This window comes from Callorhinchus milii, unplaced genomic scaffold (assembly GCF_018977255.1).
Source record: "Callorhinchus milii isolate IMCB2004 unplaced genomic scaffold, IMCB_Cmil_1.0 Scaffold11, whole genome shotgun sequence".
Taxonomy (NCBI): domain Eukaryota; kingdom Metazoa; phylum Chordata; class Chondrichthyes; order Chimaeriformes; family Callorhinchidae; genus Callorhinchus; species Callorhinchus milii.
The window spans coordinates 14,780,080-15,068,437 of NW_024704752.1; the positions used below are offsets into that span (position 1 = coordinate 14,780,080).

General features: G+C 38.6%; 19 protein-coding genes, 1 long non-coding RNA gene and 8 other non-coding genes across 53 annotated transcripts in view; 10 read left to right on the forward strand and 18 right to left on the reverse strand.

Annotated features, from left to right (window-relative positions):
• Window positions 1–30,866: 30,866 nt before the first annotated feature.
• Window positions 30,867–32,162, forward strand: LOC103174943 (G-protein coupled receptor 35). Its single transcript, XM_007887615.2, has 2 exons — window positions 30,867–31,038; window positions 31,141–32,162. The coding sequence occupies exon 2, from the start codon at window positions 31,151–31,153 to the stop codon at window positions 32,054–32,056; it is 906 nt and encodes a 301-aa protein (XP_007885806.1). The 5' UTR covers window positions 30,867–31,038; window positions 31,141–31,150; the 3' UTR covers window positions 32,057–32,162.
• Window positions 32,163–43,621: 11,459 nt separating this feature from the next.
• LOC103174949 (lysophosphatidic acid receptor 6-like) lies at window positions 43,622–44,736 on the forward strand. Its single transcript, XM_007887628.2, has one exon. It carries the CDS (start codon window positions 43,690–43,692, stop codon window positions 44,557–44,559), a length of 870 nt encoding a protein of 289 aa, XP_007885819.2. The 5' UTR covers window positions 43,622–43,689; the 3' UTR covers window positions 44,560–44,736.
• A 3,801-nt stretch (window positions 44,737–48,537) lies between these two features.
• On the forward strand, window positions 48,538–49,544 carry LOC103174956 (G-protein coupled receptor 55-like; the record flags this gene model as incomplete). Its single annotated transcript, XM_007887641.2, has 1 exon — window positions 48,538–49,544. A coding segment is annotated over one exon (870 nt), but the record flags the coding sequence as incomplete, so codon positions are not given.
• Window positions 49,545–53,102: 3,558 nt separating this feature from the next.
• On the reverse strand, window positions 53,103–64,912 carry snorc (secondary ossification center associated regulator of chondrocyte maturation). Its single transcript, XM_007887651.2, has 3 exons — window positions 64,752–64,912; window positions 53,938–54,111; window positions 53,103–53,229 (listed from the first exon to the last, which is right to left on the reverse strand). The coding sequence occupies exons 1-3, from the start codon at window positions 64,822–64,824 to the stop codon at window positions 53,120–53,122; spliced, it is 357 nt and encodes a 118-aa protein (XP_007885842.1). The 5' UTR covers window positions 64,825–64,912; the 3' UTR covers window positions 53,103–53,119.
• Window positions 64,913–67,795: 2,883 nt separating this feature from the next.
• On the reverse strand, window positions 67,796–110,086 carry gigyf2 (GRB10 interacting GYF protein 2). Of its 8 annotated transcripts, none has more exons than XM_007887670.2 (31): window positions 110,068–110,086; window positions 103,460–103,525; window positions 103,056–103,185; window positions 102,461–102,556; window positions 101,304–101,412; window positions 100,016–100,124; window positions 99,273–99,313; window positions 98,492–98,578; window positions 90,585–90,761; window positions 89,431–89,472; window positions 89,065–89,291; window positions 87,466–87,604; window positions 87,087–87,257; window positions 86,803–86,975; window positions 86,161–86,320; window positions 85,090–85,256; window positions 84,697–84,809; window positions 84,097–84,237; window positions 82,854–82,954; window positions 81,513–81,613; window positions 80,818–80,976; window positions 79,756–79,914; window positions 78,885–79,145; window positions 77,039–77,161; window positions 76,112–76,294; window positions 75,841–75,957; window positions 74,250–74,461; window positions 74,019–74,173; window positions 73,751–73,929; window positions 72,829–72,976; window positions 67,796–71,556 (listed from the first exon to the last, which is right to left on the reverse strand). In XM_007887670.2, exons 2-31 carry the CDS (start codon window positions 103,498–103,500, stop codon window positions 71,489–71,491), a joined length of 4,089 nt encoding a protein of 1,362 aa, XP_007885861.2. In that variant the 5' UTR covers window positions 103,501–103,525; window positions 110,068–110,086; the 3' UTR covers window positions 67,796–71,488. The 8 variants fall into 8 exon arrangements, with proteins under 8 accessions (XP_007885861.2, XP_007885875.2, XP_007885885.2 ...); XM_007887684.2 differs by lacking the exon at window positions 110,068–110,086 and adding an exon at window positions 109,912–110,054 and having other exon boundaries at window positions 89,065–89,288; XM_007887694.2 differs by lacking the exon at window positions 110,068–110,086 and adding an exon at window positions 109,912–110,054 and having other exon boundaries at window positions 76,112–76,291.
• Window positions 94,433–96,028, forward strand: kcnj13 (potassium inwardly rectifying channel subfamily J member 13). The gene is made up of 2 exons (XM_007889198.1): window positions 94,433–94,895; window positions 95,415–96,028. The coding sequence occupies exons 1-2, from the start codon at window positions 94,433–94,435 to the stop codon at window positions 96,026–96,028; spliced, it is 1,077 nt and encodes a 358-aa protein (XP_007887389.1).
• Window positions 110,087–114,856: 4,770 nt separating the features above from the next.
• Window positions 114,857–146,040, reverse strand: efhd1 (EF-hand domain family, member D1). Its single transcript, XM_007887722.2, has 4 exons — window positions 145,645–146,040; window positions 124,410–124,557; window positions 118,693–118,827; window positions 114,857–117,733 (listed from the first exon to the last, which is right to left on the reverse strand). Exons 1-4 carry the CDS (start codon window positions 145,938–145,940, stop codon window positions 117,602–117,604), a joined length of 711 nt encoding a protein of 236 aa, XP_007885913.1. The 5' UTR covers window positions 145,941–146,040; the 3' UTR covers window positions 114,857–117,601.
• A 3,483-nt stretch (window positions 146,041–149,523) lies between these two features.
• LOC103175021 lies at window positions 149,524–150,565 on the reverse strand. The gene is made up of 2 exons (XM_007887736.2): window positions 150,409–150,565; window positions 149,524–150,306 (listed from the first exon to the last, which is right to left on the reverse strand). Exons 1-2 carry the CDS (start codon window positions 150,551–150,553, stop codon window positions 150,170–150,172), a joined length of 282 nt encoding a protein of 93 aa, XP_007885927.1. The 5' UTR covers window positions 150,554–150,565; the 3' UTR covers window positions 149,524–150,169.
• Window positions 150,566–150,817: 252 nt separating this feature from the next.
• Window positions 150,818–167,377, reverse strand: ngef (neuronal guanine nucleotide exchange factor). Of its 6 annotated transcripts, none has more exons than XM_007887773.2 (16): window positions 167,241–167,377; window positions 164,465–164,736; window positions 161,131–161,278; window positions 158,953–159,309; window positions 158,050–158,144; window positions 157,475–157,734; window positions 156,598–156,758; window positions 156,134–156,286; window positions 155,367–155,496; window positions 155,180–155,254; window positions 154,059–154,148; window positions 153,526–153,689; window positions 153,233–153,385; window positions 152,898–152,977; window positions 151,707–151,811; window positions 150,818–151,011 (listed from the first exon to the last, which is right to left on the reverse strand). In XM_007887773.2, the coding sequence occupies exons 2-16, from the start codon at window positions 164,640–164,642 to the stop codon at window positions 150,821–150,823; spliced, it is 2,340 nt and encodes a 779-aa protein (XP_007885964.2). In that variant the 5' UTR covers window positions 164,643–164,736; window positions 167,241–167,377; the 3' UTR covers window positions 150,818–150,820. The 6 variants fall into 6 exon arrangements, with proteins under 6 accessions (XP_007885964.2, XP_007885941.2, XP_007885971.2 ...); XM_007887750.2 differs by having other exon boundaries at window positions 164,465–164,820; XM_007887780.2 differs by lacking the exon at window positions 167,241–167,377 and adding an exon at window positions 166,596–166,655.
• A 1,197-nt stretch (window positions 167,378–168,574) lies between these two features.
• LOC103175055 lies at window positions 168,575–172,928 on the reverse strand. Of its 2 annotated transcripts, none has more exons than XR_487431.2 (10): window positions 172,805–172,928; window positions 171,786–171,876; window positions 171,482–171,531; window positions 171,148–171,197; window positions 170,824–170,872; window positions 170,402–170,453; window positions 169,859–169,910; window positions 169,459–169,505; window positions 169,212–169,250; window positions 168,575–168,800 (listed from the first exon to the last, which is right to left on the reverse strand). It is a non-coding gene; the product is annotated as an uncharacterized LOC103175055 (long non-coding RNA). The 2 variants fall into 2 exon arrangements; XR_487432.2 differs by having other exon boundaries at window positions 171,130–171,197.
• LOC121849922 lies at window positions 168,945–169,017 on the reverse strand. Its single transcript, XR_006085409.1, has one exon. It is a non-coding gene; the product is annotated as a small nucleolar RNA SNORD65 (small nucleolar RNA).
• Window positions 169,325–169,396, reverse strand: LOC121849916. Its single transcript, XR_006085403.1, has one exon. It is a non-coding gene; the product is annotated as a small nucleolar RNA SNORD49 (small nucleolar RNA).
• Window positions 169,584–169,655, reverse strand: LOC121849921. Its single transcript, XR_006085408.1, has one exon. It is a non-coding gene; the product is annotated as a small nucleolar RNA SNORD65 (small nucleolar RNA).
• Window positions 169,988–170,059, reverse strand: LOC121849914. Its single transcript, XR_006085401.1, has one exon. It is a non-coding gene; the product is annotated as a small nucleolar RNA SNORD49 (small nucleolar RNA).
• LOC121849915 lies at window positions 170,530–170,601 on the reverse strand. The gene has a single exon (XR_006085402.1). It is a non-coding gene; the product is annotated as a small nucleolar RNA SNORD49 (small nucleolar RNA).
• LOC121849920 lies at window positions 170,944–171,015 on the reverse strand. Its single transcript, XR_006085407.1, has one exon. It is a non-coding gene; the product is annotated as a small nucleolar RNA SNORD65 (small nucleolar RNA).
• Window positions 171,275–171,346, reverse strand: LOC121849919. Its single transcript, XR_006085406.1, has one exon. It is a non-coding gene; the product is annotated as a small nucleolar RNA SNORD65 (small nucleolar RNA).
• On the reverse strand, window positions 171,603–171,674 carry LOC121849924. The gene has a single exon (XR_006085411.1). It is a non-coding gene; the product is annotated as a small nucleolar RNA SNORD65 (small nucleolar RNA).
• A 3,389-nt stretch (window positions 172,929–176,317) lies between the features above and the next one.
• LOC103175061 (ubiquitin carboxyl-terminal hydrolase 47) lies at window positions 176,318–191,220 on the reverse strand. Of its 7 annotated transcripts, none has more exons than XM_007887814.2 (13): window positions 190,936–191,220; window positions 188,627–188,893; window positions 187,482–187,530; window positions 186,410–186,506; window positions 185,750–185,892; window positions 184,122–184,225; window positions 182,424–182,570; window positions 181,501–181,596; window positions 180,036–180,185; window positions 179,621–179,752; window positions 178,616–178,680; window positions 177,650–177,702; window positions 176,318–176,969 (listed from the first exon to the last, which is right to left on the reverse strand). In XM_007887814.2, the coding sequence occupies exons 2-13, from the start codon at window positions 188,852–188,854 to the stop codon at window positions 176,953–176,955; spliced, it is 1,281 nt and encodes a 426-aa protein (XP_007886005.1). In that variant the 5' UTR covers window positions 188,855–188,893; window positions 190,936–191,220; the 3' UTR covers window positions 176,318–176,952. The 7 variants fall into 7 exon arrangements, with proteins under 7 accessions (XP_007886005.1, XP_042195260.1, XP_042195259.1 ...); XM_042339326.1 differs by having other exon boundaries at window positions 180,036–180,143; window positions 188,618–188,893; XM_042339325.1 differs by having other exon boundaries at window positions 180,036–180,182; window positions 188,618–188,893.
• Window positions 191,221–192,199: 979 nt separating this feature from the next.
• On the forward strand, window positions 192,200–193,365 carry LOC103175082 (ubiquitin-like). The gene is given in 2 exon segments (NM_001293142.1): window positions 192,200–192,420; window positions 192,533–193,365. Coding segments are annotated over 2 exon segments (297 nt in total). The 5' UTR covers window positions 192,200–192,275; the 3' UTR covers window positions 192,685–193,365.
• A 2,350-nt stretch (window positions 193,366–195,715) lies between these two features.
• Window positions 195,716–198,876, forward strand: LOC103175092 (uncharacterized protein DDB_G0292642-like). The gene is made up of 4 exons (XM_007887858.2): window positions 195,716–195,923; window positions 196,451–196,548; window positions 197,681–197,854; window positions 198,161–198,876. The coding sequence occupies exons 1-4, from the start codon at window positions 195,773–195,775 to the stop codon at window positions 198,620–198,622; spliced, it is 885 nt and encodes a 294-aa protein (XP_007886049.2). The 5' UTR covers window positions 195,716–195,772; the 3' UTR covers window positions 198,623–198,876.
• Window positions 198,877–203,935: 5,059 nt separating this feature from the next.
• On the forward strand, window positions 203,936–211,786 carry LOC103175115 (uncharacterized). Of its 2 annotated transcripts, none has more exon segments than NM_001292851.1 (4): window positions 203,936–204,049; window positions 209,390–209,487; window positions 210,291–210,467; window positions 210,774–211,779. In NM_001292851.1, coding segments are annotated over 4 exon segments (825 nt in total). In that variant the 5' UTR covers window positions 203,936–203,961; the 3' UTR covers window positions 211,236–211,779.
• Window positions 211,787–213,085: 1,299 nt separating this feature from the next.
• LOC103175117 (ubiquitin carboxyl-terminal hydrolase 47-like) lies at window positions 213,086–227,941 on the forward strand. Of its 4 annotated transcripts, XM_007887879.2 has the most exons (15): window positions 213,086–213,134; window positions 213,530–213,681; window positions 214,495–214,557; window positions 215,793–215,883; window positions 217,076–217,188; window positions 217,342–217,430; window positions 219,822–219,947; window positions 220,694–220,789; window positions 221,358–221,495; window positions 221,874–221,915; window positions 223,999–224,103; window positions 224,716–224,835; window positions 225,996–226,018; window positions 226,639–226,691; window positions 227,702–227,941. In XM_007887879.2, the coding sequence occupies exons 2-15, from the start codon at window positions 213,555–213,557 to the stop codon at window positions 227,710–227,712; spliced, it is 1,197 nt and encodes a 398-aa protein (XP_007886070.1). In that variant the 5' UTR covers window positions 213,086–213,134; window positions 213,530–213,554; the 3' UTR covers window positions 227,713–227,941. The 4 variants fall into 4 exon arrangements, with proteins under 4 accessions (XP_007886070.1, XP_007886071.1, XP_007886072.1 ...); XM_007887880.2 differs by lacking the exon at window positions 214,495–214,557 and having other exon boundaries at window positions 227,702–227,758; XM_007887881.2 differs by lacking the exon at window positions 227,702–227,941 and having other exon boundaries at window positions 224,716–224,804; window positions 226,639–226,668.
• A 4,851-nt stretch (window positions 227,942–232,792) lies between these two features.
• LOC103175118 (ubiquitin carboxyl-terminal hydrolase puf-like) lies at window positions 232,793–244,268 on the reverse strand. Its single transcript, XM_007887885.2, has 15 exons — window positions 243,996–244,268; window positions 243,467–243,563; window positions 242,745–242,878; window positions 241,939–242,024; window positions 241,665–241,793; window positions 240,875–240,970; window positions 240,429–240,566; window positions 239,827–239,877; window positions 238,891–239,062; window positions 238,586–238,695; window positions 237,155–237,283; window positions 236,729–236,799; window positions 235,659–235,714; window positions 235,210–235,337; window positions 232,793–234,373 (listed from the first exon to the last, which is right to left on the reverse strand). The coding sequence occupies exons 1-15, from the start codon at window positions 244,036–244,038 to the stop codon at window positions 233,408–233,410; spliced, it is 2,406 nt and encodes an 801-aa protein (XP_007886076.2). The 5' UTR covers window positions 244,039–244,268; the 3' UTR covers window positions 232,793–233,407.
• Window positions 244,269–249,759: 5,491 nt separating this feature from the next.
• On the forward strand, window positions 249,760–250,960 carry LOC103176302 (lysophosphatidic acid receptor 6). Its single transcript, XM_007889762.2, has 2 exons — window positions 249,760–249,807; window positions 249,910–250,960. Exons 1-2 carry the CDS (start codon window positions 249,768–249,770, stop codon window positions 250,845–250,847), a joined length of 978 nt encoding a protein of 325 aa, XP_007887953.2. The 5' UTR covers window positions 249,760–249,767; the 3' UTR covers window positions 250,848–250,960.
• A 5,122-nt stretch (window positions 250,961–256,082) lies between these two features.
• On the forward strand, window positions 256,083–257,746 carry LOC103176311 (lysophosphatidic acid receptor 6-like). The gene is made up of 2 exons (XM_007889771.2): window positions 256,083–256,446; window positions 256,794–257,746. Exons 1-2 carry the CDS (start codon window positions 256,437–256,439, stop codon window positions 257,744–257,746), a joined length of 963 nt encoding a protein of 320 aa, XP_007887962.2. The 5' UTR covers window positions 256,083–256,436.
• Window positions 257,747–262,838: 5,092 nt separating this feature from the next.
• LOC103175130 (integral membrane protein 2C) lies at window positions 262,839–277,422 on the reverse strand. Of its 2 annotated transcripts, none has more exons than XM_042339391.1 (6): window positions 277,298–277,422; window positions 267,028–267,165; window positions 265,953–266,144; window positions 265,258–265,375; window positions 264,739–264,888; window positions 262,839–263,352 (listed from the first exon to the last, which is right to left on the reverse strand). In XM_042339391.1, exons 1-6 carry the CDS (start codon window positions 277,382–277,384, stop codon window positions 263,261–263,263), a joined length of 777 nt encoding a protein of 258 aa, XP_042195325.1. In that variant the 5' UTR covers window positions 277,385–277,422; the 3' UTR covers window positions 262,839–263,260. The 2 variants fall into 2 exon arrangements, with proteins under 2 accessions (XP_042195325.1, XP_007886104.2); XM_007887913.2 differs by having other exon boundaries at window positions 263,289–263,352; window positions 265,265–265,375.
• Window positions 277,423–282,373: 4,951 nt separating this feature from the next.
• The window catches only part of cab39 (calcium binding protein 39), a 28,378-nt gene continuing 22,393 nt past the window's right edge, over window positions 282,374–288,358 (reverse strand). For both annotated transcript variants that reach the window (XM_007887891.2, XM_042339181.1), the window contains 4 exons: window positions 288,231–288,290; window positions 287,190–287,255; window positions 286,435–286,578; window positions 282,374–285,415 (listed from right to left, as the gene is read on the reverse strand). In XM_007887891.2, coding sequence (XP_007886082.1) covers window positions 285,227–285,415; window positions 286,435–286,578; window positions 287,190–287,255; window positions 288,231–288,290 — 459 coding nt within the window. In that variant the 3' untranslated portion in view covers window positions 282,374–285,226. The remainder of the gene's footprint in view (window positions 285,416–286,434; window positions 286,579–287,189; window positions 287,256–288,230; window positions 288,291–288,358) is intronic.

Here is a 288,358-nt window from a genome sequence, read left to right on the forward strand (position 1 = left end):
TGTTGGTGTTGTTGCTGTTTAGTGGGGAGGTGGGGGGGGGGGGGGGGGGAGGTCAGGTGATGGAAGGAGAAGAAGAAGAAGAAGAAGAAGAAGAAGAAGAAGAAGAAGAAGTAGTAGAAGAAGAAGAAGTAGAAGAAGTAGAGGAAGAAGAAGGAGGAGGAGGAGGAGGAGGAGGAGGGATGTGATGCACAAGATGTAGGGTTTGGTACCCTGTTGATTGAGTAGGTAAAACTCTCTTTTTTTATTTGCTTATTATTTATCTATCTATTTATCTTGTGATGGAGGTGGGGGTGGGGGTGGGGGGGGGGGGGGGGGGGGGGGGGTGGTATGGGATACAGAATTAAAGCAACACACACGTGTAACAACAACAACAACAAGAAGAAGAAGCCAAGGCTTTCACTGTTACTTTTAATTGAGCAGCTCACAGTGAGTATCAGGCAACTTACCCAACCAGTGGAGATCAGACACCACAGCACACTGCCTGGGGTTCCTGGCTGCTTGCACACACTAGATACTCACAGCGTTAGGGGGCGAGGCATTTATAAACTTTCTTGCGGTCCTGCGGAAAGGGTCAGATGGCAAGGGACGTGGCAACAGAAGATAATTATAATAATAATAATAATGATAATAATCCTGGCATTTGAGGCCGCGCTTTTCACGTCTTCTCGACGTCTCAAAGCGCTTCACAGAATAGACTGTTAAGTGAATTGACCGTGTTATGTTTGTGGGCGAAACCGATGCAGTAACCTAACTGCGCGTGTCTGGGCTAAAACAACTTGTGATTTACTGGCACTGCTGAAGCCAAGTGTGTGCTCCAAGGCAATGCTGTAGTATCAGTGCTTCCCCCTAATCGCATATCGCTTCGTTCCTTACTGATAATATTAATAATAATAGCAGCAACCAGGGTCGTTTGGAGTTAGCAACAGGGTCTTGATTAATTTCCTCGACCTAAAGGCAATATCCTTTTCAACCAAATGTGATTTGCATATCACAGTTTTGCTTTCCCTTTTTGCTTGCTTGGGGGGGGAAGAAAAAATACCCTGCTGCAATAATTTCAAACGAGGAAATAATCAGATGACTGATGACAGCAATTCACAAAGTAACTGCAGTGTTGTAGCTGCCAAGTCAATTGTGTCACAGTTTTGGGAGCAGAGTGGACGAGTGTTGCCATTTTTAAAAAATTATTATTCTTTGCTGTATTTTGAACACAACTGCCCGACCGATCATCAGGTGCAAAGTTAGTCAATTTTGATCCCTTGTTATTTCCAAGTCAGTTTCAGTTGCGATTTTCACATCCATCTTCACATAAACAATCTCTAGCCAGTGTGTGTAGGACTGTAACCTGAACCAGGTTAATTCATTGGCAGATTCAGGTTGCCTGCTGCTTGCGACTAGTTGTACATTCCCATCAATTAGATTGTACCACAGGTAACCTCACACAAAAAAACTAGCCATCAGGCTGATTTATTACTACAGCACGAGAGGTAAAGTTAAATAGCTTGGAGTAATCCCATTTGAATGCCGTATATCTTTTGTGGCATTGTCCAATTATGTATGTGATTTCTACCCAGAGATTTATTTTCAATATCGAGTTTCCAGTGTTAATGTTCATTTTAAATTATAAGAACCCATTAAGAAGCAGTTCTACATCGGAATTAAATGTTAACTGAAAAGCATAAGGTCTGTTAACCAGTATTCTGTTTCAAACATTATATAAGAGTTGCAGAAAATATCAAAAGAGCACAGAATCAATTTATGCTGTTGATTCAAAGGCAGAGGTTGGATTCCTGCAAATTTCAGATACGCACAAGAAGGAAGGGATTAGACATGTAGGAAATTCCAATTAGGGTCCATTTGAACAGAAGGATTTCAGTGTTGTCTCATCTCTTTAATATCAATGTGCTTTTGAGATTTTTAACTTGTACACCCTTTATTTACATCGATCCCTATAATACGATATCGGCTTCAGTTATACCATAAGTCTTTTATCAGTGAGACATGATTTCACAGGTGGACAGGCACTCTCTTATATTTCTTTTTGACTAACTTAAAGTGGTATCAGCAGAGACCTGGAACCAGGTCATTCACTCAGCCCTCATCTGAAGGTGACAGATAAGTGGCCTGGGAATTGTACACACCCAAGCTAAACACATAAATAATAATAATAATAATAATAATAATAATAATAATAATAATAATAATAATAATCCTTGCATTTGATATAACGCTTTTCACGTCAGGTGGACGTCCCAAAGCGCTTCACAGAACACACTGTGAATGGAAGTAAATGGAAGTACTCTTAATAAATACTGTACTAATTATAACGTAACTTTGGGATTCTTTACTTTTCTGCTGTGTTAAATATGTACGGGGAAAGGGTAGGTAAAGGGGACTGAAACAATTGCTCGTTAAAAGAGCCTGCACAGACAAAATGGGCTGAATAATAATAATAATCCTTGCATTTGACATAGCACCTTATCAAGCTTTTGAGCTATCTCAAAGCACTTCACAGAATATATTGTAAAGTGAATTGATTGGATATTTTGTGGGCGAAACGCGGTAGCCAAGTGCGTACAACAGTGTCCCACAAACAGTTGTGGATTGAAGTGACCAAATTATTTTTATTTATTTTGAAGGAATTATTATCCCCAGAAAAGTGAACTGCCAATCAAATGGCCTTCTTCTGTGTTTTTTTCATTTTTTTTTGTCTATTTCTATGTATCTCTGTTTAGCCCAACAAACTCCTAATCTGACAGGCAGCGACTGCTGAATAAATAGCTTAGTTTGTGCTGGCTAATAAAATTCATTGGAACTGAAACTTCTTATCCGAATTTGTGTTCTTTCAAGATTTTGTCATTAGCAAAGTATCAAATTTAGTATACTCGAACTTTCTTCTCCCCTCCCACATGTTCCAGATATAGTTTTACCCTTTGTTTAGTTGCATTCAGCTATCTGCTTGTTATTTTTGCCTTTTATACAGTTGAGTCAGTTTGAAAAAAGAGGATCTGATCATAAATGTTTCTGCCTTTGGGATTCTAATCGGCTCTGCTTACAATCAATAATGTACAGAGGGACCTTCAACTCTTCAGTCTTTCTGGATTATGAATTCAAGCTTCAGAGATGAAAGAACTTGTTCTCATTAAGTCTTTTTTATGTTCTGGACAGTGAGAAACAATCTGAAATTCCCAGCATCCGCTTGATCCTTCTCTGGTGCGGTAAGCTGCTACAGGTTTGGTTCATGAACCGGGTTGCACTTATTTTTATAATTTTGATCAATATCTAAATAGATTCACTGTCTAAGCCCATGTTCAGTTCACCAGCATTATCATGGATCTATCGACTGCAACTCCAAATGGTATAAGCAGCTGAATGTTGCTTTAAAAGCACCGACACACTTCTATGATTGCTGCACATTGTACTACAGTCTGAGAATTTCTGAATCAGGTTGTATCTTTTGCCCCATCCCCCCACCCCTTCCCCAACCCAACAGTTCCTAGATTCCACCTTAGAAGCCTCTTTCACATATTGGTGTTATCATCAGAATTGTGCTTCATATTCACAAAGGAACCGCATATTGAGCTGGTGTGCTATCAATTCACTTCCCTGATCCTTTGCCAAAGCAGCTGCCCAGTCTCGGTGGAGATGAAGTATACTATCTTGTTTCATTGGTGCAGTTAGAAATGAAGTATGCTGATGCAGACTTCTCAATAAAATCTATTATAGTTGCAGGACTCTGCAGACTTGAGATCATGACCCTCACTTAGATCACGCTTAAATACCTCTGTTTGCTGAGTCCCAAAGGCAGAGGAAAGTTGCAGATGTCCCAATTTTAGTATGTTTCTACTATCAATTAGGCCCCTAATTCCTCTTGTCAACACAGTACAGTAAAGCAATGGTTTTGCTATCTACTCTTTTTCCACTCATACCACCACAAGGAGGCAATATAACATTTCTTCATTTTATTTTTAATGTACAAGTTACACAAGCAACTGAAACTTCTGTTTTGTTCACACATTGTTCACGGGCTAATTTTACCAATGGGAAGAGGGGTGTGGGGGTACGAATTGGAATCTCAGTAACAATTGAGGTCTAGTCTATGTGACTGCTATTGCATTTTTTTGCTATTGAAATGAATTTAAAGCATTAGTACATCACAAGCATTAAGGCTTTGGAAGAGATAACAGGAGCCAAGTGCAAACAAATTCCCATCACCAGTGACTGTTCTTTCTTTTCCAAGTTTAGTACAATACTGTTGCTTAACTTATTGTTCTCACTTTAAAAAAATGCGCTATTGTGATTCTACTGTAGTCCCCAATGACTGTACATCTCTGTGCAGAATTTATACTAAATCAAAGCATTTGGCTCCTAGTATTGACGATTGCAATGTGATTGCTTGAAGGTTGAATGCATGACATAAAACGGGTACCATAGTATAAAAAAATTAATTTCCGGGCAACACATTAGCAATTAATAAACTAGGCAGTATATACAATATTGAACAGCAAAATAAAACATTTCTGGGCTACAGTGTATTAACATCATGATTCAACTTATTGATCAACCTATTGGATACAGATTAGGATTTGTTTGGTGCTTTTCTCCCCTCATGCTGTGCATGTCCGAAATTTTCAGGAATCAGCTTGTGGTCTATGTAACAGATAATTGGGTGTGATATTGGCAATCTTCCCTTTGCTGTATCTTGCTGTTAAGAGTGGTTTATTCTCCTTCAGAATTATAGTTCCTATTTGGTGTTAAACTGATTGGAATATCAGAAAATTAGAATTCTATATCGGTTTTGTTGATCTAACCCTAGGTTGACTGTGTGAATTATAGCCCTATTACCTTGATATATGTTGAAAGAAAACTATTGGAGTCTATTACAAAGAAAGCAATTTCAAAACATTGTATAAGCATCTAGAATAGAATTCTAATGCCAGCAAAGACTTGTGAAATACTGGTCACATCCATCAAATTAGTATTAACTTTTGAAGTGTGCAGAAAGTGTTGAACAATAAGTAGGAGGAAAATGATCTCCTACTAAAATTATGGATCTATTTCTACTCAGTTCTTTACTGCTTAAAAACAAAAGTCTATTATCAAATGCTCCACTAGAGGTGTTTAAGATGCTGGTTTGGACTGCCTAGATATTGAAGTCTGAAGCATATTTCATCATGATCACTGGGGAATTTTTATTTCTGGGTGATGCATTTGCTAGCATTAGTGAGTAATGAGTAATACGCAATAGACCCAACAGCTGAATGCAATGTTAGGTCCCATCTCTTGCTTTTTTTAAAGGGTGCACAAATGAGACACCAGTAAAGTCATTTTGAGGTAACATACCACTTTGCTAGAAACTATGATTATATTTTGGAAGGAAGCCTGAATACACCTCTCATGAGCAATGCAGTTTTCAGCGGCACTCACATGCGTAAGGAAGGAATGTTTCCTGTTGTAGATAATGGTTGTAGATAATGGTTTCTCTGGTGATAGAATTACAACAGCTTTCTGGTACTTTGTGGAAAGTAGCTGCAATAATGCAAGTTTCTCACGATATTATGGGGATAAGGTCTGTCTTGTCACATTGTAATGGGTTGGGCCCAAATGTTGAGATAGCGTATTGCAATGGATAGTTAACAGTAGGGGACTGCAACTTTGAGTATTCTGGACAAGGTGGCTTTGAGGCCAAGCAACACATAGTAGAATTATTCAACTGACATCTTTTTACAAAAGAAAATGTAGTAGCACTAGTGCTAGTTATCCGCAATAATAGTCTTTAGGAACCCACTAAATAGGCTTATGCTATAGATACTTTTAGACCTTTGATAGCTACATTAGAACACACACAACTTTATATTTTGAGATCATGGTTATTTATTTACAAAGTGCTGTGGAAGTTAGAGAAGATAGAGTCTATCCTGATTGTTAAATAACCATATTTTAGCCAAGTGTTCAGAGTACAATTTCCCTTTATATGTGCACAAGTGCATAAGACTGACTTGACTCTCTGTCCCCTCATTACAAAAACCTCCTTTATAATGATTATGTATTCTTGCACATAAAGAATCACCATTTGAGGTACCGGAGAGAGGCTAAGGGCCAATGAATTGTATTTCTGTACATTTCTGTGCCTTCAAGAAACAAAAGAAGGAAAATAAGACAACTTTATTAATCCTCTGAAGTTTGTAATAATCATATTTGCCTTTAGTCTCACAAGAAATTTACTTGCAGGGATTACACTAGCTGTTGGTTAAGTATAAGTGTGATTGAACATATTTATTAATTCAAAATGTACAGTGAATGCTTAATCAGACTGAATGGTACCTAGATTGCACAATTAGTTCTGACGAAGGGTCGTGGACCCAAAATGTTGACTCACTTTCCTTTCTCCATAAATGCTGCCTGACCTGCTGAGTGTTCCCAGCGACTTCTGTTTTTGTTTTACATCCAAGTTGGTATTTGGAGTTAGGTAAAATTGTCTGTCTGTCTGTCTGTCTGTCTGTCTGTCTGTCTGTCTGGCTGACTGACTGACTGACTGACTGACTGTCACCGCTTTTAGCAAGTTTTGCCAAGGTGAAAATTTAATGGAAAGGCTCTGTGGAATACAAACCAACTTTCAAACACATTTATATTATTCCATTATATTCCATTTACAAGCGACACTGAACACTGCAAACGGGTTCACTCTGAATATGGCTGATTGTGCTGTTTTCTGGGAATAATGTAGAAAATGCCGAGTCAACAAGAATTATTTTCTTGACTGAAGCCCCCGTGGGGACCAATCTCTTTGGCAAACAAAATGAAACTTTCTTGATTGAACATTTCTTTATTAATAGAATAAATTTATGCTAATTCTGTTATTTCTATGATTATTTTGTTGGCTATCCGAAAAGATTGGCCACCAATGGTTTAGACGATCTTCAAGGATTTATATTGCGGGTCCTATTACAAGTTTGTATGAAGTGATCCAAATCCTAGCTGGCTTAATGATGGGTTATCTCCCATTGCTACAACATTGAGGCACAGGTTGCCTGCATTGGCTTCCAGTTTGTTGTTAACCATTCCCATGTAAAGGTGAAATAAGAAAAGCAGATTCACATTTCCTGCTTTCACAGATCACACAAAACATCCACAGACCACTTCTCTGCTTCCACTCCCTGCCCTAATACTGTAGTAAAACAAAAAAAACTACCTTGCAATGTTGCACCCATCATGCATTTTTAAAATAATTCCCCAGCACCAAATCTGACTTGTCATCAAAAGCGTAGAACATGTGTGCAGTTCTGGTCCTCACAGTATTAGAAGGGATGTAGAGGCACTGGGAGGGTGCAAAGGAGATTCACAAGGATGATCCCAGAACTGAGAGGTTATACTATCAGAAAAGGCTGAACATGCTTGGACTCTTCTCTTGAAAAAAGGAGGGTAAGGGGTGGCTGAAGGGCTTCACAAGAATTGCTGTAAAGTGTAGTCACCGTGTATTTTGTCGGCAAACAGGCAGTACATTGAGCACAGCAATTTCCCATAAGCAGAGAGGATTTGGCTTAACAATTTTTTTTAAACAAAAGAATTGAAACCTTATGTTCTTCGATGTCTTACATTTCCAGGGAATTAATATGAAGAGACGTAACTACACCTAAGCCATTCATCACAATGTTTTTCAAATGTACCCATTAAGAGTACAGGTGGTAGCAAATAGCTCTTGATTTATTTTCTCAGTAAATCAGCTTTTAACGTGTAAGCCATATTTAAGGATGTGTTGGGTTAAATAATCTTCTGTCCATCTGTTGGAACAAGTTTCTAACAGGACTTGCAACAATAGTTGTGATGGATTATGTGGAGTAATAATTATTATTATTATTATTTCAATCCAATGTGGAGTCCTGTAGCTCAGTGGTTAGGGCACTCACCTCGCAAGCGAGAGATATGGGTTCAATTACCAGCAGAGCGAAATGTTGGGCAAGTTTCCTTACCCCACAAGCCTCTATTTACCGAGCAGTAAGTACCAATCCGGTTGTTAGTCGATTGGTGGATCGCTTTTCCAGACATAATAATCCCTCAAAAAAAAAGACAACAATAATAATTTGGTCACTCAGTCCACGACTGTTTGTCGGTCACACATGTGCACAATTGGCTGCCGCGTTTCTCCCACAAATATACAGTCAATTCACTTTACAGTCTATTCTGTGAAGTGCCTTGAAACATCTAGAAGGTGTGAAAAGCGCTATATCAAATGCAAGGGTTATTATTATTATTTCAATCCAATGGAGAACCCAGAGGGCAAGCCTCAGAGGGCCACCAGTTGTTATCACTGTAACTGGTTCTACAATTTCACTCATTCACTCATTTCAGATATGAACATTAAAAGATCGTTTCTGGCAGGCTGCTAAAATCTTAAAATTCCCCCCACGCCAGAAGTAACTGCAAAAACTTGCTGAGGCACAAATCCTGCAAAGATATCAGCAAGTGCAAAAATCTATTACGGATTCATTTCAGGAGTTTATAAAGGATTTGGAAAGTTTGACAGGCAGTATCATTGTCATCACTGGAATTGCTTCTACTATTAAAATTATTTCTCCCTTAACCTTTACCGCTGAAAGGACATGTTGCCCATTTCAGCCAAAATGTCTTCTGAATCCAGTGAGTTGCTTTGGTAAAAAGGGCTGGTTTCTATATCAAATTTGTATATTCCTATTTCTATTATTTACACAAGATCAAATGGAAAACATAGTTTTATTGGTTTGCTGGTTTACTAATTGTTCAGATTCCAGGATGTTAGAGAATTGCTATACATTGATGTGGACTCAAGAGACGTCATCTCAAATGGATTTTCTTGTCTTGCCTGATGTGTGCGAATGTTTTTGTATTGAATATGCCAAAATGCTCAGTTATCACCTTACTCATTTGATCTTGAGCTGTCATTTCTGAAGCTCAGTTTCCTTGCGTTTCTCTTGGATATAAATTAAGCCACTTGGAGTGGATTCTCAATTCATAAAAACAGAAATATATAATAATACTAAGCCTTGTATTTGATATAGCACCTTATCACATCTTCTAGACGTCTTAAAGCGCTTCACGGAATATGCTGTAAAGTGAATTGACTGCATATTTGTGGGCGAAACATGGCCACTAATTGTGCACAGCAACATCCCACAAACAGTCGTGGATTGAAGTGACCAATTTATTATTATTATTTTGAAGGAATTATTACCCATGGAAAAGCGATCCGCCAATCGATTAACAACCAGGTTCTTACTTACTGCAAGGTAAATAGAGGCGTGTGGAGTAAGGAAACTTGCCTAACATGTTGCCCTGCCGGGATTGAACCCAGGTCTCTCGTTTGCAAGGCGAGTGCTCTAACCACTGAGCTGCAGGACTCCAGAAAATCTGTTGACCTTACAAATCAAATGAAAAATATTGCTAAGAATATGAATTGATTACCAAGCATTATTTTTCTCCCTTTTTGCTCTCCAGAAGGCCTTTTATACAAATGTGTAAAACGTGTATTATAAGAGTTGTGAAAAAATATGGTAAAAGCCTTTGGACAATTACAGGTGTCCTCAGTTATTTAGCTAATGAAAATGATTATATTTACCTACTGGGTGTGCGATGCAAGCCAAAAGGCCTCATCAACAAGTTAATAATATTTTATATATGATAGTCAACAGTTTTGATGTAAGTCCCAAATCCAAATCTACTTACTTGGTAACCCCGTATTATGAATATCAACTGTTATCCTTGATTCTATGTTATATTTTTGAAATGAACGCAAATAATAATAATAATAATATTATAATAATAATAATCCTTGCATTTGATAGAGCGCTTTTCACGTCGGGAGGACGTCCCAAAGCGCTTCACAGAACACACTGTAAAGTGAATTGACTGTATTTTTGTGGGCGAACGTGGCAGCCAATTGCGCACAGCAATGTCCCACAAACAGTCGTAGATTGAAAATGACCAATTTATTATTTTTTGGGGGAAGGGATTATTATTAGGCTCTGTGTGGAGTAAGGAAACTTGCCCAAGGTTTCGCCCTCTGCCTGGAATTGAACTCAGGTTCTATAGTTGCAAGAGCAGAACAGTTGGGAAATCAAAGCTAAGCGACAACTGGTAGATAAATCAAAATGCTGAAAGAAATAAGAATTGTGATAGAATCCTGTGTCCATAGCACAAATTGTCCCACAGTTTATTGCAAATTGGCACAGGGTTAGCATCTGCACAGTGTCCCCAAGGGTGAAAGCTTTGGGAATGAAATTATTTAATTGTGAAGTAGAAAGTTATTCTGAGGTTGAATATATTGTTGGGTGAGCACAGGGGGCGCTTTCCAACAACCCAACCAGGTTTATATATGACCTGGTCATGCTCAGTACTGATATGAGCTGGAGAAGCATCTAAAATATCTTTCGTTCTCCAGTATTGACAACGTTCCCCGGAATAAGTAGAAAAAAGTCACTCCATTTTTATAATAGTTCAGTTAAGTTGTCTACAGAAGAGCAACGACAGACTGAAGTGAAACTGAAACAAGCAGATATTCCCATGAGAGGCACCATGAAACACTCAAAGGAAAAGTTTTTGCAAAAGATCTCAGTACAAGTCAAATGTAAGAGTCTGAAGCCATTGCAGCAATTTCATGGTTTAGGATGTGCAGAAGCTCCTGCAATGCTAATTTGCACAAGCTTTGATGGAAGTTTATTCAGCCATTCTTTGGAATGACATTTTGTATCAAAAGCTTACTTTTCATTTGTGAAATTATAGAAGCAGAAAGTCATCAATGTTTCGGAATATATCACGCTTGGACTCTTTTCTCTTGAAAAGAGGAGGGTAAGGGGTGACCCGATAGAGATCTTTAAAATGATGAAAGGTTTTGATAGGGGAGACAGAGGGAAGATGTTTCCACTTGTGGGAAAGACCAAAACCAGGGGCCATCAATATAAAATAGCCACAAATAGATTAAATAGGGAAGTTAGAAGAAACTTCTTCACACAGAGAGTAGTGGGAATGTGGAACCACAAGGAGTTGTTGAGGCAAATAGCATAGATGTATTTAAGGGAAAGCTAGATAGGTACATGAGGGAGAAAGGAATAGAAGGTTATGCTTGAAGGCTTAGTTGAGGAAGGGCAGGAGGAGGCTCATGTGGAGCACAAACACCGGCATAGACCAGCTGGGCCGAATGGCTTTACTAGCTTTCTTTCTCCGTTATCTGTTGCCCTTCATTTGCAAATGCACAGTAAGTACACTTTACAATATATCCCGTGAAGTGCTTGGAGACTTTGACGTCGTGATAAGGTAAGTTATAGAATGTAAGGATTATTACTTTAAAACCACTATCTGTGTAATTCAGTTTAATTTGGCGTGTCAACAAATAGTTGCTCTGCAGTAACTTGCCTAATTAAGAGTAGCTCACCTCAGTTATCAGTTCGGATTCACACACACAATCAGTTGACCACGTTTAATGCGAGTAAGCAGGACATAAACACTCCATGTTTTATACTCTTGCACATCTTTTGAACACGACTGAGTAGCGCAAGAGGAGAATATGGATACACCTAATTTTAAAATAAAAGCCATCACAGGAAAAGGAGCCCATGAACCAGTTAGCAGGTGATATCTTGAGAGCCATTAAAACCTGCAGAACCACTTAATAAAGTCTGATAAGAAATTGATTTTTCTAATGACTTATTGCTTGTTTGTATATTTGTGGAGCACTAATGTGCTCAAACATGCTGAATAGAATCAATTGTTCATCCCTTAACCTTTCCATTCAAGGAAACATTTTCTTTCATCCCATAAGTTACTTCAAAATAATAGTTCATTTTTAACACAAATTACATTTTTCTGTTCATTTATCATATTATCCTTGCACTGCAAATTGTTATGGTTCCATGATCATTGAATTATATAGACTAAATGATTGGACTCCCAGTGAGAATTGTAGAATTTCCTTACACTGAACTCATTGCAACTTGGAACAAGTATAATGTAAGCAGGTTTATCTCTGATTACACTTCAGGCAGTAGATGTGTGCACAGTGACCTGCTATTTGCCACCATTTGTCTATCCACCATGCAAAGCGTGATGGTATGAATTCAAAAGGCCCGCATTTTCCAGTAGTTCAAGTGATTTAATTTGGGCAATTGATATAAGATGACTATTAGATTTCGCAGGTTTTAAGATGAAACCTTTTGCAAATGTCCAGCAGCAATAAAAGCATCCAGCACTCTGTTATTCAATTGTCTGAATAGTCTAAAAATAGGCGAGCCAGAGTATTTTTAATCTTTTATTCCTTGATTGCCTGAGTGATAGTGCCTTCCTCCTTTCTCTAAATCGATGAACTCTTTCACAATCACGTGCAATCAGTCATCATAGTGAATGTGTTTATGGTGTGCCAGAATGTCTTATTGGGACAGAAGGTCCATGTTAAATACAATGTTTGGATGACTTTGGTGGATGGATGACTCGAATGATCAATCCCGCAATGCAGTATGCTGAAAGGATTAACCTGTCTGGTGCAATTGCATTACATCTGTAAAGCTTTGTCAGCATTAATACAGCTGCTCAGATCCCTTTAGCTCTGAGAACTGAACTATTACAGATGACTTTCATGTTGTTACAATCTGCACATTTGATACACCACCTAAGTCTATTTCAGACTTCTCAGTTCAGCACATAGTGACTGTAACCGTTTTTACATCTGTTCTAACAAGTCTCTCGTATAAATACTCAGAAATAAATTTTACCTATTCAATTGGCAGTACAAAATTTCAATCATTTCTCTAATTAATAATAATAATCCTTGCATTTGATATAGCGCCTTATCACGTCTTTGAGACGTCTCAAACCGCTTCACAGAATATTTGTCCCACAAACATTGATGGATTGAGTTACCAAATTATTATTTTAAAAAATATATGTTTTGAAGGGATTATTACTGCCAGGAAAGCGATCTGCCAATCGACTAACAACCAAGTTCCTATTTACTACTAGGTAAACTTCGCATGTGGGGTAAGAAAACTTGCCTAAGGTTTCACCCTACCTGGGAATCAAACCCAGATCCTTTCGCTTGCAATGCGAGTGCTCTAACGACTAAAATACAGGACTTGATTTCACATTAGTACAAGTACATTATAAAAGTTACAAGTGTGTGAAGAATGGCTATTTAAAACTAATCTGGATGGTACCTAGAAACAGAATATCTCTGTATGCACAAGAATCAGGAAGACACTTTAATGGTTAGGTGTAGCCCACAAACCCAAGACTGAAAAGCATACAGGATGCAAAATAACCAATTCAAAGTTTTTTTACTTTCTATATCGGTTCTTTCGTCATGGAAAAAACAGCCAAACGGCCTGCTTGAGGCCACTGGCTGTTTGAGACGAGCAGGGAAGGTGGGTGCATCTGTATCTTTCCTTTTTGTCTAAGTGTCTAACTGTCTAAGTGTGAACTCAAAGTGCGCCTAGCAAAAACATCAGCTTACACCTCACACCCTGCAGAGCAAAACAAAACAAACATATATATTTTGGCAGAAAAACACTTCCAATAAATTAAGGAAATAGTCTTTCATGCTTATCTTTATGATTTGATCTCTAAAGAAAATTATGTTGTATACACTGCAAGCAAATGCAATCCATCAAACTATCCATCACACTTCAAAAAATAAAGATTATGACCACAAATCAATTGGGATTCCTTATTGTGGGGATATGCTTTGTTTGGATGAAATATAAGATCATACTGAATCTAAAGTATGTGAACATAAGAAGCTTCTAATTTCTCTTCCTCTTTCAGGAAATCTCTCTAGAGTATCACCACGACTGAACCATTGGAATTCATTATTCTTGAGAGTTCACAACACTGTCCTTCCTCTTCTGAACACCGTGCTTAGAAAACGTGGCATTTATGCATCACTGAAGTCTCACAACCACTCAAAATTCTTTAAGCACCGCATACTGGATCCTGATTTGGAACTGAGTGAGGTTGGGTATAAATTGCAACAATAATCCAAGTTTGGGGGAGGAGGAACCGTAGTTCTCGACTTTAGAAATTAAACAAAATCTTTATTCTTAATCGATTGCTGATGAGATTTGGACCAGAAAATTTGACACTTGCAAAAAAAAACAATTCCCCAAATCTCCTCCAATGTAGTCTAGACTTGAATGTAAGAACATTCTCCGTTTGGATACACATTAGTTGAGAAATCTATCTGACCTACACAATTACTGTGCTCGATAATGTCACCTATGACTCAAGGCACATCAGTTGCCACATTTAATTCCTTTGTACTTTCGAAATCGTTGCAACTTTGCTTCTGGAGATCATTTTCTATCAACTTTAATTGTCAGCTGCAAACTAAATCTGACAGCTGCAGTGTCTGATCATCATTCATTATCTAGTCGCTGCTAACTCTTCAGCACTTGCAAGAAACTGCTCCTTAAATTGCAGTGTGTATGAATAGTTTTTGTGTGTTTTCACAAGGCAACATATTGTGGAACACTTTTGCGGTTGTTTGACACCTTTGCCTGACACTCAGTTGTTGCTGTGCTTGACGATGTCTGTAAGATAGAAGGTTAAAGTTGGGACTTAGAACATGGTCTGAGTAATTTTTGTAACAATGGGATCAAAAGATCTCCTAATTACTGGTGTTTCACCACTAAAACAAGTGCCTTGCAGATAAACTATCTCACAGCAATCTTCAAGATTATGCACATTACTTCATCTTTAACCTCCAGATCGCCTTCAGGCTAAGGTTTTGTGAGTCAATGACATTCAGTGCTGGAGGTGAAATTTATCCTACAAGGTGCTATTTCCCCCATCCATGTCCCAGTAATGTTAATGCTTTCCTTCAGGAGCCCAATGCGCTAAAATTACAATTCCTCCTCCGGATATTTCCATTTTCAAGCTTGTTGCTATTTTTACTAACAACTTTCATGTGTAGTTTATTATGTGCTTGCTGATTTTGTGTTCAATTATTGTGGGTTGTTTTGTACTATGGGCAAAATCATAGCAGGAATCTCATCTAGGACGACCTGAATTTATTCACATTTATTTATTTTACAAAATACACAGTCAGTCCACTTTACAGTATATCCTGTGAAGTGCTTTGAGACATCATGACAACATGTTTAGGCACTATATCAAATGAAAAGATTATTAGGATTATTAAATATTATTATTTCAATTAAAATCTTTATAGCCAACAGAAAGAATCTGTGATGGGAATTACCATAGGTGAATCAGTTTCTTAAGTAAGTTTTTGCAAGAGCCAAATGTTTACTTGATTAAAAAGTTATTTTGAGCAAAATTAATAGTAAAGAATACTAAGCTTTGCTTCAGTATCCGAGATGAGAAAATGTTTGATTCTATGTAGACTTCTAGGAATTCTGCTTTAAGTTACAAGTCAAGCACATCGAACAGATACTTATCAACGTAAAATAGAAATGGTTATAGATACCTATGTCTCCCAGTCTCCCGGCCAACAATCCCCCAGATAAAACTGATCATTCACTTCATGGCTCTTCATGAGAAATTGCTGTATGAAAATTGGCTGCTGTGTTTGCCTACAAAATGCAGGATTGCTTACATACCTCATTTTTAGAGTAAAACTGATTAGAGTAAGTTTTCTCATGGGTGGAAATTGTACATTCATTTCACTGGAGTTCAAGGTTTGCTAAGTGACATGCAAAGCTCTTAAGCAAATGTTTTAAATTGAATTATATTAACTGGATCTGACACTGACTAGCTTGGCAGAGAGGCAGAGCTGGGAGGAAGAGTGTGAGTCAGTCACCCGAGTATGCTACTGAATCCGATCTCCGCACAAAAGCATTCAATATTTTCAGTACAGATGGTGTTAGTAGAAACAAAACTGTTGATAGGTAAAAGTGCTGAGGCCTTAACTACACTTGTAAGTATGGGTCAGTGTAGCTCTTACGTGCTATTGAAACAGAGGGGACTGTATCTAGTATATATATGTAAGTTGTTTTTGTAGTACTATTTAAAGAAGACATGACAATGTAACTGTACCTAATACTATTTATTGAAGACATGATGATGTGTTACTGGCATTAATTCAAGTGTGTAAAAGACAAGTGACTGTGACTATCCATCCTGTCGTGGCTATTTTGCTCAGTTTTGCATCTTTTTGATTTTATCTCTTCCATATTTCCATAAGCGGATCATCATGTGAAACTTTGTACAGTGTTACAGACATTTAAAATTAATTCAGTCAATTGTGAAACTAGTGCATGTACTCATTGTATGTCCTGGAATAAAGATGATGATGATGATAATAATAATAATAATAATAATTAATAATAATCCTTGCATTTGATATAGCGCTTTTCATGTCTTCTAGACCTCTCAAAGCACTTCACAGAATATACTGTAAAGTGAATTGACTGTATATTTGTGGGCGAAAACCCAGCAGCCAATTGTGCACAGCAATGTCCCACAAAAGGTCAGGATTGAAAATGACCAATTTATTATTGTTTTTGTTTTGGAGGGATTATTATTAGGCTCTGTGTGGAGTAAGGAAACTTGCCCAAACTTTCGCCCTCAGCCTGGAATTGAACCCAGGTGTCTCGCTTGCAAAGCGAGTGCTCTAACCACTGAGCTACAGGGCTCCACAAACTCTATAAGAAACTCTATGATACTTTCTTTCCAGTTGAATGTTACAAATTGTCTGGTTATCATTTAGTTACACTTAAGTCTCACTGAGTATGTGTTATATTTGTAACAGCCTCAGTGTAAACACTATCATGTGGTATTGAAGGTAAATAGGTTTACGGGTAGAATTGTTGGCTTCTTGACACAAAATAAATAAAATAAACGTATTTTCCATTGAAGTGGTGACAATACAATCCAAGTAGCTGTGAGCTGGATACCTATAAAAGTTAAGTATAAATATGTATGACCTTTTTCAGACATAACGATGGCAATAACATCCTCCAGAGACGCAGGGATTTTATTTTATTCAACTCAGACCTTCACAAGATGCTTGTTGAAATATTCAATGATTCTGATCTCTGCTTATGCAGTTCACTTGTAAGGCCCCTGTAAAACCAGACTATACAACAACAACAACTGCAAAATTATATTTGTATAGCCTCTTTCAAGTCGGGAAGACGTCCCAAGGCTCTGGACAATCAGTGTTTCGGACCTGAGCTGGGAGTCGGGATCAGGGAAGGTGGAGGCCACTCAATAAAATATCGGCTGAATATTTTCAAGACGTATTTGAATCTCAAGAGGTGGCATTATGTAATTAAAAGAGTAAAAAAGACTCACATTTCTAAATCATGTGCATCTTTTGAATATTTAAAAAAAAACTAGTTAAGGAAATAAAATAAGAGTGAATATATTCCTCTGGGAATGACTCTTTTCTGTTGCTTGTTGCTGAAGTAACTTTGTGCACACTTTGTGTAATGAGCAAAGAACAGAGGTTCATTACTGGGGAGAAATGTGAGGATTTATAATTTAACATAATTGTATCGCAGAATGAACAGGCAGTTTGCTCAGAACCTCAGCAGGGGATGGTATTTATTATTCAGCCCTCTATACACAAAAAAAATCTGTTCAGGATTTGCCAAGATAAATATGTATTGATATCACAGAGAAACCATGGCATGCAACAAACTCCATGAGTGGTGAGTGTTGAAACTCAGTGGTTATAATAACGACAGACGAGGAAGAGCTAGACATAAACCAGGTGCTTCCTCACAGGAAAGGACAGCCAGACTATCTCCACTCCTGGACTATTGATGTGCACGTATAACTCAAGGCAGGAGTGAAGGTTCTGGCACATAAATTGGAACATTTGGGAAGAAAACTTAAACAAAAATCTGCGCATACTGTTACTTCTATAAATATCCAGTGCACATCAGAAGAGTCGGTTTTAATGGAGGGCAGGAGGGAAAGGTGGGTGATTGAAGGCACAGTTGAAGAGGAGGGTCTTGAGACAGGTTTTGAAGGAGGCAAGGGAGGGGGCGAGGCGGAGGGACTGCGGGATGGAGTTACAGAGGTTGGGGGAAGAGTAGCTGAAGGCCCACCTGCCAATGGTGGGGCGGGCGAGGCGGGACATGAAGCAGTCTGGAGCGGAGTGGAGGGAGCGGGCATGTTGGTAGGGAGCTTGCAGGTAGGGGGCAGCAAGGCCATGGAGGGCTTTGAAGGTGAGGACCAGGATCTTTAACTGTATTCTCTGTGTGACGGGAAGCCAGTGGAATTGGACGAGGATGGGGCTAATAGGGTCACGGAGCCTGGTGCGGGAGAAGAGACCAAGTCAAGACTATGCCCCGAATTTGACTTCAACTCTTGTGATAGTTCCTGTCTCATCACATGTATCAGTATAAACACAGAGACCACTCCACACCTAAATGCCATTAAAAAGACAAATGTGCTAGAATTCTCAGCTGAGAAGTGAATTTTCATGGCTTAAGTAAGCAAAACAGCTCATGCAGAAGTTTCCCCAGAGAAGCTTCAGACTTGCTTTGCATTATCAGCACTCTTTTGCATATCTCAAAGACTGAGGTGACATTGGAGTCCTGTAGCTCAGTGGTTAGAGCACTCGCTTTGCAAGGCAGTGAGAGACCTGAGTTCAATTCCAGGCAGGTCAGGGCGAAACCTTGGGCAAGTTTCCTTACTCCACACAGAGCCTAATAATAATCCTTCCAAAACAAAACAATAATAAATTGGTCATTTTCAATCTACGACTGTTTGTGGGACATTGCTGTGCCAATTGGCTGCCGCGTTCGCCCACAAATATACAGTCAATTCACTTTACAGTGTGTTCTGTGAAGCGCTTTGGGACGTCCTCCCGACGTGAAAAGCGCTATATCAAATGCAAGGATTATTATTATTATTATTATTGCTGTGCTGTGAAAAGAGAATCTGCTCTTTGAATATCTATAACCCCACAAACTCAACTTATCTGGTTCTGCAATCAACAAAGCTGTTTTTCTAACAGCTATATATTTGTCCTCCCCATAGAAACTGGGAGACTTCCAGGAACCTTTAGCAATCTGGAAGTTGGGGAAATGAGCCTTTGTATTCATTATGACTTCCAATTTGAGTTCAGATAACATTAAGGTTATGTAAATAAACAGATGAAAGTTTTTACAAGATTGTGCACATGTAGGGAGGGTTTTCCTAATAAATCAACAGGGAATTAAATGGGGTGAATTTTTGCTGTTCAGTAAAGATAGTAACCTTGTCAACGTATTCTTATAAAAGGAAATCTCATTTCAAGTGCATAAGCAGTGTCAGTGGCTTTATCAACCAGAGGCTTGTGATGTATTGAGCTATGTATAGAGTTTTGCTCTGTATCTCATCTATGCTAGAAGTAATGTAAACAATAACAATAATAATAATTCTTACATTTGATAAGGTGCTTTATCATTTCTTCGAGATGTCTTAAAGCGCTTCACAGAATATACTATAAAATGAATTGACTATATTTTGTGGGCAAAACGTAGCAGCCAATTGCGCACAGCAGTGTATCACAAACTGTTGTGGATTGAGTGACCAAATTATCATTAATTATTATCTGTAGGAGAAAAGGGCTACAAAGAAAAAACACTTGCCTGAAGGACTATCTTATATATAAGAAATCCTTCAGAAATCCTTCTTAAGCTATGCACCAACGATCAAGATACACTTGATCAGGCACACTCTTGCGATATCTCACTGTGAGGAGTGATAAGGAGCATTCAGCTGCTGAGACCAAAAGCCATCTTGCTGTGAATTAACTTTGCCCTATCCACAGAGAACTTGAGTTCTTGGCAGGAAATTATACAAAACAGAATGACCTCCCTTCAGGAGCAAATTCAATTAAAGCTGCAATGATTTGGCTCCTCACTGATGTAACATGAAAGCGCAGTATTTATAAATGTAACTAATATTTCAGACCGTTCTAAAGATTGCATAAGGTCGAAAATAATTTGGTGAGATAAAAGATAATGGCGTGAAAAAGATAATTATGCTGTTAATTAAATGGACATGTGGAGTCTACCTTAAGTTAAGCTGATGGTTTCTTTTCGCTAACTTATTAAACAGAATTTCCCAATTGTAAAATCACACCCCTGTTCTTTCGTTTCACCTCAATAATACTGACATCCATCATTTCAACTTTGTGAACAAAACAATTTGTATGAAAAGATAAAAGAAAAAGGGCACATTACCAGCTGTGCTCTCTGATAAGAGTATAATTAATACTGTATTAACCTTGCTTAGTTTTTCTGTTCAGTTCCGTTTTTCATATACAAAGTGAGAATTATTGCCAGTCAGTGATTGGGTGAAATTATTTTGCTAGCGAGTGAAGATAACTAGCATACATCGCTGAAATTCAACTGAAACATCCAGCATAACTGTCTCTACTGATATCAGTTCGGTGTCCTCAGCCTTTTCATTGTCAATCCGCAGCTAGGAACCTTGGTTACATTATAGGGTATTTGAGTTAATACAGGGATATACGTTAAAAGCCTGACATCTCGACCCTGGCTTAACTTGTAACGACCATTTAAGTCATCATGTTATCAATATCCCAGCTGCATTTATTTACGTATTTATACACATCCCGAACTCGCCACTCTGGATAACTCGTCACTGAGCTCTTTTCCCTGGAACTGTTCAGTTATCAGGAGTTGACTGTATTCAAATTTTTTTAGAAGATTTGGAGTGTTTGAGAATAAGAGGATGCCAGAGCAAATCACTGAAATTGTTTAATTTCAGGGAAAATACTGATGGCGAGATTCCTTCTTTAACCACTCACAACTATTCATGAAAGTGATTAAGGTCTCCTCTGCATTCTGATCAGTAATTTTGAGTGCAGAAGTGCTTGCAATAGATTAATGCTTTCCAAGCGTAATTCTAAAGTATCATTTTTTTCTAACTACAATATGCCTAAACATTATCGAGATTGATTTTTGATTACTTTAAGTCCCATATATAATTGGGCATAGAAATTAAATTTAGATTATCTTCTCATTCACTCCATTAAGTAACAAGTGCAAAATCTAAAACTGAGATATGCTCATGCATTTTTTTGTATAACGCATCTAAATTAATTACAATATCAGCTACAAACATATTATTCTAAGTCCCTCAAAAACACTTGCCTTTCACCACTTGAACCCAAGTTCAAACCAAGTCCAGGCTATTAAAATATTTATTTTTCTACGTGTAGCTGACATGTTCAGCACCAACCTGTGTTTTGAGCAAGTTAAATTGGTATTTTTGAAAGGCAAACAGGGCACCAATATCTGCTTTTTTTAAAAAAAAGTTGTTTACTAATTTACTTCTGTAATGTGGAAATGATAACAATAATTTTCAATTAATTTGCACAAGCATCAAAGCAAACATCAAACCTAAAACCATCAAGACAACGACCTGCCCAACCATTGGCGCAATTGGTGTAAGATGGTAACCTTGTGCCAAAGCAAGTGTGTTGTGTGAAATAAGTTTAAAAGACTCTTCCCTATCTGCTGATGCTTAAGGATCTATCTTTGGACAAAACTCAGCTCTCTCCCCAATGACTGTGAACAAGATAGACGGATCCTAATTCAACACTGATGGCAAGGGAATTAGTAATCTCACTTAGAAAGCCCAAAACAGATAGTGTTGCAAATTGAAAATATTGGACTGGAAAGGATTCCACTTTGGAGATTAGTGTTAGGGGACTGAACATCAATAACGCTCAGCTTTACTCAACGTTATAGGTACTAACTCTGACATGGGCATGTAAAGTACTTGGCACTGGCTGTCTGGAAGTGATTCAGTTTTCTGCTCTAACATCCCTAATCTTGATGTTCTTTCAAGTGTTGTGTAAAAATTGTATCTATATATCCAGCCTTTTACATCATGTCGAAGTTAGGTCTTGCTGTGGCATCAGCCCTGGAAGGCAAACAAGTCAGTGCCACTGGCTCCAGCGGGCATAATATTACCTCAAGAAGGGGGTTTCTCAGTACAGGGAGAGGTGGCAAGGAAGGTTCCCAACACCAGCTATCATGTTAGACAGGGTGAGTTCTCAGTCAGCTATTACACTGCCTCTCAGAGATCCGCTGGCCTGTCCGCCACAGTCAGAACAAAGTCAAAAAAGCAACCTTGAAGTAAGTGCGGATGAATGAGTTCACACTTCCAGAGTTATATACGACAGTTGCTGCTGGTGCTGTCAAAATTTATTTTATGATAAAAATACGAGAAACAACAGAATCTGCAGGACAGTGTGGCAGAGTCACTTCACGTCGAAGCCCTACAATTAAAAATATACCATTCTGATTGCCATGACCTGGAATGTGCGACTCTAGAAAAGATCTTAAACAGCCCAAATCAATAACAGCAGGAAACCACACTCTATTATTTATATTTATTTATATTTATATTTATTTGAGACACAGATCATTCAGCCAGTACAGGGGTCTCCAATGGTTCCATATCCCCTCTGTGGCGCTCTCACACATGGTCAAAAAGACCAGAGGAAGGAAGGATAAAATTGCGTCAAAACAAAGCGACTTCTTACTTCATGTATCTCAAAATAAAAATGTTAACTTTAATGTTTAAACTGCAGTAAATATCGCTCCTTCCTCCTGTTTTGATTGAGCGTGCACGAGATGCCACTTAGCGGTTGGAAACCCCTGAGCCAATAGTTCCTAGCAATCATACATTGTAATCGCAAGTCTCACACCCATTTGAAAGTGGATGTTTGCCATTTGCAGAGAGTAGACATTCCTGTGAAGGGATCATTAGCAGCCTTTGGCCACATAATCATTATGGCACACGCCTTGCTAAGTGCTGAAAGTACATGCGGAAATACAAATTCTGTGTTCCAAATTAATTTTCCTTTGCTGGAGCACAAGAGAGACATTTAATCACCAACAACCCTTCATCTGTGCAATCATTGTGGTTTGAAATCTAATTTTAAAAGAGCCCTCCTACGTGAACACGTATAGTTCCCTTCCCTCTTGATTTTAGACATCTGAGGTGTGATTCTAGTACACTACGGAACAAATGACTATTTTATTCTTTTATTCTTATGCCTTCAGATGAAAAATACTTAAGAACTCTGTAAAATGTAGGGAGACGATGGTGGAACCCATTGCAGGTGTTTTGGGGAACATAGTCTGAAAGTGGAAACCATATAACAACAAAAACAACTTGCACTTACATAACACCATATCATGCAATGTAGTGTCCCAGAGCGCTTCACCTTGGCGAAATCTGACAACGAGTCAGGGATAGAGGGAGGGTGGAGGAGAACCATAAGCACGATCAATCCAATCTAAAGACTGAAAAGGCCAGACTGTTGAAACACAGCTCTGGCTCTAATTCACAGGAGAGTCTATGAATGGAAAACCAGAAACACATCAAGCAACAGCTCATATAGGCTGCAAATAGAATGTGGGGGAGACCAAAACCAGGGGCTATAAATATAAAATAGTCACAAATAGATCAAATGGGGAAGTCAGAAAAAACTTTTACCAGAAAGTAGTGAGAATGTGGAACTTGCTACCACAAGGACTGGTTGAGGCGAATAGCATAAATGTACTTAAGGGGAAGCTAGATAGGTACATGAGAGAGAAAGGAATAGAAGGTTTCTGATAGGCTTAGTTGAGGAAGGGCAGAAGGAAGCTCATGTGGAGCATAAACACCGGCATAGATCAGTTGGGCCGAATGGCGCAAAATGCAAATACCGAAAAGCGGTAAAGTGGACAGTTAAAAAGGAAAATTTTAAATAAAAAAAGAGCAAAATGGAATTTTGTTAGACCATTCCCTTGTACACATATATAGGTAGTCAGCCCAAAATGCACCAAACAACTCTATGTATTGACTAACGTACTGATGAGAATGATTGAGGTTTCAAAGATGCTCAAGAAAACGTCAATGGAAACTAATAAATAACCGATAAACTGCATTGTGTGGGGAGTGAGGATGAAGTGAATCAAAGTACCCATAAGAATTACATTATACATCAAAGTAAACCAGGCAACACCAGCAGCATCAGCAGTAGTTGTATTTACCAAAAGTGTTACGTTAATAACACATGTACCCAGGAGGTTCTTTAGAGGTGGCGAGACATAGTATTAATCATTTATGATTTATGAGCAAGTCTTCAATCGGCATCGGGTAAAGGTAATGAATTTAAAAGAAGAATAATAAGGGCCGAAAGGTCTGATGAAAGGTCATGCCCTGAAATATTAACTAATTTTCCTCTTTCCATGGATGTTGCCTGAACTGCTGCATGTTCCCAGCCACTAGGGAGTTGTCTAACTGACAGGAAGAAATCAAGGGACTCATAATAATAATAATAATCCTTGCATTTGATATAGCGCTTTTCACGTCGGGAGGACGTCCCAAAGCGCTTCGCAGAAGACACTGTAACGTGAATTGACTGTATATTTGTGGGCGAACGCGGCAGCCAATTGTGCACAGCAATGTCCCACAAACAGTCGTAGATTGAAAATGACCAATTTATTATTGTTTTTGGTTTTGGAGAGATTATTATTAGACATGTGGAGCAAGGAAACTTGCCCAAGGTTTCGCCCTGCCTGGAATTGAACTCATGTCTCTCGCTTGCAAAGCGAGTGCTCTAACCACGAAGCTACAGGACTCCACGATGCAAGACTAGTGAAAGATTCAGCTCCGAGCCAAGGTCCTTTGCCAAGGCTGGGCTAAGGGGAGTCACTCAGTGAAAGAGACCAACCTACAAATATAGTCGCTACACTGGACAATGAGTTTTGAATGACCGAATTTCAAAGATACAGTGTTGAGCTTTGCAAGATCGAGTGAAATCTGAAATCTGCTCCAGAGCAATCAGTAAATGAGGATGGGAAAATACATCATAAATCTGCAGTAATTCTAATAACCATATTTTCTCACATTTCATTCAAAATTTCAGCATTAAATTTTCCTTATCTTGACAAAAGCATGAGCTGAAGGTGCAATTCCACATTTAATGCAAAGTACCAATGGACTTAAACAATATTAATAATAGTAATCGTTGTATTTGATATAACACTTTATCATGTCTTCGAGACATCTCAAAGCACTTCAAGGAATATACTGTAAAGTGTAGTGACTGTGTATTTTGTGGGTGAAAAGCAACAGCCAATTGCGCACAGCAGTGATGAGGAAAAATACATATTGAGAAATTTATCACAAAAAAATGCTGTAGCTCAAATACATGTTGTAGAAGAAAATAGTTGATATCCTATTAAAAAATAGAAAATCAAATACTTTTTAAAAAAAACTCACGAATTCTTGAGGGCAAAAAACACTGTACTACTTGGGTATTCCTGTAAAATGATGTAGAAAAATTAAAAAATTATCTGGGAGCTGCAAGTAAAGTTAACAAAGTTAGTCAAGGGGAAGCATCTGGCAGCTTCACTTCCTGTGCGAAAAAAAAGCACCAGCCTACACTAAATATTTACCATGATTACCAGCAACAACAACAAAATTACATTTGTTTAGCACTTTTCACGTAGAGCAGGTTGCACCGCAGCAACCACGGGTCCAATTCCATAGTTTTAATAACTTTATCATAATGACACACTTGCGTTGTGATATTTCAGTCTGTGGTTATCTTTGATATTCTTCTGCTGATCTGCTGGGAGATAATACTGCACCAAGAACAGCCATGCTTTTTCCCCCATGCAATGTTTTAGAATTACAACTATTGATGTTGTTTTCATGATCTGTGGAAACTTTGTGTTAGATTTACTTATTTATAATAATAATAATCCTTACATTTGGTATAGCGCTTTTCACGTCTTCTCGACGTCTCAAAGCGCTTCACAGAATATGCTGTAAAGTGAATTGACTGTATATTTGTGAGTGAAACGTGGCAGCCAATTGTGCACAGCAGTGTCCCACAAACAGTCGTATTTGTGCTCTCAACTCAGATCTTATCCATGTGCTTTCAGCTGGTGATGATTTTGATCTCCACATTTCATTGCCTGCCTCTTAATTGGTTTAATTTATAATGTCCCACAGTCTCTCAGTATTCTCTGCAATTATTTCTCCAACTCCTTAATTATTTCATAGTCTTATTCCTCCCATGCAACTGTTCCAGCGCCTTGCGACGTCCTCCGCACATGAAAAGGCGCTATATAAATGTAATCTTGTTGTTGTTCCAGTTTTTAATTCTCTCTGTGTTCTCTCTGGTCAAGATCCCTCAAACACTTTTTAGGAAGTCAAACAATGTGTTAAGAGCTATTGCTACTTGTGAAACTTAGGTATAATGTATTATTTAAACTTCCTGCTCCTCGTGAGATTGGCCTAGAGCTGAGTAAGTTCTGTACATGTATAACCATGTGTACCAGTTGTTAATTTCTTAATGTTATTAAAGATCAGGTTGTGCAACCAATGCTTTAATAGCAGTAAAGCCTTTAAAAGTCACCAAGAACCTTTGGAGCTGAGCCGAAAATAATTTGTACATAATACATCACTACCTCAGGAGGACAAATCAACACACAGCCCAAATCACCTCAAGGTGGCCTCAACAGATAGAATCCATCTTAATAGCAAAAAATGCTGTATTAAAATAGCATTATATCCCTTAAGATTAACCAGATTTCAGTTCCAATTATCATCACCTATAAAGTTCTTCTTGGATGCACTCTGGTTATCAGTGGCACCCCTTACCTGTTCCTCTCCTTTCATTTGGTCTGTTCTACACCTAAAGCAGCTTTCATAGCACTCATTTCATAGATTTTTTATATATATATGTAATGGCAAAAAGGTCATTCAGTGAGCATAGGGCTAACAACTGAGCTAAGATATGTACTCTGTTATTGACAACAGAAAAATGAAGCACAGTGCCCCTTTGTGTGGGTGAATGTCAATCTCCTTACTTGCCTATAAAAGGCTGGCTTTAGTTGGACATAGTTACAGCTTTGAGATCATTTGCATGAGCTCACAACAGTTTGCTGTCAATTTGACTGGCAGAAAGCAGATTTCCCAAATGGTTGAAGAGTTCTCTCTTTCATAAATGGGTTTCTTACCACTAAAATGATCATCATTAAAGTGATTTGTAAGCCTATCTCAACGATAACACAGTAGCACAGTATAGTAGGCATTCATACCTGTGACAACTGAAACATTTGTACAAAATAAAAATATTACAGATTTGTGTATTATATAACTCTTGATGCCAACAAGGTGACCTGAATCAATCCAGTCTCTTCAAAGATGAAGGCTCTCCTTGTAAAATACAGTCTTTTGGTGGTCAATTAAGCAGAGTTATGCGGATAAAGGTAGCCTGCAGTTAATGAATATTACAAATTCATGATAAACTTCTGAGAGTTGTGTCTTTTTTTTAAAAAATCCTGAAACTTGAGAGCAAGAGAGAGACAAGCAACATTTTCTCAAGGGATAAGAGGGTTGTAAAATGTGTAGCTCACAAGCAGGCATTGTTTACTTATCACAAGGGAATACAAGCATGAATAACAAGTAACTTTCCAAATATGTGTTTGACCAGAGTATTCATTAGTTATAAAGTTTCTCACAGTTTAGATCACAGATACTACGAAACCTAATCTAAGTATGAATGCCTACTATACTGTGCTACTGTGTTATTTTAGTGGTAAGAAACCCATTTATGAAAGAGAGAACCCAGTAGAGAGGAATACCATAAATCTTTTATGAGCAAGATAAACCTAGTTGAATTGAATGAATTGAATGTGTCCCAAAATGCTGCAGTATGATACATTTTGCTCGGAGCAATATTCAAAGTAAGGTTGAGAACTGGAAGGAAGCACTTTCCTGCATGAAACTGATAGTGGAGTCCTGTAGCTCAGTGGTTAGAGCACTCGCTTTGCAAGCGAGAGATCTGAGTTCAATTCAAGGCAGAGGGCGAAACCTTGGGCAAGTTTCCTTACTCCACACAGAGCCTAATAATAATCCCTCCAAAACCAAAACCAATAATAAATTGGTCATTTTCAATCTACGACTGTTTGTGGGACATTGCTGTGCGCAATTGGCTGCCGCATTCGCCCACAAATATACAGTCAATTCACTTTACAGTGTGTTCTGTGAAGCGCTTTGGGACGTCCTCCCGACGTGAAAGGCCCTATATCAAATGCAAGGATTATTATTATTATTATTATTAATATGGATTGATAATTCTTCACAAGATTTCGAAACTATCTGGTCCACCATGTGTCTAGCTGGAGGAATGTTGCAGCGTATGCTACTTGCTGAGCCAGCTGTCAGGAGATATTAGTCTCCTATTTATTGTACCCAAGAGATATCTTCATGAGGGAATGTTGACCAGGACAACAGGAGAAACTCATTTCTCTTCGCCATGACGTGCAGCAATTTATTTTCCAGGCTACAAACTGCACACACCTATATCTGCATTAGGCTGGATTTGGGTCTTTGATGCGCACTCTGGCTGCTACTGTGTCATAGCCACTCTCTCCTCTGAGTCAGAAGGTTTGTGAGTTCAGATCCCACATCAGTACCAGAATCCACTTAGTCTAAGCTGACTGTGGGTGTTGCATTGTTGGAGGGGGATTTTCTTTTTGACAGCCGGTTGCCTGACACATCACTATGCTTAAGAGTTTCCAAATCAAAGTAAGTATTTATGTATGAGCATCCCTCCTACACATGGAAATTCCAAACATCTTTACTTTTTATATTGGCAACGTTTCATAAAAATGACTTGATTCTATCCAGTCTCTCGTGACATTGCCTTCTGCTGAATGCTGAAAGGTATTTTCTGAAATAAATTATTTTATATTTTAGCAAACAACAAACAAAATATCTTCTGGACCAGATCGGGCTGCAGTAATTTTAGCTGCTAGATATAGTAATCCCCGGCTGACTTTAGAGATCTTTTTAGTCTCAGAATGCCCTTTGCGCATCTTGTGGGCACTAAACTGGGCCTCTCATAACTACCCATCTGCCATATCCACCCACCAGCAAAAAATGTTAACTCCTATGGATGTTAAATACTGGAACTGTTTTTGCAGTTTTTAAAAAAAAAATGGTTTTGTTTTCTCCTTTGCCACAGAACATACAGTGTCACTTAAGTCACTGAAGTACCCGCCAGGCCTGGAGAAGGTAACCCAGACAAACAAACCTAGATGTACAATAAAAGTAGTTGTTCAGCTGCGCATGATGGTATATAGTGAAATAAATGCTTGTTTGCTTTTTATTTAGAGCTAATTCTATCCCTGGGCACAATTCTGAAATGTTACATGAGTCTACATGATTCATATTGCAAGATCAGTTTGGATAAACAAGGGCCTTCGACTGAACCAATCTCATCTCTTCAAAACACCCACGCTACCACCCCACCCATCACAGGCAGTCTGTCCTGAAATTGCCCTTTATAACTCTAAACCTATGTCCTCTTGTTTTACTATCTTGGTGCATGCTAAGGTATTGATCTGGGTTTATTTTTTCAGTCGCACTTAACATGTTATACACCTCTATGAGGTCCCCACTTAGTCTTCTTTCGAGGCCGAATTGTTGCTCATAACAGTTCATTCCTCTAACACTGGGGATCATCCTCATTGCTCTCCTCTGCTCTGCCTCTAGTACCTGAGTGGATCCTCTATGTCCTGGAGACCAGAACTGAACACAGTACCCTAGGTGTGGTCTGGCCAGAGCACTGAACAGACAGGAGACATCTGGAGAACTTAACTGATTTAGCAATATAGCTCAACATCCGGTGGTCATTAGAATTCAGAATTTCTATTTCACATTCACCTCAAAAATGTGGAAGTAAGTGGCAAAGGCTCTGTACCCAAAATATTAAAAGGCTGATTTATGAAATTGCTTGTTGACTAACTCTAGCATTTAATTTGAGTTTTCTACAGAGATGCTGTACAATTGAATGTAAAGCAGAACTGACTAGGCAAAAGTTAATGATGTATGTATGGGCTTTGGTGGGATGATTTGTCTATATAAGCTGCTATGCTGTTTGAACATATGTTGCTGCAAAATCAACGTGGGAAACCATTCAACCTTTGTAGATTTGCCCAACCTCATTTAGCCAATATGTATGCAGAGTTGGTCAATAGTTCCCTTCAAAGAGGCTGAATTCACTTTCACTTCTATATATACTCTATATATAAAAATAAAACTTTCTTTAAACAACTGATTGATCTCCATTCCTCTCTAACAAACTTATTATAAAGTCCATTGCTGAGACGTCCACTTATCTGGTATCACTGGACAGCCATTGAAGTTTTGTGCATCGCTTTAAAGATTTCTGCGTAAGTTACAGTTCAACGCTTTCAGTACAGTGTGACCGAAAGATATCGATCAGAGTCCCTCTGCTATACGTGGTTTTCATTTTCTTCTTCTTAACTAATTTTCCATTAATCTGATTCCAGAATTTATTCAGAAAATGTTATTTTATAAATAATGGTTATGAACGAGGAAACAAAATGAAGGGTATTATCTGAAAACAAAACCAGAAGTCCTGCAATCTGCAGTACTTTGTGTTTTGAAGGGTATTATCTGTTCGATTACATTTAGTCAGTACACCTTACAAAAAGTCCTGATTGGTTTTGATGTTGTGAGAAAGTGCTATATGAATTGCAAGCATTATTATTGTATATAATTTAATACGGGCAGTGAAATAAACAGATGCAAATTCGATGCTTGACTCTTGTAATCTGTACGTAAGATTGAAAACATTTGCATACACCAAATCAAAGAAAATCTTATGTTTAGGTGACATGCATTACATGGAACAAAGTCTGTACTTCATCACAACAGTCATTTCTGCACACGAGTTTGCATGACACAAAAATGTTTCCTGTTATTCAACTCCGGTGCAGAAACTCTCCTGAACAAGAATTTCCCGCAGAGCTTTTTTGAAATAGTCTTCAAACAAGTGTTGTTCTTGTACAGGAAAAGTTTTTTTTTTTGGTAGGTGTTTTACCCAGAGATGAGCAAAGAAACTATCATTTCCTGAAGCTATAACTGCAACTGCAGTTCTATTTTTCATCTCTTCAACCAGATTGCAACCTGCAGTCAAGCTGCAACCGTTTCTACACTTTCTACACTTTCTACAACGATTTTGAGACAAGGAGTTTTCAATGTAAGGTAATTCAACTAGCGTAATAATAGATTGATTTAAAGTTATTGTTTACTAAATTGTACAATAATTCACAGTGACTGATGTTATCTCGGTGCTCTGTTTTTCAGACCGACAAGGATGATTTGCAACAGTACAAACTATGCAGAACTGTTCCAATATATAATATACATTCCTACGTTCATCTTTGGACTACTATTTAATATGATAGCTTTGTGGGTAATATGCTGCAAGTTGCAGAAATGGACGGAGACTACAATTTACATGACAAACCTGGCTGTGTCAGACAGCCTATTGCTTATTTCCTTGCCTTTCAAAATGCATAGCATCAGATGTCCTCAGGCATTTGATTTGAAAACCTGTTCATTTCTGACAGCTCTGTATACCATAAACACATATGTAAGCATTTATATAGTTGCCTGCATAAGTCTAGATCGATATATTGCAATAAGTCATCCTTTCAGGGCAACAACCCTCAGGTCGACAATGAAAGCAGTAATAATATGTGGTACCATCTGGATTCTCGTTGTACTATGTTGTGGTCTCACATTTGCTTTAGAAGATTCCGTGGATAATAATGGCACACTTAACAATCCCAAATGCTTTCGAAGATCAGATGATGTGCATGAGGAAATTTACGTCTTTGTTTTTATTGAGACAATAGGATTCATTATCCCATTGACTATTGTGACTTTTTGCTCATTTCGGATTATCCGAACCCTTCAGCAAAGGAAACGTTGGAATCCCAGAACAGCCGTGACAGAAAGAACCATTCGCGTTGTTACAGCAAATCTAATAACTTTTATAATTTGCTTCACACCAGTGCACGTTGGAATGTTTGTGAAATTTATGAAGGGTACAACAAACATGAATATCAACTTACTTTTTCAATTCTGCGTGTGCATAGCCGCCACAAATTGCTGTTTCGATGGAATGTTTTATTATTTTGCTACTGCAGAGATCCGTGAATTGTATAACAATGGGAATAATATCCAAACAAGTTGGAATGTGTACAATACAGACTGAGTGACTGAACAGTCGGAGCACCTGTTTTGTAGTAATTGTAATGAATTTTCAATCGAACCATTAAGGGTGTGTCTGAAGGAGCATTTTGTGTGCACGTGTGTGAGTGAGGTGTGTGTGTGAACTATGCGTGTGTGGTGTGTGGGGGGATGAGTGTGTGTACTCTCCCGCACCAAACTCCGTGACCCCATCTCCTCCATTCTCACCCGACGCAAAAGGCGCTATACAAATGTAATCTTGTTGCTGTTGTTGTTGTTGTGTGTGAGGGGTATATTTGTAGGTGTGTGTGGAGTGTGGGTGTTTATGTGGGGGGGGTGTGAGTGGGGGGAGTATGTATCTGAGGTGTGTGAAGATTGTGGTTATGAGGTTTGCAAAGTGCAGGTGAGGTTTGTGAGTTAGGGATGTAGACCTTGTCAAAATAAATTAACAACAACAACTTACACTTATATGGGCAGGTTAGCGTCTCAGAGCGCTTAACAGTGGTGGAGCTTGACTCCAAGTCGGGTGGGAGGTGACCGCAAGCACTGTTGGAAAGGTAGGGAGGTGCCAGGGAGTGAACTTAATTGTGAGCAGGGCATTTGTGGAGTCTTTGCTCTGGGAAATAAATGTACAATAGTTAATCAGACTTTGTGTTAACTTGACTAAGATCTAATTATTATTAAAGCAGAGTTTTATCCTTACAGTTTGAAGTGTCTGAAAATGATTTTTAATACTATTCATAAATTTTTTACTAAAACCGAAAGTGTTCTACAAACGAGGAAGTAAGAAAGAGAGAAAGGAAATGTTATATGCTGCAAAACGCATGTATGTAGTGCCCACGTAGGATCACGTTTCAGAGCACTTTACAGAAAATGGAGTTGGACTCTGAGTAAGGGAAAGGAGGGAGGTGACGATAGGCAGAGCGGCAGAGTTTTGGATGAGTCTTTGCTTGTGAATAGTGGAGCCAGGAGTATGGTGTAGAAGTCTAAGTGAGATGTGGCAAGGCATGAATGCGGAAGGAAGATACAGCCCGGCACTTCGAACTCGGGGGCAAGAGTTCAATAAGCTGTCTACCTTTTATTAATGAATTAATGAATTAATAGTGAAAAGCGCTATATCAAATGGAAGGATAATAATAATAATAATAATAATAATATTATTATAATAATACCTGGCGGACAAGTATCAAGGTAAACCCCTCGATAAATTGTCCAGCATTTAGATAAATGGTAGGATGAGAAAGATTGAATAGTTTGGTAATTGAGCTGTAAGAGATTGAGCCCAGTAATGCTGGAGGTGAACAGGCCATCTATTTCCCACATGGTTTCAATATCTGATAGATTAAGGATTCATAACAATTTGAAACTGCATAAATGTGCATCTTACAGATTTCAAATTATTATGAATCCTTAAGATCAACTTCTTTCTCTCCAACAGCTTGGTTTAAGACTTGGCTTAAGCACGATAAAGGGAATGGCATGAGATGTACAAACTGAACAATCAGTATGTACATCTCTAACTCATTTCCTTTACAATACTTGTAAGCTGTTTGTTGTAGAATGGAAACTGATCTTCGAATAGATTGCAAATTAAAATAAAAAGGACACCTTCGATTTGAAAAAAAACAGACTTAAGAGCATTTCCACTTTACTTTGCCGGTTAGAATTGACAAATCTACTGAAAAGGGCATAAACAGATACAGTAAATATTGGTATCTTCATAGTCACTTTACGGCCTAAGTAAAGGAATTGGAAGGATGATTTGGGTTAAGAGCTCTGTGGCCACAAGGGTGAGGTCGGTAGATTACTGCAGTTTCCCACAAAATGTAGTTCTTCCCACAAAATGCAGGCAGATATTTTAAGGTAAAACAGCCAGAACAACCAATCTCTCTCCTCAGGCTCTGTTTCGCTTCCCCTGAAAACTGCTGCTATCACACCGCTGCTCAAAATACCCTTCCTCGATCCGTTTAATCTCGCACACTACCATCCCATCTCCAACCATCTTCCTTGCCAAAGTTCTGGAACGCATTTTTGCAGTTCAACTTCAGTCACACCTCTCCCTCCACTCCTCTCCCTCGAGCCCCTGCAGTCTGGCTTTCGCCTTGCCCACAGCACAGAGACAGAGACTTGTCAAAGTCACAAACGACATTCTCTCTATCTGTGACCAGGGCTCTGTCTTCCTCCTCGTCCTCCTGGATCTCTCTGCTGTGTTCGACACAGTCGACCACTCCATCCTCCCCCACCACCTCTCCTCCCGCACTCGCATGGTTCGAGTCCTACTTAACCAACCGCCTCCATTTCATCTTGGCAAATGGTTTCTCCTCCTGCCCCTGCCCGGTCACCTGCGAAGTACCCCAGGGCTCCATCCTTGGCCCTCTTCTTTTCCTCATCTATATGCTCCCTCTGGGCGATGTCATCCGCAGACACGCGGTAAATTTTCACATGTAAGCGGATGACACACAAAATTACTTTGCCTCCAGCACCAACTCCGGGTCCCTGAGGTTCTATCAGCTTGTCTGGCAGACATCAAGGCCTGGATGAGTGTAAACGTCCTGTAGCTGAATATGGACAAGATGGAAACAATACTCCTTGGCTCCTGTTAACGTTTTCACTCCTGCAACTCCTCAACCTCCCTGGGCTCTCCCTCAGACTCACCGAACCAGTGCGCAACCTAGGCATCCAGTTCGACCCCTAACTGTCCTTCCTCCCCCACATCCAGTCCCTGATCAGCTCCGCCTTCTTCCACCTCTGCCACATTGCCGGTCTCCGACTGTACCTGACTCCAAAACTCTCATCCATGCGTTTATCACCGCCCGCTTGGATTACTCAAAGGCACTCCTCACCGGTCTCCCCGGTTCCACCATTCAAAAAATCAGCTCATTCAAAACTCTGCTGCCCACATTCTGACCCGGACCAAACTCCGTACCCACATCTCACCAGTTCTGGCCCAGGCTCCACTGGCTCTCTATCACCGAACAGATCGACTTCAAGATCCTCACTCTTGTGTTCAAATCCCTTCACTCTCTGGCATCTCCCTCCCTTTCCGACCTCCTCACTCCCCATACCACCACCCGGCGCCTCCGCTCGACTGGCTCCGGCCTCTTGCTCGTCCCTCGCACCCTCTGCCCCACCATTGAAGGTTGTGCTTTTACACACTACGCCCCAAAACTCTGGAGCACTCTCCCTCAATTCATCCGCCTCGCGCCCTCTCTCCCCTCTTTCAGGTCCTGCCTAAAAACCTTTACTCTTCGACCGTGCTTACGGCCACCTCCCCCCTCCTCCCGGCTCGGAGTCAGGCTCCTCCACTGTTAAGTGCTCTGAGACACTACCCTCCGTGGAGGGCGCCATATAAGTGCAAATTGTTGTTGTTGTTAAGATAAAATGCCCTTAATATGTGCATTCCACTTCCTTTTGCCACTAAAAGGTAACAAATATGCTCTTGTATATATTGTACATGTAACAGCAGTGCGCAATTGTAGTTGTCATTAGTTACACCACAAGCTTGTGAAATGCCTGCCCTTGTTTATTTGCAATAGCTTGGCAACAGCAGCCAGGACTGTATATATGGTTTAGAGGGAGACCATTTGGAATATTCACTTCATAATCTCCTCACAATAGTTGGAAATATTTGACAGTATCAGCATCACGAGAATATAACTCCGATCGGAATAATCACAGTTTATTTCCGATTGTAGTTTAATGAAACATGATGAATTAGTCATCAGGATTATGCCACACAATGGACAGGAACATTTTATCTGCCTCAACCACATGTTCAAATTGAGAAATAAAGCACCGCCAGATGGCAGACTGGGTAAGAGAAACAACAAGTAATTGTGAGAACCGGCTGCTTAAACAGTGAATGCCTCTCAGAAAGTGTCGGGTGGCCAAGTGGCTGTTTATCTCTCTGTCAGAAGGTTGTGGGTGTGAATACATAATCTATAATGCTCCAGTGTACCATACAGTGCTACGGGATACAGGTGTATAATATTTTAAATGGGATTGAAAAAGTGAGCCTAGAGCAATGCTTTGGGTTGCACCAAGATAGGAGAATAGGATATAGGTTTAGAGTTGCAAAGGGTAATTTCAGAACAGATAGTTTTTAGTTTATACAGAAGGTTTTCTTTATCCCTCTCCCTCGCCCCCATCAAAATGGAAAGTGAGCAAAAAAACGTTCAAAATGAAGTTATAAGAGAAACAATGGGTAGAAAAATTGGAAGGAAAATGTGATGAGACTGGAAGGGTAAAGTTGTTTTTTAAAAAATGTTTGATTTTAAATTGTTCTTTAAACTAGATTTGAAGGGGAGAAAGAAGCAGTTCCTGTGAAATAAATAAATAAATAAATAAATCAAGAGGAATTATTGTGATAGATAAGAAAGAGCTCAGACTTGGAAGAGATGATAAAAGTTGTACAAAATATGTCAAATAGGGCAAAAAAAAACATAGTCCTTTGAATAGAGTTTAACTGTTAAACCTTCTAAGCAATTGTTTTTAACACCCCAGAGTGCAAGACTTCTCGCCCACTGTATGATAGTTGAAACCCCATCTGGAAAGCTGCTCAACTGGCAGATTTTAGTTCAATTCAATAATTTAGCCCCGTGAAAGACAGGCACTCCTTGAGAGGAGAACGCAATGAATGCTGTGGATGCAGCACTGATGACCCCTGTTGGCAATTTTTTATGGAAAAGGTAAGTCTTTTTTGCAAACTTTTCATTAAGCAGTTTGAGCAGGGAGGCCTCCAACACAGTCACGTCTGAAAACAGAGAGCACGAAATACAATGGATGAAACACACTGTACGAATGTATTAAAAGGAGCTGTTGGCTTCATCAACCGATAATGCATGCTGAATGCTTCTTCAATCGTTGAAGAACACAACACTTGCTTTAACTACACTATATTTTTCCCAAACATTTGCAAAGTTGGTTAATAACCTGGCCAACACCCCCAAAGTGACTCACGCAGTCTGTAAACCACACTTCACCATATATTTTGAGATGTGCTTGGGACACGAAAGGCGCTATACCAAGTGTATTATTATTATTATTATTATTATATATTGATTTATCCATAAAACAAGCAATAACAGCTGATCTGGTAAATATGGTCTGCAGCAATGCAAGGTATAATTTATTATTATTATTACTTGAGCTGTACAGACAAGGAAAATTCTTGGTTCAATCACTAGTTTGTGCTGTTTGTAAATCTTAGGAGGTTAGTAGTAATAATAATAATAATCCTTGCATTTGATATAGCACTTTTCACGTCTTCTAAACATTTCAAAGCGCTTCACAGAATATACTGTAAAGTGAATTGATTGTATATTTGTGGGCAAAACAATTCTAATACTAGAATTTGAGTTTCTGGGGGAAGGATATATTCAGATATTCACATTCTATTGATCAACCGGGTAAGCGCTGGTCAACAAATCAACAATACCTTGCATTGCTGCAGACCATATTTACCAGATCAGCTGTTACTGCTTGTTTTATGGATAAATCAATATGTAATAATAATAATAAATAATCCTTGCGTTTGATATAGTACCTATCCGGTCAGGAGGATACTTCAAAGCTCTTCATGTGCAGTAAATGCATATTTAGTAGGAGAACATGGCAGCCAGTGTACGCACAGCATATCCCCACAGAGACTATTTATTGTATACTCAGAGTTACATACAGATCATACATTCCAGTTAGAGAGTCTGTGAACAGTTGAGATTTAGTATTCACTACAAAGTAATTAACTCATGTTAATACCCTTTGAACTCAGTGGAGAGAGATTTAAACAGCTTGAATAATTCTGTTAAATACTTAATGCCCATGGTTCATTCAAGGTATAAGAATTGATCCCGTAAGGAATATTAATATGTGTGTTTACGATTTAATTGCCATTTAAAAAATTAATTGCTCCCATCCAAAAAAATAAATGCTCATAAACGTATCTCTTATAGCAGAAACTGTATGCTCACATATGAAAATAAGAGGCTTGTATTGTTCTCTTTGTTTTTGTTCATTTCTTTCTTGGTATACTTATATTTAATGCATGCGCCTTCATTTTAAGAACAAAACCAAAAGTAAAATTGCTCAATACATAAACTTTTATATGGCTCTCAATTAATGTTCCGAGGAAGCTCAGTTTAATTTAATTTAGATAATGAATCCTGGTTATTGTTTTTGGCAGCTGTGTTTAGTGATGTTTCCTTCATTTTTAGTTTATGGTGCAGTATTTATGAACTATTGACTGCCTGGTATACAGTTTGGACCACAACAACAACAACAACAACAACAAGATTTCATTTATAGAGCGCCTTTCAGTCGGGAGGACGTCCCAAGGCGCTGGACAGTTGGGTCAGGACCCAAACAGGGGGGAAATGGTCAGGGTGAGGGGAGGGAAGGGAGAGAGCGAGGAGGGGGGAAATGGTCAGGGGGAGGGAAGGGACGAAGTGAGGAGGGGGTAGAGAGTCAAGAGGAGAGCTGAAGGCACGGTCAAAGAGAAAGGTCTTGAGACCGGCCTTGAAGGAGGGGAGGGGAGTGAAACCCCAGTGGCCTCCAGCAGTCTTAGAACCTTGAGACGTTCTCCCGACACGAAAGACGCTATACAAATGCTGCTTGTTAGTCTTGTTGTCTCCCACAGCCCTATAGACAGTCAACACCACCATCTCTAACATTTGCAGGCACCTGGTTTGTTGGCTGTCATCCTGCAATCCCTCTCGTACCTGTTCTCACTCACAGTTTTTGCCCTTTCACTGTCAACCCCATTCTGTCCAGTCTGTTTAAGTCTGCTAATAACTGCTACTTCATGAATATTTCTTGAAACATGCAATTTTCTCGGACTGAAGGAAATCATTCTTGCTTAACATACTGTTTTGCATATTAGGAGGAAGAGATTGATATCAAATTCAAATGCTTTAGTTGATAACCTTATATGTTTCCATATATCTAATCTAGTGGTTAGATTCCACTGCAAATCACAAGTTAAGAAAGTTATGGCAGAAAATGTACGTGTTTTACCAAACTTGAAAGAGAATTTTCAGTCACACCCACTGATAAAATACTCACAAATACATTATCTCTCCTCTAACAGGAGTTTATGATTCAGTTTAAATTCTTCAGATAGGTATTGCTGTGGTAGGTGCTCCACTCAGTCAGTTTTCCTCGTATGGTTTAATATTTATATAGAATGCCTTATGCTGCCTGTATTGTTACGGTAGCCGCTGTTTTGGAGGAACCTTTGGGGAATGCAATTAATCTGAATAATTGAAATAGTGGAATTCTTTCAAATATAGACATTCCTGGGCACCCCACACATTTATAATAGCTGACACACTGACAACTGGCAATTCCAGAAATGCTGTTGTTCTTGGGACAGGGTGTGGCGGGTTGGGGGGAAACAGGATGGGACTGGACAAGAGGAGCAATGGTGAGATGTAAACAAGAGGTGTAGGAAACATACAGAAACCCATCATCATGCCTTAGAAGGTAATTATATGCCACCTAAACATGGAAATTTCCCATCTGGAATGGAACGGCGCACTTTCATCCTGGAGGAGCAAATTTAAGTCCATTTGTCTTGAGCATTAATCACAGGTTGGCAAGAGTTATTGCTCAAACCCTCTCAGTTCCTCCTTTTCAAACATCTCATTCACCTTACATAACCTGCTGGAACTAATGGAATCAATTTATCTATCACAAAACATGAAATGGAATATGTCAACTTCCTCTTGTTTGGTCATCTATTATAAACTATAATATGGGGATAATAATAGACTCCAGTAATTGCAGCCAATATCTACTGCTTGTATGCATCAAACATCTGTCAATATTATTGCACACAGGAGGGCTCCGGTATTAATATTTTGGCATTAAAACGAATGAACAAGAAAATTGCACATGAAAAAAAATGTGATCAGTTAAATGTGTTCTGTACAAGATTCATATATTGAGTTTGTCCAGCCTTAATTCTTTAATGTAGATAGCATTAGCACATTTACTGCAAGTTTTGTTTTACTTGATATAGCTGAGTAGAAGAAGGAATGTCGGAAGGAGTCAACTATGCTTCAAGTCATGTTCCTGGTACTGGTTCCGGAAGTGGTCAATTTTATAATTAAGTCCACGGTGGGTCTCACTGATATTTTTATAATAAGAAGAAGTTTGAAGTGCACAGGAAGATAGCAGAATGAGAACGAATCTTTGTACAATCGTAGATAAAGTTAGTTTCTTTATCTTACATTTAAGCATTTTAAATGGATACATCACTTTCTTTGTTTTTGCCAATGTGTGAAAATCCAACAAGTTGTTTTCAAACCGTTTCTCCCCCACTCCGTTGTCCCAGCCCGGGGTTTTAGTATAATCAGTTTAAGTTTGGGGTTAACATCTCTCATCTGAAGGGTGGCAGGTATCCCTCTTCTCAGGGTAACATCTCAAAGCACTTAACACTTAACTCGGCGGCCGTGCCTTCAGCCACTGTGCCCCGAGGCTCTGGAACTGCCTTCCTCACTCCCTTCGTCTCGCTCCCTCCCTTCCCATTTTCAGGTCTCTGCTGAAGACCTTTCTTTTCGTCCGCGCCTTTGGTCACCTTCCTCCCCCCTCCCCTGGCTCGGCCCCGGGATCCATTACTGTTAAGCGATCTGAGACGCCGTCCAGCATGGAGGGCGCTATATAAATCCAAGTTGTTGTTGTTGTTGTTAACAATGGTGTATGTTTGCTGCCAAGCCAGGGAGAAAGGGGAGGTGACCGTAGGCATGGTACAAGAGAAAAGTCTTCAGGTATGATCTGAAGATGGGCAAAGAGGGGGCAAAACCGAGGGATTGAGGCAGAGAGTTCAGAAATGTAGCATTTTACATTGGCGTGTCAGCCTGGACTATGAGCTCAGGGGTTGGGGGTGGAAAGTATAGTCTCTGAAAGGAAACTTTAAGATATTTTTTATAGGATTGGCAATTAATGGATTTGAGCTGCGATCTGGAGAGTTTGTCCAATTTCTTTTCAGCGTTATGGAATGTATAATGTTTCGCATTTTATTTGCAAAAAGGAGATTTGGCAAGGGGAGACCCGGGGCTTAGTGGAGATTCAGAATATTTATATTAAAGAGCAGAGAAGCCGTTGAAAGACTACAACATTTTCTGCATTTGTAATGAACATATATTTGTACAATTTATTTTCCCAATTAAACTGGTTTCACTTCATGCAGTTAAGCAACTAAAATTAGCAATGAAAAGTCAAGTGGTGGTTAGGTGGAGGGAGAGGAAGGAGGTTAATAATGCAAGAATACATCTTAGGGTTCTTGCAAAACTGGTAGGAAATGTGCAGCTTTTACATCCGGAGTGATTTGAAATCGTTTCCAGTGATATTGGCAATTGTACTAAGTCACTGCATGTTCTTTCTGCAGATAAGTGTGCACCATTCAAATCACCTTACAGTCTTCACCTCCCTCCAATACGTTTCAACAAAGAAGATTTGAAAAGCATCTCTTTACAGATTGGTAAGCAATTTCCCAAAATATTGGCAATTATCTAATTGTATCTTAAATTCATGAGGCATTAGATATAATACTTCTAGTGAAAGAAATAATGATGATCTGTTCACTCAATCCACTCCTGTTTGTGGGACACTACTGGGCGAAATTGGCTGTCACGTTTCATTCACAAAACAATCAGTGCACTTTACAATGTATCCTGTGAAGTGCTTTGAGACATCTCAAAGACATGATAAAGTGCTATATAAAATGCATGGATTATATTATCATGTCATCAAAGCATCTCAAAGTACATAACAGTATTTTTACTGAAAAGTGTAGCAAGTGTGTGTGTTCTTAGGTAAATGCGACAGACAATTTGATGCACATTTTCACTAATGGTGACCATCGGCGGTCGGGCTTTCAGCCTCTCTGCCCCCACACACTGGAACTCCATCCCACAGTCCCTTCCCCTCGCTTCCTCCCTTGTCTCCTTCAAGGCCGCTCTCAAGGCCCTTCTCTTCGACTGTGCCTTTGGTCTACCTCCCACTTATCTGCCTTCCCTCACCCCTACACCACCCTTCCCCCCATGCTCGGACCCCAACAACTGACTGTTCAATGCTTTGGGACGTCCTCCCGATGTGAAAGGCGCTCTATAAATGTAATTTTGTGGTGGTTGTGATTGTTATAATTCAAATCTGTAAGTCATTCCTCCTGACTGAATAAATTCGCTGTAAAAAAAAAGAAAAAAACAATACAAAAAGTTGCATTTGAACAAATAACTATCGGACTCTACTGGGTTCCAGTTTTTCCCACGATTCAGAAATTACTTTTGAGGATACTGCAATATATGGTGAATTTGATACAGCGCTTTTTACGTTTTCTAGGCATCTCAAAGCACTTCATACAATAGACTGTAAAGTGAATTGACTGTATATTTGTGGGCAAAACACGGCAGCCAATTGCGCACAGTAGTGTTCCACAAACAGTCATGGATTGAAGTGACCAATTTATTATTTTTTTTCTTGAGGGATTATTATCAGGCGTGTGGAGTAAGGAAACTTGCCCAAGGTTTCGACTTGCCATATGTCATCAGAGGGGACATATTAAAACATACGGTTTTAGAAGTATTACAATATTTGTGACAGCTGTGCTCTTCAAAGGGCATAGTTTTCAGGCAAATTGGTCACAAATCTCTTGGCTAATGTCTCAGTCCTTTCAGTATTGGTGACTGTGCTCCAATCCTCTGATTCCACTCCATGGTTCATAGAGCTCGAAAAGTATCATTCAGTGTATCCGGATGTGTTCTACTTTGTCAGGTAGACATTCAGTTCTATTTCTTAGCTTCACATATTCTACTGATCACAATCTGTGTTGGGTTTCTCAGTCAAAACAACTAGATGAGATATTTGACTAATCTTCATTTGTGAAAACTGACACAACAATACATGTTTAGACCCAACTTCTCACTAGCCTTAGTTAAGCGAGCTGAAGAGTGCTACAGATGTGACGTAATTTAGTGAAAACATTGTGTGTATGACCTGAGTGGTGTCAAGCATTTCATGGTGTCAAGTATTTATTTCATGGTGTTCATATATTCATCAAAGTCCAATGCACTTTGTAGTTTTAAAAACGCACAGGGCGATATTCCACTTGTTGCTAAAAGCAGTGACTTGGCAATGTATACGTATAACAATTTGCACTTATATAATACTCTTCTCGTGAGGCAGGGTCTCAGAGCAATTAACAGCAACAAGCTTGACTCTGAGGTTGGGGAGAGTGGGGGAGGGAAGTAACCATAGGCACAGTTAAAGAGAATAATATAAATTTCCTATTTATCAGTAATTGGATACAATATCTCATCGTGAGTCTATCACCTACTCTCCATTAGGAACTCAAGTGGAATATGCTCAGTAATTTACATCACCATTAGTATAACATTGTACAAGTAATGACTTATAATATAATATAATATAATAATAATTCTTGCATTTGATATAGCACTTTTCACGTCTTCTTCTTATTATTTTATTATTATTATTATTATTTGCTAAGCTGCTTCTCCTTCTCTTCCCCCCCATCTCCCCTCTTTTCACAGGAGGACAGAGTGGAAAGATGAACTGTACCTACGAAATCAAACAGGAAGTTCTTTTATTTCAGTTTGTGGTCTACATTCCTATATTCATCGGTGGATTAGTGTTAAATCAATGGCTTTGGTAGCATTGTGCTGGAAATTAAAAAGAGCAGAAACAGTCATTTACATGACAAACTTGGCCACGTCTGACATTCTTCTGCTTTTTTCTTTGCCCTTCAAAATATACAGCTACAAACATTCATTGCCCAATGTCCTGTGTAAAGTTTTGAAATCTGTTTACTTTGGAAATGTGTATGTGAGCACATTTATGATCACTTGCATATGTGCAGATAGATACATTGCAATACTTTACCCCTTTAAGGCACGAATGCTGAGATCGCCAAAGAAAGCAAGTATCATATGTGCTGCAGTCTGGATATTTTCAAGTTTGTTTATCCTCCTTAATGTATTTGGATCGGGGATTGAAGAACAGCCAAAAACAAATTCAACAGTTTGCTTTCAAGGCCCACGTTGGCTAGATCATATGTCTGCGTTTTTTGTTATTCATCTTATGTGTTTTATTGTCCAATTTTCTATTGTAACATTTTGCTCAGTTAAAGTTATCCACAGTCTTTGGAAAAGAAACAAATGTGCTAACAGCGTATTTACCAAAGTGAGAACGATACGAATTCTAGCTGCAAATGCTATTACATTTGCTGTTTGCTTTACACCTATACAAATTGGGATTTGTATTGAAGTCGTAATGAAGTATATGTCAGTAGATTGCACTATTCTAAAACACATCCGTTCTTTCAATGAAGTAACAATTTGCATAGCAAACATAAATTGTTGTCTCGATGGATTCATCTTTTATTTCATAACAGCTGAGATCCGCGAAAGTATTCCTGAAGGCACACAGGAAAGGGAAAATTATTGTAAAACAACACCAACAGTTACCTGTGAAAATATGATATTAGAGGAACCTCACTCTGAGACACTTTAATGGGATATCAGATTTGCACGGTGTGGATCACTGTTGATACCAGGTTTCCTGGTGTAAAGATTTATGAAGAATTTGATCAAAATTGCATTGTTATTGAAGAGAAGTTTGAGGACTCGTGAGAGCAGTATGTTGGGTTATGCATAAGAGCATTGAGTATTGTTAGCATAAGGTGTGCAAAATTAACATACTAACCAGGGGACAAAATGGGTAAGAGGTCACAGTAACATGCGATCATGTAACTGTGGAGTCAGTACAAAGAAAGAGGGAGTGAAGGAAATGTATGATTGAATATGTTAATGGGGGATTGTAACATATTCACCAACCATTGAATGGTGTAAGATAGGCTATGTAAAATACCGGATTGTAAAAGCAAGACCAATGAGTGGATATACAAATAACGGATTGTAAATGACTGACAAGAGATTGGTGGAACGTATAGAGGGGGTGGAATGAGAGTATAAAGACAGGGAGAACAAAGAACGGGGGTGGAGTAAAAAGATCAGAGCAGCACGAGTGAAGACTTGATGGAAGATCAAAATCTTGAATAACCAGACAAGACAGATTTGAACCTCTGCTGAATGTCTCGTCCCGCGGTAGCATTGCTTTGTTGTAATCCCTCCATGGTGCAATTTTATAAAACTAATAAAGTTTGACTTAACAGATTTTACCTAAACGGAATGCTGGGTGACCTTTTTGATATCTAACAAGTATATTGTGGGGTGTTAAAGTCATATATTTGGCAAACTTTGGCAGTACACAAGTGAAACAGCTCTGCTATCTAGATAGGTCACTGCATCTTGACCTTAAGAAGATATACTTGTATTGAGAATTCAGTCCCATACTGAATTACAAAAAAACAGTGCCAGATAAAGGTTGATCTGCTGCATATTTGATTGTAGACCAAGTTCAATACTATTAAGCAGAGAATACCTCTGGTAAGAGAATGTAATTTGTAAATGTAAATATACTGGCTTGAAGTTAATAATGTTAAACTTTAAATAAGTATTAATCAATGATTAAAAAAAAACCTTGCAAGGTAAGTGCCAAATCAGGTGTACATTTGTCACTGATTTGATAGGCAAAAGAAAGAGCTTATATATTTTGAACTTATTTTGTATTCTTGTTGACATTAACTCCGTAACTGATTCTGTGATAAACAGTGTTTGTTCAACTTTAATTGCAAGTCTCTCGCGTATATCATAGTCTCAATTATTACAGCTTTATTTGAACATTTTAACCTGCCTGCTTTACTAACGTTTTCTATATATCCCAGAGGAGTGATTAAATACAATACAAAATTACATTTGTAAAACGCCTTTCACGTTGGGAGGATGCCCCAAGGCGCTGAACAGTCAGGGATTAGGACCCGAGCGGGAGGGGGTAGGGATCAGGGAGGGTGGAGGGCAGAGAGGGTAGGAGGGTGGTCGAAAGCATGGTTGAAGAAGAGGGTCATGAGGCATGCCTTGAAGGAAGCAAGGGAGGGAGCAAGGTGAAGGGACTGTGGGATGGAGTTCCAGATGGAGTTCTATTCAAATGTGTAGAAGAAATGTAAGACACCAGAACTCAGAACTCTTAAATTAATTCTCTATGTAATCACAAGAATTACTTTGAATAATGCTTACAACCTAAGCGACATTTCTGGTCACGGTGGTCAAAAAGTACAGCCATCAATCCCCACCCACACAACCTCTCACCAAAAGATAAATCAAGTTAAAACCCGAGAGCATCTGCCCCGACTGTTCTGGCCACTTCGTTCGCTCAGTGAACACTGACCTGCTTCACGTCACCCGTCCTGTCCGTTCCACCGATTTTCAGCCTTTCTGCACTGTTATCTGGAACTCCATCATGGAGTCCTTGGGGCTCACTCCCTCCCTCCCCTCACTTTAGACCCATCTCAAAACATACCACTGACCCTGTTTTGGGTCATCTTTCCATTTCCCATACCCTCAGCTCCCACCCCAATTTGAGTGGCCAGCCAACATTTTCAAGTGCTTTGTGTCATCCTCCTGATATGAAAGGCGCTATAGAAATAAGAGTTGTATTGTTTCTAAACTTCTCATCCCTTCACAATACATTTTCCACAGCTGTATCCGACTCATGGCTGAAAAAGTTTCATCTTTAAAAAGTTAAAATTTTCCTAAATATGCACTTTAAGTATTGTGCACACATGAGCTCTGTCACACAAAAATGCACATTATGTGAGTCCTGTACACGTCGCATATACATTGCACATGGCATACAAGTCTCAAATGCTAATGGATCAAGTTCTGCCTGAATTCATAAATTGTCTCGATGGATTCTCAGATAGCAATAATTTGTAATGAATTTTATGAGAATGTCTCATAACACTTCACAGGGTTTACTGTAAAGTGTAGTGACTGTATTTTTTTGTAGGCGAACACAACAGCCAGTTTATGTACTGCAATGTCCCACAAACTGCTGGGAAGTAAAAGATCAATTTTATCTGGTGGATTGTTGGCCAGAACATCGGGAGAAACTCCTTTCTCTTTTCAAATAGTGCCGTGGGATTTCATAGAACACAGCACCTGAAGTGTCTAGGAATACAAGTTTAAAGTCCTATTTTGGGGGCATAAACCCACAACATTCTGATCCAGAGGTGAGAGTGCTATCAACTGAGGCTGGCTGACACTTTCTTTGACATTTAATAGTTCTTAATCGTAACCTGTGTTGCTTATGAAAGGTCTGGATGAGATGAAGACAATCTCCAATTGCAAACTGCTGCTTGATAATATGCTTCCCAATTGCACAATCAAACCAAAAGTCCATCAACTGGGCAGTCAGTTTGCATTAATCAAACACAATGATCTGTGACACTCACCCTATCACTGTACTGTAATGTTAGATAGCATGTAACGTTAGATTGAATTTGGTTTGATCACCAGCAGCATTATACCTGCAAATTGTTCTACAATCTACTTGATACATTTAATCTAGAAGAAGCTGTTTACTTGACTGGTAAGTATTTAAAAATTACTTTTATCTTAAAAGTACTGTGTATTTTGTGCCACGTTTGCCTAGAAAACAGAGTCATTTACACTTTACTGTGTATCCTGTGAAATGCTTTGAGACGTCTCTGCCACTTGATATAGATGTGATATAGACACTATACCAAATGCAAAAATTATTATTTGTATTTTTATTATTATTTCTTCTGTATGTAGCTTTCACAAACTTAGCGATTGGGAAAGACGAATACAGGAAATGAGTCTAAAGCTTGTACAAACAGGAACCTTCTGAACAGTTTAAAATAGTGTGATTACATTAAATTGATGGATGACAGTGAAAAGCAACAGTAAAACCATGACTACTGCAGTATTTATAATATTTTGTGTCCACACTGTTCATCTGGTTCTCCTACAACACGTATAAAAAATGGAATTATGCTACAGGTATAATTTCACAAATTCTGGGCAACACAAACCTCCTGCCCCCACCACCAGTTGAGTTTAGAGTGAACACATTTATGATGTTTGGACTATAGTCACATTAGCAGTGCAGTTAAATCGAGAACAAACATGATAATAGGTGTATAATCCTTGTACTTTGTAAATATTTAGTATCCTGAATTTAGCGTCCAGGAAGGCTTCACAGTGGTGGAGTATGACAGTAGGCCGGCGGGGGTGGGGGGGGAGTAAGAGGAAGGGGGCTGGTGACTGTAAACCCGATCAAAAAGGACAAAGTGTTACTTAAAATTGGAGGATAGACATAAATTTTACAAATATGTAAAATCCGAACGAAGATCTGGAAAATGCAGCACAGGAAGTTAATGTGGTACAATAGGAAAAGTGAGTCATGTTTTTTTTAAAGAAAGTAGAACTGAAGCTTCTCCTTGCCTGAAATACACCTGCGTCAATTTCTGATTGGAGGAGTTTCCACTGACACAATATCATTATTCTTTTACAGCAGAACAGAGTTGCACAGAATGAATTGTTCGTCTGAGATTAATGCAAATGTTGGGTTTTTCAGTTCATCTTCTCCATCCCTATCTTCATCATTGGAATAGTGCTTAATGCCCTCGCCTTGTGGGCATTCTGCTGGAAATTGAGGAAATGGACTGAAACTATCGTTTACATGGCAAATTTAGCTGTTTCGGACTTGGTACTGCTTTTTTCTTTGCCTTTCAAAATAGTCAGCTACAGGCACAGATGGTTCAACGAGTCTCTATGTTCGTTTGTCGAGTCCTTGTACTTTGTGAATATGTACGTGAGCATATTTATCATTACTTGTATAAGTATAGATCGATACATTGCAATAAGACACCCTTTCAGTGCAAATGTATTGAGATCGCCAATGAAAGCAGGAATGTTATCAGCTGCAGTCTGGATTATCGTTTGTTTGTGGAGCATCCCTGTCTATGTTAAATATCATGCTCAGCCAAGCAATGAAACAAGCTCAAATTGCTTCCGACAAGTGTCGTTTGACACAGATATTTCTATCACGATATCTCTGGAAATAGTGGGGTTCATTATCCCACTGATCACTATGACTTTTTGCTCAGTTCAAATCATCCAAACTCTTAAACAGAGCAACTTAAATGCCAGAGAATTTGACACAACAAGAACAATACGAATCATCACCGCAAACGTCACTACCTTTATCATTTGCTTTACACCCGTACACATTGGATATTTTCTTCAGTGGATTCCAGCCATTAGGGAAGACTGCAATAATTGCAACAACTTACGATTGTTCATGGACATAGCGCCATGTATAGCCAATATAAATTGCTGCCTCGACGCATTTGGATATTATTTTGTTTCTGCTGAAGTTCGTCAACTTTGTAAGTTTAAAATAACACAGCGAAGAGACTCTGAGAGTAACAAGTAACCATGTTACAAATATTGTGGTGATGGGACCATTCTAATGACTGGGGAGTGGTGAGCAGAAGAAAATGAAGGGAAGTCACCATAGCACTTAAGATAGTCATCTAAAACATGTTTAAATAAATGAAAATGTAAAGTGAGGTCTGAACTTTTCTAAGATGTAAACTGATAAACTGATTGTTGTACTTAGTTATGTCTCTACTGAAATTAATTCTTCTTCCTATCTATGTAATTGATATGTTCTGTGAGCTGCCAAACTGATTATTCCTTGTTTAATGTCCCCGAGACAGTTAATTGTGCATTTCCACAAATACATATTTTTTAATTTTGTTCATACCTAATCCATTTGTGAAGTTCGAATTTATTGATTCTAAATTCATTTACAAGAAAACAATTATATAGAGTAAAAGGCTTTAGGAAAAAGCTTTTCATTCAGCTTCTGCCATCATGTTTTTTCTGCATTTTGATGGCTGATTATAAACATAGAATTTGATATATGTAAAGAATCATCTCCAAAATGCATTTTTTGAGAATTAAAGAAAACTACTTTTCTATCCACCAGGTAAAATTGTTTTGCAAATACACACAACTGTAATTAAGGTTAAAGCTGAACAAAGACTAAACAACCTTTGGTGGTGGATTGGACATGTATTGCAGAGTAAATAGTTACTGAAAATGCTTGAACAATGTACTTCCTGATAGTCTGAATTGATAACGTTTAGTATGTAACTCTATTTGTCATGCAAGCTACATCCGAGTACAGTACAGGAAATTCTGATTCAGTGGACTGTAATGCAAATATATTCGTAAATCAATTAAATGGAACAATCGCAAAAGCACAAAAAGCAATTACAAATGCTTTTCAACAGACAACCTTTAGATTATAACCTTTCTCTAAAGATCTACAGATAAAAGTATAAATTGTGGGTAAACTATATTTTCAGTATTTGATTCCAATGTTTTAAAACAAGATCCCTTCACCCAACACAAAAAGTATTTAATCTAAAATTTCTGGGATCATTGATGTTAAAAATAATCATTCTTACTTTTGATACAGGACCTTTCACATTTAAGAGGTCATCTCAAAGTGCTTCACGTAAAGGGAAGTGACTGTATTTTGTGGATGAATGAGGCAGACAGTTTGTTCACAGCAATGTCCAACAGACAGCCATGAAGTGAATGACCAATTTCATTTGGGGATTGTTGGCCAGGACACTGGGAAAAATTCTCTTCTCTTTTCATATAGTGCCGGATTTTCAATATTTTAAATTGGCTCGTACCTTGATATTATCATCAAATAAGAATATCAAGGCATGAATGCTTATGATGACCCATAAACTTCAATCTGGTTGGCATTTTTCATTTAAAATGAGATGACAGAATTACATTCACCATTTGATTCAACTAATCCACAATGGTGCTTATGCTCCACATGAGCCTGACCTTTTGTTACTCCCTCCTCTTAAATACATTAATACTTCCTGCTTTAAGCACAGCTTTCGGTACTGAGCCTACATTCTCAACACCCTTTGTGTAAAGAAGTTCCTCCTAAACTTTCTTTTAGATTAGCTAGGGACTATTTTGTACTTCTGCCCCTTGTTTTGGCCTCACCAACAAGTGGAAATAGCCAATTTATCAAATCTGTTCATAATTTTAAACATATCAAGTCCCCTCTCAATCATCTCATCTCCACAGAAAACCCCCCACAACTCTACAGGGATGACATACTATAACTACCTCATTTACATCATAAAAATTAAACACTTCAACTGCATGGGTTGAAGATACTGCAGAGGGTACATAGTGAATAACAATGAGTCTCAGTGGGAAACTAATTTATGACCTCCGTCATCATTTGTCAGTGTTGAAACTGGCAGTACGTTCCCAATGACACCAAACAAAAACTGAAAAGATCACTTCCCCAAACGTTATTTAGTTACATTTTTTCATATGGATCGGAGTTCGGTTTGTGCAACTCTGCTGGTTTTGTAATTTTTGTCTCTTCCTGTAAAGCAGACCATTTCATCACAAGGAGTTTACTGGTTAGTAACCAAGTTATCCTAAGTATTAGTTAAACTGGCTTAGAGCCTGCAGTGCAATTTAAGTTGTACTTCCTGCAAACTCCCTCTATTATTAATATGAAATGTTTTCACAAGTTGCTGCCAGCTCAAAGTGCAACTGTTTAGAGGTTTATGCCAGCAATTCACTAAATTTATGGAGAGATATGACATATTACAAACAGATGGTGAGCGTAAGCAGCATTTACAACTGATCTTTGATCCAACCCAGTTTGCTTTAAATTTAATTGTCCTTGATATAGCGACTTGTACTGTCAAAACCGTGAATTCTTATGGTAGGAATAAAGCCTGCGTGATCACAAAACAGTCCTCAAAACAGCAAAGTGCAATTCATCTTATTTTGGGGTAAATATGAAGGAATGACCAACTCTCCATTTGACAAAATTGCCACAAAATTCTATTCTCTCACCCAACAATGAAGGCGTATTCATTCTGCAAACAGATTAGTCAAGTTAACTTCCTCCTGATTCTCAGGAAAGAAAATAATAGTTGCGCTTCATCTTCAATTGCTAATGAGCTTTATCCCAACAACTGTGTCTAAAATGTTCCAGTTACACTCATTTCTCAAGCTACAAGGCGTGATAAACAACTCATACAATTTTAATCACAATCTTTATTGCTCACTTGAATTTTATAAACATTGTTGTTAATTAGGATTCATGTATGAGAATAATTGTAATATAATTATACGAACGGAATGGAGATTTCACATTCAGGGAATCTCTGCAGATAGAATAATTGATGCCGGTTACTGTTTTTTTCTAGATTATTCATTAACCTACAGCCAGCTTTTATCAGTGCTGCTACAGAGTGTACGTGTGACACAATACCACAACAATGAATTTCCTCACCATGGAAAATATTACGGGCATGAATTAAATTTGATACAGCAACACCACCGAAGCACTTCATACGAAAAGCATTTTTAAATACTAATCTCAGAGTTTGAAATTCCTTCTCAGATAAGTGTGTGTGTGAGAGAGAGAAAAACAAGCATAAAACAAATATGTCTTTTATGTTCTATCTTTTGGATTGAAATCTTCTGTGGCGGTAGAGGAGGGCGAAACATTTTCTCTCTATGAAGAGGGAAAGTGTATGTTAATGAATTCCTATTCTTTATGAAGTTATTACTTAGATTTCTTTTTGAAATCATTAAAATAATATATCATGCGGAACTTAATTGGAAGGGATTTCACTGTCAGAACAACCATACAGATCTAAATCCATGCAGTTTCAAACATGGTCACTCATTTGCATGAGAGCTCTTCAGTGAAGTGCTGAGAATGAATCAATAAAATAATAATTACATGTCCAATTTGATTTAAAGAGACAAACTTAATTCTAATGCAATAAAATCAAAATGAATTTAAATGCAATGCAATAGTAAAATCCAATGAAATAAAATCAAATTCTAGATTCAATATTTCAGTGCCTACTTTAGTCCTCAGCTTCCGTCATATCAAATGATTCAAGGTGAATCGTAAGGCAATCCTCAACTTCAGTAATGACTGATAAATAATGCGATAGAATGTCATGTTCAAAGAAATGTTTCTGCACACAATGGGAAACGAATTCAAGATGTGGGTATACACATAAAAATAAAACCACCAATGCCTATTTTTCAGTTATTTATTAAATCTAAGAGGCTGACAGCTTTCTCACAGTTATTATGATCAGACTGAACAGCACAGACACTCCAAGAACAGCAGCGATTACAATGGCAGTGATTGCTCCTGGGCCCAGCGATCCTGCAAAACAAAGACCAGCAGATCATCATAATGCAACTACAAGTGTTAGAGAGCTGACGGACTCCAATGGGGATGTTTATAATTCACACATGGTTACAAGGCCACAGGTTGGGATCTTTATCTGGATGTAAGCAACAGTTGTCACAGCCAGCAGTTATTGCCCTTTTAAATTGTTTCCAAGATAATAGACATATTTAGAATAATTCAAAAGATTATTATACATGTATAGGATTGAATGTTTTACAATTTGTGAGCAATATCGGTTTTAGCCCTGAAAATACCTGTAAGCCTGATAGGGCAATTCAGAACAGAAACACATTGCAAAGTGTTTCAAAAGCAACAAGTGTACTGTATTACAACTTGGAAGTGTTGTGGTGTCTGACACTCAGCAATGAGATAAATTAACATGTTTGGTACAGCAACACCACCAAACCAGGATGCTGGGAGAACTTGCTGCTCCGCAAATTAGTGTCACAAAATCTCTTATTAATAGCTGAACTACCAGAACATACAGATAAGTTTAATATGTCATCCACAGCACAGAATTCCCCAAACTGCAGTATTCCCTCAGTGCTGCATTGAAATGTTTGCCTAGATTAGTTTTGGGATTAAATTCAAAACCTTCTGTTATGGGGATGAAACTAACTGTCAAACTAACCCCCATTATAATTCATTATAAAATTTAACTGTATTGTGTCCCCATTTTACCTTTCTCCACTGGTTCCGACTCTTCCGCGAAATAGCCGTCGTCTGAAGTCAACGAAGTATCCTCCACAGAAGCTTCCGGTGTGACCGTCTCTGCCACTCCTCCCCCCGAGGACATTTCCAAGCTTTCGCTGGGTGAAGTCAGAACAAGATTACCTTGGACTTCAGATGTGAGACCTGCACACAACAGAACAATGAACATTGCCATTAAAACCATCCACTTTGCAATCCATTCCATTTTAAAAATGCCATATCTCAGGGTGGTCCGACCTTTTGGCTGTTGCAGGCCTGATTCCCTCTCGGGTCTATCTCAACATTTGTAGTTGCTCTGAATGCTTCAACAATTTGCTGGAGGGAAACTACAGCAACTACAGCGCAGTTTGCTTTTTTTTTTGAAAAAAATCTTTATTGAAACACAAATCATTTAAAGAGTAATAAATCAATTTCCTGGTGACAAGCAACTAAAATTGCAGTGAGAAATTTAACTCACAGGCAGGGGCTCTTAGAAATATAGAAACTTAGAAATCTACAGTGCATGTTGGTCATCGAGTTTGCAATTCAGTCCCTCCGGCCCACCTTAGCCCCATTCTGCTTCAAGCCCCTTCCTTTCACAGGCCTGTCGACTTCTCTCTCGAAAGCTGTGGCAAACTTCATCTCCATCAACTAACTCATGTCGAGAGGACGTCTCAGAGCACTGCACAGGATTTACTGCAAAGTACTTTGTAGTGAATGGGGCAGCCAATGTGTGCATAGCAATGTCCCGCAAATAGCCCTGAAGTGAAGGAATATTTTAATTGGGGTATTGTAGGCCAGGGCACAGGGAAACTCTTTTCATTTTTAAAATAGTGCATAAAGGCGTAACACTAATGCTAATTCTCACATTTGATGGAGTGCCTTATCAAATAAAAGGTCTTAAAAGCGCTTCATGGTTTTCTGTCAAGTGCAGTGACTGTGTATTTGTAAGTGAATACAGCAGCAATTTTGAAAAAAAGCAAAACTGCGGGAAACTTTTAGTCAGCATGACAGATCCTTAAAGTCAATAATACACTGAGTGCTGGAAGGAAAAATCTGATGGAATACAAATCTGTCTTGTCTTTGTAAAGAGTTGTGAAGGCCAATGAGGAGGGAGTTTCCATAATCGAGCCTTGATGGGACGAATGCGTGGGTGAGGCAGTGGCGGAGTCTGGCAATGTTGCGGAGGTGGTGGTAGGCAGTGCTGGCCATGGCACGGATGTGGGGGAGAAAGGACAGTTCAGGGTCAAACAAGATACCCAGGTACCTGACTGGCTCAGTGAGGTTGAGTGTGCAGCCGTGGAGGCTGATGCTGCCAGCGCCCAAGGTCGGAGGAGCTGGCGCGAGCCAATCAGGAGGACCTCGGCCGTGCTTGAGTTGGAGAAAGTTGTCCCTCGTTCAGGACTTGATGTCGGACAGGCAGTTGGTCAGGACCTCAGTAGTCCTGGAGTTGAGGGTGGAGGCAGAGATAGAATTGGGTGTCATCCGCATACATGTGGAAATTTACCCCATGTCTGTGGATGATATCATCAAGGGGGAGCATGTAGAGGGTGAAGAGGAGGGGACCGAGGACAGAGCCCTGAGGAACGCCACAAGAGACGTTGCGGAGGCTGGAAGAGAAGCCATTTGCAGAGATGAAGTGGAAGCGGTGTGAAAGGTAGGACCTGAACCAGTCAAGGAGGTTGAGGTGGGAGGAGAATTGAGTGGTCCACAGTATCAAAGGCGATGGAGAGGTCGAGCAGGACGAGGAGGCACAGGGACCCCTGGTCACACATAGTCAGGATGTCATTTGAGACATTGACAGAGCAGTTTCTGTGCTGTGGGCAGTATGGAGGGGCTGATGGAGGGACGAGAGGAAAGAGCAAAGCTTGGAGGTGACGGCTCTCTCAAGGACCTTAGACAGAATAAGAAAATTAAATCTCAAAGAGAGTTTAGAAGGAACTGTGCAGAAGGTGGTGCAATTGTGATACTCTCTGGCAGAAGCTATGTTTGAATCAGAAAGCATGAACATATTTAAAAGGAAACTCGATGCATATATACGAAAGAAGGGAAGGGGAGAGGGGCTTATTGAAGGGGTGGAGGTTCGCATTAAATATAAAAGCCAATACAGACTAATGGCCCATTTTCAGGGTAATAAAGAGAAAGAGGTGAGTGCCCCATATATTACACTGTGGATTGATTGCTAACTTTTGTTCATATATTGCTAATTGATTGATAACTTTTGTTCATTTCATGCAATTTCATTCTATTTTTAAGTGCTGTGACAAACATTCTTGAACTCTACATATTTCACAACTATATTCTGGTTATCAGACTTTGAAACCACAGAATATTGCAGAATATTTTTAAAATGGAAGCGGAAATCAAACCCACACCTTCAGCTGCTGTCCTCATCCTCCCTCAAAGTGATTTTATCTGAGTTGGCTTTATAACTAGTAACATTTTATACTGCATTTCATCTCTGTACTATGCTTGAACTAACAGCAGAATCTGTTTTTTCCAAAACTCTTTTTAGCTCCAAAAACATGTAATAATATTATATTGCATTTAATATAGTGCCTTATCACATGATTGAGACATCTCAAAGCTCTTCACAGAACATTCAGTAAAGTGTTTTTTAAAAAGTGAATTGACTGTACATTTTTTGGGTGAAAAGATTAAAAAGTGTAATGGTATTTAAAGCTTCCGGAGATTTGTGGAGCATTTGTAATCTTTTACACAGTTCTCAGCAGTTGATTCAGGGGATTTCGAAGAAAAATACCATGCAATTGGCCTCTCTAATGTCGCAATCTAGCTATTTAGGCAACGTTTTCAATTAAATTTAAACAAAAATGCAGGGTGGCACTGCTAGTGTAGTTATATGCCTTATTTCAGACATTGCTTGAGAATGGCATGAAGCTGGATGGTATAAAAATACTAAACTAAATTTCTTCGGATTTGAGTTTGCTATCAAATTTAGGTAAGTATATTGTCATGTACTATAACTCCTGTTGTAAGAAGATTCAGTTTGTGGTGATAAAAACTATCAATTCAATTGCATGATATTTTTCACACCCAAAATGTACACTTTATTTTCTCAGATTGTTATGAAATGCAGTGCAGGAAATTATTTTAAAATGTATACTGGAAGAAGAAAAATAAGCTTGTTGTAGCACAACTGCAATGGAGTTTCACAAGAAATTAGCCAACAAGGAAAAAAAAATTAGACAACTTTTTTTCACACTTGCAGATGCTGGTCACTGTGGAATAAATGACACTGCACAATTACATTTTTATCTTTTTATAATCACCGCTATCCTCTGCTTACATGCAATGAATCCTCACCAGTTCCCTTGAACACTTACTCTATTAGGACTGAGCAGAGATGAACTGAAACTTCAAGCTTTGAAACCCCAACTTAGAAACATAGAAACAGGAATAAGCTATTCAACCCCTCAAGCCTGTTCCGTCATTTTATAAGATCATGGCTGATCTGTACCTGCCATTGCCTCATAAACCTTAATACCCTGACCTAATTTGCCGTAATCTCTCCTAACGCTCTGTTCTCCTTCACTTTTAGATCATCCTCAAGTGAAGTGCAGGAAAAGTTAATTTCATAATTGCATGATTTCGCAATTTCAACAACAACAACTTGGATTTATATAGCGCCCTCCACCCATAACGGCGTCTCAGATCGCTTTACAGCAACGGATCCTGGGACCGAGCCGGGGGGGGGGGGAGGGGGAGGTGACCAAAGGTGCGGTCGAAAAGAAAGGTCTTCAGCAGAGACCTGAAAATGGGAATGGAGGGAGTGAAACCAAAGGAGTGAGGAAGGCAGTTCCAGAGCCTTGGGGCATAGTGGCTGAAGAGTGCAGTCTTGGATGCTGATGCTGTCAGCGCCTGAGGTGCGGAGACGCTAACGTGAGCCAATCAGGAGGGCCTCAGTTTTGCGCACGTTGAGCTGAAGAAAGTTGTCTCTCGTCCAGGACTCGATGTCGGACAGGCAGCTGTCAGGACATCGGTGGTCGTGGAGTTGAGGGTAGAGGAGGAAGGGTAGAGTTGGGTGTCATCCGCATACATGTGGAAGTTAACCCCATGTCTGCGGATGATGCCACCGAGGGGGAGCATATAGAGGGTGAAGAGGAGGGGACCGAGGACAGAGCCTTAAGGGACACCGCACGAGACGGTTCGGGGGTGGAGGAAAAGTAATTTGTGGAGACAAAGTGGAGACGTTGTGAGAGGTACGACCTAAACCACTCAAGGATAGGGCCTTGAAGGTTGAGGTGGGAGGACAAGCGGTGGAGGAGGATAGAGTGGTCGACCGTATCGAATGCTGCCGATAGGTCGAGGAGGACGAGGAGGCAGAGGGAGCCCTGGTCACAGCTGGTCAGGATATCGTTGGTGACCTTGACCAGGGCAGTTTCTGTGCTATGGGCAGCACGGAAACCCAACTGAAGGGGTTCGAATAGTGAATGGTTGGAGAGGAAAGAGCGCAGCTGGGAGGCGACAACTCGTTCCAGGACCTTGGACAGGAAGGGGAGGTTGGAGATGGGCCGGTAGCTTGATAGCTGCGACGCATCAAGGGAGGGTTTTTTTAAGGTGGGAGTGATGGTGGCAGTTTTTAAGGGAATGGGAATAGAGCCAGAGGAGAGGGACAGGTTGACGATGTCTGTGATATGTGGGGCAAGGAGGTGGAGCTGGGAGATAAGGAGTGGAGTGGGGATGGGGTCAAGGGAGCAGGTGGTGGGTTTAAGGGATAGGATGAGTTTGGTGACAGAGGGTGGGGAAACGGGTACGAAGGTGTGTAGGGGAGGATGGGTAGGAGTCGGAGTGTGGGAGGGAAGGGGTGGGTGGTGGGTGGATGTTGGAGGGGAAGTGACCGCGGAGCGAATTCCCTTGATCTTGGATTCAAGGAAATCCAGCATCTCCTCGCAGTGAAGGTTGGAGGAGATGACCTGCGCGGGGTGGCGGGGGGACGGAGGAGTTGGGATGTGGTAGAGAACAGTAGCCTGGGGTTGTCCTTCGCCTCCAGGATTATCCTGGAGTAGAATGACGATTTGGCCGAGGCTAGAGTGGAGCGGTAGATTTTGAGGAGGTCCAGCCAGATTTGTCGGTGGACCGTTAGGCCAGATTTGACCAGGTGCGTTCAGCGGCCCGCACCTGGCTCTTCAGTGAGCGGAGGTGGGTGGTGAACCAGGGGGAGGAGCGAGAGTAGGAGACAGTACGGGAGGTGATAGGGGCAAGAGTGTCGAGTGTGGAGGAGAGGGTGTTGTGGAGGAGGGTGAGAGCAGAAGAGGGGTCGGTGAGGGTTAAGGGCCAGCGGGAGAGGAGTTCAGAGGACTCCAAGGCAGAGGTTAGGGATTGAGGGGGTAACTTCTTCCAGGGGCGGTAGAAGATGGTGGTGGGTCTGGTGGAGGTGGGGAGGGGGGTGGAGGTGGTGAAGGAGATGAAGTGGTGGTCGGAGACGGCCTTGTCGGTAATGGTGACATCCGAGACACTGAGGCCCCGGGTGATCACCAAGTTGAGTGGGTGGCTGTGACTGTGAGTGGGGGAGTTGATGTGGAGGGAGAGGTTGAGCGAGGAGAGCAGGGAAGAGAAATCTGAGGAGATTGAGCAGGAGGTGGTGAAGTGCAGGTTGAAGTCGTCCAGGATGATGAGGCGATCAGAGCAGAGGCAGAGAGATGTAAGAAGTGTTGAGATATCAGAGATAAAGGTGGGAGAGGTTTTAGGGGGCCGGTAGAGGAGGAGGATTTTAAGTGAGAGGAAGGAGGGGTGGGAGAGGGTGAGGTGCTCAAAAGAGGGGAAAGAGCCAGAGGAGTAGGGGGATAGAGCAAGTGGTGTCCTTGAGATAAGGGCATCACCACCGCCACGGCGGTTGGGGTGAGGGATGTGGTGGGAGGTATAGCCTGGGTGGTGTGGCCTCCTTGAGAGGGAAGGTGTCACCTGGGGTGAGCCACGTTTCCGTTAAGGTCATGATATCAACGTTCTCATCAAGGATGAGGATACAAGAGTGAGGATCTTGAAATCGATGCAAGTGCTCAGACTCAGCATGAAATATCTTGGTAAAAATCCAGACAGGCTGCCCCCAGAATCTTGCAGCTGGTATATGTCTGTTGCTTGATATAGTATCATTGAAACAATATGCATTGCTATCCCTCTATAAGAACACCAACCATCAAGTAACTGGGCATCGTTCAGTCATTACCTGGGCCAATAGAAAATTGCCGAAATATTTGCCAAAAACTGGGGGAAATTTTGCCGGGCGTTGGGATCTTTGCCAGATTTCGCAGAAAATTGCTGGGGGCTGGTTGGTGCTATTGGGGTACATTTTACTGCCAACCTACATTTTCTTCAGTTTATTGAAAAAAACTAAACATGAGGATTTAATAATAATAATCCTTGCATTTGATATAGCGTCTTACCATGTCTTCGAACCATCTCAAAGCACTTCACAGGATGTACTGTAAAGTGTAGTGACTGTATGTTTTGTGGGCAAAACGCTGCAGCCAATTACTAATTAACAGCCAAATAACAGATTAGATTGTTGCAAAACATTTTTATGAATTTCTTCTTTAACAAAAACTGGGTGCCCCATTTGTGTGCGTGTGTGTGTGTGTTAGGGATGGGGGGGAGACACCAGCGCAGGCCCAAAGGACCTGGAGATCTGCCAAAAAAGACACTCGGGACCAGTGTCCTGACTGTGGCACTACAGGAGTTCACCACCTCCTGCTTCTCAGAGCCCAGCACAACACACAGACATGGAGACAGAGACGCAGAGAGAAACGCACATGCGGACACACACCCAGACACAGGCAGAGAAACACACACTCACAGAGACTCTAAAACATACAGAGGAGTGAAAAACTCCATCGTTTAGCGGATTTATTGGGACGTGCTCCCAACGTGAAAGCCACTATACAAATGTAATCTTGTTGTTTATGATGGAGGACGCTGTTTATAATGGATTCCGAGGAAAAATTGCGACCGCACTTCTCCATTGGCTCAGGGACTCTGTTAATCTGGCGATCAGCTGTTGACAAATTGACTCACAAAGAGCTGTAGCACCATCTGTTCTCAGTTACGTGTAATGACACTGAACAGCAAGCACAGTACTGTTCAAGGAACAAAGATTGGGAAGCAGATCACTGTGGATTAGCACTGGGCTACTGCAGGGCCATTTCAGACACACCAACTGAAGACAGGTTTAGTTAAAGTTTAACCGGGCAGATGATTAGTTCAATAGGAAGGCAGACACGATGATAAGAGTAATGTTCAATTTGCTGTAAGTGCAATATATGCACAACCGAGACCCAGAAAACAACAAACAATCCATCCTACTTGGTTCATTTTGATCAGCAGCACAAAAAGGGCATAAACTGGTTTAACAGTTCTGAAGAAAAACTGTTGCTAGTTAAAAAAAACAAAGTGATAATTCTTTAAGGATTACCTAATCCACCTAATTTCTACAGAGGCCAGGCATCGTGAAAAATGAACACGTCTTCTGTGGATCCTAAAGTTTTTTTTATATAGATACGCCTGTCTTTATGTCAAGATAAAGAAAGGTCAGTGAGTGCATGAAACTTTATACTGAAGCCTTATTCTTGAATCATCATGGGTTAGAAGAGGACAAAATAGTAGTGTCTGGCATGGGATTTGTTTACCTTTTTTTATATATTTTGCGTAGAAATTTTAAACCTAATTTGGCTACCCGTTTGTTTACTCCAACTGTTGGATCTTGAAGGAACGTTTCTGTGACAAAGGCGGATCTGTAAGACATCCTGCTAAAGGTTGCCTAACATCTCAAAGTTAGATTCCTCAGTGCAGAATGGAAACCTCAACATATTTCACACACCCACAGCAGCCAAGAGACGGATATCTAAAGAACAGGCTTTCAGTTCTCCTGTTTTGAAGTCAATGTAACACATCATGTCTGGACGAGTCTTAAGACTTAAGACTAATCAAAGGTTTGCTTTAACCCACTGAAGATTAGCCCACGACTAGAATATAATAAAACGATTGCATTGTGCAGATCATTATCTGATCAGTAATGTTTCCCTTAGCTCTTCACTCTCAATTTATTCTCTCTCTATCAAGGGGACGATAAGCCCTAGTCCTGATGGTAGAGTACATTTTAAAGTTTTTTATTTACAATAATTCTCCTGGTAACTGGTAATTGCAAACTGAGCATCTGAAATTCTAAATAGAAGATGCTTTCTTTTTTAAATTAGTTGTTGAAAACTAAATGGAGACTGACTGCCTCATTCACAAACATTGCTGCCATAAAACAGGATACAGCTTACACAGATCATTTATTGCTTTTGTCTACATAACTGTTAAGTTTCAAAGCACTTTGACCCTACAATATGCTTATACAAATGCAAGGCATTATTTTTTTTTCCATCTTCCACTCTGGAAAAAGTCCCAATATATGTGTGGATTCCATAATCTGGCTTTTATGCAGTAGGTTTGGCTACAAAGCCTTGAATAGCTGAGCCAAAACTCACTGTTAAAGCTAAATGTGAATAATAATCATTTAAGTGAGCTAATGGAGGATGAGTAGCACCTAGATTAGTACCCCTGAGAAATGGCCTTCAGAAGAGTAGAAGATTGGCTAAAAATAAACTCTTATATCAGACGTGTCTCATGGTAATGACCCAAAACATACAATCTCGGATGATACAGAAGCCACAAGGGCGAAACTGAGGAGGCAGCGGGTGGAAAGAATCTGGCTTGGCCATCACAAGGCGATGGAGCAACATAAAATAGGCACCTGTAAGCAGTTCTACAAATCTCATTTTATCTGCAGATTGAAGATTCTGTTGTTCCTCTTTGTATTAATGTGTTTATGTCCTCAACAAGTCCATGCTTCAGAGAGCTTCTAAAAGGAGACAATTTTACAGGAGCACCCACCAACTTAGAAACTCTCTACAATAAAGGACAATGATTTCTGGCAGATATGGGCTGCACATAAAGTTTTAGGAATTTTGGAATATATTTATATTTAACAAATATTTGCTTTAAGACTGTAAAATGTTAGCCCACACTATATTTAAAATACAATAATGTTGATGTTCAGAAAGTTCACTTCATATTAATGGACACTATATTATTGCAAGTTTACAATCACACCCAATAGCGATTTTGAAAGAGTGCCATATATTGGCAGAAACATTAACTAAACAAATCCACAGCAATCAGCATTTGTCGGAAATAAAATAAATGATTCTGGTAATACCCACTCCAAACTGAAATGGCAACTGAATATTCTTTCTGATCCCGATCGGCCTGTTGTGGATTTTCAACATTTCTGATTGTATTTCAGATGTCCAGTGCTCTCAGTTTTTCTTTTTATTCGAACTACATCGAGAAATTATTCTCAGTTTTAAAACTTAAGAGGCTACAGCACTTTAATTTGTTTCACAATTGGTTTTAGTCCTCCCAACAATTGCATTCTGACTACAAGAAAAACAATACCACTCTCTAGAGGTGAAAAAATGCACAGCAGCATGGATTTGTTATGAATAATACTTAATTTTTTTAGTGTCTTCCACATTGGGAGAACGTCCCAAAGTGCTTCACAGAATATTCTGTGAAGTGCAATGACGAGTGTTTTTGTGGGTGTAATGCAGCAGCCAGTTTACACACAGCAATGACCCATAAACAGGCAGGAAGTGAATGATCAATCTTTTTTCACCCAAAACGTAGCAGAAAATGGGTTTGGGTCATTTCCTTACAAAAGTGCCTAGGAGCAATTAAAAAAAAAAGTTTTGCTCCTTTTAAGCCATAGACTTTAAACCAAGGTGTTGTCTGCCTGTTCAGCTGGGGTTAAAGATCCCATGGCTCTATTCGAAAAGAGAATAGAGTTTCTCCAAACTTCAAACAGAAGAGGCACCTTGAGACGTCCTCTCGACGTGATAGGTGCTATTCAAATGTAATTTGTTATTCTTGTTGTTTTTCTCATTGTATTGGCGAACAATCCTCCAAATAAAATTATTTATGGAACATTGCTGTCCAAAATTGTGCCTCCGGGGCTGCCTATACATACCGTCACTCCATTTTACAGTAAATCCTGTGAAGCACTTTTGAGACATCCTTCTGATGTGATACAGCACTATACCATATGCAAGGATTATTATTATAAATTGGCAACAAAAAGTACACCAGTTTGAATGTTATGTCAACAGCACAATGATACAGCTCGGTGTAACATTTATTGAAACATTACTTTGCACCTTTATTTTTAAAAACTTATTTGTTGCCTTGCATCCGACATCAGTGGCTTCAAAATTCACCAGTAAGTAACTGACTAATTTAAAGTAATTGACTAATTTAAAGTAATTGACTGATTTTAAATTAAGCAATTAATCATATTAAAAACAGATTTAAATATACTATTGGATCAAGCTTATTTAGTAGCTGTTAAAACTTTTATACTGCACATTTAGATTTCTGCCTCCAAAGTTAGTCATCCACATATGAATATCTAAAACCACACACACAGAAAAATCTAGTTTACATCAGCTGCTTCCACATTTATTTTTCTTGTTTTTCTCTGGGTTCCAGGTGCATTCTCCGGTAGAAAACACGGTGTGGAAAAATTACTTTTTTGCACCTTGCATACACCTTCTCCTTTCCTTTAACCGAACTGTAAACTTTTGCGTAAAAGTTTTCTAAATGTTTTTACGTCAAGTTAATTTCAGCAGAACATACAAACGTGAATCACTGTAAAGCCGGTTTCATTACATATACATTAGAACAAATGATGACTCACTTAAGTATCTGGAATCCCCTCAGTTAATTTTTACATTTGAAACAGGTCATCTTACCTGCTAATGCTACAAGAACAGTGGCTCCTAATATCGCCCATGGAAGCGAGCTCCAACCTCTGCACTGAGCCATTTTGTTTCTAAAAGTGTCTGAAAGTATCTCAAGTCTTAAATAAGTGGGGGTGGGTGGGGGAGTGCCGAAGGAGTCTAGGAGAGGTTGAGTCCTGAACACAGAGCTTTCTGTACTGTACCAAAAAAGAGCAAGCATTTAACCTAGCAGCCCCAGCTGGACCAACACCTACTTCCCACATACCAGACAAATATGTTGCTGTATTAAATTAAAGGAAATGATTCCATGCTATTTGGAGGATTTCCCAGCCAGAATTTTCTATCCTGTGAAGTAGAGTAACAGGAGGTTTTTAGATTGTTCAGGTGATCGTCAGAATCGTCAAAATGTGACTAAGGCAGCTCATCAGGGCAGACCACAGAATTACTTCGCTATAAGCTCTGCTCACAAATCTCCAGTCGGTGGTGAAGTTTTGTATCTCGGTGCGACTCGTCTTCCTTTAAATTACATTTCACTTTGGGGGTAAGACAGAAGTGTAAAACTTCTCACAATACATGTATGAGTGGAATGCTTTATAACGAGTCACCGTTTATCAATCAAGAGTACCTTAGCCCTTAAATCCCCTTTCCATGAGTATGCCAATCTGTGGAAGAGCTGGGTGTCGCATTCTATTCTAAAGACATTGGTAAGTCAGTTGTTTACCTTACCCAAAGGGCGAAATGGAGGGGTACAATCAGAACCAGGAGAATTTTGGCTGATTTTCTCATTCTCCCCAGGCCAGCGACGCTGAGCTCAACTGTAATACTGCCCCAGATAAGAGACACCAGGGACCTTGGACCTTCAGTCTGTATAGTCCAGTTCTCTACTAAGCAGTCTTCAACAACCAAGTCTGAACCATTGAGGCAACTATGAATGTAGCTCAGATCACCCAGTTCCTCAAGCGAAAGACACTTTGTACGTAATGGGCGACTTCAATCAAGGTAAAGCAGAGCAAGACAGGAAAGTGCATTCATAAACAAGACAAAGTTACATTGAAAAAAAAGTGGAGTAGAAGGGAAAAAATTACAAAAAGATTCAAAATTTTACATTTTGGGTTAAAGGATTAAGTAAAAGCAATTTCTCAGACTAACGTATGGATATTAAATCACTAGTGTTGAAGCGTTCTATATTTTTAATTGCAGGTATGAGACTGAAGGATATTAAACAATTTTATTTTATAAGGAATTCATGAATACCTCGAACTACAATACGGTACATTCAATGATTCTGATTTTAGGTATGACCTTGGTCAACCACTAACATTTTTAAAATATGTCAACCAGAGGTATTATGAATTACTGCTGCCGCAGCCCACAGCTCTGAAGGTTCCAGTCCACCAGTCGGTAAGCATTTTACCACAGATCCGATAATGTTTGCTTTTAACTGGTACACACTGAGACAGATGTAACAGTGCAGTGGAATGTTCTTCAGACTTTGCAAAATTCTGCCACATATGCCAGAAAAAATATCCATGGCTACTTCTACACTGAAGCCTCGAAGATAGCTCTGAATTGATCAGTGCTCATTTATTATTACATTTATAATCTAGATTTCTGAGAAATTAAATCAAAGAGGCCAAATGCTCTCCACAGAGAGAATTCCATTTTATATCAGCAGTGACTGAGTGTTGTCATTCACTGTAAAGGGCACTAAACAAAAAGCACATCTAAATGCATTCATGAATTTGAAGATCTAACTCAATTACCTTATAACTATTACCATGAATTCTGTTTTGTGTCCAGCACAACAACAAAAAAACTAAGCATGGATAGAAACCCTGATTGTTTTGTTTTTAAATCCACTGTACATTTTAGTTGGTTAATGTTTTATTATTTTAAGATGCTGTTCTGACTTTAAGGCCTTTTATAATGTTCAATAATGACTGTTCCACACACAAATCTGGGGTAACGTAGTAATAGAAGCATGGGAAGATTTTTAATTTTTTTTAAAAAAAGGCAACAGTTTTACAACAATTAAAGTGAACATAAATCTCCAATCTAAAATCTCTTTATAATCTCCATTAATTCATATATTAGTTCTAATTCCCTGAGGCTATTGCAATTACTTGCGTGAAGCAGCTATCAAACAATTGAATAGTTTATACCTGGTGTTTGGTGGAAGTTAAGGGATAGTTATACAATGAAATAATTTAACACATAAAATACAGCAGCTTGGCTAAAACAAAAATCTCATTAAAATATTTTCTTGCATTCAATTTTCATATAGGCTAAAAGATATTCAGTGCATAATCCAGCCCAAAATATATAAACTAATTCACTTTCTGACCCTCCCCTTTACATCCAATTGGATATCTCCATGCTTAACCACACTATCACCACACCAGAGGGCAACCTCGTGCACCAAGAATTAAGCAGGAGTCGTTTCTCAGGAGCAAAACACGATGGATTGAAAAATTGGAAGCTTCTCATTCAGTTTTAGAATTTTTATTCCCTATTTCTTCTAAGCACTGAGGGTTGGTTCTCAAACCATGCAGATTAAGCCTCATAGACAATGATACAGTTGTACAAATTATACCTTGGTAGAAAGGCGTCTGTAGAATTAGGGAATTTGATCTCAGGGTTATAACGATGGATTATTTATTCTTTTTGTAAGATGGGTTGGAACTGCATTAGGTTATGATGTAGAATCTCGTATGGACGTTAGGGAAACAGAAACACACCACTCTGTTGTGTAATCATCATTTTGCCAGCACAGTGAATTCCTGATGTCACCTATACCCTGTTTCACAAGGCATTATTAACCTACAGGCAGACTTATCCAGAGGAAGGCAGGCTCATTAGCATGATAATTCATATTTGCTTCAAGAGAGACTTGGAAACAAGCCACTTCTTTCCTGAGTCATGGAAAATCATGGTGAAAAGTCAGTGTAGAACAGACAGGATAAAATCATATTACAACACATCAACAATATCCAACATTCAAAATGAAAAGAATATTCAATATATTACCAGAAAATTAAAAAACCCAAACATTGTACTCTCAGAATTCATTGGTTTATTTTGATGCAACGTATTTACACATTTTTGTTTCTTGTTGAAAATACCAATCTACGATTGTAAATTCACAATACGTGAATTAACTATTCACAAAGAGACCCCAAAGAGCAGGGAATGGTCGTTTCCTGTCTTATAGTTTGGCTTGAACAAATAATCAGTTCTGATATAGTACAACCTGTATTTTTCAGATTCAATTGGAATCTCAACTCAACCTTCCCGTCTACCCCTTCTCCCCCCATTTTACATAGCAGTTGTACAAGAAACCCCAAACTAGCCAGTGCCTCTGTGTCAACTTCTCTGTTCTTCTGCAATCGAGTCAAAACTATGTACAAGTCTGCAGCAGTCTGTGTTTATTGAACATATTTGAAAAGCTGGTCTGGGTTCTTTATGATCAGTACACCTTTCTTTCCCCTATGCCCTAAGGATGTAAATTACAAATTGTCAAAAAAAATCACTTTGTCAAAACAATCTTAACATGTTTTTATCATTAAAAAAATTACTATGTTATCCAATTTATGGTACAACTAAATGTGGATAAAACTCTCAATTTTGCCTGCCAAGTATTGTAATGCTTGAATAATGATTTCCATCAAAAGAAATGGCAATGGCTCATTTGAGTATTTCTGTACCAGAACACATTTAAATCATTCAGCAATTCAACTGAAACAACAATTGAAAGGAAAAAAAAAGTTCCCTTGAATTTTTAAACCATAAAACTGATTAGTCTCATAAACTTCACTCCTGCTCCAAGGTGAAAATTTGGCAGTAGGCTGTCTAATTACAAATTAGCAGTTAAACAATATTTTCTGTTTGGATGAAGATTTAGTATTAAATTTACATGAATAGGAAACTATGCATTAGGATTGAAAGCCCAACGGGAGGAATGCGTTTGGAACATTTGGTTCTATACTTCGATCAGGTATGCATATACCTGGAAGTGATTGTACAATAAAGTCTTCAATGGTTTTGATGGCACTATCATCATGTTTAAACAATCAGCATTGTTGAAACTGTTTGAGCCAACAAGGTACATTTCTATACAGTCTCAGTAAATGTAAGTGAACTAATGTCATAAGTTCACTTTCATCTCAAGTTCATAAGCTTTGTAAATAAGTAGAACGGTTGACTCCAGTGATGCAATGCTTTTCACATTGTTTTAAAGCAATCCGCTTGTCTCCAGAATAAGACTCACCTTCGGACAGTACATACATGATCCATTTCTACAAAAGCAAATGTAAAATTTCGGGGGGGGGGGGGGTGTTTGTTGTTTGGGAAGTTCATACCTCTTGTGAAATATTTAACCATTTTAATCGAAACTCACATAAATATTGCCTGTACTTCAATCCAAAAGAAATCACCATTAGAACATTATGGTATCTTAACACTTAGGTTTTAGTGTTAAAGGGGCAATAAACATAAAAGTTCAACAGTTACATAGCATTAATCCACTATTATGTAAAAAAAAGACAAATAGTTGGACACCACAGCTGCCATAATGAGGTGTGCAGATGGATGTTAACAATGCAGACATTATAATACATGGGAGATACTTGAAAACCACCATACACATTTATTCTAGGATTGTGTGTGTGTGTGTGGGGAGGGATGGGGGGAGGGGGGGGGGAGTTGAAAGAAATCATTTGACTTGAGATACAAAATATTTTTGGATTTGAATTTGTCTTTAATTAAATCATTTGACTTAAGATATGAAATTAAGTTACCTCTTAATGGGCGAAATGCAAAGACAACCAATGCATACTCCAATTAGGTAGAACAATTGGGGTCATTATTTGCGTTCCATAATTTTAAATACAAAAAATAGTGACTGACAGCCACTTTGTTAGCCAGCCAAATAAAAGGATAAAACAACAGAATTTAATAGCTATGTGATGTATTTTCCTTATGTAGTAATACCAGAGTTTTGCAGTGATTTTTGCTGCACTTTTGCAGATACTAATCATAATGCCTTTCATAAGGAGCTGCAAACACTTTCATCTGCCTGGAACAAGTAAACATTCATAAAGTGTATAGGTGCATATAAAGCATAAAAAAGGGTCAGAAGATGGTATGTATGGAAGTTGTAACTCAGGTAGGGATCAGAGTTAATTTTCCTCTCCCACTCCATCACCATTGAGTTACCAACCTCAGCTAAGCCAACCATCAGGGGTAAAAGGATCAGTCTGCCCTTGTGCACCTCCCCGTAGCTGGGTCAATAGCAGTAATGGTTGAAGCCCAAAGCAGAAAACCAACTCATCCTCCCTTGATATTTAGCCTAGTGACAGCAGAAAGAGTGATGGGAATAGTTTATTACGAGGGAAAACCAAGACCAAGTTATTCTCCCCAAATCCTCATCTTAAAAAAAGATTTGATTAACAGAGCAAATTTAGAAACAATTAAAATGAACATTGCCTAGAAAACAGGAACACAATACAGGAAGCGACAAAGTAGAATCCACTGTATTTTCTTTACTTCAGAGTGGACTCTAGAGAAATGTTCTGTGCATAATAATGATTTTCTTTTTAATATTTATCATTACGTTTTCATACAGATTCTAATTTTGGAAAAAAAAGCGATTCAAAAAACATGTTTCTCAGAAACTAAAAAAAGTCCTTCAGTCACCAAAGGGTCAATTACCCAAGTTCCCTATGAATGGGAAACATCTGTACATCTAAATACAAGTAAGCTGCATTTCAATGCTTTGTTAAATAAACTGTTGATGTGCAGTGGCTGCAGCATTTTGTTGTCTAAGCAGAGTTCTCAGCTTTGTAAAAACTGACTTTGATTAGGCCAAAATGTGCTAAAAAGATTTGATTTTCAACAATTTTAAAACACAACCTACACAAGTCGCCAAGTGGGGTATAGCTCCTTTAAAAGAGAAAGTATCCTTGGCCTAGACAAACAGATTTAGCAGTCAGTATTGGAAAATCTCAGTCACGTCTCCAATCACACACTGCACCCTTCATTCAGCAACCTTACATGACTGGAGGAATGAATGCCTTCATTTTCCGATCGAGAAATACACAACCAATAGTTCATTGGTTAACCTGAAGATATTAGGAAGGTTGCAGTGTGCTGAATACTTCAAATATATTACTTAAAAAGACTGGACAATGCCAAAGTTGTAAGTCCACAATTTGTTTAAAGGGGCTAAGGCAGACTGGATGCTCTCCTATGCAAAAAACTGTGCATAGATAATCTTACAATTTCCGAGCTGTCTTTAATACATTTCAGTACGTTTTCAACACAACTGTATTATTGAATCAGCTTATAAATGCATTAATGACAGGATTGTTCAGAAATGTGCAACCAAAGAAAAGATGTTAATGTGACCAACATCGAAACGTCTCGTTAATCATGTATTCTGAATAACAGCCAATACAAACAAAATCAATGTTTAAGTGACACAGTACCAGATTTAACAGCAGTATGAAAGTTATTCTTTGGAAAGGTAAAATGGGATTCTAAGCATGCAAGCTATTGCAGAGGGTCTTTGAAGTGACTGCTTTGTACTTGAAACATGATCGCACGAAGGAGTGAAGGGGCCGTAGCAAGTGTGCTGAGGTATCAAAGACAGACGTGAACTCAAGGTAATAAGTTAGATTTTTAATTAACTGATATTGGTTGGTGCATTCAGAATTCATGATTAACATTTTTTTTAATTACTCAAATTTGCTTCAGTAGTCGTCAAGTGTCTCAATCTCTCCCATGTTTAGCCGTTCTGATGAAGCATTTACAGAGAAACCTGTAGAAGGAAGAATGGAACAAGTTTAATGGTGAATACATTTTTAAATTGTCCTTTCATGGACTCAGTGATCTCTCTCGTTAGTATCCTATCTCATGCAAACAGAAATAATAAGCTTTGTATTTGATAATAGTGCTTATAATGTCCAAAAGGAATGGGGATCTTTTTCTGTACGTATAATTTAAAAACAAACTGTTCTTTATTAGGGAAACCCATTTGAACATACAACTTCATATAAATCCAGCTTTGAGAAACTGATCAAGATTGCTTATTCACTCGTGTGAGTATAAATGCTAAGTTTTCCTTAATACATTATAATAATAATCCTTGCATTTGATATAGCACTTTTCACATCTTTTAGACGTCTCAAAGCGCTTCGCAGAATAGACTGTAAAGTGAATTGACTGTATATTTGAGGGCGAAATGCGGCAGCCAATTGGGCACAGCAATGTCCCACAAACAGTTTGAAGTGACCAATTTATTATTTTTATTTTCTTGAGGGATTATTATCAGGCGTGTAGAGTAAGGAAACTTGCCCAAGGTTTCACCCTGCTGGGAATCGAACCCAGGTTCCCGCTTGCAAAGCGAGTGCTCTAACCACTGAGCTACAGGACTCCATGGGACTTATACATCATAACTAAAATACAAAGAAATTGGTGAGGACGTCAACTATTCATTTTAATTTTGTTTGTTTTTTTAAAAAGGGTGAATGATTGCCTGGGTCATCAGTAATTTTAAATGAATGTTACAATCACAATTATTTAATCCCATTTCAGCATCATACTCAATTTAAATAATGATAGATTCTGAATTGTAGTATTTAACTAGTAAGACGTTCAGAAGCCTGATCCAATAGTTTAAGATCTAACTGCAGTATTTTGTTCAGATCTTCGTGGTACAATTCTGGTGATAATTCTACTTTCACCTCACTCCTCGCTCTGGCCTCTTTCACATCCTACGTCCCCTCCACCTTTGATGGCCATTCTTCAACCACTACATCCCGAGTCTCAGGAACCCTCTGCTTCAAACACTCCACCCTGCCCCCTTGTTGTCAGTGTTCAGATCACACCTAAACACCTTCCTCTTTGATCCTACCTACAGTGACCTCCCCTCTCTCCCTGGCTCACCATCATACTCCACCACTGCTAAGCACTCTGAGACTCTAGCCTGCACAAAGGGAGCTACATAAATGCTAGCAGACAAGCTAAGAATAGCAGCATATTTTATGTGACGAATTTGCAATTTTATTGTGATATAGTACTGAACACTAACCCAAAATGCTGGGATCAGCAGGGATCATTTTCTGTTTTTTCTTCTTCTTCCCAGACTGCACAGTTTCAAAATTAGACTGTTGCGTTCTACTATGATTTGATGGAAAGATGGACTGCAGACTGGTTTGACCCATGGCCCAAGCTGAATCCTATAGCACACAAATAAGTGATAGCAAGAAGCATTAAAATATGGAAACCATTAATACACTTTAACATTGCTTATATTTTACACATAATTTAGGGGGATTATTCCGCAATAACTCAGATTTCATTGCATTTCCTTTCAAGTCAGGCAAGTTTAATTTAGATTTACATTGTCACTTCTTCCACGAGCTTATTGAATTAATCACTCAACATCTTCTCCTATGAGGCCCAGTGATTTTTCCTTTTTCCTCAATTAAAAAATATATTGGGAGTGGAAAATTACAGGATGAATGTGTTGCATAATACTTTATTTTTAACATTTCAATTATATCCACTGCAAGGAATAGAAAGGAAAAACTAATAAAGTGAAACAGATGGGGCACATTTTCACTTTCTGCTAATGAATTTTTTTTTAAAACGGAAAATACTGAATTTGTCATATTCAAGTTCATTCTATGTTAAGAAGTTAAAATTTGCAATGCAAATTACTGAAGCAACACGGTGCTTATCAAAATAACTAAATATTCTGAAATTTATAGTCACTCACATTATTATCTTAAAATTTTTAATAACAGGAGCACAAATAGAATTAATTAAACACTGATTTGGGTTTATAAACGTTTATCAAAATGATGGTTATTTCATAGCTTAGCAGAAGAGGAGCTCAACAAAAGCACAGTGCTATTCAATGCCAAATCATCTCTCAATGGAAAGAGTAGATTGAACATATTCATTCAGAAACTGAACAATGCAAAGAGGAACACTTAGCACACACAAACCTGCTGCTGCCTTTGCTGTGAATGTTGCTGCTGCTGATTGGTTTTCTGATTGGCACGTCGTTCTAGAAACTGCTTTGCAAATTCTTTTGTTTCAGGAGTCTCACCAAGGTATGCTCGGACATAATCGTGAACCTCGTAAGGCGAGTCCACTTCTTTCAAAAAAGACACAAACGTGGGAACTGAAAAAGAGATAAAGAACGAAAAACAAAGTTTGAGCAGACTCCCTTTGGAAACCGAGATACATTCGCAGATTTTGTATACTACATACCGTCTAAATTGTTAGCCGTGTTGAGAACATGTAACATCTGCTCACACCACAAGGTAAATCCATCCTGTGCTTTGTTAACTCCCTGGAACAGTTTCATAAGTTTCTCTTCCTCCTCAATTTTTTTATTCTGTTTGGCTTGAACTCCATATGACTTTCTGAATGAAAAAGTTCAACTTTAATATAATTTTCCAGAAAGAATTTAAAAAATATTAAAAAAAGTATTTCTCTTACCCTGCGTTGGAATTGCTCTTGCTGCTTTTAGAGGTTTGGTTTCGTGTTGGAGGCCCCACCTCCTTGACAGCTTCATCCCAGAATCCCATATTAGAATTCTTGTTATCCGGTGCACCCCAAACACTGCTCATGTCCGTGGCCCACTGGTTGGTAGAACTGGTATTCACTGATCCCCATACAGATGTGGCGTTGCTAACTGGCAAACTAGAATGCTAAAATAGAAAAGGCAGAACAAACACAGAATAAATCAAATCTTTAATAACTTAGTATTGACAAATAGTGAAAAGGGGGATACGAAACACAGAACAATTCCGATTTACATCCTATTAACATTTCCTTGTTAATTGCCATTTGCAGTATAGAATTGATATCAGGTTAAAATAACAAAAATATGACAACTCTTGTACAAATACCACTTTGGTTTACATCTCAGTGCTTTGCGTCATCATTTTTGAGTAGTCATTTCTGATTGATTGTTATAATTTGCCTGTCAAGTAGAGGCTGGAGAGCAGATGAGTATTGCTTTACCTAGTCTGATAGTCACCATCTAACAGAATATAGTCCAACCACCACCTCTCCCCACAAAAAACACTGGCAACATTTCCCAGTTCAATCGACAAACAGGACTGTAACCAATTCAATGCAGTTACCAAGAAAAGCGGTAGATACGCCAAATAGTTCATTATGAGTCTAAAAGTCGACAGATTAAACACTCTTGGAATAAGTAATTTGGTCAATCTTTCAAACCATTCTCCTGTCAAGCATCTGCTTCCACTGACTTCAATCCAATCACTTCCCCGGAGAGGGACCAAGAAAGGGAATTTATATTGATCCTTTATTAACTTTGGGCCATTGTGTACATCAGTTACATTGTTCAAGAAAAACCTTTTGTTGAAGGGTTCTAATGCCCAGTGGCAGCTCAGGATAAGGTGAATTCAGAGGTGAAGGCAGAATTCATAAAAGGGTAATAATCCTTCGCATTTGACAGGTGATTAATGTTAAAGACATTCACAGATTAATCGATCTAGTTTGATATGAAAGCATTCAACAAAGGGGAATAAATTATGGTGGTTTTTATTATTAAACATTGCTAATTTAGCAACATTTGTTAAGTAGGAGCTTTATACTGTGGATATATTGAGCTACTTCATAGTGGATAGTTAAATTATTATATTGTAATGCATACAAAGAATGTTGAATGCAGTGGAAAATACACTTTGAAAGTATAAATCTGCACTAATGATTCAGTGGAGTCATACAGTCTCTAACCCCAGGGATCATCAGTCATCATTTCACTGTAATTGCTTTAAATGAGCTCAGTCAGGTTGCACCAAATCTCCCTCTGGCAGTGTGGGTTTTTTAAAAAAAAATCTTTTTACCTTTCACTAGATTTGAATCAATTCACTAAGAAAACAAGTTTTACACATTTAAAGAAGTTAATTGTGACACAGCATCTTGAGACATCCTCCTGATGTGAAAGGTGCTATACAAATGTAATTTTGTTGTTGCTGATCTTAACTGTGAAGTGATTCAGTTGAACAACTCCAATGTGCTGTTCCTTCTACTGAGCCACACTCTTGGCAGCACCTACCTGGTTCCTTTCTGCTCCTACTCTCTTAGTTGTAGATTCCTCTCTTTTCATCACTGTGTTGTTCTTGAAGTTAGTTTCTTCATGACTGCCAGAGAGATTCAGCTTTGCTGCTACAGACTTTCAAGAGGTGATGGAAAGAGAGGGGGACAATGTTATCAGAAGGATTAGACTGACATTTTTGTATTTAATTTTTTAAATGGCTTTTGCTACTTTGCACAATTCTATAAATGTTTAACGCAGTGTACACCAACTCTGCTGGTACATTACTTACTGTTTTGGTCTGTGTCTTGTTCTGCTGCTGTTTTTGCATTTGCCGAGCTTCTTCTTGCTGGATTTCCAAGAGCGATTTGGTAGCCACTGGAGTTTTGGGGATATTTCCCCAGCCTGGCAGTTTCTGCTGCTGATGATGTTGCTGTTGCAAGACTTTCATCAGTTCTTGCTGCTGCCGTCGCTGCTATTGGCGTAAAGCAACACATTACTGAGAGATTGCCAGTTTTACAAGAGTCCAATAGAAATAGTTTTTCTGAATGTTATACTTAGACAATGAGGTTGGTATTTAGGGTACCCATGTGAGCATCAAGCATTCCCCAGGTCAGGTACATCACAAGCACATGGAATGTAAAATATCTTTTTTTCTGCCTAAACAAATCCCTGAGCCCTTCATAAGAGCACCCACTTATATATTATATATATTTATAAAAACTTTGCGCCACCACAAGATCCCTTATATATTTACTCAATAGAAATGTCAATTTGATGTCAAGATGACGTGCTGCAGCCCATTTCCATCAGAAATGAGTTTGCCGACGCATAAGATTACAGCCATCAGCCAGTCGCCCACAAAATACAGTCAATCCACTTTACAGTAAATCATGTGAAGTGCTTTTGAGATGTCTCAACGACATGAGACATAAAATGCAAGGATTTTTTTTATGATTATCACACAAAATGTGATCAACTGACTGAAAGGAAACCTTCAAATTGTACCTACCACCTTTAAAGTTGTTAATCTCGGCTATGCCATTGGGGTGAGGTGCAAAGCACAGATGAGGATATAAGGGAATGAAGAGAGTGCAACTCACATACATCAATGTTTAATACAATCTGGTAGATTTCAAATCAATTAGATATTGCAGGAATCTATAAAATTGACAAATTGTCTGGCTATCACAAAGTTTATAGAAACATATTGTCTTACCTCTTCTCGTAACTGCCTTTCCCTTTCCTCCTCCAGTTTTTGTATCTCAGCTAGTGATAGGGTACCCTGTATCTGAGGTGAAACAGGTGCTGCTTGCTGTCCCCATGTTGAAGAGGAAGGAAGCTGAAGAGAAATGGGGCTAAATTAGGTTTAAAAAAAAGAATTTCTGAGTAGCATATTAACAGTTCAGGTTCTGGACTGGTGAATCTAATTTTCGATCAATTTTAATAGTATTCATAGATTTTATAATTGGAGATCTGTGAGCTGTTACTGGGGACCATTACTCCATCAATAATATTCTCCAAAATTAATAGCTTTTTTTTAAAAACTTTGTTTCATAATCTGGAAGTACCTTTAAAGTCACATATAACTGGTACCAGGAGAATGAGAAGGGAGTGTATTTTCAAAAGGAGGATCAGAAAGAGGAAGAGGTGGGACACAATTCAATAATGACCTGGCTTTGGCCTGTCATGGAAATAATGGAGAATACTCCACAAATATGATGATCCAAATACATATGGTGCAGTAGAAGTTTAGCATTAATGCACCAAGAATAGTGCCTACAAATCCCCAGTAACTACACTTTACACTAAAACCTGTGAAGTGCTTTAAGACTTTAGAAAACACGACACTAGAATAAATTGGTTTTCAAGTTATTAACTGGGTAACTAACAATACTAGTCAAAATATTTCACAGCATTGGACAGTCAGTATTGGTGTCGGTCACAAGAACACTTGTTTACCCAAAACGAATACAATGGAACCGATTTGGGTCTGATTCATCAAGATATTTTTGTTTTCAACCGTAAACAATATCCTCATCACAAATCAATGAACTAAGATAATTAACACTGGCAATAGAGAAAGGCAGTGCAAAGTTACAGATATAAATAATCCAAGAACATGTAGCTTATGCATACTTTTCCCAAACTCAGATAATGCGTCACATTATATAAGAACAGGCTAGTATTTAATTTGTGGTGACATTCACACATTAAGTGTGGAAACCATGAATTCAGATTTTTCTTCTTAAAACGTGGTTCAGCTCAAACATAAGTTTCTGGTATTAATTGTATTTGTATGGGAGAATAATGTGGGCACCAGTCAGATGCTGTAAAAAAAACATGAAGGGGAAAAAAAAGGCTCCTTCTGGAGAGTTGACAGCATAGCAAAAGAGCTAGATATGAAGCAATTTATTGGAAGTTACTAAAATGGCCTCAAAACATTTGTAGTTTTCTGGTTAGTTATGTCAACCATCTAAAGATAATAAAACTGCAAAGATAAGTAAGGTACCATCCAAATGCAACACTCTGCTAGAAACCAGTAATATCCTTTTCACCTATTTCTTTATTCTAGATCGGGGGTTTAAAGTCCAGTATTTCCTCATTTAGTAGCAGACAGATCAATGAAGTCATGAAAATGATAAAACGTCGCCCCATAACATTTGTGAAAAACTGCAGTTTCATAAGAGAGTAGGTAATGCTTTTAACAACTGTTGACCCAGATGGACAAAGAGTAGCTGCCATTTTATGAGTGGCTATGTAGACAAATCAAAGAAGTTCCTCATACCGGAATAATATATGCAGATTTAATCAAATAGTAAAATAAAGTTGAATACAGTAAACAATTTAATTGATGCATGGCAAACATTTAGATCAGTACTTTAAAATAATTTACTTTTATAAAAATTTCACTCCTACAAAGCAGCACGCTATAAATCGAAATGTCTATTAGTTATTCAAAAAAGAAAGTCAATTTCAGTCACCAATTCATAATTTTTATTTTGCTGTTGAATTTACAACCGCATTTTACCCCGCAACCCCAGGATACGCCTGTCTATTCTTACCTTCATTTGTGCTAGTTGTTGCTGCTGTTGATGTTGCTGTAGCCTTCTTAGTGCCTCCTGTTGTCTCTGTCTTATAACCTCCTGTCTCTGCAGCTGCTCCTTCTGACGTTCGATCTCTTTTCGTTTCCGCTCCTCTTCCTCTAAACGAAGCCGAGTTTCCTCCAATCGCAGTCGGTTTTCTTCGTCTATCCGTCGCCTAGCTTCTTCCTCCTCCAGCACCCAACGTGCTGCCTCTTCTTCCTTGTGCCTGCGCTCTTCCTCCTTACATAAAGGTCAAAAGTTGAAGTTTAAAAATGGCTTTTCATAGAATATTACCGCACAGAAGGGAGGCCATTCAACTCATCGTGCCTGTGCTTTTGAGTAATATTTACACATCAAAATAGATATGTATGAGTCAGACTACCCTTCTTATTTATGACAGTAAATATTTTAAAATGCTTAAATAATTCTCAACATTTGACTAATTTCATCTGGTGGACTGTTAGCCTGGGAGAAGTTCCTTTCTCTTTTCGTATAGTGCCATGGGATCTTTAATGCCTACCTAAACAGGCAGATGGGACCTGGGTTTAACATCTTATCCAAAGGATGGCACCTCCAATAATGTAGCATATCCGCAGCACTGCTTTAGAGTGTCAACACAGACCACAAGTTCAAAGTCTTGATGTGGAGCTTAAACCTACAACCTCAGGATTTAGAAATGAATGCTTCCAACTGAGCCAGGCGCCACACAAATAATAATAATCCTTGCATTTCATAGCACCTTATCATGTCATCGAGGTGTCTCAAAGGGTAAACTGTAGTGGAGTGCAAATAGGAATAAAAGCATCTATTCTCCAAAGTTTTTTGTCTTCACCCGTTTCAATGCTGATACCTGTTTTCGAAGCATCTCCTCCCTTTGGCGTCTCTCTTCCTCTTCTCTCCGCCTCTCTTCATGCCGTCGGAGGGCCTCTTCCTGTTGTTGCCTCTCTTCTTCTTCCCTTTGTCGACGCAGAGCTGCTTCCTGCTCTCTCTGGCGTCGAAGTGCTTCTTCCTAAATTTGGGTAAATACATAAAATTCCTGCCTTTGGTGTCCCCAAATAAAACGTAGGCTCTCATTTGGAATCCAAACTATTTTACATCAATAAGGACATACCTTTCTTTGATATAAACATGCACAGTTTTCACTTACTGCACGTAAATTAATTTAATACTTTCCTCTCCTCAACAACAACAAAAGTGCAGCAGAAGATATCCCTAAGTAAAAACCTGCAGGTAAAATATAAGCACTTACACTTTGGAATGGACCTCCTTCACCCATTGTTCCATAAGCAGATCAATAAACATGGTCATTAATTTACCAGATCTTTTCTCTCAATCAGTTGGTTCAGCACAACTTGGCCAAAAACAAATATATTTGGAGGTCAAATTTTTTTTAAAATAACACTGCGTTACAAATCCATCAAAGCTAGAAACTTAGTTGCTGAATGGAGAATAGCTTACAAAAGTCCTCTATAATTTCTCAAGACCACTTATAGTTCCTGATCAGAATTGTCAAACAAAAGATTGTAAACATGTTGTTGGTTCCCAGTTACTATGTATACAGATGACAGAAAGGAATGCAGCTTGAAGAGAAAGTCAACATTCAACAAAATACGATAATTACTGAGAAACCAAGAAAGTCCTACGGTAGGTGCTGATAGGCAAAACAAACCATTTCTCATTGCCCCCAATGAATGCTAATAACTAGTTCGACATTGATTGCATTTTATTTGTCATCAGCAGAACTTGAATGAAACTTTAAATCAAAAGTAAAATTAGAATTTTAGACTAGGCCTGGATAAGCTGCAATAGTTCTGCTGTGATACATAGATAGGTAAACATTCTTGTCTCTTCGAAGACTAATCAGGTCTCAACCACAAATGCTGATTATGTGCTTGTGCACCTCTAAGCTTACTTGTTTTCTTCTTGCAAGGTCCTCTTCTTCCCTTCGTTTTCTCTCCTCCTCTCGTCTTCGCAGCAGCTCTTCTTGATGACGGCAGATTTCCTCTTGTAGCTTTCTTTCCTCTTCCTCCCTTTTAGCCCTAAGCTCTGCCTCTCTCCTTTCTTGCTCCAGCTAAACAAACAAACAAAAAAATCATAAAAACAAACTTCGATGAAGATGAAACAGGAGCTTCTGGTGCAGTTTGACCACCTCCTGCCTGGTGCACCTTGTAGAAATAAAATCATCAAATACCACAAGTAAACATTTCACCAGAATGAGTGACCATAGTTATAGCATCAGAATAGGAATGCCAAAAGCATCATACATGAACACGTGAAACAGTAAAGACAAATGAATAGTTTAGAATACAATTTTTTTTAAAAAATTGGACTCTGGGTCTCATGCAGGACTTCAAGTCCACTGAGTAACCACTATGGCTAAGATATAAAATATTGTAATTAATTCCTTGCCTAAAAAGGAGCTGAGTGCTCCTGCTGCTCCATCAGGTTTGTTTTCCTGCCCAACTGCATTCTGACCCCTTTTCTTAGGAAATGCATTCTGCAGCTGCAAACAAAATGAATTCCAGACTCCTGCAAACAAAATGAATTCCAGACTGACAGCTCGTTATTAAGCACTTTCTCAAAAAAAGATATTTTTCACTCATTTACCTTGGCAGCTTTTCCTCTCTCCATCTGCTGGATCTGATCAACCGAGGCCCCTTGAGTGGGCGGGTCTACGGGCAAGTCCCAGACACTGCCGCCATCCCAACCTGAAAGAGAAAAGGAGAAGATGAATGAAATGGGAAAGCAAAAACTACCCGGTCGCTAAACCAAAGAAGAACTAACAGTTCATGTTTAAAACACTTTCCATAATGTCATTATACAAGTCGGCAAGAAAAGCCAGGCTGACCAATCCAAATCCATTGAAGTGCAGCCTTGCTGGCTGATCAAGTAGAACTGAGAATGCCATGTTCAGTCTGCATCCCAGGACAACTCGTCAGCCCTCTCACATGAGGAATTCTGGAGGCAGGGAGTAACGACAGAAAAAGGGAAACCAGAGATAATAAGACCCCATTTAGCACAATGGATATTCCTTACCATGGATACAGCAATAACGCAGGCGTTTATAAAAATTTCTTAAGTTTTTTTAATTTAAGGAGTACATTAAAATAATTTGATCCACAAATTTGGGAGAAAGACTATAGTACGCAGATTATAGTACTTATGAAGATTTTTTAAAATGATTAAACAGATTACATTATTTATGGATTTACTGATTATACCAATAAAGTCTAGACTTCAATCACATGCACAGCTAGAAAGGGATGAGAAACAATATGATGCATTTTATACAAGCATCAGTCAAGAGAAGGAGATATTTGTCTCCTCAATCAGTTCCAGGGTTATGGCAGTCAATATATCCAAGCCACAGAATGAGATACTGGGAGAAAACTGCAAAGCAGTGACATAATCAAAAGGTTACAACGTCCAAAGTTTACGTATATTATCTGAAATGATTGTTAATGTTGGAAACTAAATTCCCAGTAACTAGCTGCTCCATTTGATAAGAATTCTAGAACGTTGTAGAAATCATATATACAGCTAAGAGCCATGTTTTCTGTTAACGCAATACTACTCTTTTTTCATCCTCCTCGTGTTTTTCTTTCACTTTGACCGTGCCTTCAGCTCCCCTCTCGACTCTCTATCCCCTCCTCGCTCCCTCCATTCCCTCCCTTCACCCTGACCATTTCCCCCCTGCTCGGGTCCTGACCCTACTGTCCAGCGCCTTGGGACGTCCTCCCGACATGAAAGGCGCTCTATAAATGGAATCTTGTTGTTGTTTTCATAGAAGATCTTTGTGTTGTAAACGATTTCAACTATTTTATGTATTGTTCCCAAAAATGCATATACATCTTGGTTTAAAGTGCCTGAGGCATTTGACAAAGTTAAGTACTTTGGCTAAAGCACGTTTATTTTGCAAGCTGGAAGAATCTGGTAAATGATATTTACCTGAGGGCTGTGATGATGGAGTTTGTAACTCCCATATGGAACTGTTGTCAGGCACAGCCATGGACCTTGTTACGGGAGGTATCAGACTTTGTTCGGAGGATCTGAGTGCAGATAAAAAGGTTAAAATAAATTTTTTGGATTAAGACCCAATTTGGAAGTGTATTAAAATGCTTCCGCATGGCGCTTCATATGCTTTTTATAAATAGAAGATTATTCAGGGAACGAATATGCTTTTAGACGGGTATTTAGCAGGCAAGTTTACTGATAGCTACACCCTATACCCAGTGATCACACTGACTTGATTTTTTTTGCACATAATATTAATGGCATCAGCCATCAGTAGTACTTTTGTATAAAATTTATTTTGTAGACGTGCTAAACGATAAGAGTTAATTGAGTATCTACTGGCTCAGTTACTATATTTTAGTGCTAACAAGAAAACAAAAGTATCCAGTTTTTTAAAGTATAATCTTTATGAACTGATCTGGATTAGTCATGTTTCAACAATCTGTTTTGTGTAACTCTTGTGATACATGAGTCTTATCTGTTATCCATGTTCCTATTCTAGGGTTGTTCCACCATTCGTCTGCCAGACATTAATGATAGTATAGGTTTACACAGATAGTACACAACTACAGTGGAGCCTGCAACGATCCCAGCCCTCCTCCATGAATGCCGAGTGCATGGCATGAACAAGCCAGCCATCTAAAATGCACAATGTGTGAAATCGATGGTAACCTAATGACCTGGAAATTGGTCATTTTAGTTCAGACACTAACTGATCGGCTGCATCAATGCGGAATAAATGGAGTTTACGTGCTGTTTGCATTGAAAGAATAAGTCCTGCAGCAAGTATGTTAGAACGGGACTGCACTACATTTTAGTTAACACTGTATAAAGTTATTTTTGCCTCTTTCCGCAATCCCAACAAGTCAGAGCTTTCAAAAAAGGATTTTTGGTTCAGGCAGGTGTCTGATACATGCAGAAACCCACAATATATAAAATACAAAACAAATTAAAATGTGACCATTCATTTTGATGACAAAATGAGGTACTAAATAGTGAACCTGAACCAGAGAAACTCCTTAAATGTGTTTTTTTTAAATCAAATAGCAAAATAAAAATTCAGAAGCATTTTGCGAAATCAGCTTGCATCAACCACATTCTTCCCAGACTACCCTTTTACAACCTTGTTATAATGTATAGAGAAACCTCTCAAAATCCTTTAATCCCACAATTTTACCTTAATTTCAAAGCCTGGAATTGCTCCAGAATCACAGCCAGTTGTTGTTGTTGCTGCTGCTGTTGCTGCTGTTGCTGCTGCGATGTTATGGACCCCACAACTGCCTTTTGTTGGTGTGCTATGGCTTGTGCATACTGTTGCCTTAAAGAGAAAACAAGACAAATGTTGCTGTGTTTTTCATAAGTTGTACCTTCTACGTGCACATTTACGCCTTCATGAAAATTCAACATTAAAAAAACAATGGAGAAGTCACCAATAACTTGACTTGGTTGGTTACTGATGGTAGAACACATCTGAAAGTAGTTCTCAGTAAATCCAACAGTGCAGTATAATGTACTTGGATAAGGAAAAGTGGTCAATGTAGATCACCACATTGCAATACATCCATCAGTAAGGAAAGACTAGAACTAGTTCTGTAATAATTATGTGTTTTCAGAATGTATCCATACTCGTCAGCTATTTTGTTATCTTACACTCCGAGCTCTCTAAATTACAACAACAACTTGCATTTATATAGCGCCCTTCACGCAGGGTAGTGTCCTGGAGCGCTTATTACAAGCATCATAAACACAAATAACCACTTTGCAGTGTGTATACTACCTGGTCATAAGCTGAGCCTGAAGAAACTGCTGGTACTGTATTTGCTGCATCTGAAACAAGTTCAAAGTAGCAAGTTCCTGTTGCCTCTTCAGTCTTTCCTGATCCAGGTCACCCTGAAAACAAGGTGAGAATCCTAATCATCAAGTCAGTTTCCAATGGTCCATTTCTTTTGCTTATATTTCGCTGTGCTTACCCAAGTGACTGTGGTTGAACTAACCTGAAGTTTAATCATTTGTTTTTCTATGGAGCATGGAAATACAATGTTACATTTATATATGTATATGTTATATATACACACACATTATTTAATTGTGCATTTAATGATACCTTTAAAGTCACACATAATGGTTCATTATAATGAATATTTCTCTTAATGTATGTCAGTCCGCTTACCAGCAATGGAGGAGGAGAAGGTCCTGGAGCAAATGGCACTCTGCCCCACATCTTTATAACTTCTCCCAATGGCTGAAAGCCTTCGTCACAGCCTCGTTTTACAAGCAAAGACATTGTGAAGTAGCCTGCCTGGAACCACTCTGCCATCTCTTGGTTGCTGAAAGGCCCTAGAGTGTAGACCATTAATATATACATTATATATTATACACACACACACATTTCAAAAATGTTAAGTAATGCTCTGATCAGCACATCAACAAATGGTCTCTAAGGCACACCTCAAACAGACCAGTTATTATTTCCGCTCTTCAAAAAGAGCATTACTCACGGGATTTAAGTCCTTATCAGTTTCTTATATTGTACAACTTCACCTGGCTTTCACATAAAATTTGTACTTCATTTTTTTGGTGATGTCCTTGCAAATCAAAACCTTGCTTCAAGGTGGACAAGCAGAGGGGAAGCTCAGCTCACCAGTGCTCTATATTGGTAAACTGTATGGATTTAGAGGATAAACTTCAGCAATATCGCCAAAGCACATCGAGTTTATCAAACCTTTCCTCTTATCAACCTGCACTTAAAATGTTCACAGGGATTAGTTTAACAGGGTGCAATAATGCTGATTGAGCTTCAGATAAGTTGTAAATTTATCAGAAAAAAACTTTATTCTTACCTCAGTGCTCATATTAGAGCAAGACCTACCAATTACATTTCCAATTGACTATAGGTTCTTAAGATTTTGAAGAAACTTCCTTATGGGGAGATCCTTCTTCCATTGTTGCCTTGGTCTACATATTAAATATTACCCTCAAACTATTGCAACTAAACATTAGCAACACCAGCTAAAACCTAGATAACCCTACATTTGCTTAAGAATGAAGAATCTGAAATATGGAAGAATAACCTAGGATAACATCTTACAACTAATAATATTGAATATAATACCAGTAGAAATCAATCTGAAAACAGGAGACTCAAAATATTAGTAGTGCTGTCCAGTATTCAAAAAGCAAAAGCTATTCAATAATTACCATTACAAAAAACTGGGAATTTTTGTGATGTCAATGTGCATACCTTGTATTTCTCCTTGTGGATCTTTATAAAACCACTTCATAGCAGCATCGTGGGACAAGGGTAAGGTAGAGGATTTAGTCCGTTTTTCCTGAATTTTCGTCGACAGTCTTTCGTCATCTAAGGCATTATCCTGTAATGATGCGACCATCTTCTCAGCTTCCTAAATGGGATAGATTATTATTTGAGGATTATGTCCTTTTCAGATTCCTAAACATGAATGAGTGCCTTTTCAGTTCTGGCATGACGTGAACTTAACCATGTCAAAAGCCATTTTCGAGCCACCTCAAAAAACCCATATTAAGATTTGCACTCAACCATTCAATTTCACACTGTTTAACAAAATGTTGTCACAGTACAAGCTTTAGGGAGATTCATAACCGTTTGGATGGCACAGCACAGGATAATTATAAAAATTACAACACACTGAAATTCTTTCATTTGTAACCAAGCACTATAAATGCTTCTTTGCTAGGGAGATTGAAACAAATAAATTCTGAAATTTTAGGTAACAATTTGTGCATAAACAAAATCATTCAAATATGAAATTTTGTGTTAATTATGTTTCTTTATAAACAAGCATTTTAAAAGCACATTCCACCATTAGATCTAATTGGCAGTCAACGGTTTTCTGTTGTCGAATACCTGCTCAAGGTGTTTTAGTCCATCATCATCATTGTCTTGAGGTATGCTCACGTTTGTGACAACTGTGGTCACAGATGAGGGAGATGGTGACGATTTAGAAACAGTAGCAATGGGAACAGCAGAGACAGCTGGTGTTTTCTTTTGAGGAGGTGAAGAGGCTGAGGTATTCATCTCTAAACAGAAAAAAACAGAAAAAATGATACTCCCAACTTTAAAACCCAGAACATCATTTACTTTACATGAAGCATCGACATGTCACAGCTATATTTTATAGCAGCTCATACCTTCACTAGCAGCAGGTCTACATTTCTCTGTAGCCTCAATTTTGTTATTTTTTTCTGGCTTCCTTTCTTCTTTGTTGTGTGTGCTGGGAATCACGAATATGTGAGACTGTGAAGGAGGAGGGGGTAAAGCTGTGGAAGGAACAGCTTTTGGTTCTTCAGTTCTAACTGGTTCTGTAACACAAGGGTCAATTTTACACAAAAAAATATTAATTCATCTTCAATTTTCTTACATCCTGGTGAGCTCATAGTTTCAAACAATAACATTTCCCATTCAGCAAGTAATACAGCAGTAATTTTTTTATATAAAGTTTTATCCCCTGTCCTGTAGATACACAAACTCACTTCTAGTTTACAATACTAGTAAGTTCAAGCAACAAACCTTCAAAGGACTCTCTCTTTGTCGTCTTATCAGGCTCCTTAGCTTCTTTCTCATTTTCTGAATTGGATCGCTCATCACCATCCTCCACAGGTTTAAAGTCCAATTCTTGTTCTTCTGGAATAGGCTCCTTTGGAGCTTTCTATGAAACACAAAATTTAAAACAACAGTAAGACAGGAGTAAGATTTCTTTGGACTATTCTTTAAAAAGGTCACAGTAAACTAGCCTTTTACTGCCACTGGCTAATTAAACAAGTGGCAATGTGACAAATATGCATTACTTATTAGTTGAGATATGTAACAACTTCAGCATTTCTGATACATGTGGAATTATGTTATACATACAGATTACAAAGGCATTGTACTACTGATGCAAATCCAGCTAAGTACCTTGAAGAAAATTCCTAAAATGCACCTGGCCTATTTATGAACCCAACATTTAATCCATCACAGGCCATTGTGTTCATTTTTTTTAATCAAAACAAAGGATATTAGTCTTTCCCCCCACCAAAGTTTTATATAAAACCACGTAATTAACTGCTGCTTACCAAAAAAAAATGTTTTGGTCACTTAAGCTGAAAAGGTGAATACATTTACATAGTGCCTTTCACGTTGGGAGGATATCCCAAAGTGTTAGTTAGTCTAGGGTTAGCACCATCATTTCTGAAAAGTGAAGTCTGATAGAAACTGATGCTGGCTACTATCCATTAAAATCTGGAAGAAAATCCTCTCTCACTCATACTGTAGTGTACTTCAGCTGAATGCTACGATATTGCACACATATAGCTTTGAAGACTATCTGGAATTCGCCAGTTGGGAAAACAGTAAACATTACAGAATGCTCATTCGTTATGAAGAACTTCCTAAAGAACCTGAAGGTCAATTGTTACTGGTCCCTTTCAAGTTTTCAATGAACCATGGGAATCCTTAAAGGATATTATTTCAGAAATTGCAACAGAAGACTTAAGATTAATATTGGTTCCTTCTGTGGCAATTATGGCAATTTCTTGGTGATTGTAGGTGACAAATTTTGGTTACGGTCAAGAGAAGTAACAATGCATTTACATCTGCCCAAATCCCACTGTAACTTTGGTGAGGATTTGCTATTTATGAGAATGGCTAAAAGTTTGAGATTATATTTTATGGACTATATTACTGCACTTTATCTGCTAAATGTTAAAAAATTAAATACTGACAACAAGTAAACTAACGGTGATGTTACAGGTCCTTAAGCAATGTTTAAAAGGTCAATAGAATAGAGACAAGCAATCAAGGTTTACTGGTGTTCGTAATCAAGAGACAATCTTCACTGTTAACTAAGTTATGTATCAACATGAGACACAGATTAAGTCATGTTGCAACTTGCGATAATTTCCACCACCCTTGCGCCACTGATCAAGGTGCAATTGTTTAAATTAGCTTGAATAAGATAATTTATTAATTTGTTTTTTATACAGGAATTTCAATGCAGAAATTTCCAGCACAGAAGACATGTAAATTTGTATACTGAATAGAACAGGAAGGCACTATATTGTACTTCTAAATCCACAATTTGGGTCACAAATAATTGTTGCCAACTTTATAAAAAAATAAGTTAATCACCTTAATCTTCAAGGACATAAATGCACCAGAAGAATCAAATGTTCCCGTCTCCTCTTCTGCATCCTCTAGACACCATTCTGGCAAGCTGTCCCTCTCATCCTCCAGACTGCCACTGCCAGAGGGCACTCGTCTGTACCCTCGTTCATCATCCCGATCTCGAAAATCAAACTCAAACCTTCTCCTGCGCTCCAAAACCTCCCTCCACCCTGCAGATCGAGGAGCATCTGCTAAAAAAAAATTTTTTAAGATATAGACTGAATACAGCAAATAATGGCATTTTGTGGTGATCTTGCAAAATTCTGATCGCAATGCTGGTAGCAGCAAGCGGCGATAAGAAAATATTAAAATTCCATGTATAAGTTGTACCTTCATATCTATTTTCAGGCCTTGTAAGTATATCAAACGGACCTAAGACCAATTTTAGATGGGGAACAAAAAAGTTATTGAAGTTTCAGTTTTATGAAAGATGCATCTTATTTTACAACTTGTAAAGATATACATCAGATATTTCTAATAAAAACAGCAACCACAAAAAGGACAACTTTAAATATCAAAGTTGATAAGGGGGATAAACAACTAAAAGTAGACAAATTGTGTGAATGACAGCATAGTGCAATTAATTACCAATTAAAGATAACTTAATCCAGGTGGCTGCTGTAACATTTCTACATCTTTTTGAATAATTCAAAATTTGCTTCGAATGTTCTATGTATTCTATATTTCTCTACTTGAACACACTAAAATGTTTTAAGAAAGTTATCAAAACTTCTTGATTTAAGAACACTATTATTTGATGAATCAATAAAATCCAATAAACAATTTGCACTTTGCCAATAGCAACCACACACGAGTGCCAGGAGATATCAATGCATTTATATTGTTAACTTAAATAAATGTGAAATCAATCAGCCTGGCCTAAAGCTCATGATTTTCCCTGAGCACCTCCCCACCCAATTTTTCTGCTTTCAAATCGGATTATCCACATTACTGCGTGCTCTGAGTATAATGTTTTGGCCCATTTTTCAGATGACTTCACATTGGCTCTGTATCTGAATCAGTATTAAGGATGTCATAGAAGAATCAGTAACATTATGACTTTTCTCTACTTAAGATAGCCGTCTGTGAATTCACAAACCTTTCACTTTCCAATTCAGAGCCGCATTACAATTTATGAGTGTCATTCCTTAATTAAGAGATGAGGCCACTAACCTGCATTCCTAGCATACAAAACTGCCAGTAATAACAGCTGCTGCCATACTCAGTCAAAAGGACACAAGAAGTGATGTGGGAAACAGAAAATTCTCACTGGTGAAGTAAGAGGTGTCTTAATCAAAGGTTATACAATCAAATGAGGTAGTGTATTCCATCATTCACCTCCCATCTACTCAGAATAGAATGATAAATGAGAAGCTTTTTAGCATTAGGCCAAGCAAATTATTCACAACACAAGTAGGCCAATCTGCCTATTAAGCGTGTTCAGCCATCCATTTTATTAGATCTTAGCAAATTAACTTTAATACCTGGGCTATGAGTCCGCCACCTGTCACCTTCTCGACGAGGCCCTGCTAAACGCCAACCTCCATCATCCTCCTCACCATTCTGTTCATCTCTACAGACACGCCAGTTGTCACTTTCCGAACGTATAAATTCATGTTTTCTTGTTGTTGATGTTCCCACTTCTTCAAAAGTTGGTCTCACTTGATGGAAGAGAAAAAGATTTAATTAACAACCAGACAGCTGGCAGAGATTACAGCCTTGAAACCACTTTTGTTTAAATATGTACTGAAGTGTTCATGAGCTGGTTTTAAAGTAGTTAAAATATTGGACCATTTTAAGATAATGGCAGCTATTTTGTAAGTTCAAGCTCTCCGGGATGCTGCCCCGTGTGAAGGGCACTATATAAATGCAAGTTGCTGATGTTGTTGCAGGCCTTTGTGCTTCAGAACGTTGTTACTGGAATTGGGGTGGAAAGGTGTTAGCCAATATTCTTTGATATTTTATGTTTTGCATTCTACAAGTAGATATTAAATATGTATTTTCCTACAAAATAGTCAATACACTTAACAGTAAATTCAGTGAAGCAACAGGTTTAAAATAAAATCTGATTCTCATGTGTCTTACTACTCTTTATCTGCCTGTTCAAAACAAATTACTATGTTATTCTTCAAACTATTGAAAGATTGTGCCTCCTCACGTGTCCCACAAATCAAACTAATTTCAGCTTTATAAAACTTCTTTGGAAAAAAGGTTAATCAGATTGTAACTCAAGAGTAATCTGGGTCAGTGATCCATCAAGAATGCTCGGTAGGAACTCGGCTTCCTGTCATGATGTTTTCTACTCTACTAACAAGCATATACTGTTGCTTTTAAATTAGGGCTTGGCACAAGACATCTGACATCACATGAGAAGCCAACTTAATGAGACCTTGTGATGCCTTTTACACTAAAATTTAATTGCATGAATATTTAAAGGGAAATGAAAGTCTAAACAGAGTAGTTATTTTGTTCAGCTGTCTTTACACATGCAGAAACCCATCACGGTAGTTCAGAGCAACGTTGTCGAACTAGAGGTTTCAGTGTGGCTCACAGCCACCTCAGCTTCAGCAGAAAGTATGTGTCTTAGATAATTCCTGCTGATAATTTGCTTGCAGTGTGCATGGCTATTTAAACATGTTATATGCATATACATTTTACCAACACGTATCTCTCAGGGTGGAGAGAAAAAGGAACATATTGGCAAAATCAGCTTGTCTATTAGAAGAACCATCTACCAACTTTATAATAGTAGCACAATAGCACTTGAGGCAGATAATGGAGAATGACCCAGGCCTCTATAAATAATGTTGATTACATGGCAAGATGATAAAGAACATGAAATATTAGATGTAGGTCACAAAAGGGATAGCGGAATTTTAACAGAGGCATCCGCTAAATTCCTCGACACAAATCTGTCTGAAAGCAAGTTGAAATAAATCAGAAAGTGAAATACCATGAACAGAACTTAGTAATTCTCTCTAATTGAAATCATAATTGGCCACCTGTAGGCAAAAATGACCAATCGTATTAGTTGCAAAAGGAAATAACAGATCACATTGTATATACCCCCACTTCAAAGCCATACAGCCGGATAAAGATTACCTTGTAGGACTGTACACAGAGTTATCTTCAGGGTCCATTGTGATAACACACAAACATTCAGACTCATCCCTCAAAGAACCAACTCAAGTTTAGGCTCTCAGTAAGAAGAATCCTGAAAAACCTTCGCATTGTGGTAAGTTAATACTATGAAATTAAATTATTAAGACTTAATTTTAATATTGCACTGTATGGGACGAAGTAAGAGAGATTCTGTAATTTTATTAAAAATGTCACGTTTTGAAAATAATCTAATACGAGCGTTTTCCTTTGTAAAGTATTAAAATGCAACTAAGCAGGCTTTTTGACTTGTAAAAACTTCTGTAGGCATAAGCACCAAGAATCCATTCAAATTAATTAGAAAGCTGAACTGGCTTACTATATGTCCCAAATTTCTGTTTCAATAAAGCTTTAAAAGCCATTTGGAAGATTATTTGTAGAAACTAGCTTTGAAAAAGGCTTTAACAACATCCTAGTGAAGTAGACTGTTTGTATTCTAGTTATGGATAAAAGAGGAGAAAAAAAAATCAATCAACTATCTATATCTTAATTACTCAGTATACTCTGTAGGAATTTAACAGTATAATTTTTTATGACTTAACACCAGCTGAATTCAATTATTTGATATATATAATGTGCAAGTAGGTGATCAAAATAAATTCAATAAATTTATTGAATAAAATATTGAATAAAATAAATTCAAATTCAAATGTTGCTTTCAAACTAAATCAAAGTTCAGTATTTTAGCTTATCCACATATATTCAAAGTATGGTAGTTTGGAAAATCAAATTGAGAAATAAAAATCGATCTTAGTTAACATGCATGACCTCGCAACAGAATGAATTATACATCTTACAAACAGCCCCAAAGAAATACAAACTTGTAAATAACACTTCAAAATGTGATATTCTGCTTTTAGACAATATTTTATAAGGTTAACCAGATTCTAAACCTAAAAGCTTTATGGTGTTATATAATAAACCAACAGAGAAATAATTTTATACAATCAAACAGATTTCAACTAGTTCTTCATTAGTTCAATTAAACTTAGATTGGAAGGATTTTCCAACACACCAATAAAATAAAAAGGAGGAAAACAACAAACTACAGGATTCACATTAAAAAAAATGTTGCCAAGTCCTATTTATGTGCAAAACCACAACTGCACATTTTGATTCATCAGTGATTTAAAATATAGAAATACTTTATCTAATAGTTAACAAAAACTCTTTAATTCATAAAAACCTGGTATCTCAATATTCTAAAATGGCACAATCCAAACACAATACATGAAAATAATATTTGTGATATTTGTGTATTTCTACCCAAACATTTCGATTTCGTAATTTGATTGCAGAAAATTAACATCTATATACAATGATCTTGCTATCTTGCATATGTATCAGATTGAGACTTTCTTGGAAGATTGTAATCTGAAGAATGTTCTTCAGAGAACTGAAGAAAAACAAGTCTGGAATTCTATTTTTCTATTCCTTTTACTATCTTCCCCAGCCCAAGTATCATTCGGAAAGCAGAAAGCTATCCCACTGCTCAATGGTAAGGACTGAAGGTTAAATTAACAAATCAACAAGTTAAATAAGTAATCCACCAATAAATTCCATAGCAAAAACAGGAACAGCCATTAAAAGCAGAGAAAAGCTTTAAACGAATGTGTCTTAAGAAAACAGAAACCCATAATCATATTTCAGAGTCTCCAAAAAAGACACTTCCCCATATGTATGTCACCTACAAACAGACATGCCCGTTGTCCGAAATGGAAAGCGCAATCGCCCTGGAGGAAAACACCCTGCTTATCTCATTCTGGAGCTTTAAGCAGACGTTGGTGAGAACCAAGGCTTGAGGACCTGAGTGTGCTTTGCTGCAGTTTAACCAGCTAAAAATGTATAGGTTGGGAGGAGCACTGTCTGCATCCCTGACACTGCTTGCAAGGCTAGGACCACCTAACTGTTAGGCCTTTGCCTTGCAGAGTTAACAGGAGCCAAATGGGAAGAATACCCGTATCCAGTGAACCATCGGTCTGCCTCCCCAGGCTGGCTGGTTCTCATCAGAAATGCCTTGGAGTACTGCAGATCTACCTGGCTCAGGAGCCGGTTTATCTCCAAGGAGACCCCACGTATCTCCCTCAAGAAGGATAGTAATTAGTTGATCATTAGCTATAATTGTTAATACTAGACAATATATTTCACAGCTAGCCACAGAGGGGAGTGAATAATGGGCACTACATTCAAGGACAATACACCACTTATAATTCCACAGTACAAAAGATTTTTCACGAAGGATGGACACAGCAACCTCAAGATGGAAGTTCTCTCCTGTAAAAGCCTCCTATACATTCAGGACATCTGGTCAACTCTGGTGGAAATGAGATGGCGCTGGATGTTACTGACTTTCTCGGGAGCATTTGTTGCCCACTGGCTCTTTTTTGCCTGTTTCTGGTATTTGCTGGCATACGTGAATGGTGATTTCGATGTGCCAGATCATAGTATTCCTCCTGAAAACCATACCATCTGTGTGAAATACATTGACACCTTCACAGCAGCTTTCTCCTTCTCACTGGAAACTCAGCTGACAATTGGCTATGGAACCATGTACCCTGATGGAGACTGTCCAGCTGCCATTGCGCTACTTGCTATTCAGATGCTGTTGGGTCTTATGCTGGAAGCTTTAATTACAGGTAACTATTATCCAAAGATTGCTAGAAATAACGTGGACCCAAATTTCACTATGCAATTCTGAGCGGTGTTTGGAGTCTGCAAGTATCAAATATTCTGTTTTTTTAACTGCTGCAAAATAGCAAGAATACAATATTAAAATCTCTTCTTCCTCTGCTAAACATACAACAGTATTGAGAATTGTGCAAACCAAGGATTACTTTAAAAAAGCCAATGCGGTTTTTAATTTATATATCCCTCTCATTTTCAAACTTGGCTTGAAAGCCCCATTCCTTGGCTCCCAGCTTAGCTTTGTTATATTAATGGTTGGTTATGAGACACTCACAAGTGTCTATGTAAATAACACAAGAGTGGAGCGTATACAGTCACTGCCATCAGTTTCAGCATTTACGAATGCTCCGCGATGCGCTGGCGTGAAGGGCGCTATATAAATGCAAGTTGTTGTTAATGGGATCTAGTATTTATTGCAAATGTTCACATCTTTCTTCCAAAATCTTACTTATAATAATTTATATTTTCAGGTGCTTTTGTGGCAAAGATTGCTAGACCAAAGCTAAGAGCAACTGCAATTAAATTCACTTACTTTGCCACTGTGGGACATCATGAAGGAAAACCATGCCTGATGTTCAGAGTAGCCAACATACGCCAAAGTCCATTAATTGATGTTAAAATTACTGCAATTCTCTACCAAGAGTACAAAAGCCAACATCTTCACCAGACCAGTGTTGACTTCCGCACTGACCATTTAAGTTCGAACGAATGCCCATACTTTGTCTTTCCACTCATGTTTTATCATACGATTGATCAACGCAGCCCTCTTTATCCACTGATTCAGGGAAAGGTGCGATCGCACTTTGAGATCGTCATCTTTCTGTCAGCAAAACAAGAAGGTACAGGAGAGACTTGCCAGAAACGAACCTCGTATATTCCCGAGGAAATTAAGTTCAGTCAACAGTTTGCCTCCGTGATGAGCCATAATTCCAAAGGGTACTACAAGATTGTCATGGATAACTTTGACAAGACGGTTTCAGAATTTTGTGCAGTGTCCAGTCCCAAAGATGTGCAGCGGTATGACTTCATCAGCATTAACGGTGATCCTGTTGATTCTATCATTTTCCGAGATAGTGCTGTATGAATACCTTTAAGACTGCTTCAAAAGATAAGCGGTCAGCTGGAATACTAATACCAATTTACTGCCATTGCTAGAAATGCCATTACTTTATTACCAGAAATATGTGTACGGTTTGATATTAACACTGCACGTATTTACAGCTTCAAAACTAATACTCACGTTACACCTAGATTTTCAAAATACACAAAAATTCAATTCTATAATTTTTCCAATCAATAATTCTATAGTAAGAGAACTTTTCTTGAAATGAACTGAGTTTTACTGCACAATGACTCAAAACATGTTATCATTCCAGATTTGAAATGCCCTGCCTGAACTAATATTTATACATTCAAAGCTATTTAAAGAACACAAATTAAATCAATGCGTAAACTGGGTGGACAGTCCTTTAATTTCTATGTCTGCTCTCAAATCCCAGTCAGATTTATGGCTTTAAGGATCATAAGTGAAATTCATTTTCCCAATAAATGGCGCCTTCACCCCCACTGGGTTAAACTACTCCAAGGAAGCAAAGCTTTACAAAAGAATACCCAATAATGCAACAGTTCCTTTTCATTCTAGATCGATGAATCCAAAGCTCCTATTGTGTTATTACAAGTTATTGATTTTGTACAAATGTGAGGCCAGTGTTACAGAGATAATAGTGTAATGTAATGCAGTGCTTTTATCACTGTGTTTTCAAACATCCTCATCAATGTTTAAAACAAAAATGTCTCGTCAATTTTCAGTCTGTGTTCGCGCGCGCGTGAGGAAGCTTGGAATGAAGTACTATAAGGGGAATTCTGATGTTGGAATCCAATTTTTTTTTACATCTAGCCCATATTCTACTGGTCTAAGCTTCCTCAATGCTGACACTCGGTGAAGTAAAAAGTTCATTCCGTGCCCCAACACCATTATCCTTCACCTTGAGCGTACAAATGAAATCAAAATGTTTATAAATACGATACTTTGTGAAACTTAAGTTGTAAATATGCCAACATGAGCTGAAACAAGAACGTCCTAAAACAAGCATCAGAGACAGAGCACTGAGAAACCTATAGATTTCCCAACAGACGATCTTTCTCTACAGCAAATCAGGAAAGAAACAAATTGCCATTTTGAGAAGAATGGTGAACGATTTTTGAAACCTGCATCAATCAAACCTCTTCCACTTATGGTCCTTATTCCACTTATTGGTGTTTCATGTAACAAGCGTATGTTTATAACCAAAAGTAGTAAATAGTGCATTAAAACAAAAGTTAGTTACATTAAGAATTTTAAAAAAGTACTTTGATGTGTTTAACCAAGGTCATAAGGATATAAAAAAAATTAAGACAGAATATCTTTGTGTATTCTATTTATTAAATGTGTTTTGACAATATTTTAGACTACCTTCTTCATCCATATTGTGTGTGTATCAAATTTCTTAAATGTTAAAAGCAAAGACTTCGAGGAAACCAGAAGAAGAAAAAAAACACAGGTGCAGAAACAGGTACAGCTCAACACTATCTAGAACAACTGTTGTGAACATTACTTGGCCTCATTTAGCAAATCTCAAATTTTATACACATGTAAAGAGATGATGACCATCTGAATCATTTGTCCATCATTAACTACATACAATAGTGCTTTTGCAACATCTATAAATTTTCCAACCACAGTTACAAAAGCTATTAATAAGAACTCTAGAATGTTAAACTAGTGAAGGACCTTTCGGGTAATATTTCACTCCCATCATTTTTGAACGGGGCTATCATATCTAAATTACTAGAGTCAAGAGGCACAATGTGCATTTTAGTACACAGAGGAGGGTGGCTATGAGAAATAAGCAGATAATAAAATTAATACACTTAGCAGAAAAGCTAGAATTAGATCCTACTTCTAGTTTGTCAAAGTGTAATGTTTCTTTCAATCTCCCCATTGCTGCTCACAAAAACGACAATGTTAAAGATACCAATAAACCGTAAAACTGAATATTCCAAGTCTCAGTCAAAAATCTAACACAATGCTATCAAAAATCCTCTGAATTTTTTTTGAGAATTTATCAAAATGTAAGAGCAAATATACTTAAAAAATTTATTGTAATATCAAATTTTGTTAAATTAGGTTTTCAAAATTGCAAAATATCCTTTTAGGACCTGTAACATACATGTGGTTAGTCTTAGATATTTGTTTTCACAATGTGAACTTTTGCACTTCAATATGGAAAGTTGCTTTCTTTAATGATCACAAATTCAGCCTCTGCCGAATGAAATTACTTCCAAGTTTGAATTTAAAATCCAATAGATTAAATTTAGTCACAGCGCTTATGACATCAATGTTAGGGATAGTTTCCAACTTGTGCTAATATCAAACTGAACCAATAATTTGCCAAGAAAATGTATTTGAAACATCATTTTATTATTGCGTCATATTAAAGTTGCACAAATTCTAAAACAAATATTCAAGTGTTTTTTTAACATGACAAACCAATGGTTTCTACCATACCTGGTTTTGTAAGGAATCCAGAGGTTGAAGAGAGGAAGTCATTTTGAGTGCACAGGCTGGGATGTTGGTCCTTAACATGACTTGAACCTGAAGTAACAGATATACTGAATTCAACCAGTTGCTCTTCAGAAAAAAATCAGGTTAGGAAATGTGGATAGCTCAAAGCATAAAATAGTATTCAGTGCATAATTAAGAAACTCCTGAAATTGGTGAGAAATTTGATGTATACGTACACCTGTTCACAAACAAGTGAATGATATCACAGCAGTCCTCCTTCACCGATTCCCAAAGAGATGGAAAAGGGGCAAAGAGAATTAATAGGGCTTATTCTGATCAACAATTCAAATATTCTCCTGAAGAATGTCTGGTTAGCAGTCCATTTATCATAGTCTGAGTGCAATTTTACACATTTTGGGTGCCACTCTCTTCACTATTTCTTCATTTACCCATTGACACAGCAGTCATCCTTGAAGCAATTTGAGAATAAGCATCAATTAATTTGAATTAGTTAGTATGGACCAGAAACTTGGTTGAAATTGCTCCAAAATGGCGTAGTCTAAGATATTTAGAGAAAGGAAACTACACTTCAAGCTAGGTCGAGAGGTGTAACAAAATGTTTTACCCCCAAAAAGCCACATTGTCCTTAGTGTATTACTCCAAAATGTAAAAGCAGGATTATAGCCAGCTTAGCAAGATCAGGTCATTCTGCCACTTCTTTCCTTTAAAGAGCTATTTAACTTCACAAGAATTACTAAGAATGATTTTCAAATATTATACTGACCTGGATCTTTTCGCCCTGGTTTTTCAAACCGCCGTTCTCCCCTGTTAAAAGTAAAAAACATTAGGTTTCCTCCTTGTTACAATCCAAAGGGGAAGTACAATAAGATTCAATATAAACAGCTTAAAGAATCTGAAACTATTCCAAGAAGATACAAATGCATACAAAATACTTCAATTAGAAAGTATCTTTAAATATCTAAACTTTTATGGTGCAGACTAACTTTCTAGAATGTATGAATATTTCACCTTTGTGCAGTTTGTCAAGGTGCCTAAAAGAATACTCCCCTCCCACAAAAAAACTTATGAAGTTAAAAGGGAGGTATGGTTGAAGAAGTCCCTTTGGATCATTGATCTCAATCTTCCAGAATACCCAAATTAAATCTTCCCATACTACATCAAGCAATTTATTAAATGAGTCCAAAGACCATGGCTCTACCACCCCTCCTGATTAAGTAATTCGAATTATTAATATTTAATCCTCTGTGCGGACAGACAATCTCATTTACCACTGACTGTATTTTATTCGAATGCCATTTATTTGAAAGCCACTGCCATTCAATGTCATTTTTTCCACTGCAAATCTCATTGTAACCTCTTGTGGGTAAATACAAAAGATAGCAGAAAATAGATGTCAATTTGTAATTTCTTTGAAAAACTAAAATATGCTCAAAAGTACACATCAATCAGTATTCTCTTAAACTGCACACATTGGGGTCTCAATGCCACACTCATCCAGACACTCACCTTTCTTCCCAGCTTTGTGATCGATGCATTTCTCGACTCCCTCGCCCAAATCCCACTTCTCCTTCATCAAAACTTCTTTGGTAAAAACCCCCTTCACCACGCCCTCGACCTGGAACACGGGGTTGGGAGAAAGAAAGAAAGAGTGATAAGAATATCATAAACAGTAATTGCACACAGGCCAGTTTTATATCAATTTGAAACTTGTATTAGATGATTAGTCCCAGATTAGTACAAATTTAAGTTACATTCGTTCTCCAAAAATATATATGTTATACTTGTACTGACTTTTTAAACCTCATGTATATTTCCAAAGCGTAATCCACACAATTCAAATGCCACCCAGTGGCAGCAAATCAGTACTGCCCAATTTACCTGGTACAGTGCATATGTAATTGCAGTTAAAGGCAAAAAGCAATATTCTAGTAACAATGCAGGTCAACACTTTCATTTGGAATTATTAGCAGATCATCCATATAATTATGTATCCAGCCAAATAAGTTTGTAAAAGAACACACTGTGCTAAAATAGAAGAACTCGTCAGAGGAAAAAGATCAATGTCATACCAATATCCGACACTCCAGAATGTTTAAGGTAAATCCTGTAGAGTGCAATACTACGAACCAGGTGCCTGCTCATTGCTCTGCTTGACTCAATTTAAAATAGTCCAGGACAGGTTATTTCCTCCTACATTTTGAACAATTTCCATATTCTATACAACAGCAGAATGTATGCATTAATAATAATCCTTGCATTTGATACAGTTCCTTATCGCATCTTTGAGGCGTCTCAAAGCGCTTCAAAGGATATACTGTAAAGTGAATTGACTGTATATTTTGTGGGCGAAATGCAGCAGCCAATTGCACACAGCAGTGTCCCACAAACAGTCGTGGATTGAAATAAACAATTTTTTAAAAAAAGAATTATTATACCCGGAAAAAGCAATCCGCCAATCGACTAACAACCAGGTTCCTACTTACTGCTAGGTAAACAGAGGCGCCTGGAAGAAGGAAACTTGCCCAGCATTTTGCCCTGCCGGGAATTAAACTCAGGTCGCTCGTTTGCAATGCTCTAACCACTGAGCTACATGACTCCAATGGCCTCATATGCTGCATAAGAACCATACAGTCATCCAGCAGAAAAAAAACCACACTTCGATGCTGATACTTTAAATTTTAATGGAGTATATGAAACATAGATTAGTGATGTTTTTGTTCAACTAATGTTCCATGAATGAGATATCTATCAACTGATTTCCACTCAATTATGGGACATTAATTCTTGTGCTTACCTCGACCTCTTGAGGAACTTCTACCTCTTGGTGCCCCTGCCACTGTTCCTCCACCTCGTCCCATTAAACGTAGCACTGCTAGACTGTTTACAGACATGGAAAAATTTCGCTGGTGGGTTTAAAAACAAAATGAGAATAAACCACCTGAAAGCTCAGTAAAATCACACAAAAAACAATTTAGATTTAAGTAGTGCCTTTCATGTTGGGAAGCACTTCAAACAGCTGACTGGGAGCCCAATCTTAATAATAATAATCCTTGCATTTGATATAGCGCTTTTCACGTCGGGAGGACGTCCCAAAGCGCTTCACAGAACACACTGTAAAGTGAATTGACTGTATATTTGTGGGCGAACGCGGCAGCCAATTGCGCACAGCAATGTCCCACAAACAGTCGTAGATTGAAAATGACCAATTTTTTTTATTATTGTTTTTGGTTTTTGGAGGGATTATTATTAGGCGTGTGGAGTAAGGAAACTTGTCCAAGGTTTCGCCCTGACCTGCCTGGAATTGAACTCAGGTCTCTCACTTGCAAAGCGAGTGCTCTAACCACTGAGCTACAGGACTCCACAATCTTGGGAGGGGGGGGGGGGGAGAAATAGAGAGAAAGGTGACCTAAAGGTGGAGTGTATTGAGCGGGGGACTTGATGCAAGTTTATTTTAAACCAGCAATTACTAGCCATGTGGGTTTTGGACAAATGTATATCAATTCTAAATAGCAAAATTAGCTGTGGTCCACGGTCAAATGGAGTCCAGATAATCAATGCCTGGGCTCAAACACGAAGAGTAGCTACTTGGACCAATTAACGGGGACCAGTGGAACCATTCCCCCAACAAGGATTTCAGTAGGGTACAGAAAATTGGGGAGGGAATTAAAATCATAAATGTCAAAAACCTTCACCAGCCCTAAAAGGTTCAGCTACTGAAAACATTTAGTCTCATGTGCCTGAAACTATCTCCCCTGACTTTACTTAACTTTGAAAATAGAAGCAATCAGCTGCAACATTTAACTGAATATACCCCTAACAAGCAAAATACAGAAATTAAAATGTCCTCCTAAAGAATCAGTGGGCAGCTGCTACACAAGTAAAATCTTGCTGTTCCTTTACTCAAGTAGGTAACTAATTTGCTCACTATGACTCCAAGACGCAGTCACCTACTTGCTCTTCTTCTGTAAAAGGTACAAGTGCTAAAGGTGGCAGGGGCTCCTCTTGTAAAATAGGCAGAAACTCCTTATCACTTAGGTCTACGGGGATCTAAATTGCAAAGGAGAAGAGTTAAAACGATAATATAGTTATAGTAAACCTGATACAGTAAAAAAATGAAGTTCCATTGTGAGTTCTTAACAAACATTTACCATGCTCTGTGTACAGTGAATAACTTCAGACTAAAATATGTAACAATCCTATTGGAGTGCATGACCCATCTTAAAAAGTGAGTATAATCCAATTTCTTAAAATTCAAATAGTACAGGATTTCTGCAAAATGCACAATGCTAAAGTCCTATTCAATTATAGTTTGTAATTTATGTTAGTTCTATAGATAAAAACCTGGAGGATAAAGATGTCAATATTAACCTTTTGTACAATAAAATCCATGTTTAAATAACTCACTGACATTTTTGGAGCAAAAATTTCAGGTAAAATTACAGTCTTGGTATTCCAAAGTTGATTGAAACAGATACCTTTATTGTCATATAATAGTTTTAAACTGTAATCACCAACACAAAACTAACTAGGCTGAGCTAACACATACCTTGAGATCCTTTACATAAAGTGCTAGCATTTCTTCTCTTCCATAACGGTAATCTGCTAATTTATACTTTGGAAATGCTGGTGAGAGTGGAGGGGAGGTTATGCTCCCACCACTTGACAATGCGCGAAGCCTGCAAATAAAAAGGAGATATTGACCAACCTGTTGCATCCTTTGTTTTAACGTTTAACACAACAGAGGGTTTATGTCACCTTCAAACAATGAAGATCAAGTGAAATTAATTTTCACCCATGAACATGCCATTACGATCACTGAATATTTTCTACCATTAAGCAGTCTTTCCCCAAGGCTGAGACTAATAAACACCGTAGGAACTATCAGCAGTTATTAGATTCAGAAGAAGATGGAAATGTGAGCACAACTATTCAGAAGGAAAAAGTCCTTACCACTCAGGTCCAAAGTTAAGTGTCTGGGTTTCTGCTGCCATTTTATTTCTCCTGTTTTCTCAAGTACTGTTGAAATAAAAATATTGATGAGAAATTTAATACAATTTTACAGAGATACAAGATGCAGTGATAAACTGGCTTAGGAAAAACTTCACAAGACACTCAGTCAGTTAATAATGTAATCAGTGGTTTAATAGAAAATGGTTTGTCATAGACGTTCATTTTTAAACATACTGCATACTACATCTTTCATGAAATGAGTAGATTTACAATAAAGGACTGTCGAGGACCTTTTAATGCTTAGAAAAAAATATCACTATCCAACAATTTCCCACACCATCAACCTGACATTTTAGTTTAGGTGGTGGCTCTCAGACACAATCAGCTAACGTCAGTCGTACACAATCAAATGCAAAGAATAAAGGATAGGTTTTATTGAACCACACCTTCTCCAGCCTGCTTCATGTCCCATCTGACCAGTAGGCGAGCCTTCAGCTACTTTGCACCATTTCTCTAACTCTCCCTTAAAATCTCTTCGACTTACTCCTTCCCTCTAGTGTGTATTACACTAGGAAAACATATGCAATTTAAACTACTTCCCTTTCAAGCATGTTTCCACTAATATTGTATTGCAAGTGTTCAAATCTAAGAATTTATTTTAGTTCAATTACATTACAAATTATACTTTCCAGGACTAATTTGCTTTGGTTGATTTGGACTAAAAGAAATTTCAAAACTATTTATTTCCAACCCAAAAAATGAAGCAAAGCTAAAGCTTGGACTCAGACAGAAACAGTAAATTTTGTTTAAGTTTAGACAGCCAACCTGGGATAAGTACGTAATACATACTGAAATCCTCGGTTCCTCGTAATCAATTCTCCTCTGGATTTAAAGTTTAAAAATGTTGCAGTAAGCAATCATCCTCACATGACTCCCCATTTAAATACTGCAATTAGCATTACATAGCAGAGCAGAAGTATTCGTCATTAAATTGTTCCACTGTTCAAGAGTCACTTAAAAGGAATGTCAATTCAATGGCATAGATGAAGGGATCTATTCCCCAGCCTCACTTTCTTCATGTCTCACCTGAGAGGCGAGCCTTCAGCCACTTTGCCCCATTTCTCTAACACTCTCTCAAAATCTCTCCGCCTTGCTCATTGTCTCTCAATTTTCAAATCCCACTTGAAGACTCCCCTTTGATTGTACTTTCGGCCACCTTCCCACCCCATCCAAACTCACACTCCTGCTCAGCCTTTGTAAAGTGATTTGGCATAAAGTAAGTCTACAAGTAAAAAAACAAATTCTATTTCTTAGCACCTGATGAATACGAAACAAGTTATCTTTCACGTCAACACAAATCCTCATCAAATGTATAAATTTGAGAAAAAAGATTTTTCAAAACTAAATATTTATCGGTGCATATTAACAGTTATATCTGTGACATTTATAAAGCTATGAATGAAATGTTTATGGTATTGATGGGAATGAAAAGATAGAACACTTTGCTGGGATATTACATAATGGTGACATTATCTAGTCCAATTTACTGTGACCAAGTTTTGTTAAAAGATTATAATTTTATGTTGAGAGCAATTTGTACAACGGATAGAATTAAGAATATTAAATTAGAATTTTACACTTGAATGTGGAGCACATTTATATGGATAGATGACAACTTCTACTGGTGGTTCAGCATACAACCAACCACCTTGCTGCTCTGGGCAATTTCTTTGATATTTTGCTTCACAGAATTAACGTCTCAAGAGCATATTTTTATGAATCAGATCAAATCTATGTCACTTGATCTGCCTGGACCATCATCAACAATAACTTGAATTATATAGCTCCTTCACATAGTGCAGTGTCCAAGCAATGAACAATGGTGCAGTTTGTTGCTGTGCCAGGGAGAAAGGGGAGGTGACTATTGAAGAAGAAAGTCTGTCAGGTGTAAACTGAAAACAGTTAAGGAAGGCAGAGATTTGGGGCATCGTGACTGAGCAAATGAGGTGAGTAGAGGAGCGGTTAATAGTTCAGTCCTGGAATTGAGTGAAAAATGTTTCACTAAAAAAACATTCTCTCTCTTGTTCGGTCCCTCTCTCTCTTCACTCCCACCTCCCACCCGCACCCAAAAAGTATTTGATTGCCAATTGCGTTTACAAGTTTGAATTTAGATGTGTATAACCTATAAAACAGCCTTCAATGACAAATAGTGCTAAGCATTTAAAAAAATATTAGCCATAAGATATAAACCTATAAAATGTTTTGTTGGGGGTAGGATCATAGAATTTATCTTGCTCTAGTTATGAAATAAAACCTGTTGGAAAAAGTTCTACTGTACTATGCAAGCAATGACAGTTTGAAAAACACTTAATTTTTCTCCTTGTTACTAGATGGCTAGTGCTGCTGTAGCAGTAATCTCCACTTTTGATTGATAGCTTTTATTTGGAAATTTAAATTTGAATATTTACACTGTAGTTCATTTAATCTCTTACATTGTATTGCTGGAATTTCTATGGCAATAGAGGGCAAAAGATCCAACACCAGACAAAGATCCAACACTTGAAAAATAAACCATGTCCAGATTATCTCAAAGTCATTAATACAATTAAAATGATTCTATTTTCCATTTATATAAAACTCATGACAATATAATCCTGATGCAAGATTATGAACATTCCCAATTATGCTGCACAATTGCTCAGCACACATACAGAATCAGTTCCAGCAGATCATTCATCCACCTCACAAAAGAATTTCAGGGCTCAAATGTAAATCAACAGACTCTTTGAAATCAGAAACTAATTATATAAATCCATCAGATTTTTTTTTAAATGTAGATATATATTTTAATAATAATAATAATTATTATTATTATATATTTATTATATTTATTTATTATATTTATTATAATTATTATTATATATTTTAAAAGCCAAATGGGCTTACAAGAGCTTTTTTAAACCAGTTGACACTTATCAATTTTATATTTGTAGTTTACCACTAACTGTACCTTCAAAGTTGGCAGAAAACTGAATGCAAAGTGGCACTTAGCACGCATCACCAAATTGGCTTGTTTCAATGCACACCTGGACAAGACTGTAAATGGCTATCCAATGGGCTCAAGTATATGGATCCACTAAACAGTTAACTCAGTATTATGGTTGGTCCCAGACCACTACTGTTGAAAGATCTACTTCCTATACACAACAACAACTTGCATTTATATAGCGCCCTTCATGTGGGGTAGCGTCCCGGAGGGCTTGTAAACTCACAGGAAGAGATTCCATTACTTTTGTTTTCTAAGCACCTTCTGGCATAGTCCATACAGTACTTGTGCAGACTGGCAAATGTCCCACAGGTATTTTGTCCACATGTCTGCTTGGGGGAATGTCAGATTGTATCACAAATGCTTCTCACAGCAAGAAACAAAAATGGACCAGTATGTAGGGTCTCTGGCAGCAAACCAAATACGCATGTGGCTAGGTTTAAACAGTGCCAAAAAAAGCTTCCCACCTGTCAGTGAGAAGTACCACCAAAATGCATCAAAATATTCAAGACTCTCATTACACATATCTGTAAAGCCTGGCTTGCAACACATACATTTTATATCTCAACTTATAAATGCATATGACACTAGCACAACTCAACTAATTAAAATGCATATCTGATATGATCAAACTCACATTGAGATTAAGATTTAAGTGCAACATAGTAGTTAAAGCAGAATACAGTAGTATTTGACTGAACACATTTTACACAGTTATAGACAATTATCTAACTTATTATCGAAGTTATCATTCAAGCACTCTGGGACGTTACACCATGTGAAGGGCGCTATATAAATGCAAGCTACTGTTGTTGTCTAAGTCTCCTAATCTACAGACTGCTTTCCCAGTTTTCATATGCACGCACATCAGGGCCTTATCCGGAATTCCCTTCTGGGAATCTGGCACCCATTCCACAATTAGAGCTTAAGATCACTCACTTCACTGCCAGTTCTTGCTTTATTCCAGATCATGGGCATCAGCTGGTTTGGTTGGCAAAAAGTATGCAGATAACTTCCAAAGTTGTTTAAACTGTTGTTCTTGTGGGGTGAGGAAAATGAGCTGTGGGTCTTTTATGTCTATACCCACCAACAATAAAATTGGTCACCCACCCCATGGCTGTTTGTGGGACATTGCTGTGTGCAACTGGCTGCTGCGTTTCGCCAACAAAAAACACAGTCACTGCAATATATAGTCACTTTACAGTACATCCTTGTGAGGCTCTTTGGGGAGATGTCTCGACAACAAGTTAAACTCATGTTAATGGGGAAGTGAATTTTATCAAAAGACTTATTGCTCAGAATGTCTAAATCACCTTCCAATAATGTGCTGTGCACTATAAAAACATAAATTTGAGGCAACATAGCAGCAGATATTTTGTGTAGACATTCCAGTTGTGACATTGCAATGTTCCAATCTAGTGACATCATAAATAAGGAGAAAGCCATATACAACCCCAAATCGTTCTTGTTCAGTTTGAATTGGACTTCTAGGCTGCCTTCAAAGTGAAAACCAGACTTGTGAACCATATGGATCTAAGTTACAATTCAATGAATTCAACCACATCCTTAATTTACATTTTTATGACATAACCTAAAAATGGAACCCAGTAGGCAGGCTAAAGTAATCGACGGGTAAAAACTAATGGCAGTTTTCAACAAAATAATATCGTCTCAATATGGTAGTATTCAATTTGATGACCAATAATTACAAAGCATACCTGATAAATGATTAAATCCGCAATGCCACTGACATTTACTACAACATGGTAAAATTAAGAGTATTATAGTATTCAACTGCAAACATATTTTCCACATTTTTGTACAATTATCTGAGTGAAGTATATAACATCAACAATAGAAACATGTATTTGATTACTGGGAAATTTTATATCCTTCAGATCACAATTTGGTCACCAGGATATACCACATAACCAATCAAAAGGCAGGGAATATTGTGTTTATTAAAATAAAACTCCACACACAACTAAATTAGTTTGAAGCATTTCAGACGTACCTTGAGAAAATGCTGAGCCTGACATTTACCACTCGTTTACAGCTAAGCTGGTGCAAAATGGATTACAAACTCGTGTAACCATATGGAGCAGAGTGTATGTCGTATAAACAATGAGACTTGAAAATCCTAATTATTTCCAAAGTGACAACGGGTGGAGTTGAGAGAACTGCGCGCACCTTCGTTCAAACTATGCAAATTTGTCGAGAACTTTTATTTTTAGCAAAACCAGATAAAGACTACGGTCGTAATTATACTTTTTTTTTGGGGGGGGGGGGGGGAGTTCAGACCCTCCGAAATCCAACACGAAATGCAATTATGGGTACCTGGAGATCTGAGCTGAAAGACCCTGGACATGCATCATACTTGCACCCGTTTCCCTCACATTCCACATGGCAACAGAAGCCATCACCATAACACCGGGGCTTGAGGGTGGGTGGGGGTGGGGGGAGGGGGAGGGGGGGGGGGTTTTGAAAAAAAAATCTAGTAATAACTCCTCTTAAACACGAGCGATCGTTTCAAAACTCCTGCCGAAAAGCACTGCCCAAGGGCAGGCAGGTAAAGCTGTCAGGACCTTACAAAGGCGGCAGCGCGCGTGCACCTGCGAACCCAAATGCGCTTTTTTGCACCTTCCCTTCGTGCGAACGGACGGACGGACGGACGAAGTTTCAGGAAGTAATATCTCCTCCCGACCCTCAGCCCCCGGCGGCGGAATCGGGACCGAAATCCACCGAGTGTCACCTTTAAACTTTTTTGCCACGTTACAAGGGTGAACCTCGCAAACGGCACCCGCTTGACACCCGATCAATCACCCACACCCCCGCCCCCCCCGGTGCTAAAGAGAGTGGTGGCTTTGAGTGATGACTCATCCCAAAGCCCCTACACAACCTGCTCTCTCTCTCTCTCTCTCTCTCTCTGGCCCAGGAAAACACACTCGCCGCCCGCCCCGATGTCTCAAAAAGAGGCCGCTTCCGATTGGGCCCCCGGTGGGGACTGAACGCCCCGCGCGGCTGTGTTCGGGCCCGGGCTCGCTAAATAGAGGCCGAGGCTCCGAGGCCTGGTTGGGTTGGCCGCCCGCCCGCCCGCGGGGCACGGGCTGGGCCACGCGGGCGGGCGGGCGTTATTGATACTCGCATCTCTCCTTTCACACACTCTCTCTTCTCTGTCTCTCTCTCTCTTTTCCTTCCCTCCCACCGAACGACAAGAAGCACCAGAGCCCTCGGACGAGGAGACAGAGAGAGAGAGAGTGTGAGAGAGAGAGAGAGAGAGGAGGTCGGTGTCATCGCTGCCGTGTCAGTGTCCTCGAGCGTCTCTCTCTCTCTCCCTCCCTCACTCACTCCCTCCTTCCCTTTCCCCCCCCTCCCTCCCCTCCTCTTTCCTCCGGGTCCCTCTTACCCGAGGTAACCGCGCGGACACGACGGGGACACGACACGATACGATACGGACACGACAGTCGCGACACGACGGGTTTTTTTTTGTCACGGGCCGCACACACTCTGCACACTCTCCCCCACAGCGCTCCAGCCACAAACAAGATGGCGGCGATCATACCCCGTCACGTGACCCGCGCGCGGGTCAGCCCCGGCCCCCAACGTCCCCGGATGGAGGGTGGTGGGGGGGGGGGGCGGCGCCAGAGCGCCCACTGCGCATGCGCCCCTCTCTCTCTCTCTCCCCCCCCCCCTCCTCCATTGCAAAAATATATATATATATGCACACATATAATAATAATAATAATAATAACAATCCTTGCATTTGATATAGCGCTCTTCACGTCGGGAGGACGTCCCGAAGCGCTTCACAGAACACACTGTAAAGTGAATTGACTGTATATTTGTGGGCGAACGCGGCAGCCAATTGCGCACAGCAATGTCCCACAAACAGTCGTGGATTGAAAATGACCAATTTATTATTGTTTTTGGTTTTGGAGGGATTATTATTAGGCTCTGTGTGGAGTAAGGAAACTTGCCCAAGGTTTCGCCCTGACTGCTGGTGATTGAACTCGGGTCTCTCGCTTGCAAAGCGAGTGCTCTAACCACTGAGCTACAGGACTCCACATGCACAAATAATAAATAAAGTACGCGGTCGATTTCGCTTCTCGGCAGCGTGTTTGCTTGGTCTCGAAGACGCCGTACGGCGCTGCATCGAGCGCCGAGGGGGATTGCGCGCGTCAGATTCGTTGAGGGTGAATCCTGATTCGACGCACGACGGCGGTTCGGCTCCCCGCGGCGGAAGGAGCGCGCCGAAGGGTTTCACGCGATGCGCCGGAAAAGCGCACTGACCGCGTGTGTAGTTCGCCCGCACAAATATACAGTCAATTCCCTTTGCGGTACATTCTGTGAAGCACGTTGAGATGCACCAAAGAGATGATCAGGTGCCGTATCCAATGCAAGGATTATTATTATTATTTTGTAGGCAAATGAGGCACTGTCCCACAAACAGAATGACTCATTTTATTTGAGCGACGTTTGGCCAGGATCCAGGGAGAAACTCCCTTCTCTTTTTGCAAATCCATGCAATGAAACACGATGCATCGCAAAAATTTATAGGTGATATCCTTGATCTTATTGAATTTTAGTTCTGTGCAGAGCCACTGTTACGGGGACAGATAAGTAATGCAAGTAGGATGAAAGAAAGCATTCAAGATCTGGAACTGTAAATCTACTTTTTGGATAAAATAGCAATTGATGGATTGGACAAAACATAATATGAACAGAACTATCTCAAATTGTGTACCCCCAACCCACACCAACTACTAGCTGGGTGGGTTATACTAATATGTCAAAACACCAATAATCTACTCTAAATCTCAAACTGTAATAATAATAATAATAATCCTTGCATTTGATATAGCGCTTTTCACGTCGGGAGGACGTCCCAAAGCGCTTCACAGAACACACTGTAAAGTGAATTGACTGTATATTTGTGGGCGAACGCGGCAGCCAATTGCGCACAGCAATGTCCCACAAACAGTCGTAGATTGAAAATGACCAATTTATTATTGTTTTTTTGGTTTTGGAGGGATTATTATTAGGCTCTGTGTGGAGTAAGGAAACTTGCCCAAGGTTTCGCCCTCTGCCTGGAATTGAACTCGGGTCTCCCGCTTGCAAAGCGAGTGCTCTAACCACTGAGCTACAGGACTCCACAAATTCGATTTTATAACACTCCTAATCAGGTAGTATCCATTGGCTACTGAGGACTTCTTGCGAGAAAAGAGAATGCAAATCAATGAAAAGTATATGTGTTGGAAACAGGAATTGGTGTGAATATTGATCATTTATTGAAGGTTTCCAGTCAATGTGAAACTGTTGCAACAAAATCTATCATATATGGATTGTATTTTGAGGGCAATTAACTACAAGTCCAAATACAATATTCCAACGTTTCATTAGATCATTGTTTGGGCTATATTTGGAATATTATGTGCAGTTTTCAGCCACCTGAGGTTTTGAAGCATTGGTAACTAGTAAGAGAAGAGCTGCAAGTATGATGCTAGGACATAGAGCTCTAAATTATAAGGTAAACTTGTTTTCATTGGAAAAAGATAGATCCAAGCAAAATTATGGGAGAGATGTAAGCTAGCTATTTGACCTCGACGGTGAGAACAGAATTAGAGGGCATAGGTTGGCGAACAGAGCCAAGGTTAGATGATTACAAACAGTAAGACTGTTATGAATAAACATCAGAGAGATTACAAACCACTAAAACATAATTGCAAAAAAAAAGTCAAGTTGGAATAACTTGGAAAATCAGCAAATGTAATGCAATTGTAAACAAAATTTTCACAATAGAAGCAGACCCACAAATCGTGCTGTGCATGTTTCTATTTGTACAGTCTCAGCACAATTTGTTAAAATCTGTTCATTTCTGAAATCACCGCAGGATACACTAGTAGTTCATCAACAGGATGAATGCCACATTGTTTAGCAGCTGGCAGGGATAGTATTGCAATCTAAGATAAACTGGCAACAGTTTCCAGGTAATTACGAAGGGTTGCATCTCACCCTCTGTGCGGCTGATCATTCCTGGCTTGGGTTTAACTTGTCCTGAGGAACTACTGAAAGTGTATGAATGGATTGAATGCTTCCGTCCTGTCAGATAAGTAAATCTAACGCGGGCATTTTCGCACTCAGATCCAACAATTTGGTTCAGAAACAGGAAAATGAATTGTCATAATTTGCAACCTGTAAATAAGCAGACAAACCTCAAGCTAAAATGTTGACTATTTTGGTGCTGTTAATGTTGGAGCACTTGCAAATTAATGTTGTAAAATTTACGCGTTCGACACAACTCTTAAGTTTCCCAACCATACCTGTGGAAACATTATTCTGCATCCCATCAGAGGTTGATATAATTATTCTGTTCTTTGTGTAGTTATACTGATGACGCTAGCTCTCTTCACTCCAAATTGTTGAACTGCTAAAAACAATTCAATTTTTTTCCTCGAAAATACATCTCATCAGCAGAAATATCCAACAAATCGTGACTTTGATTCACTCTAAATGCAGCTGGTGCCAGATTGGCACCGACTTTGGTTCTGTCTAGCCATTCCCTGTTCTAGAATGGAATAGTGTAGCACATTTGGTGGGTGTGAGATGAGGAACATTAGTTTACAGAGCAAAAATGTGCTGCATTCAAAATGCTTTGTCGTCTTGTGTCACAGCTGCTGAACGTGTATGTTGGTAAAATGTGTAGTGACATTGTTGAAACATTTACCCACAGAACAGCTGTTTCACATTTTAGACATATCCTTTCTGCATGATAAACTGTTGGTAGCTACGAAAGCTGTCTCACTGAAGTTAGTTTCAGAAAAACTGAATTTAGGATAAAATATAAAGGTGATGAGAGCATAGAACAGATCTAAGCACAGGGGTGAAAACCACAAATTGCCTAAATAAAACAGAAGTCACTGGGAACACTCAGCAGGTCAGAATTTCCTCTCTCCATAGATGCTGCTGAGTGTTCCCAGCCACTTCTGATTTAAAAATAAAAAGGTCCTTAGCTTTCCATTGGTCAGTTCTCCTAATCGCAAATCTCATTACTATCAGATGTATATCAAAATGTCATATAATATATTCTATACATTTCTATTATGTATACATCAAAATATATTTATATCAATGTCCAATTTTAAGTACACAGTTATATTCGCAGTGTTTTTGCAAATATCTAAATTGTAATTAAAGTTAGTACAAGACATTATCAATACATTTATCATTATTCATTTGGATAATTTCAAGTGTTCAAAGGAACCACTAGAGGGCTCTTGGGCACTATAAGCAGCTCCTGGAGTGAACTGCTTTGGAATGTTTTTAAATGATAAGTTTTGCATTTGATATAAAGACTAATCACTTCAAAACATCTCAAAGTGTTTCACAGAAATTCTGCCAAAGTGTAGAGACTCATCCTTCTTTCTTTCCCCCCCCCACCTCCCACCTCGTTCGGCATTCAGCCCCATCTTTATAAAATGCTTTGAGACATTCCCTTTTGTGAGCAATTTGATGTCTTGTCTAAAGGATGGCTTCTCATTTCTCCCAATACTCGTCTGGAGTATCGACCTGGAATTAAAGCATCTTTGGGTCAGAAGGTTATTGGTTCAAGTCTCAAAATGGGCCTTAGTTCACAATCTAGGTGGGTATTCTCATTCTCCAGATAGGGGGATAAAGTGTTGTACTGCTGAGTGCTGTCCTTCAGAAGGTGCTAATCAAAAGTCCAACCTGTCTGTTCAAGTGAATGTTAAAGATTTATCCTCCAGATAAATTGATCATTTACTTCGTCATTTGTGGGTCTGCTGCAACAAATTATTACACTTAACAGCCATCTTGTGTGAAGAGTTTTGTGGTGCAATAGGATATTAAATGCAATGATTATTAAATCCATAAAATGACTGGATTTCATAAGTTTCATACTTGTGTTCCTGATGTGGACAGATTTATTTATATCAGGCATGCCATGTTACAGTAGAATTTTGAGTTCAACTATAACCCACTACATACATTGTGCCTCCTAAAAATGTAAATATTTAATATGGATATATTCAAGTGCGATCAGTCATACCTTATTCATTTCAGGTGGAATCCTGTGAAATGACAATGATTGTGCATCTATAAATTGTATTTCTAATGTGAAGATGTAAATATCTCAACAGTCTACACAGTCTACAGACGAGTATAACATTGAGCCAAATTGGAACTAATAATTTATTCAATGCGATTCAGTTATTGGATTGGTAGGTCTGACGGTATAGCAAACCCCATTCCTACATTCACTTATTTGACTTCCGCACGTAGGGCACACCACCTGTTTAAAAGACCAGCAACAATTTTCACTCGTGCACAACTAGTTAAGAGTATATTAGTATTTATTTAATGACTTCAAAAAATATACGATTTTAAACAGCATACATAGGAGCAGGTACATAACATTAAAAATCTGAATTTGAGCATCTTTAAAAGTATCATTCCTGCTTAAAGTGGTTTCAGATATTTACACAGCTGTGAAATTGCCAGCACATTCAGCAGCATCGGTTTCTGTGGAATCTTTTTCATTTTGTTTTGACATTTGTTTTCATTCCTCCCTCTATAATCAACAATTGCTCAAGCCGCAGCCAACTGAACTAATCAGATGATGTTTGAGAGAAACCAGTCGATTTTCAACTGTTCATCAATATCCCTGCTCAGAAGATGGCATTAAAGAAAGTCCCTCATTCCCCTCGGTGCCTCCATGAAACCAAACAAACTCGCTGAGATCAGAAGTTCCATACTCGGAGATACAAAACTATTATCTATTGCCCTGTCACTCTGTCCAATGCACCACTGACCTGAAGCCAGATCAATTAAATTAAAATAGATGATTACACGTTTGAACTGTGGCTACTCTATCCTCAAGCCTGCACATTTAAACTGGGGAAAAAATAGTATTTTACTTGAAGCAAAGGAGGAAACTTTTTTTAAAAAAAAATTTGTAGTTTCTTAAAAAAAGCTTGCTTACAAATGTCATGCAGATAAAATAATATTTACAAGTGCATATTTCTCATCCGTATACATTTCAAATAAGTATTGCTAAATCTTTCTTCTGTGCTCCCTATTGCTCTCACACAATTGTTTCCCCACTAACATACCTTACACATACACCCATTATTTGCTCGTATTTTAATAGTGAAATTGAAGCTTCAATTTGTTAATGATTAGAAACTTCAGTACATAGTTTTAAACAGTGATTTCTGTGCTCTCCATTAAACAAAACAATCCTTTGGCTTCCTGCTATTCCTTCACCCAGCGACATTTTAAATTGAGGAATGAAGTGCAGTCTCTGATGAATAGGTTTGGCTTCATAAACCAAAACAGCTTTTTTTCCCCCCCCTTCCCCACCTTCAGGTAATCTTCAATCCATTGACAGTAGATGTTAGAAATAATGCAGAGACCAAGGTTGCGGTTCTATTTACAGTGCATGCATGGGTGTTCAACTGAACAGTGGCAAGGGCAGATATTTAAAACTAATCCTATTTAAGAATTTGTGTTTCCGTTAGTCAATGTAGAATTTCAGTTTCACATTAGTTCACTAACAGACATAGTTAACTTTCCTATTCATTCTCAGTGAAACATTTATTCCTAGATCAGATTCAGTGATCAATTTTGTATTCTGAGAGATTTATTGAACTGCTCAACAAGCTACATACGGAGATGGGTCTTTACATCATAGCTCACAGGCTCCATCAATACGACATTTGCAAGTCACCAAATGTGAGGGCTGCAGTTAGTCATTGATGTTCCCACAAAATCTATTACGGCATCACAGCTCAAAAGATCAGCTCTGAGAAGAAATCCATTGCTGATCAAAGTTCTCCATTGCTGGTAGTCCCTGCACAGGAAGAATCCAAATGCAAAGCACCTGCAACAGTAAACCTGTACACAATAAAAGTAAGCCAATACCAACCACATTGAGAAAGATTACAAGCTTCAGGTCTCAGCTAATACTATCCAGTTAAACAGATTAAGCATCTTTTCTTATGGTTGCTAATAATGAAATAAAACCACAAATAGATGTCACTTAAGTCGAGAGGAAGGAGCAAGAATGAATGTATTCTGGCCCAAGTATTACAGCAGTTTTTTAAAATTGTTACTTTAGGCTACTAATATGACCCAACATTCCTGCTCCAAATCCAACTTACGATGCAGGCAAAGGTATCCCAAGATGAGCTTTCCTCTCTATGAGCAGCTCTGGTCTCAAACCACCCAGAAAATTGGCAGGTTACAGTATTGTGTGGATAATCTTGAAACTAGAAACCTCAATTTTACTCTGTGGCAAGACATGTGCTGCTGCATTAATCCTAAAGTTCTATGAGGCTTTTTATTATAATCAATACTGTATTAAAAAGTTCAGCTGAAAAAACATTTACATTTAGGAACCGTACACATATTAAATCTCTTTTTCAAATATTATCAAAAATTAACATTTTAAAATGTTTAGTCACAGCATGACTAATTTGAATATTGATACAATATTAACATTTTTTTGAAATTACCCACATAATTTTAAGTCTTTTGTAGTTTGCCTGTTAAGACATTGAAAATAATTATTGGTCTTTGGATTAAGTCTATTTAAAGTACAAAAGCAGTTTCCGTATAAGCAATTTCTTACTGATAGTGGAAGTCTGCATTATTGTCTAACTGTTCTCCAATATGTCCCATGTTAAACTGTATATTAAAACTACAAGAGACTCAAATTCTTAAAGTGGTGTAAAATTTAGTGCAGTGTTTCTAGGAGGCATATTCTGCAAAAAGCACAGCCCTGAGCTGTTAATTCTAATAGTATAAAATAGGGAGATAATGGGACTACTACAAACCTCTACACTTAACCTGACCTAGTTTGGTTGCACTACCAGCAGGATTATAATTTAAGGGATTGTGTATTGAACCAAAATTGGTTAGGCAACTAAAATTAATGCATTAGTTTGATTAAAAATCAAAATTCCATCGTCCCAAGAAAAAGGTCACTTAGGGCAGGATTTAGTCGTCCAATTGATACGATTTAGTTTCATGCTTTTACAAGTGTATACACAAGTGCTTGTGGAATGCAAACATTAGCACTACTGAAATGCTGCCTTCAGTTCTTTAAAGGCTGCTCTCCGCTGCTTCCGATCTTCCTCCATGCGTTTGCGTTCCTCCTGCTCCTCTTTGATCTCAGCCTCAAACTTACTGCCGGTGGTCAGAGCCTGCACCTGGGAACAAACAGTGAATTCAACACTTTGCTCCAGCAAATCATTAGCAGCCACAGAGAAGATACCCAAAGCAGGACTAGCTAAACAAGTTTACAAACGTTGCAAAGCTTATTGATGTTTTGCTCTGAATGTACAGTGCTATATCATTCACAGCATCTGTATTACAATCAGAATTCCAATTCAATAAATGTATATGTCCCTGTTGAGGAGCACTTTCATCAGATAGTGGTCAAATACTGTTGGAAGAAAGACAGAGGGGAAATGATTGGTGTGTAATTAAAATAATCTTGACTGCAAATAAAAGGAAGTTTAAAAAATTCACAGCTTTATATTTCATTTATGTTAGAAGTTTCAATTTAATCCTCTTTCGAGTGATAAAGATGTTCGTTGGTCACTGTGAATGAGTTCTCACGGGTTTGTATAGTTCACTTGAGATAAACATGACATTCTACAATTACTTACTAAGCATCACTCTTAACACAAGTCGCATAAACAAAGTACTACTAAATCATTATTATTATTACTACTAAATCGGTTAATATTTATCTATAATTCTCTTGTGGATTAAAGGCTCGGGCAGAAGTGTTCTAAATTGAAGTGGTCAAAATCTGTGCAATTCCTTTTATTAATCTTAACATCCATGTAATAAATTTAAAAAATGGGTGTTGCGGGGGAAGGAGGGGCAGAGAAGAAAGCGTAAAATGAACCCAAAGACAGTATGAATTTAATTGAAAGTTTAAAAATATTTTACACAGAACACTGACCAAAAACATTGATCAGAAGCATTCCAAGTTCAAAAAAAGTGCAGGTTCAGTAGCCTAAGAATTAATTCACTATTCCTGCTACAAATAGTCCTATTGTACAGGCTCTGTTCTTTAGTGGGATTAGTTTCAACAAGAACTTGCGTTTATGTAGGGTCCCGGAGCGTTCAGTTCCACCTCAGACTTAGTTAGGCTTACCTTTGCCTCAAAGAAATCCTTTGCCCCTCGGACCCCCTCTGACGAGACATCAATCTCTGAAAGGCGGGCGAGTGCCATCAACCCACTGTCTTCCTCCAACTCCCCAGCTGCAGCTTTGTGAAAAATGAGAAGGAACTACAAAGGAAAGAGGTACTGTGAGCAACCCATTCAATCTCTAATCTACTGCACACATCTAGAGTGTACATCTGCCAATTACAAATCCTTCGTTTAATCTAGGGTACATTTATAAGTTCATAGGAGATGTAATGAGATCAAAGTATTGCTTTGAAATAAAACAGAATTACAAGTCTCTCCCTTGACTTGACATTCTTCATAAAGAGCAAACACTTTTGTAGGTGAATTTAGTCTCTGAAGCATGAAATGTCAGTCTGATTTAGAATAACTAGCAAATGCACATCAGCATGTCAGTGAAAGGCGTGCCTTCAGAAAACTTAATGTAATCAGTCCACAGATGATGCTATAATAGCCCCAAAATAATCTGATGTGCAGTGCAACCACTATTGTGAAGAGAGGAAACCCAGCTGGTGTGCCAAGATTTTGGTGGCAGTACAGCCATAAGCGAAAAAATTAGATGACTCAGTTTAAGACCGAGTGCACAGTGCTGTCTTTGGAATAAACAATCATGTCTGGGCTAATTGTTTTTGTCAGTTTAAATAAATACTTGAAATTTATTCAAGTTACATTTTTTGGAACAAAGGCTATAAAAAGATTTTCTAAAATAAGTCTACCCACTTTTGGGAAAGTAACCATCTTTATGGGCAGCAATTTATGTAATCTACATACTGTGCTTCATAGATTTTTCTCACAGTCATTCACTTAGCTCTCAAATTTGACTGGGCATGTTAGACCCCACATACAGAGAAGCTTCTGTTTTTTTAAAAAAAATTAGTAGTCACCGAGCCTGTCAATCCCTACAAATTTTAGGTTTAGGTTTGAGCTCATTATCAAGAGCCAACTCAAACTGTACTGAGCCAAATAAATTTACAACACTGAATTGTAGATCAATTTTGACAATTCAAAAAGCTAATTTCTCAAAATCACTGTATAACTCGGGAATTTTATCAACTTCCTGGTGAAAATTAACAGCTGACGGGTAATGAACCAGACGAACAAGTCTGGCTTCAACGTAGATTGAGTAATTGGTCATGAATTTACAATTGGCTAAACGGGTTCTCCTTGGAGCTGAACTGGTTCCAAGGTGACGTGCCTGCCAACGGAATGTCGGAATCGGATAAAGAGTTGAGGGCTGGCCCATACCTGGCAATAAGCCTTTATGCTAAACATTTCAGTGAAGCTTAAAAAGGGCTCATTCAATTCATGGTGTGAAAGAACTTGGCCATTGTCTTTGAGACAATTCACCATCGAGCATCTCAAGGCTTTAGCAGAACAACGGTGGAGTGTGAGAAATTTTTGAAAATATTGTTTACCACATTTCTCATAGATGTACGTACTGTGGCCTTACTGTTGGATGCATGTGAATTTTTACATTCACAGCTTTGGCAGAAGCCATTCTCTAGACTGACACATTTACATCCACTTATCACGTTTCTCCTTCCACCTCAATGGAAAATGCTCCAGCTGCAAGGCTAGACTACTGCAAACTCATCCAAATTAACATCTTAAACAACAAGGCACCCAGAGTTGCAGTTTCCAACAAACAAAAAAACATAATCCATCACAGGAAATAAGTGATTTGTGGCCTATTGTCCTGCATCTGCAAAAGTGATGTCACCTTTTTTTCAAATAAAGGAATATGTTGCATCTGTGGGAGTATACATCTGGACATTGTTTCTAGCTGTTGGACCAAGACATGGAACAAGAGGACTGCTAATCTTGTGAGCTTGCACTGAAACCTGAATAAGTCTTCCTTTTATTGTTACACTGAATAACCAATCTCTTCCCTTTCTCGTTTATAACCGGGATGATTGATGGCAACAGGGCGACATCAGTAGTTGGCAATATTTTGTTGGGATTTACATAGAATCTCAATTAAGCACATCACAGTAGAGCTCAATTATTTTCTGCTTCAATGCCATCAGGTTTCAAGAGATTTTGCTCTAATGAAAACCAGGATCCCATCTCATAATACTGACAGGCATTGTTCTGCAGTAAAATTGACATCATTTGTACTTTAGAAATAGTACCCACAAAAGAGGCAATACTACACAATCTGCATAGCAGGGTTACTCTTGAATTAAGTGTCACACATGAGCTGGTTTTGAGTAAAGACTAGTTGCTATTGTTGAACTGGTTTGTAATTTAACCAGTGTTTACAGGTACTAAATAGTTCTAGGCAGCTCAGTGGACCCAGATAGTTTTTCTATCCATTTGTGAGGGATTGTTTTTAAAACAATGAAAGTGATCTGTTATTCTGTTATTCCAAGGTGACTAAATATGTGAAGCACAGAAGACAAGCCCACGCACCAGTCAAGTCTTGATGAAAACCATTAACTTCATTTGACTTGATTGAAAACTACTGGTGATGGGGTGTTTGCTCATCAGCTTTTTTAAAAAACTGCGTGACCGAGGGATAATATACAGCTGTTTTAAGTGAATCATTTGCAGCAATGCAAACAGCTCCAGCTGTCACACATGTAGTTTTCTTCAAATGACTAAGATGCTTCAATCCTTCACTTGTGCATCTGCCAGTTCCCATATACAGTGAACATCAGTCTAGAAGGATCAAGGATAAACCTCAAGCTAACCAAGATGCATTTTACTTAAATATAAACATGCTACACTGCTGCAGTTCACATCATTGATCAACTATTGCCATACTTTACCTAATTTGTCCACCTAAACATGACTTGATGAGAGCGTACACCTGTTTGAATTATTGGTGAATGGCAATGATACGTCTGTGAAGACACAACATTCGCTGAATTGTTTTTTCCTTTTGTCACATTTCATTCCCTTGCAAGAAGGAAAAAGCATTTTGGCAAGTTATTTATGCAATTGACAATCAAATGAAGTCCTATTGTGTTGCGTGTGGCTCCAGATGCCATCCTGGGCAAATATTAGCAAGAATCTAAAAGGTGGAGGGGAAGCAGATTAATCCGTAATAAAGTTGCTATCACATGGTTCCATTGCTCCTCATAAACAAAGTTCCACTTCTAGCCAAGTTTTTAAATTAACTTTTTTTAAAACAAATTGTCACAGAAACTGTTTTTTTTAAAAAAACACCAATTCTGTGCAGTTCCAAATGGCTTGTGGTTTTGCGTTCATGCCAAATGAGCAGCCAGTTTTGTGCTGTGGGGTTAGTAGGTCTACTGGGAACTGAATTAAGATTGTCAAAATGTAACAGCTTTAAAAGCCTTCAAAAGAGATACTCACATCTCCACAGTCAGGGCTACACTTGAACCTGGGTATGTTCCAGCAATGAAGTGAAAGACTGCATTGACACTCTCCTGCTCAACTCCAGACATATCAAAGCATTTGTTTCACAGCGCTGTGGTCCAACGTGAGAGAGGCCAACAATCTAACCAAATAACCATGACTCCCCAAGCTGAGGCCATTCCCCCCCCCATGGGAGCGGGCATTATCTCAAACAACCTAAGAGAATCTATCCATTTATATGCAACAAAATAGCTTCCAATTGGATCAGCTGAATCACAGAAACACGTCAGCATAAAACAGCAAATTAACTCGACTGGAGGACTGTTGCAGAGTGAATGGCACAGAAAAAATTGAGATTGGAGCAGGACACCACATGTTACGGAAATCTGAAGCACTTAGGGGACATTGTCAAACTAATGAGGCCCTGTACCAAAAATTGTGATTTGTTTCTCCTCCTCCCAGGTTACGATTTGGTAGCGCTGTTTGTATTAGTTTCAGGTTTCTAAACACTGCATCGGATCAATCACATTGACTGGATAAATTATGGTCCATTTCTGTGTGTGGTCCTTATTGCACTCGAGGTTCAGGTACAGGAGGAAGTAAAATAAGTGCTATTTAAACTGAGATATGGGCATTATCCAGAGTTTGTTTGTAGTCAGCATCTTTCATCATTCTTAGCCTGCAGCTACATTTCTTTCTCCCACCACCTCCCTACCCCATAGTAGACATTTTTAGAAAAGCTTTTGGCAAGGACAAACCGTTTTTCTGCATTAGAAATGCTGGAAGCATTATAAAGGTCACAAATTGAGATAAAGCTCAAGGACTTTGTAACATAGGAACTAGCATTCTCCTGGATATTATACTTTACAACCAACTTCATCTAACTGCCATTTACTCAGCACAGAAAATCTCCTGGATTTTCAGGAAAGCAGCAAGAAAACACAGGAGCCATCAATGATCCTCTCTAGATTATTGACCTGCACTAACATACCTTTTGTACAACTTTAGAATGTAGTGGGGAAAGAAAGGATAGTGTACAAGAATGTACTACGTTATTCTGATTTCTGCATTACTTCAACTCCATTTAGGATTAGGATGTTTTTCCTTACCAACTTATTGTATTACTAAGAATCAAGTTCTACAATTACAAAATCAATGGAATGACAACTCTTTCCAGACTTTACATATTTAATATTTCAGGGGGAAGAGAATCTCTGAATGGAGCCCATTTTCTGGGGGGAAGGGAGGGAGTTCCTGAAATGGAGACTTCTTGACCTCCAAAGTCATCCATCTTCACTTCAATTGAAACCTTGCCCTCTTCACTCCAAACCCCTCAAACCTACCTTTCAATCCAGATCTTCCTAATCTAATTCTACTCAGAAATCTCACGAACCTGTCAATGTCATTTTGAATGTAGAATACTCAAAAGTGCACATATGATTCCAATTGCAACCACTTCATGTAGTTTACAGAATAAGATTGCCAACTGAAAATATTTAACTATTGACCCTGTTTAGGCTAACTGGCTGAAGAGGTTTTCTGGTGTAAACCTATTGCAGTACTTGAACAAGAGTCTGTCTAATCACAAGATTTGTTTTTCATACAGAACCACTTTGGTAATCTCACAAATGAAGCCAAGAAATGCTGGTTCAAGCTCCACAAAGTCACAATAATGTCTGGTTCTATTCTGGGACACAGCAATTATGCCACACAAGACTCAGATACTTATGGTTCAAGTGTTGGTTGATTTTTTTTAAGCTCAACAACCAAATAGGAATGTGAGCAATTCTAAAATAACGTCAAGAGATTTTTCTAGCAAGATAGGAAGTTCAGGTCATTTGATCCTAACTGCATTATGTGTGATTCACTACAATACTGAACAGTGTGTACTCAAACCAGGGATTCATAAATAGGGGATAGCATTTCACCGATCAGAACCTGCAACAATTGATCAAGCAATGTCTAATAGAACATTTCATACTTTGATTTTAGATGGGTACTTTACAGTATATTTGATTGCACAGACTATCACTTGAAAAACAATTTCCCTTAGGAATCTGGCACACAACAAGGTTTGTAAAGATCTGGTTAAGCCACATGGATCATTTAGTAAACCCCTTCAACACCAACCACTCCTCATCCCAGCATTCGTACAATTCTCAACTTGCATAACATGTTAAGAAGACCAATTTGTTTCCCACAAAAGAAGGCCAATTTAATAGGAACTCAATGCCTTGCTTAGAAAAGGATTTAAATAGACAATTTACAAATTCTCAATCTGAGCATATAGTATTGCTATAAACAACTCAAAAGCAGCAGCAGAATGAATACCAGAAAGAATTTATATTCTTAATCCTTACCTCTCTGAAATTCAGCTTTCCATCAAAGTCCTCATCCACTTCTTTTATCATGTTTTTTAGGCCAAGGTGAGTCTGAGGCGCTCCAAGTTTTTCCATCATCAATTTTAGTTCCATCAAGTCAATGAAATTATCCCTTCCAGAGTCAAATCTGCAAAATATTACAAGTCAAGAGATTTATACGAGAACACAAATTAGGTAAGCATAAGCACAAGGTCCTGTGGAAACCTATGCACCAGTACATGATTGGGTGGGGGAAGAGAATAATACTTGCATATAGCTCCTTATCACATCATTGAGATGTCTCAAAGCAATTCACAGAACATATTGTAAAGTGGATTGACTGTATTTTGTGGACGAAACAATAATAATAATAATAATAATAATAATAATAATAATAATCCTTGCATTTGATATAGCGCTTTTCACGTCGGGAGGACGTCCCAAAGCGCTTCACAGAATACACTGTAAAGTGAATTGACTGTATATTTGTGGGCGAACGCGGCAGCCAATTGCGCACAGCAATGTCCCACAAACAGTCGTAGATTGAAAATGACCAATTTATTATTGTTTTGTTTTTAGAGGGATTATTAGGAAAGGAAAAGGAAGGGGATTTAAAAAGGTATTTAAAGTGAAGTGGAAAAGGAAGGTTTGGAAGTGTGAATTATATAGATCACTTTTCCTCAGTGCTAAGCCCACAATTTCCTGTTCAAGTTAGGAATTTGAACAACTTCTTTTCAATTACTTTTAGTTATAGATATATATCGATGACGGGTAGGCGGGGTGGGGGGAGAGAGAAGCAGGGATGTCGAGGGATATGGAGAAGAGGTTAAAAAAGGAATTTAAACAATCTCCCATCGGCTAATACATTGGCACAACAGGCTCAATCACTAACCCCTGACCCCTTTCCTAAAGGATGGCTGATTCACCTATTTCAGTTCAGAGCTGTGAACATCCTTCCTGTGAAGCTCAAAGATGGCAGTAACACCACACATTTTAAGTGACTTCCGAAATCAGTGAAGGCTAATAAATATTGCTAACTGAAACTATTCAATATTCACCCACAAGCATTGTACAAGTTTTGAAAATGTCAAATTCCTGAACAGAAAGGGTGATGGCTCATGTTAATGTTCTCACATTTAATGACTGCACCGTACCATATGAGCTGTAAATTAGGGATCAATGGCACAGACGTGATCAAAAAAGGTGCTAAAATATCAGATATTGGAGAGACAACATTATTCAGTTATCCTGTGCTTCTAGCGAGTTAAAATGCTGCAGTCGTTAGAACACAGCCAATTCCAGAGATAATTTCATTGTGCAAGTTATTGCAATCAACTCCCTTCAGGGCCATTGAAATTTGAACAAGTACATTACACAGAATTATTGTCTACTTTATTTCATCTACTATCCGTCTATGAACAGAATTGCTGTGCCTTGCAATGCCAAGGGTATGATCTCACTAAGTGAGTCGTCTGCCTGAACCACATCACCTGCAGTAGTGGCCAATGTTGTGCTGCATATTTCAATGTTGATGCATATGCTCTCATTTTAAAGATGCAGTACAATTATATTGGGTATTTTCTGGATTTAGAGGCCCAAGTTACGACTAAGTGCAAAAAAGGGCAACTAGCATTGTTGTCAGACTTCCACCGATGTCACTTTTTGTATGATGTAAGAAACACTGCTGACATAACTTTATTTATGTCCTGCAGATGCATATATAATAATCCTTGCATTTGATATAGCACCTGAACACGTCATCGAGACATGCCTCACTGAACATACTGTAAAGAGAATTGACTATATATTTTGTGGGCGAAACAGGGCAGCCAATTGCACACAGCAGTGTCCCACAAACAGTCGTGGATTGAATGACCAAATTATTTTTATTTATTTTGAAGGAATTATATTACCCCCGGAAAAACAATCTGCCAATCGACTAACAACCAGGTTCCTACTTCTACTAGATAAACAGAGGCGTGTGGAGCAAGGAAACTTGCCCAAAGTTTTGCCCTGCCAGGAATACATGCAGCATACAGAAAGTTATCCATCAATGTTTTTTTTTTGAAGTGCAGGAAGCCAGGTGGATTTCTGGTTAGTACAGATCCACAGTAGATCTGTCCTCTAAGCAAAGCCACAGTCTTTAATAGGGCTATAATTTGTAGAGGTTAACCTTGGAATTTATTCTCCCATTGTAGTGACCTCTCACTGCCCCAGGTCTGGCCTTTGTAACTTGTCAGAAGGTCAGCAGCTGAAACTTCAACACATGTTGTGCATATATCAATGCAACCACAAGCAAACTACAGATGAATGTGGAAAATGGATAAGATTTGTGTTCAGATCAGAAGAATACAATTGTGTCATTCTAATGCTTTAAAAGTCAAGGAAACTGAACAGAACAGCAAAAAAAAACCTTTCAAGAAACAGGAAATGATTAGTCAGTCATTTGCCCTTTGAGGCATAAATGTTAAAAATAAAGAAGGCAGCAGAGGACTGACAAAATGTCAAAACAGGCAAAAGTTACATGTAACAATTCTGAGTGAAATCCTATACAAAGGATAAAGGACATCATTAATAATTGAGCACAACATATCAAGTATCAGGCTATTTCAGTAGCATAGTAAAGCTTATTGCTGAAACATTAATAAATACTGCTGGAACAAATTCAATATCCATAAAGAAAACAAATCTACATTCAAATTTTAAGGTTAAAAACCCCAAAACCTTCCTTCTAATTTTGTTCCCCAATTAAGAGCAATTAGAGCTTGAATGGTGACGAGTGAGAGATCAGATGAATTTAAATTTTACTCTCCCAAGGCAATAGTCTCTATTTAAGCCACCTTCCGAATCATATGGGAGCGGTAACCTTCCAAGGCACAAGACAGATATGGGTTCCTGCATCACCCCATTTGTCTTTCACTGTATCAGTTACTTCTGCTAATGTTAGGAATACATTTGTTCACTACAAATGTCACTCTTCATTTTCAAGGAGATGTGCCAATTCTATTCAGATTCAACTCCTCTGTGGCTCTCATAACAAACAGATTTTAATCTGTTTACATTCTGTCCCACTGTTTTTCTCATAACATTTAACAGTTGGCAATGGTTTAACCTTGGAAACTGAACATACTGGAATTATTTTAGGTCTTACGAGAATTCATTGAACACACTTAACAGACCATATTCAGAAAGCAGAATGTTTGGTGAGACTTTAGCCTGGAGTAGTAGGATTTAACGCTCTACACTTAAACCACCAGCACATAACAATCCATTCAAGTATTAACAGCAATTCTAAATACATCACTGAAATGATGGGGTTAATGGATTCTTGGTTCTGTTAAGCAGAAGTGTAAAAGTAAAGATTTATTCACAGGTTCAGCAAAGGCTTAAATGTTGCACACAAGCATTCTTCATTCATACACAAAAGGTTCTCACTCCAGTCTTGATATTTATAAATAGATTCTTTCATGTGCTTGTGACAGAGAGGCCTAGTGAGGGAAACAACTGGCTACTCTGAAAGAACGACCTGCATCTAAAGTAATGCACACAACTGCACTGGTTATTTCTGCCTCCCATTCCCACATACTGTCGTCAGCCTTTTAGCCCTAATCTCCAAGAGGAATTCAGTTAGAACAATGCAGCTGCTTTATCCACTGTTAGCAGAAAGTGGAAGCAAATGCAAACAAGTTTTATCCACAGAAGCCTTCAACTATCACATTCCCCCCCACACCCCCCGTCAATATGCCAAGACCCGTTGCTTTCATAGATAGTAGAGTATCTAAAAAAACATTTTTTTGCCTTTGGCTTTTATATTCTTACCTCCTTATTTCCCTTTAACGATACAATCGACAAACCAATGACATGAGAAAATTCAGTGAGTAAGCCGTGAGTAAGAACTTACTTCATTGATTCGGACCACCACCCAAATATAATTTTAGTTCACAAATTGAATCCATGCAGACATGGGTTCTTTAGACTGAAAAATGCAATTACATTACTACAAAATAGAATCGCATCTCCTCAAAGTGAGGAGGTTAAACATTTCAAGGTTTAACGTTAAAATTCACATCACTGTTAGGACTGCATCACCTTCAACAACAACAACAACAAGCACTTATATAGCACCCTCCACGCAGGGTAAGGTTTCAATAACAACAGTGGTCGACAAATTTTGGATTTTTATAGAAATTAAGAGTCAAATTAAAAATATTCATATTAGTTTTATCTAGCTGCAGTCAGAGTCTACAAAGTAATTATTACCTTTCCATAATTTAAAATATGGGCAGATGAATCAACTCCCTTTCAGGATAATATAACTTGGGTCAAAAAAATTGCAGAGCACTCAAATAGTATTTCTATACCAAAATAAGATATTACAATTTCAGTGGTCCCAGAATTATTTCAAGGTGGTCATCAGGCATTTTGTATTTTGTTATTACCATAACAAAAATGCCTGCCAACAACACTGCTCCATATTTTCTTCTTTGTTGGCACATTGACATCACATCTGCTGCAACAGCTTTTTATTGGGTGGGGAACCTGGATAAATACAGCCACATTATGAGTTTGCCACAGCACAAATCACAACAGAGCAGTACAGAAGGCTTTGAGTTGGCTCTTGCGCAAACTACATCTGCATGAAGACACCCGCTGCTCAATTTTTTTTAATCAGTGGAAGAATTCATATTGTAATTAGTCAACTGAAACATCAAGCAAACACTACCCAGGAGTATTCACTACCATAAGACACATCTGTACAACAGATATAGCAGCTAACAGTTACACAGTCAACACTGATGTCCAGTCTTCTGATCATCACTGCTCATCACTAATGCAAGAGGAAGTAGGAAATTCACCGCAGCATTCATCAGTAACCATGTGCCAAGTGACTCAAGTTTTTAATAGTGGCAAAAAAAAACACCCAACTGCTAAAGAGATGACATGAGGGATTAGTCATTAGTCACATTCATTTCTTGCATTGCAGAGTGAAGTCTCATTCAAATCTACAATTATTTTCTGGAAAAAAAGTTCCAGTGAACATCCATGTCCTTTAACCAATTTTTGCTGATTAGACTGTTGAGATCCTATAGGCTGTTCTTTGTCTAATAGAAATCTCCTCGGTTGATTCAAGGTTATCAAAATATTTGGGTCTATTAATTCCATACAGAGCTACTAATCATCATTCTTCATACTGGAGAGATTAAATGCATCTCACACGGGTAAACAAAAGTGATGACAGAGTCTTACTGAATATGCAACACTTCATCTGACTTTGATCTTTTCAAAAGTACAGTATTAAGGTTACAAAGAAGACAATTGATTTTTACATTTTTTCTCTTGTGAGAATTCAAGCTTTTCCCTTTAGCTTCAGCAGTCCCATTCAGTTAACATTATTAAAATTATTATCTTTCAATCAGTTAAAAAAAACAGAAAGGCCCTTTGGTCAGGAAGGTATCCAACAAAACACCTTTCAAATGTCTAGAAGCATAAAGGAAATACCCACACATTCAGACCACCTGCCGTTACATTCATTATTCAACTCTACTGTATATTCAGTCAGGCTGACAAACTGAAAAACTACAGGATTCAAGAACCTTGCAAATATAAGATACAATACAATAACTGTAGATGACATTATTTTAGCGAAAGCATAAATTCATCTGGACATTTTCTCTACAGTAGTCAGATAGACTTGAACACATGCAGTTATGCATTTTGCCTTTAGAAATGCTCAAGGTTCAACCTCCATGGGTTATTTCTGCAAAAGGATTTTTTTTTAAAAAACCCAGATGATAATACTATTAAAATAGTGGAGTCCTGTAGCTCAGTGGTTAGAGCACTCGCTTTGCAAGCGAGAGACCTGAGTTCAATTCCAGGCAGAGGGCGAAACCTTGGGCAAGTTTCCTTACTCCACACGCCTAATAATAATCCCTCCAAAACCAAAAACAATAATAAATTGGTCATTTTCAATCTACGACTGTTTGTGGGACATTGCTGAGCGCAATTGGCTGCCGCGTTCGCCCACAAATTTACAGTCAATTCACTTTACAGTGTGTTCTGTGAAGCGCTTTGGGACGTCCTTCCGACGTGAAAAGCGCTATATCAAATGCAAGGATTATTATTATTATTATTAAAATAGCAATTCAATAAAGTTTTGTGCTGAAGTTACAAAAGTAGGAGCAAAGTTCAGCTGGAATAGTCACTTTAATAATTCAGCAATTGTACATGTTGAATTTTTGAACACTTCTTCCATTTACTGAACCGGTCGGTCAGAACGAATTACAATCCTATTAACGATTTGAATGAAGTTAAAATATACAGCAATCTTGTAATCTACTAAGTTTAACTGCCTAATATGTTCAATAATGGCACAAAATTTAACATGTTTTTAAATTTCAAAATGTAGTTGACAGCTGAGCAGTTAGAGGACGATTTCTTAAACTGACAGACACTTCATGGGAATGTAATGTGTCATCTTCTGATTCAGTTCATACAAAACTCTGAGATATGAAGCACCAAAGGGCACAATCATACATCAAGAAAGGTTGGTCCTTTTAATAAATAGGACATTAATGGAAGAATAGAATTAGTACATTAAAGAAATGCAAGGTGTCTTTTTATCAAGTTGAATTTGCCAAACTAGTAGAGAAGGCAATATTGATCACTGTAGTCAAATCCAGCCCAGTGCATTCCTAGAGTGAATTCTTCTAGTGAATATTTAACCTGTGGCTGTTCCATTTTCCTGTCTGGTTTCTCCAAACATCTCACTGCCACATATTAGCTTGCTTCCACTGGGAAGCCAGGAGAACACAGATCTATATAGCAAATTACAGTGAATCTCGTAAAGCATCTCAAAACTTTCACTCCTTTAAAACTGGATTAGTGTGGAATAGTCTCCATTCAGTTGGCCCATGTTCACATTAAACTTCCGAAACATCCTGCTGTTTTTAGAAATAGGAGGGGGAAGGGTAAATTGCACACAGTAGGACAATTGCTGTCAAGAGGCCTGAAATAACCCAATTGCCCAATGCTGGGACTAGTTTTGCCTGAGCACTTGTACACTTCAAATAAACTCTCATCTTCATTTTGATCAATAGAGACTTATTTTCTAATTTAAATAATGTCAGGTGTTTCTCCTAGTTATGGCTCCAAGTGGAGCTTCATGTTTAGCTGTAAAAGTCCACCTACACAATGTCGGGAAACTAGTGACAAGGTCATGATCCATGTTTCTTCATACTGTGCTGAGCAAAATAAAACCAGATGGTTACAATTTAAAATTACATGATTGAATTAGGGGGGTGGATGGGTGGGTGGAGGAGAGATGATGCATCATTTCATGTCTTAGTCACTTTGATATACTTGAGGTCATCCATCCTGACAGCCTATGGCCAGCTATGTCTGCTTTACTAACTAAAAAGGCATGTAAAGTGCACATCCCATCCATTTGGGAATTTGCTCATTGGTAGATGGAGGAAAAAAAACGATTTAGGGGCAACTAAAGGTCAGAGACAAGACAGTATGAATGCAATCGAGTGTATGTAAAACTGAAAATGATGCAGATAGCAACAATGCTCAACACTGATATTTGCGCAAACTCTTTACGCTCCAGTGAACCTGCAAAAAAAATTTAACAGTGTTTCTTGTACTAGATGAAATGAAGCAGAAGTTAAGCAACTATATATTCTCTAGGCCGTCAGTGCAAGATGCATTAGCTCCAAAAGCTTTGCTAGGATGAGCAATAAAGAATTCTGTGGTGTAGATGCACTGGGGATAAAATGCGTAGCAGCTGCCCGAGGTTGATGTTGGCAAGGGTAAAAAAAATCCTGAAAAAAATCAGATAAGGAGAAGTGGGCCTAAAGCAAATTATTTTGTCCTTTAGCACTGGATCATTGAAATTATACAACAGTGAGAATTCTGTCTTTTGCTGTAATAAACATGGGAAAAAAAAGTCGTTTCTTGCAAGTGCAGAAACATTTTAAAATGAATTAGCAAAAATGACCAGCACAACATTTATGCATACAATCCATTTTCTCTAGCAAACTTGCCAGCTCATTGGGAGCAGCAAGTAATTAGACATCAATCTACAACAAGAGGAAATTACAAAAGTACCAATCGGATTGGGAAGCCTGTCATTTGTAGCCAGGTTCAGTTACTACAATTCACTCCTTAGCAAAATTCTTCTTAAAATATGGCCCATTTTGACTTGGAGGCAGATGGGGACCATTCGTTTAAAGTCTCATCCGAAGGCTGACACCTCCGACAATGCAGCACTCCCTCAGCTCTGCACTGGAACGTCAACTAGATTGGGTTCAGGTTCCACATGAGCTCAATCTTTTTAAGAGGCAAGAGTGCTACCAACTCTGCCAGTTAATCCTCACACAAGAGTTTAGCCCTGTAGTTTGCAATAAAATGTGCACATTCCTCATTTCAGAATTTCCTGTTGACAAAATTCCATGCACAGCCAGCTAACAATTTACTTTCAAGTGAACTAACTTTTGATCGAGGCATTAATGTAGTGCCTCGATCTTCTGAGGGTGTAGAGACTAATCTGTATTGAAAGTCTCCTCGCATTAGAAAGAGTCAAGATTGAATCACGTGTGCACTAGTTCTCACTGGAACAGCTCTGAAGTACAGTTGTATAGTTTTGTGGAATAATCAAACAAACAAACGTTTATCATTAAAATCATAATTCTTGGAAGACATCCATCACAAAATAGTCATATTAGAACATTTGTGTTCAACCTAATCAGCATTCCATCTGGTCACAGGAAGCCACGGCTATTTCCCACCCTTTTCCTGACATTCCCTTTGCCAATTGCTCTACAAATTTACTCATTATGGAAGAATTTGCTTCAACTGGGTAGTAGAAAGTTCTGTTGCAAGTAGATATAGAATCACAGCTCCTCTGTTGAATTCAGAATGATTTAGACAGCTGCCCTTTGAATATACTGCAGGCATTCAGAGCATATTTTCCAATGCAGTTACTCACTTTAGGGACTTGTGCTTAGACGTAAAGAACACGCACATCAAACAGAATATTTGTCTAATTAAAGACAAAGGTGAACACTTCATTACCATATGTATAAACATGCATTGAAAGTTAATCATAGAATTTTATAGTACATATTCTTAAAAGTAGAATGAATATTCTACCAATGCAAGTTATTGCTAATATGTGCATTTCGAACAGAACTCAACCAGCTTATCAAGAGTGTATCAATGCCAAGTCAATGCAAAAAAAAGTTCATTTGTATATAGATGGCAGAACATAGTTAAAACATCCCACTTTTTAATCTCCAAGTTACAGGTGTTTCCAGATCACTTAATGTTCAAGTAGCAGCATGAGAAGCGACACTGAACATTGCTCTAGTGCAGTAATATTTAGATTTTAAAAATCCCTGAACTTTTCCGGTTTCCATTCCACCCATGAGTGGAACGTTTTAACATTATGTAGTAATGTAAACCATTGGTACTGGCTGTTCAGCCACAGGAGCAGCTGGTTGAAGAGCACAGCTGTGAGTCCTTCCAACTATACTCTTGTTCACTACCAGTCAGTCTGTGAAAGCAAAGTGCCGGAGACAGAGGACCCACCATATAAAGTATCAGGTTGGTCTCCCAAACTGGTTAGGGGAGGGGGCTAGGGGACCATGGGCAAGGAGGGTGATGAGTGTAAACAAAAGTTAGCATTTAAAGTCAAGTTTAGTTCATTGGTTGTAATACAGAGCACAACTGTCAAACACGAGTTCATGAATTATGACCAAAGGGAATGTAAACTGCCTGATTAGACTAAAGATTTCCTTTCCCTTATGCTGTACTTAAGACAATTTTCCTTCATGTCTAAATCCTTGGGCCCCTATGGATTTGAAGTTTACTTAAGAATTTCAGTCTACTTTAACTCAGCTGTTGCATAGTTAGCAGGTCATTGGGTGCAGTTATGCCATCACATGCCACCATTTGAGCTGCTGTGATTACTTTACCATCATTGTGCAGTTCGAGGCAATGGACTGCCTTAACTCCACATTGCTAACAGAAACAGCAAAATAATATTAAGTGATCACAGAAGAGGACTTAACCCAAAAAAGTTTTTTTTTTAAAATTAAGTAGCTCAGTGAACATGTGCTAATGACCTTTTTAAAAAAAAAGCTGCCTCATTTGGTTATATAGGCACATTTATAGGTCTCCAGTCAATGTTACAGGGGAATGATTAAATGCAAGGAAGCGTTTGAGAATGCAAGTTTCTCATTTCTTCTGAGATGAGGGCCCGGTATTTAAGATGGGGGGGGGGGGTGGGGGGGAGACAAGGAAAGTCAGCTACATTCACAGAATTATTTTCAATTTCAGATTCACTTCATTGGATTCCAAAAGCTAAATACGTTTTCTTGTTGAAAATTGTTTCTGTGATGTACCATAGCTATCTTTAAATGTGACAATCCTGTTAAAATCAAAATGAATGGATTACACTGCACCTTTGATACGTTTCCCCACTTGCAAACTTCATCTTCACAGAATAAAGCCTTCCTGCTCAATGCAAGTTCTGTTTGGGTAGAATATATTTTCCATTTGTCAGCCTTCACTACTGCACACTTCTGCAATATCAAACCTCTATTTAGCTAGTTTAATTACTATTTTGTCTAGAACCTGATTTTTTTTTTCCCCTGGCAATTCTATTCAAATCTCTCCTAGACAGACAAGGTTGATCGGACCACATGCAGCTTTAAATTCACTTGGAAGAATAATGCTGCCACTTCAATTATTCCTTTTAGCAACATGGCCTAGAAACACCAGTGTGACCTATTTTTAGGATGAATATCTCCAAGGTTCTGTCAGAAGTGCTCTCTAAACCCAATGATCAGTGGACAGTATAACTGGTTACTTCATAGTTTTCAAAAAAACAATTATTGACAACAATAACCAAATTAAAAGCTTGTTTTTCCCCTTTCTCACCCAAGGGAGGAATAAGTGACCAATTTTATTTGGGGGATTCATTGGTCAGGGCACCAGGAGAAACTCCCTTCTTTTTTCAGATAGTGCAACAGGATCTTTAACGTCCACTAGAACAGGCAGATGGGATCTCGGTTTTATTTCTAAAGGCACCTCCGGCAAGAGTGCTACCACCTAGCCAGGCTGATGACATGTTAGACTTTTCTGAAACTATACGTCAGAGATACATTTCACTTTAAATCCTCCTTATGCAAGTCTGCTCAGGCTGCAGGCTAGCTTCTGTACGTTTTGCTGCTGACCCAATTGCTTTTTTTTTAAAAAAAAGCAGAACTTCGTCAGCTAAATGCTTCATATTGCACTTTATTCCATCTTCAAGAGATTTCCAAATGTAGACAGTATTAATTCTTATATAGCAGCATATTCCCCCTCTTAATCCCCACACCCCCCCCCCCACACCCTGCAATGTAAACTATTTTGTAAGGCTGTATTGGAATAGTGAGATCATTTCGTCCAGCAGAAAAAAGCTCGAAATCAATAGAATCTATTGAAAGCTGCATTTTATATTAGCACAAATGTAACAGCCTTCAGACATTCTGTAATAGCAATTATAAAAATTTAAGAGTGCTGGTAAAATCATGCCAGCCAGTACACGAATCTCCCGAGCTCACCCACATTGTACTATTAGGTAATTGGGAATTCTCTTAAACAGGCAGCTATATACCAGCGAAGCCAGTCATTCACCTGCTACACATTGATAGCATGTGGTGTACGTCACATTCAGGGTTCATGTGTTAAGGTAACCTGACTGGGACTTAGTTAAGATGAAACAGTCCAATTTATTCTAAACTCTTGTCAAATCTCAGTACCAATTATCTCACATTTAGGAAATTAGATACTGTGCAAAGAACACTGGACATTGACATGATTGAAGATGTTTATTTTTAGTCAAGAAAAGCATCTGATTTGCACCGGAAGCTACAAATTCAGCTAGACAGTCTTCCACTCAGCCAATCAATTATGCAATTGCGTGGATTGTTCTACTAGTTTTATATATGCAGTCAGCTTCATAGTCTCTTCAGAATGTAAACATAATATGCAGCTTCATTCGGTTATTAGCATACAAACCCATTGGCACAGCAACTTCAAAACAGAATGCAACTGCCAAATATTCCACACTTCATAGAGCAGAACACCAGCAATGACCTACTTAATTCTCCTAACTCGGCACCTGCACATAAGGTTATAGACCAGAGAAATGTCTAGTGTGAATAAGTTTTCACACTTGCATGTCATTTCCCCCTCCCAATTTACCATGTCAATGCCTAATAATGCTTCACACAAATCAAGTCATCTACTACAACCAATAAGCAAGTCAGTGTTCTGATATCCTCTCCTTGCTGAAAGCATATGTACTCTGCTCAGTCTTGCCCTGAGCAAGATGCCCAAGATTCGCAACATATACATATGGCAGACGAGCTATAAAGCAGTGTCAAAAGACACTGAAAAATTCAGCTCCAACTTGCTGACCTGTGAAGCGGATTTATACTTTGGATTGTCTGCTTATTTTTCCCCTGATCCAATCTGATCAATGGCGTAAGCCAAAACAGTCACCTTGCAGAAGTGATCCAAACGGATAGGCTGAACAAAAATGGGCAAATCTGCCAAAAGATTGACATTTAATGAGATAAGTTAACTGGTTCTTGCACAATGACTCAAAACCAGCAGACATCCCAGAGCTAGTGTTCCTACAGGTAAATGGTTAAACATCTATTCTGAGGAGAGCTGGGTTGGAGGGTGGGGGTGAGAAAGAAGACAAGTAGAAGGCAGAATAGTTACTTCAAGAATAGTTGCCACAATTCAACACCCACAATTATTTCAGCAAGATCAAAGAAACGAATTTGTTCAAAGTTCAGCTGGCAGAGCAATAAAAAGCACCAGTGATAAGAAAGATTTCATAGGTATTGAGGAAATAGTCTTTCAAAAATAGTTTATGATCCACTCTGTCGCAAGGTTCAACTGGGGATGTACACAAGAGCTGTACGGTGATCATGGCCTCGCAGAAAATTGGAAACTTGATGTAAGCCTACATTCTACTTCAGCTCATCGGAAAGGTGTCCTTCAAGCTAAAGTCAGCCTTGAGTTGAATACTTGAGTTAATAGTGAGCAATACTAGATAGGTTTGATGTTAGCAACAAAAACCACACTACAGATTCATAGGTTGCCCGCACACGTTTCCAAATGCCTTGATCAAACTTGCACATTGTTTCAGATTCCCAATGTGGAACAGTAGTCAAGTGCCAGTCTTTTGATAAGAGCTCCATTGTTCGCTCAATCACGGGGCAGAGGCTGAATTGTAAATTTGTTGACAGTGCTTGGATCTTGAATCACCACCATTTACAAATTGGGAGCACGCAGGGCACAAAAAGTAGGGAGAGTTTACAATTTTGCAGTGCCTTATCACATCAAGACATATCAAAGCACTTCACAAGTAATTACTGTCAAGGATATTGATTGTTTTTGCAAGTAAACAGCTGTATACATGAGTAAGATTTCTACAAATAGCCATGAGGTGAATGTCCATAGTTTAGCTTCATTCAGAACTTGCAGCAAATCGGTATATCCCAGCTAGTTACAAAAAGGGCACTGTTCAGCCAAATGTGATCAGCTGTGCAAGATCTGGATTAGGCAAATTATATAATTATTACATTCCTGCATTATTTCACCCAATTTCCCCGTTGTGAAAACATCCAGGGAAATAAACTTCTAACATCCATTGCCTAGTGGGTTGCTTTTCAAAATAAACAACCAAGTCACATAGACAGTGTAACACAATTATCATTGCTCATTAGCTACTTTGGGGAAGATTTATACGCTGAAACTAAGTATCTATTGTGGATGTACATTCCTATTTTACAGACTAGGGATTTTATCTACCAATAGTATAAGAGGGAATTTCTACAGAAACAAGAACGTATCGTCAGTACAGGAGAACCACTTCTGCTAAAACAAACAAATGGGAAAACTTAAATCTCCCGAGAAGCAACTGGAGTCTCAAAAATGATGACCCATTATCCATAACATAATTCGTCACCAGGTACAGAAATGGCACAGAATCACATTTCACTCAGAACTCCCTGTAAATCGCTAGATTTCACGTAGTGTACAATAAACATGATGGAACCTGGGTTCCAGAGCTGGGAGTACGCGGATTGAATGAATAACTGCATCTTGTCATCTTGACTTGCCAACTTTGAATATTTTTGTTCAGCAATGTTATCTGCCATTTGATAATAATGCTAGTGTTACCGATCGAGGGCAACTTGTTCTTATTAAGTGGGATATTAATTACAGTGTTGCAAATTCTTAACCAGGTCACCATGTATTACTCTATTTTGACTGCAGTACTTTTGAGCAATATAGGAATCTAGGATAACTTTATCCCCAGTGTATATTAGATCAAAAATACTAGCATACACCGTTATATCACAACCTCAGGCAAGAGCTACATTCATGGTTCTGACAGTCAACAGCAGTGTACCCATGCTCTCCTTAAAGGATGGACAACGGCTGGATTGTTTTAAGTATGTACAAATTTACTTATCTAGTTCAGTCACACAGGGACTTGACACAGAATAAAAAGAATTTGAACTGGAAAATACAGCACAAGAGACCTTGTGACAGCTCTATGTAATAAGCAAGTTTGGACTCTATAATATTAACAGTTAAGAGAACTTCTAACCCACCACCATGCACATTACTCTACATAACTAACCACTAACCATTAATTATTGCACCCTCCAAATCTACCAGAAGGCTCACAGGTGTAACCAAGGTAAATGGACAAAAAAAAAGCTTAAAACCCGTACAATGTCCAAACATTGTAAAGCCGTTTAGAAATGGATTGGATTAGGGCTAGACAGAGGACCACAATTTGCCACAAGTCCCTCCAAATAAAAAAAAATGCTAAATTAGTAATTCGGACATTTTTCTCAAAATACCCACATAGCCCATTTCACCATGAATCAGTTGTGGAATACTTGTAGTAAACACTTTGTTTAACATTTGTACTTTATACCTTTTAAAGTTTTCAAGACTTGAAATATTTAGTATTTTAACATTTCACTCAGTTAACAATTTTCACACTTCTTAACTCAACACTTTGATATTCCACTTGTGTAATAAATAGTGTGGGTTAGACCTGCCCCAACCATTCCCTTGTGAAATCCCACCCCACATTGACACCAATCCACAAGGTCAACAGTAATTTTGATGTAATTCACAGTAGAGGGAGTCTTCATGTATTACTCATACTCACAGTACTGTGCTTCCCTTGTAGCACGTGCACAATTTAGTCACAAGCTTCGACATCCCCTGAATAAAGGAACAGAATACTGACCACGTGGGTGTTATAAGGGACAACATGACAAATCCCTTTCCCAGCAATGGAAACAGTTTTACGATTTGGATGTCACATCCATTCAACTTATTTCAAGTCCATCAAGATTTACCCTGTGAGCCTCAGGACATAAATTTAAACTCTTTAGGAAATAACGTAATCTGAAATTATCAGAGAGGCCAAATTTTAAAGCAAATTCAATGGTTATACAGTATTTATAAATCTACATATGTGTGTGTATATATACATATACACACACTACTTATTGACCTTACCCTTTGTCCTACCATTTCAAACCTTGGCCCTTCATTAACATTTCTGAATTTAAAACAAAAATCACTGATAAGCAACATTATCAAGTTACACTATGATAGGATACTAAACCAGTGTTGCTGCACCAATATTTCTGCCACCTTGCAAAAGGCAACTCGAAACAGAAATGAAGTTTAAATAATACACCACATAAGGCCTTGGGTAAAGCAGGTGGACTGTTGCTGAAAGCTAAATGTAAATAAGATGTCAACCGCTTACTAGACTTGAAGTAAAATCAGAATTAAAGACACAAGCATTACCATCCCCTGAAAAACAGCTCAAGCTAATTCCACAAGTTGACCAATTTGTCCTACAAGCTGCATTACAGCTTTTATAATTGTGGTGTTTACTCTGGATAGTTATGTTCATCTGGGCATATACACATGCAAAGCCTCCAGGCAAATAGATAATACTGGTGACAGGATGCATGGTTTACTTAGTATCCTTCTAAAACCATCAGTGATCAGAGACTTGAAAGCAAGTATTACATTTCTAAATTTTCTGCAAATTCGAGTCAAAATTAATCTTGGAATTGTACAAAGTTTTGTCATTTGATATGCCTAAATAATTGCACTGAGATGAACACTAACCCAGTGTCCATAAAAAAATGTATTATGACTGCATTTGTAATTTCAGTATTCTGTATGGAGCTGCTGAATAATCAAGAATTGCGTGCCTCATGAAGATGGGAGAATTTTATGCTTCATGAAGGAATGACATGAGCTCAAGTTGGAAACTTGTGCAGTTAATTAACTGCAACTATGGTGATGTAATGCTGGTCTCTTCCTCCACTAATAATGATCTGTAAACAAAAGCAAAAATATGGAAGCAAGTCTCAGGAAAACCAAAGAACTGACCCATCGAAACACAAAACATCCAATTCAGAATTAGTCTCGTTTTCAGAATTGTCCGGTCCACCTGGAATAGATTTATCTTTTGTTCTAAACCAGAAAAACTCTGATCAAAGCACACAAGGCATGAATCAATGTAAATTATGCACATTAGGTTACATCAAAAATAAGGGGAAGAAGCGAAATACATTAGACATCTTAAGTTATGCGATTATGTGGGAGGCACGATGAGGCACAAATTCCTTTTATAGGCACACTCCAGACTCAACTGGTACGCAAAAGAAGTTACTATTTCAGTTTGTTGCTTAATTTCATCCTCAACTATGTAAAAGGGATATTTTCCACGAACAGTTGATCAACATGGTTGGATTGATAAGCCACCTTTCACTCAAGGTCAAGCCCTTGCTTATTCATGGTTCACATTCCACAGATATCCAGGGATTTATTTTGAAGCGCAGAATAGTAGTTTATATAACAATTACATTTTTTTTTAAAAAAATGTTTGAAACAAGAGCCATTTGCTGACATTTACAGTTTACTCCACATTTCAGGCAGCTGAATGATCTCATGATCTAGGGACAAAAATCTACTGACGCTTTCCAAAACAGAGAATGTTTGTACACAGCAAGTGGAAATCATTCACTTTGAAACTTATTTTCCTCTGTAAATGAAAAATGAAGGAATGTTAAGAGATGGATACTGAAGAAGCACTTGAAGTACAAAGTATGTGTTATTTGGAGAATATTTTTCCCTTGAAGTAAATGCCTTAATGGCAACAACTTTGTTCCCTGAAGTTGAAAACTGCCAAAAAAAAATCTAAAGAATCTCAAGTGCACTTCCCGGCCAGTTCAATTGATAAACTGACAAAAGCGTGCAGAACAGATGTTGTGACGTTTCATCTCAAGGAAGGCTTAAACATATTTAGTTCACTGTCTATTACAAGTCATAAACTGGGAGGAATTCATTAAGATTGTGAGGCCTTAACATCGGGATCTGCTACAAAATATACAATCAAGTCACTGGTAGCAAACGTTTACAAACAACTAAACAAGAAATAATCCCTGTATTTGAAAATTTAAAAAAAGTGTTTTCAGTAATAGTTTAAAGATAGAGAAAGAGCAGAAGCTTTTAAGTCACAAAAATGATTAGTAGATATTATTAGAGGTATATTAAGATAATGATTCAATTATAGTAACTCATTAATGTTGAAACTTTAGTAACTTTTCATTTGCAGTACAGTATTAATTTTAAAAATTATAACCGTCTCCAAAGTATATTTTTATCTTTGATTCTTTAAATTAATTAGTGCAGCGGTTTTAGTTTTAAGTCTAGATGAGTTATTTCTGGCATTTCAACTCTTAAGAGGCACAAACTACAATGACCAGGAAATTAATTTCAAGCATTTCTTGAAGAGTAGAACATTTGAATCATAATACTACTTACATTTGATATAGTATCTCATTGAATCGTCAAAACATCTCAAAGCACTAGAGAATTTTAAAGTAAAATGCAGACTTGTAGGCAGCCAATTTGCACAAAATAGTCTTCAAATAGCTTTGAAGAGAATGCTTCATTTTATCTGGAGGACACCAGGAGAAACTCTTCTCTTCCCTTGTTGAATAGTGTCATGGCATCTCCAACTAAACAGGCAGATGAGACCACAGTTCAACATCTCATCAAAAGGACAGTACCTCTGCATTGCAGGATTCCCAGCACCGTCCTAGAGTGTCAGCCTGGTCTCACATTCCCGAAATGGGGCTTGAACTCACAGTTTTCTGATTCAAAGGTGAGAGTGCAACCTTGGTGAGCTAGGTTGACACTTAGCAACCACAAGATTGCATTTGTATAGCTCCTTTCACGTCGGGAGGACGTTCCAAGGCACTGGGAAGATACATTTAATCTTTTTGAACTGTATTCTCTGAGATGCTGCCCCACACAAAGGCACTATATAAATCCAAGTTATTATTGTAACCTGGAAGGAGAATATCAAAACCAAAATATTCAGAAGGGTAAATTTGTACATTATTAACCTTGATAAGATGTAATAGATACTTATTCCACAAGCCAGTAATGATTAGAACCTAAACTACAACATGAATCTTGGAATCCTGCAGAATGTTTTCACAGTCAGTGTAAATCTTTAAGAGGATGCCTTTTGATGCAACATCCCTCATGGAATAGAGCTACAGGTGACTTCTAGATCATGGATACATACCTACAGCGGAAACCACTCAACATTAGGAAGTTTCAAAATTGAGGCAAAACAATTACAAAATCAATGCAGTACGTTTTATGATGGGGCGGGGGGGCGGGGGGGCATAATAATAATAATAATCCTTGCATTTAATATAGCGCTTTTTACGTCGGGAGGACGTCACAAAGCGCTTCACAGAACACACTGTAAAGTGAATTGACTGTATATTCGTGGGCGAACGCGGCAGCCAATTGCGCACAGCAATGTCCCACAAACAGTCGTAGATTGAAAATGACCAATTTATTATTGTTTTTTGGAGGGATTATTATTAGGCTCTGTGTGGAGTAAGGAAACTTGCCCAAGGCTTCGCCCTCTGCCTGGAATTGAACTCAGGTCTCTCACTTGCAAAGCGAGTGCTCTAACCACTGAGCTACAGGACTCCTGTACATGGGATTCATCTACAATTTTGATAAGGGGACGGAAATTACAAAGGGTTCACCTAAAAATGTTATGGCTATCATTAAAGGTCATGTAGTACAGGTCAACATAGGGTGTTAAAGACTTACACCTGCCAATGCTTAAGACTGGATTGCTTGGTGAGTGCAGTACTGAGCTTTATTTTTGGTGTCTGGCCTTTCTTTCACAGGAATGCAATAAAGAAAGGGCTTGCATTTTTATAGCATCTTATCACATCAAACCATCTCAAGGAGTAATTTAAGTCAACTGTAGTTTCTGATTTTCTGTTTTGTACACAAACACTGCAGAGCCCTAAATAATAATCCTTGCATTTGATATAGCGCTCTTCACATCTTCTCAACGTCTCAAAGCCTTCACAGAATAGACTGTAAAGTGAATCGACTGTATATTTGTGGGTGAAACGCGGCAGCCAATTGTACACAGCAATGTCCCACAAACGTGGGACAGTTGTGGATTGAAACTAACCAATTTATTATTGTTTTTGTTTTGGAGGGATTATTATTAGGTGTGTGGAGTAAGGAAACTTGCCCAAAGTTTCGCCCTCTGCCTGGAATTGAACCCAATTGTCTCGCTTGCAAGGCGAATGCTCTAACCACTGCGCTACAGGACTCCACCTGTAAATGCACAAGTTCATCCAGAACCTTGAATAGATTTGATTGTACCATTTGCCAAAAATGCAAAAAAAAAGGCAGAAATACCTGCGGCACCAATAGCTTTCTCATTAATCAAGTTATTGCATAGAGCATAGATGTGAAGCACACGACCACTGACGTTATAAACTGGCATGAAAAAGTTGGCAGTAGATTTTGTTTCATCCACTACATATTGGTCATAATCATAAGGACGCCTGCAGCATTGGGAAACATACCCCATCCTTTGAAATAGGACCATAACCCCAAGACTGGAATTTCAACTATTCCGTTAAAGTCCATAGGAATTCCTGCCTTCGATCCAAATCTGAATTGACAGGTTAAACTATGACCTAATGATGAGTTTATCCCATTGCACACCAGTAGCTTTACACTAGTCATTTGTAACGACAGAAATGTTAAGGGAGAAGGTGGGGAAACCCAATTTATTATTCACAATAATGTTAAGCAGACTTCGGGGCCAGTCAAATGGACATCAGCATTAAATCACTGCAAGATTATGCTGCAAGATTATTAACGTTAGAAAGAAATGATCCCTTTCAAAGTCCCCCGACCTTTCAGTAGACCACAAAAAAATAGTTGTGAAGGGAGCACTGAGGTTTAATTGAGATCAGACACATCCCTGCACATCAAGCATCCTTTTTCACAAACACCTGATAAAAATCTACTTTCACCAAAGGAACCTGCCCTTCAAGAAGAGAAATCAGCTACAGCTGTTATCCAGATCACAAGGATTTTTTTTGGGGGGGTGGGGAGAGCCTTACATAAAAGAAAACTAAGCTGGTTATGGATTCATACGTCTAGAATAATAGTACAGGACCAGGTAGCACTTGTCCTGGTTTATTATGCAGGAACAGGTGCATTTCTTGTAGCAATGTCCAGTCGAATTCTATGTGACCAATGAAGAGTTCAATTGCAAAACGTTATTGGAAATAATTCACCTGCGATTACACCAAAATATTCACCAAGAAAAACCAAACCTGACCTGGCAGTTCAGAATCATTGCAAGACAGAACCTACCTCTCCCAAATGGAGCAAACATTCCTATTGCAAGGTTTACTCCAAACCAAGTATTTGCTGGAAACCAGGACAGCTGAACTATATAGGTCACTTAAACATCCATCCAAGTCCAACTACTCAAGCCCTCCTCGCGGAATGCAAGATTTGCACAGTTAAAAGAGTTTTTTCTAGGTGCAATAATCTTAGATGTTACATAAAAAGTACAGCAATGAATTGAACAGGTAGACAAGTTTCTTTCCATTACAGATGTGGCAATAGCACAGCTGTAAACTCAGAGAAAAATAATCTCTGCAGACAGTGATCTGGAAATGGAAGTGAATAGATTTGTTCTCCCCCTAAAATTGACATTTTTGGTTTTTAAAAAAAAGAAAGTGCCAGCACAGCCACCACTCACTGTTTGAACATCCTCTCCATGTCCTTAATCTGTTTCCTGGTGAACTCCTTGAATTCTGTGTAAGGGTTAAATATTTTAGCCTGTTTGGATTCTGTAGTCCCATCGTTGATGTTGAGTCTCCTGGTCAGTTTGGCAGAGAGCTCAGTGTCTGCATTGGCTGTGATTGGTTTCTCCTCTGCTTCCACCCCTACATCAATATAGTTGTTGTTCTGTAATAATTCACCATTTGCCTCCTCTATGGACCCCTCCAGCAGCAGCCTGCGCTGGAGCTTTTGTGCAAGCTCCTCTGATGCCATTGCCTTTGCTCTTGAATGCTTTTTTTTTAATTAAAGAAAAAGAGCCTCCTCACACTCCACTGACACAGGACCAAGCTGGGAAACTTACACACAGTTATTGAAACTCAGAGCTGCTGCTGCTGCTGCTTTATAACACATGGAGGTGGAGCAACTGGCGACTGGCAGCTCCTTACACCAATACACAACTGGGGTGTAATCAACAGTGCCTTAACATAGTCAATCAGCAAAGACTTGGCTGCCTGGGATGGAGATGCTCACACATTTGACCTCAAAGGTTTGGACAGGGTGACCCAAAAGTCGTGATAGCATCACAATGTCTAATCAGTCTTAAAGACATGATCATATTTTTGTTTGTTTTTAGATAATACGGGAGATATCATAACTTTTTAGTCCCTCCACGACCCTCCGCACTTTAAAAAGTGCAATCGGTCCCGAATGATCTCACTTAACTTTCTGGCAACTCAACTGTTTTAAGTTCTACTTTGTTTTTCTTCAAACTTCTTCACTTTGACCTGAATTAACACTGAATAGCGAGAGCTCAGGGATTGTAAGCCCATACAGTATAATCTATTGACCGTGCCTCCAGGACAAATGAAGCATTTGAACTTGATTAACATTCTCCAGCACAGTGCATATGTCAGCGAGGAAGATTTAAGAGAAAGTGGGTGTTTTCACAGCTCCAGTTTTATAAACAAGAACTTACAACTTGCATTTATACAATCAGACTTTTATAATGAAATAATAATCCTTGCATTTGATATAGCACCTTTCACATCTTCTTGACGTCTCAAAGCGCTTCACATAATAATAATAATAATCCTTGCATTTGATATAGCGCTTTTCACGTCGGGAGGACGTCCCAAAGCGCTTCACAGAATATACTGTAAAGTGAATTGACTGTATATTTGTGGGTGACACATGGCAGCCAATTGCACACAGCAGCGTCCCACAAACAGTCGTGAATTGAGTGACCAAATTATTATTGTTTTTTTAAAGAATAAAACGATCCACCAATCGACTAACAACTGGGTTCCTATTTACTGCTAGATAAACAGAGGCATGTGGAGTAAGGAAACTTGACCAACATTTTGCCCTGGCGGGAATCAAATCCAGGTTTCTCGCTTGCTATGCCAGTGTTCTAACCACTGAGCTACAGGATGAGCTACTGTATTAATGTTAATTAATTTTATTAATTGTATTAATATTAATTAATCTTAATGCTTCTGTTTACCTAGGGGTAAGTAGGAACCTGATTGTTAGTCGATTGGTGAATCACTTTCCAGGGCTATTAATCCCTCAAAAAAAATGTGGTCATTCAATCCAAGATTGTTTGTGGGATGCAATTGGCTGCGATGTTCTGCCCACAACATACACAGTCAAATCCACTTTACAATATATTCTGTGAAGCGTTTCGAGATGTTTCAATGGCGTGATAAGGTGCTATATCAAATGCAGAGATTATTATTATTGTTCTTATTCCAATATTAAAAAAAATCAAATGGTTACCAAAATTTTCTTTCTATGTTCTCAAAAAAGTGTTTGCACTGATAAAATAGAGCAGCTGTAAAGCTTACTAAATAATATTAATTGTCGGTGTGTTTTATCTTTTCAATGCAGATTTCACTCCAACAAGGAAGGTAACAGTTATCAATGATATCACAAAAGTTAGTCGCAATTCAGAGTCTGATCCAGATGTGCCAGAAGCTGAGGGTTCCCTGTTATTTGTTCAGTGCTACAGTGTGTGAAAAGGACCAGATGTGAAGGAGTGCACTGTTAGATAATACTGGATTACTTCTAACTTATGGAAGTGGTGCACAAATTGCATTGTTGTCATCCATACTATAACGATACCAGAACATGTAAGTCAGAAAATATTAGAAAAAAAGAGCACATTCTACAGATTTAATGGGCCTGATGTGGAACCAACCCTTACTAAGCCTCAATTATGTAAGACAATTTTGTAGTTTCAGGTGATTTTCTAAATACTAATACAGTTGATGAATACAGTCAATACACTTGAGAGTGTATGAATCACTTTGAGCAGTGTCCATATGAAAAGGTGCTATAAACTGTTTGTGGGACGTTGCTGTGCGCAATTGGCTGTTGCGTTTCACCCACAAAATATACAGTCAATTCAGTTTAGAGTATATTCTGTGAAGCACTTGGAGAAGACATGATAAGGAGCTATATCAAATCATAGAATTACACAGCACAGAAGGAGGTAATTCAGCTCATCCAGTTTGTGTCAGCTCTTTGAAAAGAGCTATCCAAATCAATCCCACTCCCCCGCTATCTCCCCATAGCCTTGCAAACTTCTCCTCCCCAAATGCAAGGAATATTATTTTTATTCTTTAAGTCTAATGTGGTAAACTTGGAGTAAACAGCAATGTGAATTGACATTTCATGGCAAATCTGTGCAGCAATGCACTGGAATACCACCATACACCATCACTTTACAGACAGGAAGATTAAAGACAAGTTTGTGTACTGCAAGGCTCCCCAGTCCACCAAGAGTTAACAAATGGAATCTACATAATAATAGGAGATGGATGTTTTTAATTTTATCTTTTCCCAGAAACGTGGAGCAGGTGAAATCCAACTCATCATCTTTCTCCACCAAGGATCTGTGCTCCACCTGGTGGCCCACAGACTGAAAGACATATTGACACAGGCTGCTCCAGTGTAAGAACTCTTGACTACTGCATCTACAAAAAAGCAATAGTGTTATCAGATGTCATTACAGATTATGAGACTAGTTCTTAGGGTATTTCTAGTTGTTCGGTTATTCCTCTTCAACCGTGTTTACAGTCATCTCCTCTCTTCTTCCGGCTCGGTGTCAGGCTCTGCCACTGTAATATTTTTTTAACACTGCTTTTGAAGAGATAAAAACAGGGAGATCGAAAGCGTCGTCGTAGAGGAGGGTCTTAAGATGGGTCTTGAAGGAGGCAAGGGAGGAGGTGAGGCCGAGGACAACCACAACAACAAAATTACATTTGTATAGCACCTTTCACGTGGGGAGGATGTGCCATGGCACTGGACAGGCAGAGTTTCAAACAAGACAGAGATTCCTTGATATCCAGGCCTCGGGGGGTGGGGGCTGATATGAGGAGTGTACCAATGTTTGTGATAAACACATAACCAATGTGAAGAACTTAAGCTAAAGTAGAGAATGAACACTTTGTATCTTTATATTCAAAATGCAGTAGGAAAAGTTTTTACAAGCTATTTACTGTCCATGCTTCCTTACTAATGTTGGATGAGAAATGTCCAATCTGTAGCTGCAATTTGCTTATGACCCTAATTGCAGCGGCAAGAAATTAGCTGAGTTATTAGGTAAAGAGGGTGAGACGTAATACTTCCCTGATTGGGTGAGCAAAGTGTGTCCATCACTCTGGGGAGCGAGTACGACTCTATGCCAAACAAATGAAAATTTCTATGCATATGGTATATTTGGTAGTTTAGTTTGAATACGCACTTAAGAACAGTGATGGGGTTCAGACAAGTGACTGACAAAAGTCTTTGACTCGTACTAGTTTCAACATTGGAATTAAATAAGAGTGAACCATAAATTCAGGAAGAAAATAATTGCTTTTTATTAACCTCATAATAATTAAAATTATGAAGGCAATCCCAGTAACATTTTAAACTGGCAATTAAATACATAGGTGACTATTCTTTGTGACATTATCTGAACAATTGCAGCCCGGAAAAGTACATTCCTCGGATTTATACTCTGGTGAATATTTAATATAACCAAATATAAACATGAATTAGCAACATCAACAACTTACATTTACATAGCGCCCTTCATGCCGGACAGCACCTCGGAGCGCTTAATCACCATAACCGCAGAGAATTAAACTTCACATAGGAATGAAATCTGTGTATGAGTGTGTGTGGTGGGGGTTAAAACATGTTCATGCAGATTTTTACAAAACGGTTCATATTTATATTCCCATGCAAACACTCTCCCAACATTGTGAGTGCAATGTCAGGGCAAAGTGGTTTAACCAGAAAGTCCCACCACCAGAGTAATGAAAATAAAGTGTAGCCATTCATCAAAAAGCACTACATTTGTATCATTCTGGTTCAATTGCGAGCAGTGTGAAGCACTTTAAGATGTCTTCATGATGCCGACAAAGCCACTACATCAAACGTGATTATTATTGTAATTTATCAAAAACAGGAACTCCTTAATCGTGTTTCATTTTCTATGTAAGTTTGCTCTTCTAGCTCATCCCTCCACCTCCAGGAAGACGTAGAACCATCATGATTTGAGACATGTCCTTAATCTGGTGATCAGAGAATTTATCTGCATCTTCCAGTTGAGTTTTGACAAAAATCAAACGCATCTCATCAGGATCACCTAATCATTCAAAACAAGTACATACATTAACAAAAAATCTATACCAAACTGAACTGCACACTTTCTGATCGATTGTACACTGCTTCTGTGTTACTCATATACCTGAATAACCTGGAAGTTTTGAGATCAATTTCTTCTTGAACTCCAGAACAGTCATTTCATTAAATTCCTTCTGGTCTTTTGCAACATCAACAATAATCTTTTCTCCTTTATAACCCAATACTGCTACACGGAAGATTTTCCCCATTGTGGCGTCGTGGAGATTTTACAGAAGTTGCAGTTTGCCGACGACACTGTTGCACTATGAACCTCAGAAGAAGTTGGATTTCGGTTTCTCTTTTATTTCAAGCGGCAAAACAAAACTTAAATCCCTCTACTGGCCAACTTCTAGAGTACAGGTTGAGCTGTTGATGGCCATTGATGCCACTGAATTATAAATTTTCAAAGGGCAATATTAGAAACTAAATTTAAGGTTGAAATTGCTAAAGAGTGCACAGCGATCGTTCTCTCAGCGCTAATGGATGATCCGGTTGGCTGATTTCTTCCAGTCCTTGTATTTACTCCCGTGACATTCCTCGGCTTTATAAACTCTGTAACATTCCATTCTGTTTTGAGCTCGGAGTTCGGGATTTTTGATGTCCTCGGTCATGCTATTTGGAAACCAGCCTCTCTCTCTATCGTGTAAACGTTCTCCAAATATCCAGCCTGAAAAATAAAATGGGAAAACCGAGACTTACTAACCAACGACCATTCTACCAACACCAATTCAGTTTTACATTTTTAGCTACTTCCACGTACGTATGCTTCCTACCGTTACATAGGTGAATAAAATATAACTTACTTTTATTTGCTGCTATATAACTGAATACAAGTCACTGTCACTGTGAATGAATAGGATATTTTTCCATTTCAGGTGCTATTGTCAAATTCAAGGGCTTCCACATTACAGCACATTCAGATAAATTCTTTATAATGTCCCAAAATGTATCTTATAACAGCAATTCTTACACCTCTAAATAACATTAGTATGTTAATAATAATAATCCTTGCATTTGATGTAGCGGCTTATCAAGTCACCAAGACGTCTCAAAGCGCTTTACAGAATATATTGTAAAGTGAATCAACTGTATATTTTGTGACTGAAACACGGCAGCCAATTGCGCACAGCAGTGCCCCACAACAGTCATGGGTTGAGTGACCAAATTATTATTATTTTTTTTTAAAAATTATTTATTTATTTTGAAGGGATTATTACCCCCGGAAAAGTAATCCGCCAATTGACTAACAACATCATGATAATCCACGGCACCATTTGTTTTCTCACAATGCTGAAACACACAAGGATTCGGTACTGCAGATAACCAACAATGCAATAATTTGTGACCGAAATGAAGGCTTACCATCTGGTGTTGAATCTACAACACTGAGGATATCTGCGGGTTCTAACGTGAGCTCATCAGGCTGCCGTGCTGCGTATCGCTGGATGCACTGTACCTGGGCACAATCTAGTGAAGAGCAAATAACAATTCATCCATTTGCATCGAAAAAGCAACACTTGAAGTATTAATGGTTGACGACTGCATTCTTACAGAATTCAGCTTGTCCCCCCCCAAAGAAGCATAATACAAACAACTCCCGTTAACCTGCTCTGTGTGTTCCACGTAACAAATCTGTTGCTCTGGGGTAAGTGGTGTTCTGCACATTCAGATTTTTTTTTCCAAATTTGTCCCTGTACACTTAACAATAATTGTAGTTGATAAATACGATCAGATTATAGCAAGATTATGTGCGGCAAATTTGTGAAATTTTGGAATGAATAATAATAATCCTTGCAATTGATATAGCGCCTTATCACGTCTTTGAGACGTCTCAAAGTGGTTCACAGAACATACTGTGAAGTGAATTGACCATATATTTTGTGGATGAAACGAATAGCTGTAATCGGACATCCTCCCGACCTGAAAGGTGCTATACAAGTGTAATTTGTTGTTGTTGTAATCAATGTATTTGCTATATGGACCACATTGAGCAGAAAAATCCACGCTTTCAATAATAATAGATTTTATCTACAAGTACCCACAGTCAGAGTTTGATGTGAGGGAGGAGGACTCAAGTTAAGTTTACATATATTTTTATTTTGTTACGAGGCCTTAATCTAACTGCCAAAAACAAATCTCAGAAAGTGAGCCGCTATCAGATAACTGAATCAACATCAAGGAATGACCAGCAATGCTGTCACTGCAGAATAATACAGATAATGTTTTCCACCATGTTATTTTCTTGAAACAGCCTTATGGAAATATGTCATTATTTGTCCATTACTGCACTGGACAATTATGCTAAAAATCGAGTTTTTGACTTCCAGGTGAAGACTAGATGTTTGTCTGGAGGATTGGAAAGGAAGAATTTTTGTGCACCCTTTTTACTTGTTTCCCCAAGTGCTATTGATCTGAGAGCTCAAGCAGGCGAGTGAAACAGTGGGGATTTACATGGAGAAAAGAATAGATGGACAGAATAATTCTAGTTAAGAAGACCTCCACCGATGCCGCACTATTTATGGGATTGGAATAAATGAGTGTATAAGATCTTACCTTCATGCAGGGAACTGGGAGATAAATACTTCATCCTCGGATTTGGTTCAAGCACCTTGATCCAACGTTTCTTCTCCGTCCTTCAAAATAAGTACATTCAATGTTAAAATAAATGAAGCAACTTGAGAAGCAAGACAGTGCTTCATTTAAGGACTTGAAATAATATTTCACTTTGCCGAATGAATCATCTTTGCGTTCTTGGTGCAATAATAAACACCTTTTTAGGCAATGCGACCTCTATATTTCAGGACCAACTTCTTTACAAAGGCCAATCGCCATTCATTTGTTGTTTAACTGGTTCTTATAGTAACTCATAGATTTGACAAAATACTTACACTGATTTTGCTCTCAACATATACTGGATCTCTTTCTCACGGTAGTTTTCTAAGATCCGCAGTGTGAACATATTAGCAAGTGTCTGACCCTGGTCCTCCAGATCTTGGGTGCGGAGGAGTCCTCGACGAGCATGGTCAAAGACTTGGTATTTACTAAAACGGAAATGTCACAGTCAGCAACCACCACACTATAGTGCGATGGTCGCTGACCATCACTACTCAATGTAAATCTGCTGCATTTTAGTTTAGAATATACTTCCTTCATATCACCAATGGCTTCCACAAAGACTCACTCAGATATCTTCTTGGTTATTAGAAAAAGATCATTGAACAGAAACAGGTAGACTGGTGTGAACAGCTTCTTGGTCCGAAACGTTCGTGTTTTCCTTCTTCCTGACATGTGCTCCACTTCACCTTCTTTCAGTAGCCACCGGCATCGGGTGATGATTGGCACAGCCTAGGATAAGGACTGGGTTAATGCAATCTCTCACATCACATTAGAACCAAAATCGCCAATCAATCTTTCGATAAATCTTTAATGACACTATCTTTCCAGAAGCCATGGAACTTCCTAGTGACAACGGTATTCAAAGCTGTGAACCACTGTGCCCTTTGTAATACCTTTCTATATGCTGAAATGTGAATGGATTTTTTTAAAATTATAATTTTCAGTATTTCTTTTGTTCATTTCTCCTGGTCTAAAAGTGTATATTTCAGTTCTTAGCAGCTTTCTGACTGTGATATACGGCACTGTAAAAGGTGCCTTATTTACAGATTTATCTATGCAGCCATAAAATTGACAAGCATCGGGTGTTTCTATTCGCACCTCGACTTTAAACGTTACTGTCTTCTCAAAGCTGATCAGATCCTCAGTTCTTCTCATTTTTTTCACACGTTCGTTACACTCTTTGATAATCTACAATATGGAGAAATTATTATTATTAATAAACCAATTCTTGGAAGCAATGATCGGTCAAAACACAGAAAGTTAAAAGTGTAATTTAGCTCTTCCCTTGTTGCATCTCTATGTAGCATGGCATTTAACCTATAGTTCTGCATAATAGGGATTTTATTTGGATACCAAGTAGTAGCACTCTCGCCTCTGGGTTTGACTCCCACGTTCACAATTGAAATCACGTAGTTTAAGCTGACACTCCAATGCAATGCTGTGTTACATTGTTGGAGGCGCCGTCCTTCATATGAGACATTAAACCGAGGTTCCATTGGTCTGTTCTGGTGGACGTTAAAGATCCCATGGCACTACTCGAAAAGAGAAGGCAGTTTCTCCCGGTGTCCTGGCCAACAATCCCCCAAATAAAATTGATCACTCACTCCAAGACTACTTGTGGGACACTGCTGTGTGCAAAACTGTCTACCGCATTTCACTCAAAAAATACAGTCAATCAACTTTACATCCTGTGAAGGGTTTTGAGACTGACGACCTGATAAGGCGCTTTATCAAATGCAAGGATTATTATTATCAAGTCTAGTAAGGAATGTTTACTAACAATAACTGAATATAGCATGTTTCTGACAGTTTTTATAGTTAAGATTTTGTGGGAGTTTCATTCCTCTACAACTTGAAGCATCACAGAGGCCGCTGAATAATTGCAATGCATTGAAAGCTCACTTTCAAAAGCTCACTTCACAACACCAGATGGCTTTTCAGTCTAAAAAAAAGCCGGCTTCTGGGTCACTAGGTCACAGCGTTTGCACTATGTACAGAAAGTGATGTTGCTAGTGATATGATGACCCTGAATTTGGCCAAATTTTTAGCACTCGAAATATTGGGTAACATTTTGAAACAATCTGCCATTCTGCTGGGTGCATTTTAGTTTTAGTGTTAGGACATTCTATCACCTTGTTAAAAGGTCCACCTATTTGCAGTATAGATGGTGGCAAAAAATGGCAATGAAAGAACAAGTATATCAAACATAAATGTGATACCTTTTCAAGTTCTCTGTGTGCTTTAATGGATGTCAATTCCATCACTGATCCTTCCTTGGCTTTTTTCAAGATATTCTGTAGAATGAAATGTAAAGACTCAAATGTCACACAGACACTTTCATCATACATAAGTGATCGCATAGCTAACAATGAAAGATTGAAAAGTTTGTCTGAAATAATACATTACCTGTACCAGCAGCTTCAAGCGTGTTATTCTTTGAAACGGCAGAATAATAAAGGAAGGGAATAATAATCCTTTACACTTGGGGTCTTGCTCCAACTCAGCCATCACTGTACTTAACGCAGGATTGTTCTCACTTTTTAAAAAAACAGGAAAGTTAACAGTTGAGAAACAGTTCTGAAGAATCTCAATTGAACTCGGACTTGAAGTTCAAATTATCCTTTACTTTCTTCCTTTCGATGCTGTTAAAATCGTATGAATATCAGGCTGGGCTTGATGTCTATATACTTCAAGCACTACGTTGATGTTTATCACTAGGAGTGTTTGAGTACACTTTCTCTAATTGCCATTCTGTTGACTCTTTTGGACTTTTACTCCAATCACAGTAAGTAATTGCCTTTGATTACCCTCCTTCCCCCCTGCCCTCCACCTTCCCGATCCCCAGCTTGAATCCGAAACAATGACCGAGTCAGAAGCACCTTGGGACATCCTCCCGACGTGAAAGGTGCTATACAAATGTAGTGTTGTTGTTGTTGTAATAGACTGGTTTCAGAGAGCGAACGAGGTTGGAATAAGCCTATTTGAGTCATTCCAGGCAGGGAGTAAGGGGAATTCAAGGCATAGGCACATAAAATGTATATTGCAAGGAGTTCTGTCCCGGGTGATAACATCTTCTGATGCTATTAAATTGTACTCCAGATAACTCAGGCATGGCATAATTTACCTACTACTGTACCAGCCAATTCAGAAAGAGAAATGTAAAGCAAACCTACATGGCTCGTCTGTAAGCGGTCTCCTGATAGCTCTGATTTGTGACATATGAAATATACACATGGAAGTAATTGTTGGTATGCTCATATACAATATCACAGACATCGTTGATGACAATGTTCTCTTCGAAACGCTGCTCCAGGGACTGAAGGAATCTGCAAATAAAATAACTGGAGAATGATTCAGTTGTGTTTGTCGTTTCAAAATAATGCAATGGTCTATAAAGTGTCTATTTTTTTCCCTTTGCAGCAATATAAAGAATTTGGATATTTCTTTACAAAAAATGCGGCATAACTGGGAGTAAGTGAGAGGCGTACATGACTATACAGAGATTTGTTTATACATCATGATATACTCTGAAGTGAAACTAAGTAAGATTAACTCTAAATGAGAAGAATGATCCCAAACCGCAAGTTTGACAACACGTTTGTTTTAAAATGAACAGGTTTGAATTTCCACCCCTTACCTTTCACTAGCTGCCTTGATTTCAAGGATGTTGGAGAAAATATGATGTTTGTCAGTGCCGCTGAGCATGCTATTCAACTTCTGTGATTCCATGAAGTGAGATATCAGGATCCCCAGACTCTTGTAGTAAGATGCCTCAGAGGTGCAGAGTTCAAACATTAACTTGAAGAAAACATATTGAGTGATTAAGAAAACACTGCTCCACAACTAAATCACTTAGAATTGGCAATGAACAACAACAAAATTACATTGGTTTCAGTGGTTTCAGACCCGAGCTGGGGGTCGGGATCGTGGAGGGTTGGGGGGCAGGGGGGAAAGGAGGATGACTGAAGGCACGGTCAAAGTGGAGGATCTTGAGACGGGTCTTGAAGGAGGCAAGGGATAATATAAAATACATTATATACAGTATTAGGACTTCTACATTAATTTGTCGTTGGAATATTAGATGTTCCATCTTTTCTTGTTTGAACACATTTCGGTACACAAACCCAATAAGGTGCCATATTGAATTTACATTGGGCTTTGGGAGTCTCAGTGTTAAACAGGAATATTTCTAAGAAAGCACTAAGATGTGCTTTACTTCTGGCAATAAGTATGCCTGGAATTACATCAACCAAAAGGTCTCCAATTCAGACAGCATGAAGCTGCTTCTCTGAGACCATCAGGACCACGCTACTTTGGGAATCAAACTGCAGTGGAAACCTCTTCTGCGAACAGTACAACTATGAACGTTTGGTAAAGAAGAACATCTATAGTATGTAACCAATAGAAGCCATTTATAGAACCACATAATTGCCCCTTTAATGGGAGCAGGAAAGGAATGAATTGCGCACAGGACTATAAAAGATACATCTCTTTCCTTTGTTCCTCCTTCTTACCTCCTGGAGTTTAATTTCATTCGGACTGAGGCTGCTCAATATCTTGCTGTTCCTTACTTTTTCTGTATACTGCCATAAGTTCATACCCTGGCCATTAGTTCTCTGGTTGAGGTTGTCTGGCTGCTTTGCTGCTGCAGTGATGGTGCCAGTGTCAACTTTCGGAGGCTTATCTTCATTTGTAAACTCTCCTGTGTCCTGCATTCGTCTCGTCTGAATTTCCTGAAACGTACTTTTTTCGCAATATTCCTGGTACAGCAGTTCTAGGACAACACAATTTTTTTAAGAAACATTTCACAGATAATATGAATGAATCTGATCATTTAAAAGAGAGAAATCTATCACAAAGCTCTTTGACGTACCCATGCTATTTCAAAAAGATGAACAGAACCTGGCTGTTTTTTCCCCCTCCCTAGCCCAAAGCACTGAAGCTAATCTTAGCTTACTTATCATCCTTACTGATGTCCATCTGAGATCAACTAACTCAATCTATTTTAGACAATATTAATGATCACGCTCCTTTAAATTACATTGGAGATAACAGTGATTCAAAGAGAGTGATTATCTCAGTACCGTACCTATGTGTTGGATTGTACTCTTCCTATTCATTAATTCAAATCGGGAAATAATTGATGAAGAATCTCCATTCTGTTTTGATCTTGTTGGAGAAAATCTAAAATAAGAGAAACAGATGTTCAGTAGATCACATGGAAATTATATCCAGATAGTTGCTATTTAAATAACAGTGTGATGATGTGCTCATTCTCACTTTGGGAGTAAAATTCCTTTTGCCATTAGAAATGATAAAGTAAACTTATAGCAGCAAGAGGAATTGCTCACTCGATAGATTCTAAAAAACATATTCCTGCAAACTATACTTTCATTTCTCAGATTAAGTTTCTGTAATGTTGCATCTCCAAGGTTTGATGTCTTTCATTCTCTTCCAACATTTTTGCACCAATCTGTGTCACTAATGCCTTCCACGTGGGCAGGTTTTATGAAATAATAAATCACAGGTGCAAAATTTAATTTGTGCTTTAAAGCAACTTTCAGCATTCTATTAGCCAATATTTGTAGAATATGTGTAGAATCCACACTGTACAGTGGGTGAATGTTTTACGATGGAACATTTGTCACATGGTGCACCCATTGTGAGGATCACATATTATGGAATAGTATAAAATAGGACAGATAGCATAAAACTCTCTTTACAGTGAATCTTTCTCCCACCTTCAGAAAAACACCCATAACTGTAAGTGGAGCAGCACATTTCAAACTTCAGTCATCCTTATGTTTTTGCTCATTAAGATGCATAATTTGGGGAAGTTAATGGTAGTCATTACTACCATTAATAGTGTAATGGTTACACTATTAACCATAATAGTGGTTATGGTTGAATGCTGTGGAATCAACACACTTAGGAAAGAGATGCAAGCTCCCTAAATAATATTAATTTTGCAGTTTTCTAGCCACAAACTCACCCGTCTGAGCTGTCCTTGTCTTGAACATACAATCTGGAGTTTCTCTCAAAATTGACAATACTAGCATCCGGATTCTTACAGCGAGTTTCCTCTTTGAGAGAACAGGATCCAAGATCACTAGCCAGAGATCCCGCATCAGCAACATGGCTTGGAGATAGAAGGGAACTGGTTGCTTTTTTCAGAACATATGCTGAATTATTTGCCGGCTGACCACCATATTGCCTTTGTGAGTGATTCTCCTTTTGCACCACCCTCTGTCCTGAAACTTGTACGGAGCCTTGCTGACTGGCCTGTCTAACACTGACTCCGCTGCTCCAGTGCTCAAGTCCTGTGTTCTGTGCCATCGCTGATCTGTCCCTAAGAAAACAAAACCACAAATCTTAAAAGTTTAAAATTTTTCCACAAATCTTAAAAAATCTTAAAAGTGCCTTTTTAAACTTCTGCCATAACAACTCACGCTTACACAACACTTACACATTGTTAGGCACCTCAAAGGGATTCACAGATGCAGAGTAGAAGCCGTACAATTTAAAGTAAATCTTAGGTTTCAACAGTAAAAATACTTTTCATTTTGAAATAATTTTTAATTCCTTGTTATCTTGTTCTAAAACACCAACTGGAAGGACGTACTTGTGACTCACCTATTGGGAAAAATACTTGTTCTTGTTTTGTCAAAGCGCTCCAGGACGCAACCCAGCATGAAGGGCGCTATATAAATGCAAGTTGTTGTTGTTGTTACAGCTGATCAGTGGGTTTCATGGGTTCTGGGGCTGGAGCTAGATACTGTACATTCAAACAGTCGTTCTACTTGTCTGAAATGGGGAAGCTTCAGGAAAGCCAACTACAATCTGCAGTTTGTTGAACTCCGAAGACCTCTCACACAGAATTGCAGTCAGTGTGCTGCAAGCTGTTATCAACAGTGTTTAACATAGTCTTAACCAGAGAACTATTTTACACATTGCTTTCTTCGATCCAAGCCATCTCTCCACTGTCAAACTGGGTTGCCAATCGATGGAAAATCTGCTCAACTTTAAATCCGTCACGGTTAATGCAACAGATTAAAAGTATGAACTGCTCAGCAAACCACTGCATTATTGTTAAGGTAAAAATAGACACATTAGCTATGTACAACATCTTAAGTCATTTTGTGGCAATCTCTCTCTCTCTCTCAGTCAAAGGCGCCATCATACACTTAGGAAGATGTTATCACATAACTACCAACTGTTGATGAACAAAATGACTTATTCTGAAATCCACAATGACTTATTCTGTTGGTTAACAGAGTCCGCCAATTCCCCTCCCAGAGGCGTTATCAATATTCAATAAGACACAGTTGCTTCTACAAAAGTTATTTAGGACATTGATTATTTAGGACAACTTTGCTCAGACCTGCTCCCTCAGCATGATTTACTTGTTCCGCTTAAGGTAGTGCTCTGCACGGCAGCAAGTTTAGCTGCTTTGATGACTTGTGTGGATAATGGATTACCTATTATGTCCATTTTATCAAAGTTCACTAAACTTGGCAGCGCATGAATCACTAACTTCAAAAGTACAATGGGGACATATTCAAAATATAAAATAAGAAGTTACGGTTAGCTTCCTCTGTTTGCTATCAAGCCTTTAGCAGCTAAGAAACCTTCCTTGCAAATTGAACATTTCTGATTATAACAATGATAACCCAGTGAAGAGTTAAATCACGCTTTACAGAAAATTTATGATTGGAGGTTGATATTAATATTTTGATATTAATGATTAAAACAGAAAGTGCGATATATAGCATAAACTGCAATGGTTCAAATAATCAAACTTTATGGTTTGATAGATGTCGTACTAACAGCGAAAGCTCTCCTCTGTTAATAAACATTAAATATTTGAAACGCAGCATGGGTTTTTATATTTGTCAATATCAAGAAACATTTGCAGGGGATTACCTGCACCACCAGAAAAAAATATCTTTTTTTGAAACCATTCTGGTAAGATCCTTAAGTTGGAAGATTTGTGGATTTCAGAACATATCATTTTGCTAAACATTTAATTTTGAAAAACACAGCACTCACATCACAACTAGACGCAGTCAAACACGAGCCTTTTAATCTTCTGATAGATTGGTCATTTGTTCTATAATTGCCTGAATTTTCTTCTTGCACATTTCACATTCAAGTGTTTTATTGTTCTTACCATACATTCTTGTTGGGTAATGAAGATCTCTGATGGAGCAGTCGAGATTCATGGGGGACTTTCCAGCAGGGCCCTGATGTTTTAGTATCAAAATCCACATCTATTGCTCTTTCTCGTGTCCCATCATTTCTTATGATGCTGTTGCTAACTAATAGAAGAAAGCACAGAAGAACATAGGAACATAGGAAGAGGAGGAGGCCATTCAGCTCTTTGAGCCTGTTCCACCATTTAATCAGATCATGGCTGATCTGCATCTCAACTAATCCTTTCAATTCCAATTTCCTGCTTTCTCCCCATAGCTCTTAATACCTCCACCAGAGAAAATAGCTTCTCTGTATCTATCCTTTCAAATCCCTTTATCATCTTAAATACCTCAATCACCCCTCAACCTTCTAAACTCAAGGGAATACAATCCAAGTTTACGCAGCCTTTCTTCGTGACTTAACCTTTTCAGGGCCAATATATCTTTCCTGAGGTGTGGTGCCCAAAACTGAACGCAGTCTCCAGATGGGGTCTGACTAACTCTCTAATACAGCTGAAGCATAAATTCTTCCCCTTTGTATTCCAGCCCTTTGAGATAAAGACCAATATTCAATTTGCCTTTATGATTACTTTAAGAGATTGAACACATCTTTTATATGGAGCTGGTAACTGAAGCAGATACTAACTCCATCAAGTACCGTTTAGTGCAATGTCACTTTTCTTTACAATACCGTTCCCATCAGGACATTCACAGGGAGGCTACAAATGACAAGTTGTGCTTAAGAGACATTTTCGCCCACAAAATACACAGTCAATCCACTTTACAGTAGCACTTTGAGATGTCTCGTTGACATGATTAAGCGCTTTATCAAATGCAAGGATTATTATTATTAATAATCATAAAACTTCTCATCACTTAATAAAGGTTAGCACCAAGAAAGCTAATACTTTAAATGGTTTTGCCATCATTAACTGTATTCTTTTTATGGTAATTGGCAAAGCAATATCCTCAGAACTATCCTAATTATCCTTATCCACAGAATTTTTCTAATCATTTCCTCAAGCTTATTCCTGTCGCTACTCCATTTATGTTTCATTGTCATTTCTGTTTCCATTGTATGCCTTCGTGCCCTTTCCCCATTCGCTCTGGATACATGTCCATTTAATTGAAGCCTCAGCCAATCTACCTCACCTTCTCCCAAGTGTGTCACATATTTGTTTTTATACTTTTACTGACTCATTCTGTACTGTATATATCGAGACTTCTTTAAGCACTTGTTTTCTCCGGACGTGAAAGGTGCCATACTAATTTAATTTGTTCTTGTTTCCAGCAGCGCCCCAACACACACTCTGAAATCCCCAAGCCTTGGCTCTTGCCAACCTGTACCTAAAACTTTCCAGAATTAGGTAAGCAGGATGCATCCCTCCAGGGAGAGAGTACACATTCCACTGTAGGTTGGCTGTATAGAATTCTCAGTTTGATTTGGATACTCTGCTTCAAGTCATTTTTGTCCAGATCCTTTCTACATTTAGCTCTCAGTGCTGCACGTCAGTGTTGCCATAAGAACTGCGTTATGCAGTGCTATTATATATTTTTCTTGCCCAGAATAATCAGGTACCTTTCCAGACTAATCAATTTTCCAATCTATTTTTCTAAATCTGTTGGCCTATTTAGGTGGAAGTTAAAGATTATTTGATAAGAGGAGCTTCTCCCAGTGACCTGGACAACCGACCCCCAGATAAAATTGGATCCTTCTCTCATGGCTGTGCACAAATTCACTGCTGCAGTTAGCACAAAAATACACAATCGGTACAATCTGCAGTAAATCGCGTAAACACTTAGAGACGACTCAAAGATGTGATAAGGAGCTATAAGAAGCGCAAAGGATCATTATTTTATTAATGCAGAATCCAGACCTGGATGTAACTTTTACAAGTGCATGTGTTATATTATCGTATTTCTTCCTGTCATATTCCTAATGTATAAAGCCAAAGATCACCGATAAAGTGTAAAATTGTCTTGTGACAAACTCTGACATTCCCTCTGGAAGCTGTTTTTTTTCACATTTGTGAGGGGTAAAACAGCAAATTAAGACAAAATGCAAAGATTTTCCAAAATCATACAGCATCATATACTTTTTAAGACCTGGATTTTTAGGCTACAATCATGAGATATTATGGGCCCCCAATGCTGATTTCTCTGAATGGTCCCCAATTAATGCTCAAATAATATGTAGATAAAGCTGTAAAAAGGGCATATGGGATACTAGACTTTATAAATAGGGGCATAGAGTACAAGAGTCAGGAGGTTATGATTAACCTATATAAAATACTGGTTTGGCCTCAGTTAGAATACTGCGCCCAGTTCTGGGCACCACACTATAGGAAGGATGTTAAGGCATTGGAAAGGGTGCAAAGGAGATTTACAAGAATGGTACCAGGAATGAGGGACCGTGATTATGAGGAAAGGCTAGAGAGGCGAGGATTATTTTCATTGGAGCAGAGAAGGTTACGAGACCTGATAGAGGTTTTCAAAATCATGAGGGCATTTGATAGATTCGAAAGGGAAAAACTGTTTCCACTGGTGGGTGTGTCGGTGACTCGAGGTCACAGATTCAAAATAGTATCTAAAAGAAGCCGAGGGGAGGTGAGAAGAAATGCTGCAGTATAAAATATCAATGTCAAATATCCCCATTACAACTTGAATACTTTTCAACTGAATAACCAAATCATAATCTTAAGAGCTGAATTGTTTTTAAATTGCATGAAAACAAAAATGTTTATTCAGTTGGTTAGGTAGCATTACTAACCAGAATAAGTTGAATCCCGTTAACCCATCCAAGACCTGAGCAGCAGATGAATTTTTTATTCAATCTTATAGACACATAGCCTAGAGTGACCAACAAAATCATTTGCATTTCTTGGAATATTATCTGATAGTATGTTATCAGAGATCATTTCCACTGAGCTTTAGATTGAAGATACAGATTCAGGGCATTAAAACGTTGTTTGAGGTCAAAATGTTGTCAAGTCTTTTTCTATGCTTGCAAATTTGGCAAAACAGAAGCACGAACATCAACGCATGCATTTGTATCACAAAATAATTATTTCATTTCATGTATATATGGCATTGTCACAGTGACAACCAAATATAGCTGTTCTACTTTGACCAGAGACTAAGAGAGTGACTCTAAACACTGTCAACTTTTGACAACAAGAAATAGACCACATAGACCACACGATCAGTGTCCATTTTTTACTTTTAACTACTAAGCCGACTACATAATTGTTATTAACAGGTTGATCATCAGGGTATATCCATCAGATACCTATGTACATCTCAGTGACTTACTGCCTGTCTTTCTTGGTGCTGATTCAGACTGACCCTGCCTCAGTCGCTTTCTCCTCATCGAACGGTAGAAGAAAGAGTTCCTTCGTATCGGAATCTGCTGATTTCCTTCCTGCTCTGAATCATTGGTGTCGCACTGATTGGGATCAGAATGCTGATTTGCATTATGAGCATCATCCATTTTCACTGCTCCACTCTGCTGCACACTGCTCCTACTGCCTGACGTCCTGTCAAGTTGATGCTTCTCTTTGCTCTGTCACACCATACTGGGTCCTCTTATTAAACAGAAAGAGATCTGTAATCCACCGGATGTTCCAGAATCTTTTATTCCAAGAATGCTCACATTGCTACTACTTTACCTGAAATGAAAAGAATTGTCAGAAACAGCTATTGAAACAGTTTTGCTAACCAGACATTAATTCATCACCATGGTAACTATTGGTACGATTACAAAAGAGGTATGATAAGTAGGGTTGAGTTTCAATCCAATGGCAGTTTCTGAAGCTGCTCCTTTGCCCAGTTTCCTTCAATCACTCTACATTTTCAAGTTTGCTTTTGAATTCAGGAAATTCAGCACATATTTCAGCTTTTTTTTAAAGTATTACATATATCTTCAAGTACTTAGTCTTCAAATTTTGTTCACTCTAGCGTCAAATGTTTCCCATACATCATATATTTGTTTAAATGGATTTTAAACAATTTTGCGATCAACTTAAGTAGAGGTGGTGTCACTCAGTCCTTCGCTCTTGTTTAGAGATCTCCAGGTTCAGCAATTTCCATGTACACTTGGAAATTGAATATCAAAAAAAAATTGGTCACTTCAATCCATGACTCTTTGTGGGACACTGCTGTGCGCAATTGGCTGCCACGTTTCGCCCACAAAAATGCAGTCAATTCTCTTTACAGTATATTCTGTGAGACGTCAAGAAGAAGTGAAAAGCACTCCATCAAATGCAAGGATTATTATTATATTATCAGCATCAAAGTCAAGCACTGTTTGCTTTCAAAATTGAGATACAACTCCACACCTGATTTTCACTCAGTAGATTTAACTCACGAAGGACTCTAAGATAGAACTACAGGGTTGTATATTGAGTGGTGATTGCTTTAGTACTCTGCCATCTCAGTAATTTTTTTTAAAAAAAACAAGTTTTAGTTTTCATTAATAATGCACCACCATTCAAATGAATACACTTCTTCCATTACCTAGACAGCTGATATTAAGCCAATTCAACATGACAGTTTCCTCGAGGGCTTTTAGGCCACTTCATCGAATGAAAAGTACATTGGAAACATTCCGTTGTAATGTATGCATTTTGACATCACTACCCCACCCATATATTTACAACCTGTAGAGTTGTTAGGCTAACAGTCAAGACAAGGTCAGGAGCGATGCCTTTCAAATGACACAACATACCCAGATTGGGAGTGCTACAAATATGGATAATGAACAGACTGTGCCATTACTTGCATTACTTTCACTACCACTATTGATTGAAGTCATTTGGTGAATGCAAATTATTTGTCACTACGCTGGCGGATCACTGAAATTATAGGTTATTCAATGAAACCTGACAAAAAGTTGATTTGGAAAGCTCCATTGAAAGGCCCAGTAAAACTAAGGGTGCTTGGAAACAATAAGTTGATTTTAATTTTACACAACGACGCAAAGAGTAAATTGATTCACATTACATAACTAGAGGTGCTACAGCTTATACCATTTTAACTGTAAAGTTGTTATAGACCAGGTGGTCCACAATGGGTTCAAAGTGATTTTTAAATCTTAACAAATGTCAATTATTCTGATCTATTTGAATTGTAAATGATTTTTTTGGATTGATCTGGTCTGCTGATGCTACTTCTGCCCCTTACAAGTTAGTATAGCTGTAGATAACTCTAAACTCTATTGCATTTCCAAACGAAATAGAATTTGCATCTAATCATTCGATGGTACAGAAATATTAGTCCACCGATGAGATCCACCAAAGACAGCACCTCCAACAATACAACACCCTCCCACTACGCTTGATCAAGATTGGTTTTGTAAGAACTACTATGTAAAACGACTCAAACATTTTAGTCTGGGTTATCTAAGCGTTCCAAACATGCCTGGCTCTGCAAATTCACTACATACTTGCAGTGTTTGTATTGCCACACCTGCATGAGGAAAGGTATTCTAGTTGCAGCTGAAAGAAATCCGTGTCAATGTGCAAAAGAAATACAATGATGGGGAGTATTTCCTCCCTGGAAAAGATTAGAAAGAAGCAAAATTAGGAATGATTTATACGACGCAAAAATGTTCACATTAGAATATAGAATGAGGCAGGAAGGAGATAACTAGGAATTAGTTAGGAATTAACCAGGAACAGTTGTTCCCATACAATCAGGCCCTGCCCAGCAACCATAGCTTGAAAATATTTGTTGTGGGTTCGTCCAAAATAAATGCTTTTTTCTTGTGCTTAATAGCCCACCCTTTCTACCACCACATATAAAAATCTGAAAGTAACTTGGGAACTTGCTGTTTGTTACAAGTATATATTTAGCTAATAGTAACAGTTATAAATGTACCTTTTTACTGAAGCAAATTTTACAGGCCATCTACCTGACTATTGCTACATAAATTCTCACATAAAATAAATCAAGTTTGACATGCAGATAAAAAAGTGAAAAACTTACATTACAGTTGACAATAACCAGACACCTATCTGCATTGTTAAGATAACACATAATTCAGNTTTTTTTAAATAACTGTTACACATATCTATCTGCAAGTACTTACACAGTCTTCAAATATTCACTCCAGTAAGAAATACGTTTTCCATACACAAGGTAATTGTTTAAATAGATTTTAAACTGTTTTTGATCAACTTAAGTACAGGTGGTGTCACTCAGTCCTTTGCCCTTGTTAAGAGATCTCGAGGTAGGTAAGTCAATTCCGTGTGCACTTCCTGGCCTCATTGAATATCAAAGTCCAGCAATGTTTACCTTCACTGGCAAAGTATTAACCCCTTGCGATCACTTCACTTGTAATGTTTGTGCGCTCATTTATAAAAATAACAAAACTATCAGCATAATTTTTCCTGAAATTGTACACTGCGTTTGTACAGATTTGTAGCGGAGAAGGGCATTTGTTGTTGGTTCCTCCAAAAAAGTGTGGCCTCACTTTTTTGTGAGCCCAGGCTGTAACTTAATTGGGAGACTGGACAGTTGACTAAGGGGTTATCTAGAACTGCATTTGCTTTTTGTGATATACTTACTGCATTAATGCCCGTAATTCTGAGGCCCAGAATAGCTGGTTTTATTTCTGTCGAGGTATGGTATCGTAGGCTCATTTCTCAGCAACTTTGGGAGAGGTTTCCACCGATCAGGTTTCAGCAATTTCAGAACGTCTGGAGCTTAGAATTAAAGGGGACTTCAAGGTTACCCGACAACTCAAGTTTAAAACACTGCTGTAATTGTTCTGCAGTACACAAATGAACCAGAAAATAGTGCACTCGCAGGGTTCAAGCCCCACTCTGGAAGGCAGAAATCAGTCTAAGATGCCATTCCAATGATGTCCTGGGGTGTGTGGCATTGTTGGAAGTGCCATCCTTTGGAAAAGGCACCATTTGCCACTTCAGAACATTGGAGTCTGTGGCATTATTCGAAAAAGGTGTTTCTCTCGCAGCACTGCATTGGGAGTGTCAATCTAGAATACGATGCTAAAGTGGCAATATTGGTTTAATGTGTGCAGTTTTCTTTATTAGATGCGTTCTCAAAATGATTCATTGTAAATTCCTTTATTGATTTCCAAACCGTCATTAAGCATTCATTGAATTAGTTAAAGCCCATATTAAAATGCCAGGAAACTGATATCTAGGAATACAAATGAAAGCATTGCACTCTGTACTCAAGGTGGTCACACACCCCGCTGCGCTTTATTCAGGGAGGTCTGTAGAAATTCAAAACACACACGTTATAATGTCCCCAAGATTATATCTCCACAACAGGAGCAGATAAATGATCCCGAAAAAGGAAGGTACATCTTTAATACTGGATTTTATTGAATATACATGCTTGAATATATGTAGTTTTCCTCTGCTGTATTAGAGAATAAAAAACATTCACTCAAGCTTTTTTTTAAGAATTTTTATTTAATAGTATCCAGACACCATTAACTAATGGTTTTACAAAGAGAATCTGCTGTGTCCATCCCAGATTTTCCATCCTAACAGCCACCTGATGTAAGGCATTCGATCACCATAGTTAGTTTCCATATCATTCTCTGTACTTCACTCCGGATGCAGTCCTTGCTGCTGCTGTTGTCATACAGCATTCCTAAATGTCTTCATGATTAGATCTAAAGAAAAAAAAGCAGCTTTCAAAATCAACAGAAAGATATGTTCGCAGGATTGCTGCTCAACAAGTATATCTGCCAGTTACTAGACAAATAGAAACAAGTCCAATTACCTTTACGTTGCACAGAAAATGCTTCAGGTGATGTGATCAGAGACTATTACTCAACATGGATAAATCTGACGGTAATTCCAGCTGTTTTGAGTTTGGTTTCATCATCCACATTCCCATCACACAATAACCACTATCCATCTCCATTTAGCACTAAGTAAGATTAGTGTCCAAAGATTTAAATCCTGATAAGTTCTTTCTGCTACTCCAGTTAAGCCCTTGGCTACATATTTGCACTAAACCAGAGCGCCCGTTTGTGCCAAAATACAATCTTGAGATGGATTGCCAACAATTATATACTTACCAACCTGAGACATCCATTTGAAGATTTCTGCTCCAATCACTGAATAAAAAATATAGAATATTCAGTCAATCACGTTTTTTCATAACAGAAAATGGGAGTTTTCCCATCTAACAAATCAGAAACTAAAAACAGATCGTCAGTTATCGCATCTGACGGCACTTCCTATTCAGGTTTTCATCATTTACAACTTGCAAAGTTGCCTCTAAATCTTTCCTAGCCTGGACAAGACACAAAACTGATAAATTACCTGCCAACATTCCCTTTTGAGACAACCCAGGTTTCCCTGTATGATCACTGTAAAACAGGTAAAAGGAAAATTAGCAGTTAGCATGGAACTCACTTTAGTAAATTTATAACCTGTCATTATTATGTGATCAGAGAACCACTACTCAACACTGTCAATCTGACGGTAATTCCAGCTATTTGAGTTTGGTGTCATCATCCACTAAGCCACACAAAAATTGCCAACATTAAGCATACTAACTTAAAACAAATAGCCCATCAAGCACTCATTTTAGTTACTGCAAAGTCACAAACCACTTGTTCTTGACTAGCCGACACAATACCTTAGGTTATGAACTAAGCATTTCAAAGGCTACTGCATATTCCATAAGAACCTATTACATACACATTAAAAAAAACCTTACCATATCTTTAAGGCTAATCCAACGAATATATTGCTTCCATATCAGTTTTCAGCTGAGAAAAAAAAATCATATTCAACAATCTCACAATACATGTGAAAATCCCATTTATTTATTTTCACCCATCTGAACAGTCAGAATTAAATAGATTATCGTCAGTTCTCGCATCTGACGGCACTTCCTATTCAAGTTTTCATCATCAAAAGGGTGCAGAAATATCTAGATCAAAATAGTCTGAAAGATACTAGAATAAATAGTAAATCTCTTGGTAATTCTAGAGAATTGAGTTTGGACCCACCACTCACCACTAAACCACCTAAAAATTTTAAGCAAACTAACTTAAAATAACCTACAATGGACTAGTTTCATAGTTACCACAAAGTCACAGGCCATTTTCTCTAACCTAGCCGACAAAATATTTTATAAAGGTATAATTCCAATAGCCTGGACAAGCAAGAACCCACAGGAGGATGTGCCCGAACCATAAACAAAGTAGTTCAAAGGCTACTGCACATTCTACAAGAACTTATTATAGATTTTTTTTACCATATTCATAAGACCAATCGAAGGAATTTATTGCTTCCATGGCAGTTTTCAGCTGAAAAAGAAAAAATTGCATTCAACAATCTCTCAATACATGTGAAAATCCCATGTATTTATTTTCACCCATCTGAAGTCAGAATTAAATAGATTATCGTCAGTTCTCGCATCTGACGGCACTTCCTATTCAAGTTTTCATCATCAAAAGGGTGCAGAGATAGCTACATCAAGTTAGTCAGGAAGATATTAATCAATACTGGCAATAATTCCATTTGAGTTGGTTTCATCATCCACATTGTTCTTTAGCTCAAAAATTAAACCCCATTCCCTATCCCAGGCATTTAAACTGTAATAAGCCGGCCAAACTAATCTCGAAAAAAGCCTTCTAAATTCATGCAGTTAAATTGGACATAAGCAAAATAAATCACCTTTCACCAACTTCCCTTGCATCCATGTTGCCGAAGATGGAAGCTTTACCTGCAACATAGAGATAAGTCAGAACTGACAATCCACTTTCAATATTCATTCGAAGTAAGCTATTATAATATGGTCAGAATATCATTACTCAACACTGTACAATCTGACGGTAATTCCAGCTATTTGAGTTGGTTTCATCATCCACATTGTTAAATAGCTCACGTTAAACCCCACCCCAAGCATTTAAACCGTAACAAGTCAAGGACACAGAGCTGGTCAAACTAATCTCGACAAGACTTCTATGTTCATAGACTTACAATAGCAAAATAAATCACCTTTCACCAATCTTCACTTGCATCCACGCTGCCAAAGATGAAAGCTTTACCTGCAACATTGAGATAAATTAGAACTGACCATTCCCATTTACTTTCAATATTCATTTAAAGTAAGCTATTAAAGTATGATCAGAAAATCATTACTCAACACTGTACAATCTGACGGTAATTCCAGCTATTTGAGTTGGTTTCATCATTCACACTGTTCAATAGCTCAAGTGCTAAGCTCCATCCCAAGCATTTAAACAGTAACAAGTCGAGGACACAAAGCTGGTCAAACTAATCTCGACAAAAGACTCCTACGGTCATGGACTTAAATAGCAAAATAAATCACCTTTCACCGAGCCTCACTTGAATCCGTGTCGCCAAAGATGAATGCTTTACCTGCAACACAGAGATAAGTTAGAACTGAACACCTACTTTCAATATCCATTCAAAGTAAGCTTTTTCAGTATGATCAGAAAATTGTTACTCAGCACTGTACAATCTGACTGGAATTCCTGCGATTTTAACTGTATTCATCATTCATAGGGTTGTTTAACGAACAGCCACCTACCCCCCCCCCCCCCAACTTCCCATCAAGTGAGCTTCCACTGCACTATATATTGTACGAGAGAGCATGTGAAACCTGAACCTACATTTAGGGAGCCCAGGGCACAATGCTTCAAGATCAAACACCTTTCATGGGACTTCACCTGCATCCAGATCTCCAAAGATGAACGTTTGCCCCTGTTAACGAGAGGGGAAAAAGTTAGGACCAACAGCACCCACTTTCAGCACGTGCACAAAGGCGACAAGCAGCTTGGTCAGGAATGGTCGGAAGCCATTGCTCAAGACCGTCCAACCTGATGGCAATTCTAAGTTTACCTTAGTGTGCAGATGTATTTGCACTGAAATGCTGCACCGCCGCTCTACGGGAATAGTATTGCATTCCCAACAAAAAAAAAATCACCTCTTGGTATCACGGTCTCATACAATCACATGGGACGTGAAGATGAATAATTTTACATGTTAGGAAAAAGTATATATACACATATATATATAGAGAGAGAGAGAGATTCCTTACACGGGGCGGGGGTCTGAATACTGTGGTTTGAGACAAAGATGAATCATTTTTTCACATGTAAATACATATAGATATTATATACATTCACACACGCGATTGATTCTTTAAATCTGTACCGGGAGGGGAGGGGGCTGAGTGCTGTGGCTTGAGATAAGGTTTGAGAAGCCTCTCCCCCTCCCCCCCCATCCCCCAAACCTTTTGTCCTGACTGAATCCTGACCGAAAATGGCGCCGCCGCCATTTTGTGGCTCAAACAACACGTGCGGCAAAACCGGGGACCGGCCTTCCACACACAGGAAAAAAAGGGGGCGAACCCGAGAGGTCGGCGGCTGCACTCCGGCGGGGCCTCGGCCATCCCCGTCCCCAACACCACCACCACCAACAACAACAACACAGAGCGGCGGCACTAAAACAGCAGCAGTAAATGCCGACAGTGAGGTTCTCGAACCTTCCCCGATGTCTCGGGACAGAAATAACGTTTTTTTCCTTTTCAAACTAAAAAAAAAACAGGAACTCCTGACGCCTCCCCCTCCCTCCCTCACACACACACACAGTCACAGCCTCCATCTTGCTTCACCAGGGGGTATCGTACCGTGTCCCAGGCAGAGGCTGCGGTCGTAGAGGAACCGAGAGAGAGACATCACCGCCGTCCTGACCGTTGGCGTCTTCCAGAGAGAGAGAGAGAAAGAGAGGACCGCGCGCAGGCTCCCAGCAACCCCCGCGCGAGGGGGCCGGGGGGCGGGACGAGAGGGAAAAGGGGGCGGGGCGAGAGGGAGAGGGGGTGTGGCGAGAGGGAGAAGGAGGCGGGGCGAGAGGGTGAGGGGGCGGGGCGAGAGGGGGCGGGGCTTGAAACCAGCGCAGTCACGTGACGCAGCTTGGATTGCCCACCGAGCCCTTGTGGCCAAGTGTCCAGAGATGGAACCGCAACGTCAACGGATTGCCCTCGGGCAGCGCTTCTTCACGTCGGGAGACGTCCCCAAGGCCCTGGACCGTCAGGGATTTGGACCCGAACCGGGGGTTGGGATCAGGTGGCGGGTGGTGGGACGGCAGGGAGGGTAAGGGGGATGTGGCCGAAGGCGCAGTCGAAGGAGAAATAATCCCTCCAAAACCAAAAACAATAATAAATTGGTCATTTTCAATCTACGACTGTTTGTGGGACATTGCTGTGCGCCATTGGCTGCCGCGTTCGCCCACAGATATACAGTCAATTCACTTTACAGTGTCTTCTGTCCTCTGTCCTCTGTCCTCTGTCCTCTGTCCTCGGTCCCCTCCTCTTCACCCTCTATATGCTCCCCCTCGGTGACATCATCCGCAAACATGGGGTTAACTTCCACGTGTATGCGGATGACACCCAACTCTACCTTTCCTCCTCTACTCTCAACTCCACGACCACCGATGTCCTGACAGCTGCCTGTCCGACATCGAGTCCTGGACGAGAGACAACTTTCTTCAGCTCAACGTGCGCAAAACTGAGGCCCTCCACATTGGCTCACGTCAGCGCCTCCGCACCTCAGGCGCTGACACCATCAGCATCCAAGGCTGCACTCTCCACCTCTCAAAGCCAGTCAGGAACCTCGGCGTTTTGTTCGACCCTGAGCTGTCCTTTCTCCCTCACATCCGCACCACAACTGGCACCGCCTTCCATCACCTCCGGAATATCGCCAGATTACGGCACTACCTCACCCCTCACGCTGCTGAAACCCTGGTTCACGCCTTTGTCACCTCAAGGCTGGACTATGGGAACTCTCTCCTCGCCGGCCTTACCGGCACCTCCCTCCACAAGCTGCAGGTCATTCAGAACTCTGCAGCTCGTGTACTGTCCCGCACCAGGCTTCGGGACCACATCACTCCCACCCTTGCTCGCCTCCACTGGCTCCCCATCCCCCAGAGGATTGATTTCAAGATCCTCATCCTCACCTACAAGGCCATTCACGGCCTCGCTCCCTCCTACCTCTCCAACCTACTATCCCCCTACCTACCTGCCCGTACCCTCCGTTCCTCTGGCTCCGGTCTGCTCCACGTCCCCCGCCCCAACCGCCCTACTATCGGTGGTCGGGCCTTCAGCCTCTCAGCCCCGAGGCTCTGGAACTCCATCCCCCAGTGCCTTCGCCTTGCTTCCTCCCTTTCCTCCTTCAAGGCCGGTCTCAAAACCTTTCTCTTTGACCGTGCCTTCAGCTCCCCTCTCGACTCTCTTCCTCCTCCTCCCTCCCTCCCTTCCCTCCCCTCACCCTGACCATTTCCCCCCTCCTCTCTCCCTCCCTTCCCTCCCCTCACCCTGACCATTTCCCCCCTGCTCGGTCATGACCCAACTGTGCAGCGCCTTGGGACGTCCTCCTGACGTGAAAGGCGCTCTATAAATGGAATCTTGTTGTTGTTGTTGTTCTGTGAAGCGCTTTGGGACGTCCTCCCGACGTGAAAAGCGCTATATCAAATGCAAGGATTATTATTATTATTATTATAAGGTCTTGAGATGTGCCTTGAAGGAGACAAGGGCGGGGGGGGGGGGGGAGTTCCAATGGGTGGAACTGGATATACTGTAAAACGGATTGACTGTATTTTGTGGGCAAAACACGAGAGGCAGTTGAACACAGCAATGTCCCATAAAGCCATGGAGTGAATGACTAATTTTATTTGGGGATTGTTGGCCAGAACGCTGGGGGAAATAGTGCCATGCGTTGACTGCCATGGGTCAATCATATAACCTATCACTTTACATAAAACAAAACTATTGAATACCGAGAAAACCAAGCTCATGGTGACAGGTGCTGCTGTTATGACATGTTTTATTAAAGAAACCTTTATATAGTGATGTGCATGTACAGAAAGACCATTTACAGTGTCTTGATTGTCTCCTTCCCTCCAGAGGCTGTTTCAACTTTAGGTTAGTTAGTGACTGATACTTATACCCCTAAACAAACATGTCAAATTCTATCCTTAACCATTAACTCATGCTACTCTTCCCTAAAGAGAACAAAGACTTCAAACAGCTCACACTGGTCATCCTCCTTGCTACTGCAGTCTGTTTGTCAAACGTTTGAGACTAGTTCAACATATTCCCACATCTGGATGCCAAAGCCCCTCTATTTACACGTCTCTTTTGTACATAACTACGCAAGGACATGAGGTAAAGGGAAAACAGACACTGTTGATTCGTATCAAGGTTTCAGTTACAAAGATATAGCAGTACAAATATTAAATAACTTCCATTAAAATGAAATACAAAATAGAAGAGCATAAAAGTCAGTGTAACAGAATCAAACGGTTTACAATGTTCAAGCGATTACAAATATGTTTCATATTGGCAAAATTTAACAATATATATATATTCCGATGATGCATGATTCTTATGTTAAGAACAACACACCCAGGATGCTTCACATGAGATCTTTAACATCCACCTTAACAAGCTGCCCCCTCCCTCCCCGCCTTCAAATCCCGCCGAAAGACCTTCCTTTTTGACCGTGCTTACGGTCACCCCTCCCTCTCCTCCTGGCTCGTTGTCAGACTCCGCCACTCTGAAGCATTCGGGGATGCGTGAAGGGCGCTATGTAAAGGCAAGTTTGTTGTAGTTGATAGGATCTCGTTTTAACATCACATCTGAAGGACAGCAACTCCAAAATACGGCAACATTCCCCCCTCCCCGGCACTGCACTGGAATGTCAGCCGAGACGATTCAGGTTCAAAGTCCCGATATGGGGCTTGAACCCACAATCTTCTGACAAAGAAGCAAGAGTTCTACCACTCTGTTTATTGCATTAGTAACAACATCCCCACATGCAAAGCTGATGTAAATACCAACTTATCATCATAGGCACAAACAACAATAATCATGATTATAATACCACAGCAATACTTTCAGGATTGAATTAGTTGGGTTCAATTTGATACACTTAAGAGTATTGCTTTCAACATTGCAACACGTGCTTGGAAAGACTAGCCATTACAATTTCCATGCCGGGAGCAATCATAAGCTTCTAACATTGGGTCTATAACCTGAATGATATAATGTAATATGTTGAATATATTAAAACCTATCAGTTTTCTGATCAGTCAGTAAAAAGCAGTTAATTTACTGACTGAATTACATTTTGTCCTTTCTCTTTTCACAGACGCCGATTCAGTTTTGAGGCATTCATCTTTGAGTGTCATCTGCAGTCTTTCTTTCTGGTTCTTTGGGAGTCATATACTCAGCAATCTATAGCTAACATGTTCACATACTTATGTTGTTACATTAATTAAGGTTTATGACTAATTAATTGTTTTCAAACTAAACTGTTAACTACTGTATTTCTTATTAGCATTAGAACAACAATAGAAACGGCTATTAATAGGGAACAGTAACTCAGTTAACTACAAAATTAATAATGAATAATTTCTAAGGGCTGATGTTGAGGAATTATTGTTGTTATCATTACATACTACATAATGCACATTGATTCTTAGCACAACCATGTTATATGATTTTTAAAACTACTACTTTATATAGTATCCTATATTGTCCCCTACAAATCCTTGAAAATCCTTGAAAATGGTGAATGGTTAGAAACAAACATGGGACGTTGATTTTTGAATTTACAAAAGCAGTTAGCATTCAACGATATGCAAACCATTCATTGTAACGTCTTGTCAAACAAATAAAATCACTTTATTCTGACTGTATGTCACACTATATTGTTTGCGTTTTCTGAAACAAATATCTTATGCTTTAATCTGGAACACATCTCAAGTTTCAAGTTGATTCTATGCATCACAGCGAGCTGTTTGGAAATAAAAATAAGGTTTGAAATTAATTTGAAGGCTTTCTAAGATATGTAACAAATGTATACATATGGCCTGATAACTAGCAAATGAAGGTAAATACAGATAAATGCAAGATACTGCATATAGGAAGCAACAGCAACTTTTATATAGTGCCCCTCATCTCAAAGTGCTTCACAATGACAAGAGATGCTGGGCAAGAGAAAGGAGAGAGGTGACTATAGTCACAGAAGAGGGACTATGTGTTTAAAAAGTGACAACTAAGTTTTAATCTGTGGGTGCTTGTGAAGTTAGTTGATGTCCATTTCTCATACATAGTATAATTGGTTGTATGCAAGTGTTTTACAGAAAATGTGCAATCAGTCCTCTTATGTTGCTTTTGCATTTCATCTTTACACCACGCTCTGCCTGAAGTGAGAACGCACATTTTTTCTTCCCAAAACTAGGAACACTGAAACCAGTGTAGAGCCCCCACTGCTGCACTGGCTGATTTCCGCTAACTCAACATAAACCAGGATTGAAAGTGGGTTATTCTTACAGCTCAGTTTCACAGTAGGCAGTGAATTTCTCTTATTCACCATCAACGGCAATAATGTGACTGTTTCACATATGAAGAATTCCACCCAATGTATTGTGACATTAATATTGTAAATATTTTAATATAATATGAATGACTTACGTGAAGTGATTTCTTTTGCTTTTTTATAGAAAAGAAGATAAGCAGTTCCAACACTAAAAAGAATGATAAGTGTTAAATAATGCACAGACTATTATGTTAATTTTATGGTTATCTAACTCAAAATCTACACTTAGCTAAACAGAGCTATTAGAAAAGTCAACAAGTGATGTTGTTACAGTTGTATAAAACGCTGGTTAGACCTCATTTAGTGAATTGTGTGTAGTTTTCGTTACCAAAACTAAGGAAGGATATATTGACCTAAGAGAGTATGAAGCATTAATTTACTAGAATGATTCCTGGTGTCAAGGGCCTAAATTATGATGATAGGACGGAAAAGCATTGTATTCTCTCAAATTCAGGAGGTTGAGGGTTAATCTGATCGGAAAGTGAATAAAATTATAAAATAATTTGAAAGGCTGAATGGTGAGCAACTGTTTCCTCTAGCAAGAGAATTGAGGACTTGAGGTCATAGTCTTAAATTTGAGGTTAAACGCTTAAAAGTGAAATAAGGAAACATTTTTTCACACAACGGGTGGTAGTGTGAAAGTGTGAAATTCACTCCTCCAAAGGCCAATGGAGAAGGCGGAATCTATTGAAAAATTTGAAAGGCAAATAGATAAATACTTGATAGATAGGGGTCTCAAAGGATATGGAGAGAAGGCAGGGAAGTGGAATTAAGTTGTGAATCAGACATGATCTTGGAAAATGGTGGTACAGGCTCGCTGGGCCGAATGGCATACTCTTGTTTCTATGTTCCTAACAAGAAGCTACCACTGGAACCACAAAGTGTAAAATTTCACGCACACACATCTTTGAAAAACGCCATATGTGAATATTTATGAATAACCAGAAATGGGGAGATGGAAACTACTTTGTATTTTCAATTGAATTTGACATTATTTGCCTCCAACAAAAAACTTACAGAGATTACAAAACAACAACAACAAATTACATTTGCATACGTACCAATCATCACCAAGATAGGAATGTTTGGATGATCCAAAAGATATTTCAATATCTTTCCATGAAGCCTGTTGGAATAGACATAAACAATGTATACATTGAAATTACAAGCATAATCTGTGAAAATACAGTTTTAACAAAATAACCATTACAGGAAAATGATGAGCAAGCCAATTGTCTGACCAGTTTCAACAAGAGAAAAGTAATTTGAACCCATCAATTTGATAGCCTTATTTTGTAAGTACAGTAAAACTCACATAAATCCTATCAGTCGGGACCATTACAATTAACATGACTTACTCACAATCCAAGTCGCAGGCAAACTGTATACATGTAACTGTACAAGAATAACTGATATGTCGTAGAAAATCCGATTTAATCAATAATCTACATAGCGCCTGCGTAATTCAATGCAACAAGTAACAGCCCATGTGGTAGTTCATTACTGCAGCCAGTAAGTGCCCATACCGGTTTGATTCTGGCATTCCATTGACAAATGTTACCTTAGAGCCAATTCAGCTCAGTGTCGGTAGTCTAGTTTTTGAGCCCAGCTGGTCCACAGTACTCAAGGGCACTGCTGATGACAGCACAGTCAGCCTGTTTAATTGGCAGAACTTGGTAGGGCAGATTAGTCAATGGTGGCAGAGACACTTCCCACTTGTTAACCATGCAAACCAACATCCTAACAGGTAGAGTGGTCCTAGCTGGACCACTCTACTTATTGGTACAGGGAAAATTTGCCAGGTCGTGCTCTCAATGGCAAGCTTTGTGGTTTTAGTTTGCGGTCAATGGACAGATGGTTTTAGCTTCTCAACTGAAGGATAGTAGCTCCAACAATGCAGCACAGCACTTGAACCCACAACCTCCTGACTTGGGAGGTGAGAGCTCTATCAAATGAGCCAGTCTATACTGTGTTTATAAAATAAGCACAAGAGAAACATTTAGCAACTGCTAAATTGGTATGATTACAATAGCATTTCATATCTTAGAAAATATACCAGCACTTACTTTTGTAACTATTTCATCATTGAAGTAATACCATTCTCTTTCTGGTAAATGCCTTATATAAGCATAATAATGACCAAAGTATGCAGTGCCTCTGTGCACAATCACAGAAAAAAGGTCATATATGGATTCATCCTGCAAATGAAAATGTAAAACTTAAAGTCATTGTAAAAATAACTCTTCTGTATAATACTCTCTTGGGTAAAGCAGGAGGTACTTTATTTTGCATCAATGCATGAGATCCATACCAAGCTAAATCTGGGTTAATGAATCCTAATATCTAGTTCAGAATCGATAAGTTTTATTTTCCAAGATGACTGTCACCTTAAGTATAACACATGGCCATTATTGTTTAAAAATAAGCTCAAAGTCTTTTGCATTAGAAATTGTATCCAAGTTCAGAGGAAAGAAAACGTACCTCTTGGCCACGATGCTTGTTAGAAATCTTACATCTCTCAGGAAACGTCATAGAATCGCTGATTTTGACTGATTTCCTCAAATTTGTAGAATAGCCAAAGCGTTTTAGCTGAAAACATAGCACTTTTGGAAAATAAGCCATTCTGCACTGCTATTAAAGAGAAACAGTCTTGGTTAAATGAGTGAGTAAGCAGTCCTGTTTTTCTGTGAAATGCAAATGAAATATATCAATATTGACAATGCTGGAAAGTGTTATCTGGCATATTGTTTACTCTTGTGACACATAAATGGCAGGATATGTTTTTTGTATAATAAAATAATATTTCCACTTTACATAGCATTGAAACATCTCAAAGTGCTTCACAGAGTTTTCTGTAAAGTGTAATGACTGTGTAGTTGTAGGTGAATGTGACAGTCATTTTGCACATGGAAATACTATATCCTACAAACAGCCATGAAGTGAAAGACCAAAGTGAAAGTGGGAAAATCTCCCTTCTTTTTTTGAAAAGTTGTCATTGGTTCTTTATCGTCCAGGCAAATTTGACCTCAGTAGCTACATAACTTTGGATATATATATATCACGACCACAACTCCAGGTAATCTATTCCAGTAGCTGTCATCCCAAATCTCTGAGCTTCCCCATTATTTAACCACATCAATTCATTTGAGGAGAGATAAGCTGCTGCTTAACTTCTAGGCTTCCAACTGGTGGAACCACCAATCAATGCATAGGGATATATAATAATAATACTATTAATAATAATGCATTTGATTTAGCGAAAGTTGGCTTTTCTCCAGGACTTGATATCTGACAGACAATCTGCCAGGACAGAAGTGGTCAAGGAGTCAAGGGTGAAAGCAGAAAATAGAATTGGTCATCATACATGTGGAAATTCACCCTATTTCTGTAAATGACATCACCAGACAAGGACAGAGCATGAAGGTGGAGATGAGAGGGGAGGCGGTGGAGACGAATAAGAAGTCAATCATATCGAAGACAGCAGAGAAATCAAGAAGAACGAGGAAATAGAGAGCCCTGGTCACAGTTGGACACAATGTAATTAGTAACTTTGACCAAGGCTGTTTCTGTGCTGTGGGCAACATGGAAACCAGATTGGAGAGGATCATACAGAGAATGGTAGGAGAGGAAAGTGTGAAGCTGGGAATCAATGCCTCATTTCAGGACTTTGGAGAGAAAAGGGGGTTTGGAAATGGGATTGTAGTTACAGAAAATGAATTGGTCAAAGAAAGGTTTTTTGAGGATGGGGGTAATAACGGCTGTTTTCAAGGGGTTGGGAATGGTGCCGGAAGAAAGAGGTTCACAATGTCACTATTCAGTGAAATTAAGCTTTAGAAATAAACCTGTCTACATGGGTCTGCATGCATGGTATGAAAAGAGTCAGTTAAACATAATGTTTTGACATAAGAACAGAATTCCTGGACTGATGCTGTAGTACCACACTCACCTGTTTTGTTTTTGTTTTCCATTCACATTTGTCACAGTAGAATGCGTTTTCTTGGTCTAACTGATGATAACTAAAGAAAGCTTCAAATGATTTCTCCTGTGCAGATGAAAAATTAAAGTGAAAACAAAATCTGACAATGTTTGGGAACACTGCTTTTTATGGGATGTCGCTGTCTGCAAATTGGCCGCCTTATTCGCCAATAAATACAATTACTGCACTTTATAGTACATCCTGTGTAGCACTTTGAGATGTTCTGGTAACATGAATGGTGGTAGATCAAATGCAAGGAAAAGCTTTGCTGTCAAGAAGCATTTTGGAGCAAATGGTAGTTTTCTACTTTCTTTCACACAACTGGAAAATCTAGGGAGTAATTTCAATCAAATTCAGTATTTGAATGTGTGTATATAATAGTTTAGAATTCAATTCTTTGGTGTTCTAGTTACCAAGCTGCCTCCCGAAAGAGTTATTTGGTTGATATTCTACTTTGTAAATTCACAAAGATTATAATCCTTGCATTTGATATAGAGCCTTATCAGTCTTCGAGGTGTCTCCAAGCGCTTCACAGAATATACTGTAAAGTGAATTGACTGTATATTTTCTGGGCAAAACTCAGCAGACAATTGCACACAGCAGTGTCCTACAAACAGTCTTGCGACCAAATAATTTTTATTTATTTTGAAGGAATTATTACCCCTGGAAAAGCGATCCGCTAATTGACTAACAACCAGGTTCCTACTTACTGCTGGGTAAACAAAGGCATGTGGAGAAAGGAAACTTGCCCAACATTTTGCCCTGCCAGGAATCGAACCCAGGGCCTCTCACTTGTGAGGTCTCAGCTACAGGACACCAGATTAAACAGAATAAAAATTACAAATGAAATTGGTTGCTATGAATCAAAATATGAATGGAAAAAAAACACGTACTATAGACTCATAAGGTGTATCACATGCAGGGTTATGAAGAGAAAGAGGGATATTCAACATTTCTTCTTTTTGAGTGAACTCCGATTCACATTCTGAACACACTGTATGCTCCTCAGTAGTAAAGCTAAAAATGTTAGTTTCTTCAACCTATAGAAAGATGAAATATAAAAGGTAAGCAAGTTTTTTTAATATCTGAATTGTATTATTTATACTAGATCCAAAATGATAAGTAGCCACTTTCTTCCCAATTTAATAATCATATTGTAGTTTGACCACATTTGGTTAAACTATTTTGGTTAGACTACACTTGGGATACTGTGTGCAGTTCTGGTCCCCACATTATAGTACACATTATTGTATGTGGAAGTATAAAACAAACATAGTTAGAATCATCAGTTCAAATGGGACACTTAATAAGACTATTCAGAAATGGCTTGACAAAATACCTGAGGAACAAAATATCAAGTTCTTGATATCAAAATGTAGGTATTTTAGGAAGCTCAGATGTACTAAGAAAAAGTAACATCCATTCATGGGTAACATGGCTGTGTTATTTGTCGGGCTGTCCCATCACTGAAAACTATTTAGAAATTGTCGCTACAGAATGATTTGAACTGTAATAACATAATAATAATAATAAATAATAATAATCCTTGCTTTTGAAAAAGCACCTTTCATTAGGAGGATGTCCGAAAATGATTCACAGGAATTCCTATGAAGTGGAGTGACTGCATTTGTAGGAAAAATCGGCAGCCAATTACGCACATCGATGTCCCACAAAAAGTCATCAAAAGAATGAATAATTTTATTTTATTTATTCGTTGGCGAGGACACCAAGAGAAACTCCTTTCTCTTTTTGAATAGTGCCATGGGATCTGTAACGTCCAACTGAACAGACAGACTGGCCTTAGTTTAGCATCTCATCTGAAGGACGGCATCTCCAACAAAGCAACACCAACCCCCAACAGCTTCCTGGAGTGTCATCTTAGATTATGTGAGTCCAAGTCCTGATGTGGGGCTTTAACCCACAACCTTCTGACTCAGAGGCGAGAATGCTGCTAACTGAGCCAGGCTAACACAATTAACCAGCTAATTAGTGCTACCACCATTCATGCTCACAATATTTAGTTCACAAAGATTTACAAAAATGCACAGCACGGAACTCGCCACTTGACTCAACTAGTCTGTGTTGGTGTTTATATGCCACACAAGTCTCCACCCATTTCTTTACTCCCTCCCATACCTTTCCATTCGCCTTCCCTCACATCAGGATCTAGATCCAGCTTGAATCCTCCTGGTGTCTACACTATCTGATTCAATCACCGCTTCAGGCAGTGAGTTCCACAATCTCACTACCCTCTGCATGAAGTAGTTCCTCCTACGTTTCTCTTTTTGATCCCTTGGTCACTATCTTATTTTTTAGTCCCTGGTTATGGACTCCCCAACCAGAGGAAACAGCCTATTTATGTTAACCTTACCGAACCCTGTTATCATTTTAAAAAACGTATTTGAGGTCCCTCCTTAAACATGTCTTCTCTGGCAAAAAAAGGCCCAATTATCCAAGTATCATCTTCACAAACCTATCCTGTACGCTTTCCATCGCTGCTATATCCTTCCTACATTATGGATACCAGAATTGGACACAATACTTCAAATGTGGTCTAACCAAAGTTTTGTATAAATTCAACATCTCCTCACCTCAGTTTCTGCAGGACTTACAGATCTATTTATACACTTTTGCTCTTCCTGGATCATATGCATGAGTGAACGAAAGAGTTCTTCAACATCCATCTGGAATTCAACTTAAAATGAATGCAGACACTTAATAATATAATAATAATCCTTAAATTCGATACAGAGCTTTGTCATATCTTCTAGACATCTCAAAGCGCTTGACAGAATATAGTGATTTGACTGAAAACATTTTTTGTGGGTGAAACGCGGCAGCCATTGCGCACAGCAGAGTCCCACAAACAGCCATGAAGTGATTTGAAGGGATCATTACCACCGGAAAAGTGATCGGCCAATCGACGAACAATCGGGTTCCTAATTACTGCTGAGTAAACAGAGGAGTAAGGAAACTTGCCCAACGTTTCACCCTGCACAGGAATCGAACTCAAGTTCTCTCGCTTGCGAGGTGAGTGTTCTAACCACTAGACTCCCACTTTTATTAAAACAGCAATTAATCCAAAAAAAGGAAATCCTGTAAGAGTTTAATTCACAACAACAACTTGCATTTATCTAGTGCTCTTCATGTAAAACAACATCTTGAAACACTTCACATTGGTATGGCTGAAGTAAAAGAGAAATGGGGGGGGACCACATGAGCTATCAGATTTAGCAGATAATCTGGGAGTTTTAAACTTTATAAAGATTTATTTTAAAAGATAAAACAAATATATGAAACATTAGGCTTTTTATTATTCAGATTATTTTGACCTCTAATTCTCTCCCCTCCCCCCCTGAAAGATTTTGATTTGTTTTTCCTTCCACTTGACAGTGAATAGAAATTCCACCTCGTTCTAGATTTAGACTATTTTCTTAGCAATTCAGTGTAAAAATAGATTCATTCAGTCTTCATTTTCAGAATACCTCACTCCCAATTTAGCTGAAACCCTCGTCCACACTTTCGTCACCTCCTGCCTTGACTATTCCTCTTCGACCGTGCTTACGGTCACCTCCTCCTTCCCCCTGTCTCGGCGTCAAGCTCTGCCACTGTTAAGCTCTCCGAGATGCTACCCCGCCTGAAGGGCGCTATATAGATGCAAGTTGTTGTTGAAATACAGAAATCTGTTCCTACATTAAAGTTTCAGCTCTGAAATGTTAAGAAAATAGTCTAAATTTAGAGAAAGGCTTAACCACCTGCTCCAGGAACTGTATGATTTCAAATGTTCTGCAATACCAATATGACATTCAGTTGACAGTAAAATTGTTCATGAAGGTAAGGAGGGAAAACATGAGACAGCACATAGATGTATGAATCTAATGATCCAAGGGTCTCTTTCTACACTTTCTAAAAGCTATTTACAGAATGGAAGAAGATTGGTTTCAGAAACAGTCATGAGTGTGCCTTCATAACTGAGAAAGTAGTGTAGGGTTATAGATGGATTTAATGATGGATGCAAATATCCTTAAAGGATAAAACAAAATACTTTCTTTTCTTACTCATTGTTAGATAAGAAACTGGTTTACCCAGATTGTTTAAGGCTCATTGTTCAATAGGCAAGATCCAGCTATAAATAAGGTATCCATAGTTAGGTTTTTAGCATCAGTGTTCCAAGACGTTACCCTCGTGATATAAATGCATGCTGTTGTTGTATACTCACCATTGATGTGGTGTAACTTTAAACACTGAACAAACTCTTCGACTCTCACGACTTCCTTTTTGGAATTCAAATTTTGAAACACTTGATAGAGTTTGTACAAGACACTGTTATCCATTTCCTTCAGATTGCTTTTCCTTCCATACCTTTAACAACAAGGGTATAAAAGTTCTGAAATCCCATTTTATCAGACACACTGAAGTCCTATGCAATGCAGTGGATCAGAATGGGTAAATAAATAGATTTAATATTTTGGGTCGCATTTAACCTGAAGGAGTTACAAGTAAGTAATGCATGAAAGTTTTATCTAACGCTGTTATATTATTACCATTACTAATGGAGTTGCATTCCTGTTTTGGTACTTTAACAGATAAGAAACTGGTTTACCCAGATTGTTTAAGGCTCACCACCAGATCCCACCCAGCCCACACCACCCACTGCATCCAGTAGCAGTGAGGAAGAGCGGCATGAGGAACCACTTCAGAAAAGGAATCCATATCCACCACAAACACGTGAATCAAAAATATTGGATATTTTTGAAGGAATGACACATTAAGTTGCACCCCTTTATATATTAGATATTTGCAAAGGAAGTTAAAAACTATGGACTGAGGAATAGATTTGGTTGCTCAAAAACATTAGGTCAATAAAACTATAATTTACCTCATAATAATGTCTTTGTATTCTGGAATCATGTACAATGTCTGTAAAAGGACATTGACACTACAGTTTAGGCCTGTGTTGGTGAGTCCCACAAACTCTATGGAAAGAAATTGGACATCATTAACTTTGTTATAAAAGTTTTCACTACAGTACTTCCATCCTGTTGATTATATTAGCGAAAAGCTTATCAGTAGAAAATATGACCCCCCCCATCCCTACTATAACTGCTAAAAGTATCCTCAAACATAACTTTCAATTTGTTTATATGATAAATATTTAAAAGTCAGTCAGGCCATCAACTAACCAATAGTGCAATTTTCATTATAAATTCTCCCTAAAATATTTAGTCTTCAAGTAAATAAAAAAGGCAAAATATCATAAAAGATAAAATATTAGCAAGTATTTTCCTTACCCCCAATTTAATTAAGTGTCTCATACCCAACCCATTTACAACAGGAATCATTCTTGCTGTTCTTTACATCTTCTCTTTTGAATGGTAAGCTGACCAGAACTGAATGAATGATCCAATGAAATAATCAGTCTAAATGACATTGTTGCTAAACATTGCAATGTTGATTGCATCTTATATTACTTGATTGTGCTGATTACACATCACTACAAAATCATTGAAAGTAAAATAAATTGTGGAAATATCCTGGGTTTCTCTATGCTGCTTCAAAACCAACATGAATCCTCCTCCTATCCACCTCACACGCAGAATAATACTGAACATTTGAAGGAACAATTTCCTTTCCTCTCAGCTTCACCTCGAGGAGACACCAAAAAAGCAAATCAGAACAACTATAAATTTACCATTCAAGAGATAGCATTGTAATAACATGGCATTCAGTTCTGGTCATCTTGCGTTCAAAAACATATGAAGTGGGTACAGAGAAGAGCAACAACATAGATTCCTGGTGTAAATACATTGGACTATGAGACACAACAAGAGAAGTTACAATCTTGAGGAATTTTCTTGGTAGGCGATACCAACTGTTGTTAAGCTGTGTGGCAGATATTATTTGAGTACATTTCAAATGACCATTCATACACATATTATCATTTCATTTACCATCCTTTAGTGCAGGAGTGGAGTCTTGTTGTGAGGGTTTTTTCCATGGCTGAGAAATGAAATTGAAAACCGTTAGTCATTTGCAGCTTTTGAACCATTTCAAACAATCAGAGAAAACGTTCTGTGTCAGAAGAACATTATCACATCCACATGACGCTACGCTTATGCTTGATTATGAGAGTGGGATTGAGACTTGGCACTCAAAATAGACTGCAATATCAGGAAAAGCAGATTCACTATCACAGTACAAGGTTTAACAACATTATTTCCACACATATTTAGTATCCAGGTTCATAATTTTACCTGAGCAAGACTGAACTGGAAGACGATCGAGAGCTCAGTACAAGATTAGAGAGAGAGAAAAAGCAACATACACAGAGTTAGAGATGCATAGGGAAAGGCACACTCACTGAACTGTTAGAGAGAGGGAGACATAAACATGCAGAGATCTATCAAGTGCGTCACATACTCCCTCTCTGCTTTCAAATCTGACTTAAAACCTATCTTATTTACTCTGCTCTAAGTCACTTCCCTCCCTGTCACCCAGCTTAAGCTAACACTACATCTCTGTAAAGTGATTTGATACATTTTGCTTCATGAACGGTACTACAGCCTTGCAAGCCATCACAGGAAATATATACTTAATGATAATAATATTTTAAAAGATGAGACTTGGGTTTTACATAGATAATCTTAAAAGTGGGAGAGCAAGTTGAAAACCTGGAAAACAAATCTAATGGATCCAAGGTTTTGTACACACATCAAGACCCATATCAAGATTTTGAACTCGTATACTGTAAGCTGACACTCCAATGCAATGCTGGTGATGCGATCCAGAGCGGGGAGTATGTGTGTAACACTTTGTGTGAGCGTAATACAATGTATGTGTGCACAATACTGTGTGCGTGTGTGTGTGTGTGTGTGTGCATATATCCAAGTGCCCATCCACCCGAAGTTGATGCCTACACAAATTTCCATTCCTCACTCCACCACAGCATAGAGAACTCTTTCAGATAGCTAGACCTGGGCATCAATTGCCTTCTTCTGTACTGTAAAATTCTATGATTCTACAAAAGGATTTGTCCTGTAATGTTCTAAGAAGGCCTTCTAATATTAAACTTTTGTTGCATTCTCACAGTAGTTACGGAGTTTGAATTACGAGGACTACCACACTCCTGGGCAACCAGTTTGGTACCAAAGTCATCTTGTGTGGAATGGTCAGAGTCACAATCATCCTGCTGCTTCCGTGACCGAGGATTGAAAACTGTGAATAATTGATAACTGTAAATGGTTTTCAGATGTTGAAAGTGTGGATGAAAATGATGTCTGAAAATGGTTTTCAGATGTTGAAAGTGTGGATCAAAAGTATTCATTCCCTGGTGTCAGTTATGGGAACGATAACGCGGATCAAGCTGAAAAACAAATCACAGATAAAAGCTTTTTTCGTTGTGCAGTTTTGCAACCTTTTCTTTTAGAACAGTACAAGCCGAGTCCAATATTATTATTCAATCATAGTTTTAGATAATGCATCCATGGTTGCAAGGTAAAAGAGTTATGAAATCCAAAAAGATCACTCCATCTAAGATCTAATCCAGAAAATTACAAAATTAGAGAGTTAGAGATGCACCTAGAAAGATACAGAGTTTAAGACACTGAGAGAGATACCGAAACATACAAACACTTAGAGATCCATTATTCTCAATTTTCTTATCGGCAATGAGACACTCCCAATTCTTGTGTATATAGGACTTCATACCATCCCTCTGAGATATTGCAAGTTTGTCAGAAGGTTGTGGGTTCAAGCCCCACTTTGGAACTTTGAACTCACAGAGTCTAAGATGACACTCCAATGCAGTGCTGGGATTGTGAGCTGCAGCGAGAGGTATGTGTGTAACACGATGTGTGTGTGCAACATTCTGTGTGTGTGTGCTGCCCACCATAAGTTGATGTCCACCCAAATGTCCATTCCAAGCTACATCACTGCATAGAGCGCTTTCAGACAACTAGAACAACAACAACATAATTACATTTGTAAAGTGCCTTTCACGTCGGGAGGACGTCCCAAGGCGCTGAACAGTCAGGGATCAGGACCTGAGCGTGGGAGCAGGGTTGGGATGAGGGAGGGCAGAGGGGGTAGGAGGGCGGCTGAAGGCACACTCAAAAACAGGCACAATGGGCCTGAATAGCTCCTTCTCTATTGTAAAATGCTATGATTCTACAAAGGGATATATTTGATAGACATTTTTAAGAATACTGATTATCAAATAATGTAAAACAACACTGACGCATATTGTCCTGTAATGTTCTAATAAAGCATTCTAATATTAAACGTTTGATCCATTCTCACTGTACTTATTGAGTTTAGCATAAGGCCAGAGGCAAGTCTTACATTGCTGACCCTGTATGATCTACGAGAACTGCCATTGTTCTGGGCAACCAATCCTTTCATCGGGACTTTAAACTCATGCATTATTGGAGATGCCATCCTTCAAATGAAACATTAAACTGAGGTCCCATCGACCTGTTAGAAATCCCATGACACCAATCAAATAGAAAAGAGGCTTTTTCCCAGTATCCTGGCCGACAATCTCCCAGATAAAATTAATAATTGATTTCATGGCTGTTTGTAGGTCATTGATGCGCACAATTGGAATGTCTAGTTCACCTCCAAATCCAGTCACTCCACTTCACAGTGAATCCTGTGAAGCGCTTTGGGACATCCTTCTGACCTGAAAGGCACTATACCCAATGCGAGGATTATTAATTATTATTAATTTGTTGTTCGTTTAGATTGCACATTCACCTCAAAAATCAAAATGCATTGATGTTGCAATATTGTTTGAACATAAAACCACCAGAACATTAAGAAGCAAGATTTACCGTTTTTAGTACTTCCAAGCTGGATACATTCCTCCTAGCTTTCCTATTTTTCCCCAATTAATTCAGAATGGGTTAAGAATGGACCAAATTCTGGCTGATCTCACCATGAGATCTCTGGTAGAGAGAATGGACCTTAATTTAACATCCTAATCATTTTTTGGTATTCTGACCATTCGTCCTCAAAACACACAGTCTTCACACACATACTTTACAATATATCCTGAGATGAAAAGCACTATAATAAATATAAGAATTGTCATTGTCTGCAATTCTCATTCCTTTACTTAAATAGATAAATGGTGCATTTTCAATTAAAATGGCAAACTCCAATGAAGAAGGGAAACTGCAAACGAAGGTGAAATATTCCGAGAACTTTGCTGATGGGAGGATAACTTAAATTAGCACAAAACACGCAAAATTCACGGGAAAACGATTCAGAAATCCAACCAGCAAGAGCACAGGCATTCCCTCTCCTGGTCTCTACAGAAATCAATCCAAACGCTAATCTTTTAACAACAAAACGTATAACAAAGTGGAGAATTCTCACACAGGTTTAAGTTCAAAACATTTGTACCTGGGATGAATTTCGATTCCTGACAAATGCCTCGTGTAGTGTCAGATGATTGCACAGTGGAGTCTGTGATGTATCTTGAAACATGTTGTTGTGAATATTTCTTCTGTTTGACATATTTTGCAGAGAGACGTTTGTGTTCTTACTTCTTCAGTGAAGGCAATGTTAAGGAAATTGCTTTGCCAGCTTCAGCACATCTCGCCATTGTTTAAACTTGGATAATACAGAAAGTGAAACTCCACAAAGATTTCCCATGAAACATTTCAAACTACACAGCAAACAACCCACGCCCTGAAATTAGGAGATGCTCTTGTGAGGTAGAGAGTGAAATAAATGTTCAAGCAAAGTTTGGGCCACTTTCCTTTTAAACAGACATTAAATCTTACTTTCTTGAATTTGTATTTTTCCATTTTATAATTTAAAAAAATTACCAAATGGGTAACACCAATAAGTGCCAGCAGATGGCAATCGTTTAAACACTTTTTGGGGTCAGCCGGTTGCGGAAACCTAACACTCTGCTTAAGAGTATCCAAACCAAACAGAAAATTCCGGGCATGCCACTTACACATGGAAATACCAGAGATAGATTGTTGGAATGGATTGTGCACTCTCTCTCCCTGGAGGGATGCATCCTGCTTATCTAATTCCATAAAGTATTAGGCGCAGGTTGGCAAGAGCCAAGGCTTGGGGACTCCAGAGAGTGTGTTGGGGTAACTGCTGGAGTCTGACCAGCTAAAACTGCTTAGCTTGGCATTGATATCGTTGTCTGGCAAGCCTTCCCGCTGCTTGTCCAGCTAGGACCACCCTACCCATTAGGGCTTTGGCTTGCCGGGTTAACAGGAGCTGAGTGGGAATACTCCCTGCCCCCAGTAACTGGTCTGCCCTTACAGGTCCTGCCGATGAGGCTGTGTTGTCATCAGCAGTGTCAAAGGCTTAAATGTTATCTCTCTCTCTGTAATTTTCTTAAAATTTAAGCTTGTCCAGAATTGTGGAAGAATGTTAAATTCAACCTCAGTTTGGAAAAGGTTTTAAATTTTCCAAAATTCTGCAAAATCTTAAATTTGAAAATAAAATGACTGTCCTGGCTAAATCTCGTTGGAAGTTTAGGAATTGCAAACTAATCACAGAAAAAACAACTAATTAGCATTTGGGTGTCACACTAATAAGAAAGTTATTTAGAGTCATGTCCTATAGAGATTGGCCAGTAGAGGGATTTAAGTTTTGTTCTGATAATTGAAATAAAAGTGAAACTAAATATAATTTCTTTATGTCAGATTCTGAAGTCCATAATGTAACAGTGCCGGCTAACTGCAACTTCTTTAAAATCTCCTCAAGACACCACAATGGGGAAAATCTTCCAAGTAATCGTATTGGGTTTTAAAGGAGAAAAATTTGCAATTGATGTTGCAAAAGAAGAGAAGCATTTTAATGAAATGACTGTTCTGGAGTTCAAGAAGAAATTGATTTTGAAACTTCCAGGTCACTCAGGTATGTGAGTACTACACCAGCAGTGTACATCTGACGAGAATATTCACGGGTGTGTTCAGTTTAGTTTTGGTATGGATTTTTGTTAATGTATGTACTTGTTTTGAATGATTAGGTGATACTGATGAGCTGCGCTTGCTTTTTGCCAAAACTCAACTGGAAGATGCAGATAAATTCTCTGATCACCAGATTAAGGACAAGTCTACAATCATGATGGTTCTACGTCTACCAGGAGGACTGGAGTCTTACAAGATTGAGACAAACTAACATCTGAAGCAATTCCAGGAGAGAGTCCTAAAAAATGCATATAATTGCGTGCTAACGTCCAGTTCTCCTAATTTGTCATCTAACTATAGAAGTTGTCTTAGTGCGTAGTTGTACTCTTTTTTATTCTGCCTCGGGATATAGAGCAATAGATATAGATAATACAGTATTTATCACCCATCCATTGTTGCTTTGAAAGGGTGATGTTGGATTTTCTGGTTAAATGGCTTTGTGTTGACTGTGATCCCAAGATGTGGGGAGGGAATTTTCATAAGAATATAAATGTTAAACAATGTTTTAAAAATCTGTATGAATGTGCTCCGGAAAGCCCTTCTCATTTTATTCCTATTATATGCAAATTAAGTCTCCTCCATTGCGATTAATTCATATATATATTTGGGTAAATTATAAATATCCTCAAGTGCTCTTCGGGCTACACCAAAATAAAAACACATATAACATTGCCCTATATTTCAAACAACCTGTTTAAAATGTTACTTGGAATGTCTTCATTGTTTCAATCATGATCTAATAGAAACAAATGTGTTGTTTTCACCGTGATTAAAAGCCGATGTGAAACCTCCATTAAGAATAAAACATTTTTTTGTTTGTGATATGTCTGACATACGTGGAAACCCATAAACATGCTTAAGAGTGTATTCAAATTAAACTACTGAAAATTCCAAAATTCCAGCAGTCAATTGGCTGAAAAGGTCAGTGTATTTGTACGTTGTGTTGTGGGCTCATTCATTAAAATACAATATTTCCACTTACATCGCAAAGTGCCAGTCACAGTAACCCTGGAACATGCTAAGAGCTCTCTTAACTACATTGTTAGGCAATAGAATAAAGCTGCTCGACAATAGCTACCAGCAAAGGGGAGGCAGTATGGCATGGCTGGAACACAGATTCACTGATGGAAACCTTTAATCACACATTGCGCTTGGTACCACGCCTATGGATTTCATACACCCAGGTCAAAGCCACATGCAGCATATCCAATCTTCACTTACCCATGTTAATTTCTGTCAATAAAAAAAGCTTTTAATAAGTTAACACTCAAATGTGGGTAATTAAAGGCCAGGGACATAGACATGGTCCACCCAATTAGCCACCATCCCACCCTAACACTCTCTGCTCTCATATTTCCCATTCCGACTTTCTTCCCAAGCGATGTAGAATATCAACAATCACGTGCAATAGTGCTTCTACTGATATTGTTTTCCGAAGGGTTCCCTGTATGCACGTCCAACAAAGTGCAATCAGAAAAGATGGTGACTCCATATTCACCTGATTTGTGGCCTCACAGATATATTTATTTATGGATCTGTTGGAAAGACCATTACAACACTTAAAGAGACATTGCCCCCAATGTAAATTCTCTCCAAAGCGTTAGGTTTAGTCCATAATTGAGACGTTTCTAGTAGTTACGGAGTCCCGTAGCTTAGTGGTTAGCACGCTCACTTCGAAAGCGAGAGGCACCTGGTTTGATTCCTGGGAGGGGTGAAACCTTAGGCAAGTTTCCTTACTCCACACGAAAAATCTCGAAAAAACATGATGAGGTGCAAACAGGATGACCTAAAAATAGCTTCCTCCACTCCCTTTAGTTTGGAAATCTCCAAATTGGAGGGAGGGGGGAAACTAATTAAGAATAAATCACACGAGGATACGTATCCATTAGAAAAGTTACAGTACTCATGATAATAATCTTATATTAGGTGACTAGTGCACCTGGTATTGTATACATATATATATTATATATAATAACAAGTTTGTGTGTCAGCCTGACTCAGTCGGTAGCACTATTGCCTCTGAGTCAGAAGGTTGTAGGTTGAAATTCCACATCGGGATTTTGAACTCACATAGTCTAAGGTGAACTCCAATGCAGTGCTGAGGACGTGCTGTATTGTTGGAGATGCCATTCTTTGGCTCTGACGTTAACTCAAGGTTCCATCTGCCTGTTCAGGTGGATGTCAAAGATCCCATGTTACTATTGAAAAGAGAAGTATCCTCATCAACAATCCCCAAATAAAATTGATCACTCACTTCATGGCTATTTGTGGATATTACTGTGTGCAAACTAATTGCTGCCTTCACCGGCACGAAAAACACATAGCACTTTACAGTAAATCTTACGAAGTGTTTGGAGACATTTTGGCCACAAAATATAGTCACTACACTTTACAGTATACGCTGCAAAGCGCTTTGAGACATCTTGATGATGCGGTAAAAGCACTATATTAAATGCATATTAAACAAAACTCACCAACTGCTCCCTCGACCACATCCCGGATTGTGAGGGGAAGGTGGGGAGGGCACAGCAGGAGGAAGGGCAGAGGCAGCTGAGTGAATCCCCTCCCACCCAATCTGCTCCCAGTGTCTGGAACTCAATGCCAGAGTCTCTCTGCCTCTTCCCTCCCTCCATGTCTTCACAGCCCACCTGAGGGCAATACTTTTCTACTTTTCCATCTTCCCTCACCATCACCTTCTTCAGTCCACCTCGGATTTGAATAGAATTGGGCATTCGAACAGAAAATACACACAATCACATCACTTTACAGTATATTCCATGTAGCACTTTGAGATGTCAATTTCACTTACTTCATAGGTAGAGTGGGATAGGATTGTGGGGGGATTTGAAAATCAGTACAAGGAATCTCATTCCTCCGATGAAGATTGGTAGGGATTGGGGCAAATGGTGTGTCGAGCATTGTGCGAGAAAGAAATTGGAGAATTCTCGAGCTGTTTAAACTCTTAGAAAGTCAAAAAAAATCTGGATGCTTTTAAGCACGTGATGGGTTTCCACTTGGTCCAGCTGTCAAACAAAATCTGCAGAAAAAAGGCACATAAGGAATAGTACTGTACTTCTGTGATCAGGATTGGTGAGCACACCAGAGAACAGTTTGAAGATTTTGAGTCTTGTTTACTCGAGTTAATTAGAGGAAATGACTCTAAACAGAAAATTATAGTATCTGCCTGAACAAAGTGTGATTGATATTCACAAATAACATATCATCGAGTATGCAGGATTGTGACTGTAATCTGCACTATCATTTGATTGGCAGTGAAAACTCTATTAACTTCCTGGAGTATGACACAGGGGCTTTCCATGAGCTGTTGCTACTTAATTTTGTTCTGGTTTTCGATCGACAAGATGTCAACACAAGGGCAGCAAACAGAAAAACAATACGACCCAAATGATCAGACTCTGAAATTTGTGAAAGGGAAGGATGAAATTACAGGTAACTTTATTAGCCTCAAGAGCAGAAGTAGTTCTCTCGATTAAGTGCAGAATTGTTGTGTTTTAAGTAATCTGTAGAATAATATCCTATCATTTGCTTATCTGTATAGTTGCAAGAGAAACAATCATGGATACATCTACAAAGGATAGAAAAGTTCATTTAGATTGTTTGTGAGGACATTCGCAGTAGGCTTTTTGCATTACTATCACTTTTGATCTCCACTTATTTATCTACAAAATAGACTATGAGGCAAAATGCGCAACAATTTTCAAAGATAATGTTCACAACTTTGGCAACAATCTTGAAAGGAGACAAGGATAGCTATGACAACATCCAGTTCAGTCACAGCTTTTTGACTTAATTAGTTTTGCCTGTTTGTCAGGATTGCAATTAATACAGGAATCATTTTAGACATAGAAGCCAATGTTTAATAAAGCTCAGAAGCTCAAAGTCCCAGTAATTGACAAATACTTTTTCCCAGCACTGTTTGGAATCTGAAATGTGGCTCTTAATTTATTCTATTTTAGGAGATGACGACCCTAATATTTTAAGAGCAGAAATGTCCTGTGGACATGCAGTGGATCCAAATTCGCTCACTGCTTGGTGCCGAAGCCTTCTAGATCAGGTAAGCTATCTTAAAATATAATTGAATCATGTAAAATCAAAGGAGCTATATCAGTTATCTGAAAAAAAAATTGATTTTAATGCTAGAATGAAATCAGTTTTTGTGTTTATATGTGCTATCACAATACTGCATAAAGATAGGTTTCACCGCTTACGATTCTGTCATTATGTATTTGTGCAAATAAATGATATTGCATATTCATCAATAAAGGAGGTGCCCCCAAATTGTGCTAATGATACATTGAAAAAGTTAGTTTTTTTTAATGTATGTAGGATAATAATAATAATAATAATAATAATAATCCTTGCATTTGATATAGCGCTTTTCACGTCGGGAGGACGTCCCAAAGCGCTTCACAGAACACACTGTAAAGTGAATTGACTGTATATTTGTGGGCGAACGCGGCAGCCAATTGCGCACAGCAATGTCCCACAAACAGTCGTAGATTGAAAAAGACCAATTTTTATTATTGTTTTGGGTTTTGGAGGGATTATTATTAGGCTCTGTGTGGAGTAAGGAAACTTGCCCAAGGTTTCGCCCTCTGCCTGGAATTGAACTCAGTTCTCTCACTTGCAAAGCGAGTGCTCTAACCACTGAGCTACAGGATGGCATAGGACACTTCCGAAAACCAAAATTTGCACCATAGATTTAACAAAAAAAGGTGTATTTTAACAAGGAAGTTCTACCTCTATACATCCATCTTTTCCAGAGTCATCTTTCACACTCCCAATCCTCCACCTTTAAATTGGTGCTCAATTATTCCTTAATGGTGGTGCCCAGTTATCACGTCCAGCCTTTGTTAGCTCCCTTTACACGTAGGTTAATTGCCAAAAATTATAAAAGGCAGTGGCAAGTTTATTCCCCTGTCACAATGCAACGTACGTTGGGTTTTACCTGGAACCTTTTTTCCTGAAGGCTTATCAGTGAATCTTGCCATGTTATTTGGGGTTTAAACCCACAACTATGTAACCCAGAGGCAAGAGGCCTACCAGTTGCACCAGTTGATAGCATAGATCAGCTAACTCAGCTCAGAACCTCAGACTTTCTACGACTCTATGGTTTACTTTCACTGAACCAATACTTTATTAAATAAATTATCACATGTATTTTGTATTTATTCTTTGAACTGCAGGGTCAGTATAAGTTCTTCTGTCCAGCACTGAAGGATGGAATGACATCAAAATGTGGAGCAGAATGGTCATATCAAGAAGTTCGCAAATTGGCTGTACTGAGCTGTGAAGAACAATTATATTTTGAGGAAACAGTTGCTCAACTGGCTGCCGCTGAATATTGTGAATATAAATCAGTAGGTTTCATGGGGAGACTTTTGAACAGTAATATACAATAGATGCCAAAAATGAAAATAATAAGCATGTACATTAAGTAAGGGCCATAGATCATTCTTTTAAATTACTGTATTTGAGGTATTTAAAGAATTGATAATACAATACGCAATTCTACGTTACTTGTTTAAAGTGGTAATGTGGTCGCATCTATTAAGTTTCAAAGAACGACTAAGTATATAAAAAATCAAATGATCCTGAATGCTATTGCAAAATAAGGTACTGTTGAACATGAAATTCACTAAATACCTTTCTATTTTTCTTGTCAGTGCCCAGGATGTAAAACGTTTGTTAAACGCTGTGATCTGACAAATCTGAGTGTCAGATGCAGCATCTGTACCACAGAGAGAGGAAGTGTCTATGACTTCTGTTGGCAATGCATGAACACGTGGAAGGGACATGGCCCACGATCTGATCGGTGTGACAATGAAGGCTGCAACAACCAAGAACTCGAAATACTAAAGAATTGTCCGTTAATGAACTTACCAGAAACAGAAGTGAAACAATGCCCTTCCATTCGTGCTTGCCCAACCTGTGGCAAACTTATTGAACATAACCAAGTGGGATGTAAAAATATAACATGTTGCAGATGTTATGTTGAATTTTGCTTTGCCTGTCTGGAGGTTACCACTGAATGCCTGAAAAGCAGACCAAATTCATGGTTTGGTATCTGTGCCAAAGCGATTGCCCCAAGGCAAACATCAATTCCAACCTGGAATCGACATGGATGAAATACAATCTTACCCTTAAATATATTTCAAAATATGACATTTATATTAACAGTCAGGTTAATATATATATTAACAGATGGTGCAAAATCATCCTATACCAATTATATGAATTTGTATGTAAGGTATATTTGCCTGGGTACCCATACTATGGCCTCTCATATGGTGAGAATGGAAAAATGTGGAGGAAATAATTTCTCATGATGGCGTAAAATTATAAATCCCAAATAAACAATAAATATATTTGTTCAATGTTACTTCACTTGGCATTTGTCAAATAATTGGATTAACTTCTTTCAGTGCATGCTTTTATAGTATTTGAAAACAATAGTTGAATTTTAGTAACCGTACGACAGCAAATTTTCCTTTCTTGTCTAGATGGCCAGATAACTTAATACATTCATATCTCTGTGAAATATTTAGTACATAACCACAGTAATTATTCTGGCAACAATGTTCAAAATATTTTCTGAGATAAATGTTAACTTGAAAAAAAGAAAATATTGATTGCCATTTTTATATATTAACTGTTTATGCTGGAATTATTAATGCTTATTGTTTGTGTGATGTGCTGAATTCATTTATAGAAGCTTAAGGTATTGAATAGTGTTCTTTCCAATTCTACACATTCAGGAGGATTTAAATAGACTTGAAAGATTTGCTTTTAAGATATTCTTCAATTAATAATAAATGTTTCATTTGTTAGCTGGCTTTCATGTCCGGATAATATCTCAAAGCATTTCACAGGATTTATTGGAAAGTGTAGTCACTGTGTATATGGTCAATTACCAACAGAGTCAGAACAATCTCTGAACTGCCTTCACAAGTCAACAACTTAAAGAGATCCTGTGCTTTGTTGAGGTAATATTAGCCACACAAGATTTTGATTATATAGCTTTGTTATGATTAATCAGATCTACAATATTATTGTCAATTCATTATGATATACATAATATATTAGACTTGTTGACTAATATATCAGGTCTCAGTTCAAGTCTTTGAAATTTCACAATAAACTCCTACCAATGTGACTACACAGCTGAACTGATATCTGTAGCCATTTCACTTACTTCATAGGTAGAGTGGGATGGGATTGTGGGGGGATTTGAAAATCAGTACAGGGAATCTCATTCCTCCGATGAAGATTGGTAGGGATTGGGGCAAATGGTGTGTCGAGCATTGTGCGAGAAAGAAATTGGAGAATTCTCGAGCTGTTTAAACTTTTGGAGTGTTGGAGCTGGGGACAGTATTGAAGTTTATCCTAGCCATGATAAAGGCATAGAAAAGTGTTTAAGCAGGCATGGGGATGAAGAAAAGATAAAGGTAGCAAAGATCCAAAGGTGGAAGAAAGCAGCCGAGTTATAGACAGGATGTAGTATTTGAAACTCAGTTTGGGATAAAGCAGAATGTCAAACTTTGACACTACTTCCTTCAGCATCGGGTAATGCAGGAATATCCCATATTTAATAGAGAATTAAACAAGAATTCACCTCGCAAGTGAGAGACCTGGGTTTGATTCCCGGGCAGGGCAAAACGTTGGGCAAGTTTCCTTACTCCGCACACCTCTGTTTACCTAACAGTAAGTAGGAACCCGGTTGTTAGTCGATTGGTGGATCATTTTATTATTTATTATTATTATAAATTCCATTTGCTAACCACATAATACAATATACATTTATATCATGCCTTTTACGTCAGGGGGTCATCCCAAAGTGCACAACCGTCTGCAAAAATTGTCTTAACTTTTTGCCTTGTTCTTTTGGAAATTACCTCGAAGCTACATCATCTCATTATTCACACACTGACCAGTTCAAATAATTTCGCGCTGTTTGCTTCATGCAGATGTGGACATGTATTCAGAACTGACTGAAGGGAAGTAAGCAGAGGGTCTTTGTTAGGGGAGCTAGGTCAAAATGTAGTGTTTGAAACTCAGTTTAGGAATAACAAAGTTATATGGGTGGCTCAGAAGTCTGTCCTGTCCTAATCCTTCTGTTCCTTATGTATATGAATAACCTGGATTTGTAGACCCAGTGTAACTTAGATAATTTGCAGACCACACCAAGTTAGAGGAAACTATGCAATCAGAGGAAGTAGCAAATGTCTTGCAAGGAGAGCTTGGGGGCTACGATAAGCACATTGGGTTGATAACAGACAAATGAGGTTTAAACCTGATAAATGCAAGATACAACATATAGAAAGTAAAGAATAGGAAATCACATGTTTTCCATGAATGCGATAGAACTTGTCACAGGAGAAAATGAAAGAGATTTTAAGGGTGTGAAATGACTCATTACTCACTATATCAAAATAGTATTAGGCAGCAATAAACAAAGTAAACAGAATACTGAGTTATATCGTCACATCAGTTCAGATCCTCAGAAGTCTTAATCGCGCAGTCTGATTAGGACAAATCTAGAGTATTGCATACAGTTCTGCATACTGTGACATAAAAGTGTTTCCCAGGATATCGAGGCACAACAGAGGAATTGTTGACTGCAATGAGTCAATTGTGTATTTATTTCTATTTAATTTAAATTAAGTTGTTGCTGAAGCTCGATTCAATCTCAGCCAAATGAGGCCTGACCCAAGCTGGAGCCACTCCTGCATTAGCTGCTCTCATATTAGACCAAAGAGTGGACTGAAAATGTATGTATGTCTGCCTCTTCCATAAAGTGGGGAGCAGTAGAGAGTGATGGAATGGCTCACCATCCTGTAGATAAATGATTAGCCCATATGTATAACTGCTACTTGTAAACACAGGAAGAAAAAACCCCCGGAGGGAACACCTCGGTACCTCCACCGAAATGAAGGTACCCTCGGGTGGTCCATGAACCTATCAGCTCCATCCGTGTTTGGTTTCACTGGCTCCCCATCCTCCAGCGGATTGAATTCAGGATCATTGTCCTTGAATTCAAAGCACTCGATGACCTTGCCACACCATATCTCTGTGACTTCCTGTAACCCTATCACTCAAACCACTCCCTCAGTGAATATTGGCTTGCTTTATGTCTTCTGTCCAATCTGCCCCTGGTATCTGGAACTCAATCCCAGGGTCCCTCTGTCTCATCCCTCCCTCCCCATTTTTACAGCCGCCTGAGGGCATTACTTTTCCACTGTGCTTTTGGTAATCTTCTCCCCCTCCCCCCCTTCCTGGCCCAACTCAAGCTCCCAATCAGCTAAATAAATATAATTGTTGTTAATAGAGAAATATTTGTGGGTGAGCCTTCAATTCATGCAGGAACACTGCATTTTTTGAAAAGCAATTGCTTTACTTAGCAGACAGATCAAATGCTAAATGTGATAATTCCAAACTAAGACCAGAAAGTAATTAAGGTGTGTCTTATTATAATGGAAGTAACTTTCATTAACAAAAAAGCTATGCTGGAGAAGGTAGCAATCTTCTGTGAAACAACAACAATTTACATTTGTAAATCAGAAGGGGTTGAGGGCAGGGAAGGCAGGTACAGGATGATAACCGAAGGTGTAGTCGAAGAGGTGGGTCTTGAGATGTGTCTTCAAACAGGAAAGGGAAGGAACAAGGCGAAAGGACTGTGGATTGAAGCTGAAGGTCACTAACATGGTGGATAAGAGAACGTATATGGATGTTGTCTACATGGACTTCCAGAAGGCATTTGATGTGGTTCCGCACAAGAGTCTCTTAGCAAAACTAAAAGGGCATGGAAGTGGAGGTTACCTTGTAATGTGGCTTGGGAATTGGTTGGGAGGCAGGGATCAGAGACTAGTACTAAAAGGAACGTTCTCTGATTGGCCAAACATGATACACAGTGTTCCCCAGTGGTTTGTACTGGGGTCTCAGTTTTTCATCATATATACACACACACATTTATATATGTTATTGGATGAAGGAATAGAGAGTTTTATATCCAAATTTACAGATGACAAAGTGTTAGAAGGCACCATAAATTGTGTAGATGGGAGCAGGAAGATACAAAAGGACTTAGACAGATTCAGTGAGTGGGCAAAACTGTGGCAGATGGAATTCAATGTGGGATAGTGTGAGGTCATGCTTTATGGATCCAAAAATAGCCCAACAGAATATTTTCTAAATGGTGAGAAATTAAGAACTGTGGCAGACCAAAGGATTTGGGTGTCCACAACAACAACAACATTACATTTGTATAGCGCCTTTCACATCGGGAGGACGTCCCACATACACAAATCACTAAAAACAAGCTCACAAGTACAACAAGTTATCATCAAAAAGACTAATGGGATGTTGGCCTTTACTCAAGGGGGCTGGAATATAAAGGAGAGGAAATTATGCTTCAACTATATAGAGCATTGGTCAGACCCCATCTGGAGTACTGCATTCAGTTTTGGGTCAGCACCTGAGGAGGGATATATTGGCTCTGGAGGGGTGCTATGCAGATTCACCAGAATGATACCAGGGCTTCAAGGGCTAAATTATGAGGACAGGTTGCATAAATTTGGTCTCTATTCTCTTGAGTTTAGAAAGTTGAGGGATGATCCGATTGAGGTTTTTAAAATAACAAAGGAAATCGATAGGACAGATACAGAGAGGCTATTTCCTTTGATTGGGGAATCCAGAACAAGGGGGCATAATCTTAATATTAGATCTAGGCCATTTAGGAGTGAAATTAGGAGTCAGTTTTTCACCCAAAGGCTAGTGGAAATCTAGGACTCTCTCCCCCCAAAAGCTGTGGAAGCTGAATCTGTTCACATTTTCAAGACTGAGGTGAATAGCTATTTGTTAGGTCAGGGTATTAAGGGATTCAGGGCAAGGGCGGGTAATTGGACTTGAGGTACAGATCAGCCATGATCTTATACAATGAGTCTGCTGAATGGCCAACTCCTGTTTCTATGTTTCTATAATTAGGTAAGCAGGAAGCATCCCTTTAGGGAGAGGATGTGCATTCCATTCCAACAATCCATCTCTCGAATCTCCAGGTGTGTGGGATGCAGGGAGTTCTCAGTTTGGTTTGGATGCTTTTAAGCACGTGATGGGTTTCCACTTGGTCCAGCTGTCAAACAAAATCTGCAGAAAAAAGGCACATAAGGAATAGTACTGTACTTCTGTGATCAGGATTGGTGAGCACACCAGAGAACAGTTTGAAGATTTTGAGTCTTGTTTACTCGAGTCAATTAGAGGAAATGACTCTAAACAGCAAATTACAGTATCTGCCTGAACAAAGTGTGATTGATATTCACAATTAACGTATCAACTAGTATGCAGGATTGTGACTGTAATCTGCACTATCATTTGATTGGCAGTGAAAACTCTATTAACTTCCTGGAGTATGACACAGGGGCTTTCCATGAGCTGTTGCTACTTCATTTTGTTCTGGTTTTCGATCGACAAGATGTCAACACAAGGGCAGCAAACAGAAAAACAATACGACCCAAATGATCAGACTCTGAAATTTGTGAAAGGGAAGGATGAAATTACAGGTAACTTTATTAGCCTCAAGAGCAGAAGTAGTTCTCTCGATTAAGTGCAGAATGGTTATGTTTTAAGTAACCTTTAGAATAATATCCTATCATTTGCTTACCTTTATAGTTGCAAGAGAAACAATCATGGATACATATACAAAGATAGAAAAGTTAATTTAGATTGTTTGTAAGGACATTCGCAGTAGGCTTTTTGCATTACTATCACTTTTGATCTCCACTTATTTATCTATAAAATAGACTATGAGGCAAAATGCGCAACAATTTTCAAAGGTAATGGTCACAACTTTGGCAACAATCTTGAAAGGAGACAAGAATAGCTATGACAAAATCCAGTTCAGTCACAGCTTTTTGACTTAAATAGTTTTGCCTGTTTGTCAGGATTGCAATTAATACAGGAATCATTTTAGACATAGAAGTTAATGTTTAATAAAGCTCAGAAGCTCAAAGTCCCAGTAATTGACAAATATTTTTTCCCAGCACTGTTTGGAATCTGAAATGTGGCTCTTATTTTCCTCCATTTCAGGAGATGACGACCCTAATACTTTAAGAGCAGAAATGTCCTGTGGACATGCAGTGGATCCAAATTCGCTCACTGCTTGGTGCCGAAGCCTTCTAGATCGGGTAAGCATTTTTAAACAATAATTGACTCATGTAAAACTACAACAACAACAACTTGCATTCATATAGCGTCCTTCATGTGGGTAGTGTCCCGGAGCAGTTATAAGTGGCGGAGTCTGACACCGAGCCAGGGGGAGAGGGAGTGGGGAGGTGACCATACGCATGATAAAAAGGGAAAGTCTTTAGGCAGAATTTGAAAGTGGGGAGGGAGGGGGCAAAGCATAGGGATTGGGGGAGAGAGTTCCAGAGTTTCGGGATGTAGTGACTGTAAGCACGGCCGCAGTTGATGGAGCGGAGGGAGCGAGGGACGAACAGGAGGCCGGAGTCAAGCGAGCGGGGCAGTGGGTGGTGGAGCCTCGGGGGTGAGCAAGTCGGAAAGGTAGCGAGGTGCGAGGGCATGAAGGGAATATGAAAACAAGACAGAGGATCTTGAAGTCGATCCGTTTGGAAATTGGGAGCCAGTGCAACCTGGCAAGGCTGGTGTGATGGGGGTCCGGTATTTTGTGCGGGATACTATATGGGCGGCGGAGTTCTGAATTAACTGTATTTTATGTATGGTGGAACTTGGGACGCCAGCAAGGAGGCCATTTGAAAAGTCCAGCTGGTAACTGACAAAGGCATGGATGAGCGAGTTGACTACTGTGGGTACAGACAGAGGCAGGCAATGTGTCGGAATGCTCGATGGCTAGCATTAGATTTTATGCTAGATTGAGATCAGTTTTCTTGCTTATATGTGCTATCACAATACTGCAAGTAGGTTTCACCTCTTAAAATTCTGTCATTATGTATTTGTATTATCATTTATAAAGGAGGTGAATGGAGGCATTAAAATAGACACCGTTTCCCCAAAATTGTGCTAATGATACATTGAGAAAGTTAGTTTTTTTTAATGTATATAGGATGGCATAGGTCACTTCCAAAAACCAAAACTTGCACCATAGATTTAACAAAACAAGGTGTATTTTAACAAGAAAGTTCTACCTCTATTCATGCATCTTCTCCAGACTCATGTCTCACATTCCCAAGCCAATGCCTTTATATTGGTGCCCAATTGTCCCTTAGTGCTGGTGCCCAGTTATCACGTCCAGCCCAGGTTAGCTCCCTTTGCATGTAAGTTGATAAACATAAAATAATCATAAAAGGCAGTGACAGATTTATCCCCTTGTCACAATGTAACATAAGTTAGGTTTTACCTGGAACCTTTTCTGCTGAAGGCACTCTCTAGTCTGTCTCATATATTATTCCATTATTACATCCAAGTAGCCATTCTCCAAGTGCAGGTCTTCTCAGTGAATCTTGCCATGTTATTTGGGGCTTAAACCACAACTATGTAACCCAGAGGCAAGCGGCCTACCAGTTACACCAGTTGATATCATAGATCAGCTATCTCAGCCCAGAACATCAGACTTTCTATGATTTTATGGTTTACTTTCACTGAACCAATACTTTATTAAATAACTTATCACATGTAATAATAATAATGATAATAATCCTCGCTTGTTCTAGATGTCTCAACTCGCTTCACAGAATAGACTGTAAAGCGAATTGACTATATTTGTGGGCAAAAATGAATATTGCATTTATTCTTTGAACTGCAGGGTCAATATAAGTTCTTCTGTCCAGCACTGAAGAATGGAACTACATCAAAATGTGAGAAGAATGGCCATATCAGGAAGTTCGCAAATTGGCTGTACTGAGCTGTGAAGAACAATTATATTTTGAGGAAACAGTTGCTCAACTGGCTGCCGCTGAATATTGTGAATATAAATCAGTAGGTTTCAAGGGGAGACTTTTGAACAGTAATATACAATAGATGCCAAAAATGAAAATAATAAGCATGTACATTAAGTAAGGGCCAAGATCATTCTTTTAAAATACTGTATTTGAGGTATTTAAAGAACTGATAATACAATACCCAATTCTATGTTACTTGTTTAAAGTGGTAATGTGGTCGCATCTATTAAGTTTCAAAGAACGACTAAGTATATAAAAAATCAAATGATCCTCAATGCTATTGCAAAATAAGGTACTGTTGAACATGAAATTCACTAAATACCTTTCTATTTTTCTTGTCAGTGCCCAGGATGTAAAACGTTTGTCGAACGCTGTGATCTGACAAATCTGAATGTCAGATGCAGCATCTGTACCACAGAGAGAGGAAGTGTCTATGACTTCTGTTGGCAATGCATGAACACGTGGAAGGGACATGGCCCACGATCTGATCGGTGTGACAATGAAGGCTGCATCAACCAAGAACTCGAAATACTAAAGGACTGTCCGTTAATGAACTTACCAGAAACAGAAGTGAAACAATGCCCTTCCATTCGTGCTTGCCCAACCTGTGGCAAACTTATTGAACATAACCAAACTGGATGTAAAAATATAATATGTATCAGATGTCATGTTGAATTTTGCTTTGCCTGTCTAGAGGTTACCACTGAATGCCTGAAGAACAAACCAGATTCATGGTTTGATGTCTGTGCCAAGGCGATTGCACCAAGGCAAATATCAATTCCAACCTGGAATCGACATGGATGAAATATCAAACTTACCCTTAAATATATATGAAAATATGACAGTTATATTAACATTCAAGTTATATAAATGGTGCATATATTAACAGATGGTGAAAAATCATCCAAGCCCAATTATGTGAATTTATATATAAGGTATATTTGCCTGGGTACCATTACCATGGCCTCTCCTATGGCGAGAATGAAAAAATGTGGAGAAAATAATTTCTCATAATGGGGTAAAATTCAAAATTCAAGATAAACAACAAATATATTTGTTCAATGTTACTTCATTTGGCATTAGTCAAACAACAGGATTAACTTCTTTCAGTGCATGCTTTTATAGTAATTGAAAACAATAGTTGAATATTACTAACCGTATGACAGCTAACTTATGTGAATTAGGCAAATTTTCCTTTCTTGTCTAGATGGCCAGATAACTTAGTACATTCATATCTATGTGAAAGATTTAGTGCATAACCACAGTAATTATTCTAAACATCAATGTTGAAAATTTTCTGAGATAAATGTTAACTTGAAAACTAGAAATAAATGATTGACATTTTTATATATTAACTGCTTATGTTGGAATTATTGATTCTAATTGTCTGTGCTGAATTCATTTATAGAAGCGTTCTTTCCAATTCTACACATTCAGGAGGATTCCAACAGACTTGAAAGATTTGCTTTTAAGATATTCTTCAATTATTAATAAATGTTTCATTTGTTAGCTGGCTTTCATGTCCGGATAACATCTCAAAGCATTTCACAGGATTTATTAGAAAGTGTAGTCACTGTGTATATGGTCAATTACCAACAGAGTCAGAACAATCTCTGAACTGCCTTCACAAGTCAACAACTTAAAGAGATCCTGTGCTTTGTTGAGCTAATACTAGCCACACAAGATTTTGATTATATAGCTTTGTTATAATTAATCAGATCTACAATATTATTGTCAATTCATTATGATATACATAATAAAATGGACTTGTTGACTAATATATCAGGTCTCAGTTCAAGTCTTTGAAATTTCACAATAAACTCCTACCAATGTGACTACACAGCTGAACTGATATCTGTAGTCATTTCACTTACTTCATAGGTAGAGTGGGATAGGATTGTGGGGGGATTTGAAAATCAGTACAAGGAATCTCATTCCTCCGATAAAGATTGGTAGGGATTGGGGCAAATGGTGTGTCGAGCATTGTGCGAGAAAGAAATTGGAGAATTCTCGAGCTGTTTAAACCCTTGGAAAGTCAAAAAAAATCTGCAGAAAAAAGGTACATAAGGAATAGTACTGTACTTCTGTGATCAGGATTGGTGAGCACACCAGAGAACAGTTTGAAGATTTTGAGTCTTGTTTACTCGAGTCAATTAGAGGAAATGACTCTAAACAGCAAATTATAGTATCTGCCTGAACAAAGTGTGATTGATATTCACAAATAACATATCATCTAGTATGCAGGATTGTGACTGTAATCTGCACTATCATTTGATTGGCAGTGAAAACTCTATTAACTTCCTGGAGTATGACACAGGGGCTTTCCATGAGCTGTTGCTACTTCATTTTGTTCTGATTTTCGATCGACAAGATGTCAACACAAGGGCAGCAAACAGAAAAACAATACGACCCAAATGATCAGACTCTGAAATTTGTGAAAGGGAAGGATGAAATTACAGGTAACTTTATTAGCCTCAAGAGCAGAAGTAGTTCTCTCGATTAAGTGCAGAATTGTTGTGTTTTAAGTAACCTGTAGAATAATATCCTATCATTTGCTTATCTGTATAGTTGCAAGAGAAACAATCATCGATACATATACAAAGATAGAAAAGTTAATTTAGATTGTTTGTGAGGACATTCGCAGTAGGCTTTTTTCATTACTATCACTTTTGATCTCCACTTATTTATCTACAAAATAGACTATGAGGCAAAATGCGCAACAATTTTCAAAGATAATGTTCACAACTTTGGCAACAATCTTGAAAGGAGACAAGGATAGCTATGACAACATCCAGTTCAGTCACAGCTTTTTGACTTAATTAGTTTTGCCTGTTTGTCAGGATTGCAATTAATACAGGAATCATTTTAGACATAGAAGCCAATGTTTAATAAAGCTCAGAAGCTCAAAGTCCCAGTAATTGACAAATACTTTTTCCCAGCACTGTTTGGAATCTGAAATGTGGCTCTTAATTTATTCTATTTTAGGAGATGACGACCCTAATATTTTAAGAGCAGAAATGTCCTGTGGACATGCAGTGGATCCAAATTCGCTCACTGCTTGGTGCCGAAGTCTTCTAGATCAGGTAAGCTATCTTAAAATATAATTGAATCATGTAAAATCAAAGGAGCTATATCAGTTATCTGAAAAAAAAATTGATTTTAATGCTAGAATGAAATCAGTTTTTGTGTTTATATGTGCTATCACAATACTGCATAAAGATAGGTTTCACCGCTTACGATTCTGTCGTTATGTATTTGTGCAAATAAATGGTATTGCATATTCATCAATAAAGGAAGTGCCCCCAAATTGCACTAATGATACATTGAAAAAGTTAGNTTTTTTAATGTATGTAGGATGGCATAGGACACTTCCGAAAACCAAAACTTGCACCATAGATTTAACAAAAAAAGGTGTATTTTAACAAGGAAGTTCTACCTCTATACATCCATCTTTTCCAGACTCACCTTTCACACTCCCAATATACAATACACCTTTATATTGGTGCTCAATTATTCCTTAATGGTGGTGCCCAGTTATCACGTCCAGCCTTTGTTAGCTACCTTTACACGTAGGTTAATTGCCAAAAATCATAAAAGGCAGTGGCAAGTTTATTCCCCTGTCACAATGCAACGTACGTTGGGTTTTACCTGGAACCTTTTTTCCTGAAGGCTTATTAGTGAATCTTGCCATGTTATTTGGGGTTTAAACCCACAACTATATAACCCAGAGGCAAGAGGCCTACCAGTTGCACCAGTTGATATCATAGATCAGCTAACTCAGCTCAGAACCTCAGACATTCTACGACTCTATGGTTTACTTTCCCTGAACCAATACTTTATTAAATAAGTTATCACATGTATTTTGTATTTATTCTTTGAACCGCAGGGTCAGTATAAGTTCTTCTGTCCAGCAGCAGTGAAGGATGGAACGACATCAAAATGTGGAGCAGAATGGTCATATCAGGAAGTTCGCAAATTGGCTGTACTGACCTGTGAAGAACAATTATATTTTGAGGAAACAGTTGCTCAACTGGCTGCCGCTGAATATTGTGAATATAAATCAGTAGGTTTCAAGGGGAGACTTTTGAACAGTAATATACAATAGATGCCAAAAATGAAAATAATAAGCATGTACGTTAAGTAAGGGCCATAGATTATTCTTTTAAATTACTGTATTTGAGGTATTTAAAGAATTGATAATAAAATACGCAATTCTATGTTACTTGTTTAAAGTGGTAATGTGGTCGCATCTATTAAATTTCAAAGAACGACTAATTATATGAAAAATCAAATGATCCTCAATGCTATTGCAAAATAAGGTACTGTTGAACATGAAATTCACTAAATACCTTTCTATTTTTCTTGTCAGTGCCCAGGATGTAAAACGTTTGTCGAACGCTGTGATCTGACAAATCTGAGTGTCAGATGCAGCATCTGTACCACAGAGAGAGGAAGAGTCTATGACTTCTGTTGGCAATGCCTGAACACGTGGAAGGGACAAGCCCCACGATCTGATCGGTGTGACAATGAAGGCTGCATCAACCAAGAACTCGAAATACTAAAGTACTGTCTGTTAATGAACTTACCAGAAACAAAAGTGAAACAATGTCCTTCCACTCGTGCTTGCCCAACCTGTGGCAAACTTATTGAACATAGCCAAGTGGGATGTAAATATATGAACTGTACCAGGTGTCATGTTGAATTTTGCTTTGCCTGTCTGGAGCTTAAAATCGAATGCCAAAAAAGCAGACCAGCTTCATGGTTTGATGTCTGTGCTAAAGGGATTGCACCAAGGCAAACATCAATTCCAACCTGGAATCGACATGGATGAAATATCAAACTTACCCTTAAATATATATGAAAATATGACATTTATATTAACATTCAAGTTATATAAATGGTGCATATATTAACAGATGGTGCAAAATCATCCAAGACCAATTATGTGAATTTATATATAAGATATATTTGCCTGGGTACCATTACCATGGCCTCTCATATGGTGAGAATGAAAAAATGTGGAGAAAATAATTTCTCATAATGGGGTAAAATTCAAAATTCAAGATAAACAACACATATATTTGTTCAATGTTACTTCATTTGGCATTAGTCAAATAACAGGATTAACTTCTTTCAGTGCATGCTTTTATAGTAATTGAAAACAATAGTTGAATATTACTAACCGTATGACAGCTAACTTATGTGAATAAGGCAAATTTTCCTTTCTTGTCTAGATGGCCAGACAACTTAGTACATTCATATCTCTGTGAAAGATTTAGTGCATAACCACAATAATTATTCTAAACATCAATGTTGAAAATTTTCTGAGATAAATGTTAACTTGAAAACTAGAAATAAATGATTGACATTTTTATATATTAACTGTTTATGTTGGAATTATTGATTCTAATTGTCTGTGCTGAATTCATTTATAGAAGCGTTCTTTCCAATTCTACACATTCAGGAGGATTCCAACAGACTTGAAATATTTGCTTTTAAGATATTCTACAATTAATAATAATAAACATTGCATTTGTTAGCGCACTTTAATGCCAGGATAATATCTCAAAGCGCCTCACAGGATTTACTAGAAAGTGTAGTGACTGTGTATATTGTGGGCAAATGGGGTGTACTTGGCTTTTAAAGTGTCCAAGCTGGAAAATGTAAATACATTTTCAAAAGAATTAGGATGAAGGTTATTCAGCACATCATCATCCTTGGAAAGTTCCCAGAACAATTATACCAAATTGTAGTGTAGTCACTGTGTATATGGTCAATTACCAACAGAGTCAGAACAATCTCTGAACTGCCTTCACAAGTTAACAACTTAAAGAGGTACTGTACTTTGCTGCAGTAATACTAACCACAAATGATCTTGATTCTATAACTTTCTTCTGATTAATGATTTCTATAATATTATTGTAAAGACATTATGATATTTTGTACATAATAAATTGACTTGTTCATTAACGTATCCGGCGTCAGTTCAAGTCTTTGAAATTCTCAATTATTTTGCGGGTGAATCAGAGAAGGTGAACAGTAAGATTGTGAAAGATACAATCTGGCAGTGTGTGTGGAGGGCTGAAGACTAGGGTTTGCCAGTTTGCCCACAGCAACAGTAATGAAGTGAGTGACCAATATTTTATTTGGAGGGAATTGTTGGCCAGGACACAGGGAGTAGCAGGAAACCTCTGAATGTCTATAGTGAGGAGGTGTTATCAGACCAGGAGATGGAGATAGTCACTATAGAGTTCCACAATGAAGAGCTGAATAATATGGAGTTCTGGCTGAAGAGATATTGCTGGGTACTGGGACTGCTGATAAAAGTTACTGACCAGGACTCTGTAGGATGGAGCAAAGCAGTGGTGGGTCTGTTTGTTTCCAGATCGTCAGGTTCTGGGAGTGGTAAAACACTTGCCATACACAAGTTGAGACCAGAAAGCTGGACTTGTTTTAAAAGAAAAGCTCGACACTGTGAATGGGAATGGGAAGATGGTAGAATAAGGTATTCTGCTAGAGATACAATAAAATGGCTTCCTTCATTCAAACCTCTTGTGATCTTATGCACAGTGAAATGGACGTTTGGTTCAGATTGGGTCAATTGGAGAAGTTGTTTTGTTGAATTGCAGTTATAGTTAACATTCAGTTTTGTTTTCAGGCTCACAAGCCATTTACAGGAATCGCATGGGGGAGGGTGGAGCAGGAAAAACTGTGGTTTCTGCAGTTTCTGGTAAATTAAGATTGAACAAAATTTTTGAAAACAGTCTGGAATTAAGGCTTAATTTTGAAGCTGGTTTTCCATAGTTCTATTAGGGTTCTGCTAAAACCCAAGACCATTTCTAAGATTCTACACAAACTTTAAATCTTAAGACAATGGCTTTAACATTAAGAATACGAACAGACCAAACTTCTGTGTTCCTATTTCCTTTTTATCCCTACTCAAAACAAATTATTTCTCCAGTTTATGCCCCTGTGTTCTGTGTTAGCAATCTGATATATTTGTTATTTTGCTAAATTTTCAACCTCTGACGTGGTCAGGCCATCTGAGAATCTGCAGTGTTAATGCACTATGCTCGAAAACAATTAACCGAAACTGAAACTAAATTACATTTTTATTTGCTGCAGACGTGTGCAGAAGTTTGCTAAGAGAATGGCGATCGTTGAAAGGTTTTCTTTAAAAAATATTTGTGGTACTAAAAGGTTCGGCACCACCATGCTGTGGTTCAATGGTATTGTCGCTGTTGGATGCATATACTTTTTGTTTTGGCGGTGGAAAGGTGAGGCTAGAATCTACTTAAAAGTTACTGACTGGTAGGAACTCATTCAGTTTCCTTTCTATTAATGCTGGGAAATGTGATGACTGAATTGCTGAACATTTTTTAAATTCGTCCAGATATAGAAAGTTTCATTCTGAAACTCTTTGAAATGTGCTCCCGGTTAAATATACCACAAGTATTTGCTTGTGCAATTTGTGACCAGCTGCCTTCTTTAATCCACCTATGGCTGGAATCGAACATGTAACACCCTCTCTCTCTCTCTGGAGGGACATGTCCATAGAACAATAGAAACAACAACAAAAAATTTAGCTTATTGCCTTTTACCCTGGGAGGACGTCCCAAGGACTCGAGAGGGTTGGGGGCCAAGGGGGTGGGGATGAATAGGGGTCGGGAAGACCGAAGGCACGGTCAAAGAGGAAGGTCTTGAGATGGACCTTGAAGGAGGCAAGGGAATGGGCAAGGCAAAGGGATTAGTAATAATAGTAACAATCCCTGCATTTGATATAGCGCCTTAATACATCGTTGACACATCTCAAAGTGTTTCACATAATATGTTGCAAAGTGAATTGACTGTGTTTTACCCACAGTAATTCCGAAACATTGCCCGCTTTTGCCTTTACCTCTACTCTCAAGCCCCCGAGATACTCACCCATTTAAAACATCCATCCTTGATTATGTCAAAGTTCTGTTTGCCAGACTCCGCAGTTCTTCTCTATACAAGCTGTAAACTATCCAGAACTCTACAGCCCATGTCCTCTCCAGCACCAGGCTCCTGTCGCCCCCGTTCTAAATCTATTTTCACATATTTTACAGGAGCAATTAAACGAATGTGGATGAAAATAAAGGATAGGAATTCTTTCAAAATACAAACACCAGGTAATGTGGAAATAGCTTAATCATTTTGGTGTGCCATGTAAGCTTGAGGTTCTACTGAAACCTCATAGAAATAATGGAAATCCTCTTCATAAAAATGCCTGTTATTTGCCAATTTGTCATTCGGATGAAATATACTAAACCCCGGTTGGCTGGACCAATGGGCTGAGGTCCGGACCAGTGAGCTGGAATTTGCGGTATTTGTCGGTATTGTAATTGTTTGAATCCTGCGAGCTGAATCTGCAGGATTCAAACTGAGTCAGAGTGGATATCCCGTCCCACTAAGTAAGCACTGTGAGGCAGGGGCGCATGCTAATAGAGGCAAGCTGGGGAAATTTTTCTGTGAACATTTCTGGATCGGGCCCGGTCTGGCAAGCTATGAATTCTGGACACTAGGAGTCTGGTCAACTGGGGGTTTGCTGTAATTTAAAACTATTCACAAACATCCACATAATGTCTCCCAGGCAGGGCAAAACATTAGGCAAGTTTCCTTACTCCACACGCCTTTATACCAAGTAAGTAGGAACCTGGTTGTTAGTCGATTGGCGGATCGCTTTTCCTGGGGTTAATAATCCCTTAAAGAAAGGAAAACTTACAAAAATAATAATAATGTGGTCACTCAATCCACGACTGTTTGTGGGACACTGCTGTGAGCAATTGGCTGCCACGTTTCACCCACAAAATATACAGTTAATTCACTTTACAGTATATTCTGCGAAGCGCTTTGAGACGTCTCGAAGACGTGATAAGGCTGTATATCAAATGCAAGGATTATTATTATTATTATAGTGAGGAGCTAGCATCAACAAACACTTGTTGGGACAAATAGCTTAATTCCATCCTATATATTGTGATAATTACATTAACCCACTAAATATGAACAATGGTAACATTTCATCTTCATGCTTTGACTGTTAGATAGACCTATGCTTCATCCTGAATACCACAATAAATATTGGAAAAGAACAAGTATACTTCAGTAATATCAATGCAAATATTTGCAAATAATACAAACTAATAATAAATTATTCTACAGCTAGTTGAAAAAAAACTTCAAGCAATTAAATCCATGTTCTTATAATTATTGTGCCTAAATGTTACTGTATTCTTTATAACTTTCAACATGAATAGTAATCAATATGTTGCAGCATCACTGCAGATTTAACATGGCAAATGTATGCTGCCATAAGGCTTATTGGATCTCATCAAGACTTATTTTATTTATTTTTTAAAAACAGTTGGATTGATTAATCAAGGAGCCACTTGTTATTTGAACACACTGCTTCAAATATTATACATGACCCCAGAATTTAAAAATACCATTTGCAAGTAAGTAATAAAATTATTTCGCAGAATTAAAACAATATGATTTGTTGAATCTGTAACAACTTTATAGAATCATTAGGGTAGACTTTCTATTGGTTGCTAAAGTCTATAACAATGGGAGTACACGCTTGTTATGCAATGGTCTTTCCTCATTTTAATGTGTGCATGCCAACAACATGAGTAACTTTAAGTTCAGAAGAAATTATGTTGTAATTGGTTAGATTACTATATCTTTATCTCCAAAACTCGTGTTGGATTCCTATCCAAATTCTATTTTGAAAAGTGTGTTGGTGGAATTGTTGGTTTTGTCTCTGTGTGTGCATGTGCATTCATTGTGTGTGGCAATGAGTGGGTGTAGACTTGTACATTGTGTGTGCGCATGTGTGTGGACGTGTGCATTTGTGGGCTTGTGCATGAGTCAGTGGGGATGTGCTTGTGGATGCCTGGTGCATTTCCTCTCATCCCCTTAATACATCGAATAACTTACCAATGCTCACACTGCCTGAGTTCAAAAGTGAAGAATGGTCACCTGTGTGAGCTGTTTGGGAATCATGTCCAATGTGAGGCCTTTCCTTCAGGAAAGGAAGGGAGAAATCCCTCATATCAATATTTTCATAAAGCTTTCATTCAGATAAAGGGGTTCCTCATATGTGTTCTGATCCCCATCCGATCAGCTGCCACATATCACTGTGTGATCTTGCCAGGATTTCATGTTGTACACAGTGCTTTATGCTCCAGTGGGCAGACTTGGTCTTGGTCCTGTTTCCTTCCACCCCCACCCCATCCCATGAAGGCAAATAAACATTTTAGTTTGACTCTGCTGCATCACGACTTGAACGGCTAAGATGAGTGCCGCTTACAAATATACTGGACATACAGCTGTATTTTTCTCATGCTTGTTAAAGTTAACAAAGATTTTGCAGCATTTGGACCAGAACCCTTATTGCTTCAATTCCCCATTTCTGAAAGGACAAAGGTTTAGGGTTGCAATGAGGAATTTCAGGACAAACACAAGGAAATATTTCTTTATCAAGAAGCTAATTAATGAGTGTAACAGATTACCAGGAGCAGTAATTGAGACCAGCATACTGGACTCATTTTAAAAACAATCAATGCAGACAGTATTATGATGTTCTTAAATTGTAACCAGAATTATTATTCCTCAATGTTAATATTCTGTTTTTTATGTTCCCAGTTTAGAAACGGATAACCAGATTATATGTCAGTTAAAAATCATGTTTGAGAAATTGCAAAAGAGCAAAAAGGCTGTAGAAACACACAAACTGACCACAAGCTTACAACTGGATGGTAAGGAATAGGTGTATTTTGATATCATTATGATACAAGAAGATTTTTTTTAAAAAGGCAGTTCAACATCACAATGGTTGTTTTCATTTGTCATTTATGATTTAGCTTTGTGTAATTAACGAAATAACATTGTACCATTATCTTCATCATCAGTATTAAGACAACAAGATATAGCAGATTTTTTCCTATTTCTGATGCATGAAGTGAACACTTATATGGATCAGGATCAAACTATTTTGAAGGTAAATAAAATTAATAGAACAAAGGTAATGAGAAAGTCATATATTTTCACTCCAATACTTTGAGGGATAAGAAAACATACTGTATGAATGACTTGTAACAAAAATTTACAAAGAACGTACAGCATGGAAACAAGCTACTCAGCCCAAACAGTCCATGTCAGTGTTTATACTCAAACAATTTTCCACCTATTCCTTACTCCCTCCCATACCTTTCTTTCCCCCTCTCCTTCATGTGCAGGTCTAACTTCCTCTTGAATGCATCTATTAACTGATTGTTAACTACCACTTCAGGTAGCGAGTTCCACAGTCTTCCTATTCTCTACGTAAAGTAGTTATGCCTAAACCTAGATATCAGGTTTAATCCCCAGCTGTCCTTCCGATGCCTGACAAAGCAAAGTTTCCTCCATCTCTGTCACATTGCCCATGTCCGACCATACCTCACATCCAACGTAGCCGAAACTCTCATCCGCAGATTCCATTGAAATCTCTGGAATTTCCTTGTGTAGGTGGGATGCAAGGAACTCTGTTTGGTTTGGATACTCTTAAGCATGGTGGTGCTTGATTATATCTGATACATAAAGGGTTTCTGCATCCGGTGAACCAAAACAAAACCTGCAGCAATGTTTAATGGGTCAACAGCCTATATTGTAATCCATCCATGTGGAAGTTTTGCCTGTTTCTTATCTTGAAATGCCTAACGCATGTTCCTCTAACAATTTTTTTAATCCAAGCAGTAAATCTAGAGATTGAATGGCTCAGGTTACGAAATCCGGGAATCTAAAGATGCATAAAGGCAGCTCAATTAATAGTTGTTTATTTGTATAATGTTTTACAATACAAGTAGTAGCAGAAGAACACAGAAAAGAATAACAAAGGTTATTCTACACCCTCCGATGTAAGCATGCTACTTGGATGTTTGACTAATTACTGACTCCACTTCCGATGTTACAAATCATTCCATCAATACTAAACATCAACAGGCAGTTCGATTTTGAGACTGGGAACATCAAAGCTCAAAAGAAAGACCTTTCTGTGGTTTGTTCATGGTTCCAATAGGTTCTGCAGATGGGATCATAATACTGTCCTTATTTGCAATGTTTTAGAATAAAACTGTGTGATTATCATGGAAGATGCTGAAGATTTAACATTCTTGGATACAAATTGAGCATTCCACACACCATCTTTGGCAATGTCGGCTTCTAATTGGATTTCCCTTCATAATCAAGTAGCACCTTTATATCCCTCTTTGGTTTCGAAATTCAATAAAACATTCTTCAGCAGATCCGCTGTTTTAGAAATTCACTAATCATAAGAAATGACGTAATTTATACCCAACCATCTCTTACTTAATACTTAATCTCTTTTCTGTTGATACCTGAAAGAATGTTAAAACCGTAGCTTTAATGTTGAAGCCTGTATTGTATTTGTGTTTGGTGTGTATCTCCTTTCTCTTTTCACTAGTCTTCTCACCCTTCCCGGACAATAATAATCCAGTTGCATAATATACAATCTGGTGTCATGGTTAGGTGTACACTGAAGTGCAGCAGAGACGTTCCACTCAATGTTCCACTACCCCAGAAGTGGAATATTACTAACCTGTACTCGGTAAATGATCCCTCCCTTCCCCTTCCTAAACAATGTGGTTAACATTAGGAACTCAGCAAGGCTAAGCATCATGTTACTTGGATGTTTGACTAATTATTGATTCCGCTTCCAATGTTACAAATCGGCATTATATCAATATTAAACCATATATTCTACCATCCTGTGATGTTGCACATTTGTATGTTGCATAAAACTGCATTTTCTTCATTTTGCTGATTTCACTACATGCTTATTGTGTTCTCGCTGAAAAACATGGGGAATGACAATATTCTATCAACTATATTTTTAGTTGTTTGTACAGCTTAAATTTTTATCTTTGCTGGTTTCAATGCATTGTTGAACTCTTTTTTGTGTGATACCAGGTTTAGTTAACATTTATTTCTGTACAACTATGGCATGATAAGCAAATACCTTGAACCATATTTTATACACCACATGTGCACGCAATAGGATATTTTGATATGAAAAGCAGATCAATCATGAGTTGAAATCAAATGGTCAGTAACAAAAAAGCAACAATTTGATTGAATATTTTCAAACCTAATGGTAGGGTATTCTTTAAAACAGAGAAAACTGGAACTGCACAACAGGTTGATCAGATGGTTGGAATCTGATGAAGTACATACATTTTAATGATTTACTTTCTTAGAATTGTGCCAACTACTGATATACCATCTTTTCCAATTTGGATAGACTAAGGATAGTTTGTTCTTTTTAGTGTTTGACTTGCACATTCAGTCATTGAAAAAAGGTTCCTATATACACTCACCAATAAATGTCCTTCAGTTTTATCAGATCACAATTGGTCATGAAATGAAATGTCAAGAATGCAATGCTAATTATAAGAAGGAATATCCGTGGCTGACTATCCCTTTACCCATTTGTTCATCTTCTAATAAATTTAAACACTTGGTAAGTTTAAAAAAACAGGGTAAGTATAAATATTATATTCAAGTGACTTATTATCGTCACATAATATTGATAATAATAATGATAAAGGTCTCCTTCAGTGCGATGTCTGGTATAACTAATAATAATTGTTAATAATAATGATAACATTCATAATAATAATACTTTTTGCATTTAATATAATGCCTCATACCCATGGAATTCTTACATTGTTCCTAAGATTTGGTAATAATAGTAATTCAGTTTTAAATTAATTCAGATTCTACAATATTTACCGTTTAGGAACATCAGGTACTTTCAATTTTTTATTTGGTAACTGAGCCACTATACCTTTGGCTATTACATTTAAAAAAATCTTCTCCCAATTTAAAATCTGTTATGTACCTTTTTCACTCCCGCCGCCTCTGGAGTTCGAAGTTGTTGCTTCATGTCTCAGATTGTGAGCTCCCAGGTGAGGCTGTCGCTTTAGCAGGAGTGCTGCATTATTTTAGGTATTGTTCTTCAGAAGGGATGTTATTAACTCCTAGCAAATGATTTAAGGTTTTTTTTTGTAAATGACAATCTACTGAATCTACTGAAAAACTAAAAGATACAATGATAGGCATAGCTTGGCATTGAAAGCGCTGTCTGGCAAGTTTGTCCAGCGAGGAAAGACCAAATTGATTAATCCATAGGTAGCTACTTGTTTAGCATCATGCCATGGAACATTTCTATGGCATGTTACTGATTTTGTTACTTTCTCTCTCAAGGAAATTGCTTTAGATGAGTTTCTGAAATGGGACATTCTGAATGGTGACAATCAATGTTATTGTGACATTTGTAAAGAAGTGACTGATACATCCTCAGTAAGTATGGATTGCAATATTAGTAAAATATGTCGATAAATTTGTAAATCAAAGGCATATTTCATTTCAGTAAAATATACACAGAAATATTAAAGTATCTTGCAGTTCTCCCAGATCACAATATTTAGTACATATCCAGCCCCACTTGGAGGATTCCGTGTTGCTCTGCTATTCCTTCTACAATAGGGATTGGAGAGAGTATAATAAAAGTCCATCAAATTAATATTTTATATGGAATTAGATATCTGAATTATGAAAAGTGAATGCCAAACTAGGATTGTTTACACGGGAGGAAAAATGATAAATGAAAAATGATCTTTTTAAAGTTTTATAGACTCTAAAGTTTTGTAAAAACTGGCCTCCAAACAACAGTTTTGATGTACAAATTGAACATCTAGGATAAACTATTATATTCAGATATGGACAAAAGAAGCTTAGAGTTTTTCTGGAAGTTCAGGATAATCCTGGTGTAGAAGGACTATTTCACTGCAGAAACCAAAAATGTAACTCTTATCTGCCATTATTCCTTTGAAGGCTTTTTTCATCAACTTATTCTTGTATTTTGCAGAGATACCATATCAAAGAGCTGCCCCAAATTCTCACAGTGCAGCTACTAAGATTTCACTTTGACACAACAAACAGATGTTATCAAAAGTTTGATGACTGTATTGAGATCCCACTGACACTGATGTTTGAGGAATCGAGGGTAAGATATTTATTATGGTGTTTATTACACATTTTACTTCTACGTAATAGAAAAGCAAAATGCATAATGTTTGTTGATTTGTTAATAGATATTTAGAAAGGGAAAGAAAATCCTGAGATAGAACTTTCTGTTCAAAGTAGAAGAAATAAAGCTGATGGAGTTATAAAACTATTAACAAAAAATCCTTAGTTTTCTATGGAATATGAAGACGAAGATCAGGACCAATGAAGCAGATGGGTCTTGGAGTGGAAGGTTCATTTTAATGTAGATTTTCAATCAGTTTTGGAACAAGAAACATAAACAGAGTGAAGGGGCAGTAATTAGATATAGGGGTTTGTTAATTTGATTGCTTTACAGATATTTTTAATATTCATACAGGACAATCCCAATGAATGGTGTCTAAGTTCAAGAATCAATAAGGTAAGTTAGAATCCAGTACAGTAATTATCCAGTATTGGAGGCATCTCTGGGCAATGATGGGATGGAATATTTTGTTTTATTTGATTTCAATGCTACACATTTTACTTTTATAGGATCAATTGCATTGATTCCCATATGATGATTTGAGCTCACGTGCTAAGCCAACAGTGCATTACTTAGGCATTGCTGTCCTTTGATTGAGCCATTCAACTGAGGTCACATCTGCTTATCCTGGACTCTCATTTAAGCCTTTCATCTGGTTCCTTACCAAGGCTGTTTTTCTTTATTTCCTCCCCCTCTAACTCACTCCAATGCAACTGAAACCCTCGCCAGTGTTGTAGTCTACAACAACAATAACAACAACAACTTGGATTTATATAGCGCCCTCCATGCCGGACGGCGTCTCAGAGCGCTTCACAGTAACAGATCCTGGGGCCGAGCCGGGGGGGGGGGGGGGGGGGGGGGGGAGGAAAGTGACCAAAGGCACGGTCAAAAAGAAAGGTCTTCAGCAGAGACCTGAAAATAGGAAGCGAGGGGCGAGACGAAGGGAGTGAGGAAGGCAGTTCCAGAGCCTCGAGGCATAGTGGCTGACGGCACGGCCGCTGAGGGTGGAGCGGAGGACTTGGGGGACGAGGAGGAGGCCAGACCCGGAGAAACAAAGGCAACGGGCACTGTTTTGAGGTGAGATGAGGTCAGAGAGGTCGGGCGGTGCAGAGGAGTGCAGGGACTTGAATACAAGGGTGAGGATCTTGAAGTCGATCCTCTCTGGGATAGGCAGCCAGCGCAGTCTGGCAAGAACTGGGGTGATCGGGGAGCGGAGTTTGGTGCGGGTGAGAATGCGGGCGGCAGAGTTTTGAATAATCTGGATTTTATGGATGGCAGTGGAGGGGAGACCTAAATTCCAGTCTAAACTCTGGAGTTCATTTCTCTAATGCCTTCCTTACCGGCCTTCGTAAATCAACCCTCCAACAAGCTCCAGATCATCCAGAATTTTGTATTCTGTACCATGGCTCAGAGGCCCATCAACACCACCCTCACCAAGCTTCACTGGCTTCTTACTTGCAGCAGAATAACTATAGGATACTCATTTTATTTATTTCCACCCCACCCCCCCCCCCCCCCCCCCCCCAGGTCCTTGTTTCACTCTGCTTCTGATCTCCTGTGATCTGCTAATTCAAATCTGTTCCACATTTCCCATCCCGCTATTAGTGGTTTAAGCTTTCAGCCATTTTGACTCTGTTTTCTGGGTCTCTATTCCTAAACCTCCCTCCCCACTTTCAAAGCCTTTCTAAGAACCTACCATTTTCACTAGGTTTTCGGTTACCCTCCTCCTGCCTCCCCCCTTAACTCCCATCATACCCGCTGTAACGCCATCTCTGTGAAGGACGACAACATTTTTTACTATGTGAAAGGCATTGCATAAGTGCAAGTTTTTGTTGAACCAAATCCTGAAAAAGAACAAACTTCCTGGTGGGAAAAACATTTTAAAGCTACGGTTTTCAAATGTTGCTTACAACATCCCTTGTCCTCTACTCCATAATTGTCAGCAATTCTTTCAGTCAATATGCCCTGAATCTCTGCAACTCCTTGCCTCAATCCTTCTTTCTTGTCCCCTCTGCACATCTTCAAATCACACATGAAAACTTTCCTCTTCAGCCATGCCATCAGTCACCTTCTCCCCACCCGATCTCGCTGTCAAACCATGCACTGTTAAGCTCCCAGGCATTACTTACGTAAAGGGCACTATATAACTACAAGTTGTTGTTGAAGTGTCGTTTTTATTTCTGTTAAATTAAGAATGGAATTTTTTTTATGAGTCAAGAAACAGTCATAGTTAACATCCTTGAGGGGAAAAAAACACACTTGGGATAAAATTTACAAGGTTTGAAGACTTGAAAATAAATCTTAAACAAGAATGGTCCACACCTTCATATTATCAAATTAAAGTCAACTGAATTATTTCCGCAAATACCTCACCATCAAGTATTCTCTACTGTTTACTATTCTCCAGTGTTGCTTTCCTCTCCGATAAGAATTTCATTCTCCTGAGATCTCAAATAACAATTCCTTTACTCAACAACAGGAAAGCCCAGATGAGTCATTTTCCACCCTATTAGGAACAGTCCAACATCCCCATCAAGAATCAAAAGTAGAAGCAGCTGCTAAAGAAAAGCTGAAGTCGACAAAGGTACATTTGTTTTCATTTTCTTTTGGCCAGTGCTACGATTCCCAAAAGGCATCTGGCACCTCATCCAAATGCCCATTATTCGATGTTAGTATATTTAGTGAGTGTATGTGTCATCTGACTTGCCGACCATCACTGTTAGAGCTGATTCTATTCTTTTCACAGCCACCCATGCACGTTTTTCAGCAGGTGCCATTTAATAGCTATTAGGAAGCTGCAAACCCAGGCTGATGTTTTACCTCCATTGCCACATGGAAAACAATATATATATATTGTTATATATATTCAATCCATTGCATTTATTTAAAGGGTATAACATGTTGTTTTTAAACTTGAGCACAAAGTGTTTTTGTGGAAATTGATGTAATTAATTTTTCTATCTTGGTTAGTTTGACAAAATATACAGCAATCATTTGCCACTTCAAATGAATGCACATTAGAATATCACCAAAGCATTTTTAAAATGTGATTTGTATGCATTATAGTGTGAATCTCAATTGCATTACCAACTTAAAATTATGTAAAAAGAATCTTTGAATTAAGTTCAGAATTGATGATAACAGTAATTAAATATACAAAATGATTTAGCTGTTTTATTTCTCGCTTGCTTTTTAGGAGTTTGAACTATTTGCAGCATGCTATCACGAAGGAGTGTATGGATATGGTCACTATCATGCTGATATTAAATCAACTGCTGATGTCTGGTACAGTTTTAATGATCAAACTGTTGCTAAGGTACAATGAGAATTACCGCATGGCACCCAGCAGATGTGAAATGCTGAGTGCCTCCTCCCAAAGAAGGGATGAAAATCAAATAGGAAATCAGCCCGAACTGTTGTACTAATGCCCCCCCCTTTAGATGCACAACCTCAGACAAAACCATCGACTTGTCTTTTGTGTTAGGGATTATGTGTAATCGGATGCAAATTAGACAAAGCTATTTAAAAATAGTGGACAAATTTAAATTTGATTCAACAAAGGGAAGACAGCTGATGCATCATGATAGTGGATTTTATAAAGTATTTTAATTCTTTCAAATACCAGAATATGAGATTAACTTAACATAAGAACAGCTCGATGAAAAAAGGCCAAAGATCCATCTAGTTTGCCTTCCACCTTCCTGGTGGTCGCATGCACATATGTCCCAAACTACATATGCACTATATCCCAGAATGTTATTTCCTAAACGAAAACTATCTAATCTGTTTGAAAGAATCAACACTTCCTGCTTCAACCGTCTCCATAGGGAGCCTGTTCCACAGATTCACTATTTGTTCACTAAAATAGTGTTTGCATAGATTTGTTCTGAATTTACTCCCCTTCAATCGCAGGCTGTGTCTTCTGGTTTTACTATTCTGGGCAATTTGAAACAGCCTCTCATGATCTATATTTTCTAGCCCCTTTAGAATCTGAAAGACAGCAATCACAGCAATCATGTCGCCACTCAATCTTCTCTTTTTCAGTGTGAACATGCCCATTTACTTAGTCGCTCCTCACAGTCCAGTCCCTCCATTCCCTCAATCATTTTGGTTGACCTGCTCTGTAACTTCTCGATTTCTCCAATATCCTTTTTGTACTGCGGCGACCAGAACTGTACACTGTTTCACATGAACAGTTGAACAGGTTCACTCCTTCTGTGCTGAGGGATCCTGTGTTTCCAATAAGTGATGTTAATATCCCATGTAACTTATTTAATTGTAAATGTAAAAATCTGCTTGTAAATTTTGCAATTGTATGGGTGGCTAAGGGGCTGTGTGAATTTGGTATATTGGTATAGATTGTAAAAGAGGATAGGGTGGGAGTCTCGCAAATGTTTTTAGATAATCCACATTGGATGGAATTTGACTGGATTAATATGATTGTTCTTTAATACTCTTCTTCTCTTTCTTGTTAAGCTGAGCAATGTGCACCCAAACAGGTAAGCTTAAATTATTTAATACTTTGTTTTAATAGCAAGCAGATTTTTTTCCGGTTTACTCGACTATCTTTCCATTACAGCATCGAAAGAGAGAAATTGCATTTTATAGTATCTTACATCAAAATGTTTCCAAGTACTTTACAGATAATTGTTGTCAAGTGTGGTGTTTGTAAGCAAATCTGGCAGCCATTTTGCGCACCACAGTGTCCGGCAAATAGCCACAATTACATTTGTAATGGGTGAAAATATTAGGACATCTCAAAGTGCATCACAGGATTTATTGCAAGTGTAGTGAGTGCATATTTTATGAACAAACATAGCAACCCTGAAGTTGTGTCCTCTTGCTCTGCTGCCCCCTACACGGTTCCACTTGCGACATTCCTTTACAAGGCTGATTTGTCTAATTATTGTTCATAGCTTGTTCTTCCATCTTTGGGGACCTTCATCATTGCTGTCCTCTGCACTACCTCTAGAGCCCGAGCAGCCTCTTATCTGGTGGCAACCAGAATTGTACCTTTATACATTCGCTTCATTGTACACTGTACGTTTGTTTTGGTTTGTTTGAAATTTAAACTGCTGAAACATTCTTGAATTTTTTAGAAATAATTTTATTTTTATAGATTCAACAAGTCCTACCTGATAATGTACAGAAGGAAGAATGCAAACAAGTCAGGTAATTACAATGTGATTAGAGTGCAATTTCAATGTGTTCTATTTACGTTAGTGAATGATGAATGTATAAAGTATTTACACACATTGTGGGCCAAAAGTTGAGGTGTTCCTTCAGGTGTTCCTTGTGGTATTGAAGACTTAATTTTGGTTGCATAATTAACACCACCCTTTACCTTTCCTCATCACGTTACTTCCAGCCTCTGATTCCTTCATCTCTCCCTGTCAACTGGCTGTTGCCTGATCCCTGACTGTTCAGCACCTTGGGAATGTCCTCCCAATGTGAAAGGCACTTTACAAATTTAACTTTGATGTTGTTTTTGTTACAAAACTTTTTTTTTTAAAAATCGGCAAAGTGAGTAAAGGTAAATCCTTAGGAAGGAATTGATGGGTGTTCCTTAATTTATTCCTTGTGTTAAAGAACGGGTAGGTAATACTACTGATATGCCCTATTTTTCCTTAATTAATTTTAAATTCATTCATCTTTAAATGACATTGAAACTTTCCCTTACCATTCCGATCTATTTTGATTGCTATCCTCTCCATCCCTTTATTGGATTGCACGCAATTGGAAATGATCAATGCAACAGATGTGTTCTCAATCCTCCGCAATTTTATTAAAAACAGATACAGCACTTAAGAATTTGATACATTTTCCATTTTGTAGCATAATAACAACTAACACCTGAATAAGCAAACTGGAAAGATTGCTGAGACCGAGAAAGACAGAGAAATGAGTGCAATGTTTTATGGAGTAATAGCGAACATTAAATAAATCTTTGTTTGTAGTTATGCATGAATGAATTTGCCAGGTTTCTCTGTTCTGTAGCTTGTGGGCCTCACATGAAAAGGCTAGAGGGGTATTTGGAAATTAAATGGTGCCTCATTCAGAAAACAAGTTTTCTCTTTCTATTCTTAAGATACTGAACTGATCAAATTATAGGCACTAGAGCTTACTTGTTAAAAGCTCTTGTTAATCGTGGAGTTGTAATTGTTTAACCTTTTGTTTTGCAGGATATTCTTAAATCACGGTGGATTATAAGGTGTTATGCAAGTTATCATGCATGCAAGCTGTCAAGCAAAGAAAAGCAAATGTTTGACCCAGATCCATAGCATCCACTGATTAGATTATACTGCTTTGTTAACCTCCCTTAAGAAATGGTTTATTGCTCATACAAACATAGCTATACTAATGTATGTACATGGTGTTGAATATTAATGTACTTTGGTATTAAATATTTTTTAAAGAGATTACCCCATTGCCTAAAGGAGATTTTTCCCCTTCTGCCAGAGAACTTTATTGAGTTCCTCTCTACGACATCCTCTCTACCTGTGACCAGGGCTCCCTCTGTCTCCTTGTCCTCCTGGACCTCTCTGCCGCTTTCGACACGGTGGATCACGCCATCCTCCTTCACCGCCTTTCCTCCGTCATTCACCTCAGTGGGACCGGACTCACCTGGTTCGAGTCCTACTTCACAAACCACCAGCAGTACATCTCCACAAATGGCTTTTCCTCCCGCTCTCACCCGGTTACCTGCAGAGGAGCCCAAGGATCCATCCTTGGCCCCCTCCTCTTCCTAATCTATATGCTCTCTCTTGGGGATGTCATCCGCAGACATGAGTTATACTTCCACATGTATGCGGATGACACTCAACTCTATTTTTCCACCTCACTTTGCGACCCCCAGTCCCCTGATGTTCTGTCAGCCTGCCTGCCAGACATCAGGAGCTGGATGAGCACGAATTTCCTTCAGCTAAATGTTGACAAGACAGAAGCCATACTCTTTGGCTCTCGCCAACGTCTTAAATCGCACAGTTCTCATCTCCTACACCTTTCAGCGCTTTGGGACGTCCTCCCGACGTGAAAGGCACTCTATAAATGGAATCTTGTTGTTGTTGTTGTACCCGATCTCCCACTAAAACTCTCCGAACCCGTACGAAACCTAAGCATCAGGTTCGACCCCCAATTATCCTTCCTCCCCCACATCCGGTCTCTCACCAGCACCGCTTTCTTCCACCTCCGATCCATCCATGGCCCGTCTCCACCAATATCTCACCCCAAAAGCCGCTGAAACCCTGGTCCTTGGCTGGACTATTCAAATGCCCTCCTTGCTGGTCTCCCCTCAACTACCATTCATAAAATCCAGGTCATCCAGAACTCTGCCGCCCGCATTCTTACCCGAACCAAACTCCGGTCCCTGATTACCCCAGTCCTTGCCAGGCTCCACTGGCTGCCTGTCCCAGAGAGGATCGACTTCAAGATCCTCACTCTTGTCTTCAAATCCCTCCACTCCTCTGAACCCCCCGACCTCTCTGACCTCCTCTCTCCTCACAACAGTGCCTGCTGCCTTCGCTCCACCGGGTCTGGCCTCCTCCTTGTCCCCCAAATCCTCCACTCTACCATCGGCGGCCGTGCTTTCAGCCACTATGCCCGAGGCTCTGAAGCTCTCTTCCTATTTTCAGGTCTCGGCTAAAGACCTTTCTTTCGACCGTGCCTTTGGTCACCTTCTTCCTCCTCCCCCTGCCTTGGCCTCAGGATCCGTTACTGTGAAGCGCTCTGAGATGCCGTCCAGCATGGAGGGCGTTGTATAAATCCAAATTGTTGTTGAGATCATCTGAAATTTGTCTGTAGCATCCAAAATTCTGTATGTAAGTTAGATGTCCAACACATTAGTATTAGTGGGTTAATTATTTTAGGGATGTATTTCATAGTAACCTTGTCTTTCACCAACCTGTGTCTATTACTCTACAGCATAAGGTAAGCAGATGTATCCCCCCAAGAAGAGTGTGCATACTCCATTTCCAGACACAGGAAAATTTCCATGTGCAGTGGGCATACATATACGGAAATCTCGATTTCTGAACAGGCAGATGGAACCTTGGTTTAACATGATTTGAAAAAGAGTTGAAAGGTACTCCCAAAAAAGGAGGTGATGGACTTTTTTAGGTCCAAAATGGAGCAGATTTTCACAGCTGCCACTGACTCTGCCAACCTCGTCCTACCACTTTTTATTTGCACTCTTCTACAATTGATCTCTGAAATGACTTCTCTGAAGTCTGAAAAGGCCTAGCTTTTTGAAGACTTTGTTGTTCCCAAGAATGTTATGTAAATATATGTCTTGAAATCTTGATTCACATCACTAATGTTCAGTATGTAATTTCTACTTCATTATTCCTACAATATAAAGTAATGAAGTTTCCCGAAGGCAAACTGCGTGCACTTAAATAAACAAAATAGAGTTGCAGCCAACATCAGTTTGCAGAATATTTCTGCCATTCCCAGAATGTGTGCAACCAGACTGAGAAGTGTGAGAGCTGGTGCATTTTTTAAAAATAAAATATCCTTTGTCCTGAAATTTTACATTTTAAATGTTTCCTGAGTGATGTATGGGGACGTTCCTGGCAGCTGTTTGGATTTCATTTTAAAATATCATGTCCTAAAGCCATCCTTCATCAGAATATTTTGCAGGTGTGGTGCATTTCCAGTAAATGGTAACTATTCCATGAAACCAAAGCTTTGCTATTTGAAGAGAGATATAAATCTTTTGAGATTTCACAAAAATAAAGTAAATGGAAACTGAAACTTCAACAATGCTCCTCCTATATCTATTGAAATACCGGCATTTTAATGATCTGCAACACAGATACAAGAAGAAAGATAAAATGGTCTGTTAATCAAAAGGAAAATATGAGAGATGATGTATTAGAAATGCACAGTGTGCAGTGAATGCCTGATAATATTTAGAAACAGAATTATTATCTGGATAGAATGGACAAGCAATGGGAAATTTGGCAAACAGTGGCAAGCTTTGCTAGTTAAACCAGTTAAACCAGTAGTACCTCAATGTATATGCATGAGTCCCAAGCCTTGGAATTTGCCAACCTACACTTATAATAATAATCCTTGCATTTGATATAACGCTTTTCAGTCTTCTAGACGTCTCAAAACGCTTCGCAGAATATACTGTAAAGTGAATTGACTATATTTGTGAGTGAAACGCAGCAGCCAATTGCGCACAGCGGTGTCCCACAAACAGTCATGGATTAAGTGACCAAATTATTATTGTTTTTTTTGAGGGATTATTTTCCCCGGAAAAGTGATTCGCTAATCGACTAACAACTGGGTTCCTACTTACTGCTAGATAAACAGAGGCGTGTGGAATAGGGAAATGTGCCAATATTTCGCCCTGCTTAGAATCGAACCCAGGTCTCTCATTTAATAATCCCTCCAAAACAAAACAATAATAAATTGGTCATTTTCAATCCACGACTGTTTGTGGACACTGCTGTGTGCAATTGGCTGCCGCGTTTCACTCACAAATGCACAGTGTGGGGGCTAGAGGAGAAACCATTTGTGGAGGTGAAGTGGAGGCAATGTGAGAGGTACAATCTGAACCATTCAAGGACAGAACTATGAAAGTTGAGGTGAGAGGAGAGACGGTGGATGAGGATAGAGTGGTCAACAGTATTGAAGGTAGTAGAGGGGTCAAGGAGGGTGAGGAGGCAGAGGAGTCCTGGTTGCAGATGGACAGAATGACATTTGTCACTTGACCAGGGTGGCACAGAAACCTGATTGGAGGGGTTCGTGAAGGGAGTGGTGAAAGAAGGAGTGAAGCAACGACTCAATCCAGGACCATGAGAGGAAAGGGAGGTTGGAGATGGGGCGGTAGTTTGAGAGCAGAAATGGGTCCAGGGAGGATTTTTTAAGGATAGGAGTGATGACGGCCATTGTTAAAGGGGGGTAATGGTTCCATTGGACAGGGAGAGGTTTGTGATGTCTGTGAGTAGTGGGGAAAGATGACCAAAAGTGCATTCAAAGAGTTTCGTTTTCAGATGCGTCTTGAATGCATGAAGCAAGCGAGCGAGGCAGAGGGACTCAGGATGGAGTTCCAACGACGACAACAACTTGCACTTATATAGCGCCTTCCATGCAGGGTAGCACCTCAGAGCACTTAACAGTGGCGGAGCCTGACTCCGAGCAGGGGGAGAACAACAACAATAAGATTACATTTGCATAGTGCCTTTCACGTGGGGAGGACATCCAAAGGCACTGGACAGAGTATAGCATTTCAGACCCGAGCTGGGGTCGGGAGAGGAAGGGAGGAGAGGGGAAGGCATGGTAGAAGAGGAGGTTCTTAAGGCGGGACTTGAAGGAGGCTAAGGAGGGGGCAAAGGGGAGTAATTGGGGGAAAGAATTCCAGAAGTTGGGGGCAGAGTGGCTGAAGGCTCTCCCGATATGGTGGGGCGGGTGGGTCAGGGGACGAGGAGCAGGCCAGAGCCGGCTGAGCGGAGGGAAAGGGCAGGTTGGTAGGGGGTTAGGAGGTCGCAGAGGTAGGGTGGGGCGAGGCCATGGAGGGCTTTGTATATGAGGACCAGGATCTTGAACTGGATCCTCTGAAGGAAAGGGAGCCAGTGGAGTGGGGCGAGAATGGGGGAGATGGGGTCACGGAGTTTGGTGCAGGAGAGGACACTCTGGATTATCTGCAGCCTGTGGAGGGAGGAGTTGGGAAGGCCGACAAGCAGGGCGTTTGCATAGTCGAGCCTGGAGGTGATGAAGGCATGAACAAGAGTTTCAGCGGCCTGAGGGGTGAGGTAGTGGCAGAGTCGGGCGATGTTACGGAGGTGAGGGAAGGCAGAGCGGGTCATGGCTTCAATGTGGGGAAGAAAAGACAGTTGAGGGTCAAAGAAGACACCTCGGTTCCTGACTGGCTGGTGAGTTGACGTGTGCAACCATGGAGGTTGATGCTGCCAGAGCCTGAGGTGCTGAGGCGCTGGCGCGCGCCGATCAGGAGGGCCTCAGTCTTGTTCACGTTCAACTGTAGGAAATCTGCCCTCATCCAGGACTTGATGTCCGACACGCAGTCTGTCAGGACAGCAGTGGTCCTGGAGCTGAGGGCGGAGGCAGAAAGATAGAGTTGGGTGTCATCCGCATACATGAGGAAGTTGACCCAAAACCAATAGAACAAGTGCAGAAAGCCTGCGTGCGGATGGTGGGCCGGGTGGGATGGGGCACATGAAGCAGTCCAGTGTTCACCCAGTGAAGGGAGTGGCCAAGTTGGTTTGGCCTTCAATATTTGGAATCTAGATTGACACATTTTTGATAATTAATAAATGTTTTACATTTTATTGAAGGCAAAGCAACATTTACAATATTAACCTAATTGAAAAATGAAAACAAATCGCTCCATTTTCTGTTTGGTATGTTCGAAGTTTCGAAATTGACTTTGTTTAAATGCACTAAGGTTATTTTCCAGATTGCTGTGAAGGCAACATTAGCTTCCGCTCTAAGTTGCTGGAAATATTTTAACCCGTCCAGAAGTATATACACTAGTTTAAGGCTGTTTAATTAGGTTTTATTCAGATTATTATAGGTTAGCAAATGTCTAATTAAATCCAAAAAGTATAAAACACTGCAAAACATACTAAAGTACTGTTGAGTTTATAAGTAAGCAGTTACAAGTACATATAATAATAATAATCCTTGCATTTGATAAGCAGTTTCTTAGCTAAACTTATTCATATTATCACAGTAAGCAAATGATTTATTTCTTAAAAAAGCATTGGCAGGTACATTATATTTTTTACATGTCTAGACCTGATCTACAAGCTGTGGCCACGAGCTGGAGGTTTCTTAATTCAATATTTCTTGATTTAATCAAAAGAAAATGTTTTGTTTTGGCTCACCGTAAAGATTCGTCCCTACTGGTCTAAGCTATAAATTTATTCTTCTTCAGCACTCCTCCCAATACAAGACCACTTATGAGATTTTTTAGGGAGCTTTTCTTTTTTAGAGGACTTTTGGGGAGAAAAAACTTCCTTATCCTTGCCTTTCTCTGACTTTAATTCTTCTGTCAAACTCTCAATACTATTACTCTTATTAAAACCTTTTTTAGGGGACTTTTGTTTTTTAGAGAATATTTTTAAAATTCTACTTTTAAATGTCTTTTTCGTGGCTTTCCTTGATTTTAATTCTTCTGCTTTTTTTCTTTTTGCTGCTTTGGCGTTTGCTTTTTTCTTTGTGGTATCTTGTTTTTCTGCAATTTGCTGATGTTGCATCAGGGAGAGAGTGGGGGAGTGGGAATGATTGGATAGCTCTTCCAAACCGCCTGCATGATGGGCTGAATCATATTCTATGATTCTATGTTCCTCAACTAAATCATTTGCATTTTTCCTAATGTTGACTTGATTTTTCCTTTGCTTCAACTTCTCTTTACTCCGTTTCTTCTGTCTTTCTAGACATTGTGATCCCACAGTTTCTTCCTGTTCCATTCCGCAAGTTTGTTCCACCTTCACCTGTTCTTGTTTTGTCCCTCTTTTTCTTTGAGATATTCCTCTTTTGTCTACTGTCCTTTCTTTATGATCTGTCTCTTCTGATTTTATACCTTGGCTTTCCTCTCCTGTTGCCTTTTTTCCTTTAATATTCTTGTTTCCTACACTGTTTCCTATTCTGGATTCATCTATGTTTGACATATTCTTCTTTGCTATACTTTGTTCTTGTTTGTCTTTTCTGTTTTTCTCACCCACATCTTTTACATTTTGTTTTTCTTCCAATATGTCAGGATTCCCCTCATGATAATCTCTTCCCTCATTGCATTGTATAAAATCCGCTTTTTCTTCAACTCTTCCTGCCTGACCTTGTTCTTCTGGTGCTTTCTGAATCTCTATTATGACTTGTGTTTCAGTAATGTTTTCCTCCTCTTGTTTAGGGAGCTTCACTTTCACCAACATCTTCTCATTCACAGATGAATTGTCTTTCTTCGACAGAGTCTCTTTTGTAGAGAGATTCTGTTTTATATGATGAGAGTTAATACATATACACACTTGTTCATTTTTGTCAAATGCAGCCACTTTTGCTGCCTTATCCTTGATGTCCTCTGAGTTTAATTCTTTCCATCCTTTTGTTTTATTCTTTGTGGTATCTTTTTTACGGGCAGTCTGCTGATGTTCCTCATCTGAATCATTTTCATTTTTCCTGATGTTGATTTGTTCTTTCCTTGCTTCCAGCTGGTTATTTTCGGGACTCCATTTCTCCTGTGTTTTTAGACTTTTTGTTCCCGCAATTTCTTCCTGTTCCATTCCGCAAGTGTGTTCCTTTTCATCTGTTCTTGTTTTGTCCTTCCTTCCTTTTGAGATAGTTGTCTTTCCTCTGCCCTTTCTTTTTGATCTGTCTCTTCTGATTTTACATCTTGGCTTTCCTCTCCTGTTGCCTTTTTTCCTTTAATATTTTTGTTTCCTGCATTGTTTTCCACTCGCTCTTCCATTGGGCTCTGATTGTTTCCCATTCCAGATTCATCCATGTTTGACATATTCTTCTTTGCTATACTTTGTTCTTGTTTGTCTTTTCTGTTTTTCTCACCCACATCTTTTACATTTTGTTTTTCTTCCAATATGTCAGGATTCCCCTCATGATAATCTCTTCCCTCATTGCATTGTATAAAATCCGCTTTTTCCTTAACACTCCCTGCCTGACCTTGTTCTTCTTGTGCTTTCTGAATCTCTATTATGGCTTGTGTTTCAGTAATGTTCGGCAATTCCTCATCCACCATAATATTTTCCTCTCCTTTTGTCTTCGGATTATTTTCCTCTTCATTTATTTCTATCTTATCATCAGTACTTTCAGAGGAAAGTCGCTGCTTTTGTTCAAAGCGTTCTGCAAAAAATAACAACCAGTAATTTAATACAGTATTTTAAATTTGTAACATACAAAGTTAAACAATGTTTTTTCAGGACCTATCTCAAATGTTTTTATTCGGTCAGTCGGGTATCTGAACTACGCAGACAATGTTTGCCATCTTAAGAGTTTTCCAAACCTTACCACTGAGAGTTGCATATATGTATGGTTTGAGACTTCAGTCCTGCAGTCCCAAATTTAGAAAATTAATCAATGAAACACTGTGTTCATTAAAATGTGTTTTTCAGAGAAGAAGCATTCTACTACCAAATTATCTGAGTCAGAAGTAATTCTGTTTACCTTGATTGCTGTTTGGTTCTACATTCCTGTACATCAATAGGTATTCTGTTCCTGAACTATATATAATATAGATATTAAAGATTAGCATTTACATAAGAACATAAGAACATAAGAACATAAGAATTAGGAGCAGGAGTAAGCCATTCGGCCCCTCAAGCCTGCCCCACCATTTGATATGGTCATGGCTGATCTTCTGACCTAACTCTAATTACCTGCCCTATCCCCATATCCCCTAATCCCTCTATTTTTTAAAAATCTATCAGTCTCAGCCTTGAAGATGTTCAAAGACTGAGCATCTGCAGCCTTCTGGGCTGAATTCCATAAATTCACTACCCTCTGAGTGAAGAAATGTTTCCTCAACTCTGTTCTAAAAAGCTGACCCTTAATTTTAAGACTGACCACTGGTTATAGATTCTCCTACCGGGGAAACAGACCCTCAGTGTCTACTTTATCAGCCCTTTAAGAATCTTATATGTTTCAATAAGATCTCCCCTAATTATTCTGTACTCTAGAGAATAAAGCCCTCATTTATTCAGCCTATTCTCATAGGTCAGTCCCCACATCCCAGGAACTAACCGAGTGAATCTACGCTGCATCCCCTCTAGGGCAAGTATGTCCTTTTTTAAATAAGGAGACCCAATGCACACAATACTCTAGGTGCGGTCTCACCAAGGCCCTATACAGTTGCAGCAAGACTTCCCTACTCTTGTACTCTAAACCTTTTGCAATGAACGCTAACATGCCATTCGCCTTCTTAGTTGCTGCTGCACCTGCAAATTAACCATTTGAGACTGGTGTACAAGGACACCCAAATCCCTCTGAACACTAACACTATCTAATCTCTTCTCCTCTAGAAAATAATCTGTTTTTCTATTTTTTCTACCTAGGTGTATAACTTCACACTTCCCCACATTAAATTCCATCTGCCACCCACTCCCCGAGCCTATCTATATCCCTTCATATTATGTATTCTTATAATATCTTTAGAGGTAATTTAACAGGGTTTCATTGACAAACCAAGAGTAGTCAATGTATAAAGGTTACAAATACTGTAGTTATTTGAACATTACCATTTATGAAATGTTGTTGATTTTCTATTCCTGCTGCATTGAGATTTTTCATGAGACTCATCTTCACTTATCTAGAAAAATAATAATTGTAGTTGAAATTGGTTTCCGGCAAGATAAAAGATGTAAACGTGATTGAGTTACAAAAATACAATTGATTACTGATATACTACAAATGCACTGTCTAATGGAAAAGATTGAATAGTCACAGAATTGAATTTTATTTGTGGAATTTCATTTATCTAATAAAATAATTGATTTTCTCCTTTACAAAGTTTGTAGAAAATTGGATGAAAAGCTATTAATCAAGTTAAAATTACTAATTGCACTCAAAATTACTTAATTGCAAAATTTCTTAAATGCATTTGTTTTAATAAAAATATTTTAATGCTGATGATTTTAACACTTTTCTCAATTAATAATATTTACCTTGCTAACCGATGAATCATTGAATAGGTACCACTTATTAGTGTGCGATTTGATTTGAGCAACATAATGACCACTGCCATATCCTCCAATATGGTCACAGATGGCAAACAGCTCATAGTTCATGCATTTCTATAGGAAATCAAAACATAGGCTAAGAAATTGGATAGTATGTAATATTAGACTTAAAGATCCTGTCTTCAGGCTCTGGAACTCCATCCCTCAGTGCCTTCGCCTTGTTTCCTCCATTTCCTCCTTCAAGGCCGGTCTCAAGACCTTTCTCTTCAATTGTGCTCCCCTCTCGACTCTTTACCCCCTCCTCGCTCCCTCCCTTCCCTCCCCTCACCCTGACCATTTCTCCCCTGCTCGGGTCCCGACCCAACTGTCCAGCGCCTTGCGACGTCCTCCCGACGTGAAAGGCGCTCTATTAATGCAATCTTGTTGTTGTTGTTGTTCAGTCAGTTAAATAAATATTCCACGATAAGGTTCTACAATTCACAAGATCATAAGATAAACAAACAAAGATAAAGATAAGCAAGGAACAAAGTCTATCTGATCTCTCCCTTCTAAAAACCCATCCTGTAATCCTCTCATCACAATCTCAAACTTTTTTTTTAATGAGTCCAGACCTCAACCACCCTTCCTGAAATCATGTTCTACTCATTACTTACCCACTTTGATAAAGAAGTATTTCCTTGTATCTGTCTTGAAATTGCCCTTTCCAACTCTAAACCTATGTACTCCTGCTCTGCTGCCTCAGTGAATCGCGGCAGCCAGAACTGTCGATGAACTTTCCTTACTGACCATCAGCTCATGTGTCTACTCTATCAAGCTCTTGTTGTAAGACTACTTATGATGGATGCTACTTATCACTTCATAATACGTCTATTCTGCCTAGAGCATTTTGCTAGGGGAAAAACAGTTTAGTTCAGTGTCAGATTTTTATCTAACTAATTCCTCCAAAAACTGATGTCATGTGTTTGAAAAAAGTGAAAAGCTCCAAATACTGCAAGTCCGCAGAATCACTATTTTTAAAGAGAAAAATAGGTCAAATGTTTAGGGTCTGACTCTCCTCACAACGCTTCTGTGACTTTCTGCTGTGAGTCTATCCCGGCAAAGATGATTTCAATCAATGCAGAAAACTATGGAGATGTGGTAGCATCAATGAAACAATGCACTTTTCCAGTAAATGCCAACGCTGATCCTGTTGTCAGACCTCTCCGGCAATGTATGATCAGCACACATATATTAATGATGATAGTGACTGTTCTCATGTGTTATATGCACTGCAGCAACTCTTCATTTGTGTAATCTCCAAATCTGCCACTAACAGAAGGTCTTTCAGGTTCTCTCAACCCCACCTCCAACTTCTTCTACCAATCCCGCCAGATACAACATTCACCATCTATCTTTAGCGTCAGATGGGTCACATACTGTTATCTCTGAATGCACGGTATCTGAGGTGGGTCTTGCTGCTTGTGTGAGCGGCGGTGCCTCTGCCTGTGGTAATGGTCTTGGCAGAGGCTCACCATGCTGGTCACTGTCTGCAAACACAACCACAAACACAAGTTGCCAACAGGGTATGAATGTTGCCAGAAACATTAGCAACATTCATGCCCACTGCAGGGAGGCTGGGCCCATTCTAAAATGAATCCAATCACATTCTGTGAATCTCATTTGATCGCTGTCTTAGGTACGAGATTCTGGGGAAAAAATATCAGTTAACAGTTAATACATACCATTGCCACTACTGCTACCATTAAATTCAGTGCCTGTTTCACCATTCACTTCGCGAGTTTCATCTTGGCTTTCTTCACTCTGACAAGTTTTGAGCTTTTTTGATGGATGTTCCTCTGGATTGTCAATTAACCTACGTTTTGCTGAAGGAGTCCTTTCTGCTTCAGTGGTGACCTAAAAATAAATTCAACTCTGTAAATTATTTCTATAAATTACGGTCGCATTTTAATCTACTTCACTTAATCAGTGACATTTAGTGTTGTAATGCAATTTTTCCCAACATCATCAAACAAACATGTTGTATAGTTTTACAACTTGGAGGGTAAAGTACAACAATTTACATTGATATAGAACCTATCAACAACAACAGCTTGCATTTATACAGCATCCTTCACTCTGGGTAGTGTCTTGTGGTGTTTAACAGTGGTGGAGCCTGATCTAGCCACGGAGAGAGGGGAGACACAGTTGATAAGCAAGATTTCAGGCGTGATCTGAAGATGGGCAAATTGAGGATAGGCCAAAGGGAGTGAGTTCCAGGGCACCGGAGTTGAAGGCACGGTCTCTGATAGTATGGCAGACGGAATGAGGGATGTACAGGGAGATGGAGCCAGATGAGTGAATGGGTTGACCAGAAGATGTAAGTAGATCGGAGAGGTAGAGAGGTACCAGGGCATGAAGTCATTTGTCCATGAGTGTGAGAATCTCAAAATGGATCCATTCTGCAATAGTAATCTCAGGAAGAACATCTCAAAGCACAAAGAGAATTCCAGAGAGCGGGAGCACAGTGGCTGCAGGTTCATTTGATGATGGTGCTGAAGCATTAACTAATGCAGAGCACAGGAAGTAACTAGGAAAGTAGGATCACATGGAGGCACAATTGAAATTTTGCACTATCATTAAAAGCGTTTGAAACTGAAGATAAAATCTAGCAAACGTACCTGTGATGCCCGGGGCATCAAACACCATTGTACATTCTTAGTTTCCTCATTCTGTATGCAAGAAATGTAAAGTTGGTATTTTCTTATAAATATAACCTCTCCTTCATTCATCCACGTCATTATAAAAGATTTGTGACAACAAACTTAATTATTTTAAATGCAGTATTTTTACTCATTAGATCATATTAATGACTCTAAAATAGAGCTGGACTGCCTACTGCCTAATTCTGAACCACAATAAAAGAATGCTTTGGATATGTTTGTGGTTAATGTCACTTGCAATTGCCTAAATAGGAAATAGGCAGTAGTGTGCTATCATGCAAGGTAATGTACAGAAGAGGATTGTAGACTACGAATTAGATTGGTTAGACAGAAGAGGATTGTAGACTACGAATTAGATTGGTGATCACTATGGTCTGTGTGGTTTATTTGACTTTATGGTGCAAAACAATAAAGGTGTCAGGAGTGCGTGTGGCAGGGCAAGTATATGGGAAGAAATTGTAAATTTCTAAAAGAACTGTAATTTATGGAAGTCCATTAAGAGATAAGATGATGAAAACAAATCATTTCAACAATTTAGAAATAAAACTAAACATGTGTACCTTCATTTCTTCAAATTTTAAAGTCAGTGGGATCTTTATCTGATCGTCAAGCTTTACATAACCCATACGGCCATAGTCAAAGTCAAATCTTTTCAGTTGCAGAATCAGTATCTGTGGCAAGCATTCAAAGTAATACATCTGTAAAGAAAACAATTGCTTTGTCAGTATATCTGTGCTCTTCATATTGTTTTTCTGACATTTCTAAAATAGAACTTGCTGTTACATTTACAATTTGTGATCTAATTACAATTGTGCTTCTTGCATGTACCACAACAACTTGCACTTATATTGTGCCCTTCACGTGGTTAGCATCTCGGAGCACTTTGACACAACAGTGAGCAACACCTAAACCAGTGTTGTGTGTGGAATTTCACGCTGTCCTAACTGAATGTATAGAAAAATGCACAATAAATGCTTTCCATTAAAGTAATTGAAAGTGAGCTCACTGTCTTTGTCTTGGTCTTTCCGTCACATTTTTCACAGTAGCACATATTGTCATCATCCAAGATTTCAGATTTCAAAAAATCTTGAAAAGATTCCATCTGGAAATCAACAGCAGAGAATGTGGAAAACATTTTAAGATTTATGATGTTCATTAATGAAGACATCTTTAAAACAAATGGATAATGGTCATTCCATTTAAGCAAATAATATTTTTACTGACTCCTATTATGATTGTTTTATTCCAAGTTTCTTCCCAACTGCCATTTTAACAGCATTGTGGTACCATAATTCTATCACCATTTTCATTTTACTGAAATAAACAAAATGAAATGATCTTTTTCATTGGGTTAAGAGATCATTTCCAGAGTTCATATTCAATACAAATAAAGTAAAGGATAGCTAGGGTTGTAAAAACTAGAGAAGTAAAGGAGAAGAGAATTGAAGGTGTGCACCTTAACTGTAAGGGCTTTGGCTGGAAGAGAGCAGTGAATTGAATAACTTATTGCATACTACACAACTGGGTAAAAATCTAGACAGTCTACACCAAAAGCCAGAAGATTACAATATAGTGTGGATCCCTAAACCTACCTACACTATAAATTCACTTGTGCTATAATTAGGCATGTTATAACTGGGTTGCACTGAATTATAAGCTTTAAAAACCCAAACATACATATTTTTAGGCACAGGGGACAGTAATTTACTATTTGGAAATATACACTGTGGACCTGGTTGGAATCACATTCAAAAGCCTTTATAAGGACTAAAAAGCTTTATTGGCTTGCTACTTACCACATCCTTGAAAATGATAGAATCAAAAGAGCGAATAGGCAAAGGAATATCTAAAAGAATACTTTTTTCTTTGTATTCACTTTCGCATTCCAAGCATGTCAGTGAATTTATCATTTCACTCTGGTAGATCTGTAGAAAAATATTAATCATACTTGTGACTAAGTGCTTTCCACATCAATATACCTGGCAAAGATGAATATAAAAGCATGTGGATCCTCAATATCACTGGTACATTCGTATTTATTTAATAGGGCTCATCTGAAACTATATTTACCTGCAATATTTTTTGGGATTCCTCACTTTCTTCAGCAACTTTGTTCATTAAGATTCGGAAGTATTCTTCTATATCTTGTTGATCATCTTAAAATTAAACAATTGTCTATTTTTATTATGAACAGTCAAATATTATGGTAGATAAAGGAACATTTGTGTGATGAGTTATTTATTGCAGTCACAGTAACAATGGAGTATTGGTGTAAACGTACAACACCAAAAATGTGTACATTGCTCTTGCTGGAAACACTGTAAAACTCATATAAGTCTTATCTTTATAATTGCCTAAGTCATACATAATAATAGTATTCCTTGCATTTGATATAGAGCCTTATTATGTCTTCGAGACATTTCAAAGCGCTTCACAGGATATATTGTAAAGTGAATTGACTGTATATTTTGTGAGCGAAATGTGGATTGGTTGACCACTTTATTCACTCGAGTCTCATTCAGTTTCCTACCAAACCACTTGGAGTTCTTTGCACTAGTCGTATTTATTACCTCCTAATTCAAAACCCCGTTCCATACCTGCACTTACCAGCTGCATTGAATCACGGGAAATGACATCTTAACCCATTGATGCTGTGCACTTACCGGCTGCACTGAATTACACATGGTAGATTATTGATGAAATCGATTTTATACTATTTTTATAGTTTGCCTGCAACTCAGATTGTGCACGAGTCATATTACATGTTATGGTCGCGACTGATATGACTTATGTGAGTTTTACTGAATATCATTTGAAGCGTAATTTCCACAATAAACTTAAACATTTCTTGACATGTCCTGCATCTTGTTTCTTACTAGTTTGTTCGTGTGTCAATAAAGTTCTGATAATCCCATCTGTGTTCACAGGTATTATTTTGCGATCCAGTTCTTCAAAAAGCTTTTTAAGTTGGTAGCAAATGCTCTTGTCTTTATCCTTTGCCACAGGAAAGCTACAAAAAAAGAACAATATATTCAGCAATATCAGTCATTTGTTCTAAAATGTGGTGAATGATATCACATCTACTGGAAACCCAATTTTCAACCATAGGCATTTTAGCCCTTTTGGTGGCTAATCATAATTGGCAGATAATTAATTTTTGATGCATTGCTCTCACTCTCTCTCTCTCTCACCCAAATACCAAAACAATAACACAATATCACTTCCCAAATAGCTTTCATGCATTTTTTTTAAACATCGGAGAGAGAACGAATGTTGATGAACTAATGTGAGCTTCCCAGCCCTTCCTTTCACACCAATTCCTTGAACCAACACTACAGAGTGTAGTTATTTGGTGTGGCAGGAGGAGAGTTGAAATAATTGTGGAAGGTGGAGAGCGGGGAAGGGGGGGAAGGAAAGTGACCAAAGGCACGGTCGACGAGGAGGATCTTGAGACGGGTCCTAAGGAGCAAAGGGAGGGGTCAAGTTAGAGGGATTGCGGGATGGAGTTCGAGGGTTGGGCAGAATGGCTGAAGCCCTGAACGCCAATGGTGATACACACAAGTCATACATATTTATCAGGTGTTCTAATTGCACAAACCAATTTATATTTTGCCGAACTTCAGGAGTCATGTAGAGAGTTTGCAGTATTGTGTTCAAGTAGCATGTGGCTCCTCGGTTAACTAGTCCAACAAATTCTAAACAAAAATCAAAAGGTTTTAAAACTTAATACATTGATCTATTTAAACCTTTGAACTAACTGAAGGTGCACAGAAATTCTAGTTTCTATGGCCTGCTCACTTTATTTTATTTTCAAAACATATATTACTGAGATAAATATTAATATTACAAGAGTAAAGTCTGTTAATTATAATATAATTATAATTACAGTATTTCATAATCAGTAGAAAACATAATAATACTTGCATTTGATATAGCGCCTTATCGTGTATTTGAGACGTCTCAAAGTGCTTCACAGAATATACCGTAATGTAAATTGACTGTATATTTTGTGGGCGAAACGTAACAGCCAATTACGCACAGCAGTGTCCCACAAACAGTCGTGGATTCAGTGACCAAATTATTATTATTATTTTAAATTGAAGGGATTATGACAGCTTGGCTCTTACCTTCCTTGATTCCATGACATTGTTTCGATTTTTGTTTTGCCATTTTTTAAATTCCTTTTGTCTTTTAATTCTCTTCTGAATCTAAAAACAAAAGATGCCTTGTTTATCAGGGAATTGCTTATTTTCTATCATTTATCAATTTACCATCCATGATTTTTTACTTTCTCTTTAGAAACTGAACTGAGTCCTGTAGTTGCAGATCACTTGAACAATTCTTGAATTTGGATCCTTCTTCAGATTCTAAGAGCACAACAGCCGCAAACTTAATCTTTGCACCAGATAATTTATTCTCTAGTTTGCTTTTCACTTCCTCATGGTGTTTAAAATAAGCAAATGAACAGTTTCAGTTTCAGTTTTAAACGATCATGAAAAATAGCTGTAGGATGAATTATTAACTGAAGTAACTTGAAAGTGTCAGTTGTATATTTGGGATAAACTAAATGGTTTAGGTGGGGAAGTGCTTGTAATCACTTGGAAGACCACAATTTCCAAAAACAGTACCTCAATATCTTCTCATATCTTGTCTATTTTATTTCTAAGTATTTTATTTCTGCTTAACCCACCATTGAGGTATGATGACACAATTGGTCTGCAATTCTGTGTCTTAACCGTCCTGCCCTTTGGAAGGGTGAAACATGTACCGCTTTCCAGTCCAATATTTTGTTTCTGCTGAACAAATATTTTGTTTTTCTTCTGTTTCTACGGAGGAAAGTGAAAGTTGAATTGAAGGAGAACCAGCAGATAATATGGATCAGCATTTACAGGAGCTAAATAATAATACAAATTGTTGTATTGATCTAGAGTCTAAAATGTCCAAACATCTAACATAACATAACATGTAGGAGCAGGAGTAGGCCATTCAGCCCTTCGAGCCTGCCCCGCCATTCAATCATGGCTGATCTTCTAATCTAACTCCAGCTAATAACCTAACCCTGCCTTATCCCCATATCCCTTAATCCCCTTTGCAATAAGAAATATATTGATCTCAGTCTTGAATATGTTCAAGGACTGAGCGTCAACAGCCCTTTGGGATAGCGAGTTCCATACATTCACCACTCTTTGAGTGAAGAAGTTCTTCCTCAACTCAGTGCGAAAGGGCTGCCTCTGATTTTAAGGTTGTGACCCCTGGTTTTAGTTTCTCCAACCGGGGGAAACAATCTCCCACTATCTACTCTATCATGCCCTTTGATGATCTTGTAGGTTTCTATAAGATCCCCTCTAATTCTTCTATTTTCTAGAGAATATAGGCCCAAATTGGTCAGCCTATCCTCATAACTCATCCCCTTCATCCCTGGTACTAACCTAGTACTACGCTGCACCCCCTCCAAGGGAAGTACATCCTTTCTTAAGTAAGGAGACCAAAACTGCACACAGTATTCCAGGTGTGGTCTCACCAGGACCCCATACAGTTGCAGCAAGACTTCCCTACTCTTATACTCTAATACTCAAAGCACTTCACAGGTAATTACTAAATATTACAAGGAAAACAATATGAAACGAGTCAGTAGGACTTAAAGTTAAAACCAAAGTTACCAGGCATGATTAGTATACACTCCTAGTATACATTGAAGGAGTTTGGGGAGGAAATGATAAATACATTGGCTACAATCTTCCAGAACTTTTTGCCATCCTTGGAAACAGGAGAATGGCATCTTGTTCACAATGCAAGAAAAAAAATCCAGAAAATGGTGGCCTAATTAATACTATCTTGGTTTTAGAAGCCAAAATCCAGGGAAGTCAAATCAATTTTATTCATTCTTATATTATTTGTTTTGAAAATGTCTAAAAAATAAGTGTCCTTTTATTTTTTACAATGAAGACTAGATATTGTCCTTAGCGTAGTGATTAGCGAGCTCGCCTTGTGATCTGGGTTTGATTCCCGGGAGGGTGGAAACCTGAGGTAAGTTTCCTTACGCCTCATGCTTCTGTTTACCTAGCAATAACCCAGTTGTTCCGATTGGCTTTTCCAGGGGTAATAATGCCTCAAAAAAAACATTTGGTCATTCAATCCACGACTATTTGTCTGACACTGCACCACTGGCTGCCACGTTTCACCCACAAAATACACATTCATTTCACTTTACACTATATTATGTGAAGTGCTTTGAGACGTCTCAACAATGTAATAAGGCACTATAATAATAATTGTAATAATAATAATCCTTGGATTTAATGTAGCGCCTTTACATGTCTTTGAAGCGTCTCAAAGCACTGTCACAGAATATACTGTAAAGTGAATTGACTATATTTTGTGGGTGAAATGCGGCAGCCAATTTCCACAAACAGTTGTGGATTGAGTGACCAATTTTTACATTGTTTAAAGGAAATGTTACCCAAGAAAAGCGATCCATCAATCGACTAACAACCAGGTTCCTACTTACTGCTAGGTAAACAGAGGCGTGTGGAATAAGGAAACTTGCCCAGTGTTTCGCCCAAATCTCTCACTAGCGAGGCGAGTGCTCTAACCACTGAGTTACAGGACTCCGAAATTTAAGGATTATTATTATTATTATCTGGAATGCAATACCTGAAAGGGTAGTGGAAGCAGGTTCAGTAATAATTTTCAAAAGGAATTGGATATTTACTCGAAAAGAAAAAAATTAAAAGGCTATGGGGAAAGAGGGGGGAGTGAGATGAATTGGATAGCTCTTTCAAAGAGGCAGCATAGACATGATGGGTTAACTGCCTCCTTCTGTGCTGTAGTATTCTATGATTCCACAATTCTATTATTAATAAATGATTGGCGTGATATAAGCTCTTGGATGAAACTATGGCGGTCTAAACATATCAAAAATCTATTCAAGCGTTTTTTCTCCAAGTGTCACTGAAACGCTTCTTCCTATGTCTTCAATGAAGGTGTGGCGATTCTCTTTAACAAGTGCATGATCGCCATCTCCTGACAGTCTATGAGAATTAGATTTTACAAGCAACAATTCCTCTTTATACACTATTTTACTGCATCATTTCCTCAACAATCTGCAGACTAATATTTTGAACAGTTTAAAAAGCTCACCCACTTTGCTAGACATCTTACAAAATAATTTTCTGTCTTCTCCATCGCACTGCACGGTTGGGATAATATTCTTGAGATGTCCTGTTACATTACATCCCAAATTGACTGTGGGAAGTCATATGACTTAGAGTAAACCCTCAGCTCCTGGTATTCAAAATTCATATGTAGTTGGACTGAGCCCAAAATCTAAACATGTTCATAAAAATTCTGTGAGCCCCAAATTTCCACAGGCCTGCATTTAGACTCCCGCCAGCCCACAATCTGAATTTGCTTATGGAGTTTAAAGTAAGCAGATAAACAGTCTCAGTTTGAAACGATCATGCAAAAAGGCTGTAGGGCGAATTATTATTGACTGAAGGAGCTTGAAAAGGGCAGGTGTATATTTGGGGTAAGCAAAATGGTGTGGAGGTGCTTTTAGTCACTCGGAAGACATCAATTTTAACTGATGTTAAAGATTTTACATTAGAATACATTAGAATATACAGCACAAAAACAGGCCATTCGGCCCAACTGGTCTATGCCGGTGTTTATGCTCCACATGAGCCTCCTCCTGCCCTTCCTCAACTAAGCCTTCAAGCATAACCTTCTATTCCTTTCTCCCTCATGTACCTACCTAGTTTTCCCTTAAATACATCTAATGAACCCCAATGCCTGGTTTGCTTTTTTTATGGCCTTATTAACCTGCGTTGCTACTTTTAGTGAATTGTGTATGTGTACCCCAGGTCCCTTTGCTCCTCTACTCCATTTAGGTTTTTATTTTCCAGGATGTATGTGACTTCCTTATTCCTTCTACCAAAATGTACCACCTCACACTTTTCTACATTGAAATGCATTTGCCATTTAAATGCCCATTTAGCAAGTTTATTAATGTCTTGCTGTAATTTGTTGCAGTCCTGGTGTACGTATCCTGCACGCTGAGTACTGTCAGACGTGTAGAACGTGTTTCCAACCGACACACACACNAAAAAAATTGCTCAAAATCGCATGCCGATTGGTTTGATTTAATTTCCATGACAAGCATTCATTCATATGTGAAACCAAGCAAAAATGGGTTAGCACTCACTTTTGTAGGGTTACACCGCAATCATTGACACGCACAAGTTTTGCAAAAAACGTTCATTTCTATAGGGAGTGAGTTGCTGCAATCACAATATACCTATTATAGACTTTTTTTGGGGGTGGGGGGGAGGGAGGATGAAAGGATGTGGTTCATCAGCAATTTGCATTTTACAACAGTTGATGACCCTTTTTTAAAAATAAAGTGGCAGGTTTGAGGTCAGAATTTATTCTGTGCAAGGCTGAAGTTGGACAGGAATTGAAAGTTTCAAATCCATCCACGTTAAATCATGAGACCTGTTAACTCAGAGTAAAGAATAGTGGTCTTGTAATGACCAGTATTAGAAAATAAAATCAGCCAAATCTGTAAGGAAACAACGCTAATTCCTTTAACCAGATATCTGACTGTTTTATTATTATTCGTTCGTTATTCCCCAATATCTCGATGGGTCAGACCAAAGGCCGATACAATCAACAGATCTTATAACAGAATAACACCACTATAGATATCTCGAGTTCAAGAGTTCAACACTGTGTCTTTCCAGCACACAAGCTTGATTCTTCATGCTTTCAGTCTTCTTGCTTACAGCTTTCAATCTTCCATCTGATATCCTCAGTCTTAGTGTTTCCAGCACTCAGTCTTCCATCTCCGTACCCTTGTCTCCGCGACCCGGGATGGCCCCATCTCCCGTATCCTTGTCTCCGCGACGGCCCCGTACACAAAGTTAACGGAACTCTTATACCAATGTTCATCCAATCATGGTGCGGACATTAGATCACCCGGTCGAAATCATGCTGGGTTCACGTGAACACCTCATGGGGTGTACGTGCCTCAACACACATACACATTGTCCTTAAGACCCCTGTTATCTGATTTAATTATCTAAGATAGAGGATTGATCAGTTTAGGGCTGTATCTGGTGCTCATTATTTTGTGGTGTGGGATCATTAGTACATTCCTTTTAAGTGACTGGTTATTCCTTATCAGTATCCCAGGATGGTACCGAGGCCCTCTAGTTTAAGCAACTTGTTCATTAATTGCTATTCTTGAGGGTTGCCTTCTGTCGCTTGGCGGGCCCTGTCAGGATCTAGCGACTTATTGCTCAGTCGAGATCCTGTGTCGACTGGTACCTTGGACCGTTACCTCTGTGGCTTGTTGTTATTTACTGATAAGGTGACCCCCTGCCCGTTATTCTTTCAAAAACAGAGAAAACCAGATGAGTCCTATCCCATGACTGTCAGTCCAGTTGTCCCCCACATTTAACTTAAAAGTTAACCCATTCACAACATCTATTATGATTCTTGCAGTATACAAAAAGTGTATATTCTAACACCAGGATATCCTGATATTTAAGTAAACTCTTCAACTTAACTTTAGGTAGAGCAGGAGGGAAGCTTTTGACCACAGATCATAAATGTCAAAAACTAAAAGAAATGAACAAAATGATTTTCACAGGAAATGTGTTCTTATTTGCAACAGTTGGACAGAGGAGACAATGCGTCTGTCAAATACCACACATCACATAGCTTTCTAATAATGATACCGAGCGATTCCCTTAACATCTGTCACATGAATAAGAAACGTACTTAAATTTTAACAGATGCAAACCACCAAGATCTTCAGAGGGAGTGGCCTGTGCTGAAGACAGTTATGAATAAGGAAGTCTTATAGTTACTTTGTCAGTTACCAGTAGGCTGGAAAAATGAATCAAACTGAATGCCTTGGGTCTATGAATCAAACAGGTAATGGCCATGGACATTCAAAATACCTATTGTTAAATGTTTGCTTATTTGCTTGTTACAAGAAATGTTTCATGTTTACTCTTTGTTTTTTTTCTCTTTTAGAAATACTTCATTTTGTGTATTTATTCCAAATCATAGTCTATGTGCCAATATTTATTGTGGGATTAATTCTCAATTCAGTCGTGTTGTGGGTGTTGGCTTTCAAAATAAGAAAACTGACGGAATCTACCATCTACATGACCAACCTGATTGTGGCAGATTTCTTTCTGCTCGTCACCATTCCTTTCAAAATATATGCCTACATGGATAAAGTGACAATGAATACATGGGGCTGTAGATTTTTGGAATCGTTGTATTTTGTGAACATCCACGCAAGTATCCTGATCACAACAGCAGTCTGTGTGGATCGTTACATTGCAATAAAGCGTATTTTTGATACCAAAAAACTCAGGTCTCAAAAGAAAGCTGCCATCACCTGTGGTGCCATCTGGATTACTGTCTGGCTAGCAACTCTACACATTTACCTTAACAGTGGATACGACAAATGCGATAGAAACGTCACATGTTTTCATAACGTTCCAGACAAATTTTGGAATTTAGGAATAATTGTCCCTGTGGAAGTAATATTTCTAATCTGTACGGCCATCGTGAGTTTCTGCTCCCTCCAGATTATCAGAACTTTACAAAGTAGCCTCACAGAGTCTGAGACCAAATTGAAGAAGAAAGCGATTAAGATTGTACTTTCATCTCTGGTAGTCTTTCTCATCTGTTTTATTCCTCATCATATAAGCGTGTTACTGTTCACTTTGAATGTAAATAACTTGATGGAACAGTACTCCAGGGAGGATTTGGGTGCCATTTTGCAAATCAGTCTATGTGTGGCAAATGTAAACTGTTGTCTGGATGCAGTCTATTACTATTTTGCCATTAAAGAAATGCAAAAGCAGAACGAGAGAGGGGAGGAAAGCCTAACTGTATGCACCAAGCTGCAGGGGACCATTGGGGCAGCAGTGGATTGCCCTGACATTCAGTTAAATTAGTTCACAGCCAAATGTCACTTTCTTTATCAAAAGTTTCCTCTCTGGGGAATAGTTAAGGGGGAATCTCCCGGAAGCTGAACTGGCTCCAAGGTGACATGCTCAGACAGCCCTCTGTGGCGGTCTCTAGTCCAATTCCTGAGCCGGTCGGACCACAGTATTCCAGAGCACTGCGGATGACAGCACAGCAACCCTGGCTCATGGGCATGATCTGGAAGGGCAGACTAGTCACTAGCTCCTGTTAACCCTGAAAGCCACAGCCCTAATGGGTATTGTGGTCCTGTCCATCGGGAAAGTTTGCTGGAGAGCAATATCAATGGCAAGCTATGTGGTTTTAGCTGGTTAGACTGCAGCAGTATCGCAAAGCACACTCTGGGGTCCCCAAGCTTTGGCTTTTGTCAACCTGCTCCTAATACTTTCTGGAATTAGGTAGGCAGGAGGCGTCCCTCTAGGGAGAGAGTGTGCAATCCATTCCATCAATCTATCTCTGGGATTTCCATGTGTAGGTGGATGCATGGAATTTTCAGTTTGGTTTGGATACTATTAAACACGGTGTTGGGTTTCCCCACGTTTCAGACACTTGGCTGACCAAAAGAAAAATCAAAGGTATTGACTTATATTTAATTCTGTCTAAAATAGACCTAGCCACTGATGTCTAAGCTATTATTGTACTATTGCAGAAAAATGGAAATGTACTTGGAACATCACTTTAGTGGAACTGATGTTGTTTAAAAGAAAAGCTTTGCAAATTACTGTAAAGAACGAAATATATGTTTTTTTTCAGATTTCCAGCATCTGTAGTATTTTGCATTTCAAATATATGTTTATCTTGCCCAGGGTACAAGTGATTTTTCTCAGAGCAATAAAGCTTTGAACAATTATTGTATGTATTAAACTGCAATGCTAGATGGGTCTGCTAATAACAGATTAGTAAATTTAGCTTATCCACAGGACATTTTTAAAACAAATTTTAAATGCAAAAGAGTCTTTTAAAGTTCAAAACTTTGCTGGGCTTTTTCTTTTAAGAAACACACTTCTGCAATATAATATTATCAGATGTGATTTATCTGTATAGATTAGTGAAACCCTAAATTTAGATAAATTAAAAGTGACTCCAGTTTGTACTGCATTATTTTATGCAGAAACCATTATAAAGTTAATTAAACATGGAAAACTTAGCGTAGTTCTGATATTTGACCTAATAATCAATAATCAATATTGAGATAAATAACATAGCACTCGGATAACTGTTCATTGGAAAACATGTCCATTGACATATAGTGTTCATTGACAAATGTCCAATTTAGATACGTTTTGCCCACAAACTACAGTCAATTCACTGCGCAGTATATTCTGTGAAGTGCTTTGAGACGTCTCGAAGACATGATAAGGAGCTATATCAAATGCAAGGATTATTATTATTAAGTTCTATTATTTTTTTGAAAAAATTACAATGATAAGTATATGCTGGGAATTCTCTATTCGCAAATCTGATACTGATGTAACACATTCTGAAAATTAACCCAAATTGGGTCATTTTATTAAGATGTCAAAAAAAGTTGCTGTACATCGTAAAATCAACCACATTTCAAAAAGCTTCCGATTTAAATTAGGGAAATGTTAGTACAGTGGTACCAAAAATGTTTTGGTATTATTTTCCTCTGTTCCTCTGTATTTTGTTCATTAAAAGAGTATTTCTCAACCTATTGCAACAGTTAACTTCTACAAGCACAGTAGCACGTAAATGGAACTATAATAGGAAGCCACACAGGTAATTCACTTCAGTTCAAGTTCAGAGCACGCACTTCTTTTAAGATGTTTTGCAGTTTGCACTAATTAAAACAGTGATAATTAAAATAAGGAAACTCAATTGTCTCCAGTTTATCACCCAGAGCTTTTCTCTTTTTTTTTTACACACACGTTCTTTGTTGTACCATCTTTTGCTCAGGATATGGATTTTATGGTCTCCTCGTTGGTGTGGAAAAACCAAATTAAAAAAGAAGTTGTAAAATCAACCAGATTTCAAAAAACTGCCTATTTAATTTATGAAGATATTAGTGTAGTGGTATCCAAACTTTGGGGTATTATTTTCCTCTGTTTCTCAGTATTTTGTTCATTGAAATGGAGGCATACTCAATATTGCTCAGTCTATTGCAACAATTAAATTCTATGAGCCCAGTTTGGGTAATTTGCATGTTTGACAGAAGTGTTTTCGATGTCTTGAGTGACCAAATAAAACTTTGCATTGTTTGTAGCATACACATGAATCCATGTAAGACTTCGAAGCTGTGGGTGCCATCTCATGGTCGATCGGAAAATCCTGACCCTATTTAAGTCCCAGGAAAACTTGGTAAAGCGTTAACATCATGACATTCGGCACCCAATAAGTTAAACTCAAATCCATATGTAAAAGAGTAAAACATATTGGGGGTAATATAGTGCCTAAATATATAGAAAATCATCAGGAAAATATTATGTAAAATCCCCTAAAGAACTCGCACAGTCTGGTGGGTGACGTGCCATTTGTATAATTTGAGAAAGAAAACCGTTGTAACAAAGTTTTATACAAGAGAAACACAACAATAAGATATTCTTAATACTTGTATTTGTGTCAAAAACCGGGCCAGAGAAGGACTGGAATCAGGTATAGAAAGTCACTTACTGTTACAGTTCATGTCACACCACTAATAACAATCTACCTCTGGGATTTCCATGTGTAGATGGGATGCATGGAAATTTCAGCTTGGTTTGGTTCATCTTAAGCACGGTGATGTGTCATACACTCAGCTGACCAAAAAAAAACATTAGTAAAACTGCTGTGCTGATCAAAAGGCCAATTCTATCACCTTACCAAGTAAATGAACATAAAGAACTGAAGCGTTGGCCCTGTTGGAAGCAATAAAGCTCACAGAGGCAGGAGAAAAACAATCATAGTGACAGATTCATTCATATTTTGAGCCAAAACAGCTGCGTAGAGTTATGGAAAGTACGGTAACTCAGGCAGGTAGGCAGGCCAGACATTCAAGCGAAAGGACATCACTGAGGTATTTTGAGCAGCAGAACAATCGTGAGAATTCAGTCAATTATAATAATGCGATCCTTATTTTACAATAAAATTCTGATGAAAACCTTATTGATAGTGATTGTTTATTTGCAATGTCTACGGTAAGCTATTGAAAAACCAACATGGATCCATTACAGCACAGGGAGGTGAAATCTCCAAACAAGTTTGATTCACCGTAGGGATAAAGCCAGAAAATGGAGAACACCACAAGAGGGCATCATCATACCTTCCCGTAGGGAAGTAGAGGGATAAGTGTATACCACTACCAACCCGGCAAAGTTCACAACTTCACAAAAGAGGTTCATATGAAGAAGACCCTACCGTCCACATTCATTGATTACAAAATTAAACGCTTTCTTAAATGAGTCCTGAAAAACCTTCTAGCCAACCAGTTCCAGGACTTAATTATCCTCTGTCTATATAATTAATATTTCCTGTCAATCACCTTGATGTTCCTTTACAATCCTAAACCTGTACTCTTCTGTTCTGCTGCATTCGGGTATCTGAAATAAGGAACATTAAGATAAAAGCCTGAGTAATTTCCAGTGCCTATTTTTGTGTCCAAAAGAGGAGGAAACCAAATCAATGGGAAAAAGTGACACCACAAAGTCGACAGTTAGATCTTCTTTAACCAGAATAACAAAGAATACTTGGGGTTCCCCCATATGACAAACAGAAGATGCTAATGATAAACTGTACTCCACAATGATGCAAAACCGAGTAGATATAGATGTTCACAACCACTGCCAAAGATAATGCAATAATAATAATCCTTGCAATTGATATAGCACTTTTCATGTTTCTAGACGTCTCAAAGCGCTTCACAGAATATACTGTAAAGTGAATTGATTGTATATTTGTGGGCAAAATGCGGCAGCCAAATTGCGCACAGAAGTGTCCCACAAATAGTCGTGGAGTGAAGTGGCAATTTATTATTGTTTTTTTTTCTTGAGGGATTATTATTATGCCTTTATACAAGTGATGAATTACTTTTGCCCACAAATATACAGTCAATTCACTTTATTGTATATTCTGGGAAGCGCCTTGAGATGTCTAGAAGACGTGAAAAGTGCTATATCAAATACAACAATTAATATTTTTTAAATTATGGTTGAATTAAAACTTAAAGTGAGCAGGTCACATGGACAGAGTTAGAAAGAAGGACTGAAACTTCAGGGACACAAAGTCAGGTGGTTTAGTCAGGCTAGATAAGGTGGAATAGGAGGAGTATTGTTCTTTTGCAGAAGATACTACCAGCTGGTACAAGGAGAAACAACTTGAAGGTAGGGAAAGAATACCTGGGAAAAGTGAGAAAGAAGTCTTGGGAAAAAGAGTTAGAACACGGATGGTTGGTGAAAAGGGGTATAAAAATCAATAGACAATAGTAGAAAAAAACAATCTTGAGAGAAGAGCCTCAGGAAGTGCCTCGAGAGGAGACTTGGAAGAGCCTCGGTGGCAGTCTCTGGAGAGTCTCTGAGGAGCCTCTGTGGAACCTCTGAGGAGGAAGGGAACGAACCTCTACGGAGAGGAAGAAGAGTGCCTTTGAGGGAAAGAGGACAAGTCCAGTTCTCACCGGAGTGGACCGCAAAGAGAACAAGTTCAGCCCTTGCCGGAGTGGACCAGCAAACGATGTTTGCAGGGAGAAGCAGCCAGAAGCACTCCAGAGACCGTGTTTAACTTTTGTGCCAGCCTTAGAACTTCGTTACGATTTCCTGCCTGCTTGGTAATATCTCTCCTACTTACTAAAACACGCACCCAACATACATACAAAACAGTTAAGAGATTATTTAGGCACATTTCATATATCACTTAATTTTTTTATACATGTTTAAAATTTTAGTATTGAGTGTATTTTGTTAAGATAGTGCTTTAGTAGTCATTTAAGAGGGACAAGTAATGATAATGTGTCGGGTGTAATGTGATGTTTATGCGGTTTTATAATTGCTAATAGAACATCTTAATAATATCCTTGGTGTGGTTTCTGACAAACGCTTGATCCCAATTTCACACAATATCTTAAAAGAAGCTTTGTCTTCACCTTCTGACACTAATCATTGCAAACAATAGTTAGTAAAGAATCCTCACTAGTTTCTGTTTTTGAAGGTCATCGTCTAAAAAGTCAAGTGACTATGAAATCCTTTTGCTTTTTCTGCACACACAGGATGTCTGGGGGGTTATTTTGGGTCATAAGGTGTCTGACGGCTGTGGAAACTTTGCATAAATCTTGCGGGTATCAAAATGAAACGTGGAGTGTTTTCACATTTCCATGACATTTGCATGAACATTTTTGTATCTGGAATGGAATGACTATTCTCTCACCGGAGTGATACACACTGCTTACCTAATTCCGAGGAGGTTTTGGTGCTAGTTGACGAGACTCAAGGCTTGCAGACCCTGGAGTGTGTGTTGAGGTACAAGCTTCAGTTACATCAACTGAAACAGTTTACCGTTGAGAGTACGTTCTACAAGTTTGTGGTGAACGCTATCTACAAGTTTCAGACAGAGCGGCTGGGAAAGTTCACACCACAATGGCTGCTGGTTAGTGGAATTGTAGCTCTTTGTTATGTTGAAAATATACAGTTGTAGTTTTAAATGCAAGTTCTCATGAAGTGATCATGCAGTAGACTCCTGATAACTCGTCACTCCAAAGGAAAAGGGCTCAGTGAGGAGTGGCATTTTAGGCATATGTATTGATTCATAAATAAATGCAGTGGATATTGACAGCATGATGACTTAAATATTAGTGACAAGTTAAGACAGGGTCAAGCTATCAGGAGCTTACTGTATATATAAAGGAACTGAGAGTGGAAGAAAATAAGACAGACAGAATAGTTACTGTTCTATTTTAAAATATGACATAATGACCGATTTCTATTTTGTTTCAGCAGAAATGGGGAATTCAACGAACACGAGCCTGGGTGTGAATATATTTCAGCTTGTAGTATGTACACCAACATTTGTTCTTGGTTTGATAATCAATTTGGTCGCATTGTGGATTTTGTGTTTTAAAGTAATGAAATGCACGGAACCCATGATCTACATGGCCAACCTGATCATTTCGGATGTCTTTCTGCTTTTCTCACTGCCTTTTAAAATGGATGGCTTGTGGAATAAAGACCAATGGACTTTGGGCGGCCCATTCTGCAAGTTTGTTGAATCCCTGTATTTCGTGAACACTTACGGATCTATTTTATTGATAACATTTATAGCAATCGATCGCTACATAGCATTAAAGCAACCTTTTATGGCAAGGACCTGCAGATCCCCAAGGAAAGCTGCAATAATCTGCATTGCCCTTTGGACCTTTGTGTGGTCAGCCAGCATCCCAAATTACTTCGTTAATATGGATACGAATAACTGTTTTATTCATTTTGATGAGTTTTGGGAACGGGGTGTAATTCCCATGACCATGGAAGCAATATTTGTAATATGCACAGTTACTATGACGTTTTGTTCAATCCAAGCAATCAGAACACTGAGAAAAAGTATTTCCGCAGTGGATGGCAATGCAAACAGAATTATACCAGTGAGGATTATCTTTTCAAACTGGATAATTTACATTCTCTGTTTTGCACCTTATCACATTGCCATGCTGCTGTACTTCTTACTAAAACAACAGCTGATTTCACAAGACTACTTGATAACTCTACGCAGCATTCTTCAAATTTGTCAGTGTTTGAGTAACATCAACTGCTGCCTCGATGCGATCTACTATTATTTGGCCATTAAGGAGTTCATGAAACCAAAGCTTAAGAGCACAGAGGAAACATGTTCCACACATATCAGCCAACTTCCAAAATGCCTCTATGTACTATCCGCTAAATTGAACAGAAAATAATGGATATTGGAGTGACGACGAAAAAGTAATCGTATTGAGGGGTTTGAATGATTTAAACTAAACAACTGCTTCTATGTTGCTGCACTTGATTTTCAATGCCTGTGGAATATTGCATTGCGAGAGCTGGATAAACTCATTTTGGTGGAGCTCAACTGATCCATGATATTGATGTTATATCATGTTTTGTGTTTGTGGAGGGCTAAACTGAAGAACATTTGATCTGTCTGGTCTAATAATGAAACAGTGTTTAAGTGGCCAGTCTCTGGATTGTCACCTTATTATCCTCTAAAGCTCGTTATGCACCTAATTTGTGAGATGTGTGCTCCAGTAATGAAGGGCGGATGCAGTTTAGGACCTAAGAGTTCAAACACAAAGTAATTAAAAACAGGCAAAAAAAGAGTTCAATAGATATTAAAGGCAAAAAAGGCACAAACATTGTAAAATATTTCAATAGTATGACATTAACATCACAGTGATAAATGCTAATTTCTAATATCCAAATAGTAATATAAGATTCCTGAGCATCACGTTTTGTGGAATTTTAAAAACACGGCGACAGAACACAGCGAATACAGAATTCTCTGGAGATACTGAGACTAACATCCAGTTTATGCTGTGCTTTTTGTTACGAAGCCCCCATTATAAAGCAGAGTGGTTTTGGAGCCTGTCTGCTGCTGAAACTACCTTGATTTCTGGAGCACCTCCATGGCAATTACAATGTGCTATCAACGCATGCGGCTGACACGAGTACATTCAGGCGTCACTGAGAAATAATCGGTGAAAAGGTTTTGATATCACACAAAATTATTTTATCCTTTTATTTTAAGCTTATTTTTCAGGCGGCGCGACCGTTATTGCATGGAAAATAAACTGAGTGCGTGGCATACCACACAAGAACATCACAGAGTGAGTCATAAACAGCATCACAAAGTGGTTGATTTATGGAAAATTCCATCTCTTATCATTTACTGTACTCTACACAAGTAGCGTACAGTAAATGTAAGTCACTTTTTGTAAAGCAAAATGAAGTACACGCCACCACAGCAATGGTTTTATCATAAATATGAAGTGAAATCTGCATGGCTTACAAGAATTTAAACAACTTCCGCCTGATAACTTGGAATCAGGGATGATCAAACTATAGCAGGGTGACCACAACTCAAACAGGATTTGCCTGTGCTGTCAATTTCTATGATTCTATTAAAGTAGCTGTAAGGATGATGAGACTTTCACCCAAGTATTTCTTCTCTAATGCAAGATCTGATTACAGCTGCTTTATAAACGACAGTGTTTGCAACAGGGAACTTTAGTTCCATTTATTCGGGGCTCACGTAAATGTTCTTGAGTCAGGGGCTGTAATGGCAAATAATTGCTGCAATGGTCAGAGAAGTTGCTAAGAGTCTTACAGTGCCTGAGTCAATATCTTACTGAATATTTAAGATAAGTTCTGTCACCCATTTATCATTTCTAGTTGAAAAACTATTTATGTTTGGATAATTAATCCATTCAGCTAATTGGTTTTAGACAGTAGTCATATTTTGCTTCCTCACACATGGAATATCAGCAAATCATGTTTGCTTTGGACATACTAATGTCTCAAAACCCTCTTTTAAAGTTAAGTATTGCTTAAATGCTATATTGCTATCAGCGCCTTGGGACGTCCTCCCGACATGAAAGATGATATACAAATGTAATCTTGTTGTTGTTGCTGTTATTGCAATGCCTTTGTGTAAATTACTTGGTAAAAGCTCATTTTGCAATTATTTTGCAAATTGATATTTAACGTACTATATATTATGTTGTACAAGCTGTTGTACTACTGAGTGAATAAATATACCTTTGTGCTAATAATGGCTTCTGTCATTTAATAAATGATGCTGAAAAGATGTAATATTCACATTTATAGATATTATTTTATAAATAAGTATCACTGTTTATCACTGCATGGGGGGGTTTGAGGGGCGTGGGGGCAGGGAGTGCTCAGGTATTTGGATGGTGGTTGTAGATGTTTAGAGTGTTTGCCCATTACTGACATATCATGTTTCTGGCTCTGGGCTCCCCTTAAGTCTTATAACACACATAATAGCCCAGTGAAGTGGTCTCCACTGCAGTTCCTAACACTTTTCTCCAAAACAGTTTGCTCTGAGAGCAAAAGAGTAAAGGGACAGAGAATTAATTGAGGAAGAGCCGAGGTAAACGTCACAAACTAGTGCTGGTATTCTTGATGCCCTACTTTCAGACCTAAATTGGCACATTGGGCTTCATACAATGTACTACATTTAGAATAGCACCTACTTTTGGTTTTGTGGCTCCAAGCACATACACCAAGAGCAGCGTTTGAGAATTATCTGGCAGAACAGTGGTCACCCACGCACAGAAAGAATATCGTGTCTCTGATCATACGCTGTAGGATATGGGAAATTGCTCGCAACAAATGCGGTTACATTTTGTGATGTGTCATACATATTCAAAATAAAATGCATACTATGAAGAAGCACTATGAAACTCCATGCCTCGATCTTTCCATCTTGCCCACTCTCTGCCCATTGCAAATCACACCTGAAGATTTTCCTCTTTGACCGTGGCCTTCTGATATCTCCCCTCCCTTTCCAGCTTAACGTCAAACCACACTCAAGTACTTTGAGATGTTACTTGTGTAAAGGGCGCCATGCAAATCTGAGTTCTTGTTGCTGTGAAGTGCTACTATTATGAAGATGTCAATGTTTTTAAAAACACACTATCTTAGGCAACAATCAGTGGAAGAAATGAATGATTCAGCCAATTGCTCAATGATTTGTAACTTTTGGTTGTGCAATAGTGACCACTAGATTGCAACAGTTCGCTCAGTCATGGAGCACTGCATGATTGATAAGCGAAGGTGTACCTGAATACATCCAGAGAGAGGGCTGCCACAAAGCGAGCAGCATTGAACCAGAAATGACTGTTTTTCTCATTTCCCTCTTTCTATAAAGAAATGACGAGGCTCCATATGGCACCCTTACTCCAGTTACCCAACAGACGGGGAGGAAACATTGAGTACAGCTTCCCTCCACCGCCACACTGTAAATGACAAGGAGATCATTGACATTTGCTGAGTGTGGTTGCTGCGATGTTTCAGGGGTCAACAGCACTGTCATTCTAATCTTCCAGCAGTTTACAGTCTCGTTTACAGCAAATAGATTCAACTGATTCCTATCAAGTCGAAACATCAGGAAATATTTGGTGCACTTTAATTATAAAAAATTTTAAAAAAGAAATGCCTGACTGAAATTTCTAGGTTTTATTATAATAGCACTCTGCAAGTTCTTTCACATGAAATAACAGGGGAGGAGGTGGAATGTCAACTTAAAATTTTGATACCGTGACATGTAGTATTGTTTAGCTCCTATAATATTTTACATATCATGTAAAGTCATTTAAAATTGAGATTTTACAAGTATTTACATCATCATTTTCAAATGACTTGAGACTTAGAAACTGAGCTCTGCATTATTTTCTCTACAATGTGCTTGACTGGAAATGTACCGGTTCCCGTTATACTTCACAAAGAGACTGTATTTCAATCTAAACTCACTTCCCCAATGTTAAACCAAATATGCACCCCCAAATGCTTGCACGCTAACTTTCAGCGTGCTTTAATCATAACTTGATCAAGCCTTAAGGGGAAACAATATATACCTTTAAAAAAAATTAAGTTCTATTTTGCAAAGCAATTTTTCAATCAGCATAAAGTGAATGCAAACTGTTTCAAATAAGAAATTGTGGTTGCATCTTCTGAAACAGGCATGTAACTTTGCAACAAAATACATCCCTGCAGTTGAGACAAAACTACACACAGTCCATATTACTGTGCACAGTGAACATTTTGCTTTCTGGTTGAAAAAGAAATACTTAAAAAAAATTGTTTGGTTCCTCAAACCACGACTATTTATGGGACACTCCTGTTCGCAATTGACTGCTGCAGTTCACCCACAAAATGAAGTTAATTCACCTTTTTGTATATTCTGTGAAGCGCTTTGAAACAACAACAACTTGGATTTATATAGCGCCCTCCACGCCGGACGGTGTCTCAGAACACTTCAGAGTAACGGATCCCAGGGCCGAGCCAGTGGGAGGGGGAGGGGGAGGAAGGTGGCCAAAGGCGCGGTCGAAAGGAAAGATCTTCAGCAGAGACCTGAAACTAGTAAGAGGGAGAGGGTGAAGTGAAGGGAGTGAGGAAGGCAGTTCCAGAAACGTCTCAACGACATGATAAGGCGCTATATCAAATGCAAGGATTATTGTTATTTATAACCAGTCAAATATAATGCACCCATTTCTACAGTATAATAATTATACTAATTTTTTCTACATATTTGCCACATGCATCAACTTTTGAGTCAATTCTACACAAAATTCACACACGATTAAACTTGATTATGCCTGTAACTAAACTCTGCTGTGCATCTTTATTTTTGTGTAGTTGAAAGTTACATCCACCTATAAATGTGGTTGGTGTCAGCGAGGCTCAGTTGTTTGTATTCTTGCCTCAGAGTCAGAAGGTTGTGGGCATAAGACACATGTTGTGACTTTGATCCCCACAGTTCAAAGCCTGAAATTTCAGAGTGGCTCCATTATCTTCACAAAAGATATTCGACTCCAGGCCTGTCTGCCTATTCAAGTAGAGATTAAAGATCCCACAAGACTATTTGAAAAGAGAAGAGAGTTTCTCCTGGTGTCCTGGCCAACAATCCTCTGGAAAAAATTGGTCATTCACTTTATGGCTGTTCGTGGGACATTGCTGTGCGCAAATTGGTTACCGTATCTACCTACAAAATACAGTCATTACACTTCACAGTAAATCCTGCGATGCACTTTGAGATGTCCCTGAACATGAAAGGTGCTACAGCAAATGTAAGGAATATTATTTATTTTTAAGCTAAGTATCCATATGTATTTTATGGGTTCTCTGATCAACACGGTGTGTATATGGCTGAACGTGGCTGTAAACGTATGCACAGTAAGTAAGGGTCTGTGTCATACTTATGCAGTCTCACCTCAGGCAATCAGGCCGTGTTGCGCGCAAGAGCAAAGCAAAAAGAAAACTTGCAGCCTGTTTCTGGTTGATCCACTTTATTCTATATGAACATACTCATTCGCTGTTTTTTTTTGCCAGGTTTACAAACCTAGATTTACCAATTTTTCATTTTGGTTAAAATAGCAATTTCCTCTGTCCGTTCAACTGAAACTTTGCTGCTGAAAAATATACTCACAATTCAAATGTTCAACCAATTATCATGCAGAGTGGGGGCAGGGGGAGATTGTCATTTATTTGCTCATAAGCACAGTACTGCAAAAGCAACTGCCACAACATTAAAATGTTACAGTAACCATGTAGAAGCACTATAATGAAATAACTCTTGTACAGACTAAACACAGGAAACACCAAGAATGCCAAAAACTAGTGCAATGTTGCCTTTGAGTTGTAATAATAATCACAAGCAATTGTGACTCGCTCATCGCAGGAACTGTATCACCTCATTCTTGTTCACAGATGAACGTTTCTGTCACAAATGTGTTTTCCAAGTGTCTTATATGGCGGCAACTCTTGAGGCTTCGCTTCTGAATGGCTGAAATGGAATTTGGACATCATTACCGACAGGCCATTTAAATGGGGCGTCCAATACAATGTTTATTTTAAAAGGCAAGATGATTAGAAACTGAATGGGATTTATAAATCAGTATGAGGATCAAGTATCTTAATACGCGACTGCCAGGAAGGTGGAAAGCAAACTAGATAGACTTTGGTCTTTTTTCGTCCAGCATTTCTTATGAGCTTAAAACGCATTCCGCTAATTTAGTTATTTCGTTCATTTATTGTTTCCAACGATTAGCAAAGCTAATCAAGTGAGGATGCTTGAAACATACAAAGTTTGACCCTAAACAATTTACCGAAAAAGCACCTGTCTCTCTCCCACTATAGGCCTCTCTCTGGGTGCATGTTAAATTGAGTCATGATGAGTTTGCTCTGGATTTGCCAGCTGGACTTTCAATGAGCTCCTTCCGTTTCCAGCAATATTCAGGGACTATTCAATGGCAGTTATCATCTTGTCCTTTCTCCCTCATATCCACGCCACAAATGGCACTGCCTTCCATCACCTCCGGAATATCGCCAGACTACGGCATTACCTCACCCCTCACGCTGCTGAAACTCTGGTCCAAGCCTTTATCACCTCAAGGCTGGACTATGGGAACTCTCTCCTCGCCGGCCTTCCCGGCACTTCCCTCCACAAGCTGCAGGTCATTCAGAACTCTGCAGCTCGTGTACTGTCCCGCACCAGGCTTCGCGACCACATCACTCCCACCTTCGCTCCCCTCCACTGGCTCCCCATCCCCCAGAGGATCGATTTCAAGATCCTCACCCTCACCTACAAGGCCATTCACGGCCTCGCTCCCTCCTACCTCTCTGACCTACTGTCCCCCTACCTACCCGCCCGTACCCTCCGTTCCTCTGGCTCCGGTCTGCTCCACATCCCCCGCCCCAACCGCCCTACCATCGGTGGCCGGGCCTTCAGCCTCTCAGCCCCGAGGCTCTGGAACTCTATCCCCCAGTGCCTTCGCCGCCTCCTCCCTTTCCTCCTTCAAGGCCGGTCTCAAGACCTTTCTCTTTGACTGAGCCTTCGGCTCCCCTCTCGATTCTCTACCCCCTCCTCGCTCCCTCCTCACCCTGACCATTTCCCCCCTCCTCGGGTCCTGACCCAACTGTACAGCGCCTTGGGACGTCCTCCTGACGTGAAAGGCGCTCTATAAATGGAATCTTGTTGTTGTGGTAGTCACTTAGATACAAACTTAGATACATTACTGCACCTCAAAGCAAGCTCATCTGCTGCCAGCAGAGACGACATTATCAGTAGTCAACCTGAAGTAGAGAATTCTGCTTTTCATTCCTGTCCTTCTCATTGAGGTGAGAGTTCAGGCAGAGGGGAGAACGTGTGAAGCTACAATTAACTTCTTACTTCTCTTAATATTCCTGCGCTTCAGCCTGTAGGTCTCTTTCCCATTGCACAGTCTGTTGATGAAGCCACCCATCTGATAGAAGTTGCGGACTTGTTCTGTGACGACCATTTCCTCCTGCATGATGTATGTCTGTGGCAAATAGGTTCCTTCTGTGAAGAAAACAATCTGATTATTTATTTTCAAATGGGGAACTGAGATAAATTGCATATTTTGTACATGGTGTTAATTTACATTTGAGTTGGTGCCGATCTTTATGTTGGAGAGAAGGGGTGGGAGGGAGGGAGGGAGGGAGGAATTGGACTTGTGTACTGACATTTAGAACATCTGTTTTCCTTTCCGTTTCATCCCCCACCAGACCCAATGGAAGGAAACCTCATTCCAAACTAACCAACAACCCTGTGCTGGAAGGGATTAAACAGCTATGAACAAATTACCTCCATCTCCAATATACCTTTATCCATCGCCAAACATTTCTCATCCTTGCAGTATTCACCTGAAACGCTTAACGAGACACGGACGGTTTACCTTAACATTCGCAAGCAGTTCCCAGAGGTTGCGAGGTGGCATGACAATGGTGGTGTTGAGTTCGATAACGTAGCATTTATCCAGAGACAGGTCATGGTAAGCAGTCAGCCTCTGTGAAGTATAAATCTAGATTAAAAATCTAATTTTTGGAGGGGCAGGAGGTAAAGGTATTTTCCCCTTTATCTAATTGTGTTTCTGTGCACAATCTCTCACCTTGGTAAATTCTGTGAAGCACTTTGAGATGGCTCAAATACGTGATAAAGCACTATATCAAATGCAAGGATAATTACCCTCTCTGAAACTGGAAGTTGGATAGAGCACAGGAGTGGCTCAGCAGTAATATCTATCTAATTCTTGCCTTCCTCCCATTTCATATCAATAAGGCCGTCACATCCCAATGGTAGTGGGATATTAAGCACTGGATGCTACATTTGAGCTGAACAGCAAGACATGTTGTGTCACTCATTTAGCAGCATTGTAAGAATGACACAAGCCTCTTAAATTTGTAATGATAATATACGATTCAAATAATAATATTCACTCCTCCAAAACTAAAGCATTGTGGAAATGTCGCTGCTGAGATCACACAGAGCTTACTTTTAGTGAATGTTTTTTTGTTCCTTTCAATTGGATTCCTTGTGTTCTTTTCTATTTGTTTCCCGCTATTTGCATCGTGCTCATTGCTTACCCTCTGGAAGTCGTGAATAATATCAGCAGGGTCCCCACCGCTAAACTGTGGTACTGGGACATTGATCATCTCAACCTCATCCTCCAAGTAAATTTCAACATCCTCGTCAAGTTGCATCTGGCTCTTGAAAGGTGCATAGACAGAATCCTCATCATACAGTACCCTGCAGTGAAACAAGTTGTCCTGAGGGAGCTATTTAAAGAGCAGAAAAGATTAAAGTCAAAACATTTTCAGTAACGGTTAACATTTAAAAAATACAGAAGGTACAATTAGCGGGAAACAAACTTATAAATATTCACCTTAAAATACCCACCGTTCACTTTGTTCGATGGGCACCTATTACAAACTTAAGCCGCAGTCATTTCATGAGCTGCACGATTGCGCTGAAAATAATCCAGTTCAAACGGCAACGTGCTACAAAGCAGTCCTTTCATTTGCCAGATCAAACAATGTAGGGGTTACCAGTTATAGATTATTCGAAAATACACAAAATTACTCACTGCCAATGATTGCACAGATAATGGTTATTTGTACAAAATAATGGTTGGTGGATGGCCCCTGTGGATCTACACCCCAATAGAAGGAAAAGGTCAACTTCGGGAGGAGAGAAGAGTGTGATCATAAAAAATTATAAGATTGATATAGAAGGAAATGTGTTTCATTATATTGAATGCTGGCAGGTTAATCAACCTCTATGAGAATTTCATTCACAATTCATTTTACAATGTATTCTGTGAAGTGCTTTGAGATGTCTCAAAGGCACAATAAGGCACTATATCAAATGCAAGAATTATTATTATTATTATTATTTACAGCCAACCCCAACAGTGGTCTCCTTTACCATCTACGCATACAGCAGTTCTGGTGCTAGTCCAAGATCAAACCAATAGCTTTCTGCTACGAATCGAGTACAAAAATCCACAAAATATTCACTATTAATCAGTTAATATCGCTACTTTAATCCTTATTAAATTTTGGCATTTAATATACGATTTCAAAGTATAAAATAAATATTTATTTTAATTAGAAATGAATAAATAAATACCGACTGGTCAATATTATATGTGTTCTGTACCTGAACAGCGAAATGGTACTTGTAGACGTAGATGGAACTCAGGATCAGTCCAGAGAGGAGAACAATCAATCCAAAGGCCAGGCAGCAAAAGCCATTCACTGAAGGCTTACGCACCCCTGTTGGGACAGTCTGCTCTTCCTGTTTTGAAAGAAAAGCCATATTAATAGAAATGATAGAGATGATGCTTATATCCGACATGGAGTTCTGCACAACTGTGTACAAATGCCTATGTTTTGATTTCCACGTAAGCCTCGGATCACAATTATCACATCTTCAGGTTGTTACAAATAGTAAATAAGAAAAGAATAAATCAGATGAACCTGCAAATATAAAGACCAAAAGATGATCGCTGTAAATCAGGTGTTTGTGAATCATACCAAAAAGAAAGGAGGAACCTAAGAAGATGTTTTGTATATTTATTCAAGAGGGATTCGTGCAGTAGCTGAGGACAGACACTAGCCAGGTGACAGTGATAGGTAGCATTACAGCTATATAGGCAAACAAAGTGGAAAAATTAAAGGATAGCAGATACACTTAACCCTTCCTCGTTTGCAGGTAAACTGCAGTCAACGCATAATATTTGCATTGCAAGGCTATCGCGTGAAGATAACATCATTGAAATCAGTAATGCTAATGTTGCACGGTTTTGATTGGCGCAGTGAAAATGATTGGGCCACATTGACATTAAATGTGCAGTACAACTGGCAAATTTAATACAGGACAACCACAAATACAGTCACTGCACTTTACAATATATATTGTGTGAAACGCTTTGAAACATCCTCCCTATGTAAAAGGCGCTACAAACGTAAGGATTGTTATTATTAATAATAAATAAACATAATAAAATACATATTGGTAAAGCCAAAGTGTGTTTTCATTAGTACAAGGAAGAAAAGAAAAATTTCGGTAGGATTATTATGTTAGTTTTTCCAAACTATCCAGTGAGTGTGAGACTTTTATCAATAGGACTAATAAAGTATTGAAATACATCTCGCGAATATTTGATTTCTGGTTGAAGAGGTTATTTTAACCTTATATAATTCATTAGTAAGACCAAATTTAGAATATTCTGTGCTGTTTTCATCAGCGTCGAATCTTCAAAAGACATTGATGCATTGAAGAAAGTTAAGAAAAGAACTGGTCTGACTCCAAGACTTAGGGCTCTAAATTATGTAGAGACTCAAAGAAGTCAAATTGTTATCACTGAGGAAAAAAGATTGATAGAGGACATGGCTGAGTGCTTTGATAAAATGAGACACATAGTTGACGTAGATGTAAGCAGATGATGGAATGTACATTGGTACATGCATTAAAACTAAAGGAAATCAACAATTTTTACCTCAGTTTCCAGCAAATTGCATATTTTTACTGTGCCTAATCTATTCGCCGATTTATACTAAAAACATAAACCCGTTCAACCGTTCTGAGTACACCATTTGTTTTTTTTGCACTGTGATCAGTCAATGCCGAGGATTTGCAATGGAATAATTATTTTGAATCTGCGCCAGTACGAAGATTCCCACTGCATCTCACTAAAGAAAACCTAAGGCCCCAAATGCACATTAACTTGTTCAAGTTCACTGTTAGCTGAACAGCGGCTTAAAAGGACAAAAAGCAAAATTGAATGGTGGCCTGGAATGGGAAATGCTTCTTCAGTGTTGTGAAGTATATGAGGTCAATAGGCTTTTCTATCAGATCTGATTACCATCTGTTCAAGCATGCTGTCAGCCAGTGGAGTCTTAGCAGCAAGGGATGAGAAACACAGCCAATTTCCAGACTCCACTTATAAATAGTGCATTGGGCACAATTGTACTTTATTTTGAGTAACGCACAAATAAATCTGAGGCCCCTTCCAATTGATTGGACCTGTTACTTTCTAAGGTTTAAAAGGCATATTTAAAGAGCAGTGATTGATATACATAAATGATGTCCAGTTTCCAAGGTGATTCTCAGATTCCAAGTTTTAGTGCGAGATTCCAACAGTCGAGTAAATAAATCATTTATTTGTTAGTTATGTAGTGGAATGATTCCTATACGCAGTACATTAAGACACTTATGTCCTATGCTAGAATCTCTCTCAACTCTTTCAAAACGTATTTGAGTGAATATTGTGCCCATCACAGTGTGCAGTGTTAGGCTGGAGAATTAAACATTTCCCATTTTGAGCAGCATTAAGGATTCCACATCAGGTGTTACAGTTAGAAAAGGAGAATACAGAGCCTTCTACTACCCTAGCCATATTCTTGAGCACTAACCTCAGAAGAGGTGTGACTTTTAACAAAAGTCAACACATTTCATAGCTTGAATGGCGATCCTTTTTTCCCCCCACTCATAAAAGAGTCAACAGAACCTGAAATTACAATGTTTCCTTGAACATATTCAAGACTGAGATAGATAGATTTCTTATTGCAAAAGGGATTAAGGGATTTGGGGATAAGGCAGGGTTAGGTTATTAGCTGGAGTTAGATTAGAAGATCAGCCGTGATTGAATGGTGGGGCAGGCTCGAAGGGCCGAATGGCCTACTCCTGTTCCTACACGTTATGTTATATTACCTCACCCACCCACCCCAATGAAAAGAAACATCTTTTTGCTGGAATATTATATTTTACCGGATTGCACTCCCATATCTAATTGGCATGACTACCATGGGTGAGGTGGGGGCTGGGTAGGCTTATGTTCCAAGCAACTGTACGGATATTTTATTCAGGGGCTCGTTGGCATACACAAAAATAGGGGTCAACTCTAATGAGCGCTTGAATTTAGTGAATAGTTGTGGTATTGAAATTCCTACCCACAAATGGGAAATCTGAATGGATGAGTAAAACAAATCAGCAGCTTTATTATCCTGGCCTGGGCACAACTAACCCTCTCTGGGAACCTTCACTGAAGTGTCAGCCTGAGTAGCATAAGTAACAGAAACTAAAACTGGATTTGCATGCATCGATTACGCTGCTTTGCATCACAGTGAAAAGTTCATTACAGGCGCCGAGTCTCTCAAGTGCCGCTATTACTGGTGCCAGGGTTGCTATGGACAACACTAAGCCAATTAAAACTATATTTAAAAAATATACGTTTCAAGGTTGCAACTCCACTAAGACTATCAATATGAACGAGAGAGGAGACAAACAGACAATTAGGCTGAACTCCCAACTAAACTGGTTTCCAAAGCCAGTCAATCTCAAGCGTCCAGCAGGATTAATAGTATGATAGGCAAAAAGATAGATAAGTAGAAGTACAAATAACAATTAAGCACCACGATTCAAGCCTGTGGCACCCTAAGACAACCTTTTACCAGACTTAGCAATAGCTTCTGAGTTTTTAATTCTCACGTCTCCAGTAATCTCTATGTTTACTGCAATTTCACAGGTTATCCCTCCTGGGGGTAAGTCGCTCCACTGGCTCCAAGGTGACATGCCTGGCAGCGAAATGTCGGAATCGAGCCAGCCTTCTGTAGCAGTCTTGGTAGCCAGTTCCTGAGCCAGGCGGGTCTGCAGTGGCTCATCAGCAGGACTTGGAAGGGCAGACCAGTCACTGGGGGCAGAGACTCTTCCCACTCAGCTCCGGTTAATCCTGAAATCCAAACGGGTAGGGTAGCCATGGAAAAGCTTGCCAGGCAGTGGCAATGGGAAACTGTGGGGTTTTAGCTGGTTAATCTCCAGCAGCACCCCATTGCACACTCTAGAGTCCCCAAGCCTTGGCTCTTGCCAATCTGCACTTAATATTTTCTGGAGTTAGGTAAGCAGGATATGTGCTTCCAGGGAGAGAGAGTGCACATTCCATTCCAGCAATCTACCTCTGGGATTTCCACGTATAGGTGGGAAGCATGGAACTCCCAGCTTGGTTTGGATGCTCTTAAGCTTGGTTTCTGCATATGTCAGACACCCAGCTGACTAAAAGAAATTCGCAGCTTACATGTTAATGCATCTTTCATTGGTCCAACCACTTAATGGATCTCAACTCGAATCAATCATCAATTGTAGTTACCTCATAAAACCTGTGGTAAGTCTACTGTGAATTATATGCCCAGGATGTGACTCCTGACTGTCGTTTTGAAACTACTTATATGTCACACAAAGGTACTCAGTTCTAAAGATCCATTAAAAATTTATGGAAAAAATCCCTGAGGCAAGAGCACTAGAACTCACAATGGCTGTGATTTATGCTGATTTCAGCACCAGATATTATAAAAGGATGTGCTCAGTAGTTGAAAGGATTTACTCTGGGTGGCAGAACATTTTGTACCACACAATATTGTAAAAATGTCATTTATTAGTTGATTGGGATTGATTTAAGCATTTCTAAGAGAAGCTATTTGTATAGACCAGCAGAATAAGGGAGCTTTGCTTACAGACACACACAACCACCAACAAAGGAGGCACTTGGTCATATTTCTCCAGGCAAGCAGATCTCGCTAATTACAAACTCACAACACACCATGTAAATCAAACCACTTCGATACGTCTATTAACTTGTGCCTTTAAACAGCTGGTAATGTGGGTAGGAGATAAACCTATTAAGAATTGACAGATAGACTTGGATAAACCTATAAACCACAGAGAAACCTGTGCAGCATCAGCATGGAATGCTAAATTTGAGATTCATTTCTCTCACTTTAGGCACATCTGTAGAGAATCCTACATTCTGGACGGGCTCTGGAAATTCCTTTGACACTTGATTGAGAGGACATTGACTTTATTGTGGATGGGCTCATGTGACTTCAATTCTCTTAGCTGTCAATTTGGAGTGTGCGCTGGCTCCACTTAAAAACAGGAAAATATAGAGAGTTTGACATTATCAGAGATGCTGATTGACATTCTCTTAAAATACTCGATGTTTTAGAGCCAGTGATTCACCTTGGGAATTTAATATAGGCTGGTTGATTGAAGGACAAAGGCACAGATCAACTCACCCAAACATTCAGTTCCCTGGTACAAATAACCATGCGTGCATCACAGATTAAAGGCGCATCACAGATTAAAGAAAGACTGGGGTTGCGTGGCATGCTTTAAAGAATAATTTCCACTTTATCTGAAAGGCTAACCTTCACTACTGGCTGTTGTTTACTGCCAAAAAAACAAGGGAAGATTAGGCCTTTGCACTCTAGCCTATGAACCTGTTATTCATTATTTTCAGTCAGGTTTCTCGCAACGCTTTCAATTCTATTTTTGTGCTTTTTTAAAATTCTGCTGATGTTGGCTGACAGCACACATTTGGTTTGACATCAATCAAATTCACTAATATGAAGAATACAATATTGACTGAATTCCCAAACCAATGATTAATGATTTTTAAATCGACTATAACTTGTCAGGAGATGATTACATTAATAATACATGTTGATTTAATTTTAAATGTTTTGTTCATTGTATCCACAGCTCTCTCTCATCCCCAATGTGCTCTTTGGGTATGAAGAGGGCATGTGTGAAATGAATCTGACAAATTCATCAATTCCGTATTGACACAATAGTGATGGGAGTCCTCCACAAGTGAGAATATCATTCATTATACAGACTATCACAAATATTATTGCAACAATAATATACAATGGGGATTGCTTTCCCTTCCCAAGCAAACATTATTGTTGTTTCCCAGAACTGGACTTCCAAGAGGCATAGAGTAACGACTTCTGGCTCAATATTTTGATTGCCCCCTGCTGCTGAACACATTTACTGCGGAGACTCACTCACTGAGACACCTGAGAAGTAATAAAAGAACAGGTTTTTAATTGAGTCCCTAAAATGGCAATTTCCCCTGTAATTACTCCCAATTTTTTTTCTCTCTAAGAAAAATCTGTTCCATATTTGGCTATTGAAAATCACTAAAATGTGGAAAGAATGGAAATCTTGGTTTCTGGTTACCAACCTCCCCAAATAACTCTTGGGTGGTTTCCTGGTGTAATGGAGATGGAAGTGTGCTTTTTCTCAGTCAGCTTTCTGGATCAATGTGACACAAGGTACAATTTAAAAATTTCAATATAAAACAATGTGCCAACCAACATAACAGAAGCTGTGGGATAGTGAACTCTTCTCATCTTAACCTTACAATACATTCTCAAAATTGCTGTTCATTCAATTTGCTGCTAAGTTTAGCAAAATGAACAACAATCACTACACTTCAAAGTGACACATTGTCGGAAGAGTTACATTTAAAACTGAGGGAGATATACTAACTACAAGGTATTTTTATTATTTACTGTGTTAACCTTGCCTCTTATTGTCTCTTATTTCAGGTTATGCATCTTGAAAAGCCTGTTTATGAAAACAAAGCGTTTAATTAGAGTGTATTTCCTATAATTCAGTGCTGCAAAGTGTTGAGGCATCAATTGTTCTGCATCCCCTCCAATCTCAGTACATCTCGGGTTTGGTAGATCATGAAGTCGGCACTTCATTTCGCAAATGCACAATGACACAGCGAAGGGCAGAAAACAACAATGCAATGAAACACTGACATGTCACAATGTTATAATCTTAACAAGCACAGCTGCTTCATGATGACCGCAGGGAGACATCACATTGTACAATTGCTCAAGTTGCCACACTTACAGTCAGGGCATCAAGTGGGCCTCATACTGCATGTGTTTGAATAGTCATATTGGCACCTTTGCATTATAAGAATTTGTAATCCAGAAAATAGCAGGGGTTGAAAACTTCACATGGTGTTAGCTTTAAATCCCAGACTCAAAAGCAAAGATCCTGCAGAATTATGGTAACATCTTGAATGTAGTCTTAATATGGAAGCTATTTTTTCATAGTTCTTTTGAAAGGCAATGTGCTTAAGGCTTATACTTGTGTAGTAAAAAAAATTAAAAACATGGTTCAATTGCAATAACCAGGGAAATGAATTGCAGAGAGTTACAGGTATCTTATTCCAATTGCATTTTATTGCATTGCATTTTGCTATCGAGCAGTTAAAGACTGCTGACCTGCAAAGAAAGCGATAAATTGAAGATTCTTTGCCAGATATTTGTCATTTTGATGGTTGAGAGAAAATCTTTGGATGTGGCACTTTAAAGACTGCTCTATTAACAGTGTAGTTCAGTTGACAGCAATTCCTGCCTCTGGGTTACATGTTTATAGTTTGAGCTCCACACAAGGGATTGAATTCCTTCTCCTGTGACAGTGCACTGCTTAGATGCTGCAGCTGGAGGGTATACCAAAATCTCGTAAGATGTTCTTACCCAAATTAAATCAATGTTATTCTGGTCACCGGACTCTATATACTTTAATAAAGTCTCATTACATTGAGGTGTTAGAATACAACTTGGGTAAAGAGGCACTGCCTAACCATTGATTCAAACCTTCAGAGGATATAACAGTTTGTTTTGAACATCAATGTTCTGATGGAAATTTCCCTGCAGGTGTGCCAAATTACCGATCTATTCATCATTTTAAGCTAACATTGGTAAAGGCCTCCCAAACGTGTACATAAAAGGTAATGGTAAATTACTTTACTGTTTCATAACCCTCCCCACTTCAATTGTTTTCACGTCACAAACGACGGAGGCTCTATAACGCTAATCTAAAAACACTTGGCTTCTCATAAACTCCGGTGATCATTATTCCTATGTGATCCCCGAGAATGTGTGTTGCAGTTTATATGACCTCAGGGGCATTACAAATGAATCTAATCTTGTCCACAAGTATGCATCCTCCTACAGGGATCTCACAATGACAACTCAGAACTGGAACACTGGCTTACTTTACCCTCCCTATTCCAAGAGAACTGAGGCTAACTGTTGAATGCTACAGTCTATCTCAGTTGATATCAGAAAACTCAACCTTCTATTCTGCTGTGGCACATGGTCATTGGGAGAACCTAGATTTTAGAGAGAGAAAAAAATATCTTCCCCAGCAAATGTTAGATGATATTTAAGTCACAGGAAATTTCTTATCGCTCATTTCTTGAAAAAATCTTTTGTGAAATCTAAATTCTTGATATTTTTAACTCCCTTCCCATTACAGTCCCTGCAGAAATGACCTCGTTGTCATTATCTGCTGGAAAAAAGTCCAAAACTTGTAGCAATATAGTCAATAATTTCCACCGGATACTCGGAAATATATCTTGAATCATCGAATCGTACAGCACAAAAAGAGGCCATTCGGCCCATCGAGACTGTGCTGGCTCTTTGAAAAGAGCAATCCCAAAAGTCAATCCTACTCCCCTGCTCTCTCCCCATAACCCTGGAAACCAGTCCTCCTCAAATACCCGTCCACCGCGTTTTTAAAAGTAGTTATCGAATCAGCCTCCACCACCCTTTCAGACAATATGTTCCAGATTCGAACAACTCGCTGTGAGAAAAAAATTCTTCTCACCTCCCCTCTGCTTCTTTTAGAGACTATTTTAAATGTGTGACCTTGACACCGACACACCCACCAGTGGAAACAGTTTTTCCCTTTCTTGCTTGGAACTCATTTTCACAATGTAGATTAAATGATGAAAACTAGTTTAAATCAAGGAGCAAGTTTTAGGAGACTTATTCCACACACTGAATAGTGGACCTCGCCTAGACTTTTCCCCCGCAGACATCAGTCTTCAACATGCTTCACATTATTCACATCTTTCAATAAATGCAACCACTTCACAATCTTGCATTGCAACAAAATGGATCAGTAAAATAATTAAACCAGCTCTTGAGCCAAATAAATACGAATCACAATGAAAAACATTATGATTGCAGTTAATAAGCAGTATTTATCACCTCCACATGCAGGTTTGTATAAACCATTAGATGGGAAATGATTTCCTAGGGGTGGCTGCAAGTGATAAATTCATAGCATAAAATCTATTGATAAGGCAATAAGATACTAAGTACTGTACAGCTACTTGAATCTTCATAAACTAAGAGTTGTGATAAATTGCAGGTGCAAAAAATCGAGAATTAAGCACTCGGACTGCAGTAGAAATCTGTTTGGTGGAAAGGATGCCCAGTCTTTCTCTCCTGCTGTCTGCCAGGCTGCTTAAATCTGATGCTACAGCATCTCGTGTGGAGCAGAGGCTGGAGAGAAATCCCATGGAAGGGCTCAGCTTCCCGATGAAGGCATGTTCTAACATGTGCAGGATGGAGAGGGGGATGGGGCGGTGTGTGTGCAGTCTGGTGTCCCTGCCTTGGGCCACTGTTCTTACCTTTAGGCCATTCAGAGGTTTCTTGGGTTTGAGTGGGGGAGAATCAAGGTTAATTCTGGCCTCCATCCTATATTGGCGGGATTAATGAACTGGCAATGAAGGAGTCCTCTTGCTCCAGCCTTGACCTGCTCCTCTAGGAGTCTGTTGTACTTTTTTTTTGAAGCGCTGAGCCTTTTTGACAGTCAAGGACCCGTTTCCTAGCTGGGGTCAGTCTGTGAGATCACAGTGACTCACCTGAGATCAGCTTTGGTTTTGCTGAGCTTAATGCTATGGTCGGGAGGAGTGGTGGGGGTGTTGCTGGGCAGGAAGACTGAGGTGGAGGAAGTAAATTAATGTGATTTTTTTGCAGTTAGGGAAGCAGTCCACTGTGGTTTGGACCAGAAAACATGGTGAGGGTGGTGAGGGGGGGCTGGAGCAGAGGAGGAAAAAGACAAGAGAGGCTTTGAGTGGGGACATCATGGCTAATGTTGTGGTTTGGTAAACAAAAATCCATAATTACCATGTAAACAACCATCATCAAAAAGGGTATATACCCAATTTAATCATGTCACTGAAACCCACCGAATTCCTGGCATATTTATATTTTTATAAGACTAAACCCAATCCATGTATAGCATAAGAGGAAGAGGTACAGCAGCAATTGCTCAGAGTCTGTCCCTCTGGTCAGCAAAAGATGCATTTGATGAGATATATATATATATTTAAAAAAAACAGCGACAAATCGAAATTTGCTGTATGCAACGTTTGCAGAAATGTGAGATTGAGAAGATAACAGCAGCAAAAAAAAACACCCACAGCGTCTGGTTTCATTTCACACAGGAAAACCTGACCCAAACAGCCTTGAGCAACCCAGTTCCTTCCCCTGGTGTGTCAGCCCTGGATGGACAGAAAAAAATACAGAGAGAGAGAGAGAGAGAAAAATCCCAGAGAATAGAACTCTGAGAAGAGGGTTTGTTTTATTTCTCTCTCAATTAATTGATAGATAATGAATGATACTCTGTATCTGTGACACTGTCAACACACAGACAGACAGACAGACAGACACAGACAATGCAGCAGTGAAGGTTACAGCTGCAACGTTGTTTATTTACTGTTGACATTACTGTAACTGCTCCCAAAAAAAAACACATCAAACCCACTCACATTTTGTTGGGGGATCAGAATCTCGGTTTTATCCGCTTCGGCGTCTGTTTTCTGCCCCAGAAGTGAGGGCAGAGCGATCATCACCATTTTCCAATTTTTTTTTTGCAAAAAAAAATGCAAAAAAAAATGTCCTTTTTATTAATATTAATATTAAACTCTCTTTTTCTCTCTCTTTTTCTCTCTCTATCTTTCTCTCTGCAGCTGAAACAATGTCAGGCTTTTCTGGTGCTGATCCTTCTCTTTCAGTTTCTCTCTCCCCAACACCACAGCTCTCTGGCAGTTTCAGGGTTACACAACCAAAGGAATCTGTGTGTGTGTTTGTGTCTTTTTTTGAAAGGAAAGAGAACGCCCATTTCGTATTCATTCCAATTATTTTGACGTGAGAAAGAATGACAGAGTTGTAGGCGGTGCCGAAGACGTGATATTAAAATAATAATAATAATAATAATTGCCCATTCTCCCACCCCTCTGGATCAATAAATAATAATAATAATAATAATAATGGTGATGGTAAGAATCCTCGCATTTCATATAGCGCTTTTCGCGTCTTCTCGACATCTCGAAGCGCTTCCTTAGAAGACTGTAAAGTGAATTGACTTTATAAGTGTGTGCTTGAAATGTCTCCATGTAGGAAATATTATTCAGTTGATTTTCAAGCAGGATTTTTTTATTTGGGGTGGGGGGGGGGGCAGGGAGGGGAATTTTTTTTAAAGAAAAAGCCTCCTCCTGCTCATCAAAAATGAGGGGGAAAAAAAACTTTATTTCAACCACACAGCGTCCTTACCCACAGTACCCGCATAATAATACTCGCATTGGAAACCTCGAAAATGACACCTTTTTTTTCGGGTGTCAGTTTTCTACCTCACGATAAGCAATAGGTTTCGATTCCAAAGACATCAGCAGCCACTCCACGTCCTCATCTTAATGACCAAAGTTCACTCATCAGCCTGGAGAGTGAGTGAGTGTCCACAGCCACCTGTACTGTGCAAGCCTTTACATGTCGCACATACAGTAAGCTCCTGATAACGCAACCCTTGTTTAACTCGTGCTGTCAACATCCCGACTGTTTTTATCTATATTTATACACACGCCTAACTCGCCACTCTGGATAACTCATCCCTGAGCCCTTTTCAGCGCCTTGGAACTGTGAGCTCCACCATAAACAAACTCCAGCTCAAGCAAAACTCGATGATGCCTACATCCTGTTCTGTACAGAACTTTGCTTGCCCACCTTGGCCCTTGTAGATTAACTGTAAGATCCTTATTCTCCTCTATAAATCTCTTCAAGTCCTTGCGCATTCCTACCTCTGTGATCTTCTCCAACATCACTCTCGTGCTCAGCCCTCTAATTGGCAAACCGCCTGCTGTGTATTCCCCTACAGCTCCACCATCAGCCACTATTCCCCACCCATTGGAACATCCACGATTCACCCCTTTCTGTCCATTATCAACACCTACCTCTTCAAGCATACCTAGGATCACCAACCTCCTCCTCCCAACCTCCCCGTTTGGTGTCTGGCACTTTCTCGGTAAAGCTTTCCCACATTATTTTACATGAAGGCCACTGACAGACTGCCTGTGGGACATCAAATCCTGGATGAGGGCAAATTTCCTAAAGTTGAATGTGAACAAGACTGAGGCCCTCCTGATCGGCGCGCGCCAGCGCCTCTGCACCTCAGGCTCTGGCAGCATCAACCTCCATGGTTGCACACATCAACTCACCAGCCAGTCAGGAACCGAGGTGTCTTGTTCGACCCTCAACTGTCTTTTCTTCCCCATATTCAAGCCATGACCCGCTCTGCCTTCCCTCACCTCCGTAACATCGCCCGACTCCGCCACTACCTCACCCATCAGGCCGCTGAAACTCTTGTTCATGCCTTCATCACCTCCAGGCTCGACTATGCAAATGCCCTGCTTGTCGGCCTTCCCAACACCTCCTTCCACAGGCTGCAGATAATCCAGAACTCTTGCAACCCGTGTCCTCTCCCGCACCGAACTCCGTGACCCCATCTCCCCCATTCTCGCCCGACGCCACTGGCTCCCTTTCCTTCAGAGGATCCAGCTCAAGATCCTGGTCCTCACCTACAAACGCCTCCATGGCCTCGCCCCACCCTACCTCTGCGACCTCCTAACCCCTACCAACCCGTCCGTTCCCTCCATTCTGGCACATCCCCCGACCTACCCGCCCCACCATTGGTGGGAGAGCCTTCAGCCACTCTGCCCCCAACCTCTGGAATTCCATCTCCCAATCACTCCGCCTCGCCCCCTGCTTAGCCTCCTTCAAGTCTCGCCTCAAGAGCTTCCTCTTCGACCATGCCATCGGCCACCTCTCCCCTCCCTTGTCCCCCCCCCCCCCCCCCGACCCCAGCTCAGGTCTGAAATGCTGTACATTGTCCAGCGCCTTGGGACGTCCTCCCGATGTGAAAGGCGCTATACAAATATAATCGTGTCTATAAATATAAGTTATTATCATGTACATTACAGGAGATTTGATCTTACAATAATATGGTCTGCATCAGCAGGGCTGTGCTCAGCTTATCTTCTCCTCTCCCTAGGATAGATGCAATTGATCATCAGTAAGCTTAAAAAAAACATACTTGAGCTCTCACTCGGCAAATACCCAGAAGACTCCTTTTCAAGTGGTATGGTGAGCAACACAGTTTAGGACTGAGGCCTAGGCTGGTATCTGAATGTAAAACAATAGAAAATCATACGTATGTAAAACAAAATAAGTAAATGCGATTTTTTTAAAATCTAGAAGCCCCAGGCCAAGGAAATCACAGCTAATTTGGTTTCATTAACTGAAATGCATCTTTTGAGATTCTGCTTTTCTAAATCACAAAGAGACCAGTATCCATTTTGTTAGCGATCAGTTCAAATAGAATAGCTAAAATACAGCAGCCTGGTGGTAAAAGTGCATTCCGTACTAAATTTCTATTAAGCTCTCTGAGGGTGTTCATACTAACAGGAAATTAAATGTAAGAGTGCAGATTGTTAATCAAATTTCTTCCCAGAAATGTTATCATCAAGGGTTAGTCTGTACATTTGTCTGATTTGAAAGAGAACCCATACCAATTGCACAAACTGTACACTCTTTGAATATATAGACATTTTGAAGATGTGATTTTGCGCTATATCAAATACAAGGATTATTATACAAAGTACAGGCTTGCTCAATGTTTCATTTATTGACTGAATGCTTAGAAGTGAGTTGCTGATGGCGATACTGTACATCAAAACAGCTTTGAAGTCCTGCAAGTGACCTTTCATCAGTTTGCCATTCTATGTGAGCATTTCATAGACTAAGTTGAAAGTTATTTTATATTTAGATCATTTAGAAATTCTGTTGCATGGATAGATACTTGGAATATTCTAAATCCTGCAGCAAACTGTATTGAAGCACTGTCCAAACAGGACCTACTGGCAACAAGTGACCATTTTGCTCTTCAGGTGTGGCCACTTAAAATATAATAATAATCCTTGCGTTTGATATAGTGCTTTTCACATAAAAAAAATTGTTTCAACTTGCAGCCGTGAAATTGATCTTCTGTTGCCTCATCATGTTAAAACATCTCAAGGGCTGGTATACATGTGACCAGTGGCCACAGGGTTGGACAGTGCTGATTTAAACTAAGCCTGATCAAATGCCAGGTTTCCAAACGTGTGTTAATTAAAAAAAAATTGCTATTGTGACCAGCAGACGAATGGGCTTCCACTGAAGGTTGGAAGGATATCCAATCAACATATTAATTAATATGCCTACATAATGAACAAGTGAACACTACTTGTAATGGGACATGAGAATTTTAGGAACAGATGTTGCTAGCTGATGGAGCAGAGGTTATAGCTCTCTAATCTGATTAATTAATGCTAAAATGTTACAGTCCCAAGGAGTTCAAGAGCATTAATGTTCCTTCCAAAAGCTGACATAATTTGCTCAGATCAGTGGGACAAGTTTGCAGTGAATCAGTTTGGCTTTGCAACTCATTTGACTGGTAAGGCGACATATTGCTACATCAATGCACTGTTACCAAGTTGCGGGATAAAAGATGGAATGACTTCACAATATTGGAAGGGTTTTCAATGTCATCTTAGACAGTTCTCATACAGCTCTCTCATGTTGCCATTGACTGAGTAGAATAGTATGAAATCTGTAAGAGTATTAATAATAGTAGGAGAGACCAGAAGTAAATCAGAAGCTACATTTAAATATTAGACAACTTCTCGCTCTAAATAAGGGTCATCCTTTTCCCAGATGCTGATTTATCCAGTGCATTTCTAACATGTGACCTATATTTCTTGTTTATAAACAAAACTCAAAATACTGCAGATTGCTGGAAATTTGAAATAAAAACAGAAGTCACTGGGAACACTCAGCAGGTCAGGCAGCATCTACTTTCCTTTCTCCATAGATGCTGCCTGACCTGTCATTTCTATTTTTGTTTTATATTTCTTGCTTTCTTTGATCTCTACAGCCTTACTGTGCCAACCAGGGTTGTTGAGCAAAGCAACATTGTGAAGCTTACTTTTTTTTAAAATTAAAAGGTTATGTCGCCTGATAACTTAAGTTTTATCTTATAATCAGTTAACCTCTATATAAAAAAAATCTTTGAAGTTTGATTCCAATGTCTGAATGCGTTCGTAACAAACTTTTGGACCAGTAATGCTAGAATTTACCATCCCGTTGCTATGTATGAAAGGTGTATGCTGCTGGTTAAGTTTCCAAAATCATAAATAAAGCCTATAGGCAGCAGTTATTAGTAAAGCATTGGATCCACAAGACAGTTTGCAGAATTTGAAACTTACCCTTTGACATCTGATCATATACAATACTTCCAAGTTCCCTCTTGGGCTACCAGGTGAATTCCTTCAGTGTTATTCCACACTACAAATGCATACCTTTAATCAGGATGGAAGGAAACTGCATGATAGCAAACAAGCTGAGAGTGAGATTAAACAAACATTGCATATTCTAATTTCTAGCATTCATCTCAATCCATGAGCTAGAATTTTACTGGTGAAGGTGGAACTACAGATTCAATAACCTTTCAAAATAAACACACAAACACTAAAAAAAATGTTTAATCAAAATTTATTTGTATCCTTGGGGCCAGTCAGATATTCTGACGTTAAATGCACTTTTCTAATCAGACATGACAAGTATTTAGCAAGTTTGATTACTGTAAAGCAGGCCTAATTGTTCAAAAAAACTGTGCTCAAATCCTGCAGAAACGTCTTTGGAGATTATGTTTTTACTAAGATTTTAAGGTTCCAGTACAACAGTTCCATACAACCTATAATTACAGTATCATATATGGCTTACAAATAACAGCTTACAAATGCTCTAGCCATACTTACATGCTACATCTTAAATAATGCTAATATATTTGGCATCTTCCTAAAGTGACCTCATGCTTTGATTTTCAACCCAATTATAATATGGATTATATAAGTTATTATTCAATAATGCATGGATTCCAATTCTCAGTACCATGACAGTCTTGCAAATCAGCCAGTGCAGAACTAAAAGCTTTGTGGGAGTTGCTCAAAGCAGCTATCAGGAGGTACATAACTTTTAGGAAAGTAACTCCACCGAGCATTTCCAGTGAAAGGAAGGAAAACAGAGTATTTCCAGATGCAATGAGGATTATACATGTAGCCTTAATGCTTCATTTGAGAATTGAGATGGCCAAACCTGTATATTTGTGCAATTATGTTAAGAGTGAATGCATATTTAAGTTGGCATGCATAAAATGGCAGGCAATATAGCGGAGGTAAGTTTCAGCCAAGGGCTAGGTTTGTCATTCTATCCCAGAAAGGAGTAGTAAAAATGGACAGTGTTACTTTCATTTTGTTGCAGTAGTCTTTCTCTTACATTTTTTTTGGTATGGTTAAATGGCTAACCTTGAGTAATCTGCATCTACCAGTCACTTCACAGGAATTTAACCACAGCATAAAATTTTAATCACACATTTTAAGTTTACATCAGTGAATTCCAATGCAATATTCCTGGAACTTTCAGTAGTATAAAAAGATGGGTCATTATGATGATTATAATGAAGTGTAAACTAGCTAAATGAATTTATAACTATTTTTAGATTACAAAAGGATGTGCGGTCACTTTGACATTTAGGTTGGTAAGTGTGCAACATTCATAATATATTTTAATGCAACACCCCATTAAAAAATACTGCAGCTTTATCATAAAGAATGCTTTTGAAAATTACACTAATTTCTTCCAAATGTACTCTTAAGATTTTCACAATGTATAAAACTGTTGTACTGGACCTAAAAACGTATCCGTTCTTTATAAGTGAATTTTGAGGCAAAATCTGAACGTTGTCAATCAGATTGAACAGAAATAGTAAATTCATTAAACTTCAACCTGGTTTGATATATTAAGGATACGTATGAACAAAGAACCTTTCTGCAGGCTTATTATTTAAAAAAAACTCTAGTAACTGAATGTGTAGGGCTCACTACTAGTGAACATAAATCCAGTTTTGGGGGTTCCAGTTCATACTGTCCTGATCATGGCAGCCCAGTAACTAACAGCTTAAATACAGAATTGGCTTATGAATGCTGTTCTACTGTAAATGTTAATCAGCAATTTCATGTGATCAGCAGAAATATTCAAATTACATACCAGCATTTGCTTGCAAAACTCAATATTAGGTAAATAGTTAGACTAATACAGTAACATTCCTCCGCTGTACAATTCAACCATATTTTTAGAACAGAGTGGCCTAAAGGTTATGTACAAGGAACAGCAAATGCTTTTACTGAAGTGCAGAGTTTCATTGTGAACTCAAATGACAGAGAATAAGTTTAAACAAAAACATATCTAAACAGGTTTGAATGTATATACTGTAAATCAATCGCCTGCAAAAATCTATAAACCAATGAAAGGCGTATGTACATTTTTCATAAGAACCACCCTTTTCCAACAGATTCTTCTGAAAGTTACTTAATACATTAAGGGGGAACAACCCCATACTAAAAAAAAACCTTTTGCTCACATACAATCCTTTGCCCAGCATTCGGAATGCTGTTCAGCCAAGATATCAGACATTGCATTTTTCATCACCTGAGTGGCAATGTTTTGCTTTCAGCCTGGATTGTGGACAGGTTTACCTGTTAAAAACGTGCCACACTTTGGTACGCAGGAGTTGCTAGGAACCCTGTCCACAAAACACTAGGCAAAAATCATTGCTAAGGTGATTGGAAAACCTATTACAAGCTGGATTTCCCCACACCAGTTGCACATAACCTTTGCACTGCGAAGAGAATTTTATTGAGTACCTTTCTTTTGTCAATAGGCTTGCGCTCCACCATAAACCATTTGTGAGCAAATGCTATTAATGATTTCAGAAAACGTACACCATAGTTAAATGTGCCTATCTAAATTAATCACAAATAAAGCACCACACATTCATAAGAAAGAAAAATCAAAGGCATACAGATCCAGCACTTTAATCCTTATGACTATGGTGTATGTCTAGATTTCAGCACAGATCAAATCTGTGCCCTACTCACAACACAGGTTGCAAATAAACTGATCAAAAACCAGATCCCAGGCATGCAACCTCAGTTTTACTTCTGTTATCCTTTCCTTATAAATCCATTCTAATTTCTAAATGCCTGCTTACACATAAACCAAAGATCCCCTTTACCTATGCTTAACCATAAGACAGTGCGTTTGCATTGTTTCAAATGACAAAAAAAAACCTTCAAGAAAGTCCATGTTGTGCTCTAATGTGCAGGAAAGCAGCAGCTAAATTTCATCTTTGACTTCAAACATAAAAGAAACAAATTAAACTGTTCACTGGACAGCAGATTAGCAGTAATATTCCATAAGAATTGAATAAGGGTGCTTGATGTTCAGTAGACAGCAGTCGCGTAATTTCTGTTCTGTTTTATAATGTAGCTTTACGATTCCTGGGGTGCAGGTCTCTTTAGATCTCTGATTTGTTTGACCAAATATGTCTTCTCATCATTGAACTGTTCATCCTCGGTCCTGTCATTCTGGAACTTGCTGAGAAACTCTATAAGTTTGGTCTGGTTTTTCAGCAAGATATCCAGAATAGGCTGTGTCTTGTTGGGGTTGGCCACAAATACCTAGGGAGAAAATATACACAACTTTACATATCCACATGAACATTTCTGCATTGAGCTCAAAAATCAAGCTAGCCTCTATTACAAAATTGTTGCTGTATATTTTGGCAAAGACTTTTTTTGCAAACCTATAAAAGACCCCAAATTACATAGTAACATGAGAACATGTATTATTTATCTTGCTTAGCTGAAGGGTTCAAATATTTTTAATCCACCAATTTTCTCTCCTCCTTGGACAAATTGCGCACTATTTTCCTTCTATTGGGGTGCAGTTCCACAGGTGTCACCCCTCCTCTAAGTGATTAATCATATGTTAACCAGAATAAGTATTGGCAGATTATCTTACTGCAGAGGCCATTCTATTACTCAGCATTCTCACACGTACATCTCCAGCAGAAGTCACGGGATCTGGTCAGGAGAAGGAGCCACCAATGACATTCATGTCCCTATCCATGGGGAACTGGGGCCAATTGTAGTGCACCAAGAACACAAACCTATCCATGAGTCTCAAGTCTTGAAAGAAGACTGAGGGGACCTTAGAGAGATGTATAACATTCTAATTGGGATTTAAAAGATAAATCCAGAACAATACTTTAGGATGCACCAAGACAGTAGAACAAGAGAACCCGATAAGAGGTTTAGAATTCCAAAGGGCAATTTTAAGACAGATTCCAAGAAGTTTGCCTTTACCCAGAGGATATTTAATGACTGGAAGAGGTTACCAGGAAGGATGGTTGAAGCCAGGACACTGAACTTATTTAAAAGACAGCTTGATGCTGTGATGAAAGTATGGTAGGGTCGGTATCCTGAAATGCCTTCATCATCTGAATTGTGATCCATACACAAACATTTGCATCAAAACCATATTCCCACATAGTGAATAGATTATTAAAATGAAGAAATTAACACTTGGTGAATGTGCCAATCAAGATCGTTACAGATTCTTAATTTAGAATATCTCCTCTTGCTAGCCCACATCCCCTCCCCAATTCCTATGCATCGATCAATATCAAAAACAATACCTTAAATACATGGAAGGCCTCAAACTGAATGTTCCGGCTTTTGTCCCGCAGAAGATTCATCATCAACTTCAAGTTCTCTGGTTTACTGATATATTTGGTCATAATGGTGAAATTGTGTCTGTCCAGTAGAAGCTCTCCCAGTAACTAAATCAGAGTGAATATTGAACTTAATTTCCTTATAACAAATAAGTCAAAACAATTACAGTATCATCCATCCTGAAACAGTTTTATTTTGTTTTTCGAAGGGGGCTGGCCGGCTCTGAATCAGCTCCAGGTCCAAAGGACCAATCCCGTTCACCTCATTGGGTTTAGGGTCAATCCAGATCAGGATTGGTCTGGATCCTAGAGTGCAGTCAACTCCTCTCCATCACTGTTATCACTGAAGTGGCCTGAGATAAGAAGGGGCTAGTCCCAGGTAATGTGGAGAAGTGAGAAATCTTCACCACAAATATTTAATTATTTTTATAACAGGTTTGATTTCTTTAATAGAAGCGCTTTTGAACAAGGACTCTCCTGTTTAAGAATGTAAGAATGCAAAATGTAAATCTCTTTGCTTGAATAGGCTATGTAGAGAAGGCTGTTAAAATGTATTCTGCTGCTCCATTAAACTTGTGAAATATTTATATGTTTTGCTGCACAGGTACACGGGTGCATTTGGCAGGGAAGATTTTACATTATTGTATATTCATCTTTGCTTTAGTAGAAGAGCATAGAAAAGCACCATATACACCAAGACCAGGAACTGATTTTGTTACCTTTAATGACTGTCTTTTTGTCACATAGTTCTCTGAATGAAGTAACTTTTCGTATTCACTGAAGAACTGAAATGAAAAAAATACACAATCTTATGCATTTTGATTCAATTCAATGTCATACTCGCTTTTACCTCAGCAAATAAGAGATTATACACATGTTTAACTTGTAGATCCTCACAAATGTGTCCATCACCAAACAAAAAAACCCGAGTAGAAGCACGTATTTGCTAATTCATTAAATTAAGTTTTTAAGGGTCAATTGACAAACTATACCAAATGAAGTGTATTTAGATGGGTAAACACCTCATTCATTTCACCCACAAAATACACTGTCAATTCACTTTACAGTATAATCTGTGAAGTGCTTTGAGACATCTCGAAGATGTGATAAGGCGCTATATCAATTGCAAGGATTATTATTAGCTTTGTCAGAGTCCAATTTACTGCTAAAACATTATTCTGTAACATACTGCAAATCAAATCTTATAAGGAAAAAGTTTCAAGCAGGAAGTCAATAATTACAAGATGCCATTTCAGAAACCAGCAATTTTCTGCATTCCAAAAAATAAATACTGTCACTAGAGGGCAGATTAGTACAGGGCTTCACACCGCATTTAAAATGGTAGAATCAAGTATGCCTGTTAATGTCACCACAAGGTGGCTTTCCACCGGATGGTCAGCCAGCACAATAAGCTCCAAAAAAGATTAAGTAAGATTGCCTAAATTCATTTAAATCTCATTTTGTTGTCCACAAATAAGCCAAGTGGTCCAGTACAGAAAGGAGGTACAATTACGTAAAGGTTAAATGACAAAAAACAATAACCGCTACAGCCTTTTTTTTCCTCTTCCCCTCCCAAATCAAAATTGAAACAAGATATTTTTTTAAAAATGTGTTAAAAAGAAATAAGTCCTGGGAAGGATCACATCTTTAAGCACATTACTAACAGCACAGAATGTAGATATCAGATCAGTTATTTTGCCTTTTGCCTTCTCCATTCTCTCATTCCTCCTGCTCTCCCATGGCAATCGCTGTTTACTTACTCGGTCATAATACTGTTCCAAAAATTCGGCACTCAGTAATTTGTGTCGTGTAAGCAAATCCTGCAAGAACAAAAAAAAACATTTTCATAGCAATAATAGAAACAAGAGAATTTTAAAACTTCAAACAC

Bases quoted from the DNA above. Each gene is read 5' to 3' on its own strand.
- kcnj13 (XM_007889198.1), top strand. From the start codon at position 94,433: ATGGGCACTACATTCAAGGACAATACACCACTTATAATTCCACAGTAC. The intron at 94,896-95,414 runs GTAACTATTATC...TTATATTTTCAG, and splicing joins GCTGGAAGCTTTAATTACAG to GTGCTTTTGTGGCAAAGATT.
- LOC103176302 (XM_007889762.2), top strand. From the start codon at position 249,768: ATGAATCAAACTGAATGCCTTGGGTCTATGAATCAAACAG. The intron at 249,808-249,909 runs GTAATGGCCATG...TTTCTCTTTTAG, and splicing joins TGGGTCTATGAATCAAACAG to AAATACTTCATTTTGTGTAT.
- snorc (XM_007887651.2), bottom strand. From the start codon at position 64,824: ATGGCTCAGTGCAGAGGTTGGAGCTCGCTTCCATGGGCGATATTAGGA. The intron at 54,112-64,751 runs GTAAGATGACCT...TGTTGTGTGCAG, and splicing joins TGTTCTTGTAGCATTAGCAG to GTCTCACATCTGAAGTCCAA. The intron at 53,230-53,937 runs GTAAAATGGGGA...TTTGTTTTGCAG, and splicing joins GTCGGAACCAGTGGAGAAAG to GATCGCTGGGCCCAGGAGCA.
- ngef (XM_007887773.2), bottom strand. From the start codon at position 164,642: ATGGATGATGCTCATAATGCAAATCAGCATTCTGATCCCAATCAGTGC. The intron at 157,735-158,049 runs GTACGGTACTGA...GTGTTGTCCTAG, and splicing joins GAGTACAATCCAACACATAG to AACTGCTGTACCAGGAATAT. The intron at 156,287-156,597 runs GTAAGGGGTGGA...TTTTATTTGCAG, and splicing joins ATCAAGGCAGCTAGTGAAAG to ATTCCTTCAGTCCCTGGAGC.
- LOC103175021 (XM_007887736.2), bottom strand. From the start codon at position 150,553: ATGGGGAAAATCTTCCGTGTAGCAGTATTGGGTTATAAAGGAGAAAAG. The intron at 150,307-150,408 runs GTATATGAGTAA...TTGAATGATTAG, and splicing joins AAAACTTCCAGGTTATTCAG to GTGATCCTGATGAGATGCGT.
- LOC103175118 (XM_007887885.2), bottom strand. From the start codon at position 244,038: ATGGCAAAACAAAAATCGAAACAATGTCATGGAATCAAGGAAG. The intron at 242,025-242,744 runs GTAAGAAACAAG...TTTAATTTTAAG, and splicing joins ATTGACACACGAACAAACTA to ATGATCAACAAGATATAGAA. The intron at 238,696-238,890 runs GTATGTATTAAC...TTGTGTTTGCAG, and splicing joins TGGTAGCAGTAGTGGCAATG to ACAGTGACCAGCATGGTGAG.
- gigyf2 (XM_007887670.2), bottom strand. From the start codon at position 103,500: ATGGCAGCAGAAACCCAGACACTTAACTTTGGACCTGAGTG. The intron at 101,413-102,460 runs GTAGGTGACTGC...TAAACCCACCAG, and splicing joins CTTTTACAGAAGAAGAGCAA to CGAAATTTTTCCATGTCTGT. The intron at 89,292-89,430 runs GTACAACTTATA...ATTTTTTTTTAG, and splicing joins GCCTGAAAATAGATATGAAG to CAGATGCTCCTCGATCTGCA.
- LOC103174949 (XM_007887628.2), top strand. From the start codon at position 43,690: ATGGCTTTGGTAGCATTGTGCTGGAAATTAAAAAGAGCAGAAACAGTC.
- LOC103175115 (XM_007887878.2), top strand. From the start codon at position 208,776: ATGTCAACACAAGGGCAGCAAACAGAAAAACAATACGACCCAAATGAT. The intron at 208,864-209,389 runs GTAACTTTATTA...ATTCTATTTTAG, and splicing joins AGGGAAGGATGAAATTACAG to GAGATGACGACCCTAATATT. The intron at 209,488-210,290 runs GTAAGCTATCTT...TTTGAACCGCAG, and splicing joins GCCGAAGTCTTCTAGATCAG to GGTCAGTATAAGTTCTTCTG.
- efhd1 (XM_007887722.2), bottom strand. From the start codon at position 145,940: ATGGCATCAGAGGAGCTTGCACAAAAGCTCCAGCGCAGGCTGCTGCTG. The intron at 118,828-124,409 runs GTAAGGATTAAG...TTTCCTTTGTAG, and splicing joins GAAAGCTGAATTTCAGAGAG to TTCCTTCTCATTTTTCACAA. The intron at 117,734-118,692 runs GTAAGCCTAACT...GTTTGTTCCCAG, and splicing joins AGGATTTCTTTGAGGCAAAG to GTGCAGGCTCTGACCACCGG.
- LOC103175117 (XM_007887879.2), top strand. From the start codon at position 213,555: ATGGCGATCGTTGAAAGGTTTTCTTTAAAAAATATTTGTGGTACTAAA. The intron at 217,189-217,341 runs GTAAGGAATAGG...CTTCATCATCAG, and splicing joins CACAAGCTTACAACTGGATG to TATTAAGACAACAAGATATA. The intron at 221,496-221,873 runs GTAAGATATTTA...ATATTCATACAG, and splicing joins TGATGTTTGAGGAATCGAGG to GACAATCCCAATGAATGGTG.
- LOC103175092 (XM_007887858.2), top strand. From the start codon at position 195,773: ATGACACAGGGGCTTTCCATGAGCTGTTGCTACTTAATTTTGTTCTGG. The intron at 195,924-196,450 runs GTAACTTTATTA...ATTCTATTTTAG, and splicing joins AGGGAAGGATGAAATTACAG to GAGATGACGACCCTAATATT. The intron at 197,855-198,160 runs GTAGGTTTCATG...TTTTCTTGTCAG, and splicing joins AATATTGTGAATATAAATCA to TGCCCAGGATGTAAAACGTT.
- LOC103174943 (XM_007887615.2), top strand. From the start codon at position 31,151: ATGATTTGCAACAGTACAAACTATGCAGAACTGTTCCAATATATAATA.
- LOC103175130 (XM_042339391.1), bottom strand. From the start codon at position 277,384: ATGGTGATGATCGCTCTGCCCTCACTTCTGGGGCAGAAAACAGACGCC. The intron at 265,376-265,952 runs GTAAGCAATGAG...TATACTTCACAG, and splicing joins TTATTCACGACTTCCAGAGG to AGGCTGACTGCTTACCATGA. The intron at 264,889-265,257 runs GTCCGTGTCTCG...TTTTCTTCACAG, and splicing joins TGCGAATGTTAAGGTAAACC to AAGGAACCTATTTGCCACAG.
- LOC103175061 (XM_042339323.1), bottom strand. From the start codon at position 188,854: ATGAATACTTTTGATCCACACTTTCAACATCTGAAAACCATTTTCAGA. The intron at 185,893-186,409 runs GTAAATTATAGT...TTGTTGTTAAAG, and splicing joins TACAAAGACATTATTATGAG to GTATGGAAGGAAAAGCAATC. The intron at 180,186-181,500 runs GTGAGTGTGGTA...TCTCTTTAATAG, and splicing joins GGAAAACAAAAACAAAACAG to CAGTGCAGAATGGCTTATTT.